The 288358-nt window shown below is 38.0% G+C and overlaps 7 protein-coding genes across 8 annotated transcripts in view; 4 read left to right on the forward strand and 3 right to left on the reverse strand.

Moving 5' to 3' along the window:
• Positions 1–80336: 80336 nt before the first annotated feature.
• Positions 80337–90320, reverse strand: LOC140166381 (zinc finger protein AEBP2-like). Its single transcript, XM_072189835.1, has 7 exons — positions 90243–90320; positions 87477–87757; positions 86689–86857; positions 85403–85521; positions 84503–84627; positions 82810–82877; positions 80337–80634 (listed from the first exon to the last, which is right to left on the reverse strand). The coding sequence occupies exons 2-7, from the start codon at positions 87724–87726 to the stop codon at positions 80487–80489; spliced, it is 879 nt and encodes a 292-aa protein (XP_072045936.1). The 5' UTR covers positions 87727–87757; positions 90243–90320; the 3' UTR covers positions 80337–80486.
• A 22536-nt stretch (positions 90321–112856) lies between these two features.
• LOC140161137 (uncharacterized) lies at positions 112857–114807 on the reverse strand. The gene is made up of 2 exons (XM_072184571.1): positions 113893–114807; positions 112857–113618 (listed from the first exon to the last, which is right to left on the reverse strand). The coding sequence occupies exons 1-2, from the start codon at positions 114805–114807 to the stop codon at positions 112857–112859; spliced, it is 1677 nt and encodes a 558-aa protein (XP_072040672.1).
• A 3557-nt stretch (positions 114808–118364) lies between these two features.
• On the forward strand, positions 118365–159808 carry LOC140147929 (DNA-directed RNA polymerase I subunit RPA1-like). The gene is given in 33 exon segments (XM_072169727.1): positions 118365–118483; positions 121869–122059; positions 122754–122881; positions 124920–125148; positions 126727–126999; positions 128760–128908; positions 129912–130115; positions 131368–131508; positions 132479–132699; positions 132985–133117; positions 134070–134153; positions 134968–135106; positions 135804–135918; positions 136485–136677; positions 137349–137519; positions 138257–138376; positions 138661–138791; positions 139248–139413; positions 140144–140344; positions 140926–141024; positions 141585–141779; positions 143875–144068; positions 144957–145206; positions 145762–145856; positions 147117–147331; positions 147334–147463; positions 148360–148649; positions 149674–149813; positions 153242–153322; positions 155044–155196; positions 155770–155880; positions 157774–157966; positions 158931–159808. Coding segments are annotated over 32 exon segments (5211 nt in total). The 5' UTR covers positions 118365–118483; positions 121869–121896; the 3' UTR covers positions 159035–159808.
• Positions 159809–165459: 5651 nt separating this feature from the next.
• LOC140147871 (alpha-N-acetylneuraminide alpha-2,8-sialyltransferase-like) lies at positions 165460–201966 on the forward strand. The gene is made up of 9 exons (XM_072169652.1): positions 165460–165586; positions 183837–183973; positions 185243–185320; positions 187160–187285; positions 195639–195789; positions 195930–196045; positions 197297–197386; positions 198730–198965; positions 201122–201966. Exons 1-9 carry the CDS (start codon positions 165575–165577, stop codon positions 201340–201342), a joined length of 1167 nt encoding a protein of 388 aa, XP_072025753.1. The 5' UTR covers positions 165460–165574; the 3' UTR covers positions 201343–201966.
• A 6997-nt stretch (positions 201967–208963) lies between these two features.
• LOC140147892 (alpha-N-acetylneuraminide alpha-2,8-sialyltransferase-like) lies at positions 208964–224077 on the forward strand. 2 transcript variants are annotated; one of them, XM_072169675.1, is made up of 9 exons: positions 208964–209050; positions 211476–211615; positions 212178–212264; positions 215103–215228; positions 219958–220108; positions 220248–220363; positions 221950–222039; positions 222337–222575; positions 223745–224077. In XM_072169675.1, the coding sequence occupies exons 2-9, from the start codon at positions 211491–211493 to the stop codon at positions 223963–223965; spliced, it is 1155 nt and encodes a 384-aa protein (XP_072025776.1). In that variant the 5' UTR covers positions 208964–209050; positions 211476–211490; the 3' UTR covers positions 223966–224077. The 2 variants fall into 2 exon arrangements, with proteins under 2 accessions (XP_072025776.1, XP_072025785.1); XM_072169684.1 differs by lacking the exon at positions 208964–209050 and having other exon boundaries at positions 211425–211615.
• A 21112-nt stretch (positions 224078–245189) lies between these two features.
• LOC140147863 (alpha-N-acetylneuraminide alpha-2,8-sialyltransferase-like) lies at positions 245190–260116 on the reverse strand. The gene is made up of 8 exons (XM_072169640.1): positions 259867–260116; positions 254722–254799; positions 252969–253094; positions 252589–252739; positions 252367–252482; positions 251314–251403; positions 250463–250698; positions 245190–246525 (listed from the first exon to the last, which is right to left on the reverse strand). Exons 1-8 carry the CDS (start codon positions 260004–260006, stop codon positions 246305–246307), a joined length of 1158 nt encoding a protein of 385 aa, XP_072025741.1. The 5' UTR covers positions 260007–260116; the 3' UTR covers positions 245190–246304.
• A 14945-nt stretch (positions 260117–275061) lies between these two features.
• Positions 275062–288358, forward strand: part of LOC140147881 (alpha-N-acetylneuraminide alpha-2,8-sialyltransferase-like) — a 26345-nt gene continuing 13048 nt past the window's right edge. The window contains exon 1 of the mRNA XM_072169663.1: positions 275062–275400. Coding sequence (XP_072025764.1) covers positions 275261–275400 — 140 coding nt within the window. The 5' untranslated portion in view covers positions 275062–275260. The remainder of the gene's footprint in view (positions 275401–288358) is intronic.

Consider the following 288358-nt stretch of genomic DNA (forward strand, 5'->3'; position numbering starts at 1 on the left):
TTTTTATACACTTGATCAGTTTTTATACACTTTTGATACAGTTTTTTATACACTTTTGATACAGTTTTTCAAATTTCAAAATTGGTCCAATCAAGCTCAAATTCAACAAGAATTATCCTTACATGATCTAAACATATTTGCAAACATTAATGACCCCAAAGTGAAGGGGTCAAAGGTCAAAATTTTGAAATTAGTCTAATCAAGCTCAAATTCAACACTGCCCTCTACTGCCAATGCTGACCTCTAGCACTTTCCCCCATCACGGAGCAGCTCAATGCACTTTCCCCTATCAATGTTCAAAATTACAACGCAATGTGAGAAAGTATTGCAAAAAAGAAGCAAAACCCAACCAAAATGGAACATACATACATCAGAGGGCCTGCTTGGAAAGCAGTGCTTGTCACTGAAGTTGTTACCCTCAATAAAGAGACAAATGGCTACCAATAACAAAAGATCTACTATACAGGCATGTGCTATATTCATGCTTAATACATATACATAGAGGCCCTATATATAATATATAGTAAGCTTACCTTATCAGAACAAAGTCAGATATTTCCTCTTTTGTGATGAATCCGAAGAGTGAGGGTTCTGAATGAAACGTTTCCCAGCACTGCAAATGTACTGGGTAAGTACAACATGGAAGCACAAACTTTCGTCTGGCTGGAGGTTCCGCTGCACCTTGGTGGGAGCAGATTGCGCACATAAACCAATGCTCCGCCAGACGAGCCTGTTCTTGTAATTCTGTTTCGTGAAGGTCGGTCATTGATCTAATCCAAAGGTAGAGGGGGGTCGTATCGATTGGTGATGGCGGGGAAACTGCCAAAGCTGGTTGGGTGGTGGATGGTTAGTATTAGGTGGTACTATGAGGAAGGGTGTTTGTTGGGGAAATGCATGTGGGCTTATTATCAAATCAAATATGGTTTCCGTGTCAGGGAAAAGGTCAGGGTAGAGATTGAGGGGTAGATGGTCCGGAGATGGTCGATTGCGATTCTTAGTGGGGGTGGTATATCTGTGAGGGTGGTGGGTGGTTTTGTGCATATCGGTCTAGCGATCGCTGCCAGTGTTGAAGGGGCATTAACTAGGGTCATTCGTTTTATGAGTTTGTTTGCCCACTGAAATTTTAAACAATTGAGTCCAAAAAATTAGCTACATCGAGGATGTCGTGGGCGGGGATTTCTGTGAGGTCAGAGTCTGTTGGTTGATTTTGGGTGTATTTTGCTAGGAAATGAAGGCAACGGACGAGGGAGTAAGCCTGTAAGGGTAAGGGACTGTATTCTTGGGCAAAGTATAATGGGGCATCAGGGGTCTTATCTAGGGCCGGTGAGGGTGGAGGATTGTTGGAGTCCGGTTCTACAGGAAATTTTAGATCTACACGCAAGGTGTGTGCCTCGACAGAGGGTTGGCATGTTGGTGTTGGGCTATGGATACAAGTAGTATTCATTTCTACTGGCGGTATGGTTTTCGGAACCACTTTACGTATGTACATTGAATATTTCGATAATAGGCGTAGGGCCGCGATTGTAAACGGTACTGTTTTGAATGTTGTATTCATGATAGAAAAGGCCGTTTAGCCGTTGAGGTTGGGGGGGTTGACTTCCTGAGTGCCTCTTTGGCACATTTCAGTTCTGTACAATAAATAATCTGTCATCTAGATTTCTAAAAGTGTTCTTCCTCATCGCACCTTTCTCCCTTTCCATTATTTTCTCTCCTTTACTTAGATCTTACCAATTCTGTTTGAGTTTCATGTGAATCTGATTATTCATCTGTAATGCTTTTTGAAGTCTTTCAATATTAATTGACACTTTCTTAATGTTTATGGCATTCATTTTACCTGCAGGAAGCTTTTCTTTTAGTCTTTCTTCATTGCTGCACAACTCTTGTGCTGTCAACAGTTCTTGTTCAGAAGCATACTTGCAGTCAAGTTAGCTCAATCGATAAAGGCGTTCGACTATGGTGCGAGAGGTTGCGGGTTCGAACCCTGGCGGTGCCTATTACGCTCTCGTGGAAAAATTGAGTTAGCTTGAAATTCCCTTGGACAAGGAACTTACTGCTATATTGTCTCGTTGTAACCCGTACGAAACTCAGGGAGCTGATCCTGGTTGCGATGGCTATTTGTGGAATGTCTAGGGTGTGCGCTCTTGAAGCAGCAAAGTCCCTGAATAGTTGTTAAATGGTTTATGGAATGATGTGGGGCCGTAGTGGTCAGCGACAACCTGTAAAGTGTGCTGAGGCTTGTGGATCAACGTTTAGGCGTTGTGCCTGTGCGTAGCGCACTATAAATCACTGCGCTTTTTTTGTTTTTTACTTGATATATGTACATCCCTTTGTTGCTCAGCTCATCCTCCATTAGCCATTAGGTAAGTAGCTGGAGACTTTTAATATACATCAGTCTGAGGTTGGCTTTGCAGTTATCAACCTGTATAAGAGACAGAAAAAAAAGAAGAAAAAACAAAAACAAACTTAACTATAATATTACAGGAATGATGTCTGCAATCTGAAAACAAAAACATACAAAGACAAAATGGCACAGTTGCACTATTCTGTAGTCAAAACATGTAGTGAAATGTTTATATGTAATGCATTTTATTATTCATTATGAATTGGAATTTGGAAAGCACTATAGATTGTCCTTACAGACTCTTGCAGACAGGCCATTGAATTGATTCACTTCCAATTTTATTATTCATCAAGTTTATTTGGTTATATTTGTAGAAGTAGGATTGTATTGTTTTACCTTTTTGCCAACACATTCGAAGGAAATATCCATGTGCTGGAACATTTGGCTCAAATGGTTGGTCTCGGCAAGAATGTCTGCAGCAAGATGTAGAAGTGCCACAAAGTTGAATGATCTGAGTTGGTTATACAGTGCTACAGCTACGGGCTCTTCTTCAGCTGCTTCATTACTCAGCAGCACCATTAAGGCTCGGTAGTTACAGATGATTGCTGAGATGGAGTTTCCAAGAGAGAGCCATCTAATCTCCATCTTTCATCAGCGAGTGAAAGATGGGGTACCATCTGAACACAGATGAACTTTCATGAACATAAGTTTAATTATCTCTCAGTGTTTTCATCCTTTTTTGGCATGGAAAGCGTTTCCTGTAGCATCCTCGATGTTCTTACACAGTGTTTCAAAATTGTCATGCAGTGGGTAGTAGTTTAGACCCAGGGCCTCTAATGGCTCATGGCTGAAGTTATATCCCAGACACATTAGTTTCTTCAAGCAATATTGCAAACTTTCCTCGACAAATCGTTGCTACTCCCTTTAATCAGTCATGAAAATAAAATTTCAAAAATTCAGAGTTTCTGAAAAACCTTCACTCTTGAAAACCCCTTAAGTTTGTTCGAGATCCACTTATGAAAAGTGACAAAGTTCAAATTGTTCCAGAGGGTTCCTTGGGAATACAGGAAATGCACAGTGAAAATGGCCTGGTTTGTGCCGAAATAGTTCCTCTTTGTGCTGAGCTGCTATCAATACCAAGATATCATCTAACACACCTTGCTTGGCATGCTTGCCACTTCTCTTCTCTTCTTGACATCTCCAGATTTGTCAGTACCTTTGAGGATTTCGTCAAGACGCTGAGCAGCCCGACTAATACGTGTAACTGCATATTCAGTTACCTTTCCACGAAATCCTCTGCAATCCTCCTTGAACTCCTTGTTGTAAAATTCCAACAGCAGATCCATGGAAAAGTTGGAATCTGGAGCTCCAGCTAGGTTGATGAAACGATTCCATGTCAGTTGATGTGCAAGGCGAGGTGACAAGATCTAATGAACCTGTACAAGCAAGTCTCATGGAATGGAAAGCATACTTGGTTTTTCCTGCTACCCTGAAGTACAGCAAGAAAAACTTGTACAGACAGATTGAAAAGTTTGTTCGAGATCCACTTATGAAAAGTGGCACAAGTTCAAATTGTTCCAGAGGGTTCCTTGGGAATACAGATATGCATGGTGAAAAAGACCTGGTTTGTGCCGAAATAGTTCCTCTTTGTGCTGAGCTGCTATCAATACCAAGACATCATCTGACACATCTTGCTTGGCATGCTTGCCACTCCTCTTCTTGACATCTCCTGATTTGTCAATACCTCTTAGGATGTCGTCAAGATGTTGAGCAGCCTGACTAACGCGTGTAACTGCATCTTCAGTTACCTTTCCATGAAATCCTCTGCAATCTTCCTTGAACACCTTGTTGTAAAATTCCAACATCAGGCCCATGGAAAAGTTGGAATCTGGAGCTTCAGCTAAGTTGATGAAACAATTCCATGTCAGTTGATGTGAAAAGCGAGGTGACAAGATATAATGAACCTGTACAAGCAGTCTCATGAAATGGAAGCATACTTGGTTTTTCCTGCTACCCTGAAGTACAGCAAGAAAAACTTGTACAAGCGGATTACTCTACCTCCATCAGCTCTCTTCACTGCATCATGGAAATCTCTTACCAGGAGACACAGTCGAAGTGCAGTACATGAATAGTTGTAGAACCTGTCCTCTTTCTCCAGCCCTCTGTGGCTTGGATGTAGCTGTGGATGATGCTATAGCTGGCTTAGATTTTCCTCAGGATCTCATCATTTGTGTTTGGGTTGACAGCAAGAAACCGTTCTTTGATTTGTTTAATTTTGACACAAGAAACAGCATTTCATTTCCTGCTGTTTTGAAACCCACATATTACCGGTTGGACCGTATTGAACTACTAGATCAGTTGCATGTGCAATTAGCCCTAATGTGATTTGTTTGAAACCTGACGACTTGCTACGGTAACCTATTGCATTTGCATCCCGGGTACTGGTAATAATAGGGTAACCATTTGGACAGTCATTTATACTTGTAAAATCTAACTCATTCTGGTAGCAGATCCCAACTGTAGCTTGTAGGGCGTCCTTTCCATCAATGGTTTACATATGAACGTCATAGTTATCCCATGCAAGCATGGGGGAAAGTCCATGTTACTTCTAGCAGCCTTAGTGAGGACAAATGAGTATCCTTGGTGTTCTTACAGTGGGTGTTGATCTTTGCAGCCTTAGTGAAGACAAATGAGCATCCTCGATGTTCTTACACAGTGTTTCAAAATTGTCATGCAGAAGGTAGTAGTTTAGATTGAAGACCTCCAATGGCACATGGCTGAAGTTATTAAATATTGGGTAGCCCTCCGTGGCTTGGATGTAGCTGATGTCTGCTGCTATAGCTGGCTTTAGCATAAAAAGTCTGCGATTGTCACCTGGCCCCATGATAAGTGCAACTTTTGGACCCAGTTCAGAAACCCATCTGATATCCAGTAGCATCACATGGGAATAGATATGAACTAAATTACCAGATTCTGCCATTTCTTTCCCATGGAGCATTATAAGGGTGTCAGCTTCTTCTTGAGAACTGACAAGAGTCGAGACAACTATAGAACTTGAGTTACAACATATAGAAACTGAACATTGGGAAATGGCTTTTGTTTGCTAGATACAGTGTCAACGATGCCTTTGTTTCTTTGGAAGAGAGGAAGTTCTTATCTCGGATTTGGCACCCTTTGTTTTGACAGATTTCCCAGAGCGTTGCTTTCTCGTCGCATCTTTGAAAGTCTCCTTGATTGTGTAATTATCGAAGATCACTCTTACTTGATAGTAATTCCCTGTCCTCTCTTATTGATTGTGTCAGTAAATGCTTGTGCAAGATCCTCACAAGTTTTACAGTCTTTCACTGACATCTCTTCCTGCCCGTCCGCCATTCCAATTATAATCATTCCTATGCCCTTGTCTCTGTTCCATTGTCAACTGACGGTTGCATATCCTCCCCTCTAGAATTCTTCACATAGTCCTCCAGAAGGTGAATCACTGCACTCTTACCTGTCATTGGCAACAGCAACCCATCATGCTTTAAAAGTATCTTGTTTGTCATTACAAATTTGTGCATCCTAATGATTTCTTCTAGGTTTATGTTTTGACATAAGTTTACCGGTTGGACCATATTGCACTACTGGATTGGTTGTATGCACAATTAGCAGTAAATGCGATTTGCTTGAAACCTGACTTGCTACGGTAACCTAATGCATTTGCATCATTGGCAAATATTCTTTTAATGAATGGATCTCAGGCCATGCATGGATAATCTTTATTATTGCTTCTAGAATCTTGTACATATTTCCATATTTCTGCCATAAAGGGTCTTGGTCCTCTTGAATCCCTCTAGTTGGATCGTTAACTCATGCTATTGGCATTGGCACTAGTGAACATTTTGAGCAAGTCTGGTCATTTGTTCTCCACAAATGAGCATCCTTGATGTTCTTACACAGTGTTTCAAAATTGTCATGCAGTGGGATTGAGGGCCTCCAATGGCACATGGCTGAAGTTATTAAATATCCCAGACGCATCAGTTTCTGATATGGCTGGGTAGCCCTCTGTGGCTTGGATGTAGCTGATGTATGATGCTATAGCTGGCTTAGCTTTTCCTCAGGATCTCATCATTTGTGTTTGGTTTGACAGCAAGAAATCATTCTTTGATTTCTTCAATTTTGACATAAGAAACGGCATTCATTTCTTGCTGTTTTGAAACCCACATATTACCGGTTGGACCATATTGAACTACTGGATCTGTTGCATGCGCAATTAGCGCTAATGTGATTTGCTTGAAACCTGACTTGCTACGGTAACCTAATGCCCCTGGCTGAAATTTGATACACTTTTGATACACCACTTTTGATACGTATGAAAAATGTATGAAATAAAAGGCTTTGAATTGGAACCCTCATTTCATACACTTTTATGTATCAAAAGTGTATCAAATTAACATTGCATACACATTTTATACATATCAAAAGTGTATCAAATGCCAAGATAATGTATCAAAAAAGTATCAAATGAAATGTATCCTTTCATTTCATACATATTTGATACATAATTATATCAAAAGTGTATCAAATAAGTAACTGTATCAAATCAGGGTTCCAATTTAAACTGTATCAAATTAGCGTTCAAATTTTTATCCTTTCATTTCATACACATTTCATACATAATTTATATCAAAAGTGTATCGAATATGTTACTGTATCAAATAGTGAGGGTTCCAATTTAAACTGTATCAAATTAGCATTGAAATTTTGATCCTTTCATTTCATACACATTTCATTCATAATTTATATCAAAAGTGTATTGAATATGTTACTGTATCTAATCAGGGTTCCAATTTAAACTGTATCAAATTAGCGTTCAAATTTTTATCCTTTCATTTCATACACATTTCATACATCATTTATATCAAAAGTGTATCGAATATGTTACTGTATCAAATGAGGGTTCCAATTTAAACTGTATCAAATTTATGTTCAAATTTTTATCCTTTCATTTCATACACATTTCATACATAATTTATATCAAAAGTGTATCGAATATGTTACTGTATCAAATGAGGGTTCCAATTTAAACTGTATCAAATTTGCGTTCAAATTTTTATCCTTTCATTTCATACATATTTCATACATAATTATATCAAAAGTGTATGAAATATGTAACTGTATCAAATCAGCGTTCCAATTTAAACTATCAAATTAACATTCAAATTTTTATCCTTTCATTTCATACACATTTCATACATAATTTATATCAAAAGTGTATCGAATATGTTACTGTATCAAATCAGGGTTCCAATTTAAACTGTATCAGATTTGCGTTCAAATTTTTATCCTTTCATTTCATACACATTTCATACATCATTTATATCAAAAGTGTATCGAATATGTTACTGTATCAAATCAGGGTTCCAATTTAAACTATCAAATTAGCGTTCAAATTTTTATCCTTTCATTTCATACACATTTCATACGGTACATAATTATATCAAAAGTGTATGAAATATGTAACTGTATCAAATCAGCGTTCCAATTTAAACTGTATCAAATTAGCGTTCAAATTGTATCCTTTCATTTCATACACATTTCATACATAATTATATCAAAAGTGTATGAAATATGTAACTGTATCAAATCAGGGTTCCAATTTAAACTGTATCAAATTAGCGTTGAAATTTTTATCCTTTCATTTCATACACATTTCATACATAATTTATATCAAAAGTGTATCGAATATGTTACTGTATCAAATCAGCGTTCCAATTTAAACTGTATCAAATTAGCGTTGAAATTTTGATCCTTTCATTTCATACACATTTCATACATAATTATATCAAAAGTGTATCAAATATGTCACTGTATGAAATCAGCGTGCCAATTTAAACTGTATCAAATTAGCATTGAAATTCTTATCCTTTCATTTTATACACATTTTATACATAATTATATCAAAAGTGTATCAAATATGTCACTGTATCAAATCAGCGTTCCAATTCTAATGCTGGCCAGCTGAACCGCCCTATTTTTGATACATGCCATTTGATACACCTTTGATATAGTTTTTGATACAGTTTTTATACACTTTTGATAGTTTTTGATACACTTTTGATAGTTTTTTGATACACTTTTGATACAGTTTTTGATACACTTTTGATACAGTTTTGATACACTTTTGATACAGTTTTTTATACACTTTTGATACAGTTTTTCAAATTTCAAAATTGGTCCAATCAAGCTCAAATTCAACAAGAATTATCCGTACATGATCTAAACATATTTGCAAACATTAATGACCCCAAAGTGAAGGGGTCAAAGGTCAAATTTTGAAATTAGTCTAATCAAGCTCAAATTCAACACTGCCCTCTACTGCTAATGCTGACCTCTAGCACTTTCCCCCATCACGGAGCAGCTCAATGCACTTTCCCCTATCAACGTTCAAAATTACAATGCAATAGGATAAATGTGTGAGAAAGTCTTGCAAAAAAGAAGCAAAACCCAACCAAAATGGAACATACATACATCAGAAGGCCTGCTTGGAATGCAGTGCTTGTCACTGAAGTTGTTACCCTCAATAAAGAGACAAAAAGGCTACCAATAACATCTACTATACAGGCATGTGCTATATTCATGCTTAATACATATACATTGAGGCCCTATATATAATATATAGTAAGCTTACCTTATCAGAACAAAGTCAGATATTTCCTCTTTAATCACAGTCCCTGATTACAACTACATTGTAACCTAATGTGCAGTCTACAAGCATGTTTGTATCGTCGTCATGATAAATAAAACACCATAATTTGCTCTAAAATACAGTACATTTCCAAATGCAAATCCTGGTGTTAACTGCATACATGCCACATGGGCAAATTTGAAAATGATGAGTCATTATCTAGACATGTGATCAGTTATTGATACAGTTTTGATACACTACAAAAGGTCAGTTTATGAAAGCCCAATTTGATACACTTTTGATATACCTCTAGCCACCCAAAATAAACTAAGTCCAATTTAATACGCTTTTGATACACTAAAAAACAGGCAAAGTCCAATTTAATACACTTTTGATACACTGTATGCAGCCAGAATTTGACTAAGTCCAATTTGATACACTTTTGATATACCTCTAGACACCAAAAATTAACTAAGTTCAATTTGATACACTTTACATACACTAAAAAACAGGCAAAGTCCAATTTAATACACTTTTGATACACTGTATGCAGCCAGAATTTGACTAAGTCCAATTTGATACACTTTTGATATACATCTAGCACCAAAAAGTTCACTTTGATACACTTTACATACACTGAAAAACTGCAAAGTTCAATTTGATACACTTTTGATACACCACAAGCATGGCCAAAATTAACTAAGTTCAAATTTGATACACTTTTGATACATTTTGATACAGTTAGGTGGTATTTGATACAGTTTGATACCTTATATTTTCAGTTGATACATTTTCAATACACCCTTTGTATATCAAAACTGTATTAAATTGCTGTTTGATACAGTTTTAATACACTTTGATACACTTTTGATACACTTCTTGCTGTATAGAATTTCTGCTAGGGGCACTTGCAGCTTTGGCAAATATTCTTTTAATGAAAGGTGGCGATGTGCACACAAACACTATCTGCATGTAAGATTATTTGAAGAAAACTTATTTACAGCATATACCATGAATGTTGTTGTGTATGAAGCCAGAATCGTGTATGGTACTAAGACGGACACTGGCAGTATGCATGGCCATCATCATGGCTAGCTGCATGGCCATCAATTCATCAATGCATTTTGAATTTCCCTTTGCCCAATAAGAGGATGGCTGTGTTCAGCATCATACTGCTGTCAGTGTCTATCTGCTAAGAGTGTCGATAAATTTGGGTGAGACCGTAATTTTGACATGTTCCACCTCTTTCAGTAGCCTTGGTGCTCTGATTGGCTCTTTCCTTATAATCTCTTTTATGACGACTTTTATCCCCCAAAACTCTCCTAATTAGCAAACCCCATACGCCGAGTGTGTTTGTCATGTCTAACGAAAATGTTCAAACAAATCATTACAGTCTTTATGAAGATTTAACCGTAGAACAGAGTCTGAAGCACAGTCATCAATAATTGTGATATGTGTGGCAATACTGTCTTTTGCTCAGTGATCTAACATCTACTTGTGCACCCTGTTGTAGAACTGTTATGGCCTCATGCAGCTCTTTGCTTTGTAGTGGTTAGCAGAACTTTTATCAGGACTAGTCTATCCGTAACTCTCTTGCCTCCTTTAAAAGCCTTGATGTTGGTAGTTACAATTTGCATAGTCAGAGGCTTGCTTATCAAGTGGAGGTTTCTACTTGACACCTGCTTATATGTAGACACACAAACATTTTTGAACAAACAGTAGTGGAAAGAGTAAGAGTAAAGTTACAATGTCAACTGGCGCAGCTGAAGCCAAGTCATGCCTCATGTGTCAGAAAGACCATATGGCTACTCCTCTGTTTCTGGTGGGATGACATCTCGAGGTGCTAGTGCAGTTGAGCAGTTGTAACCGATCAATAATCCAACTTCACAATCCATGAGTGTCAGCAATTCTGTGCAAGTGAGGCCATTCCATAACCATGGCAGGAGTCGGAATGTGATCACAATTGGCAGGCATTATATTTCTTGTGTAGGTAGGCGGGAGGGAGTGCTTTAAAGGGCTATTATAAGCATATTATAACCATTATATAAATATTGAGTCCATCTATTCATTTGCACTCTACTACATAGTTCTTTGCAGTCATAGTAGACAATGAAAGATTGACATCATATCCCTCTACATTTTAATTATTGTAAACGTCATCCAATATGAAGGTGGTGTCCGATTGAGTATCCAACAATGCGTACGTTAGTGTCTCCAATTTGTGAATGGTGTGTTCCAGGTAGAATCACATTTCCACCTAAACACAAGAGAGTTAATGAACACATTAAAATCACATTAATGGTAATTGTCTGCGATCTTTTCATGGTATTCAACTGGTCCAATAGAACTTACCGGCACACTGCGTGTTGTTAACATTTTGTTCAAATTCCACAATCTGATATCCGAGCGTGTCAAGATTAGTGTAACCAATCAGTTTACCTGTTGTTGGACAGTACACTAGGTCATCCTTCACCTTCATCTCATCTTGAAGCAACCCAATATATGACTAACACGGTTCACTGAACATTCCTGTTTGCTTGCATTTTTCCACTAACATGCTGACAGCTTCTGGGACAAAACCAAGTCGACTAGATACACAGTGAGAATAATCATAAGAGTGTTTGCTCACTCAGCAGATTGATGAATCCTGAATCCTTCACTTGATATGCCTTGCTAGATTTGGATTTAATAAGCAACACCCATTTTACAAACATCAGCCACGGTATACAAAGCTTCATCTTCTAATTTTCGATAATCAGCTATGTTGAAGGGTACCGTGGTATAGGATGTGCAGAGGACACATTTTAACGCGGAACCCTGCAACCTAAATTGGATGGACCTAACAAATTTGAACCTCCCTCCATCTTCAGCTTCTCTAACATCCCAGAGCCCTCCAAGAATACCATCTAAACCATGTAAGGTAAATCTTGTCGGTGAACCCTGTGCTATGTTCCAGCAGCTGGTCTTTCACATGGCGGTTTATATATCTCGCTCGATTGTTGTACCAATCAAGGTTGTCCCTGGGCAAAATTGAAGAAAAAATGATGTTCTGGCACACAGACTGAGCACGGATGCATGTCTCCACCACATTGCTTATCACTTCCTCGCTGCCTGGTTCTCGGAACCATCTTTATTGGTCATATTGTTTGTGCCCACATGAACAATTATCACAGCGTTCGGTTTTATAAACTTTACCAACTTTGGCCTGACACGAAAGTGTTCCCCAGCTTGTGCCCCCGACTGAAAATCAACTAATGCAGGGCATTTAACATCCCGCATATGCTGCTCCATGTATCTCCCGTGTGAATCGGCCTGAATATAAACAGGGGCCTGAAAAGATATAAAAAAATTGTTACAAATTTTTCAAACAAAGGAACTTTTGATTGGTTTTGTTTTGTTTTAAATATGAAAAACAATGGCTGTGCAACTATATAAACCCTCCCCTGCCTCCCTCCCTTGTGACTTTTAAACCATATAAGCCATCCTCAATTTTAAATACTTGTGTAAACTTGTTGTCAGTGCCAAGGCCTATGACATGCATTAGCATAGCCAATGGCAGCAGACTAAATGTATGCTTGAAACCTTTCTTCTTTAGAATTACCTGAATTTGCTGTCTCAGATACAGATACAAACCCGAGGAGCAGAGTGCCTGAAAGGTCATTAACAGTTTTACTACGTGTGGCAGAAGAATTTTGGTGTGCCTCCTCCAAAAGCTTCTGGCTTGCCCTTTCCATTTTATTGTTGAGAAGGCAATTTTTTGGAGTTGTCAGATGTTCTAGACCACAGGTCACAGCGCAATTTGGTTTAAAGTTCACCACTTTTTCATTTTCAACAAGGACCACTTTGGCCTTACAAGTCACAGCACCTTTCAGCAGGACAAGATTTGTCACCATGACAACAATGTGCTGCAAAAACACAAATATGATGCCAACAGTGACAAATCCATCCTGTGAAGGTGCTGTGACTAGCTCCTGATCCTTCCGTACCTTATTTGCACTGCGTTCTGGTTCCACTTCCTGCAATTCAAATAAGACAATATTAGACAATAAATCTTGTCGATGAACCCTGTGCTATGTTCCAGCAGCTGGTCTTTCACATGGCGGTTTATATATCTCGCTCGATTGTTGTACCAATCAAGGTTGTCCCAGGGCAAAATTGAAGAAAAAATGATGTTCTGGCACACAGACTGAGCACGGATGCATGTCTCCACCACATTGCTTATTACTTCCTGCGCTGCCTGGTTTTCGGAACCATCTTTATTGGTCATATTGTTTGTGCCCACATGAACAATTATCACAGCGTTCGGTTTTATAAACTTTACCAACTTCGGCCTGACACGCAAGCGTTCTCCAGCTTGTGCCCCCGACTGAAATTCAACTAATGCAGGGCATTTAACATCCCGCATATGCTGCTCCATATATCTCCCGTGTGAATCGGCCTGAATATAAACAGGGGCCTGAAAAGATATAAAAAAATTGTTACAAATTTTTCAAACAAAGGAACTTTTGATTGGTTTTGTTTTGTTTTAAATATGAAAAACAATGGCTGTGCAACTATATAAACCCTCCCCTGCCTCCCTCTCTTGTGACTTAATTTAACTGACATGAAATTAAACATCAGCCACGGTATACAAAGCTTCAACTGCTAATTTTTGATAATCAGCTATGTTGAAGGGTACCGTGGTATAGGATGTGCAGAGGACACATTTTAACACAGAACCCTGCAACCTAAATTGGATGGACCTAACAAATTTGAACCTCCCCCATCTTCAGCTTCTCTAACATCCCAGAGCCCTCCAAGAATACCATCTAAACCATATAAGCCATCCTCAATTTTAAATACTTGTGTAAACTTGTTGTCAGTGCCAAGGCCTATGGCATGCATAGCATAGCCAATGGCAGCAGATTAAATGTATGCTTGAAACCTCTCTTCTTTAGAATTACCTGAATTTGCTGTCTCAGATACAAACCCGAGGAGCAGAGTGCCTGAAAGGTCATTAACAGTTTTACTACGTGTGGCAGAAGAATTTTGGTGTGCCTCCTCCAAAAGCTTCTGGCTTGCCCTTTCCATTTTATTGTTGAGAAGGCAATTTTTTGGAGTTGTCAGATGTTCTAGACCACATGTCACAGCGCAATTTGGTTTAAAGTTCACCACTTTTTCATTTTCAACAAGGACCACTTTGGCCTTACAAGTCACAGCACCTTTCAGCAGGACAAGATTTGTCACCATGACAACAATGTGCTGCAAAAACACAAATATGTTGCCAACAGTGACAAATCCATCCTGTGAAGGTGCTGTGACTAGCTCCTGATCCTTCCGCACCTTTATTTGCTCTAGGTTCTGGTTCCACTTCCTGCAATTCAAATAAGACAATATTAGACAATAAATCTTGTCGATGAACCCTGTGCTTTGTTCCAGCAGCTGGTCTTTCACATGGCGGTTTATATATCTCGCTCGATTGTTGTACCAATCAAGGTTGTCCCTGGGCAAAATTGAAGAAAAATGATGTTCTGGCACACAGACTGAGCACGGATGCATGTCTCCACCACATTGCTTATTACTTCCTGCGCTGCCTGGTTCTCGGAACCATCTTTATTGGTCATATTGTTTGTGCCCACATGAACAATTATCACAGCGTTCGGTTTTATAAACTTTACCAACTTCGGCCTGACACGAAAGCGTTCTCCAGCTTGTGCCCCGACTGAAATTCAACTAATGCAGGGCATTTAACATCCCGCATATGCTGCTCCATATATCTCCCGTGTGAATCGGCCTGAATATAAACAGGGGCCTGAAAAGATTAAAAAAAATTGTTACAAATTTTTCAAACAAAGGAACTTTTGATTGGTTTTGTTTTGTTTTAAATATGAAAAACAATGGCTGTGCAACTATATAAACCCTCCCCTGCCTCCCTCTCTTGTGACTTAATTTAACTGACATGAAATTAAACATCAGCCACGGTATACAAAGCTTCAACTGCTAATTTTTGATAATCAGCTATGTTGAAGGGTACCGTGGTATAGGATGTGCAGAGGACACATTTTAACACAGAACCCTGCAACCTAAATTGGATGGACCTAACAAATTTGAACCTCCCCCATCTTCAGCTTCTCTAACATCCCAGAGCCCTCCAAGAATACCATCTAAACCATATAAGCCATCCTCAATTTTAAATACTTGTGTAAACTTGTTGTCAGTGCCAAGGCCTATGGCATGCATAGCATAGCCAATGGCAGCAGATTAAATGTATGCTTGAAACCTCTCTTCTTTAGAATTACCTGAATTTGCTGTCTCAGATACAAACCCGAGGAGCAGAGTGCCTGAAAGGTCATTAACAGTTTTACTACGTGTGGCAGAAGAATTTTGGTGTGCCTCCTCCAAAAGCTTCTGGCTTGCCCTTTCCATTTTATTGTTGAGAAGGCAATTTTTGGAGTTGTCAGATGTTCTAGACCACATGTCACAGCGCAATTTGGTTTAAAGTTCACCACTTTTTCATTTTCAACAAGGACCACTTTGGCCTTACAAGTCACAGCACCTTTCAGCAGGACAAGATTTGTCACCATGACAACAATGTGCTGCAAAAACACAAATATGTTGCCAACAGTGACAAATCCATCCTGTGAAGGTGCTGTGACTAGCTCCTGATCCTTCCGTACCTTATTTGCTCTAGGTTCTGGTTCCACTTCCTGCAATTCAAATAAGACAATATTAGACAATAAATCTTGTCGATGAACCCTGTGCTTTGTTCCAGCAGCTGGTCTTTCACATGGCGGTTTATATATCTCGCTCGATTGTTGTACCAATCAAGGTTGTCCCTGGGCAAAATTGAAGAAAAAATGATGTTCTGGCACACAGACTGAGCACGAATGCATGTCTCCACCACATTGCTTATCACTTCCTGCGCTGCCTGGTTCTTGGAACCATCTTTATTGGTCATATTGTTTGTGCCCACATGAACAATTATCACAGCGTTCGGTTTTATAAACTTTACCAACTTCGGCCTGACACGAAAGCGTTCTCCAGCTTGTGCCCCCGACTGAAATTCAACTAATGCAGGGCATTTAACATCCCGCATATGCTGCTCCATATATCTCCCGTGTGAATCGGCCTGAATATAAACAGGGGCCTGAAAAGATTTAAAAAAATTGTTACAAATTTTTCAAACAAAGGAACTTTTGATTGGTTTTGTTTTGTTTTAAATATGAAAAACAATGGCTGTGCAACTATATAACCCCTCCCTGCCTCCCTCTCTTGTGACTTAATTTAACTGACATGAAATTAAACATCAGCCACGGTATACAAAGCTTCAACTGCTAATTTTTGATAATCAGCTATGTTGAAGGGTACCGTGGTATAGGATGTGCAGAGGACACATTTTAACACAGAACCCTGCAACCTAAATTGGATGGACCTAACAAATTTGAACCTCCCCATCTTCAGCTTCTCTAACATCCCAGAGCCCTCCAAGAATACCATCTAAACCATATAAGCCATCCTCAATTTTAAATACTTGTGTAAACTTGTTGTCAGTGCCAAGGCCTATGGCATGCATAGCATAGCCAATGGCAGCAGATTAAATGTATGCTTGAAACCTCTCTTCTTTAGAATTACCTGAATTTGCTGTCTCAGATACAAACCCGAGGAGCAGAGTGCCTGAAAGGTCATTAACAGTTTTACTACGTGTGGCACAAGAATTTTGGTGTGCCTCCTCCAAAAGCTTCTGGCTTGCCCTTTCCATTTTATTGTTGAGAAGGCAATTTTTTGGAGTTGTCAGATGTTCTAGACCACATGTCACAGCGCAATTTGGTTTAAAGTTCACCACTTTTTCATTTTCAACAAGGACCACTTTGGCCTTACAAGTCACAGCACCTTTCAGCAGGACAAGATTTGTCACCATGACAACAATGTGCTGCAAAAACACAAATATGTTGCCAACAGTGACAAATCCATCCTGTGAAGGTGCTGTGACTAGCTCCTGATCCTTCCGTACCTTATTTGCTCTAGGTTCTGGTTCCACTTCCTGCAATTCAAATAAGACAATATTAGACAATAAATCTTGTCGATGAACCCTGTGCTTTGTTCCAGCAGCTGGTCTTTCACATGGCGGTTTATATATCTCGCTCGATTGTTGTACCAATCAAGGTTGTCCCTGGGCAAAATTGAAGAAAATATGATGTTCTGGCACACAGACTGAGCACGGATGCATGTCTCCACCACATTGCTTATTACTTCCTGCGCTGCCTGGTTCTCGGAACCATCTTTATTGGTCATATTGTTTGTGCCCACATGAACAATTATCACAGCGTTCGGTTTTATAAACTTTACCAACTTCGGCCTGACACGAAAGCGTTCTCCAGCTTGTGCCCCGACTGAAATTCAACTAATGCAGGGCATTTAACATCCCGCATATGCTGCTCCATATATCTCCCGTGTGAATCGGCCTGAATATAAACAGGGGCCTGAAAAGATTAAAAAAATTGTTACAAATTTTTCAAACAAAGGAACTTTTGATTGGTTTTGTTTTGTTTTAAATATGAAAAACAATGGCTGTGCAACTATATAAACCCTCCCCTGCCTCCCTCTCTTGTGACTTAATTTAACTGACATGAAATTAAACATCAGCCACGGTATACAAAGCTTCAACTGCTAATTTTTGATAATCAGCTATGTTGAAGGGTACCGTGGTATAGGATGTGCAGAGGACACATTTTAACACAGAACCCTGCAACCTAAATTGGATGGACCTAACAAATTTGAACCACCCCCATCTTCAGCTTCTCTAACATCCCAGAGCCCTCCAAGAATACCATCTAAACCATATAAGCCATCCTCAATTTTAAATACTTGTGTAAACTTGTTGTCAGTGCCAAGGCCTATGGCATGCATAGCATAGCCAATGGCAGCAGATTAAATGTATGCTTGAAACCTCTCTTCTTTAGAATTACCTGAATTTGCTGTCTCAGATACAAACCCGAGGAGCAGAGTGCCTGAAAGGTCATTAACAGTTTTACTACGTGTGGCAGAAGAATTTTGGTGTGCCTCCTCCAAAAGCTTCTGGCTTGCCCTTTCCATTTTATTGTTGAGAAGGCAATTTTTTGGAGTTGTCAGATGTTCTAGACCACATGTCACAGCGCAATTTGGTTTAAAGTTCACCACTTTTTCATTTTCAACAAGGACCACTTTGGCCTTACAAGTCACAGCACCTTTCAGCAGGACAAGATTTGTCACCATGACAACAATGTGCTGCAAAAACACAAATATGTTGCCAACAGTGACAAATCCATCCTGTGAAGGTGCTGTGACTAGCTCCTGATCCTTCCGCATCTTATTTGCTCTAGGTTCTGGTTCCACTTCCTGCAATTCAAATAAGACAATATTAGACAATAAATCTTGTCGATGAACCCTGTGCTTTGTTCCAGCAGCTGGTCTTTCACATGGCGGTTTATATATCTCGCTCGATTGTTGTACCAATCAAGGTTGTCCCTGGGCAAAATTGAAGAAAAAATGATGTTCTGGCACACAGACTGAGCACGAATGCATGTCTCCACCACATTGCTTATCACTTCCTGCGCTGCCTGGTTCTTGGAACCATCTTTATTGGTCATATTGTTTGTGCCCACATGAACAATTATCACAGCGTTCGGTTTTATAAACTTTACCAACTTTGGTCTGACAAGAAAGCGTTCCCCAGCTTGTGCCCCCGACTGAAAATCAACTAATGCAGGGCATTTAACATCCCGCATATGCTGCTTCATATATCTCCCGTGTGAATCGGCCTGAATATAAACAGGGGCCTGAAAAGATATAAAAAAATTGTTACAAATTTTTCAAACAAAGGAACTTTTGATTGGTTTTGTTTTGTTTTAAATATGAAAAACAATGGCTGTGCAACTATATAAACCCTCCCCTGCCTCCCTCCCTTGTGACTTAATTTAACTGACATGAAATTAAACATCAGCCACGGTATACAAAGCTTCAACTGCTAATTTTTAATAATCAGCTATGTTGAAGGGTACCGTGGTTTAGGATGTGCAGAGGACACATTTTAACACAGAACCCTGCAACCTAAATTGGATGGACCTAACAAATTTGAACCTCCCCCCATCTTCAGCTTCTCTAACATCCCAGAGCCTTCCAAGAATACCATCTAAACCATGTAAGCCATCCTCAATTTTAAATACTTGTGTAAACTTGTTGTCAGTGCCAAGGCCTATGGCATGCATTAGCATAGCCAATGGCAGCAGATTAAATGTATGCTTGAAACCTCTCTTCTTTAGAATTACCTGAATTTGCTGTCTCAGATACAAACCCGAGGAGCAGAGTGCCTGAAAGGTCATTAACTGTTTTACTACGTGTGGCAGAAGAATTTTGGTGTGCCTCCTCCAAAAGCTTCTGGCTTGCCCTTTTCATCTTATTGTTGAGAAGGCAATTTTTTGGAGTTGTCAGATGTTCTAGACTGCAGGTCACAGCGCAATTTGGTTTAAAGTTCACCACTTTTTCATTTTCAACAAGGACCACTTTGGCCTTACAAGTCACAGCACCTTTCAGCAGGACAAGATTTGTCACCATGACAACAATGTGCTGCAAAAACACAAATATGTTGCCAACAGTGACAAATCCATCCTGTGAAGGTGCTGTGACTAGCTCCTGATCCTTCCGTACCTTATTTGCACTAGGTTCTGGTTCCACTTCCTGCAATTCAAATAAGACAATATTAGGCAATAAATCTTGTCGATGAACCCTGTGGTATGTTCCAGCAGCTGGTCTTTCACATGGCGGTTTATATATCTCGCTCGATTGTTGTACCAATCAAGGTTGTCCCTGGGCAAAATTGAAGAAAAAATGATGTTCTGGCACACAGACTGAGCACGGATGCATGTCTCCACCACATTGCTTATCACTTCCTGCGCTGCCTGGTTCTCGGAACCATCTTTATTGGTCATATTGTTTGTGCCCACATGAACAATTATCACAGCGCTCGGTTTTATAAACTTTACCAACTTTGGCCTGACACGAAAGCATTCCCCAGCTTGTTCCCCGACTGAAAATCAACTAATGCAGGGCATTTAACATCCCGCATATGCTGCTCCATATATCTCCTGTGTGAATCGGCCTGAATATAAACAGAGGCCTGAAAAGATAAAAAAAATTGTTACACATTTTTCAAACAAAGGAACTTTTGATTGGTTTTGTTTTGTTTTAAATATGAAAAACAATGGCTGTGCAACTATATAAACCCTCCCCTGCCTCCCTCCCTTGTGACTTAATTTAACTGACATGAAATTAAACATCAGCCACGGTATACAAAGCTTCAACTGCTAATTTTTGATAATCAGCTATGTTGAAGGGTACCGTGGTATAGGATGTGCAGAGGACACATTTTAACACGGAACCCTGCAACCTAAATTGGATGGACCTAACAAATTTGAACCTCCCCCCATCTTCAGCTTCTCTAACATCCCAGAGCCTTCCAAGAATACCATCTAAACCATGTAAGCCATCCTCAATTTTAAATACTTGTGTAAACTTGTTGTCAGTGCCAAGGCCTATGGCATGCATTAGCATAGACAATGGCAGCAGACTAAATGTATGCTTGAAACCTTTCTTCTTTAGAATTACCTGAATTTGCTGTCTCAGATACAAACCCGAGGAGCAGAGTGCCTGAAAGGTCATTAACAGTTTTACTACGTGTGGCAGAAGAATTTTGGTGTGCCTCCTCCAAAAGCTTCTGGCTTGCCCTTTCCATTTTATTGTTGAGAAGGCAATTTTTTGGAGTTGTCAGATGTTCTAGACCACAGGTCACAGCGCAATTTGGTTTAAAGTTCACCACTTTTTCATTTTCAACAAGGACCACTTTGGCCTTACAAGTCACAGCACCTTCCAGCAGGACAAGATTTGTCACCATGACAACAATGTGCTGCAAAAACACAAATATGTTGCCAACAGTGACAAATCCATCCTGTGAAGGTGCTGTGACTAGCTCCTGATCCTTCCGTACCTTATTTGCACTAGGTTCTGGTTCCACTTCCTGCAATTCAAATAAGACAATATTAGACAATAAATCTTGTCGATGAACCCTGTGCTATGTTCCAGCAGCTGGTCTTTCACATGGCGGTTTATATATCTCGCTCGATTGTTAAATTGTACCAATCAAGGTTGTCCCTGGGCAAAATTGAAGAAAAAATGATGTTCTGGCACACAGACTGAGCACGGATGCATGTCTCCACCACATTGCTTATCACTTCCTGCGCTGCCTGGTTCTCGGAACCATCTTTATTGGTCATATTGTTTGTGCCCACATGAACAATTATCACAGCGTTCGGTTTTATAAACTTTACCAACTTTGGCCTGACACGAAAGCATTCCCCAGCTTGTGCCCCAGACTGAAAATCAACTAATGCAGGGCATTTAACATCCTGCATATGCTGCTCCATATATCTTCTGTGTGAATCGGCCTGAATATAAACAGGGGCCTGAAAAGATATAAAAAAATTGTTACAAATTTTTCAAACAAAGGAACTTTTGATTGGTTTTGTTTTGTTTTAAATATGAAAAACAATGGCTGTGCAACTATATAAACCTCCCTGCCTCCCTCCCTTGTGACTTAATTTAACTGACATGAAATTAAACATCAGCCACGGTATACAAAGCTTCAACTGCTAATTTTTGATAATCAGCTATGTTGAAGGGTACCGTGGTATAGGATGTGCAGAGGACACATTTTAACACGGAACCCTGCAACCTAAATTGGATGGACCTAACAAATTTGAACCTCCCCCCATCTTCAGCTTCTCTAACATCCCAGAGCCTTCCAAGAATACCATCTAAACCATGTAAGCCATCCTCAATTTTAAATACTTGTGTAAACTTGTTGTCAGTGCCAAGGCCTATGGCATGCATTAGCATAGACAATGGCAGCAGACTAAATGTATGCTTGAAACCTTTCTTCTTTAGAATTACCTGAATTTGCTGTCTCAGATACAAACCCGAGGAGCAGAGTGCCTGAAAGGTCATTAACAGTTTTACTACGTGTGGCAGAAGAATTTTGGTGTGCCTCCTCCAAAAGCTTCTGGCTTGCCCTTTCCATTTTATTGTTGAGAAGGCAATTTTTTGGAGTTGTCAGATGTTCTAGACCGCAGGTCACAGCGCAATTTGGTTTAAAGTTCACCACTTTTTCATTTTCAACAAGGACCACTTTGGCCTTACAAGTCACAGCACCTTTCAGCAGGACAAGATTTGTCACCATGACAACAACATGCTGCAAAAACACAAATATATATGTTGCCAACAGTGACAAATCCATGCTGTGAAGGTGCTGTGACTAGCTCCTGATCCTTCCGTACCTTATTTGCACTAGGTTCTGGTTCCACTTCCTGCAATTCAAATAAGACAATATTAGACAATAAATCTTGTCAATGAACCCTGTGCTATGTTCCAGCAGCTGGTCTTTCACATGGCGGTTTATATATCTCGCTCGATTGTTGTACCAATCAAGGTTACCCCTGGGCAAAATTTATGAAAAAATGATGTTCTGGCACACAGACTGAGCACGGATGCATGTCTCCACCACATTGCTAATTGTTTCCTGCGCTGTCTGGTTCTCGGAACCATCTTAATTGGTCACATTGTTCGTACCCACGTGGGCAATCATCACAGCGTTCGGTTTTATAAACTTCTGTTTTACAAACTTAGGTTTGACATGAAAGCCTCTGCCAGCGTGTGCCCATGATTGGAAATCAACATATGCAGGGCATTTAACACCCCGCATCTGCTGTTCCATCCATCTCCTGTGTGAATCGGCCTGAATATAAACAGGGGCCTGAAAAAAAAATTGTTTCAAACAAAGGAACTTTTGAAGTCAAGATTAATCATGCTTTGGTTTTGTTGTTTTTTTAATATGAGAAACAGTGGCTGTGCAACTATATAAACCTTCCCCTGCCTCCCTCCCTTGTGACTTAATTTAACTGACATGAAATTAAACATCAGCCACGGTATACAAAGCTTGAACTGCTAATTTTTGATAATCAGCTATGTTAAAGGGTACCGTGGTATAGGATATGCAGAGGACACATTGTAACACTGCAACCTAAATTGGATGGACCTAACAAATTTGGACCTCCCCCCATCTTCAGCTTCTCTAACATCCCAGAGCCCTCCAAGAATACCATCTAAACCATGTAAGCCATCCTCAATTTTAAATACTTGTGTAAACTTGTTGTCAGTGTCAAGGCCTATGGCATGCATTAGCACAGACAATGGCAGCAGACTAAATGTATGCTTGAAACCTTTCTTCTTTAGAATTACCTGAATTTGCTGTCTCAGATACAAACCCGAGGAGCAGAGTGCCTGAAAGTCATTAACAGTTTTACTACGTGTGGCAGAAGAAATTTGGTGTGCATCCTCCAAAAGCTTCTGGCTTGCCCTTTCCATTTTATTGTTGAAGGCAATTTTTTGGAGTTGTCAGATGTTCTAGGCCACAGGTCACAGCGCAATTTGGTTTAAAGTTCACCACTTTTTCATTTTCAACAAGGACCACTTTGGCCTTACAAGTCACAGCACCTTTCAGCAGGACAAGATTTGTCACCATGACAACAATGTGCTGCAAAAACACAAATATGTTGCCAACAGTGACAAATCCATCATGTGAAGGTGCTGTGACTAGCTCCTGATCCTTCCGTACCTTATTTGCACTAGGTTCTGGTTCCACTTCCTGCAATTCAAATAAGACAATATTAGACAATAAATCTTGTCGATGAACCCTGTGCTATGTTCCAGCAGCTGGTCTTTCACATGGCGGTTTATATATCTCGCTCGATTTTTGTACCAATCAAGGTTGTCCCTGGGCAAAATTGAAGAAAAAATGATGTTCTGGCACACAGACTGAGCACGGATGCATGTCTCCACCACATTGCTTATCACTTCCTGCGCTGCCTGGTTCTCGGAACCATCTTTATTGGTCATATTGTTTGTGCCCACATGAACAATTATCACAGCGTTCAGTTTTATAAACTTTACCAACTTTGGCCTGACACGAAAGCGTTCCCCAGCTTGTGCCCCCGACTGAAAATCAACTAATGCAGGGCATTTAACATCCCGCATATGCTGCTCCATATATCTCCCGTGTGAATCGGCCTGAATATAAACAGGGGCCTGAAAAGATAAAAAAAATTGTTACAAATTTTTCAAACAAAGGAACTTTTGATTGGTTTTGTTTTGTTTTAAATATGAAAAACAATGGCTGTGCAACTATATAAACCCTCCCTGCCTCCTCCCCTTGTGACTTAATTTAACTGACATGAAATTAAACATCAGCCACGGTATACAAAGCTTCAACTGCTAATTTTTGATAATCAGCTATGTTGAAGGGTACCGTGGTATAGGATGTGCAGAGGACACATGTTAACACAGAACCCTGCAACCTAAATTGGATGGACCTAACAAATTTGAACCTCCCCCATCTTCAGCTTCTCTAACATCCCAGAGCCCTCCAAGAATACCATCTAAACCATGTAAGCCATCCTCAATTTTAAATACTTGTGTAAACTTGTTGTCAGTGCCAAGGCCTATGGCATGCATTAGCATAGACAATGGCAGCAGAGTAAATGTATGCTTGAAACCTTTCTTCTTTAGAATTATCTGAATTTGCTGTCTCAGATACAAACCCGAGGAGCAGAGTGCCTGAAAGTCATTAACAGTTTTACTACGTGTGGCAGAAGAAATTTGGTGTGCATCCTCCAAAAGCTTCTGGCTTGCCCTTTCCATTTTATTGTTGAGAAGGCAATTTTTTGGAGTTGTCAGATGTTCTAGACCGCAGGTCACAGCGCAATTTGGTTTAAAGTTCACCACTTTTTCATTTTCAACAAGGACCACTTTGGCCTTACAAGTCACAGCACCTTTCAGCAGGACAAGATTTGTCACCATGACAACAACATGCTGCAAAAACACAAATATATATGTTGCCAACAGTGACAAATCCATCCTGTGAAGGTGCTGTGACTAGCTCCTGTTCCTTCCGTACCTTATTTGCACTAGGTTCTGGTTCCACTTCCTGCAATTTAAATAAGACAATATTAGACAATAAATCTTGTCGATGAACCCTGTGCTATGTTCCAGCAGCTGGTCTTTCACATGTGTATAATTAATTCGTCATCTATATCTTGTAAATCTTCTTTGATGGTTGATGCTTTAGATCCTCTGTGAAGTTGGCATATTTTTTTGATAATGCTGCCCATGCTGTCAACTATATAATTGATTCAGGGGGACAACTGCAAAATGTTTTAGCCATTGTTGTGAGTATGGTTTGAACCAATAACACAGGGCGCTATGGGTTTGGGATTTTATATTCTTACATTAGTGTAACCAATGTTTTTGGCATCCTTAAACCTAAAATGATAAAAATTTGTTTGGTTCCATTTTTTTCTATGCCCCCTGTGGTTCCCACAAGGGGTCGAAGGTCACAGTGGGTACAAAACTTAAAATTAGTCCCATCATGTTGTAATGCATCTCAAATTGTTCCTCTTATCACACAGAATAAAAAAGTCAATTGTCATATTTTTCTACTATGGTTAGTTCAAGAGTTATGTTAAGTCGAATAGATAAATGTCAAAAATTTCATAACACAGAGGTCAAAATTAAAAAATGGTCCGCTTTCATCGAAACTGGTCTCAAATTACTCCCCTTTACAAAAGAAATTTCAATTATCATGTCCCCCTTCAGAGTTCATGCAGCCATAGTCCAAAAGAATTATGTACAAGCATTATATTTGACACATGATTTTATCAGATTCTGAGGTCATAAGTTTCTCAAACAAATTATTTTCCTATTTTGTTTCCAGAGAGGAGCAATAAAAGACAAATTTCAATTGAATTGGTGCATTTTTTTACATAAAAGCTGACAACAAAACCCTGTTCTGCAGGCAGTAAGACATTTTGTTTTTTTATATTCTGGAATTTGAACATGTTTGGTACACAAATTTTTGTTTAAAAAAAAAAAAATCGGTCACAAATTAATCCGCACGTTGCAAAATCTGGGTTGGTTGGGCTCATTGAATGTTCAGGATTTTTTGTTGTTGTCTAAATATATTTAAAAAAATACATACCAGGAGTTGATGATTGCTGAAAGACGGGACACTGTATCTCCATTTCACCCATTTCCGCTGCAACTTCTTCCAAAGCCAGGAAGATTGGCCCAAAGGCAAGACTGACATTATGTCTGCTGTCCTTGCATGTCCACCTTGAACAAAAAAAAAGACAAAAAAAAAAGACGCAGTAAAATGACATGGAGGAGATGATCAAAAGGCCATGAAGGCCAGAAATGATTTAAATAATGTTTATGTCACCACAATGAATATAACATAATTGAAATGACATAAGCATTAATGTATAAATATAGAATTAGCATACAAAATTTGTAGATAAATTTAGACATTAATCACTCTAAAGAAGCATGTACATGAAATTACAACCAAGTTTGATTCAATAAATATTTCTTAAATTGATTTCTGAAAGTTTTAACATTCATAGCATTTTTTATTTTTAGAGGAAGGTCATTCCAAAGGGAAGGCCCTGATGTCCTGACACCTTTACTCATAAAGTTTGTTTTTCTTTTCTGAATATCATAATCATCGTTTTTCCTAGTTTTGTGGCTATGAATTTCATGTCTTTTACAAAAGTATTCCTTAAATATGTTTGGCAAGTCATCATTAATATGTTTGTACATAAGTACACCAAGTTCCAATTTATAGGATTCATATACATTCAATATATTTAGATCAATGAATAATGGTCTGAGAATGGCGAGAACTCTTGTTAATAATAGATTGTCTGTTCTTTGAGTTCAGTATTTGAAGTACTAATTTGGTAGATTTTCCACCCTTATCGCCACTCACATGCAGCCACAGCTCACCCGTCTTCAAGTTGGCCAGCGGTTCCATCTGATTACTCTGAACCATTTCAGCTACAGTTTCTTTGATGACACTCTTCACATCGACGACCCGTACAACACTCACTTTCGGGTTACTCTTACTATCACCTATAAAGGTAGAGCCCTCGTATTCGTAATTCAGTTTCTTTATCATTTGTAAGTTCGGCCTCAGTTCCCAGCAAGTTAGTTTTCAGTTCCCCGAAAAAGAGTCTCTTTACTTTTTTGAAGAGCGTCATCAGCATGAGTGACCTCATTTGCACCACTGTTGCCTCGAGAATTTTGCATGAGTTGTAAATTTTGCAAGCTTCAACATACCCATCTCTGTCATGCATAATTTGTGCCGCATGCTGGATTTCAATGCTTCATCATTCTTTGCTGGTCGGGACCTTGCTGATGTGCGCATTTCAAAGTCTTCATTTTGCTTTGCACAGTTTCTTACAGTCCTGCGAGAGGCCTTATTTGAGTTTACTCGTACATCACACACTCTTTGTAATTTGAAAGGTGGCCTTCATGTATTACTTGCATAAATTGAATCAGGGTCCGCTTGTTTGTTTACTTTTGCTTCTGCAAGCTTGTGTTTTGTGAGATCTACGAATATTTTCTCGGATCTAATCTGAAATACTTTTAAGTTGTTCAAGTTCATTAGCAGTCCAAACCACTGCTAGTCCGAATTGTTAAGCTTACCTAACGCTAACCCTAACCTAACCCTAACCCTAAACATAACCCTAAACCTAACCCTAACTCTAACCCTAAACCAAACCTAACCCTAAGTCCCTAACCCTTAAAATACAGACTAATGGTGGTTTGGACTGAGTGTGTTTCGGACTGACGGGAGACCCACCATACCATCAAGGTCATTGTATATGAAGCTAGAATTGTGTATGGTACTATGGATTGTATGTCCAGAACTCTGCTCGATGTCTTCCCCTTCTGTACCTTCGCAAGTTTGCCCGTCTTTCTCACATAGTCCTCCAACTTTGCAACAAGCTCGTCCATGTGTTTGATGTACATGCCCTCCATTGTGATATGCTTTAACTGTCTATTGAATTTCTTCGGAAATATAGATAATGGAGCATACTGCAAGGTTAAGTCAGTCTTTGTTTGAGATCCTGTTTCGGTTTTGAATTTGCATGCTCATTATAATCCTGGAATTATGCCCATGCAGCTATGGCAACATAATGATCAACATCAACATAATGATGCTATTATGCTATAGATATAATATACTCATAGTAAAATGAGCTTACCAGGTATTTCTTTCTCACTTCGGCCATTCTTGCCCCTGCTATCTTTTTCTGGCCACCCAAAGGCACGTACCCGAATCTCCAGATCTTTTACACGGGATACAGTTCTGGTGGTAAGGCGGGAGCCTTCAAGGGCTGTAGTGGTCGACATTCTACTAATGCGGAAATCAAGATCATTTGAAATCAAGATTATTCATGCTTTGGGGTGTTTTTTTTTAATATGAAAAACAATGGCTGTGCAACTATATAAACCTTCCCCTGCCTCCCTCCCTTGTGACTTAATTGAACTGACATGAAATTAAACATCAGCCACGGTATACAAAGCTTCAACTGCTAATTTTCGATAATCAGCTATGTTGAAGGGTACCGTGGTATAGGATGTGCAGAGGACACATGTTAACACAGAACCCTGCAACCTTTTTTTTTATTGGATGGACCTAACAAATTTGAACCTCCCCCATCTTCAGCTTCTCTAACATCCCAGAGCCCTCCAAGAATATCATCTAAACCATGTAAGCCATCCTCAATTTTAAATACTCCTGTAAACTTGTTGTCAGTGTCAAGCCCTATGGCATGCATTAGCACAGCAGAGTAAATGTATGCATGAAACCTTTCTTCTTTAGAAATACCTGAATTTGCTGTCTCAGATACAAACCCGAGGAGCAGAGTGCCTGAAAGTCATTAACAGTTTTACTACGTGTGGCAGAAGAATTTTGGTGTGCCTCCTCCAAAAGCTTCTGGCTTGCCCTTTTCATTTTATTGTTGAAGGCAATTTTTTGGAGTTGTCAGATGTTCTAGACCACAGGTCACAGCGCAATTTGGTTTAAAGTTCACCACTTTTTCATTTTCAACAAGGACCAGTACTCACATGGACAATCATCACAGCGTTCGGTTTTATAAACTTCTGTTTCGCAAACTTAGGTTTGACATGAAAGCTTCTGCCAGCTTGTGCCCCTGATTGGAAATCAACATATGCAGGGCATTTAACACCCCGCATCTGCTATTCCATTCATCTCCCGTGCGAATCGGCCTGAATATAAGCAGGGGCCTGAAAAAAAAAGATCAAGATTAATCATGCTTTGGTTTTGGTTTTTTTTTAATATGAAAAACAATGGCTGTGCAACTATATAAACCTTCCCCTGCCTCCCTCCCTTGTGACTTAATTGAACTGACATGAAATTAAACATCAGCCACAGTATACAAAGCTTCAACTGCTAATTTTCGATAATCGGCTATGTTGAAGGGTACCGTGGTATAGGATGTGCAGAGGACACATTTTAATGCGGAACCTTGCAACCTTATTGGATGGACCTAACAAATTTGAACCTCCCCCATCTTCAGCTTCTCTAACATCCCAGAGCCCTCCAAGAATACCATCTAAACCATGCAAGATATCCTCAATTTTAAATACTCATGCAAACTTGTTGTCAGTGCCAAGCCCTATGGCATGCATTAGCACAGACAATGGCAGCAAAGTAAATGTATGCTTGAAACCTTTCTTCTTTAGAAATACCTGAATTCGCTGTCTCAGATACAAACCCGAGGAGCAGAGTGCCTGAAAGTCATTAACAGTTTTACTACGTGTGGCAGAAGAATTTTGGTGTGCCTCCTCCAAAAGCAATTTTTTGGAGTTGTCAGATGTTCTAGACCACAGGTCACAGCGCAATTTGGTTTAAAGTTCACCACTTTTTCATTTTCAACAAGGACCACTTTGGCCTTAAAAGTCACAGCATCTTTCAGCAGGACAAGATTTGTCACCATGACAACAATGTACTGCAAAAACACAACTTCAATCCTTAAAGGGGGGTAACCCTATTGGTTTTGGATATGGATTGTCTTTAAAATTACATAATAATATCAAATATCGCCCCCTTTATGCTGCTTTGTGAAAAAACGAGAGCATTTTCAGCGTAAATGTGAATAAATAGCCAAATTTGCAATCCAATACCTTGGTATACGTGAATTGCATTCTGGGCAGGCAAGCAACAACAACAATTCCCGTTCGTATGACGAATGCTGACATGCTGTACAATGCCCGGCCCGTATTGAACGGAAAATATTTGTTGTTGTTTTCGTACAATAAAAAAAAAAAAGGAAACAAAATATATTTCCCCTTGCAATATGTACATTTCAAATGAATATAAAAAAGTTTGGGTTAAAAATCGAGAGGAAAAAAATCTTCCGATACCAGATTTTGAACCGGTACCTCTCGGTAACGCACAATGCGCTAACCGATTGAGCAATTAAACTATGTACATCGTGGATTTTTTATAACTAAATCGGCATACCGTCTCCTCAGCAGTTAGTGTGGTTCGCTTTTTCACAGAATGTGTATGGCGCTGTTGAGGAGACTGATGGTTCGCAATTAATTCCCTACCCAGAAATCCGAAGTAATTTTTATTTTTACAAACTGGTAACCTCTAAAACCGCTGTGTTTCATGATTTCTCCGAAATACATCCGACTTGGGCGTCAAATTTCAGGATAGTAATGAGAAAAATAGTATCTATTATGTGATACCAAAACCTCATCAACAATGAAAAAAATCGGGGATGATGCTGTCGATCGGGTTACGGACCTTTAATATTATTATTTGTCTCAAAAATCCACTTGGAAACACAGAACACTCACAAAAACAGGTTTTCACATAAACTGACGATGATGCAGGTAATTCTGGTGGTTGCTGGCTTTGTTGGTGGTGCCTGAAACAAAGACTGAAGCCGCTTATGGGCACTGGAGCTGTTGACCCTGGAACATGTGGGATTACATTATTCTGCTGTCAGATATCCTTGTATCGTATACCATAGAAAAATCTCTCCCCACCGGAATTGTTATTTGAGCTGTTATCCTCAAACAGATGTTTTAGTTGTCTACCTAGAAATGTCTTTGTGACATCCAAATCTGGTAAGCATCGTGTTGACACTTCGTAGACAGGTCATGCATAAGTCACCAACGAATACCAATACCTTGTAAGAACCAAAAAAGTGGTTTATTCCGTTGTTTATACTGTTGATTTCCTTCCATTTTCTTCATATCCTTCAAAATCTTCCGAGCATTTGATATCTTGTTGGTAAATATCCTCCTCATGTTTGGTATTTGCCACCCTGTTCTTTTGAGTAGGACTTGGTAAATCTGAAATGAAATGCACATGTACTTTATGTCAATACATGTACTATAAAAATGGCAAGTGAAACTGACTGAGGAATTGCTTGTAATGCACTGTTTGCATCCTTGTTGTCAGGAATCCCTGGGTATAATACACCAGTTCCACAATGTATCTGAGTAAGATTTTAATAACCAAGTCCGATCTTGTCACAACGGCACGGTACACGGGTGCCACTAGTCAGTTACGCTACATGGCGCATAACCAAAGTGGGAATAGAATATTCACAAGTCCAGCACAATATGAACTGTAAGTTATTCAGTTATATGAAGCTTACAAATACATGCGCAGTGTAGATGAGTGATGGAGTTATAAGTCTAGGCAACATAATTGAAGAGCTTTGTTGCATCCACTTTTTGACTTTTTGAGAAAAACAGCTTTTTTAAATTGTGCAAGTATTACTTGTTCGATTTGATTCAATAAAGTGTTGATGAATAGAAACTAAAAGAATAGGTTTAGTACAATTGAATACCTGAGTGGAAGAAGGGCCCAACTCCAATTTTTTACAAAAATGAGTTAGACCCAGCATTTTACTGCCAGCAGACTGTTCTTTCTTGTGTATGAAAGATGAGCCAAAATCCACTTTCTAAATAGTCTTCCAAGTACACTTAATCATGGTTTTCATGGAAGAAAGGCCCAACTCCATGGAGTTGGGCCCTTCTTCTAAAATATTGGGTTAAAGAGGAATTTTGTTCATCCAAGAAATGCTAACATATTGCATACTTCTACTTGTGCAGTTAATGGCTAATTTCAAAATTTCTGTAGCTATTTATAATACATCTGCTTACGGAACTTGTACTTGCAGTACATTAGTGGAAGAAAGGCCCAACTCCAGCTCGTATTAAGACCTGTACCATTGCCGTGGAAACATATATGATTTCGAATGTATGTAATACTCTATGTTCATGTATTAAAGGTCCCCTGAAGATGAAAAAATTCTGTCTATAAAACTTTTCCAAATATTAAGTTTTATCCTTATATCTCAAAAACAGCTTTGATGGAGTTGGGCCCTTCTTCCACTCAGGTATTCAATTTTCAAGCCTTCCTATTTATTTTATTATTTATTTTATATCCTGCCTTTTGTGGATGTAAGGGCTTTTGCTACAAAATAAATTTACCCCTTTTCTAGAAAACATCAAATTTGAGCCCATTTGTTTGCACTACTTTATGTAACTTGACTAATGCTTTCAAAATCAAAAAGAAAAATTGAAATATCTCATTTACTTTTTTAATTATGAATTACATTTTTGAGCATTTCCGGAGCTACAGCTTTCAAACATAGTGACCCCAAACCAGTTCCTTTTGGTTGTAATAGTTAAAGAACATTCAAGGCTACTATAATACATCAAAAAATTATTTTCCTAAAATTTTATATTCATTTCCGGAAATTCCCTAAGATTTCCCAAAACGGGAAGGAAAGGTGGTATGAAGGTCAAACAACCCCCCAAATGTGTATTTTTACCCACACTATAATGTCATGCCAATAACTCAATTTTAGCCAAAAGTGGGTGTAAGGGCTTTTGAAACGGAGCTTTTCATATATACTGGATTTAGGCATATATCAGTCCCTGACATCATGTTTGCAATGAAGCAAATAAATTTGAAATCAACACAGCTACAAGTTTCAACAGGGTTGTCAAACTAATGTAATGTACCCCTTGAAAATGAGAGATACATTTTTGAAAAAGAAAATTAGTCTTTGAAGGACAAGAAACAGCATTCTATATATGAAGAGCTTTGTTTCAAAACCCCTTGCATCCACTTTTGGCCGAAATTGAGTTATTGGCATAATATTATAGTGTGGGTAAAAATACACATTTTGGTGGTTGTTTGACCTTCATACTACCTTCCCTTCCGGAGTTATCGCATATTTGTTTGGGAAATCTTTGGGAATTTCCGGAAATCTAAACTTAAAATGAATATAGAATTGTTTTGTTTTAATTTTTTTGATGTATAATGGTAGCCTGGAATGTTCTTTACCTATTAAAACCAAAAGGAACTGTTTTGGGGTCACTATGTTTCATTTTAAATCATTTTAATTAACAAAAGGTGTAGCTTCGGAAATACCCAAATTTAATTAAAAATTCATAATTAAAAAAGTAAATGAGATATTTCAATTTTTCTTTTTGATTTTCAAAGCATTAGTCAAGTTACATATTGTAGTGCAAACAAATGGGCTCAAATTTGATTGCAAAGGTGGTTTCTAGAAAAGGGGTAAATTTATTTTGTTGCAAAACCCTTACATCCACAAAAGGTGCGATATAAAAGAAATAATAAAATAAATAGGAAGGCTTGAAAATTGTCCCAAACCTATTCTTTTAGTTTCTATTCATCAACACTTTATCCAACCCCAAATTGAATCAAATCGAACAAGTAATACTTGCGCAATTAAAAAAAGCTCCTTTTCTCAAAAAGTCAAAAGTCAGAGTAAATGTATGCATGAAACCTTTCTTCTTTAGAAATACCTGAATTTGCTGTCTCAGATACAAACCCGAGGAGCAGAGTGCCTGAAAGTCATTAACAATTTTACTACGTGTGGCAGAAGAATTTTGGTGTGCCTCCTCCAAAAGCTTCTGGCTTGCCCTTTTCATTTTATTGTTGAAGGCAATTTTTTGGAGTTGTCAGATGTTCTAGACCACAGGTCACAGCGCAATTTGGTTTAAAGTTCACCACTTTTTCATTTTCAACAAGGACCAGTACTCACATGGACAATCATCACAGCGTTCGGTTTTATAAACTTCTGTTTCACAAACTTAGGTTTGACATGAAAGCTTCTGCCAGCTTGTGCCCTTGATTGGAACTCAACATATGCAGGGCATTTAACACCCCGCATCTGCTATTCCATCCATCTCCCGTGCGAATCGGCCTGAATATAAACAGGAGCCTGAAAAAAAAAGATCAAGATTAATCATGCTTTGGTTTTGTTTTTTTTTAATATGAAAAACAATGGCTGTGCAACTATGAAAAAGTCAAAAGTGGATGTAAGGGGTTTTACAACAAAGCTCTTCATATGTATGTATATGTTATGTATCTTTTGAAATGAGGAGTTCATACAGTGTATGTGATTTTCATTTTCCAAAGGGTAACAGTGTTAAGAAAAAATGTAAAATCTACATACCAAAATGGCCTGTACTTCTAACTGATAGGGGCTTCAGAGGAATCTCCTTCTTGTCCTTGGTAATTTTCTTGCTTAGGCCAAGGCCTGTTGAGTCTACCAGCACTTGCAATGGGAACATGTATGGCTGCATTTGCAAAGACTGTTGCATTGTCTCTCTTAGCTTTTGTGCCCCTGCTATCTTTTTCTGGCCACCCAAAGGCACGTACCTGAATCTCCAGATCTTTTACCCGGGATACAGTTCTGGTGGTAAGGCGGGAGCCTTCTAGGGCTGTAGTGGTCGACATTCTACAAATGCGGAAATCAAGATCATTTGAAATCAAGATTAATCATGCTTTTTTTTTTTTTTTTAATATGAAAAACAATGGCTGTGCAACTATATAAACCTTCCTCTGCCTCCCTCCCTTGTGACTTAATTGAACTGACATGAAATTAAACATCAGCCACGGTATACAAAGCTTCAACTGCTAATTTTCGATAATCAGCTAAGTTGAAGGGTACCGTGGTATAGGATGTGCAGAGGACACATTTTAACACGGAACCCTGCAACCTAAATTGGATGGACCTAACAAATTTGAACCTCCCCCTTTTTCAGCTTCTCTAACATCCCAGAGCCCTCCAAGAATATCATCTAAACCATGTAAGCCATCCTCAATTTTAAATACTCCTGTAAACTTGTTGTCAGTGTCAAGCCCTATGGCATGCATTAGCACAGCAGAGTAAATGTATGCATGAAACCTTTCTTCTTTAGAAATACCTGAATTCGCTGTCTCAGATACAAACCCGAGGAGCAGAGTGCCTGAAAGTCATTAACAGTTTTACTACGTATGGCAGAAGAATTTTGGTGTGCCTCCTCCAAAAGCTTCTGGCTTGCCCTTTTCATTTTATTGTTGAAGGGAATTTTTTGGAGTTGTCAGATGTTCTAGACCACAGGTCACAGCGCAATTTGGTTTAAAGTTCACCACTTTTTCATTTTCAACAAGGACCAGTACTCACATGGACAATCATCACAGCGTTCGGTTTTATAAACTTCTGTTTCACAAACTTAGGTTTGACATGAAAGCTTCTGCCAGCTTGTGCCCCTGATTGGAAATCAACATATGCAGGGCATTTAACACCCCGCATCTGCTATTCCATCCATCTCCTGTGTGAATCGGCCTGAATATAAACAGGGGCCTGAAAAAAAAAAAGATCAAGATTAATCATGCTTTGGTTTTGTTTTTTTTAATATGAAAAACAATGGCTGTGCAACTATATATATAAACCTTCCCATGCCTCCCTCCCTTGTGACTTAATTGAACTGACATGAAATTAAACATCAGCCACAGTATACAAAGCTTCAACTGCTAATTTTCGATAATCGGCTATGTTGAAGGGTACCGTGGTATAGGATGTGCAGAGGACACATTTTAATGCGGAACCTTGCAACCTTATTGGATGGACCTAAGAAATTTGAACCTCCCCCATCTTCAGCTTCTCTAACATCCCAGAACCCTCCAAGAATACCATCTAAACCATGTAAGCCATCCTCAATTTTAAATACTTGTGTAAACTTGTTGTCAGTGCCAAGGCCTATGGCATGCATTAGCACAGACAATGGCAGCAAAGTAAATTGTATGCATGAAACCTTTCTTCTTTAGAAATACCTGAATTCGCTGTCTCAGATACAAACCCGAGGAGCAGAGTGCCTGAAAGTCATTAACAGTTTTACTACGTATGGCAGAAGAATTTTGGTGTGCCTCCTCCAAAAGCTTCTGGCTTGCCCTTTCCATTTGATTGTTGAGAAGGTAATTTTTTGGAGTTGTCAGATGTTCTAGACCACAGGTCACAGCGCAATTTGGTTTAAAGTTCACCACTTTTTCATTTTCAACAAGGACCTCTTTGGCCTTACAAGTCACAGCACCTTTCAGCAGGACAAGATTTGTCACCATGACAACAATGTGCTGCAAAAACACAAATATGTTGGCAACAGTGACAAATCCATCCTGTGAAGGTGCTGTGACTAGCTTCTGATCCTTCTGTACCTTATTTGTATTGGGTTCTGGATACACTTCCTTCAATTCAAATAAAATAAAAAACCTTGTTGATGAAACCCATGCCACCTTCCAGCAGCAGGTCTTTCACATGGCCGTTAATATATCTCACTCGATTGTTGTACCAATCAAGGTTGTCCCTGGGCAAAATTGATGAAAAAATGACGTTCTGGCACACAGACTGAGCACCGATGCATGTCTCCACCACATTGCTAATAGTTTCCTGCGCTGTCTGGTTCTTGGAACCATCTTTATTGGTCACATTGTTCATACCCACATGGACAATCATCACAGCGTTCGGTTTTATAAACTTCTGTTTTACAAACTTAGGTTTGACATGAAAGCCTCTGCCAGCTGGTGCCCCTGATTGGAAATCAACATATGCAGGGCATTTAACACCCTGCATCTGCTGTTCCATCCATCTCCCGTGCGAATCGGCCTGAATATAAACAGGGAGTGTTAAGATGCTTTGGCCAGTTTACCCTGACTTCCTTCCCGGTGTCTTTTAAGCGTTGAATGCTTGAAAGTTTGATTTTCCCCCACCGAATTTATTCCCCTTGCTCAGCTGAATGTGGTCATTGTTACATTTTTTGCACTGTTTGTGTTTAGTGTTACATTCATAAGTGTGTCAAATGTGCACAAAAGTATTAAAACTCCCTTTTGATGGAGTTAACACAACTGCTTTACTACAATGTGAAACTGTTGGACCAGTTGATTTAACTGGACTTGTGGCCTCCAGGTCCAATGCATGGCCCTTGTAGCTCTTTCAAAGTCTATTATGACTGGTGATTGGTCTTCTGCTAGAACCACATGTCCACCAAAACAAACGAAAGTTATTGAAGACATTTAAATCAACTGTTGGCTATGGTCTCTGAGTTTGTGGGTATAATATGTCTGACCAGGTAACCGAATTAATAAATGTTGCTGATACTACATGGTGCCATCCTATAACAACTAACATATGGCTGTTGGGTCAATCTGCTTGTAATATTTCATGGCTTGTTCCTCATTCTGGACTTGTGGCCTCCATTTCCAATGCATGGCCCTTGTAGCTCTTCCAAAGTCTATTTTGACTGGTGATTGGTCTTCTGCTAGAATCACATTTCCACCAAAACAAACAAAAGTTATTGAAGACATTTAAATCACCTGTTGGCTATGGTCTCATGAGTTTGTGGGTATAATATGTCTGACCAAGTAACCAAATTAATAAATGTTGCTGATACATGGTGCCATCCTGTAACAAATAACATATGGCTGTTGGGTCAATCTGCTTGTAATATTTCATGGCTTGTTCCTCATTCTGGACTTGTGGCCTCCAGTTCCAATGCATGGCCCTTGTAGATCTTCCAAAGTCCATTATGACTGGTGATTGGTCTTCTGCTAGAATCACATTTCCACCTAATAACAAAAGAAAGTTAATGAACACATTTAAATCAACTGGTCCAATAGAACTTGCCAGCACACTGCATGTTGTTAATATTTGGTTCAAATTTCACAATCTGATCTCTGAGCGTGTCAAGATTAGTGTACCTAATTAGTTGACCTGTTGCTGGACAGTACACTAGGTCGTCCTTCACATTGATCTCATCTTGAAGCAAACTGATATATGAATTCACGGTTCACTGAACATTCCTTTTACATTCTTCCACTAACATGCTGACAGCCTCTGGGAGAACCATTCCCAAGTCCAATATCATTTTGACGTCCAATCATTTCTTCACGAATCTGTTGTTGGATATCCTGTAACCACCCTGGGTGAAATGCCTGATTGTGGATTTCACACATATAGTGCAGGATACAACAGGCTGTTATTACTGTGGGGATGAAGTTTGTGTTAATGTCATTTCTCTTAAGGAGACAACACTATCTCCCTTTGAGTCTGCCAAATGTGCCTTGAACCACCATCCTAGCTTTACTGAGAATGTGATTAAATAGGGTGTGTTCTGCAGGTAGATGACCATTGTCGCTGAATCTCTTCATAAGCCAGTTCATTAGTGGATAAGCTGGATCGCCAATAATTATTAATGGTATGTTCACACCTTGGATGTTCTCTGTTATCTATACCAATAATAAAAAAAAGAGAAACAAGCACTGTCTTTAAAAAAGACAATGCTATGGATAAAGATCCTATTTCATAATTTCACAAATGTGCAAGCAGCGCAGTATATTGGCCCACACAACAGCAATGTCTGACAATCAAAAAATAATAGATTTTGAGATAACACATAACAATTTGACTGTTGAACTGGGCAATTTTTTGGTATTTGCAGATGTTTTATGCCACAAGTTCCTGTGCAATTCGGTGTAAAGTCAACAACTTTCTCATCTCAACAATGACCACTTTGGCCTTGCAAGTCACAACACCTTTCAGTGTATAGGACAAGATTTGTGACCATGACAACAACATGCTGCAAAAATCCCGGGCAAAAACACAAATATGTTGCCAACAGTGACAAATCCATCCTGTGAAGGTGCTGCGGTAACCACTCATCTAGTATCATTCTCATCATTCTATTGTTGGCCTACAGCCGTTCATCTTGTGACTTACCCCGCCTAACTTATTTGAAAAGTATTCTGCCACCTACCTTTTGTTCCATAAGTAGTCTATGAGTTACATGAGTTCTGCTTGAAAACTGTGCTGTATAACCAGTAGAAAGTCATCTTCTTTCAAACCTATGTCAGCAACACCCTGAGGTTTGTATGTACGTACCTGCCATATATGCATTGGGGTCTGGATAAGCACTGACTTTTGCAAGCTGCATTAGAGGCTTCATTCTCTTTCCATCCCACCGCCACGATGATGTTGGGCATTTTGAACTGGACCATTCGTCCCCTTCATAAAGGGTTGGATGACACTTGCATTAAAAGTCCTTCCTTATGTCATCTATGATGGATTGATGATTCACACCTTGCAGCAGTTTCCCGGCTATCTTGACGCGATCATCCTTTGACATATGTGCGCCAACCTGAAGTTCATGCCCGTAATGTGTCTTGCATATCACAACTTTCACTGAACATCCGTCGTCGGTGACATCCATCCCTGCAGTACATCTAGTATTCAATCTCCATGATGTAGGTATGTGACAAAAAAAATAAAAGTCCCTGTACTTAACAAAAACTTACTTTATCAGAAAGCTTATAAAATAGCTCTCCAATGACACCAAGATCACCTCTGTATGACAAAATATAAAGCAGTTATGATACTTTTTGTGTCGTCCAAATGGCTTATTTATGTTCAATGGCTGTCATTGAATACAATGCGTGCTATATACACCGCTTAGGACCGAATTGGCGAATCGGCCCATTTAATGTGCTCAAAAGCAAAATTGTTTTTTCCTATTTCTTGTTCAATTTCCATGAATTTGGTGTCATCTGAAAGCTAAGAAAACGATCTTAAAGAATAAATGGAAATATACACATTGTTAGACATGGTTGCCATGGCAACGGATAGCAAAAGCCCTCCATTTTAAGAATATCAATAAAAGTTGTAGGTCGGGATAGTAAGGTTTCACCCAAACTTTTGCTTGATCTTCATAAACTTTGGTGTTATTTGAAGACAACTATGTATTAAAATAGGGTCCACTCAGTTGATTACCAGATCTCCAAAGATAAGATCAGCTCCCAGTGCTACTTTAGGAATGTCATAATCAGTTGCATCTGCGTAAGTCTCTTCACCTGACCAATATGCTATTTTATAATATGTAATTCTGTTTCTTTTCTTCATTTTTTCTACTTTACCAGAGTAGATGGTTTTTGTGCTGGTGTCCTTATCATAACAAGTGTGGCAAATACAGCGTCCTACAATGGTGCCTGTCAGAATGTGAACGAGAAGTTCATGTGTGTCATCAGCCAAATACGGAAATACCGCTGCCAAATTGGTTATGTCAACATCTTTCACCTTTTTCTCGATTTGTTTCCTCTCTTTGTCTGCTTTCTGTTGCCTTTTGTTTGCAGCTCGCCAGAACTTTTTCAGTTCTTTGATTTCTTTCAACAGCTTTACTATTTTGACATCTTTTCGTTTCATCGAGTTCTTTTTTCTGGTGATATCTTGGTTAATGCCTGGTTTTGACGGGGCTGGGGGTTTCCGTTTCTTTGCCTTTTAACTTTAAAATTCTTTGCCATTTTAACTTTAAAATTCTGTAAAGAAATAATAAAGAGAGAAATTAAAAAGAGCTTGTCCACAGTAGTCCTTGTTGTAAAATGCAATCTAGAATGTTTGTTGAAATAATTTCATTATAGTTTTAATTATAAAAATTACAACTTTTTTCACCCCCCCCCCCCCAAAAAAAAAACAAACCCTTTTTTTTGTGGAAAATTGACAACAATAAAAAAAATAAATTAAAATAAAATAAAAAAACAATTTGGGTCGGTCGGGGGAGTTTCATGATGGACTAGGCCTACCACAGTTTACCACTTCCTGCAATTCAAATAAGACAATATTAGACAATAAATCTTGTCGATGAACCCTGTGCTATGTTCCAGCAGCTGGTCTTTCACATGGCGGTTTATATATCTCGCTCGATTGTTTTACCAATCAAGGTTGTCCCTGGGCAAAATTGAAGAAAACATGATGTTCTGGCACACAGACTGAGCACGGATGCATGTCTCCACCACATTGCTTATCACTTCCTGCGCTGCCTGGTTCTCGGAACCATCTTTATTGGTCATATTGTTTGTGCCCACATGAACAATTATCACGGCGTTCGGTTTTATAAACTTTACCAACTTTGGCCTGACACGAAAGCGTTCCCCAGCTTGTGCCCCCGACTGAAAATCAACTAATGCAGGGCATTTAACATCCCGCATATGCTGCTCCATATATCTCCCGTGTGAATCGCCTGAATATAAACAGGGGCCTGAAAAGATTTTAAAAAATTGTTACAAATTTTTCAAACAAAGGAACTTTTGATTGGTTTTGTTTTGTTTTAAATATGAAAAACAATGGCTGTGCAACTATATAAACCCTCCCCTGCCTCCCTCCCTTGTGACTTAATTTAACTGACATGAAATTAAACATCAGCCACGGTATACAAAGCTTCAACTGCTAATTTTTGATAATCAGCTATGTTGAAGGGTACCGTGGTATAGGATGTGCAGAGGACACATCAGCAACCTAAATTGGATGGACCTAACAAATTTGAACCTCCCCCCATCTTCAGCTTCTCTAACATCCCAGAGCCCTCCAAGAATACCATCTAAACCATGTAAGCCATCCTCAATTTTAAATACTTGTGTAAACTTGTTGTCAGTGCCAAGGCCTATGGCATGCATTAGCATAGCCAATGGCAGCAGACTAAATGTATGCTTGAAACCTTTCTTCTTTAGAATTACCTGAATTTGCTGTCTCAGATACAGATACAAACCCGAGGAGCAGAGTGCCTGAAAGGTCATTAACAGTTTTACTACGTGTGGCAGAAGAATTTTGATGTGCCTCCTCCAAAAGCTTCTGGCTTGCCCTTTCCATTTTATTGTTGAGAAGGCAATTTTTTGGAGTTGTCAGATGTTCAAGACCACAGGTCACAGCGCAATTTGGTTTAAAGTTCACTTTTTCATTTTCAACAAGGACCACTTTGGCCTTACAAGTCACAGCACCTTTCAGGAGGACTAGATTTGTCACCATGACAACAATGTGCTGCAAAAACACAAATATATTGTCAAGAGTGACAAATCCATCCTGTGAAGGTGCATTGACTAGCTCCTGATCCTTCCGTACCTTATTTGCACTAGGTTCTGGTTCCACTTCCTGCAATTCAAATAAGACAATATTAGACAATAAATCTTGTTGATGAACCCTGTGCCCTGTTCCACCAGCTAGTCTTTCACATGGCGGTTAATATATCTCGCTCGATTGTTGTACTAATCAAGGATGTCCCTGGGCAAAATTGATGAAAAAATGACGTTCTGGCACACAGACTGAGCACGGATGCATGTCTCCACCACATTGCTAATCGTTTCCTGCGCTGTCTGGTTCTCGGAATCATCTTTATTGGTCACATTGTTCATACCCACATGGACAATCATCACAGCGTTCGGTTTTATAAACTGCTGTTTTACAAACTTAGGTTTGACATGAAAGCCTCTGCCAGCGTGTGCCCCTGATTGGAAATCAACATATGCAGGGCATTTAACACTCCGCATCTGCTGTTCCATCCATCTCCCGTGCGAATCGGCCTGAATATAAACAGGGGAGTGTTAAGATGCTTTGGCCAGTTTACCCTGACTTCCTTCCCGGTGTCTTTTAAGCGTTGAATGCTTGAAAGTTTGATTTTCCCCCACCGAATTTATTCCCCTTGCTCAGCTGAATGTTGTCATTGTTACATTTTTTGCACTGTTCGTGTTTAGTGTTACATTTATAAGTGTGTCAAATGTGCACAAAAGTATTAAAACTTCCTTTTGATGGAGTTAACACAACTGCTTTACTACAATGTGAAGCTGTGCTGTTGGACCAGTTGATTTAACTGGACTTGTGGCCTCCAGGTCCAATGCATGGCCCTTGTAGCTCTTCCAAAGTCTATTATGACTGGTGATTGGTCTTCTGCTAGAACCACATGTCCACCAAAACAAACGAAAGTTATTGAAGACATTTAAATCAACTGTTGGCTATGGTCTCTGAGTTTGTGGGTATAATATGTCTGACCAGGTAGCCGAATTAATAAATGTTGCTGATACCACATGGTGCCATCCTGTAACAAATAACATATGGCTGTTGGGTCAATCTGCTTGTAATATTTCGTGGCTTGTTCCTCATTCTGGACTTGTGGCCTCCAGGTCCAATGCATGGCCCTTTGTAGCTCTTCCAAAGTCCATTATGACTGGTGATTGGTCTTCTGCTAGTTCACATTTCCACCAAAACAAACGAAAGTTATTGAACACATTAAAATCAACTGGTCCAATAGAACTTGCCAGCACACTGCATGTTGTTAATATTTTGTTCAAATTCCACAATCTGATCTCTGAGCGTGTCAAGATTAGTGTACCCAATTAGTTGTTGGACAATACACTAGGTCGTCCTTCACATTGATCTCATCTTGAAGCAAACCGGTATATAAATTCACGGTTCACTGAACATTCCTTTTACATTCTTCCACTAACATGCTGACAGCCTCTGGGAGAACCATTCCCAAGTCCAACATCATTTTGACGTCCAACCATTTCTTCACGAATCTGTTGTTGGATATCCTGTAACCACCCTGGGTCAAATGCCTGATTGTGGATTTCACACATGTTGTGCAGGATACAACAGGCTGTTATTACTGTGGGGATGATGTTTGTGTCATGTCATTTCTCTTAAGGAGACAACATCATCTCCCTTTGAGTCTGCCAAATGTGCCTTCAACCACCATCCTAGCTTTACTGAGAATGTGATTAAATACGACGTGTTCTGCAGGTAGATGACCATTTTCGCCGAATCTCTTCATAAGCCAGTTCATTAGTGGATAAGCTAGATCGCCAATAATTATTAATGGTATGTTCACACCTTGGATGTTCTCTGTTATCTATACCAATAATAAAAAAAAAGAGAAACAAGCACTGTCTTTAAAAAAGACAATGCTATGGATAAAGATCCTATTTCATAATTTCACAAATGCGCCTACATATGGCAAGCAGCGCAGTATATTAGCCCACACAACAGCAATGTCTGACAATCAAAAATAATAGATTTTGAGATAACACATAACAATTTGACTGTTGAGAACTGGGCAATTTTTTGGTATTTGCAGATGTTTTATGCCACAAGTTCCTGTGGAATTCGGTGTAAAGTCAACAACTTTCTCATCTCAACAATGACCACTTTGGCCTTGCAAGTCACAACACCTTTCAGTGTATAGGACAAGATTTGTGACCATGACAACAACATGCTGCAAAAAATCCGGGAAACACAAATATGTTGCCAACAGTGACAAATCCATCCTGTGAAGGTGCTGTTCTATTGTTGGCCTACAGCCGTTCATCTTGTGACTTACCCCGCCTAACTTATTTGAAAAGTATTCTGCCACCTACCTTTTGTTCCATGAGTAGTCTATGAGTTACATGAGTTCTGCTTGAAAACTGTGCTGTATAACCAGTAGAAAGTCATCTTCTTTCAAACCTATGTCAGCAACACCCTGAGGTTTGTATGTACGTACCTGCCATATATGCATTGGGGTCTGGATAAGCACTGACTTTTGTAAGCTGCATTAGAGGCTTCATTCTCTTTCCATCCCACCGCCACGATGATGTTGGGCATTTTGAACTGGACCATTCGTCCCCTTCATAAAAATAGAGATGATTATTTATCATAAAAGGGGACGAACAGTCTGGTGGGATGGAAAATGAGGTTTTTTCAAATCCAATCACCTCCAACATAATACCGTCTATGGGCGCGGCCATTTTGAATATCATTCGGTGACAATCGGAACTTGCCGTAACAATTTCCGATTACTCAAACGGATGTGACGTATTGCATTTCGTCATCAAAATTGACCAAAACACTGCCCTCTGGGAAGCAAATGTCATTAATGATTCTTTCGATCGGTCTAATGTGTTGTAGGCTGTGTGCAACACCCTGAGGTTTGTATGTGAGGTATAGATTGTTGGCTTGATCTTAAGCTGCTTCGACTTCATCATCTTGATGACGTTGATTAGATTTCAGTCCATATTCTCGATAATGTTCGTAATATGCTTGCCGACCAAATGCTTGGGTTGGATGACACTTGCATTAAAAGTCCTTCCTTATGTCATCTATGATGGATTGATGATTCACGCCTTGCAGCAGTTTCCCGGCTATCTTGACGCGATCATCCTTTGACATATGTGCGCCAACCTGAAGATCATGCCCGTAATGTGTCTTGCATATCACAACTTTCACTGAACATCCGTCGTCGGTGACATCCATCCCTGCAGTACATCTAGTATTCAATTTCCATGATGGAGTACTTCTAAGTCTGTTCCCCCATTGCCTATTCTTTCCAGATCTGTTACACATGTAGTGCCGCACACCTTCAGTCTTGCACCCTTTACTAAGACAAAATACAAATTTGATGGTTTCCTTGATATAATTGCAAGGTTATCATCAACGAAATTTTGGAATTTCCCCTTGCCCAATTGGCAGGTGGCTGTATTGAGAGTCTTACTGCTATCAACAGCTCACTCCATAGTACTATACTATGAGGTACATGTAGCTCCTTGAATATGCGATGCCAAAGAGTGTCGGTAAATTTGAGTGCGATTGTAGTTTTGACATCATGGCCACCTATCTCAGTAGCTTTGCATAATTGGTACTCTGGTTGGCTCTGTCCTTAGTCTCATTAATCACGACTCATATCCCCCGATACTATCCTAGGTAGCAAACCCCATACAAACTTCTGTCCCAATGCATGCTGACCGCTAGCAGGAAGCTTTCTTAAAGACTCCAAGTGTGTTTCTCATGTCTAAAGAAAATATTCAGAGAAATCAGTAAATGGTGTTATATGGGTTATTTAATATATGATAGTTCTTATACCAGAACATGCAATCAGAAATGTCACCAAAAAATAAACATAAAAACAAAAATATAATTTAGACAGGTATTAATAACAAACCTGAATAAATGATCAGGCAAACTAAACATACAGCCTTTGTGGCTTGAGTAATTTGCAGAAGCCTGGTTCCGTCAGGACACAAGCATGGCGAAAACACGCTTGTGTCCTGACGGAACCAAGCTTCTGCAAATTACTGCCCAGGCCGAACTGACTAGAAAAAAAACGAACAAAGAAACATTAACCACGTTAACACCAAAAAATACAACCGATTCATTGCAATGGGTCCATTAATCTGCTTTTTGCTTTTTCAGTTTGTCATTTATTGCTTTCAGGCTTACACTGTATGTTGTCTGTGATAAAATAACTTTGTGTACATCTAACAGTTTTTTAACTAGCTTGAATGCTTGCATAGGCCAGGGGTCTACCTTTGAAGTTGGTTCTGTGGGATCCAGGAGTGGTTGGAGTTCATAAATGGTATGTTCTGTGGCTGGTGCTGAGTTGGTAGTTGCTGATGTTGGGTGCATGGAGCTGTTGCAGTTTGTCACTAGCCTGAATGCTTGTACCAACTGGGGTCTACCTTTGAAGCTGATTCTGGGGGAGTGGTTGGAGTTGGTGGGCAGTTATTAAGCAATTGTGTGTCTAGTGCTGTGTTGTTAGCGTCAGCTTTCCACAGATTTAAAGTGTTTAAGGTATATCTTTTACAGTTAGATGAAGGCAGTGTGGGTTTTTCAACGATTTGAAGGAGTGTACCACTGCAATTACCAACATGAATTATAGAAAGAAAAATCAACAAATTTTTAAACAAATTTTGAATTTGCATGCTCATTATAATCCTGGAATAATACTGCATGCCCATGCAGCTATGGGCAACATAATGATCAACATCAACATAATGATGCTATTATGCTATAGATATAATATACTCATAGTAAAATGAGCTTACCAGGTATTTCTTTCTCACTTAGGCCATTCTTGTCCCTGCTATCTTTTTCTGGCCACCTGAAGGCACATACCCGGATCTCCAGATCTTGTACACGGGATACAGTTCTGGCGGTAAGGCTGGAGCCTGCAAGGGCTGTTGTGGTCGACATTCTACAAATGCGGCAGGAGGAGCTGGCACCAGGGCCGGGACCTCATCAAACCCCAGGGTGACATTCAGAGGAATCTCCTTCTTGTCCTTGGTAATTAGACCTGTTGAGTCCACCAGCACTTGCAATGGGAACACCAAATCTATGGCTGCATTTGTCAAGACTGTTGCATTGTCTCTCTTAGCTTTTGCGGCTTTGACAATCATTGCTCGATATCCTGCCTTAGGGACCAACACAGATTCGTATTTTGTTGGAAACTTAGGGTCCCAGGTAAGTTGCTTCTGTCAAGCACATAATTATGAAATGCATCCTTAAAATTTGGAACAAAAAGGAAAACAAATGCAGGGGTAGAAAATTGGTTATATCTTACTGATCACATTTTATATTCAGTTCCCCCGAATGACTGCGCCCAAGGTTGCAGATGTGTGCGATAAGCGGATCTGCGCCACAGGAGATGAATCCTTAGCTGATTTTGTCAAACTAGCACATTCTTTCTGCAAAGTGTCATTTTCCTGCTGAAGTGCTGCCAAGCGGTGGAACTATTCCTCGTACCCAAGGAGGAAAGGCTCCATATAGCTATGGAGGAAAAACAAAAGCCGCTGACTTCACAAGAACTTAAATGACTGACACCTTTCTCATTTTTGAATTATATCATATTTAGATTACATGGTAGGCCTCAAAGCAAATGCCAAAGCAGAATCCCCTAGCAGGCAATTACCTAGGGAAATTGGCAAAACTAAATCTAATTACATACATGGATGCATATTGGAAGAGGTTCTGATATTACTGGCCATATGTGTATCTATAGGATCATGCAAGACATCTTTGCTTTGAAACAGTTGGGTTGCTGTCTTGTCTGTTGCTCTTATGGCATATTTCACAGTCTGAACTGCGGAATAGGTTTCGATATTCATACGACAGGATTTTGGGTCTAGGATATCCCCCATGGTATTAAATGACCCCTCAACAGCGGGGCCATGGAAACATGACATCAGCGGAAAAATCACATGCCTGATATTGGGTATACTAAATCGATCATTTTTAGACAAATGATCAAACAATACAGCCACACAAGTTCCTTAGCAATGAAATGCAAGGAACTTGCCTGACACCCCCCTCCCCCGCTTGTTGATGTATGCTTAAAATATTTACCTTTACACATCAGCTGTGCCTGGTGAATATGAGAATGCATTAGGATAATCATTAAAGTAAACCAGGACATTGGACAGAGTTTCCCTAAATTGAGCCAATCCATATTCTGAAGGGCGGGTACAGTCGGCGGTACAGATAGGTCTGCCGTTTTGGTTCCTATTTTTCCCATGTTGTATCTTTGAAAATTTTGTTTGTCCCCACTTGTAAAATCACCGTTGTCGGTTCTGCATGCTTATAAAGCAGCTGCCCGAACTTCTTAACCAATTGCCTTGATTGTGCCCCTCCTTTTCCCTCCCATGTCGTCAAACCTCCACCAAGTAGCTGGGTGTTCTTGTCTCCTGCCCTTTTTACGATACTATCGCCCACAATCCATGTTCGTCTGCTTCTATCTGTAATAAAGCGAACAAGAACATGCAACCAGCAAATGCAACAAAACCAAATAATGCGAAAGCCTTCAATGCAAAATTGTCTCGTTCTGACTGAAGTAAACGTTTGACAAGATTAACCTCCAAATTATAAATTGCCTGTTGACAAGCTGAATGATCTGTAACAGCAGTGGCCTCAGTTTGAGTATAGTTCCGATATTTGCAAGCCATCTTCATGTGTCCGTGTTGTCCACAGCAACGCTTTCATAATTTGCATACATTTTCCCTACCTTAGAGGAGTTCATAGCATCATTGTTTCGAGTTTAGCGTCACTGCTTCCAGTGGACTGCAGTAAGTTATAAGCATTGTAAGCATTTCATCCAGACTTTGGTAAATGCTTTGTAGCCTCGCCGCTATTTCTTCTGGTGTCTCTGTGCTGCCATATGCCATCTCTAAAAGTGGCCAGGTAATCTTTGGCCGTGGCATCTGGCTTCTCTGTCCGTAAATCATTAATTAGCTCCAAGGCCGGTGTCCTTATAGCCCCTCATGGAGACAATGTCGCCTTTCACCCATCTGGAAGGTCATTCCACTCCTCTAAATATCCTTCCACTAGAACTGCCCAGCCCAGGCTCTTCATTGTTAGCTGGTGGAGCTTTTCCAGAGAAAGGTCTCAACTTGTGATAGCTAGATAATGAGAGCGCAAGTGGCAGATCCTTCATGGGATCCAGAATCATTAATTAGCTCCAAGGCCGGTGTCCTTATAGCCCCTCATGGAGACAATGTCGCCTTTCACCCATCTGGAATGTCATTCCACTCCTCTAAATATCCTTCCACTAGAACTGCTCAGCCCATGCTCTACATCGTTAGCTGGTGGAGCTTTTCCAGAGAAAGGTCTCAACTTGTGATAGCTAGATAATGAGAGCGCAAGTGGCAGATCCTTCATGGGCTTAGAAGAAGCCACTAGCATGAACTTGTCACTAGTTGCTGTAATCATACCTAATGAAACCCGTCTGAATGTATTGTTCACGGTTATAACTAATATCATGACGAGGTACTAACATGGTGACAGAGGTGGGATTCGAACCCACACTATCAAAATGACTGGTGGTGATGAGTACTTCTTATCCTGCCTTTTCAAAGACATCCATACCTAGTACTACATTCTTGGGTAAATTACTCTTCACTGTAGTTGTAACCTAGCCAGTGAAGTATTCACAATCTAACCACACCCTTGCTACTGGTAAAGTTACTCTACTTATCAATCCCTTGAGGTTGACAGGTTTCTTCTGATATTGATAAGGTTCAACAAACTTCTTATCAACTACTTTTTGGTCACAGACTGTATTCAACTTGACTTTCACATTTTGACCATTTACTGTCCCTGGTACCACTTTGTCTACCTTGTCTATTACAAAACTTCTGTCAAATATGCACTTTTCTCTCTCCTTTTTGGGCATTGGACAAGATATATGTCCCGTTCTTGGCAAGAATAGCATCACCTTTCAGTACTACTATTAAGTTTACCACCTGTTGTAACCTTTCCACTGCTTGCTGGATATGATCTTGCATTTGACTTGCTTTGCCCTGGACTATTTGTGCCCCTTATACTCGGATCTATCATGGGCTCAACACAACGCTTGCTGTCCCATTCCAACACTCATGCATACCCAAGCATAGAGTCAAGTAGTTAATCAAATGTCTTATGCTTAAGGTGGTACGAAAGGCAAAATCAAGTTGCTCTGATTGAGATTAAAATAGACTTGTTGCAGAGAGATATGCAAAATAATCTTAATTCTAAAATTTGAGCCAAATCGGACAAACGGTTTTTGAGATATTGCTGTTGAAAGATTCTTTGTATTCTATTGTTTTTGCCAATATATTGATGAAGTTAATGAAAAAAAAAAAAAAAAATAATGTGCTCATTAATATTAATTTTTGCCAATATTTTCCCAATATTTTATGAATAAACCTTCATACTACTTTTACCTTTAAAATTTTGACCTGAAACTTTGCCAATGTGTCTCTATGACCTAAACCTTTAACATGATTTTCCATAAATCTAATTTGCATATTTGCATAATTAATTAGCCTTAAGTATAATGCTAATTAATTATGCAAATATGCAAATTAGATGGGCGGGAAAATCACATGGTAATGTTTTAGGCCATAGGAACACATTGGCAAAGTTTCATGTCAAAATCATATAAAATAAAAGTAGTATGAAGGTTTATTCATAAGATATTGGTATAATATTGGCAAACATGAATATTCATGAGCACATTTTGCCAATTTTCCTCATTAACTTCATCAATATATTTGCAAAAGCAATAGAATACAAAGAAACTAAAAACATACATATCTTGACAACCGTATGTCCGATTTCCTTCAAACAAAAACTATTTTGCTCAGTGTATTTAGCTTAACTTATTCAATCTATTCAAATGGTTCTAAATTCAGTTTCTGTTTTCCAGAAACATCGTTTCGAACCCCCTTAAACCAAATCAAGTTAATTCTACATAGCATATGTATTTCTTCCTGTCTGATAGTTATGGTTATAACTAATATCATGATGAGGTACTAACAAATGTGACCCTCGGCACAACTGAGCCCGGATGTCGCCAGTGCCACTATTGAGATATGCTCCATCGAACTTAACAATAAACAATAGGAAACAAAGGATTTATTGACTGTTTTATTGATTTTCACTACTTAAATGTCAAGTAATATAGACATGATATACATCATTTTAAAGCTAATTTCAAGCAGAATATTTTGGTTGAATATCTCAAAAATGATGATTGGCGACTTCAGGGCTCAGTTGTGCCGAGGGGTCACAAATGGTTAAGCAAAAGTAAATGCATGTCCAAAAAATGCCCATTGAGAGTACATGAGAGTATTTCTAGAATGTAAATCCTTATTAAAGTTAAGATTGAAGAACATGGGTTAAAAGTTTCACAATGTTTCATGTCATTCAAGTTTAGAAAACTGTTAACTTTTACCTTTTTTGGACTGCCAAATAATTGTGACGTGTCATGTCAAAAGGAGACACTTTTGGGCAGGATCGTAAATGGAGAAAAAGCCAAAAATCTGCCTGGGGTGATTTTTTTCACAATTTGGGTTTGTTGCGAATTTGTGATGTTATTAATGTTAAAAATATTGTCTGATAGGTTCAGGCCAGAATATAACTGGCATCTTGTATTTTTTGAGACATTTGTCAAGGTAATTCCTACTCTCAACATCGCCAATGATATTTTTAAAGGCCGATATCTCAATTTCCAATTTTATAATACCATAACTTACAAACTCAATATCTTCGCTTAGGAATGTCCGATTTCATTGGGGGAAAAGGCATTGTGGAGCAAAATATCTCTTAATTTAAGATATGTAAAAACCTCAAAATCGATAACCTGCCCAAAAGTGTCTCCTTTTGACATGACACGTCACAATTATTGTTTCTAATGAAGAGAGACTGCATCCATTTGCCCTTGGTTATACCTTTGTACAGGAGGCAACCTTTGTTAATCTGTGAATCCACACTTTTACAGTAGCATGTATTGAGCACATATAATTTGCCATGCCTAGAACCTGTTTGCGTATACACGCTTACATGTTGAACTTGGTATTTTGAAGGGAGTGGCTAAATATTGCCATTTTATTCTGTAGTTTTATTGCTAATATCAGCAGTGAAGTCACCAATCTTCTTGTAAATGACTAACTGACATTCCTCATGGAATAACCATACATGTGAATTAGGTGATCTTTAGCTTGTTTTCGCTGTTGAAAGGGATTCAATCATGTTTTACCATTGCTCATCACTGTTTAACAACTCGCGTCCAGCGTGTCTGCATGGTTTACTTCACGGAGTAAACCATGCAGATGATGCGGACTCATCGTTGTTAAAAAGTGATAAACAATGGTGAAACCCGATTGAATCCTGAAATGAAGCCTATTATAAATTGTCTTATTGCAATTCTTTTGATGCAGGTGTTAGCTTTAAGGGGGTACTACACCCCTGCCCAATTTTGTGCCTATTTTTGCATTTTTCTCAAAAATTATAGCGCATTGAGGACAAGTAAGATGTGTATATTATAGGGGCAAGGACTACAACTACCTAATTTTGTTTCAGCACAGACAACAGTTGTGGAGTTACAGTCAAAAATGAGGGAAACCCAATATTTGATCAATAAATCAATAACTACTTCCTTTGAGTTGCTGAATTTTCAGTACAGTAGTTGTAGTCCTTGCCCCTATAATTTAAATATCTTACCTGGCACCAATGTGCTATAATTTTTGAGAAAAATGCAAAAATAGGCACAAAATTGGCCAGGGGTGTACGTAGTACTCCCTTAAAGGATGGTTTACAACTGATGCCTAATATTTTTGCTGACAAGCTGGTAAATTTGCAGCATTTCATGCTCAGACTGGTAGCAATGTAGCAGGAATAAAGTTTTTTTTTTGCTCATAAATGTGACCTGCTCCCAAGAAATTGGTGTTAAGTCGCAAATTGGTATATAGTTTCAAGACCTCTGACTGCTGAGTTGATTGTTTTTTGTTTGCCTCACACCTACACAAGCCAGTAGTGTCCTTGTGAATGCCATATTGGCTTGCAGAATACCCCATTCACAAAGATATATTACTTTAGTGCACGTCAAACAAAAAACATCAACAGCAACATCCTTAGAGGTAACAGCCAAGTGGTCTTGAAGCTACCAACTTGCATCTTTATGCTCAGTCTGTGGGAGCAGGTTGCAAATGGTATTATTGTTCTGGTTACACCACATCAATCAGGCGAAGGTCCCTGTCAGGGTGCTAACTTTGCCTGGTTAATTCCCAACTAACTAATTGTGTTTTTATACTCTCATTGTGTTGGTGATGTCAATGCATTAAGGGATCTAGAAGGAGCGTTTATGGCGTTTCGACAGTATTTTTGTGGGACATGAGAGCACCTCAGGCGTGTCGAATTGTATTCTGAATACTGAAGCATGTCTTTCTGATATCAAATAATTTTCATTTTTTGAAATTCACGATATAATACAAATTTTATGACAAATTATTAAAATTTGATGTTTTTCAAATTTTTGATATATAACAGTCCTCGAAATAAATTTTATAAATCTAATGATATATTCTTAAAGTGTATGTAGCTGGGAGGAAAAGCCGACGATCAATTGAAAATTTTGACCTTTTATATTGAAGATATGGATTTTTTCCCCAAAAGACCTAAATTTTTCTGGTGTTTTGGGAAAAAATAATCCATATCTTCAATACGAAAGGTCAAAATTTTCAATTGATCGTCGGGTTTTCATCCCATCTACATACACTTTGGGTAGAAACCATCAGATTTATAAAGTTTACTTCAAATACTGTTAAATATCAAAAATATCAATTTTTAATGATTTGCCATAAAATGTGTATTACATTGCAAATTTCAAAAAATCAAAATTATTTGATATCCTTCCTATTCAGAATGCAATTCGATATGTCTGATGTGCTCTAATGTCCCACAATAAATACTGTCCAAACGTTCATACCCCTTCCCTTAAGGTAGCTGTTTGAAGCGTGCATCTATACCTGTACATAATGGTACACAGTGCTTAATCGAATGCTTACAATTTGAAGCTGCACCCAATGAAATATTCATGGATGATGTCTCCAAGTCACAGAGTATAAAAATACTATATAGTACCAAAACTTATTAGGTACATGCACCCCTGCATATACAAAATGTATGCCACATGTGTGCTTTAATTGTTTCAACCATGTATAAAAAAATAACAATTAAATCATGTGTAAAGTTTTGTAGTGATGTAATGTGGTAGAGCATTTGTAAGACACTGACAGGTACAACCTGATGGAGTCGCATCCACACAGACATAACCACCTTCTTGCATTGAAACTTTTAATACTTGTACCATCGTTATTTCAAAATATTATCAAGTTCTGGACATGACCTTTAAAACAGAATGTGTTGAACATAAACCATCTTTATTTATATTTAAAAAAATAAAGATGGGATCATATTATGTTCAACATAATTGTGTTATATCCTCATTCTTAGATTAGCAGTTATTGCAAAAATAACCAAATTACCCCTTTTTCTGATCTGATGCAAGAAATAATCATGATCCATGTGTCATTCATCACAAAAAACATGTTTTTGCCATTTTTCTCCAATTACACTCAATGTGATCGACTTAACCCCCTTTTACATGTTGATCTAGGGTCCTCAATTTCAAAGTTATTTTAACATCAATCAATCTGCAGATGGGATATTCTGATTGTCAATAATCGCATTAACTGATGAGGTTCAATCATTTTGATGCAGCTTGTTGAAGCTTTGTCCAAAAATGTTGCATGGAACCCTCAAAATCAGTATGTGGTAGCCTTTTTGCTTATAATAATAATGTGTAATAATGAAACATTGTAATGTAATCAAGATAAAATAATAAAATATTCTTATACTTATTATGTAACATTATAATACAGACAGAAAAATAAAATATTTGCAGTTTATATCAATTGAAATTTGATTTAATTGTCATGTGAGTGTTTATTTGGTGTAAAGTTCAGCTGAGATCACACCCTTCCCCGTTAGCTCCTCTTATCTTGCAAGTGGGGAAACACTTCATTTTGTCCAGTGAATAAAATTCCACTTAAGGGATGGGGTATGAATGTTTGGACAGTATTTATTGTGGGACATTAGAGCACATCAGACATATCGAATTGCATTCTGAATACGAAGAATGTCCTTCTGTTTTATGGCAAATGATTAAAAATTGATATTTTTGATATCTAACAGTACTCGAAGTAAACTTTATAAATCTGATGATTTATACTTAAAGTGTATGTAGGTGGGATGAAAAGCCGACAATCAATTGAAAATTTTAACCTTTACAGTATTGAAGATATGGATTTTTTCCCAAAACACCAAAAAAAATTAGGTCTTTTGGGGAAAAAATCCATATCTTCAATATGAAAGGTCAAAATTTTCAATTGATCGTCGGCTTTTCCTCCCAGCTACATACACTTTAAAATATATCATTAGATTTATAAAATTTACTTCGAGGACCGATATATATCATAAGATGTGAAAAATATCAAATTTTAATAATTTGTCATAAAATTTGTATTATATCATGAATTTCAAAAAATGAAAATAATTTGATATCAGAAAGACATTCTTTGTATTCAGAATGCAATTCGATATGTCTGATGTGCTCTCATGTCCCACAATAATACTGTCGAAACGCTCATTCCAGATCCCGTAAGTATATACTTTTTTTTTTATTGGCAGCAAACTGATATTGGATGAAAGATCAAACTGTCAGGTCAAGTTTTTGTGTCAATGTGCAAGTAAGCAGTATAGAACAGAATAAAAAGGAATCCTGTATTTTGGACTCATAACAGGTATTAATCATAGGCGTAGATCAAGGGGGGATAAATCCCCCCAATATTTTGCCAGGGGGGGATGGTCCATACAATCATCCCCCCAGTGTTGATGCCTGAATATGGGTTTCTGACCAAATTAACCTCATATTTGCCAATTTTAGCCCCAAAAGTCCAAATTTTTGTGCTCTTCATGCGCATTTATTCCACTTTCGCACCCTACATGTATTTCATCAGTTCAGCTTCAAAATAGCAAAAAGATTTCGCGCGCATTTGTACTATAAACTTATGCTGTCGCGAAAAGGTGCTGGATTGACTATCAAGAATTTTTTTCCAACCCCATCCCCCAATGTCAAAAAGAAATCTACGCCACTGGTAAGTGGTATTAATTATGACTGCAGCAAAAGAACCTTCCTTTTCAAAACCAGCCAGAATGTATTAATCCTTGTCACCTTTGTCAGAACTATGGCAGCAGTGGTATTTCCAGGTGTGGGGTGGGGATTTGAGTCCCCCCTGTTTTAGGCCTGTACCAGGATTCATTTTGGGGTGGGGTGTGGACATTTCTTGAAGAAAATGGGCTACTATGGGATGTTAACTCCCCTGATCAATTTCAATTTGAACAATTTTAGTCACTCAAAATTAAATGTAGTCCATAATATGTGACCTTTTTCGTTCAATCTGGGACCTTTGTGAGAACATTTTTATGTACATGCACAATAACAGGACCTTTTGGTCATATTGGTGGGTGCATTGTACCAACTGCACCCCCGGCTCCCGGAGGGTTTACTCGCATATTGAAGTGGTACCCATGCTTGTCACAGCATCTCAAAATTTAGGGGTACTAGCAAATTTCATTCATTATTGGAGTAGGATATTAGAAATGTTAACCACTATTAGTGGTGTAATGGTGTACATGTAAGACACTAAAATCACGGCTGTCAACTCTCACACATTGGCCGTGAGTCTCACGCATTGGGTCACTTTCTCACACCAAGGTAATATAATCTCACTCCTAGGTAGTAAATCTCACGCAAAATGCTGGAAAAAGAGTAAAATCTCATGCATCTACAAAAGTGATATCGTGCTATAAATGTATACAGATGCTTTTGAGTCGTTCTCAACTTTAATTTCCCCTCTTTTACAAAATTAGTCACTTTTATAGTATTTTTAAAGCTTTTTTGATATAAAATGTATCTATTAATGACAAAATTGGTGGCGCTATTTAGTTACCGGAAATTACCCTTTCAAGCTTTTTTAAAATACAAATAATTCCTTTTATTGTTTGATAAAATATGTTTATAAAATTTCCTTGTTGCTTGTTTCACCTATTCCAGCTGTTTTAATGGCGGTATCATTCACCTAACCCTTGCAAATAAAGAAATATGATTTATGATAAATAGCGCCATCTATAGTTTGCATTTAGTTAATAATGAAGCCAATTCTATATACATCAAACAGCTGTGAGCAAGAGTTATAATTGTCTAGAGTTCGAGGCTCAAAGAACTTGAGCATGATCCAAACGTGGTCTAAGGACCTGCTGGAACTTGAAAAAGGGATCCTTGACCACCACGCATATAATACCGCAACTACCTTATATGAGTGCCCCACCAGTGATCTCACACACTCGTCTACAAGCACTCACAAAAGTGATGTACCTGTGTCTAACAGAATCAAATTGAATGTCCCAGAAGATAGTCAAAAAATTTCTTCCTGCTGAAATTCTAGAAAGGCCCAGGGGGGGTCACTCCCATTGTGGCCTGTACACCATCCGCGATAATAATAAAAACGTGAAAGGGTAGTCTTTCGTGGGTAGGACGATACACGCATATCGTGTTTAGGGTGTCAAAAACATGAAAAATTGGAAAAAATGGTAGCAAAATTGCAATGTGCTAATATACGGATGTAAATTGGACAGATGGAGAGATAAATATGAAAGGGGAAATGATCTTCAAAAAGCAAGCGGTTTTAGGAAAATATCGCAGTTGCACAATATTCCGTTCGGCTCATCCGGTGTGCACCTGGCCAATTGAAGTTCATGAATTTAGCAATGGGGCCTGCAAGTCGATCCTTCTTTAGGGTATGAAAATTGTATTGTTTGAAAATCTTGGTTTAGGGTGTGAAAATAGGCACGTGTTACCTGTTTAGGGTATCGTTTTAGCCAAGGGTTAAATCCTTGTTTAGGGTGCTTTTCAAAAAATCACGGATGGTGTACAGCCCATAATGGGAGGGCCTCCCCCCGGTAGAAAGGGCATGAAATTGCTGCGGCAAAATTTTTTGGGGCCTACAAAGGGCAGGTCATTTTTCACAATGATTTTAGGATTACCATATGTGACACAATCAGGTCCATTTTTGAAAATTGAGTTACTAATTATAATTATTACCTTCTTTAACATTAGATATCATATATACTGAAAATACCAAAAGTCTAGCATACTTGGTTTAAAAGTTTTGCAATGTTTATTTTCTTATGTATTCTTTTGTTTTTTTACTCCATATTTTTGCCTTCATCTCAATTTCAAATTTGCTGCCTTTGGCCCCATGGACCAGATCATGTCACATATTTAATGTGATTAGTACACTGTGCACTTAGTCACTTTCCGAGGAGGGGGGTTATGCAAGGCACCAAAAACAATGAAAATCTTCAACAGGCACGACCGATCTAATTAAAAAAAATTGGGGGAAATGTTTTTCCTACAAATGGCATTTTAAAAATTGCAACACATTTGGATATTTTTAAGGTCATTTGCAAAAAAACAAACTGACCCTACATGTACTTGACAGGTCCATCCACCCCATAAAAGTGTTTTTTGTCGCTAAAGGTCAAAGTTTAGGCTCCACAGGGGTAGAAAAATTGTAAAACAGACTTGTAATTAATGTTTATATTGCAAAAAGAATTTGCTATACATTTTGTATACCAGGCGTGTTACATGTGCCTGGGTATTGAATTCTGGTGAACACAACCTATTTTTGTGATATTACCTACATTGTACAGGGTGCATAACTGAAAAAGTTCCCCTAAATACTTTTTAAAATAAATCGAAAAATATTGGACGAAACTTGCAAAAAGACATGTGTAGCCTTATTTATTTTACACCTATGGAACAAATTAGAGCGTCACTCGTCGTTGCATTCAGTCACTGTCACAATGGTCCATTATGTAAAAAAGCATTTTAAACTGTGTTATACATGTAAGTTGCATCTGAGTCCATAGGAGTCAACTCTCAAACAATACAACAACTCCAGGCCTATTCATGTGTTTAAAAAGAAAACCATGGGCTCAGGTGCAACTTTTAAAACAGCCTCTTTTACTTAATTAACCATTGTGACTGAACACAATGTGTGATGCTATAAATTGGTCCACAGGGGTAAAACAAATTGGGCTATTATCTTTTTACATTTTGTAAAATATTTTTGACTTATTTTAAAAAGTATTAGGGGGAACTTATAAGTTGTGCACCCTGTAGAACAATATCCAAAACAATGCAAACTCTTCTTATTTTAATAGGAACAATTTAAGACGTACAACAACAAATGCACACCATAGTATGTAATTAAAAACAACTGCAAGTTTTATCTAGATCTAAAAATATTGACTGTTTTATTCAAGTGATAAATACCTTCGTACATTGTACATTATGGAAGTGTGAAAATATAGTACTACAAATTGTATCCAATGGTTAAAATGAATATTTCATTTTGAGTCAAATGATATTTCATGCAGTTCTCTTGGTAACTGTTTTTCGAATTATGCAGACATCTTAAATAGATCCATATGCCGTAAACTTCAGCAAACTAAAGGTTCACCTATTGGCGGTATGGGGTCCCTTGACATCTAGTGGAATTTTAGTCACAAAAGGCATAAAAGTGCCCTCCTGTAAAATTCCCACCAGCAGTTTCAGAAGGAGCTCTTTATTTGCACATGAAATTTACCCAAAGGAAAAAGGAGCCCAAGTCGCCATTCGCTAATCTTTACACTACATGTACCTCTATACAAAGAAGTGATAATTATGTACAACATGTATAATGTATGAATGACCTGCTTCCACGAAATGAACGTAAAATTGCAAGTTGTACTGGTATTTTCGAGACATCCTGGCATGTTGGTGTTCTTTGTTTCACATCACATGCACCTGTTCTAGCCAATAGAATACTGTATCATGTCCTTTGTAAATGGGGTCACAATATGGGCAAACAAAGAACATCAACTCAGCACCCAGGATGTCTCAAAACTACCAACTTGTGACTTTATGCTCATATCAGCTAGCAGGCCACAATCCACATATTCATTTAGTCGACTAAATTTTATGTATTTTAAATTCTATTACCCTCATTGAAAATAACCCAGTGATTGCAAGTGTTTTTATTGGTGTTCTTGAGATCTATAACAAGTTACTCTCAAAGTGTCTAAAAAATCACTCTCCATTAAGGGCTGGGGTATGAGCGTTTGGACAGTATTTATTTTGGGACATTAGAGCACATCAGACATATCGAATTGCATTCTGAATACGAAGAATGTCATTCTGATATCAAATAATTTTGAATTTGTGAAATTCGCAATTTAATACACATTTTATGGCAAATCATTAAAAATTGATATTTTTGATATTTAACAGTACTTGAAGTAAACTTTATAAATCTGATGATTTATACTTCAAGTGTATGTAGGTGGGTTGAAAAACCGACGATCAATTGAAAATTGTGACCTTTCAGATTGAAGATATGGATTTTTTTCCAAAACACCAAAAAATTAGGTCTTTTTGGGAAAAAAATCCATATCTTCAATATGAAAGGTCAAAATTTTCAATTGACCGTCGGCTTTTCCTCCTGCTACATACACTTTAAGAATATATCATTAGATTTATATAATTTACTTTCGAGGACTGTTATATATCAAAATTGAAAAAATATCAAATTTTTATAATTTGTCATAAAATTTGTATTATATTGTGATTTTCAAAAATGAAAATTATTTGATATCAGAAAGACATGCTTCAGATTCAGAATACAATTCGATAGGTCTGAGGTGCTCTTATGTGCCACAAAAAATACTATCGAACGCAATAAACGCTCATTTTAGATCCCTTAAGCTTTCATTCAGAACACTAAATCTGCAATCTGCAAAATTGTGAGTAAAACATTTACATGTAACACAATCTGGACCATAGAGGCCAAAAGAGGCATTTTTGAAAAATGAGTTACTACATGTACATTGTATAATATTACCTTACAATACCAAAGGTCTAGCATACTTGATTCTAAAGTTAGGAACTTTTATGCGGTCAATTTTCTTATGTATTGTATTGTTTTTTACTCAATATTTTTGTCTTTATCTCAATTTCAAATTTGCCACCTTTGGCCTACATGTACATGTAACTTGGTCGGCTATCGTGTCATAAATTTATCATTCTAGGATACAAATTGCTTTGTTTAATTTTGGTAAAAATTTCTATAAGGCTAATAATGGAAGTTGGTTCATTGGTTCCTTTATCATAAATTTGGATTTACGGGATGATGATGCACATCCATATAATCTAACCTCTCAATGCTAAGAATATAAATCGTGAGATGGACAGGTCTCAACATTATTGTATTTAAAAAACAGAATAAATAAGTTAGCGTACATACATGTGTACAAATGGTATGTTGTACTCATTTAAACTCAATTAGTGCTCCTTCTCTAATTACATGTAGCACCCCCTTGTGAACTTTTCAAACTTATAATATTTTACACATGTTAATTTGTAGGGCCGTCTAGTACGTTGAATTTCTTTCTAGATGTAGTTCGCATAATCCAAAGCTAGGAAGGTTTTGATGGTAATTTAAATAAGACATTTTGAGCACTGAAATGTCAGGTTCATGTACCGGTACATTGTACATTGAAAGGGGGGGGGACACTTAAACAGTTTGTTACTTGAAATGTTCTGTAAGGGAGCTTATTAAGAAAGGGGCACTACTAATTCAGTTGAATACGGTAGACTCGGTAGTCATGCAAATATAATATTATGACCTCCAAGACACTATACATATAATATGAGGTTATTGAGGTACCAGGTGTCCAAAAATAGGTTACACATAGATTTTTGAAGTTAATGTTTAAAACAATTACAATATCCTTTTCATTCATGACATTCCAGAAAAATACAGCACTAATTTTTTAAGACTAAAAAACCATTATTATTATCAAGTTCTGAAACACAGCTCAATCCTAATTATTCATTTAGTTCTAACTGGCAAATTGATCTATTAATTAAAGGGCCAAAAACATCATTTTTATGGTGTTTTTCACATGCTTTGACAATCAAGTCGCAAGACTTTTGTAAAAGTCTAATTTCAATTTATTGTACTCTAATTTTTGGAAAAGGTATACCCAATGTACAAAAATGTAACACACACCAGTGAAAATCAGAGCAAATTTGCGACATATTCTTAAGATTTTGAATGCTTAGACTTGTTCCAAGTCTTTTAGACTTTTGTGACTCAATTGTCAAGAATTAGTAAAATGGTTAATTTTTTCTTTTACAATGTATCTCCAGTTAGTACTATCAAATGATTAGGATTGAGCCGTTTCATTTTTTTTTCCACATTTTTTTAATCTCAAAAATTTAGCGCTGTATTTTTCTGGAATGGGGAGTAGTACCCTGTGAATGTCAAGTTCCACAACTTACATACAACTTTTAGTCTGCATTCCATGCATTCCTGAGCAAGGTGTTTATGTGACATAATACTACACGAGGTTCATAACCACCATACATTTGGTGGGGCATTTAAGTAGGCCCAACCATAGCATGGCATATGCAGTAGTATATTCTGGTGAACAGTAGGGTTGGATTTACTTTTTTAGCAAAAACATTATTTTGGTGATGTTCTTATAATATTAGCATATTATGTTTACATTGTAAAAATTGCTATACATGCTGAGTGAAACGTGTGTAGTGAGTTGTCCAAAATGGGGAGCATTTTGCTCCACGACACCAGTTAAATCGAACCCTGATGAACAGAGAATAAAAGTAGTTTTATGTCAAGAGTTCAGTCATAAAATGGAAAATATTCTTATAGTATATCAAAGCAGCGAAAGTCAACAAAACCCAAAGCCTAAATGTAAAAGATTATTATGAAATGCATTCACCATAAAAGTGACCATCTTCCTTTATTTGTTACTACCAAGAACCTCTAAACCCAATCTACATGTATTATGTGCAATTTTGATTTTGTCAATATGGCTCTTTAATGCATTAACATATAAGGATAAATATATGACAAAAATAAGAGAAAAATTTAAGTAATAAGCAAAAATATGAAACGAAAGATGCACACTTGTGTTCAACTTCTGTTGAACAAAATTTTGATGGTTAGTCACTCTTGACATCCCTATCATCTTGCGCTCGTAAGTTGAGTTGGTTTTAAGAAACACTTTCAGAGTTGAAACTTAGCAGACAAAATCACAAGAATGCATAAATAATATCTGCAAAAATTTGTGTTTTGTTGTACCGTTACCATAACCATTGCAAAATGCGGTTTATGTAACCTTTTTATGGGACACCTATTGCTCACAATATAATGGCTGCAGAGCAGCCCTACTCATCAAAATTGAAGGATCAAACTTTTGTACATACCGGATATACCGTACTGACGCGAGTATAGTCCCACCTTCGAGTAAAGTCCCACCCCCAAATTTTCGAAAAATTTCAGAAATTAAAAAAAAAAAAATTTTTAAATTTTTTTTTTAAGTTATTTATTTTTTCGGCTTTGGAGTGTCCCAGGAACTACATGTAGACCTAAATGCTAGGATCATTCATGGTTGACCTAAAAAAAAATAAAAAATTTGAAATTCGAGTATAGTCCCACCCCCCAATTTTGAAAAATGTTCACCCAAAAACGGGGTGGGACTATACTCGCGTCAGTACGGTAATTAGCATTTTTCAAAAACAAAAGTTCCATGACACTATAATTTTCACGTCTGATCCTTTGATTTTGTTGAGTAGCGTACAATGTCAACAGAAGCACTATTATAAACAAATCCCAATTGCATAAATATAAAAAAACTACATTTTCTCAACATTTCTTGTCAAGTTTTTAAATCTTAAATAGTTGACCCCAATTAAATTAAATTCATGATTATAACTGTTATAAAAATAAATACAGGTACAATGTAGTACAGCCATTGAACTTAATTTACATTATACATTATACATGATACATACTGTTACACTGTACACATTCATTTTACTAACACACTTTAACTCACATTATAGGCCTACTATGGTTATTCATTATACTCATTACTCAAACTTACACATTTTGTTTGTATAATTTCCTTTCTTTTACACAATGTCAACTTGGGCAGTATTCCGTAAGGGGATTACTATAATTAAAGACAGAGATAAAAAGAATTTATCGCGTCTGATGTCACTGTCAATTATGATCTTTGATTGGTTTACACAGGTTAATACTTTTTTCTTTTTTTTTTAAAGCGCGTAAAAGGAAGACCGATCTATCTGGTGCTGATCGGAGAAAAGGAATAGCAGCAAATGGCGAAAAATTACGTACTTTTACAAGGCAAGAAGCAGCTTCCTGCATTGTTGACATGGTGCCTTCGCCAAAGAAAGTTTCCTACTATCAAGACCTAACTTTTGAGATGGTTTGCATGTTTGAAGGTGCAAAATTAACAATAAGGCGCCCAATTGTACCGCCCGAGTGTAGCAAGTCATCATCACGACACTTGTAAACAAACCGTGCTCGAATTTGATTGACAGATGACGTCAGACGCGATAAATTCTGTTTATCTCTGTCTTTAATTATATTTTGGATTACAACATCAAACATGTAGTTCATACACTATATCTGTTCCAACTCCTGTGACACATCAAGCATATTTTGTCCTGGGTAGGATTTGGCCAATGTTCACTGGAGGGACATACATTTTGTATGCCACTAGCAGGCTAGTCTAGCACTGCTGCTCTGTAAAATGCTAATACCTACATACAAGTAATATGTACAATGTACATATACCGTGTGTCGAAAGTCCGTTCCGCCTATATTCATTGCATAACCTCAATGTGGAAGTACCCCCTCTGTTTATTTGCCTTTGGGCTACTAGCTGCAATGAACCTTAAGGCTCATTGCAGCGAAAAAAATATGTCGGCCGTTGTTCTAGAATTTTAGAGCTAATTTTGTATGTTGTGGCAGATTTAAAGGTGTGCAAACCTTGATTTTCAATGGAAAAACAACAATAACAGAGGTTTGCAGACTTTCGGAGGTTATCGACCATAAAAAGACAACAACTTCAAATAAATTGCTAAGTGACATTTATATTAATCCAAAACAATAACCAGTAACAAATTAATATCAAATTAATTGTGTAAGTTTAATTTCAAGCATGTTAAAATGGGTTTCCTATGGGGGGAGGAACAGACTTATGACACACCGTATACATGTATGTATTTCAATGGCTACCAATGCATCCAAAGGTCCAGAGAAATTTAATAATGAGACAGGAGCTGGAACAGATTGTAAACACTGTGTTAGACATGAGTTTTAAAGCAATACAGCACTAAAACACATGTATTATGACTGTGTCAAACAAATTATGTGTAAATTTATCATGACCAATGACATCAAAATAAGGCGGTTGTTCTGCAATTTTTAGTATCAAAGTGAAAAATAAAACCTCTAGGCAAAATATTCAATTCTCGGTCATGAGAGTCAACTTGGATACATTTGTACGCACTGATATCTGCGATGAGTGCATTTTGAGAATTGACCAATCACAGGGGTGTGAGTGACCTCTAATGAAAAAAGAGCAACTTTGTTCAAAAAAGAGGAAAAGCACTGATATGCTCAAAATGGGCTGAAAATGAAAGAAAAAGCTAAAATTTTGCCTCAAAGAAATTTCCAAAAAAGAGGAATTCAGCTTAAAAGAGGAGATTTCACACCCCTGCAATCAATCACGCTCTTTAAAAATACGGTAGTCGCTTGGCTACATGTAGGTCGAGGTTTGGTATACATGTATATACATGTAGGTCTCGAGATCGCGTAACCGTTAGTCTATGAAACTACGCTAACTCAACATTATTACGCAGAAGGTACGTCCTCTTCCATTCACATGATCAAGAATTAGATATTTGCCTATATGAGATCAACATGGTTTCCCCAGGTTACACACTTCATGAGCATTTAGTGTCTGTCACTGTTTGACATATTTACATGTATCAAGAATATCAATACGGTATGTTTCAAAAAGTATATTAAAATTTAAATTATAAACTTGACATATAATTTTCCAAATATCTGACTTTGCTCCAAGCCAGTGGATTAGATCATGAACATTTTTGTACATGACACATTTTGCCTGCACCTTGTGGCACAGAGCCGCAAGTGAATCACCTCATCATCGCTGCACTATTCATTGTAACATGATTTTTGCATTTTGTTTAAGACATGTGAGATTACAGAAAGGTCATAAATAATTGTAACTTTAAAGTTTCAATTTGATCATGGATTTTTAAAATAAATACATTGTAGCTGCCCTACTGTATGGGGTTGAATACGGTGTACACTAGTTTGTATTCTTGTTTCACAAGTTGCAGGTGAAATGTGTCAAATATGATCTGCCAAATGTGCTTTCAGAATACTAATGAATGATACTAATCCACCAACTTTTTTAGTTTTATGCAGTGGAATGGCTATGATGTGAACCCAACATTACAATCCCTTAGCTTTGCTACCCTGTCCAGGGTGCAATTTCAACCATTGCATGTATGCTACTTCATAGTTGAACTTATCAATAGGCGGACCATTCATCATGATGGACAACCTACTGACGACTTGTTTGCAGCGAGTAGCACCTTTACCCAAATCCATCTTTAGAACACCTACTAGACTGTCGACAGCTTTGATTCGATCTGATGCGCTCTCATGATCATATCCTGGTAACACTAACAAGCATTCAATCATTTTCATAATGTTCATAATGCATCCTGCCGTCAATGGCCTGTTGATTACTGTCAGCAGTTCTTGGTAGAATGCTGTGATACTTTCAGTGGTGGTCTGTTTTCTGGCTTGATCGAAGATCCACTGAAATTCTTCTTCGCCATTTCGCGTTGAAGATAACCCAAGTGCTTGTGAGATCAAAGACATCTGTGGAAGACCTAAAGTGTTGATGTTTTTGATTTCACAGAGCACTTTTGGGTGGAGGACATGGAAAGCATCTTTAGTGCTTGAATCAAAACCTCTTGGATATCTTCCTTGTAGCTCAATGAGGAAGATCTGGAGAAACTCATTCCTGACATCAGCTACTTCCTGTTGCTGCGCCTGATGATTGAGAAGTGGTACAGAGGAAAAACAACTGCTTGCCTCATCAAACTGCTCAAAGAACTGCTGCTCATGGGCACCAAGGTGATCTTGTAATGCTTCCACTGAAGCAATAGCATAGCCTGCTGCAGAACGAATGGCCGATGTGTTCCACGGTTCTTGCTTCACGATCTCGTTCAAAGCATGGATGCAGGGAATGAAATCCATGAAGAAATGCGTCAAGGCAATAAATGTATACTGCTTAATGACATTCAGGAGATCTTGCGCTTCTTCGTCATCTTCCGCTTGCAAGGCTTCCACTAACGCTGCCCACACAAGATACACGACTCTGATTGTGCCAGCACGGGAAAGCCACATCACGCTTGAGTAATTTTCGACCTGTTCTGTTTGTTCCTTCAAGTGTTCTTGCAAGAGCGGTATCTCAACGGTGCGATTGGTGGCACTGTCAAAATAATCGAACAGCGTCCCAATGAAATCGTTGTAGCGCTGAAGAGCTGGGATACGCTCGCCGACTTCTGACACAGCTGCAGACACTTGTGGACCTCCTGATGTATGGACTGATACAAGTTTACAACCTTGTCGCGAGAGCTCACAAATGACATGGGGAAGGAGGTTCGTTATTAAGCCATCCTTGTCCGACCCAACTTCCAAACCCACCAACTTGTGGAAAGGAATGCGATTTTTGAGCAGCCACTCAACCACAACCAACATCAATTCTTCTACAGACATTTCATGCAGCTTGTCTAAATGGACAAAGTACGAACACAGTTTATTCTGGTACACATACTTGACGCAAACAAGCAGCCAGTGGAAACCTCCCTGTTTATCTTCACCTCCATCTTCAAGTGTCAGAGAAATAAAGTTCACCGTTGACAGTTGAAACTCGATAGCTTTCCATATCGTTGTTGCGATACAATGATGCAAGTCGTTGAACATGTGTTCTCGCATTGACTCTTTCCAACTGTGATATGGGGGATAGTTTACAAGATTGATGACATTTTGCACACTTTTGGTAGGCAACTGCTCTTTAGCAATGTAATACGCCATTCGGAATCCATTGAAGTTTCTAGGCTGCTGCCGCTGCTGTCGTGGTTGGCCAGCTGTTGCCGATGCTTGAACCAACTTGTGAATCATCACTGGTGCACCACCTGAGTTCACTGCTGTGATTGATTGTGGTACTATTTTGAACTGTGCACCCGACACATTCTTTTCCATTTGCATATTTACAGTCATTACATTTCCACGCGCATCTCTCTTTTGTCCTTTTTGCTCAGCTACAGATGTTGATGATCCCCCCAATCGAAAATGGGACACCGCTCCAACGACTCTGTTATCAGGTCCAACAACTTGACCTTGTGAAATGCATGGTTTGGGGCTCACTTTGGGGTTTACCGGTTGTCGGTTTACTACCACAACTTGGTTATTTTGGACATAATGCAAAATAGCCTCTTTGTGTTCTTTGCTTTCTTCATGTCTTTTCAAAGTACAAGTTTTGAAATTTGTACACCCACGTTCGGTTGCTAATGGATTCATCTTTTTCAGCTTTTTACACATGCTACAAAACATGGCACACTTTTCTGTATCATACTCCAACCAATGGTACACATTCATCCAGTGATATTGGAATTTATTTGGTCGTCGTGGAAGACTGCTAAGATTTGGAGTTGATGAGTTGATCAGGGTTGATACCGGAGATGATGATGATGATGATGCAGGAAGCGATGCCACTGAATTAGCATAAATCATCACAGTGCCTTGTGATTGGCACATTGGCACGCTACATGACGAAGGGCTAGGGGATGAATTTGAAGCAGCACTCTCAGCTGGCTTTGATGTTTCTGACATTGCTTCGGTACTCTCAACTTTAATGTTTGCACAAAAATTCGCCAACTGTAGCGCCGATGGCGAGGATGCAACAGTATTTGGCAATCCTGGGTGGGTATCAGATGAACTTGTAACTGCAGATATTGCTGTTGGCTCAAGTTTTGGCAAAATTTTCTGAAACTTCACTTGACAGTTCTCAGGTAGGCTATAATCAGCCTTGGTCATGTTTGTTGCAATTTTAGTTTTATCTATGTTTATGGGTGCAGCAGGTGCAGGCACTGGTTTTGATTTTAAAGATTGGCCTGGTTCACATTTTTCCAAAAACTGTCTTCTCTCAAGTGGAACTGGTGGTCCTGAACCAGCGCTTACATACGTATGACGTGACCACTTTGCACCTGGTGTTTTGGGTACAGATTTCACCTTACTAACCGACGCCGACAGTGACGGCACTGGTGCCCCTGCCTGCGCCATTTGCTCAGCCGATTCATACTCAGTTTCATCAGACATATTGCTATCTCTACTTTCTGTGTCACTTGCAATTGCAAGACCTTCTTTGAGTCCTAAATTTGCATCAACACGTATGTTCGTGCAAAAATCCATCAGTTGGCATGCATCATTGTTCAGTACTGCAACTGGTGTTGGTGAAATTTGAGTTATGCCTCCACTTTGTTCGTTTAATTTCGTTAAGCTTACGCCATTTTCTTGATTAGCTAATAAAAGCTTACTGCCACCAGTACCACGGTCACTACTACCAACTTCAACTTCCAACTTGTAAACTTTTTCGGTACTTTCTGTACAAAATTCCCGCGGTTCCAACTTCACAGACACCTTCTGCACATTTTGGTTATTTTGTAGACTGTTGCCGGACATTCTGACAGTATTTTTTGGTTGAAAATAGTCGCATGATTTCTTTCCTCTTCGTAACTTCTGAGCTGAAACTACGGTAACGCGCTAGCGCGCAGCCGCAAAGCCACGCGCATGGTACGTCAGAGCGCGGGTCACATTATTATGACGTCAGCATTGTTTTGGTTCATCACGCATGCGTGTTTATGTTTATAGTCTTGAATACCAGACGTTTTACATGTAAAAGTTTAGAAATGTCTGAAAGAAGGAGTGATTTGAGCCCGGGGGTGGTGCAATTACTGCAATAATTATGTATAATACCCCCGGTCTGGTGAATTAGGGGGGGCAAATACTTTTGGCAGGCTAAAGGGGGGGGGCAAGTATTTTTGGCAGGTCGAAAGGGGGGGGGAGGGGGGGGCAAGCGATGCGATTTTTGGCAGGTCGAAGGGGGGGCAAGCGATTTTTGGCACCGATATTTTGGGCACCATTTCTATATGCTCTAAAATGGTGATGGAAAATGTTAGGAACACATTTGAAAGTGCAAAATTTCAGTTCGCTGCGCTTGCATTTATAAGACAATTTAAGGTTTTAAATTCGGGTTTCCAAAAATCTTGCATGTAAGGGGGGCAAACAATTTTGGCACGTCAAAAGGGGGGCAAAGATTTTGGCACGGCCAAAGGGGGGGCAAGCGATTTTGACAGACCATTTTGAAAATTCACCACCCGGGTAGGCCTACAAGGTGTTTTGCAATCATCCCTGCCCGGGAGTGTAAATGAAACCAGCTATAAAGGCAGCGCAATACTTCTTTTAAATCTGATCTTTGAGGGAGGGGGTGGCATCAAGTTTTTGGCCTGAGACAAATACTGAAATTTTGGTGTCCAGTTTTTGGCTGGGGGGGGGGGTTTGAGGGGACTCAGGCACATTACTCCCCGGAATTCTGAGGTGGTGGGTCAGCTTTGGGAGGTGATAACATACCGGAAAGGGGGGTCCTTGGGGAGTGGGGATCGCGGGTAAAATCGGAGGGGGCAAAGATTTTTTGGCACAGCCAAAGGGGGGGGGGGGCAAGCGATTTTTGGCAGACCATTTTGAAAATTCACCACCCCGAGGGTACACATAATTAATGCACAGCCCCTGAAGAACAAGGTGTTTTGCAATAATTATGATCCCCTGCCCGGAAGTGTAAGCTAGTGTAAATGAACCAACTATAGGCAGCGCAATACTGCTTTTAAATCTGATCTTTCTTTTTTTGGGGAGTGGCAAGTTTTTGGCCTGAGACAAGAATACCGAAATTTTGGTGTCTCAGTTTTTGGCTGGGGGGCGTGAGGGGGACTCAGGCACATCTTTACTCCCCCGGAATTTTGAGGTGGTGCCGGGGTCTTTTGGAGGTGATGGCATACCAGAAAAAGGGGGGGTCCTTGGGCCCTGGGGAGTGGGGATCGAGGGTAAAATCAGAGGGGGGGGGGACAAAGATTTTTTGCCAAGCCTAGAAGGGGAGGGGGACAATTTTTGGCAGGAGAGGGAGGGGGGGGGGAACTATTTTTGATACACATTTAAAGGGCACATAATACGCTCTAAAAAGGCTTAGGAAACAGACACTACAGAAACGTTCAAAATGCAAAACTCCTGTCCGCTACGCTCGCACCATCTACACAAGCTTACACAATCATCCGGGACAATCATTAAAGTTTGCAAATTGGGAACCAAAAAATTTGGCATTGCAAAGAGGGCCAAAGATTTTTGGCAGGCTGAGGGGGGGAGAGAGCAAGCAATTTTGGTGGATCAAGAGGGGGGCAAGCAATTTTTGGCGAGCAATTTGACAATTTTACCGAGGGGGGAGGCTTGTAAAAAGCTGTCATGGTTTCTGGTTAGTGAAAATCGCCTGTGAGGAATGAGCAATTGCAATTTATGGGTCTTGTAGAGCTGAAATTATCAAAAGCACTGTAATTACTGTACAGTCACTCCCCAAATACGGCAAGCGATTGTTGGCATGAGGGGTGGGGTCCCCGGGGCCAGGGGGCCACTCCAACTTTGGAGGTGATGCGTTTGTAGGGCTGTTTTAAAGACCCCCTTTTTCAGTGTCGCTGTCATGTCACCCTGAAAGACACCATATATATTCTTTACAACAGGCATGCTCTGTCACCCAAAGACCCCCTATATTTCCATTTGATCTATTAGCAGGCCAAAGACCCTTATTAATTCAATTTGAACAGCAACTTTTATTTATCACTGATTTTGTTACTTATTAAAAAAAAACAATGAAATTTGAAGCCATTTAGAACTAAAAATTCAATTTTCGAGGTTTTTGTGGCACTGTTTCGGCTCTCACCCAAAGTTATTTTAATAACTTTATTTAAAAACTTAAAAAGTTTTTTGATGTCTATTTTCTTATGTATTTTCTTATTTTTTACTCCATATTTTTACCTTTATCTCAGTTTCAAATTTGCCGCTTTTGGCCCCCATGGACCAGATCGTGTCACATATTATTTGACTTGTTTTTACATGCATGACAAACAATTTGAGTGCTCTGATTTCAACAGAACTCGCTCAATGAGAGCTTTTCATTGAAATATGAACACTTCTTGTTACTGACCCCTGCCAACCCCCCAGCATTGACATTTTTTTATAACACAAGAACAGCATGTAGCAGGTAGGTCAAACTACTTTTTCTGAATCCTTGGTTAACCATTATGCACTTACGGCTACTTTTTAATTTTGGGAATATCTTGAATATGTTTTAGGACCGTCTTTGGAACCTTAACAAAGTTTGTTTGGTTAAGCCCTGGGGGATGCAAAGACGGTGATGCTAGCTCTCCGAGTCTAAATCTCTAGACTTGACAGAAATCTACACACAAAAAAAAAATCTGGAAAAAGAATCAATATAAGTCTATCCTCAGGGGGGGAAAGCTAACATCTACAGAATTTTAAAGAGGAAGCCCCACTATAGAGCAGTTCTCCTGGGGTGAAGCAAAACCTGAATTTGACAAGTGCTAATTGATGTTAATATTATTGCATCAATTAGCACCTGTCAAATTCAGAGATAACCTTGTCACTTGCTTAATTTGATAACCAGGCAGGTTTGGTTCACCCCAGAAGAACTGCTCTAGCAGGGCTTCCTCTTCCAGTAAAAGGGTTGTGGCAGAAGTTATTGAATTACCTGTATTAAAGCAGGTTTAACTTATTGTGTAACTGTCCTCTACTTTTTACTTTTGGAAATTATTCCATTTGCCCCATCGTTCATAAATGTGACCAAGATCGTCACAACATGCATAGTAATTACAAGTTAAAGCCATGTTATAACATTTTTAAACAAAATAGATTAGCATTTATTTGCCATAAAATGTTAGCTTTTACTGTCAGATATATCCCCTTTTATTTTTGAGCCGAACAACTACGGCAAAGCAAAGAAAATTGGAATTTACTACCAGCGCACATGTCGCCAATACGTACCACTCCTTCGGTCATGTTGTGGTACGACCCTTTGTTTATCACCGTCCATACGCCGTGTAATGCGTATTGTGTGTTATGAACATCGTGTATGCATTCGACTAATAATTCCATCGTAATAATAAAGCGCCGGTTCGGCGTTTTATTCAAAATCTCGGATTTTGACAAAACTACAGCACCTAGAGTCTTGATTTTTGCAGGGTATATTGGTTTAATAAAGTACAATTTAATCGTGTAAAAATGGAATTTTAAAAATTCAGTGAGGGCGTCTTCCTCAGCAAATGTTATAATATGGCTTTAATAAGACAACGAAAAACAATTGACTGTATATTTTTATTCATTTTGCTTTGTTTATTGCAGCATTTGTGTTTACATTTTATACATACCTAGTTCAAACTTATCAGATCAGCACCAATTCATTTGCACGTTGATAGCCTTTAGCAACACATATCAATGTACAAAAACTCAGATAGGCCATCTTAATTTAATAATTTGTCTCAAAGCACTTCATAAGTTGAAAAGCTAAAATGCTAGATGCACATTTTTAGGAGATTTTTTACTCTTATTTTTTTTAAATCAAACTGTGAGATTTAAAACTTAGTCTTTATGTCTGACTATGTCAAGAAGTGAGATATTTGTTTGGTTGATTTTGGAAAGAAAAAAAAACACAGCGGAACAAAAACAATTCACTCAATCCAGCAGGGATATAGGGCAAAAAAAAGTGTGAGATTTTACTAATGCATGCACAGGCTTTGAGACTATTAAATTAAGATGGCCTATAAGAATTTGTGGCTCATTTAACACATTGGGCTATTCCAGATGAAACCCATACACTCCTATGCAGGTCATGTCTTTTGAGGCAAGCAAGAGCGATCGCTGGCCATCACCAAGCTGAAGCTGAGGAGAGCTTTTTATCACTCGCCAACATTTGGTGTAATAATAATACAACTATACAATTGATTAAAATCACTCGCCTACAGCTCACCTGACAAGTTTTCAGGTGAGTGATTTGTCACTCACCAGCAATTTTCAAAAGACAAGGCCTGCTATGGAAGATATGACCTTAATTAATCTCCCACAGAGGGAGTGTGAATTTCAAACAGGATTACAGGATGGGCAACTCCATTTGAATCTACACCCCTTGTGTAAGAGATTAAGGTTGTGTCTTCCATAGAGGTGGAATAGCTTACTGAGGGGTGTTGGGGGGTATTTGCATGCATTTACAAACCACCGACATGCCAACCATCAGTGGGAAGGGGAAAGTTGCAACCCAGTCCAAAATACCAAGAATGGACCAAATTTGCACAGTGCATCTTTCATCTAACCTCATTTTGGGTTATCTTACATAAAAATTGCACATTATTTGAGCATTTACTGTAGCAAAATAAACAAATCACCTTTTGTTAGGCCTGTTTCAGACTATTTTGGCTGATTTTGCCATTAACATTCCAAATTTTTGACCGTTCTGTGCACGAATCCCTCACCCATTTGAAATACCAGAACAAAATTAACTGCAATAAATTTGGGGTGTGCATATTGTATTCAGGCAAATTTCCCTCTGTAACTAACCAAATATTGGCTGGTTTTGACATTAAAATTGCAAATTTATGCAGGTTGCATTCTTCATTACGTCTCTACTAAATTGCAACTAAAATAGCAAATATATTCTATTATAATATAATACAAATTCTACACTATAATACAAATTGAATATTTTAAAATGAAATTGATGGAAGCAAGCATTACTTTCTACTAATTGTCTAAGCATTATCAGTTTTTCAAATGATCTGTGGTGGCACCATGGGGGTGGAGACATGGGGGGGTAATCAGAACTTGTTCCCCCTGATGACCCCAAGTAAAAGTTGGTTGTTATTTTCACCATCATTACTCATTGATTTATAATTGAAAGCTTAGCTCTTGTGATAATAAGTTTAATATACCTAAACCACAAGGCATATATCTTGCTATTGTATTTATTATTATTCTAAAAAGTTTTGTTTATCATAATTATTTAATACTAACTTTTGTAAAGGGTGCCACAACAACACGCTCTGCGTTCAGTGGCATCCTCATCATTTTCACCATATTATAAGATGTTTGTAAAAGCTTTTTTATATTGTAATTATTTAATGGATGGAATTTGATGAAATAAAACTGAACTGAACTGAAAAGCCCAAAAATTACAAATATTTCCAATTTTTGCACAAACATTGTTGAATTTTTCCACCCTGAAGTTCACTTTGCCCCCATGCCCCCTCATTTGTTTTCTGGTGCCACCACTGCAAATGATACAGCAATTATCTGAGATGCCTATGAAGACAAAACATTTGCAGAAACCAATGATCAGTTAGCTGTATTGAGACTGAAAATCACACTGAAACTCTCTGAGTACACTGACAAATTTATACAACAGATAATACCACTGAAATAGCTAGCACTGAAAATTTTTGAAAACAAAGTTCACTTTTCAAAATCTGCCCCCCTTCAGTCCACTTTTTCAAAATCAGCCCATCCCGAAAAATAAATCCTGGTTACGGGCCTGTTCAGGTTCATTTCATTTCAGAGAGTGACACTTCAGAATAGTCATTTGAGTGTTTGCCTTAGACTATTGCTCATTACAGCAGACTATAGCCACACTGAATATACACTGTAAAATACCCAAAGTAATACTAAAAATGGTTTTTAGTGTGATTTTCAGTCTCAAAATCTCATTATATGCATGTGTAATATGGCCGAATACTTAAAAAAAAAAGACATTATTTGTGACACAATCAAGAGGAAGGAATCTAATTTCAAAATTGATTTTGAGTTATTGATAATGTTTATACTTTTTTTTTCCAAGTTGGAGAATCACTCATAACTTTGTAACCAAGTCTAAGTCCAATGTCAATACACAGATTTTAGGGCTTCTCTACCGAAAATCAATTTGTGCTGAAATTCCGTCCCACAATTAAGAGATTGATTAACCTCTGAACTTTATTATTGTTATGCAATATGCATATTGTGTAGAGAGGAATTTTGACATAAATTCGCTAGAGAAACCCTAAATCCGGGTATTGGTTTGGACCATACATTAGCATTCCTCTTGACCATGTCACATTTCTTCTACTTCTACCTGTTCAGCATCTGCATAAGGAACCTTTGCAACATTTTCTGGCAAACATGATGCCATCATATTGTAAAAGTATATTTCGATGAAAAACGTTGTTAAAATGTTTACTAACAAATGCATAGCTATCGATAGCTATGCATAGACTGTCTAAAAAATCTACATCAAAAATGGATCTTGTGAGGCTACAAGAAAATTTGGGCTATTCCAGTTGAAATCAATACCTCTATGGAAGTCATGACCTTAATCTGTCATTCAGGTAACCTCATTTGAAATTCACACTCCCTGGGTGGGAGATTAAGGTCATGTCTTGCATAGGGGGTGTATGGATTTTAACTGGAATAGCCCATTGTCTGATCTTAATCAACATAACTGTAAAGTTATCTGGAAAGCAACACCTCCAGTTCCCTGTATAGGATTAAGTTTCTTATTCAGAATAGCTATTCAGGTATCAAGGTCATGATATTATGTGAAGTCATGTGAAACCTTTATGCTAATACAGATTTGCCATTATTGAACCTTTTTCAGAGATTCGCATTCAATTATTTTGCATTACACAATTTGGAGAAAATGCTACTCTAATTCAGTTACTCACCTATAACTGTTTGGTTTTTAATTCATGTGTACATCACTGATATGTGACATGATTAAGGGGAATGAGTCGCATCATTTTCTGGAAGTTTACGCTACATTTTGATGCAAACCCCATCAAAATTGAACATCTGGCTATCGAATTAGGAGCAATTTATTAATGGCTGAAAACATTATAAAAAAAAAAAGAATTAGAATGCTGTTTTTGCCAATATCTCAAAAACAATATTAGCAACATCCGACTCGATCCCCTTGATCATGTCACATATACTGATGACTCATTCAGTGTTGATTGCACTGACCTCACAAACCATTCTACCTGACTGCAAAGGTTACCAACCAACCAATGGGCAAGAATATGTATTATTATCATACCATCAAGTATTTTCCTGTGTTTTCATTGAATGAATGCCTAAATTTGCCGACTTAATATATCCTATATATATCCATTGAGCTGGTATCAAGGCCCTCATATCATGTTGTAGGATCTATGGGTGCGCAGTTACTGTGCATATGTGCAATCCAAATGGGAACGACATGTCTTGGTAAGTGCACTGACAAATAGGCCTGCAAAGACAACTTTGCAAGGTCAACTGCAAACAGTTGCAATTCAAGATGCACCAAACATCTAACTGCTTTACCAGCTCCACTGTCGACTGCAAACAGGCAAGTTGATTTGAAGCTGCATTAATATCAATTGCTTTTCAAACTTCTTAACTTGTTATTCTGTGTCAACATCAACAGTGGGAAGTTACCACAATTTTCTCCTTCTGATATAGAGGAAATTTTCCTCCGTTTTGATACATAAAATCCTTATTAGGTTCGGCTTTGGAAGTGATACGGTTTACATCTAGTCTCAGAGTCTGTATCAAACTCTTCGACTAGATCACCCCCCCCCAATCTCACCTAATAACTAATTATTATATTAGGCCAAAAAAAAAAAAAAGGTTTGTCTCACGAACCCGCAGCAAGATAAGTATGTGAAAGCGATACAGCGCGTGCTTGTCTCGCTGCTGACCGCCTTTTTTAAAGGTTTTTTTTTTTTTTCCCGATTTTCCGGTTCCCGATAGTTCGACCAACGTAGTAAAATGAATTCCTCAATGTCAGAAAACCATCGAAAATGTCAGGCAGCGCGTATGCCATTAGTGTTGCAGATAGCCCGTAACCCACACCGTAGCCTCAGTCTCGCTAGTTAAAAATTCATGCCATCCTTGCAACGGCACGGAGCGTAAAGCCGACGAAGCAAAGTGGATGCAATATAAAAGGACTTAGGCTACGGAGAACTCTGCGATCGAGTGAAGCCATGTTGTTTTCATAAATTTTTGTATTTTTTGTAGCTGTTTTTTAACGAATTTTTTACTGTTTATTTCATCATGATTGTTCGTATTCGTATAGTTAAAACAGGAGGGACTGTGCTGAGGAATTGGGCACTGCATCGGTGCGCCGATTCGGTTACTCTGAATGCCCTAAAAATGAGTTGGTGTCGGGCTGAGCTGTAACCCGTATTTTCCGGCAATTGAGCCGTTTTACCTACAATGTCGACCGGCTCTGATGAAAGCTGGTATGAGCCAGACGGATCTAATAGGGGTCCAACATTTGTATCGTAACTTTGTATTTTGCACTGATTTTTAATAGTGATCAGCTCTAGGAAGGCAAATAAAATACAGTTACAGAATATTAACATTGTAAATTTGTTGCTTCTCTTTCATTGTAAGACCACTTGTAGTTTTCCAATACCTGTCTTGTGATTTTCATTTGTCTCAGGCTAAAAAAAAAAAAAAAAAAAAACGCATTAGCATAGCTTCTAAACCAAAAAAAAAAAAAAAAAAAAAAAGCATAGCACTTAGCTTTTTTGGCAAATGTTCGTGAGACAAACCTTTTTTTTTTTTTTTTTGCCTTATATGTGGCTTTTATCTGTAGCACCCACTTTTAATACTGCAGAAAACACAGTATTTTGTGGTAATTTTTGAAAGATTTTCTAATACTGCAAACCTTTTGCGTTGCTGTGTGTAGGAGCATTGCTTGACCAGATGCAACCAGCACAGAGAGGCCAACACAGCACTAATTTGTTGCATCACATTATTCATTATGTTGCGTTCCACCAGCAGGCATGATGTGAAAATTATTAAAATAAACAACTGGCTTTCAAACGGCATCAACATGTTTATATTTGAACTTAAGTGCTCTAAAAGCAATGAAAAAGATTCATATTATATTATATAATAATAATAATAATATTATAATTGGAATGCATGTTTTCTTGATACAAGAACATGTTGCATTCTCCGTGAAAATACTGACTTCACTCATGGCTAATGCTGTGTATTCTTGTACAACACTTTAAGGGGGTACTACACCCCTGCCCAATTTTGTGCCTATTTTTGCATTTTTCTAAAAAATTATAGCGCATTGGTGACAAGTAAGATATGTATATTATAGGGGCATGGACTACAACTACTGCACTGGAAATTTTATTTCAGCACAGACAACAGTTGTGGAGTTACAGTCAAAAATGAGGGAAAACCAATATTTGATCAATAAATCAATAACTACTTGCCTCGAGTTGCTGAATTTTCAGTGCAGTAGTTGTAGTCTTTGCCCCTATAATATACATATCTTGCCTTTCACCAATGTGCTATAATTTTTGAGAAAAATGCAAAAATAGGCACAAAATTGGCCAGGGGTGTAGTACTCCCTTAAGTCATCTAATATTACACAAATACCATTAACCAATTAGGGAACAAACCAAAAGTTTGATGACGTCCTATAAACGAAAAGTCCTTTCGTTAGGTGCGGAGGGGGTCAAAAAGTTACATTACGATTGTAAAATACAATATCGCTCAATGTTAATCATGATTTTGAGGTTAGAATTTTCAATATTTCACAACTAAGTTACAGGAAAGGGGTCAACCTCTTAACTAAAGCACTTTCATTTACAGGAACGTCATCAAACCTCTGGGTTGTTCCCTTACTTTCAATATTACTTTTCAGACATTCTCAACTGAAAGCCTCAAAATGTTTTGGTGAGTATTTGTGTTAATCATCCCACGTTTTGTGAAACTTTTATACCAACAGGACTGGGCTATTCCAGTTGAAATCCACACTACCCCTGTGGAAGATTTTGGAAATATCTTTCACAGGGGGAGTATGTTTCTCAAATGTAATTATTCAGGGTTAATCATTTTAAAACCCACACTCCCCCCTGTATTATGGCTTTACCTATATCTTCCACAACTAGCTGGAGTGAGCATTTCAAATGGAAGTTACCCAATAGTCTATTCTATTCTAAACTCATACTCCCTCTGTGGAAGACTTTAGCTAAATCTTCCACAGGGGTAGTGTGGATTTTAAATGGAATAGCCCATTTGCACATGTATTCAAATACAGACTATTTTTATTTCCGTCTAGTTCTCTTTCGTCTTGAGGCTTGTGTTAGACCAGGCTGTAATTGTCCCATTTTTTCCATTGAAAGTGTGGATAACGGAACGGTGCAGGTTGAAAATTCATCTAGTTGACTCTCAGGGATCCACCGATCTGGAAGTCTAGAGCAGAATAAATGAAATATTCATTGGTTATTTCTCTTGATTAAAACAAATTAAAACAAATTTTAGTGACTATTTGTTTTCCTTGGGATTCTTGGGAATCACTCTTTGGGCTGAATGACTTGGCCTAGATGGAAGCATCAAAAATATACACTTTTGGGCAGGTTAACAATTTTGAGCGTTTTCCATATCTTAAATATAGAGATATTATGCTCCACAATGCTGTTTTCCCCAATGAAATCGGACATTCCTAAGCGATGATATTGAGTTCGTAAGTTATGGTATTATAAAATTGGAAATTGAGATATTGGCCTTTAAAAATATTATTGACAATTATGTACATATGCATATACATTCCGGTTTGAAACTATCAGACCATGGAGGTATATAAATAAATGGAGAATGATCGCCAGTATTCTAATCTCCTAAGTGGAGATTATCCCGTTACCTCTATTCAATGAGTCACCAAACTTGAATTGACCAGCCACTTCAGCCAAGCTATTGATCTCCACGATGGTTATGAGCCTCTACCATGGTTCATTGATTGTCACTCCCAAACTTTCCTCATAGGAATTGACCCTACATTGACCCGTACCGGAAGCCTTGTAAAAGAGACTGTATAATGACGTCAGCTAGTAAATCAGATGTTCAAAGTCACCAGTTTTGATAGCTTATAGTTTCAATGTATGATTGTGCGAAAACCCGAAGAAATTTGGATGTTCTGTTCTCAAGTTATGAAACTGTTTTCTACACTAGTTGTGCCGTAACTTGACAAATATACTTAGTTTTCATGTTCATATATTTAGCTTTTAAGGGGGTCTGAGGGAGTTCAAATATAGTGCAAATGAAAGCAAATCGTTTTTACCTTTCGATTGTGAAAAGATTATGTTGGGCCAATTTGGGCCATTTGAGTTACAAGCGAGCAAAATTTACCGGAAGTACTTCGGAATTCAAGCAAAAGTGATGATCAGACAATCTTTTCTAGAGAGAAATTGATATACGGAATGAATAGGCCCTACATACTTTGTTTAAACAGTTTCTCATAGTTTAGTCTATGAAAACCGTGATTTTGGTTGAAGCTTCGGGTCAAATTGATTGAGTGCCATGACGGATATGTCATGTTATTGCTTTTTAAACTTTTAATTCTGTATTGTCATGAAATCGTATAGGCCGCCTAAATCATCATCATTAAACTTCTCATTTTATAATAAATAATTATCAGTATTTAGGCCTAAATGATTATATTAATATTATTAGGGGCTATCATTTTCTTTGGAGGAGGGGTTCCAAATATACGGGGGTCATAACTTTTTGGGATAAAAAGTCATAATTCAATTTTTCATGACCAAAATGTAGGAGTCACAAGATGACAACAGATAAGGTGTTTCTTTTATCAAAAGACTGATTTCTTGATGCAATTTAACTGAGACTAGTATACCTAAACCTAGGTATAGGCCTACTAGTCTCAGAATTTAAGCACTCAATTTTTGGCGAAAATGAGATTTTGATATCAAAATTTTATGAAACATGAGCAATTTCCAATAAGTATAAACTTCATTTTACCCCATTGAAATCAATGGCCAGTGAAACAGACTTCAAAATGTAATCAGCTTAGCATAATCAATATAAACCTGAAAATGCCTATTCAACAATAATTGGTCATAACCAACGTAGTACAAAAGAGGCTTGGCTGGATCATTCTCCATTTATTTATATACCTCCATGATCAGACTATCCATCAAGCTTAAACTATAAATTAGCCCCCGTTAGAGGGCAGGGCCTGAAGAATGAGGGAAATTGAGTAGTAAGTATTAAGTTTAATGAGGTCACAGGGGTAAATAGCCTATTAAGGTTACGTTCAGCTTGCTTTCATGCTATTACATTAAGGTTAGTTGCAAGTCATTACTATGGCAGTCAGCAGCCTCTACCACCCTAAATCCGAACCCTAACCACTTGACTTAAATATTAATGACTTGAAGGGGTACCTGCTGGGCACCAGAGATCACAGAGTAGGATGCCTCTTGTCACGCTTGGAAAGGCAAAAAAGTGTGTGACAACAGGTTGTTATCACAGTACATTTTACTTGGATCAGCCTGTAATTATAAGGTGCTGATGATTAAAGACCTAATTTAATACTTCTTATAAACAATTGTGATGACCACTTTTGATACTTACACATCTTCTGGGGTCCAGTGAAGTAGAAGTTTGATTTCACCATTTTTCTCCACTCTCCTTCCTGTAACCTATAGCAACACAAAATATACAACAATAGCAAATTATTGTTTGCGGATGCTTTGAAAAATGAAAATTTTTTGAAAGCATGAAAAATTGAGTTAGTTTGAAATTCCCCTGGACAAGGAACTAACTGCTAATTGTCTTGTTGTAACCCGTACGACACTCGGAGAGCTGATCCTGGTTGTGAAGGTCAATTTGTGGAATTCTAGGGTGTGCACTCTTGAAGCTGCAAAGTCCCTGAGTTGTTGTGATTTATGGAATGTTGAGGGGCCGTAGTGGTCAGCGACAACCTGTAAAGTGTGCTGAGGCTTGTGGATCAACATCTATGCATTGTGCCTGTGCATAGCGCACTATAAATCACTGTGCTTTTTTTGTTCAATTTTAATGTTTATTAATTTCATGTTCAACACATATATTTTTCAACTGATATTGGTTTTCATCCAATATCTTTCAACTGACTAGTGGATGATGTACCATTAAAGCCATAACGTATGATCTTATAATATTTGTAACATTTACACATGTCCTATCTTACACCTAAATGGAATCAGACAAATTTGTTGTGTTTGTAGGTTAACAGAGAGTAATTTTGACATCATGTCATAATTCAGACATTTTAATGTCACTGGCATTAATGTCTTTAATGGTGGCATTAATGGTGGCATTAAGGGGGTACTACACCCCTGGCTAATTTTGTGCCTATTTTTGCATTTTTCTCAAAAATTATAGCACATTGGTGACAAATATTATAGGGGCAAAGACTACAACTACTGCACTGAAAATTCAGCAACTCAAGGCAAGTAGTTATTGATTTATTGATCAACTATTGGTTTTCCCTCATTTTTGACTCCACAACTGTTGTCTGTGCTGAAATAAAATTTCCATTGCAGTAGTTGTAGTCCTTGCCCCTATAATATACATAGCTTACTTGTCACCAATGGGCTGTAATTTTTGAGAAAAATGCAAAAATAGGCATAAAATTGGGCAGGGGTGTAGTACCCCCTTCATGTATTTTAATGTCATTTTAACCTCACTGGCTGTTTAACATGGAGTTCCACAGGGGGACTTAAAAGTCCCCCTGTGGAACTCCATGTTAAACAGCCAGTGAGGTTTCTTTCACTTACCCTGTTATTTCATCTTAAGATTGACAGAAATCAACCCTGGCTGTTATTACTAATATTATTTCAGCATTTTGGGTTAAGAATAATAAAATTAAAATTTGATAGAAATCATACATTATGGCTTTAAGAGATTCCTCATCTGTGCTCCTCTGAAGAATGATGACCTTAAGACCATGATGGTGGAAACAGTCAGTTAGTAAAATGTGATGTGATCAAGCAAAATCAGTTGGAAGTCAGAAATATTGATTTTGAGATATAGTCAAACAAAGGAAACAATTTCTTCTCTTTCCTATTGTTTTGGAAACCCTTCAACTGCTAATATATATCTTTGGAACAATTTGTCCAATTTCAATGAGGTTTTCTGCAAAATACTTTTCTTTGCAATGCTTTATACATCATAGTAGAAAAATGAAAATCTAATATGCCCGACTTAAGACTGATTTTGCTTGATCACGCAACAAATAACAAATTTGACGTAAAGAAGCTTGTGTACGTTATTGATATAAGCTTACCTTGCTCTGACATATAACACTGCTTCCTTTGCCTTGGGAATCTACTTTGGTCTTGGCATCTAGAGACACAAGATGATGATGGACGGCATCCATGATACGACTGTCAAAGAAATCATCTGTTTTCACTGAAATGCAATTGAGATATCAGCTTTTAGTATAACGTCTATGTGTATGTAGATAAAAGTTGAACAGAAATATATAAAGATGCACTCCTTATCTAACATGGAAAAGATTGTAAACAAAAATCAGGGGTAGATATAAGGAACAATAATCAGCTGGCCCAAGGGCCAGCTGGGAAGGTTTCCAGCTGGTCCAAGGGCAAGTCCACTGGCCCAGATTTGTTGTTAATATTGTAATATGCCAAAATCCCAGCTCTGATGGAAAATCTACTGGCCCGAAGAGAAAACTACTGGCCAGGGCCAGTGGCTAAATCGATCCCTGCAAAAATCTCAATATGATAAAAAATCTTGAGGGTACCAAATCATGGTAGACTGATACGGAAATCTTACAAGACACAGCAATGCAGGTTTGTTTTTAAAACAATCAGTTTTAGGTTCTCATCTACAGTTCTCAAAATATATTATAAAATTGTCAATGCAACACTATCTTAACTTCCAATAAAATCTTCAAACCATACCCATATTGTTATTTCTATTCCCCCCACTATAATTTGACTACGGTGTACCCCAGGGCTCTTGTCATTGGACCCAGTGCGTTGTCTATCTACGCTCTTCCACTAAGGTGACATTATACAAAGCCATCCGAGCATAATCTCTAATACCATTGCTATGGAGATGACACCCAGGTATATGTTTCTCTGATTCTTGACCAAGACCAGGTTGACTGCACCATTAAAAGATTGGAAAAGTGCACTGATGATGTAATTGTAAGGTTTCTCACCTACAGATAGACGTCTTTTGACTCGTAATCGTTTCTTCTTCAACACTTTACCAGGGCTGTCATCTTTGCTTCTTGGTGTCTTCTGTTGTGGTTGTTCACTCAAGTGAGATTGCACATGTCTGAAGAGATAGATTACAAACAGATTTAATTATTTTTTAACATAATCAAAAACTGAAGAACAAACAAAACAAATCGTATTTTACTCGTCCTGTTCCTGTTTTCGAAACATTATGGAGTATTCCCTGTTAGGCAAAAAAAATCATGTTTGGTTGCCCTCAGCAACCGACCCAAAAAATTAGAAATCTTGGGTTGGGTTGGGTTGGGTTTTTTTTTTCCCCGATCACTTTGTTAGAGGAAACCTAAAATTTGGACAGTATTAAGGACATTTTATATTGTTATTCGCTCATTTTATTTATTAAATGCATATTTGATTAAAAACAGGCAGTATTTCCATTAAATTCACTCCAAAAATGTACAATTTTTTACCATAAAATGATCAAGCATTTGTCAATACTTGCCTTTTCAAAATGGAGGAAGAGCCCATTAAAAAAAAGGGATCGACCTACCGACCCTCCAACTTTTTGTCTTGGAAGGGCAACCAAACAATTTATTTATTTTTGGCCTTATCATTAAGAGTTTGACATCATTCTGTGGAGTGCAACAAATTTAATATTTCTTTAGTAAACAGAGTCTTACAAGAAGTTAATAGAATTATAAATTTGACCAAAGATTGCGATCTCCTCTTAATATGACAACATTAGGCATCCTTGCATGTTTCAGAAGTTGGAGTAATCTTAATTTTCATTGCTTGGCATCTTTGGTTAAAATTAATGCCAACTGTCAAGTTCTACAGATTAATTAAACATACAAATAAATTTGTACTTTCATGCAACAAGTTAATTATTATTATATACGCCTTCCTTGCTTGTTGTATAATATAGTATAGTTTTATACCACTGCATTCGACAGTGGGCTGTGCCCCTGTAGGCATAACCAGGGCAGTGGCAGACTATGTGGGATGAGAGAATGAAACCTGATTATGACACTTGGGCTGTTCCAGTCGAATCCATACACCCCCTGTGGAAGTCATGACCTTAATCTCACCTAATGGGTGACTCCATTTGAAATCTACACTCCCTGTGCAGGAGATTAAGGTCAGGTCTTCCATTAGGGGATGTATGGATTTCTCCTGGAATAGCCTTTTCCCTCTAGCCAAGTCAAAAATATGTCCAGCTGTTTGCCCAGGTTGGTTCCACACCTGCGATTTACCACTACATTACACCTACCTGATAAGTCCTCCTTGTGTGCGAAAACTCAAGGTGCACCCTCCAAAGACACATCTGAAAGGCTTGTCTCCACAGTGGTCTAATATATGCTTCATCAACCAAGTTCTTGAAGAAGATGGTGTGTTGTACACCTTGCAGCCATCCCATAAACAAACAAATTTCTTTACACCTTCAAAACCAAATGCAGAAAAGAAACAAAGAAGGAAAATATAGCCATGTAGTCTGCTGCTCAACGTCTTGAATAGAAGCATAGCATTTTAAATGTTTTGCTAATGCATCTCCATCCACTGCACTCCCTTGCTTTTTCAATGGCCCCAAGGAAGAACAACTTGGTTGATATGGGGCCTCTGTGGTGAAATAAAGTTTTCTATCCTATCCTATGTTCCTATACAACAAAAAAGTATTACTTTAGCCTTATTGGTAACCCTAACCTCTCCAATCACTCAACAGGAGATGTAGGTGTGCATTGTTCTTGTATCACTTCTATATCAATTGGGATTCCCACTGAATTCCGCATTATGACACATACATGCACCAGACTACTGTAACCAACTCTACATAATTATACCCATGAAGTGCCTAAATGATTTGTATCTATCAAGCTCATACTTTGCAACAAGTCAATGGTATAACTACTTTACAAACACTTCCAAATAAATACGTTATAAACCTTTTCAGGAAATTTAAGTTTGGCTCTGATGTTGACTCAGATATTGAATTTAGATACCACAGCAGAATTTTAGTTGGCATTCCATTTCATAACCTACAGTGTACACACATTTACTTACTTTTATCTGCACCTTTTTCTGCTTGTTTATCCACTTGCTTCTGAGCATGAACAGTAGAGACATGTTCGGCAAGGTCAGCGCTCGTCTGCGCTTCATGTCCGCATGATTCCCACCTGCATGTATAGTCTCGCTTCTTCTGTGAGGTAGGTGTTGTAGAACCACTTGGTTGGGGTGTGGGTGTATTACTGGATTCAGTTGTTTGGGGTGTGGGAGTATTGCTGGAGTCAACACTACTGTTACTTGATGGCATGCTGATTGCTGGCTAGTCTTCCCACCTGCACCTGTAAGTAATATAACATTTCTTGGTTTAACAAGATGGGTGACCTGATTTACAGCCTTATATACTGCTTTACCCCGGGAGTCCTGCCTTTTGAGGAGAGCGAGAGCAATCACTCTTTGCTGCTCTCCTTAAATCTGATATAGGAGAGTGATTTTTAGCTCTCCTTAGTTGTCCATTCTCTCCTAGTTACATTCTCGTTATAAATGCTCACAACAGCTCTCCTTGAAGGCTCCAGAAGAGCTATTTAATGCTCTCCTGCAAATTCCAAGAGTCCCTGTTTACCTTATCAAAATTAAGATTTTGGCATCGGAAGAAAGCGTACACATATTTTTTTCATAACCCCATGCAGTAATTGTCAGGCTTGAGGTATGCCCAGCGAGGTCACGTCACACTCGGTGTGACGTGCCCAGAACTCCCAATAACTTTCGTAAGCGACAGACAAATTGCAGGAAAGCGTGCCAATTTAAGCTTCCTGTAATATCTATTGCACATAACGTCGAAGTCACAAACTTACAAACTTCAATATGCACTTCAAATACTGCAGACCAGCTGTTAATTATTACCGATCCTGTAGAATAACTTACATAATCTTCAATTTCATGGAATCCCGTTGCTCAGAATTGCAAATGTCATTTTTATCTGTCAAATCCGCTGTGTATGTGCTCCGAGATTTTATGATATGCTCCATAAATCACAGCTGTGAAACTGACTTTATACCACTCGCTCGCTTTTAAAGCTAGCAGAAAAGCGAAGCCTCCGGCTACCTCGTGGCATGACGTCACACAAAATTTCCGATGGGCGCCTTATTTATTTGTAACCCGTTTGTGATTGGTTGCAAACACCATTCATCGCAATCGTTAGCCAATCAATGAAGGCGACGGCCTTTTACGGTATGAATTAATGTGACCCGCCAGTAAAGTACGTCTAACCTGATTGGTTTACCAAAATAATTGGATATTTGCTAAGCCAGTCAGCGTGCTCGATGCTTAACAACCTGGTCGTAGAGTTTTTTTTTTTTTTTAATAAGCGAATTCACATGGTGATCCAGCGATCGAGTATAAATTCAGCATGACTTCTGCTGTAACAGGTGCAATAACAATACGTCGACACAATCAGTGACATTTACACAATACAATAATGAATTATTTATGACATGCATGGGCTGGATTTTACGATCGAGGTAAGGTTTTCGGCCTGTCCCTGCGTGAATATCGTGACTTTTCAGCATCAAAGATACTTGCGATGACCAGTTTTTTGCGGACACTTTGATAACAGGTAACTTTTATAGGTCATAGGGTAGAAACGATAGTTGTACAATTGTACGAAAATATACATTTTGTTATAGGCCTAAAATGTTTACAAAAATATATTGGTCCGTACGTTGTGCATGTATTCAGTTGTTCGACGTATAGGCTTGAGGTATGTTTCCCTTTAATTTAAAAATGGATGAGGTAGCATGATCCATCACCCCCAAGGTGGTATTGCCATAACCACCTATGTTCTATGGACCACTGTGATATTGTGTATGTTTTTGCTTCTAATACTAGACTGCCGAAGCAATTTGCTTTAGTGATGAAGGCTTCAATGTCAGATACCGATAAAAAGCTTTAATGTGATCTGTGCTGTAACCGTTTGGATAAAATTTTCTTCTTTTTAAAATAATTGTAACATTACCATATACATGTAGTAAGTAAAGTATGTAAGCCAGGGACTGCCTTTTGAGGAGAGCGAGAGCAATTGCTCTCTACTGCTCTCCTTAAATCTGATATAGGAGGGTGATTTTTAGCTCTCCTTAGTTGATATTTCTCTCCTTGCAATTGCATTCTATTGTAAATGCTCTTAACAGCCTTCCTTGAAGGCTCCAGATGAGCTATTTAATGCGCTCCTACAAATTCCAAAAGACAGTCCCTGAAAATATTCTAGGTATGACTTGTTGTACTACAAGTTGACACTAAACTAATTTGGCAGATGAGTTATCCTAGTGCCGTACTATTACGCTGACTTTCGTATTCGGCGAGGAGGACGATTTCGACCTCCTCGTTTGTTTACAAACAGAGAGGTAGACAAAGGAGACTGTCAAACCTGTTCCGCTTGTCCAAATACTCAAGTATCAAAAGGATGGTCCACAATAGAGACTAAATCAGTGATTCACGTGGTAACATGAATAGGGGATTAAAAAACTGTGAAGTAGCACCATGTGCTTCTATTGTCCAATATTTGCCATCAAGATTTCGAATGAAAACAGTTCAGACCCAGTACACGATAATGTCAGAAATTAATAATTTGTTCTGGGTCTGATTATTCGGACTAGAGTTATCCATGCAATTGCATGCATGTAAAATAAAAATGACGTACGAATCCAAATTGACAAATACAATCATACTAAAACCTGGGACTAAAACATGCTGAATAAAGTCAAGGCAAAGTCACAACAATCGTCTGTAACATTCACATTCATTCATATTTTATATGTAATTGTTGATTACCTTTTAAATCATGTTTTTCACAGTATAAAATCTTCAACGTTCAAGACGACGGAACAAAACAAAGATCCCAGCTGAAAAGTTCATTAGGTCATCGCACTTTTTTACCGTCGTTTTTATTTTACGAAAATTGAGAAATAAGTAAATATTCAATATTTTTCAAGAATATCATAATCTTTCTTGAATTTCAAATGAAAGCTTTGAAAAACTGTAATTCCTCCACTTACAGTTAAAAACTAATAGTAAGTATTATACATATTTGTTTTAATTTATTTTATTAGGGAAAATGAAGTCAAAGCTTACTAGAATCACATGTAAACATCTTTTTTTCTAAAAGGCTGACATTACTTTTCAAAGTATCACAAAATACAACGTAAAGTGATGTCAGTAATTTGGTGAGTCGGGCGACAGCTCAAAACACATGTTAATTCACATTTCACATGTTTAGCCAGTATGGGCACTGTGCATGTTCATGGATTCGCGAAAAAGCTTAAAGTTTAGAAATAATATCCGGCCAGAAAACACGGCATGGTAAGTATTGACTTGTCATGCTTGTCTTGTATTTGTATAAATTCAGCCCTTGGTTGTAAAAAAGGGGGATGTCAGTCATGCATTTTACTCGGACGGACCAACACAAATGGCAGTTAAATATTATTATTTATGTGTGTAAATTTCAAAACAAACCTCCCACCAGTATAATTGGTCTCAAGGCTTTTATTAAAATAAATAGAGAAACAGAGTATTTCATTGCTAAGAAGAAAAACAAACTCTCTTGCCACTTTCGTAAAAAGTTTTAGTTTTACTTTACTTTGGCTACAAGTTAGACTGCCTAACTGGCCTGTATCTCGTTTCGGCCAAAGTACGTCTGTAATACATACCTGTTTTTAATGACTTTGCAACAATGTTTCTATTGTCAGCAATAACAGCTTGCATTCACACTTTTGAGTTTATATGGTGAATTTTCGTACACATCATAAATAAGTGAAATCACAATATCCTGAAAGGAATTTAGGTAACGAATTCAACGACACTGACCTCGCAACAGCTAATGTTATCATGTAAACATGGCGTCATTAGACATTTTAGCCTACGTTTACAGTATCCTACTATCGGATCGTTGAAACAACGAAACCTCAATCCCGGCCTCATTCACGAATTCACTCACCTTCCTACACCACCAGTTGAAATAAAACTCGAAACATCCCGTGTTATTCCTCAAAACTACATGCACCTTCATTAATAAAAAATTGAAATCCTAGTAGAAATCCGTTATCGAAAATTGTTTGATATAAAACGTCACCAAAAGTAATTTTTCTGAAGAGTAGATACCGCGTGTCAAAATGGCGGCCGCAGTCGCATCCCCTCAGCTTTGTACGTGTACCCAGGTCACGGTATGTCTACGTGACGAACAGTCAAGGTCAGAGAACAGCGCAACCTGTCTGCTGTCATGACGTAATATAATGGCTCCGCCCAATGAACGGCGCTGTCAATCATCCTTATTGCCTTTGTCGAACAGACTTTTACGCAGGTATGAGCTCACGCTGTCCTCACTTTTAGGATCGACGAGCGTCAGGCCGACACAATCTGGTTGTGTAGGAGACTATCATCGTGATGCCCACGTTGGAACCATTGGATTACGGAAGAAATATTCATACCAGGACTGAAGCAAATGTGGCCATTTCTATGTTTGTACCGGGCAAGTACCGGACATTTTTCAACACGGAGCTAGCGGAAAATACTGCAAATTCGTCCAAGGTAAGCAAAGGGTTGGGGATCGCATTTTTAACTTTGACTAAACTGTTTCGGAGTTAAGGCACGCTAAAAGTAGACCATTTCGGGGGCTGTATTTGGTGTACATGTGACGTTTTGAAAAGAGTAAAAAAACGACCACTTATTCGCTATTGCTGAAGTATACCCGCCGAATCATGTACCAATACACAAGGTATTGGTACATGAGATCAGGTATAGCTACAAGTAGCTGATGGTCACTACCACACTCAGCGCCTGGTCGTGTCCTGACATTTTGGAGTGATGTTCTCCACCTCTTCCTGACCATGATGTAAAGACCTTTGACCTTTGACAAGAGTGTAGCGCTTTTAAATTTCGTCCGATTTTGGATTTTTAATCCTTTTAAATCTTCGTTTTTACTGGCACATATAAGTTGACTTTTCGCTGTTAGATGTTTCTTAGTTATTCGTCCACCTGTTGAGCACGATTTTGATGTTTTTAACTTTTTAAACTTGGAAATATTTGATGATTATTGCTGACTGCCTTGCCGCCGTTTTGAGCCATTGGAGTATTGTACACATAATTTGCCACCTACTTGCCGACCACCGACTGAGCACCACTTCAGCTGGAATTTATCAACATGTCTTCTCGCTAACCGGATATCTTTAGCCTGTATTATGGATACCTGTGGGAGCAGACCGACTCCGTTTGGGGGTCATGTGTGTGTTTTTTCAACTATCCAAACCTGCTGGAAATTGCATAGTTTTACTGCTACTGTGCACTTCCGGGTCACGCCCACCTGCTGGGATTCGCCAACCATTGATATTGTCGCCTATACCGGTAACTGGAGGGAAGGAAGGGAGGGCTTGCTTCAAACTGTGAGTATCACCATCTACTATATTTTTGATCCTGCCTGGACACAAGCTGCTGTTCTTAGGAGGAAGTTTGGTTATTACTGAACTCTCGTTAGCCGCCACAGATTGCCTAAACCAAAGATTTGTAACTCTATTGTTCTGCATGTTGCCCTCATAATAACTCTTTGTATTATTACTGCCAATGATGTTCAGATGAACCCAGGTCCTACTATTGCTATTAATTGCACCATGTGTGATCTTGCTGTGCCCCAAAAAGACCTTGTGATTTGCTGCGACGAATGCGGTCTTTATGCTCACCCTAAGTGCTCGTTGCCAAAGGATGAGTACCGAAGGCTTAAGAAATTCGGTAGCCCGTGGTATTGTAAATTGTGCTGGGCACCGTGTGCGCAATGTAATGGTGATATCTTTGAAGGAGATAAAGGACTCCTGTGTGATTCATGTGAAAAATGGAATCACCCACTGTGTTGTGGCATTAACGACAAAGTGTACCGCCAGTTTGAAAGCTCAAGGTACGAATGGATTTGTCCAATTTGCGTTATCTCAAGTCATGAACACCCATTTTTTACCATGGATGATTTGCCCGATGTATACAACACTTATAATGACATTGATGAAGACATTTTTTGCTGCACTATAGGTTTTGATAACACTGCTGTGCCTATTTCATCTGTCACCGAACTGAACAGTGCCAATGTGAGTCATGATGAACTGATGGCACAACCCGCCCCTTCGGTTTTACGACCTAAAAAGAAACTTTCTACCAAAATTGATGAGCATTCGAGCAAGTCGCTCCTTAAGTTTGCCATTGTGAATTTTCGCAGCGTATGCTCCAAGAGGTCTGGCTTAACAGCGTTTTGCGCATCTGACGAGTCACCTGATGTTCTGCTTGGCTGCGAGTCATGGTTAGATGACACTGTAGGTTCTGCCGAGATATTTTCTAGCGATTACCATGTCGTCAGAAACGACAGGAATAGACACGGCGGAGGTGTGTTTATTGCCATAAGAGACCATCTGCCCCGCATTGAGCGACCTGATTTATCAACAAGTGACGACGAGCTGATCTGGTGTCAGATTGTCACCGGGGAGTATTCAAATGTCTTCATTGCATCTTTCTACAGACCGCCAACACATAGACATAACTTTGATGGCCTTTGCAACAGCCTTAAGAAAATTCGTAGTGAGTGTAAGTCACCCTACATTATTATTGGAGGGGATTTTAATCTTCCTAAGATGACCTGGGAAGACAACCAAGTCGCTCACGGTGAACTTCAAGAAAGTATTCTCCAAATTGCAGCTGACTTTGGACTTGATCAACTTGTTCACTTTCCAACCAGACGAGACAATAATGGTACCGAGAACATCCTCAGCCTTTGTTTCACCAATAGACCATCGCTGGCTGACAGTGTGTCTCCTCATTCAGGCTTAGCTGACCATGACATCGTGCTGGCAAGCTTCTCGCTGCAAGCTCCGCTACCAAGAAAACCACCTAGGGAAGTTTACAAGTGGGGAAAAGTCGACGAGACAGGCTTCAAAAGTGATGCCAAAGTCCTTGCTGATAACTTCCTTAATAGTGCACCTGAAACAAGATCCACGGAGGAAAACTGGTGCAGATTGAGGGATGATCTGCTTAATTTAACTAAGACACATGTGCCTACAAAGACTGTCAGAGGGAAGAACAATGCACCTTGGTTTACCCAGAAGCACAAGAAATTGTGCAGGAAGAAAGAGCGTTATTACATCAAAGCAAAAAAGTCCGGTAGTGATCACCACTGGGACATGTACCTGAAGGTGAAACGCGAGGTGGAGAGAAAGTTAAGAACAGCTGAGAGAAACCATGTTGCTGATATTGCTGCCTCTGATGACCAGAAAGTCATGTGGAAATACATCAAAGCCAAAAGAAAAGACAATGTTGGCGTTCAGACACTGAAAGTGGATGGTCAAACAATCTCTGACGACCTGGGTAAAGCCAGTGCTCTCGCGAAACAGTTTAATAGTGTTTTCAACAGAGAGGCAGAAGATCCTCCGGTTTATCTACCGAGTCCATACCCAAGCATGCCTGATGTAGTTGTTGATCAAGCTGGCGTCCTGAAACTCCTGAAAGAAACCAAAGCCAATAAAGCGGTGGGACCAGACAACATCCCAAACAAGGCTTTGAAATTGGCAGCCGAGGAGTTGGCACCTGTTGTTTCACACATCTTTCAACAGTCGCTTGACGAGGGCTACTTGCCTGAGGACTGGAGACGCGCAGACATTGTTCCGCTCTTTAAAAAAGGGTCAAAGGTGGAGCCATCTAACTACAGGCCAGTGTCGCTGACCTCGGTGCTGAGTAAACATCTGGAGCACATAGTTGATAGCCAGATGATGGCGCACTTCGACAACCAAAACATACTGTCTGACTGCCAGCATGCCTTCAGAAAACAGAGATCGTGTGAAACCCAGCTCATCACAACACTTCATGACCTCGTCTCCTACCACAACAAGTCCATTACCACTGATATAGCCATTCTAGACTTTAGTAAGGCCTTCGACGTTGTGCCTCATAAACATCTGCTGTTGAAGCTGAACTACTGCGGCGTCCGTGGTAACGCACTTGAATGGAAAAAAGCATTCCTGACTCATCGCCAGCAGAGGGTGGTTGTAAACGGCCAGAAGTCTGAGTGGGATACAGTACTGAGTGGAGTACCGCAAGGTACAGTTTCCGGGCCACACGACTTCATCGCTTTTATCAACGACATCGTTGACGGTCTATCATCCATTGCAAAAATGTTTGCAGACGACCTCATTGTATACAGGGGTATACGTGGGACACAAGACGAAGTGGAGTTTCAAGAAGATCTTGATAAGCTAGTTAGCTGGGCTGAACTGTGGGGAATGAAATTTAACGCCAGCAAGTGCAAGGTTATGCGATCTCCAGAAAACGGGATCCTGGTCACCCAACCTACCAGATGCTAGGCACTACACTGGAAGAAGTCACCTCCACACAATATTTAGGCATTCATATCCAAAACAACTTGAAGTGGGATGTCCAGACTCACTACGCAGTCGGAAAGGCTACTAGAGTTCTCAATTTCCTGATGAGGAATTTCCACAACTGTACCAAAAAGATCAAAGAGCAGCTCTACAACTCAATGGTGAAACCCCATCTTCAATACGCTTCCGCTGCTTGGAATCCAGGCACTGTAAAGAATAAGGATCTCCTGGAGAAAGTACAGAGAAGGGCAGCAAGGTTTGTGATGGGTGATTTTCATCGAACATCGAGTGTTACAGAGATGTTACAGCAGCTCAGGTGGGAAACAATTGAAGAGGGAAGAATCAATACCAGAACAAGAACCCTTCAGAAGATCATCATGAACCGGTTAGCTATAGATGGGTCAAAATACTTCAAGCCAAAACCAAGCAGGAGCAGAAGGGACATGAAAACCAGCTTGTTTTACATGAGACTCCTTACACTGACATCATGAAGCAGTCATTTTTCTCAGATGCAATTGCAATTTGGAACAAGTTCCCTGTTGTGCCTGTACCCGACGACGACAGTAAAAGTTTGACCAGCCAGAAGCCCCAACTTAATTTATGACTAGACAGACCCAGCCAGCACTCAAGTCAATCTCCAGTGATACTCCCGTGTGGAAGTGCTATGGAGGAAGTTTCAACGAGGTAACGAGGTAATCGATCTGGTTTCTTGTTCTATCTCCTGGGCTCATCCAAGTCCACAGTCTCCGTGGATGCTGCTGAAATAACGTGTTCCCAATGACTAGGTTGTTATTAGCTTCACAAAATTCCTCCAGTCTGTCTCCACGTTCATTTCTGATCCCAAGTCCATATTAAGATCCAATAGATTTAGGGGTTGTTTACTCACTGTAATAACAGACACATTTCACTACTCAAGTTGACAAGTACTTTCATGGTCGAGGCCATTTTATCTTGTGACCTTTGTTGTAACCCTAGCAACCAAATAGATGGCGCTATACTGTTTACTCTCAGAGGGGGATGGTAAGCTTGAACATTACATCTCTCCCCTTTTTAGATAAAAGTCACTTTGCTTATTGTAAACACTGAATGTTAATGTCCATGAGTTCAAGAGTTCTCAACAAATTGTTCACTGTTAAGCAACTTGTATAGTGCTATGAACTTGTAAGTTTATACCAGGTTAAATAGCAATGTTCATTAAAACTCAGAAGATGATCAACATACTTTGAGTCTGGTGTTTTTGTATTGACCTGTTTTGCATTTTGTTTTTATAACACCAAAACAATTAATACAACGTGTTCCAAAAACTCCAAAACAACACTGAGCACAACTTGCTCAAATTATCAAACTTTGGCACTTGGTATCTTTCCAGTGCTAAGATAAAGTTTAAAGTCTCACAACTGGTACACATGTCTTGTGCACTTTAACTATCAATTTTCAAAGAACAGTTTCAAACAGGGAACTTTGAACATGACGCGATTACGCACCAAATGCGCTTACGCCACGAAACAACCTAATAACATGCGCTTTACTTATGCGGGTAAATATAAGTATGCACTTTACAGAGTGTTACGCTTTTAGAGCGCTAGGTAACATAACTCTCAAGTTTCTTGGGTGGCTGTCTGATCCTTGTGGACCGTCTTGGTTGAGTTGTGCTGAGTTGAGATGGCTGCAATTCAACAGATGGTTCTGCTGGAGTCTCAGCTGCTGCTGGTTGATCAGAAGTCACAGGGAACATTGAGGCAGGGGTATCTGCATCTGGGAGTTCCACAGGGTCGTGTGTGGGGACCATTTCTAGATTCATGGGAGTGTCTGCAGGAGTCTCTTGAAGAAGGATACATTCCTTGTAAGTCTTGCCTCACCTCTTTGGACAGTTATAGCGTTTCCTCTCCTTTCAACTACTATGAAGGGATGAGGATTGTATGGTGGATCGAGCATGTTTTTTCTGTTCTGTTTCACTAACACCCGATCACCTACTTTGATGTTGGATTCAGTCACATGGAGATGCTTGTCGGCGTTTGCTTTGATTTTGCCCTTTTGTTCAGCATCTCTACTGCGAATTTTGTCGTTGACAGTCTTTGTCGGGACTTGTGGAAGGGTCGTTCTCATCTTTCTGCCGCTCAGTGCTTCACTGGGCGAAACACCTGTCGTCGCGTGTGGGGTAGCACGGTATTGGCGAAGAAAACCCCACAACTCTTGCTTCCAGTTGCTTGCTGTCCGGATAGCTTTCACCAATGTTCTCATAAACCGCTCAACTTCCCCGTTTGCTCGCGCCACAACGGTGTACATTTACGATGAGTGAAACCGTAGAATTCTGCGAACTTAGTAAATTCACTGCCATTGAACGGCGGTCCATTGTCCGTGCGTACTATTTCAGGGATACCCTGACGAGCAAATACTGCGTCTAGTTTAGGGATTACCGATCTTGCTGACGTACAGCTTACTATTTCCACTTCAGGAAAACGACTAAAGTCATCAACTATCACGAGCAAGTATTCACCAGTCGGAAAGGGACCTTTAAAGTCAACCGAGACTTCCTGCCAGGGACCATCCGGTAGTTGAGTCATTCGTAGTGGCTCAGGAGGATCTTTCCTGGCGTTGTCGCTGCTTGACATGGGTCACATCCGCGAACCTTGTGTTCAACTTTGGAGTCTATGTCGGGGAACCATATCTTTTCACGTAACAGTTTCTTTGTTTTAACGATTCCTTGGTGCGAATCATGTGCAAGATCGATGGCTCGTTCTCTCAGGGCTGACGGTAGAACTAATCGCGTATCAAGTATGATAACCTCATTGTCCAATACCATAAGCTCGTGGCGTATTTGCTTAAAGTCACTGATCGCGTTGTCATTCCAGTCCTTTTCTTTTCCACTTAGAAGGGCTGCTTTGATCTTCTGTAGTGTGGAATCATGTTTTGTCGCTTCGACGACTTCCTCGTATGTCATTGCTTTTGGAACTGCGTTATGACATACGTAATGAACGATTCATCAGATACTGATACTTGCGATGCAAGGTTAGGGTCGGTGTGACTGGGTGGGTGCCTGGACAAATAGTCAGACGGATTGTCTTTCCCAGGTTGATAGACGAGTGTGTAGTCATACTGCTGAAGTTTTAACAGCCACAGTTCAATGCGTGCATTTGGCTTTGAGTTCTTGTTATTAAACAATGGCAGAAGTGGCTTGTGGTCAGTACATACTACAAAATCACTACCGAACAAGTACATGCGAAAGTGCAAAATTGCCCAAGTCACGCCAAGCGCTTCGCGCTCAATTTGTGAGTATCTAGATTCTGTATCCTTAAGCGCTGCGGCTTGCGTCACGCTACCACGTGACCTTCTTGACATAACATCGCTCCTAGGCCGCTGGGGCTAGCGTCCACAACAACAGTTGATTTTTTGGCAGGGTCAAAGTACACGGTTACTCCTGATCCAGCGAGGGCGCTCTTCAGATTATCAAAAGACTGTTGTTCATCGGTTCCCCACTTCCACTCTATATCTTTGTGGGTTAGCTGGCGCAAGGGAGCGGTGATTGATGCATAGTGTGGTATGAACCGGCGACATATTGTGCCATTCCAAGCAAAGACATGGCCTCTTCGCATTGCTAGGGGCGCTGCATTGACTATAGCCGCTATCTTTTGCGGGTCAGGGGTGACGCCTTCTGCGCTGAATACATGTCCGAAGAATTGTACTTTGTGCTGCGAAAACGTGCACTTGCTTTTATTTAAGCGCGCGTTACATTCGCGCAGTCGCTGAAGCACCGCTGCAAGATTCTTGTCATGTTCCTGCTGCGTACTGCCATAAACAATTATGTCGTCAGACATGTTGCGACATCCATCCAAACCTTCTAACATACGCGCTACCGCATTTTGGAAGATTTCTGAGGCCGCGTTTACCCCAAACATTAATCTTTTATACCTGTACAATCCTGAATGGGTTGTAAACGTGGTAATGTACCTACTCTCTGGGTGTAATTCAAATTGATGGTAGCCTGCTTTTAGGTCAAGTGTACTAAAGACAGTGGCTCCGCTTCAAATCTGTGATAACTTCCTCAATGGTAGGCATGGGGTGTTTTTCACGCTGTATTGCCTGATTTGCTTCCCTCATATCAACGCACACACGCACTGATTTGTCTTTTTTAGGCACTATCACAACAGGGCTAATCCAAGGTGTTGGACCTGTCGCGCACTCGATTACATCATCATCGAGTAGCTGCTCAATTGCTACGTCAACATCTTTTCTCACATGAAAAGGAATTCTCCTATGTTTTTGGATTTTTGGTTGCACGTTTTCCTTTATGTGCAGTTTGATCACCTCATTTTTCACCTTACCAATACCATTGAAAAGATCATCATAACTTGCTATCATGTCATCAGTATTGTTTGTGACTGAGACATTGTTTGTGATTTCAATTAGCCCAAGCTCAGATGAAGTTCCAAATGACAATAAATTGCCTGCGCTGCCCTCTACAACACTGAGACTCAGTACACCGGTCGATCTTACCGTTTCCGATGTTGATTAAGATACTTCTTGCATCGATCCCGAGATGCGGAAAAAACCAATAGTCATTTTGTCCCACATAAATGAATAAATAACAAAAAACCCCCGATCCCCCGGTGGACTCACCCAAAAGGTGACGTCACACCATATGATCGTCCCTTATCCTCCTTGGTCTCCGACTGACACAGACGTGCCTATCGATTGTTCATAGCACTGTGTATCAATTTCTCGACCAAGGCGAGATATACGGTTGTAGTTTCACACCTTAGGTAAAACCATTCCGGTATTGTTCGGCTGAGGATAGTTTTGACGGCATTTTCTGGCGAAAAAGTGACAAAAAACGATCCAAAACTTAGCTACATATCGTGCCTCCATTTGTATACGGGACACACGAGCAATTCAAAATGGCCATTCATTTTGTTTCCCACGTAAAACAACCATTGCAGCCTGTAAGTTACAATAGATGTTTGTACATACACATTGTATTTCATGTACGGTAGGTTATTGTTGCTATGTTAGGGTGATTACTCTATCGTTATGTCTTCATTACCGTCCAATAAAGACGAGTTAATCAGATATTCATACGGTGGGGATTGGTAGGGACCCGTCTGACATTTTAGTAATAAAGTTAGCCAGTCCTTACTTTACCACTAACGTTAGCGACCAGCCTCCGTGCTCAGGTTTGCTTACTGGGCTTGAGTCGCGTGTTGGGGGGTAGTGCCCCCTCCCTTTCTCCTCGCTTCGCCTCGGCCCTGTCGGGCTTGCCCTTCCCTGGTGACGGAGCGGGACCCACACCCGCTCTGTTTCACCCACAGGAGTGCTCACGATCTTCTAGATGTCTTTCTTTTTGCTTAGGACTCTCCGAGTTCCAGCTTGACGATTGGGATAGGCTCCGTCATCGCCATAAGACGAAGAAGAAATCTACCAAGGGCACTGGTAAGGTCGACACGGTGGATTCTGCTGTGACAGCCCCTATGGGTCATGGCAGGTCTGCTTAAGGGGCTCCGTCCCCGGACAAGCAGGCGGTTCCTTCGGGACTGCTAAGCGCGTCCAAAGGCTCAGCAGCCAGCGAAAGCACTGACTATACGTCGGAGCAAAGTAGCAGGCAGCAGAGCGGTAACCACCAGCGAAAACCCTAGCGGGTTTTGCAGCAGGAGGATACCAGTCGATACGGTAGATTCTGCTGTGACAGCCCCTATGGGTCATGGCAGGTCTGTCCTCCGGGAGCTACACGCTTCCCCTCCACGACGCTCTTCCGATCGTGCTGCTGTAAAGGAGGTACCGCTCAGCAGCCAGCGAAAGCACTGACTATACGTCGGAGCAAAGTAGCAGGCAGCAGAGCGGTAACCACCAGCTTAAAAACCCTAGCGGGTTTTGTAGCAGGAGGATACCAGTCCTCTAGCGAAAATCCTCACGGGTTTTTAGCAGGAGGACACCCGCCTGTTGCAGGCATATCTACGGGCTCAAACAGCCACAGTAGTAGCCAGCGACGGGCAGCATGCAAGGGTACCGGGCTTGCCTGGGTTGAACCCTAGCATGCATGGGTTCAGCAGAGACGATACCGCTGCTAACGCTGTGGGTGTAGTCTTAGCAGAACCAACTGGGGTTGTCACACGGCAGCGCGTTCCATGGCGGGACCGCCGAGTGATACCCTGGGCCCTAGAATAGCTGCTGGCTGTCCACAGGGACTGGCTGGCGATTATTCAGGGGTTGGGCTCGCAGTCTCTCACGGGACAGCGACCCAGGTGCATTCGGTGGCAGCTACAAAGACGAGCTACGGCTTGACTTCAGTGGTAGCCGCTATGCACCCGCCCATAGCTGCCGTGAGTGGTCCGCCACACACAGCGACCTTGGGCGAAGCTCTAGAGGGTACAGTAAGTAGCTTGAACAGCCTAGCTGATCAACAACCCACTTATGTCCTCGAGAGCCAGCGGAGCGTGGGTGATCCATTACCGTCAATGGGTCAATTACCCTCTCTTGATCGATCACTGTCAAATCAACAGGGCATAGCTCCATTGATTGACGCTGCCTATTCAGGTGGCGAGGTGATTGATCTGGTGTATGCACGCTCAGCTACCCGTGGTACTAGGCAAGCTCCCTCTAGCCAAGGGACAGCCGGTATAGCGGGTACCCATACACACGGCTTGATCCCCTTGCGGGGAACGCAGTGAGGCATGGGTACAGTGGTACACAGCCGGAGCCCTCACGGGCACCTACGCTGGAACCACGCATACAGCGGTACACAACCGGAACCCTCACGGGTACCCATGCTAGTACCGCGCCGGTACCACGCCAGCACACAGCTTGAGCCCCCCAGCAGGGAACGCCGTGTGGCGAGGGTACAGCGGTCCACAGTTGGGAACCCTCACGGGTACCCACGCTGATACCGCACCGGTACCGCAGCACCGCTTTAGTCGCCACAGTCTCTGTGGCAACAAGGGGAGGCGGTGCTGGTACTGCAGTACCATGGGGTTACCCTGGTGGCGGATCCTTTCAGGGTCAGCTGCCGGCTGGGTATGCCCGTGGTACCCGCCGCAGGGTGTTTCTTCCACGGCCTAGCACCGTGGCAAGTGTCAGGCCAGCCGGCATGGGGCTAACCCAGACCTTGATCAGGGTAGGCCCCGGGCTGCTAGCGCTAGGACGACGGCTGCGAGAGCATGCGGACCCAGTGGTGCCATGGCGGATACCTCAGGGTCTTGCGGGAGTACTCCCTCTTCTGCTGGCAGGTAGTCGGCGAGCCACACAGTGGTTATGCTTTCTTACCCGCTTTCAGATGCCCGTCCTCAGTTACCGTCATCATCGGAGCATGATACGGATACTGTGGGCGAGGGAAAGGAGTCGGAAGCTGAGTCCGGTAGTGACATCACTACAATCTCCTTCCCCGCTGCCCCGCGAGGGGAGCAACAGCACTGATCTTCCTCCGGACACCCCCTAAGGGGGAGTCCATGGAGGAGGACCAGGGATCCTTTCAGTAGGATGCTCAGCTGCTGCTTCCTCACAGGGGACGCCTGCACTCTCATTCCCGCAAACCTCACGGGTAGATATCGTGGGGCTGTCGAGCTCAGTAGAGCTATGACGCCGCGTGCTTGCACGCTTCCTCTGCGTGTAACGCGGAGGACCACGGGACCTACCTGAGGGGATCCGAGAGGGACCCAGATGTCGCAAGCGTATCACGCTCAGACAACATCTGAGCTCTTCCGCGAGGTGAGCCTATTAGCGGTGCTAACAGCTAGCCTCAACGAGAGCTCCATGGGCCTAGCCCATAGGGTGTCCACTCAGCGCCCGGGGAGGGGCCTGCCACTCCAATCGCTCAACGCGATGGAAAGGCAGGGTCCTTTTTCTCTTTGGATGCTTCTGCGCCACGGTGGAGGACCGTGCAAAGAAGCTACCAACGGGAGCACTCTGAAGAGGTCGGAAACTGCCCTTACCATGGGTAGGAGCTCCGACTTCAGCAGGCCGTGCACCACCAACAGTACCCGAGCCCACTACCTCTGCAGCACCCATTTCTGGGAGGCGCAAGGGTAGCACAGGAACAGCTGGCAAGCCCCGAAGAAGAGCAAAGCGCTCTTCCAAGGGAAGCTAGGCAGAGCATTCCTGGGGGCTCAGCGGTTTTTCCACAGGGGATCTCCCAGTGGATTCGACCGCTTATGGCTTTCACCCAGAGGTGGGAAACCATCTCTTTGAGCGCCTGGGTATGGTCAGTGGTGAGTGGGGGTTACAGACTGGCAACCCAGTCTACCCACCTTCGTCTGCACATTTCAGAGGGCCACAGTAGTGCCGTCAGACGGCCCCCAGCGTCGGGCACTACTGACAGGGATCACACAGCTTCTCACGGCGGGCGATTGTCCCGGTCTACCCCCGTTCTACGGGTGATCTTGGAGCCATTGGCTCCAAGGAAGACTGGCGACGGGAGCCCCATCCGGAACCGCAGGCTGTTGAACACGTTCTTCAGACCCAAGAGGTTCAGAATGGGGACTCTCGCCTCGTGCTAGCCTGCCCCATCAGGGGCATGGGAACAGCATCGCTAGATCTCTCGGACGCCTATCTGCATATGCCAATCGCCTCTCAAGATCGGAGGCATCTGCGCTTCTAGGTACAGGATCAAAATTACCAGTTTTGATACCGCCATCCGCCTGTCCATCTCTCCCAGGGTGTTTAACACTCTTGGTCAGAGCGGTGGCAGCGCACCTGAAGCACAGGGGTGTCAACATCAGTTGCTACCTGGACGTTTGGCTCATATACGGACGCACTCCACTGAAGACTACGGGTCTCATGGGGTTGATAGTCCGTAGGGTGCGGGACCCTGGATTTTTGATCAGCTCAAAAAAGTCCAGCGTGGTCCCGACGCAGACACCACTATTTGTAGGGGCCCAGATCACCCTCACGGAGGGGTTCGCGGTGCTCTCACCCGAGCGGGTGACGAACATGGTGCGGTGTGCCTGACTCTTGGCCGAGTCTCGGGCAAAACCCGCTGTGGCATGGATGAAGGTGGTAGGCCTAATGGCCAGTATGGTAGACCTCGTGCTGTACTGCCGCTTTCTACGTTAGGCTTACCCAACTACACCTTCTAGCCTGCTTGCAGGCCCAGTCGTCACCCAATATCCCTCGCGGTTCCGTTGTCGGAGATCGCGCGAGAGGAACTCTGGTGGTGGACCCATCAGCCCAATTTGACCCAGGGTGTCAGGTTTCCTGCACCCCCGGTATGTCCCGTAGTGACGACCATAGCGTCAACACGGGGCTGGGGGGGGCCACATCCACAGAGACTCCGTCTCGGGCCTATGGGGACCATAGAGACAGAGTTTCACATCAACCTCCCTCGCTTACGAGGAGGTGATCGTGGAATCACATACCGTTGTCCTGACGGATAACACAACCGTGGTAGCCTACCCCAACAGACAAGGGGACTCCGGGCCACCACGATTGAGCCTGCATGCACGACACCTGATAGGGTGGTGCAAGTTCAGGCAGATTACGATGAGAGCGATACACATCGCGGGCGTCACCAGCATCCTCGCGCACAATCTGTCACGAGGAAGGGTGTCGGGACCAGCAGAATGGTCCCTTGTCGCGAGGTCGCTCAGACGATCTTCAAGGGATGTACCACCCCTCGAAAGATCTGTTCGCATCTCATCGCAATCATCCACTGCCGGTGTACTGCTCAAGGGTCGCGGACCCCCAAGCATTCACCGTGGACGCTCTGTCCATAGACTGGGAGGATGACAGCTTATGCAGTCCCTCCGATCTCACTACTCATGAGGGTGGTGGCCAAGATCGGGTGGGAAGACTGCATTGTCATTCTGCTAGCGGCAAGGCCGCTGGCACTCCCCGAGGTACCAGATCTACTCCGGATGCCCGGAGCGGAGGTACCCAGTCTATCACTAGAGCACCTGCAGTTAGCTGCATGGCCCTTACCAGGGAACACGCAGCGGAGGGATACTTTTCATCAGAAGCTGTTTTTCTCATCGCCGGGCTAGACGGAAGTCTACCCTCCGTGACGATAGCCAGAGTCTGGCTCCATACTACGCTTGGTGCAATGAGACAAATAGCTCTCCCGCTAGAGCCTCTGTGCTGCTAGTTCCGGAGTTTCTGACAGAAAAGTTCCAAGCAAGACTTCAGCGGGCCACTGGGGCCAGCTATAAGTCAGCTGTCCTCTCCATTCACCGAGGTTTCGAGACGGGTCGACTATCATAGCCGATGGTTACCTTATTAGTCTACGCCTCGACGGTATGTTCAACGAGTGTCTACCAAAAAGGAAAGTGATCCTCCTAAGGGATCCCAACACAGTCTTAGATTACTTTAAGGGTCACCCCTTTTGACCTTCCGTCAAAAGCGACGCTTAAATACGTAACTCTCAAGATGGCTTTCCGGTTTGGCGTTGGCTTCGGACGGCGGTGCTGAGTTGCACACGGTCTCGAGGTTAGCTTCCGTGTTCACAAACACTGGAGCGACACTGTTTCGGGCGCTCTGTTCTCGTGACTACGAACGGGCGCGGTGCATACCGACATTCGCCCTCTCCCCAGGGTTGGGCAAGGTTCGGCTGAAGCCAAAGATAGGCTGGGGTGTCCGATAAGGCGCTGCAGCACTATTTCTTCCGAACACAAGCCTTGCGAGGGACTCACGACCGCATTCATCACCCTTACAGAGCCTTTCGGTCCAGCCGCTGTCGCAATGGCTGGTCCAGGTGTTGGTGGGGTCCGGGGATCGCGAAGGTTTCGCGTCCCACGACCCACTCGACACGAGCTATCTCATCATCTTGGGTATACCGTTCGGTCGTCCCTTGAGGCGATCTAGCAGGCGGTGTCCCGGAAGCCACCTTCGCCCTTCTCTCACGATACTTCCGCTTTACGTTAGTAATCAGAGACGGGCGGGAGGTTTACCGGGACATTGTTCGGCGATCATAATACGGTGGTGTACGGGTACCAGGTTTTCAGACTATACAGAATACTCAGCATGGTAAGAACCAGTGTCGCTATTCTTAACCACCAAACTTATTAAGTAAGGAGGTTTATGTCTGTGATCGCGTGGTCTTTTTGTTTCCCGACCGTTGGGGAAAATAATTTCTGACCTCGCGAAAACCATCGCTACCGCTCCCGATCCCTGATCAGATGCTGACCAATCTTGTACCTCCATCCGTCGGTTACTTGCTAGATCGATCTTTCAGATGTTGATGCAAGAAGTATCTTAATCAACATCGGAACGGTAAGATCGACCGGTGTACTGAGTCTAGTCCCAAACAGAAATGTTTGGTAGACTCATAACCGTGCGATCTTACCTTTCCGATGTTGATTATCCCGACCCCGCCACCCCTACAAGTTTGGTCCGGTAGGGGATCCCAAGTCGGATAAGGGATTTATCATATGGTGTGACGCCACCTTTTGGGTGAGTCCACTAGGGGATCGGGTTTTTTTGTTATTTATTCATTTATGTGGGACAAAATGACTATTGGTTTTTTCCGCATCTCGGGATCGATGCAAGAAGTATCTTAATCAACATCGGAAAGGTAAGATCGCACCGGTTATGAGTCTACCAAACATTTCTGTTTGGGACTAATTTAGTTGTTACCTGCGCATTTCCAACACTTACACGCGCTTTAATCTCACCAATGACAGGCAGGGGAGCTTTTGCATTATAACCAAAAACCGGCGTACTTGATTCTCGCAAGCTGGTTGAGGGCGCACTAGTTTCCTTGCGGAGGCGATTAAAGGATGCGCTATCCATGATATTGACACTGGCTTGTGAGTCAATACCGGCTTTTAGGACTACGCCGCCAATTACCATGTCGCATGAGGGGAGCCGATCTTTTTACGCGAGCTGGTGTTTGCGAACACGTATTCTGAATCGTCATCCTCTTGCGCGTTTGTTGCTGCGCTTACAGATGAACTTGCACTTACTGCGTTTGCTTTTTTTGACGATGAACTGTAGCAGTATTTCTCAAAATGATTGCTCCGCCCACGAGTGACATATTTTACCTGCTGCTGGGCACGGCGATTGCGTGTCGCGGATAAACGCCACCACAATTCCTGCATTTGTTTGACGCTGGGCATGGCGATTGCGGATCATGCGCCATGCGCCACCACAATTTCGCATGTTTTCTTTCCTTTGCGCTTTCCTGATCGCGTTAGCTTTGTTTGCGCGCTGCTGATTTGATCTACGGTGTGCTTTAGGCTTTCTTGCACCTGCACTATGCACAGTGGCAGTATTAGGCTCGAGCGTGGCTGTATCTGACATAGACATCGCTTTCATTTGTGCTTGTATGTCCTCTAATTGCGCAGCTTCGGACAAAAATTGAGCGAGTGTCCACACCTTCTGCACAGCTTTTTCCTTTAGCCTTGCATTGTCCACAGTTAGAATTAAGTGTTCCAAGATACGCTCATCATGATTGTCACCAAATTCACATTCACCTGCTTTTTCTCGTAGTCGCTTAATCCGCATTTAAGCAGTAGATTCACCAGGGTAGGGTCTTGTGCTCGAGAAAAGGTATCTCGCATGTTGTTTGTTCTTTTTAGGAAGGTAGTACGTGTTCAATTTAGTTCTCAGTTTTGTGTACACATCACCTTCATCTGGGTCTGGCAGAGATTTCGCCAACCTAGCTATCTCCTTTCCCCCGAAAATTATGATTGCATCTTGCTTGTCTTGTGCCTGTGTTATTTTGAAAAATCTAAACTGTCTCTCAATATCCTCGATCCAATCTTGCCATGCAATGCCCGTCGATATTTGGTCGCCTGCATGAGTGAACGGGCTATTTTTAGATTTCTCGATTCAGTGACAACAGTTATTTCTTGTGCCATTTTCACAGTTACTCACAGTTACAAAACCTCTCTTGGATCACTACTAGATGCTGAAGTATCTTGCATCCCATTAAAAAAGAAAAAAATGTAAGATCCAATAGATTTAGGGGTTGTTTACTCACTGTAATAACAGACACATTTCACTACTCAAGTTGACAAGTACTTTCATGGTCGACGCCATTTTATCTTGTGACCTTTGTTGTAACCCTAGCAACCAAATAGATGGCGCTATACTGTTTACTCTCAGAGGGGTTGGTAAGCTTGAACATTACAGCCTATACACCCAGTTTTCTCCTTCATTTTGCCAATCTTAGCATTCCAATCCCCCAGTACGATGAGTAAGTCTCTTCTAGGTATACTATCCATAACTCCTTGTACCATCTCATAGAAGTCTGTCATCTCGCTCTCTGATGCATCTGATGTTGGTGCGTACACTTGTAGGATAGATATATTTAAAGGATGTCCTTGCAGTCTTACAGTCATCACTCTTTCATTTATTGGATTATATCCCAAAACACACTTGGCTGTGGTTCTTTCTATTATGAAACCCACACCTCCTCGTTTCCTTCCAGTATCTTTTCCAGAATAGATAAACATACTTCCATCATCTGTAGTGAACCTCCCTTGTCCAAGCCACCACAACTCTGTTACTCCTAGGATCTTAATATTGTTTGCAACCATCTCCTTCTCCACAACTTCAATCTTTCCTCCTGACATACTGCGTACATTCCATGTAGCAATACTGCAATATTTATTGGCTTCCTTAAAGGGGTGCTGTTCCTTTCCTTCCTGGGACCGTCAAGAACAGGACTTCCTGTAGCAGGCTTTAATCCTGATCTGTCATCACCAACAGGTGTACTCTGAGCAGCATCTCTCTCTTCCCCAGTAGCCATTGACGTATCTTCCGGCCTGCGAGTCGCACCTTCCGATACCATCGTTTTCTTTTGACTTTGTACTCTCATGCTTACATTCAAGGCCAAATAGTACGGTGGGTGGCCAGGTCCTTCCGTACCAACAGTAGAGGGCCATTCCTGAGTTCTTACAGTAGGCCTACTAGCCTCCTCTTGACACAAACCATCTCCCTGGATGCCAGATGTGAGCTTTGTGTAATTGTGTTTTGTCGTTGACCATAGGCCCACGGTTGATTCCTCCGGCATAACACACACATCAATGCTGTTGACCATTGACGACTATTTAAACCATAGCTAGTATTCGCTATTTACCCATAGCTGGGTTACAGAAGGTTCACCCTACATATGATTGGGACAGCAAGAAAGAAAGAAAGATGAAGAGAAGAAGTAAAAGTCACAACACAAGCTGGCACCCACACTAGCTTTTACCCGACAAAAGGAAATGGATGATGTTGTCTGTCTGTGGACAACCTTTTAGTCCACAGTCCGGATTTAATTTGACAGTATCGCCCATTTCCTGATGCCCGTGTGGGGTTGCGCTGTCACCTTCACTCTGGGGATCTGTATCCTGTACCGCCAGTGTGATATGGGTTATGTGCCCATCAGTACTGGAATTCAGCGCCTTTACCCTAGTATGTGGAATAAGAACTCCCATCCTCTCTGAAACTTAGGACTAAAGCTCCAATCCAAAAACAACACCAGACAAAAAACAAACTACCAAGCCAACTAAATTGGCTCACCTTTCCTAACCAGCTGTGTTGCGAAAGGAAGTTTTAAGGTAGAAAAGGTAGACAGATAGAAGGATGAAAAAATAAAAAGGATGAAATATAGAGTAGTGTAGGTAGGAGCATCCAAAATGGGACAAGGTGTAAGTACCCAATTGGAGAAACAAAATGCTGGCAAAAGGTAGTTTTAAGCTCCTCGACACCTCGACACTGGGATAAGGTGTCTCCCTTTTAATCATGTGCAAATTCGAAGCTAGAGTTCTGGAGTAACTTGTTCGAGCATATTCTCTAAGTCTAACATGAGGGTATATATCCTGTCTGGACACATCACACTTCATGTGATTTATGTGAGGGCATCGGTGAGCAAATTTGTTGCGAAGTGTTTCTATCTCGAGCAACAAGTAACCCGCCGCACTAAACACACTCCGTGTCTGAGCCTTCATCAATGAAGTTGACTAGTACAGGGATCTATATGGTAATTTTTTTGTTGGTGGATCACCGTATAGGTATTTTACATTGAAAATAATGTCACCCATGCACCACACAATTAAATAGCATTTTCTCATAAATACCACTTCCTACCATTCCTCACGTGAAGATGAGACTTAAACAAAACATATTTGGTGCATGTTCGTAAATTTTGAGCACATTTGAGGATGTAAAAGACCAGACTTGTGATTGTTATCGTCGCCGTGTTTTGAACTCTTCCTATAAATAGATGCTGTCAGTGTGACGTCATCACCGCTGACGTGTTTTCTCGGTGCCCGCTTTTTACGTCGTAGGGCATTCATGGCCCTAGTGAGGAAGGAACAGGGCCATGATGTTTCGGGCTATGTGTTTGGGCCCCGGTCTAGGCGAATTTCGCTGACTAGCAAATGTGTTAACTAAGGTTTGCCTGGGAGACCTACATACTCTTTGCGTGGCTGTGCGTAGTAAGCAGTTGTACGCAGATAGCCTCGCTAATATGGATGCGTAGTCGTAGAGTAGCGTTGTGCACGCGTGTAGTTAGCATGATTAGTCGCGGAGTAACAAGCGTAGTTGAAAGTTCCACGATGTACACAAATTTAATATTTTTTCTATAGTATAAAGAAGTTGACACTATTAATTTGGCACAGGGCATAGGAAAAATATTTCCTGTCTGGGAACTTAAACTATGTTGCTTAAAATTTTCTGTGAAATTTGCGAGCGCCTTGTCGCTCGCCCTTAATGGTTGGGGTCTAGGGGCTCAAAAAGCCTAAAAAGCTCATGGATTTTAGACTTTTTAAAGTAAGAAATCAGGCACGAGAGTGAGCTTTGATAAAAAAAACTCTGAAATATTATCCATGTGGGTCGAGGAGGCAGAGCCCCTGCGGGGGTCGAGGGGGCAGTCGAGCCCAGGCGATTTGAGCAGATTTAGCACCCCAAAAGAGGCCATTTGTGACATAAAAATGCATATATCTATGTTACAGTAATTCTTGGCCTGTTTCAGACATTTTTGAAAAAATGCTTCCTTCATCCTAAAAAAGTGGTTTTAAATGTTCAGTTTCCTATACTTTTGTACATGAGAGGCATTCTTCAAAGTTATTTCTTTGCCTAATAACATGGCCTACATGGCTGAAATTGATATATATAATGCACAATATAAAAACAATGATTCATAAAATTTTGACACCCCTCTTCGGTATGTGGGAGGGGCCCTCGTATGGGGGTACTAATGTGCATGAAGAATGCATTGTATGATAAGAGTAATATGTAAAATACGCTACATTTTATTGGGGAAAAAATCTAAAATTCTGAAAATACAAAAAAGTGCATAAGCTTTTTTCTTCTTCTGGGTAAGAATTCTTTTCTTGCATGCAACAGCCTTTTTCTTGCAGGTTAGAAATTTGATAAATAGTGTGTTAATATTGACCAACGAAGATACACCAAACACAAGATATGTTTAGCTTGACAAGAGTATTTTAATGGTGGCCGCTAGTCTCGTTACTATGCGTAATGAACGTTAGGGGTGCTATACAAACAGTGTGCACGTACATAATACTACATCTCCCCTTAAGTATGAAACTGTGCATTTAAATGTTTTTGTAAAAGTTCTCAATGAGAAGTTATTAAATTCAGATTTTATACTCCATTGAACTGAGTATGATTGTTTCTTTCACTTGAGTGTCCTTTTCCTTTCCATGTTCATAACTTGTCCATTTCTGATTTTAGTGTCTTTTGCACAATGTCCTTTTTTAAAAGCACTTCTTGTTTTTGTTTAACTATTTAACACAACTGAAACTTTTGCAACTTTTTGCAACTTCATTTTTGTAAACTTTGTAAACAACAAAGTAGAAATAGATAAAGTCCAATTCTTTTTGGCTTTTAACAGTTCAAACTTTTTAACTACTCAACATTAAAATGCTTTGGGCACTAAATTAGATCAAATTTGTTTTGCCCAATTGAAAGGTCCATAGTTTCTTTTTCTGAAACTTAACTTGAACAAACTTGATTGTCTTTAGTTTCTTTTTCTGAAACTTTGAACTTCAACAAACTTCAAAACTTCAACAAACTTCGAAAGGTAAACTTTGATTGTCTTTAGTTTCTTTTTCTGAAACTTAACTTGAACAAACTTCAAAAGGTAAACTTGATTGTCTTTTAGCGCACAAAGTCACTGTATTTTGGATTTGGCTTTACTACTCTGCCACTGCGTAGTCTTCATCTGAGTGACTGGTTCTGGCGTAGCTTGCGATTTAACTGTTGTTGCTGGTTGAAGACGCTGGAACTGTTGCAGCTGTCTGAAGCTTGCTGGTTGGGGAGCTGGGACTTGTGGCTGTTGAACTTGCTGATACCGATGATTGGTGCTTGTCTTTGGTTGTACTTGTTCTTGCTGTGTACTGACAGCTGTGTCTTTAGGTTGTGTGGTGGACACCAGTGCTGATCTGTTACGGCGCACTGTGCCTTGCATAGTTTTTACTAAGTAAGATCTTGGCTCAGACCTTCGCTCTATTATCTGTCCATAACGTTTTTGATCTCGCAGCCAAACATTGTCACCCGGCTGAAGAGTTGGCAACTCTCTAGCGTTGTGTCTGTTGTTAAAGTTACGTTGCTGATTGTCTCTGTACATTTCTTCCTTCTCGCGAACCTTCTGAAGATCTTGTTGAGATCTTGGTTGCAGTGTTGACGGGAGCACTGGAAGCTGCGTACGAAGTCTGCGGCCCATTAACAACTCGCTAGGGGACAGGCCATTCTGTAGTGGGGTTGATCTGTAGCTGAGCAGCGCTAAGTAAGAGTCACTGTTCTTTTTCAAGAGTCCTTTAATGGTGCGAACTGCTCTCTCAGCCTCACCGTTGGCTTGTGGGTATAGTGGACTACTGGTTGTGTGCGCGAATCCGTAAGTTGTTGCAAACTTGCGGAATATGGCTGCGCTAAACTGTGGGCCATTGTCCGAAACCAAAAGATCTGGGATACCGTATTACACAAAAAGCTCTTTGAGCGCTATTATGGTGCTTTCTGAAGTTTCGTCATTGAGCTTTTTAATTTCAATCCATCGCGAATAATAATCAACGATTTATAACATATGTTTGACCTTGGTGATGGAAAAGATCAGTACCAAGACGCTGCCAAGGTCTGTCAGGGAGTGAGGAGGGCATGAGTGGTTCTTTGGTTTCCGGTCTATTTATAGCACAAGTGACACATTTGTTTACCATTTCTTCGATGGTTTTTGACATTCCTGGCCACCAGACAGAGATACGTGCACGAGCTCTGCATTTACTAACACCCAAATGACCTTGATGGATAGACTCCAGAATCTCTAACCTCATGGACTGTGGAATCACAAGTCGATCATCATACAACAAAAGATCCTCAACTATTGCAAAGTGACCTCGATTCTCCCAGTAAGGACGTAATAGTGGCAAATGCGGCATGTATGCAGGCCATCCCGTAGTGCAGTATTCTGTAATTTTCATGCAAATTTCATCAGCCTTCTGGGCCCTAATTACCTGCTGTAGACGCTGTTCAGTTGCTGGCAGTGTACTAAGGATGGATTCTGCATAGGCCTCAACTTCGCCAATGAACATCAAGTCGGCTTCTGACGGAAGACCGGTAGGTGCCCGTGACAGAGAATCTGCAATAACTTGAAGTTTACCAGGAACGTGTTGGATCCTAGGGCTGAACCTCATCATTCTCAGCCTGAATCTTTGGATGCGAGCTGGCAATTTGGCTAGTTCTTTGGAACTTAACAGTGGAACGAGTGGTTTGTGATCTGATACAAAAAAAAAATCCAAGCCCAGGACATACTCAGAGAACTTTTCACATGCCCAGGTTGCTGCAAGAGCCTCCTTCTCAATAACAGCATACCTCTGTTCTGTCTCCGCCAAAGATCGTGAAGCGTAACTGATTGGACGTCGCTTCCCATCATCTTGTACTTGCATGAGAACTGCCCCTATGCCGGTTGAAGATGCGTCGGCTGCAATAATAGTAGGTAGTGCCGGGTTGTAGTGTGCTAGGATACTTTGTGAGACTAGGACTTCTTTGACCTCCTGGAAAGCTCTTTCTTGCTCCACACCCCAGTACCATGCTGTTTCCTTTCGTAACAGCTGTCTCATGGGCTCTGTCATGTTTGCTAATGAAGGAATATACTTCCCCAGTTGGTTTACCATACCCATGAACCTCTGAAGCTCTGTGATATTGGTAGGTGCCGGAAACTCGGTAATTGCGCTGGTTTTATCCGGATCAGCATGGCGCCTCTAGAGTCCACTATGCACCCCAGGAACCTGATTCTTTGCTTGAAGAACTCACATTTGTTGTTGAGTGTGATTCCAGCTTCAGCTAATCTTTGTAACACTGCCCTTACATGTTTCAAATGCTCTTCATGTGTTGGACTGTGAATCAAAATATCGTCCATGTGACAAATCACTCCGTCAAGATCTTCCAAGACCTCCGACATCATTCTCTGGTATATTTCCGGTGCACTGCTTATACCAAATGGGAGACGGTTGAAACAATAACGACCAAAAGGTGTAACAAAAGTAGTGAGAAGTCTAGACTGTGTGTCCAGTGGGATTTGCCAGAATCCACTATTGGCGCCGAGCTTGCTGAAAAACTTGCTGTCACTGCCCCTAACTTGGCCAATGAATCATCCACAGATGCCATGGGATGTATTTCCCTTTGAACACTCTTATTCAGTGCTGTCAGATCTACACAAATGCGCACTGAACCACTTGGCTTTGGAACACATACAAGTCCTGAACACCATTCTGTTGGTTGTTTGACTGGGGATATTACACCTTGTTTCACCATTTTCTCAATCTCAGACTTCACCTTGGGTAGCAATGGGTGTGGAATTTTTCTTGGTGTGTACAAGCATACAGGCCTACAATTCTCCTGTAGTGTAATCACGGCACGTATACTGATCCTTGACCTTACCTAGACCTGTGAACAAACTGGGAAATTCCTCTCTAAAATTAGGTCCAATCTCTCCATGTGACTGTACCTCATTCACCCGTGTGATCAATCCTAACCTGTGACATGCTTTTCTACTCAGGAGAGAACACTTTTGGTTTTTGATAACATAGACCTCTTCATTAAGCTTAACATCACCATACTGGAGTGTTGCCATGAACCTACCAACAACTGGGAGCTTGATACCACCAGGACCATACAGTGGGTTGGTGTTTTTATCTAATTTCTGACCTTTGACCCATGGTAAGTGTTCACTTACCACCGTGACCCTAGCCCCAGAGTCTAGTTTGAAGTGTGTGTCATTATTATTGACATTGACATTCTCAGACCAATAATCCTCATCATCAGCTAGATCACAACTATCAACGGCATAGACTTCACCAAGAAACGGATGTCCACATCCTCATCTGACGATTGATCATAACCTAAATCTGCATAACATTGGGATTGCTCATCATCAATTTCATTGACTGACCTACCTCCTTGTTGACATACCACTGCGTAGTGACCAGGCTTGTCACATTTATTACATGACACATTTCTAGCCGGACAGTTACGGCGATCGTGTTTTTCTTTACCACACCACTGGCACTGACCTGCTCTCCCTGACCCTGACCGTTTATTGAACTTGGGTTTTTGACTAGGGTTTTGACCAGGGTTAGGTCGATATGAAGTAGATTTTTGCGCATTACCATAGCGCTTTTGCGTGCGGGTTTGCGTGTGATTTTTTGACATAGTTTACTTCGAGCGCTTTGCAGCGGCACCGCATACCAGGGATTTGTTTTGGTTTCTTTCTTCCGCCTGCCTGCATATTTTAACAGCTTGGGCCAAAGTTAGGTTTGTTCCTTTCCCTTGCAAATGGTCAGACAACTTGTCGCTCAATACCCCTACTACTATGCGATCACGAATCAACTGTTCCTTTAGATCACCGTACTCACAGGTATCTGCGAGCTTATACAAGTCTTGAATAAATGAGTCTATGGGTTCTCCTGGCGTTTGTTTTCTTGTGTTAAACCTTGCACGCTCCACCAGCACGCTCCTTCTGTCTTGGAAGTACTCATTAAATGCTTTTGTAATCTCATCATATGTTGCCTTTTCTTCATCGATGTGTTTTAATGTCACCAAAATGTCATCACCTGTGTCGCCCATGGCGTACAAAAAGGTGCTTACTTGATCTACATCTGGTTTGTTTACAAGTCCCGATGCGTGTCGGTATCGTTGAAATCGTCTGCTCCATTTTGACCACTTTTCAGCTTTGTCTGGTCCCGATGCATTTATATCAAATCGTTCGGGCATTGGCAAATTGGTGTTGAACCCAACCGATTGCACCCCTTCTCCTGGTGGAGGGGCCTGTTCGGCTTCATTTGGCATTGTTTGTGGGTCACACCGCTGCCTCCATGTGTTAATATTGACCAACGAAGATACACCAAACACAAGATATGTTTAGCTTGACAAGAGTATTTTAATGGTGGCCGCTAGTCTCGTTACTATGCGTAATGAACGTTGGGGGTGCTATACAAACAGTGTGCACGTACATAATACGTCCATGCATGCATTTTGTATATGATGACCTATTTATCAAATTTCTACCATGCAATAAAAAAGCTGTTGCATGTAAGAAAAAGTTCTTACCCAGAAGAAAAAAGCTTTTGCACTTAAATGTAATTTTTTTGTATTTCCAGAATTTTAGAAATTTTTCAAATTTCCAAAATTATGTGAAAGGTTTCTCTTTATTTTGTTAGCAATAAAAATAACAATTTCCATGAAAATTGAAATGAGGCAAATTTAAATTAATTAAAACGTTATAAACACATTCATGCAATGCATTTAAAAACATTAAATACAGGGCAGATTTTCTGTCATTTTCAGGTGAAATCAATTTCTACCCTAATTCCCTTTTGGGGGTAAGGCCAAGGGTTTTGGGTTATGTTACAGGTTAGTTGGTCTTGGGTGGTTTGAATACATGCAGTAAGGTTTGTGAGTGGGTAGGAAAACATTTAAAAAAACTTAGAAAATTTTTTTTTTTTTTTTTTTTTTTCCGAATTTTTTTTCTGTGACCTCCAATTTTTTTTTTTCTGGGAGCAGTGGCGGCGCGTTACATGATTTCGAGGGCCTGATTTTGCAGATGAGTTATCCATGCATGCAGCATGATGATGTATCGAATCCAAATTGACAAAAACAATCATGCAATCATACTAAAACCTGCGACTAAAACATGCTGAATAAAGTCAAGGCAAAGTCACAACAATCGTCTGTAACATTCACATTCATTTTATATTTTTTATGTAATTGTTGATTACCTTTTAAATCATGTTTTTCACAGTATAAAATCTTCAATGTTCAAGACGACGGAACAAAACAAAGATCCCAGCTGAAAAGTTCATTAGGTCATCGCACTTTTTTACCGTCGTTTTTATTTTACAAAAATTGAGAAATAAGTAAATACTCAATATTTTTCAAGAATATCATGATCTTTCTTGATTTTCAAATAAAAGCGTTGAAAATTGTAATTCCTCCACTTACAGTTAAAAACTAATAGTAAGTATTATACATACTTGTTTTATTTTATTTTATTAGGGAAAATGAAGTCAAAGCTTACTAGAATCACATGTAAACATCTTTTTTTCTAAAAGGATGACATTAGCCTACTTTTCAAAGTATCACAAAATACAACGTAAAGTGATGTCAGTAATTTGGTGAGTCGGGCGACAGCCCAAAACACATGTTAATTCACATTTCACATGTTTAGCCAGTATGGGCACTGTGCATGTTCATGGATTCGCCAAAAAGCTTAAAGTTTAGAAATAATATCCGGCCAGAAAACACGGCATGGTAAGTATTGACTTGTCATGCTTGTCTTGTATTTGTATAAATTCAGCCCTTGGTTGTAAAAAAGGGGGATGTCATTCATGCATTTTACTCGGACCAACACAAATGGCAGTGAAATATTATTATTTATGTGTGTAAATTTCAAAACAAACCTCCCACCAGTATAATTGGTCTCAAGGCTTTTATTAAAATAAATAGAGAAACAGAGTATTTCATTGCTAAGAAGAAAAACAAACTCTCTTGCCACTTTCGTAAATGGAGATTTGACATCTAAATGATGATATATGTTTCAGTTTTATCTTGTATTAGGAATGTGTATTGTATAATTTATTTTGGGACTGATCAGATATGGTTATTTTATTTTGTAACTTACAATGTTTGGGTAGTGTGACTTCATAACTTTGTATTTCTAATATTTCAATTCTTGCTGCCTTTTTGTGATTTGTTGTTGATTTTCTTAATTTGTTAATTTGTTTGCTGAAATGAATAAAAATTATAAACATTGAAAAAAAAAAAAAAATTGGCAGTGCCTGAGCTCAGTATGATTTCTTCTATCTACATGTATGCAAGAGAATGTTAAATTCTCTTGCATGCATGACGCTTGAATCGCCTCTGTACCTCAAACCGTTCTGCTTCGGCAATTCGGCATGGATGCGTTTGAATGGGAATTATTTTGCCTAGTCGCCACAAGTTTAGGGAGCACATTTCTTCAATATTTTGACAAGTTGACATAAAATGTTCTATTCTATATTGTTTGGCAATAATGTCTTTTGCCAATGGTACGTCCAAAGTTGTAATTTTGTGTTTTTGATCGCAAAGATCGGATATTTTTATTCCCGATTCCAATTCTGCACCATTCGCAAGGGTGGAGAATTCGGCAGAACTTTGACGATAATTTTGCCTTTTTGGACACTAAAATGCATTCGATCCTTAACTTTGTTTCAACCGAGTCTTAAATTAGCAAGCACAATAAGGTGGGTATTAATTTTATATATACCTTTGATGAAATTTTGAAGAAATTTTTCGAATATCTGACATGCGCAAACCGTTAAGTGTGTATTTTCCATAGACATAAAAAAATGTCTGTGGCAATTTTGCGAAATTATAAGCATAAAACAGGTTCTATAAATTATTATATTGCTTATTTTCTGTACTAGCATAGTCATAAACAAAAAGGTAAACAAATTCAAATGCCTGTAACTAGGCAATATCCATTAAAGTTTGTGCTGTCTCCTGCGCAACAGATCTAAGAAAGTGCATACCGGTACATTAAAGTCTTTGGTTTGTTGAATCGTTGTTTGAATTGTGTGTTGTTGTCATGTAAACAAAGAGTAAACAACTTAATTGGCATTTTACCTTACTTAGCATTTCATGGTACTATTTATTTCTAATTGGGTTGAAATTATGTTTTGTATGCAAAATAGAACCTCATTCCTGAATTTGAATGTTTTAACTCTTGCATAACCCATTGAAACACATAACAAAACTATTTACAATGTAAACAAATTTAAACGGCTATTAGTACATTTTCTTCGGCGGGGGAGAGGGGACTAGCTCGTTCACGTAGCGGTTCTGTTGTCCCACTGGCCTACTACTAAAAACGTAGATTGCATGGCGATCAGAGTGTTATCGTCAGAGCACCTCGGACTTAGGGGGGACATGAATATATGTCCGAGAGCGGAGTAAATTTTTTATGACCCCCCTATCATGGGCAAAAATTTTTTACAACCCCCCTATCTTGGGTCGAAAAATTTTATGACCCCCCCTTCTGCCTACACAGACTCAAGACAAATTAATCATTGCCGGAACAAGTGTGTAAACGGTAAATGTTCCGAATGGCGTCCTGTTTTAGGTGGAACTCTGCAAGGCACAGTTCTTGGTCCACATCTCTACCTGCTTCATATAAATGACATTCACCATAGCGTTTCAAGTACAACCAGATTATTTGCAGATGACTGCCTTCTCTATCGACCTATAAATTCATCTGCATTTTCTTATTAAATATATGCAAGCCCCTCAATCCCATTGGCCCAAAAGTGAAGAAAAACATGACCTAGTACGGTACATGTTTAGTAATTACTAGATTTCATGTTCTCGGGTCGGGCGCTGCTCGTGATAGGCCTATTTCTAATTACCCAAACCCGTACCCATATACCTACCTGCCCTGACTTTTTACACTACTATGAAATGCGTCTCTCAATGATCAAGACCCAACTTGACACAACTTAATCAGCTCTGTTTGTTTTATAGGTGTGATGCTTACTTCGGTAGGCCTACCCATCATCTGGAAACCGATCATTCGCCTCTTCCAAGCCCTGCCCTGTTACAATGTACCACATTTAGAGAAACCGAAATTAGTATCTGGACGTGGATATAGGCCGTTACTAAATTAATGAAATCAATCGCGAGAAACGTGAACGCAAAAACGGTTATAGGCCTTACCACAACGGATAATTTTTATGTTAACCATTCTGGAGGATTCCGGAAATAGTCATGTTCTGCTGAAATAGGCCTATATGCACGTGTTTGGTGTATGCACGTATTCGGTATTGAAATATGTGTTGAAAATAAGGCCTATAATTATTGGTCCGATGAGATGCACCTGTTAGTCACACTGTAATGCTTTTCCGATGCGCGCACTGTACTCCGCGCACACTCCCGTTGATACTCCGCGATAGCGCACCGCGACCAAGCGATAGTGCACCGCGTGAACACGAACCGCGCGGACGGACGGACGGACACGCCGTTATTAGTATTAAGATGTAGGCCCTACATAGTAATAGTTCTATGAGTGCACATTGAAAAGGAACCTTGGGCAAAATTTGTTTGCATAGTTTTGAGTACACATAATTATTGCACTGCCTCTTAATCACTTAATGTGCAGTCCTACTACATGTATATGGTTAAAAATTCCTGTATACACATGTACAAATCCAGTGGTGCGATTTGCCTTTGCAGAGTACCAGAAGAAAATTTATTGTGTGTGATATGAACATGAAAGTGGTTGAAGTTCATGACTACATGTACATGTCTTTTATGTCTTTTATAGTGTTTGGGTATCTGGTCTGGGAATTTTTCATTTTCAATTAAAACTTGAAACTCAGTCCAAGTGAGTCCTGAAATGTTCATCATAAATGACTGACTTGGACTGAGTTCCACAGACTGTACTATTTGCTACCCTCATGTGGCAGTGATCGCTAGCATTCACTCAGAGTGCTGGCGTACAAACTCACACACTCTCAAGAATGCTGCACAGATGTGCAAGCAATTGCAGCCTAAATAAACGTGTTGAAGTTGCTACAGTTTGAAAAAATGGTATAGTTTATATATATATGAAGCTACAATATGCACAATAATTTTTGTTGAATATATTCTTCTTTTTTTGCAGATCATTAGCATATTTTGAATGATTCAAGATGTACTGGAAACATGTGCCAAACAAGAAGTTGGAAGCTTTAGGCTTCTGCACCTACACCAGTGAGCAATTACAGAATCTCAGTGTCAAGGAACTCACCAATCCTAAACCATTTGATGAGCTTGGACATCCTACATCAGGAGGGCTTTATGATCCAATCCTTGGTATGTATCAGGATATATGTGTGGTGATTTTGACATCGGTATGTAGATAGTGGTGTAGCCAAGGGAGGGGGAACTGCCCCCTGTGAGAAGTCTTGACTTGCCCCCTACAAATGTACCCCCCCCCCCAAAAAAAGGTCAAGGCTATATGCCACTGTATGTAGACCCAGCAAATGCAAATCACTATCAGAAAACGCTTTTAAATGTTGGGTTATACATGTAGGGCATAAAACGTTTTGATAACATAACATAAAAAATACATTTTTAAAAAACTTGCTGCAAAACAATCTCACATAATGTTTTTTAAATCTTGACAAAATATTTTGCTAAGTAATATTTTACACAAACATTTTGATAACATTTTAAAAATTTTGTTGATGTTTACAATGTTTTCATGATCTTTATATAACCCGATATTGAAATGTTAATTACAACGTTTTAACCAAAATATGTGTATAATGTTTCAAGAACATTTTTGTGTTTCCTGGGAGACTAACAAAATACTAAAATAAACTATAGAGGGTATTCTATACACTCTATTGAATGTCAATTACCAGATTTCGATCTTTGGTTGAAGTTTAAACTTTCAATTTTCAAATGGCAAAATGTCGGTAGCTTGACAACATGTTGAAATTGCATTCTTTATTTCTTCTTTCATTCCTATTTTCATTCAATTTATATTTTATTCATTGAATAGGACCAAGTAGCAAGGATGAAGTATGCAGAACCTGTCATCTTGGTTACCTACACTGCCCTGGACACATGGGTCATATCAGGATGCCATTGCCAGTATTCAATCCATTGTTCTTCAGACTTGTAGTTCAGGTGAGTAGACTGATGGTTACCTACACTGCCCTGGACACATGGGTCATATCAGGATGCCATTGCCAGTATTCAATCCATTGTTCTTCAGACTTGTAGTTCAGGTGAGTAGACTGATGGTTACCTACACTGCCCTGGACACATGGGTCATATCAGGATGCCATTGCCAGTATTCAATCCATTGTTCTTCAGACTTGTAGTTCAGGTGAGTAGACTGATGGTTACCTACACTGCCCTGGACACATGGGTCATATCAGGATGCCATTGCCAGTATTCAATCCATTGTTCTTCAGACTTGTAGTTCAGGTGAGTAGACTGATGGTTACCTACACTGCCCTGGACACATGGGTCATATCAGGATGCCATTGCCAGTATTCAATCCATTGTTCTTCAGACTTGTAGTTCAGGTGAGTAGACTGATGGTTACCTACACTGCCCTGGACACATGGGTCATATCAGGATGCCATTGCCAGTATTCAATCCATTGTTCTTCAGACTTGTAGTTCAGGTGAGTAGACTGATGGTTACCTACACTGCCCTGGACACATGGGTCATATCAGGATGCCATTGCCAGTATTCAATCCATTGTTCTTCAGACTTGTAGTTCAGGTGAGTAGACTGATGGTTACCTACACTGCCCTGGACACATGGGTCATATCAGGATGCCATTACCAGTATTCAATCCATTGTTCTTCAGACTTGTAGTTCAGGTGAGTAGACTGATGGTTACCTACACTGCCCTGGACACATGGGTCATATCAGGATGCCATTGCCAGTATTCAATCCATTGTTCTTCAGACTTGTAGTTCAGGTGAGTTGGCTGATGATGAGATGCAAGCCTTATATGTAGGCCTATTGGATAAGCAGTTGCAGGGCAAAACAAAACATCCTCTTTGTTCATTTTCTCTCTTTATTCATTCCTTCTTTCCTTGATGGTTTGATATTCAGGGAAGGTTAATATCCTGCATTCAAACCCTACACCTATAAGAATGTGCTTTGGTTATACTGTATTGTTGTTGCTTGAAATTCCAGCAACAAAAAGTTTCTGTGTAGTCCTACATCATGTAGGCCTATTTTGTACATATAGATAATGGTTTATGCCTGTTAAGGACATGTTGATGGTTATTCATCATAAATTTTAGTATTCTCACAGAGAATGTTTTTTTTACTCAACTGCTATTTAATTTCTGGACCTGTGTTAAATTGTATTATATCCTTCATTAATATATTCTCGTTCGTTAATTGGTTAAACGAGTATCATGTGACCAAAAATAGTTTTGCTATTTTACAAAACAGTCAAAAAGCCGATTGATGAGGGAACGAGGTACTATTCAAAGTACTATCTCCCGGAAATAGTTTTACTATCTCCTCTGAGCGCCAGTATGACATCATATCCGCGTCAGCAGTTCCTAGTGGTCCGTAACTCGCCACATACGCGGGATAGCACAGCCGGTTCTGGGGTATTAATGTGTCGCAAGTCATGTTGTCTTAGCAACTAAAATACGGCGGTTTCATGCCATAATCTGAGTTACATCAGGATTAGTATCTTAATATTGACGGCAAAATACTGACAGAGAACATGGTTACTCGTTTCACGGAGATATATGAGAGGTTACAACATTTTCACGGTAAGCTTTAGCCACTCAACTATGTGCGTGTTTTGTGCATGTAGGCATACGTGCATTCAATCAAAACAAAGCGAGGCCAGTCTAGCCTTGACTAGGCCTAGCCTAGATTTATACCGAGGCCTATGACTATGATAAAGGCCTTGCGTTTCTAATAGTTTAACCAATTAATGAACAAAGAATATATTAATGAAGGATATAAAACAAATATTTACTGCTCTTAATTCGGGATCTGGTGGAATCTATTGGTCCCCTCGGTGAACTGGAGACCGTGAGCCTACTATTTTCCCTCGACCTGGCGGTCTCGGGAAAATAGTAGGCTCACGGTCTCCAGTTCACCTCGGGGACAATAGATTCCACCAGATCCCTCATGAGCAGTAAATATTTGTATACTATTGAATTTGTCATCTTTATAGCTCTTGCGTGGATCATGCCTTAATTGTCATCATCTCCTCGCCCCGAGATGGACCATAAAACTCATCCTCAGCCAAGTAGAATGCCTTGACAACGGTCTCATGGCAACAGCTATAGACTTGATGGACTATGCCAGGCAATCGCTGGGCGAGAGTAAGGAGAACAATGCTAGTTTGTTTGCAGAACAGACGGAGGAAAAGCTGAGAGAGATCGTAGCAGATGCTTTGCGAGGTTTGTTGAATGTTGTCAATTGTGCTATTCAAGTTGAAAGCCATACATCCCCTGTGGAAGACATGGCCTTAATCTCCCACATAGGGGGTGTAGATTTCAAATGGAGTCACCCATTCAGGTAAACCCCATTTGAAATTCACACTCACTGTGTGGGAGATTAAGGTCATGTTCTCCATAGGTTGTGTAAGGATTTCAACTGGAATAGCCCATTACATCACATATATATATGACACAATATGACCCAATTGAACAGTAAGGCCTCAAAAAAAATTGTTTGATTGGCGTAACCCGACCGACCCTAAAATTAGGCCTGACCCTAGAGTTTAAAAATTATTTTTTTTACAGGTATAGAGGCAAAAATAAGAATCAAAAATTATTAAAAAACATATATGAAAATGGACTTGAAAAGTTCATAATTTAGCAACCAAGTGTGCCAGGGATTTCAAGCTTAGGTTAATCTTTGGTCTGAGTGGATCAAATTGTGTCACGTATAAAAATAGAGACTAAGGGAAAGAATAATGTAATAAATAATTCTTATCACTCTTGCCAATTTGTACAAGACTACATAAATAGCTTTTTAAAATCACAATTGTGCACATAACCTCTACATGTATATTTTTTTTTTCACTGTCAAATTTGTGCATAAAGCAGAAGAAGAAAAAAAGTGTGGTTCCAAACATGCAATAAAAATAGAAATTCCTGTAGCACATTAGTTTTTTTAGCCTAGAACTTAAGACAACTGGTAATTTTGAGCCCACATGAGCAAAATAAATGTTGAGAAAACTTTCATTTTGCCATACTTTGCGTGTATCAACATTGAATTTCAGAATTTTTTCTGGTGAGAATCAAGTGAGAATATGTTTGAGGGTCTAATTCTTGCAAACTAAGTTTAGGATAGGGCTGCTAAGAATACGCAATTGCGTTATTTGCGGCACATTTTGCATAAATCCGCGAAAAAAAAAATTAAAAATCGCAAAAAATAATTATTTTATTTTAGATTTTGCGTATTTGGGGGGAAATCACAGATTTTTGTGTTTTTTGGAAAATCGGGGTACGTTTGTGGCCTCCAAAATCACATATTCTTAGCAGCCCTAGTTTAGGAAAATCATTGCAGGAATCCATTCTCTGATTCTTGTCGAATTTGAGGCCCTGCAGTTCTTATATCAGTTTGCTCATTTATAGCTTTTTACAGATTCCTTGTTTTCAATCCTTGCCATTTTATGTAACAAGGAGTACGATATTATACAGAGATGTAACTTTTCAGGAAATTCCTGGAATTCCGGAAATTGGCCCATATAATAGAAATTCCTGAATTGTAAATTATTTTTTTACATTCCCAGAATTGGATGATGATATTTTGTCATAAAAAGGGCAAACATTTTTTTAGTGGGGTGATATTCCGTAGCCTATTCCTCGGACAAGCTCCCTAAATGTTTGATGCCAAGCTTGTCCACCTAGCCAAAGGCCAGTTCAATTTTCAAGAAATTTACCAACACCTCTGTTACATCTCTTATTGTACAATGTGGTATATGATATGACCCAATTTGCAATAAAACTGTTTGTTTCTTATTTCTCTAGAAAAAAATACTAGAAATATTGACAGTAGCCATACCCATGTCAAGCATGTTGTAGAATGCAGACGTCAGCTCATCCAGGACTTCATTCGCAAGCATTTTGTCAGCAGAGGGCGCAAGTGCCAGCTATGCCACACCCTCTTACGTGACCTGCGTCCAGAGCACAACATTCGCATTCTGACCAAGATACCAGGGAAGAAAGGCGCCCCCATGCAGATGGTGTATGTGTCGCCAGAGGATGCCAAGCAGCATTTGAGGAAACTGATGAAGAATGAAGGTGAGAGGAAGAGCTAAGCACCGGATAAAAACGCGATTTTGGAAGCCAAAAACGCACCACGATATTCCAAAAAACGCAAAAAAACGCGATTTCCCGAAAAAAACGCAAAAAAAAAATTTAATTTTTAATTTTTTTTAGAAGTTGTAGACCCTAAATTACTTGTAATTGAAGGTTGGCACCTCCGAAATACTGCTACATAAAAAAAAAAAAAAAAAAAAAAAGATTTAAAAATTCTGAGATTTTTTTTTTTTTCAAAACTGGATAAATTTGTACATTTTAATTACTTTTGCTTCTATTGAACAGCTAGCAATGCATGTTAATTCAATATGTCCCTGGCTGTTCAATAGAAGCAACAGTAATTAAAATGTACAAATTTATCCAGTTTTGAAGAGCAAAATTAGTCTCGTAGTAGCGGAGGAGACTAGTTCTAACAAAATGTAACGAAATGACAAATGTTTTTTGTACTTGGTTTAAAAAATCACCAAAATTGCTTACTGCACCTCCAGGCTTACAAGAGTAGGTTCAATCTATGGAGATGCAAACATGAAGATAGCATTTCAAATCTCACTTACTCCCCATTCCAGAAAAATACAGCGTTAATATTTTGGAATAAAAAAAATATGATCTTGTTTTTAGGGATGGGTTATTCCGTTTATTTTCCTACACGTTTAACGTATTAACACACATTGATCCAGCCCCGTCTGGTGGCAAGATTTCATGAATATACGATAGGTGCAGTGCACCTCACAAAACCCGAATTTCTAACAGAATATGTTAGTACCAATGGCGCCGTACATAAGGTAAAATTCGCGAAGTCAGAAACTATGCATTTCGACGTATTAGTGATAACTAATGAATGTTTTGAGCAAGTTTCATGTAAATTATTAAAGCCTTCTTCAGATTTTGTTACTTTCAACTGCATTAGCATTAGAAAATGGAAAATTGAAGGTTGAAAATGACTTGCGTGTTACATGTTTACCCCAATTGCTAAACGTTTAACGGATCGTGCATGCGTTTACGGTACATGCGTTTAACGTTCCCATGCCTACTTGTTTTGCCAAATGAAACATAGGTAAATCTTAATCCTTTAGTTAGTCCTAACTGGCAATAAAAGTTAAAATTCACTATTTGGCCAAATTTATGAATTAAGGGCCAAAAACATGCATTTTTAGGGTGTTTTTCACGTGCTGTGACAATCAAGTCTAAAGACTTGTACAAAATCTAATTTCAATTTATGCATTCTAATATTTGGAAAAGACATGTTTCATTCTTATAACCAATCATTTGATTAAAGTAACACAAAAAAGTGACAATTTGAGCAAAATTTTGGCATATACTCAAGATTTTGATTGCTTAGACTTGTTCCAAGTCTTTGATTTTTGTGACTCAATTGTCAGAAAACAGGCCGAAAATGCATGTTTTGGCTCTTTTTGCAGTAAATTAGTGAAATAGTGATCTCCAGTTAGTACTAGATGAATGATTAGGATTGAGCTATGTTTCACTTTGCAGAACTTGATAATATTTTTTTAATCCCAAAAAATTAGTGCTGTATTTTACTGGAATAGGGGTAGTAGAGAGTTGCTGCATAGGGTTGAAATGAGGCCTGCCTAGGATGGCCTAGACATTTATCACATGGTAACCATGCGTAAGTTACTTCCATGATTTAGTCAGCTAAAATGCTTTCAATGTTACGAATTTACGATATTATATGACATTGTATTTTTAATTTTAAACCATGCTTGTATATTCTTATCATTCAGATCAAATTCTTAGATGCCTATTTGGAGTTCTCAATTTAGAGCAGCCTCCACCGTCAACATCAGATGAAGATGCTGATGGTGCCTCTCGACATCCTACAGATGTGTTTTTTCTTGATTCATTGCCAGTCATTCCATCCAAATTTAGACCAGTAAGTTGAAGTGATTGTTACCTTAGATCACTTTCAGAAGTTTGGTCTGTCGGTTGGTCGGGAAAAATTTTATTTTTCTTATATCTTTTTTTTTTCAAGTACCAAAAGTATAATGTGAAGTACTTGTTTGTATGTAAAACACTCAATGACCACAGAATTTCCACCAAAGCTAAATTCAAGGTAAACCCTACTTTATTTGCATGTACATGTCTGGCAGATTTAAAATACTGCATTTTTAAGTTCAACAATATTTTACCTGTGTAGACCCTGAGGATGATACAGTCCAACCTCTTTTATCCGGCCATGATGGGACCAAGCATTGTCCGGATAAGTGAAAAATCCGGATAAGTGAATTACATGTAATTCTGTATTGAAAGTTCCAAGGACTGAAATTGTGACAACAAAAGATTGGGCTAATATGGGATAATAGCACTAAAAGATGGCTTTAGAGTGCTTTGTGCAATATAGATGTCATTCTAAGCATTCAGAGCATGGAATTAAGGTGTTAAATCATCAAAAACATGTTTTCCTCTGAAAATTTCACAGCCGGATAACAGAGAGATCCATATAAAAGAGGTCCGGATAAGAGAGGTTGGACTGTAATACGAAATATCAGAACCCTTAGCCAGGTACGACTAGATGGGTGGAAACATGCAGGAATTGGTATTTACAACATTTCTTTTATATCTTCAATTTTCAGGCAACATTTTTGGGAAAATTGTAAAAAAAAGTTTAAAAAAGTTAACATTTGCCAAATGCAATAGTAATATATATATGTTGGTTTTTCTTGTCAATTCTGTGATTCCAATTCTGTGATCCCACCTTAATCCTCAACATTGATTGTTGTGCGTTAGATTTGAAATCCAATTTACAGACTCTGTTTTGTGCATTGTTTTGCGTAATGTTGTTTACTTGCCTATTTTTGTTTCAGTTTGTCCCATTTTGGTGTTGAATCCTATAGCTGTGTCTGTAGTTTTCTTTTTCTTTTCCTTGCACTCAACAGATTTCAGCAGTTGGCATGACAAAGTATGAGAACCCACAGACAGCCAATCTGAGTAAAGTACTACAGGACTGTCTTGTATTACAACAACTTCTTATTGTACTGGGAAAGTCTTCCAGAGAGAGGGAGGAAGGGAGAGATGGTGAAAAACAGAGTCATGGAGAGGAAGGCGGGGAGGATAGGCAGCAACAAGCAGGTGTGGATAAGGTAAGATGGGAGGTATTGAAAGTCCTGGTGGAGAAGGTATCAAGTTTGGTTTGGGTAGGTAGGTAGGTGCTACCAGAATATGTTAGAAGTACACCCAGCACTATACAAATTTTCCCATCAGTGTACCTGAACTGGCCTGATCTGCCTACTCGTAGAGAAGTACTTTTAATCAGGTTATTGGGGGTCACCTTGCCATCCCAACTCGAAATATCCTGCGCCCAGTCCAACGGTTTACTAAACTGACTTCACCTACTACAAGAAACTTCACACCAATATCAGCAAATAAAAAGAGCTATAAACAATTATTCCTGCCAAAAACACTGGTCGATTGGAATAATCTGCCAAAAGAAATCACAATCATTGAAGAAAGACAAAAGTTCAAATCAGCCTTCCAACAACCTTTTTAACAGTTATATGAGAGGAATAGCAAGAAATATACGCGCCCACCGAAGCTTGCTTAATAGCTGTTAGGCAGTATTCATCAAGGCAAGACCAACATTTACAATTTTTACCAAATTTACTTAAATTTTTGGACAAAATTTCAATTTTGTTACTACAATAAAGCAAAATTGAGCAATTTGTCTGCAAAACGTTGGGAACGTTAAAAACAAAACAACGTCCATGTATCATGATTGACCTTGAAAAGGGGGTCATTGATATAACAGATGTCTGAAAATGTGACTCATATTTATGGTACATCCCATCTGTACTGAGTAAAAGGGATGTCATCATGAAAAAGAGGACGGACAGGGAAAAGATGAGGATCTAAAGAGGAGAATATCATTGGAGAACAAGATGTTGGTTAAGTGTTGGGGGAATTTATGGAGTGTAGAAGTGAGGTTCATTGGATAAAAACAGACTGCATCTTAAGTATGACAAGAGAATAAGTGGGCAGGAAGGAGGTTTTGGTGTAAAGATCAGGGGTTTCATTAACTGCTATTATCATTATGGATTGAAAACCTAGACGTTTGTGGGAGACAAATGATAGGAAGCTGGTCAAGTTTTCTCTGTGTCTCTCTCTCTCTAACAAAACCAACAACAAAAACACACACCAAACCACCATGACCACCGTACATAAGTAAGAGTGTATGGTATGTGAAATACAAGTTCCACTACAATATTGTTTATTATTTTATTGTATCTTATTAATGAAATTTATGACTGATTCTCAAAACTAAAAATGTATCTTGTTTTTTAAATATATTTTGAACAATTGGACCATTATTATTTACCCAATATTGTTTTATTGTAGAGTATACTAGCTTCAGTGCCTGGCAAGACTGAGGCAGATAAACTACAGAATACATGGAGCATGTTACAGACCCATATCAACTGTGTTATGGACAGTGATCTGGATAAGTTAACCCAAGACAAATATCCAGGGATCAAACAGGTATGTGTATGATATGTGGTATTTTTACTTGCATGGGCTATTCCATTTGAAGACCACACTACCCCTGTGGAAGATTTAGCTTAAGTCTTCCACAGAGGGAGTATGAGTTTTGAATAGGATAGACAGTTGGGTAACTTATATTTGAAATACTCATTCCAGTTGTGGACGATATGGGTAAAACCATTATACAGAGGGAGTATGGGTTTCAAAATGATTAACCCTGACCAATTACATTTGAAAAACATACTCCCCTGTGGAAGATATTTCCAGAATCTTCCACAGGGGTAGTGTGGATTTTAAATGGAATAGCCCATTGGGATCATTATGCTGTAGTTGTACAGTTTTATGCCAATGCGTTGTCAGAGAAAATGCTATTTTCTGACTGCAATACTTTGCAAATAAACACAGCACAAACAGAAAGTCCTCACTTCAATGTCCCGTTATAAATCTAAACCTGTTCATGTTATGAAAATTTGACTGATAGGGTTGTGTGCAAATTCTTGTTAGCGCCAATTTGATACCACATCTTCTGCCAAAAGCTGTAAATTGACAAAGATTGAGAAGGTTTTTTGAAATTTGATGCATTTTTAAAAGTTGCAAATCAAAACGATCACATGGTCAAAAATACTAGGCGTAGTCAAGCTTGCTTGCCCGCTATGAGCCCCTGTTGACTGTATCCCAAGTGACCATACAAAGCGTGGTTTATTCCTGGTGTTGTTTTGGCTCCATGTGAGCACCCCAGTACCACTATGGAGGTATGTACGCATGCCTGCCCACTGACCTGGTAGTCTTCCAAAATCATGATGATATAAACAATGGCGACCTACATGACGAGCCGTTGTTGCAACTGTCCTGGGTTTGTTTATACATGCAGTCACTTTGTGTTTTGCGAGGGGCATTATATCTCCTATACATACTTTTGTTTCAGCAATTACTAACATTTCTTTGTTATCCTAATTCTATGTTCCAGCTGCTTGAGCGTAAAGATGGCCTCTTTCGCAAACACATGATGGGCAAGCGTGTCAACTACGCAGCCCGTTCTGTGATCTCTCCCGATCCATATGTCAACACTGACGAGATTGGTATTCCAAACGTGATCGCAACCAGACTAACATATCCGCAACCGGTGACAGAATGGAATGTGAAGGAGCTGAGAGAAGCTGTCATGAACGGACCAGATATACATCCAGGGTAGGTCAAATGTCATGCTTATTTGGTATGAACTGTGGCTGATTAGATTGGTCTGTCTGCTTAATTCAAGTTGTGAAAAGAGGGATTCCCCCTCCCATCGTAAAGCTTAAAGTTATATAATTCAGTGGTATTACAATAGGCTGGACTTGCATAATAGTCATCGTCACTTAGAAACCTGCAAGCATTAATGAGGATGGAAGGAATTAAGAAGAACAGTTGAAGCAATAAGTTTGGTGAATTATCTTTTTGTTTCCATTGTTCAATTATTCTTGTCTTTTTTTGCAGTGCCTTGTCTGTAGAGAATGAAGATGGTACAGTTGTCAAGCTAAAATCATGGGAGCCATCACAAAGAGAGGCTGTTGCTAAGCAACTTTTGGCTCCTAAAAATCTACAGATGGCAGCTTTTGGACAGAAGAAGGTAATGGAGCATGCATGCATGACTTACCAAACTATGTGTGTTGGTGGGGGGGGGGTGTACATATGTGATGCGATCCAACAAAATCAGTCAGAACTCAGAAATATTAAATTTTCATTTCCCTACAGAATAGTGAAAAGCATTTTACAAAGCTACATTTGCAGAAAACCTCATTGAAATTGAACAACCAGTTCCAAAGATATAAGCAATTAAAGAATTTCCAAAACAAGATGAAACAAAAGAAAATCTTAAAATCAATACTTCCAAGTTCTGACTGATTTTGCTTGATCGTGTCACATATGTGTTCACCTTGAAATGTGGACATGAGCATTTAAATAAAAGGACCTCTGTTGTGGGTGTAAAACCTGGCCTCAGTTTCTTGTGAAATGTTTAATGTAAAAATTACACAGTGATGTAAGTTTTAAACATGTGTGTCCTCAGATTAGGGGTGTAAGAATCAAGGATTATAGATGTTCACAGGGAATTTGGGTGTTTGTGTGTGTGTGTGTGTGGGGGGGGGTGTTTGATGTGTGTGAGTGAGGTGCATATGTGTTTACTGACAAACGAGGACAGGTACATGAAATTTCACATTTAAACTGTGGACCACTCTGCAAAGGGGGACTGTCCTCGGTTTCGAAGGTCTGCAAACGACCACAATTGCAGGTATAATGCATTTGTGAGATACGTCCTCTATTGTGCATTGAATATACTGTCTGCGGTTGCTAGGTAAAATTGCATCTTGCACACATACACATAAAAAATGTTAAAAAATGTCCTCGGTATGTTGATTGAATGCGGAATCAGATGTCCGCATGTGCATAGTCCTAAACTTTGTCCACGTTTAGAGGCGAACACCTGTAGGGGTGTACAGGTGTGGGTGTGACTTGTTTCTTAATTGTGATGTCACAGATACCATGGATGTCCATACTTATAATTTATGCTTTCTTTATCACAGGTACATAGACATCTTAAGACAGGTGATATGGTCTTATTGAATCGTCAGCCAACCTTACACAAACCCAGTATTATGGCTCACAAGGTATGTTTATGTTGTCTTTCAATTTCACAGCATTTGAGTCTAATTTGATTAGACCATAACAAGGGGTGACCATGTCATACTATGGTTAGAGGTAAAATATTTCTTTTTACCTGTGTCAAAGTTTGAATAGGCAACTAAACTACACGGTGGCTCAGTGGTTACGGCCTTGGACTCATAAACTGAGAGCTTGCTCGACGTGCGTTGGTTCGAGTCCCCGCCACACCACCGTGTTGCACCCTTGGGCAAGGCGCTTTGCCTCGCTTGCCTCACCCCACCCAGGTGTAATGGGAAGCTGTTAGGGATAGTCACAGTCATTGTACTGATGAACCCTGCGCCAACTGTAGTTATAATCATAATCCTCGCATCGGCATCTCATTTGCTGAACAAGCTGCATAACATTGCGAGACCAAGGCATGACCAAGTATGTTTTCATACGATAATCAGGAACAACAGTAGGGCAGTGCTGAAGGACCTATAAATACAAGAAAAACAATAATATTGTCTAAGAAATATATAGTATTGTCACTTGTTATATTTTTCATATAGTGCAGCTGAACACTGAGAGTCCTATTATCAGTAATGTTTAGTTTACTTAGGATGATTACCCAACTTCGACTGATGAAAGTTGATGAGTATAATGTTATTTGCAATTGGTGAAACCTTGTTACAACAATCTCTGCTTGTGTACTGTATGTGTCAGGTTTGAATCCCACCAGGAGAGAAGAAGAGTATTTGTAGCAGTCTTTAAGTGCAGGTATCTTGACAAAGGCAAGAAATCTTGTAACAATATTGTCATGTGTAATGTACTTGTCAGGTGCGCATCCTACCGGGAGAGAAGACCCTTCGTCTTCACTACTCCGCCTGCAAGACATACAATGCTGACTTTGATGGTGATGAGATGAATGTACACTTTCCTCAGAATGAGATTGGTAGAGCCGAAGCTATGATAATTGGTAAGTCAGAGCAAAATTAGGCCGAATAATGACGTGTTCAGGTGCTTGGTTACAGCCTGAATAAATGCTATCTATTGGGCAATTTTAGTTGAAATTCATACACCCTTTATGGAAGACATGACCTTAATCTCCCACACAGGGGGTGTAGATTTCTAATGGAGTCATCCATTCAGGTAACTTCATTTGAAATTCACACTCCCTGTGTAGGAGATTAAGGAAATGTCTTCTTTATTGGGATGTATGGATTACAACTGTAACTGTAACTGACGTTGGGTTGGCTATTCAAGTTGAAATCCAAACACCCCTATATGGAAGATTTGAGTCACCCATTCAGGTTATCCCATTTGAAATTCACACTCCCTGTGTCGAAGATTCAGGTTGTTTCTTCCATGTGGGTTGTATGGATTTCAACTGGAATAGCGAGCCCAATGTCAGTTACAGGCTGCTAGAATAGCACTTAACAGGAAAAGATTAGGCCTATATCATTTGGGGCTACATACGCAAACCTTTGTACTACTGAAACTTTAAGGCGTCATTATACTTTGGCTTGGTTGGTATTTTCTTAGGTTTTAGGGGGGGGGGGGTATTCTTGTATCATACTCCATGCCCTCCAATATTATATAATTATGTCACTGCCATAATTATAACTGATATTGGCAATGTCTCAACACATGCATGATATGTTTTTTATTTTCAGCCAATACAAGTGAGCAGTACTTAGTGCCTAAAGATGGAACACCACTCGGTGGACTTATTCAAGATCACATGGTTGCTGGTGTACGGATGACTGTCAGAGGGCGCTTGTTCAACAGGTATGTGCATGTGGATAGATTGACTGAATTTTAACATCGTTGGTGTCGCGCGTAAACAAAAATATTTGACCAATTTTGACAAATTAGTCTAAAAGTTTAATGCTATCAAGCAATAACTATTGTAAATCTGTTCGGGTGCAAGAGTGCACCCACTGTGAGGACTGTTTTTGAATACTTTTATGTGATCAACAGTTAAAATACATAGCCAAAATACATAAAGTAGACTACCCTGTTGGCCACCGTCGTCTGCATGCAGAATTCATTTTTACTAGACTTAAATATAACCAAAATGTCATGATTATGATTGCAATTTTGGTGTTAAAATTTGAGTAAAGGCTCATGGCAAGTTATTGCCCAACTTAGTGTGAATAAAAAGTTTGAAAATTCAACCCAAATGATCAACTTTGACTGATATCTTAACTAGTTTTTACAAATGTAATCAAGACTTAAGACTCCACCAACGAAAGGACTTTTGTTTATAGGACATCATCAAACTATTGGTTTGCTCCCTTATATTAAGTGAAAAAATAGCTGTGTAATGGATGTTTTATTACTATTCTGAACAGATCTGAATATCAGCAGTTAGTATTTTGTGCCTTAAACGACAAGCAAGGTCCTGTGAAGCTGTTACCACCATGTATCCTTAAACCAGTGACAAAGTGGTCTGGCAAGCAAGTGTTTTCTACCGTGCTACTCAATGTGATACCCGAGACTTCTGCACCGCTCAACTTCAAGGGCAAGTCCAAGATTAATAACAAGGTAAAATCATAAAACATTCATGAAAAAATAGCATTTTGCTTTATTTTATTTTTAAAGGTAGCAGTCAAAGAAAATTATGAAACATTCCTTGAAGTCATACGACTTGTGATATGGGAAAATAGCATTTTGATTTACGGTAAAGGTAAAGTCAAAAGGTAAAGTCGTGCTGGGGAGCAATGCGTACATGTGGAAGTACCCATCTCTTTGTCCTCTGCATTTGGGTCAGACTCCCCCTGAATTAACTTGTACCCATTTATACACCTGGGTGGATAGAGGCAATAGAGGTTATGAGCCTTGTCTTAGGGCACAACATGACAGCACCACTGCCGGGGTTTGAACTCATAACGTTCTGATTAGAATATGACTTTAAATTCAAATTCTATAGAAATTTCAATTGAATGAACACGGCTGTACGCGATCCAGCCACGAACATATTTCAAAATACAACACGAACGCACGACCTGGGATACACCCTAACCAATCACGAAAGAGTTTTATTCACTTCTGTGTTACGCTCACGCTGCGTATTGTACTCAAAAAGTCATCACGCTATGTCAGGCTGTGTTCATTCAATTGAAATTTCTAGTATAGTTAGTTATCTCATGTTTTTGGAGTGCAGCAATGTTTTTAGAGCCATGTTCATATATTTCTTGTTTTTGCCTTCTTTGCAGTCATGGACTAAAGGTATACCTGAAGGATCTTATGCAGGAGGAACTCCCCTAAGAAATATTGATATGTCAGAAGCTGAAGTGATTGTTCACAAGGGAGAGTTACTGTGTGGCGTGTTAGACAAAGCTAACTATGGAAACACACCGTATGGTTTGGTACACTGCTGTTATGAGGTATGATAAAAGTTAATATAGTTCATTATTATGTCTTGCTTGTTGCTTACATATGTGATGTGATCAAGCAAAATCAGTCTGAAGTTGATCATATAAAATTTTCAGTTTCATATTGGATTGTAACAAGCATTTGCAAAGCTACATTTTGGAGAAAACCCTATTGAAATTGGGCAATCAGTTCAAAGATATGAGCAGTTAAAGAGTTTTTAAAACAATATGAAACAAAAGGAAATATTTCCTTTGTTTGGCTATATCTTAATATCAGTGTTTCCAACTTCCGACTGATTTTGCTTGATCACATCACATATATTTTCATAGATATTTAGATCTTTAAGACTGAGTAGATGTTTATCAAAGTTAATTGAACAGGTTACCCCAAAGAATTTGATTTCTGTATTTACAAGTATTTTGTTGTTTTTTTACTCCATATGTTTGCCTTGATATCAATTTCAAATTTGTCACCTTTGGCCTCCATTGACTGGATCGTGTCACATATATAAAATGTGTATTTAAAATATTTCAATTCCAAATTGGTAACTTAATAATAATATGATTAATGTCAAGTAGCATTTGAGCTGGCTTGAAGTTGAACATCAAGATTGCAACACTAAGAAGTACCATCTTTGTTACTTTCCATAAGCAAAGTTTGTTATTCTATTCCACCAATAAAAATGTCAGAATTACTTCACTTATTAATTAAAGTTCATGTTTTTGTAACTTTTTTTGTGTTCCTGCAGTTATATGGTGGTCAGATAGCAGTACAACTTCTCAGCTGTTTGGGTCGACTTTTCACTACATTCCTGCAACAAATAGCTGGGTTTACACTAGGTGTGGAAGACATCATTGTCACACAAAATGTAAGCAAATTTGTCAGAATTATGCATTTTGTAGTACATTATTCAGGGATTTTTGTACTGTACACTTTTTTCAGACTCTGGTAAATTGACAAAAGCTTTCTGCAGTCACACATTATGCAGTGTACACTCAGTGTTGTGCCCAGCTGCGTACGCGACATTCTATATAGATTCACAATATTATGAGTCTTGCTACTTACATAGATTGAACAATAGGTGGTATGACAGACCTCAGGCTTGAATTTTGATGAAATATTTCTTCATTGTTACTCTCTTTCTTTCCCCAGGCTGATTCAAAAAGAAGAAAACTGATGCGCCGGGCGTCCAAGTCTGGTTCCGATGTTGTAGCAGGTGCCTTGGGCGTGGAGGATCAGACTGATTTAGATGCAATGAAAGAAAGATATGAAGAAGCTCATAGGTAAGTCTACAAATATACTAACTATGATGTTTTCATGGTATTACAGTGGATGGGGTTTTTTAGGATGACTTCTTTCAGCCACCTAGTGGTCTTGTCAGCTTCTCTGTCGATAACTTTTTTAGTCCTCCCAATTGATTGTATTATTGGTAGAAGCAACATGATCTGTTATAGCTGACTTGGGAATGTAAAAGACACTCTAAACAAGGACAGGAGGGCCTATTCACTCAATAATATCTTTGACCAACCCATCACGCCCTCTCCAGCAGTTCATGTTGCCTATCAATGGAAGCAGTCAGATGTGATGGGTTGCCATTCTAATGAAACCACTTTAGAAATGGTTAAAACATCACTAAAATATGAATCTAATATTTTAATATTTCTTGGAATTGTACAAATTTAATATATATTTTAACTTATAAAGCTCAATGTTATGCTATTTATGTGTTTTCTTACCAGGAAATCTGAAGACAATGAAATGCAAGATATAGATGTACAGATGAAAGCAAAGACTGATTTCTACACCAATAAAATCAGCAATGTGTGTCTGGGAGAAGGGTTGCATAAACAATTCCCTGAAAATAACCTGCAACTCATGGTTATCTCTGGTGCTAAAGGATCTATGGTAAGAAGTCATAGCTAGGAGTCATCAAAATTTCAAGCGCTCACATTTTTTTGAAAATTTGATTTGTTTAGGTTTGACAATCAGGTTGGCAAAGGACAGCATATATTGGTTTTCTGCACTTTCCCCTTTTCTGCACTTTCCCATATGTTTGATGTCCCCCAGACTAAGAGAAGAATAATTGGTTCTTGGGATGAAGGGTGGTATATAAGGTATCAACACCAAGGATAACAACATGTGTCTATCAGAAGGCAGACAAGAACATTCCTGGGGGATAATGCAACTGAAGATATCGCTGGTGCTAAAGGAGACATACAAAGGGTTCCCAGGCATGAACTATTCCAGTTGAAATTCATACACCCCCATGGAAGACATGACCTTAATTTTTCACACAGAGGATGTAGATTTCAAGTGGGGTCATCCACTTAGGTAACACCATTTGAAATTCACACTCCCTGTGTGGAAGATTAAGCTCATGTCTTCTATTGGGGGTGTATGGATTTCAACTGGAATAGCCCAATTTTCAAGAAACGATGTCATATTTCAAAAAAGTTTGGGAATACTTAGCTTTGATACAGCAATGCAAATTGTAAACCAAGACAAAAAACCAAAAAGTTGCTTTTGGCTATCTAAATAATATCTAACTTTTTTATAACATTTTGTTGTTGTGAGAGATTAGGCCTACATAATGTGCTTATATAATGCATTGTAATAATTGTTTCACATTATCCAGGTAAACTGTATGCAGATCTCATGTCTCCTAGGCCAGATAGAACTTGAAGGCAGGCGTCCATCTCTTATGATAAGTGGACGTTCGTTGCCATCGTTTCTACCATACGATGTGTCACCAAGAGCAGGTGGTTATGTTGATGGCCGGTTTCTGACAGGCATACGCCCACAGGAGTATTTCTTCCATTGCATGGCTGGACGAGAAGTAAGTGTTGGATGGATAGAAATAAAACTTTCATGCTACATTTTGTTCTTGTTATAGTGTGCTTTAAGGGCTTAGTCACCCACCTGTGCACAGTATTTATGTGGGACCTGAGAGCACATCAGGCACACCGAATTGCATTCTGAATATGAGAAATGTCATTCTGATATCAAATAATTTTGATTTTTTGAAATTGGCAATATAATACAAATTTTATGGCAGAGTATTAAAAGGACTGTGTTAAACGTCAATTTTTAATAATTTGCTGATGTGATGGTCTATTTTAATCAGAATGAATTATGTGATAGCCGTTGCTCTATCTCAACACTGATATAGAACAACGGCTAGTTTTGAAAGTTTTGAAATTGGGCCCCAAAATATGTCTTTTTACATTAAAGGCTCGATAGAAGACCAAGAATATGACAGACAATGTTCTTCCACTCACATGTAAAAATGTTTCATTTTTCTCATTTTGTGACCAAACTTTGAATTTGATGATAGCACAGAAGTAGTTACCAATAGCGATGCTTAACCATTTATATATCCTTGCACCCATGTTTTGATTTTAACCTTTTATTGATTAGGGTCTTGTGGATACTGCAGTGAAGACTAGTAGGAGTGGTTATCTGCAACGCTGCATCATCAAGCATTTAGAGGGACTGGTTGTCAACTATGATCTTACGGTAAGGATAGATGGAGTAATTTAGCCAAATTTGGTTTTGAAATGGATGCATTTGTCCATTTCTGAACAATATATTCTGTAATAAAGCCTGAAAAAGGTACGCTTTGTACCGAACATTTGCTAAAGTATATACTGTTTCATGTTTCCGTTTGTATTATCTGGATGAGACACAAATACATGCAGGTCATGTGTGTCATGCTCACCATGTTTGTTTATGAATTATATCTTTAATAATCCTTAACTTACACAACATAACATGACATCATTTTTGATTATGTGGATGTGGTTTTTGAGAGACTTCTCAAAACAGCAAGTAAGATTGCAATTATCAATATTATGTGTAGGGTCTGTTGACAAGAACACATATATCTACTTAATAATACCCATTGGTGCCAACTGTTACTATTACTGCTATTGCTAGCAGTAACCAAAATTCTGCAAGAAGTCAGTGTTTGCTGCCAGGATTATGTAAAGTTCTGTGCAGTATGTCAACATAAAATTTTGCCATGAAATTTCAAAGAAAGTTTATGTTCCACACCATATTTTTTTGTATCGTTGCAGGTTCGAGACAGTGACAAAAGTATAGTGCAGTTCATGTACGGAGAGGACGCACTGGACATTCTTAAGACGCCATTTCTAAATAAGAATCAGTTCCCATTTCTTGTACAAAACAAAGAGGTGTTAATGCAGCACCATGTACTACACAACACTGGGAGTGGTGTGGACACAAAAGCAGCTGATAAAATGAACAAAAAGGTATGTATTTGGGTGGTGTTCCACATGGATCAATCCTTAGACATTAAGAGAATAAAGGAATTGGTTTTAGCCCCTGGAGTGTATCTATCGTCTCATATAACACGGGCGACATCATTATTTAATTCGCCGAGTTGTTTTACGCCAAAAATAGTGATGTCGCCCGTGTTATATGAGACGATAGATACACGACAGCGGCTAAAACAATACCTTTATTCTCATTCTTAAACACTTCAATTCAAATAGAAATATCAACAAAAGTCAAAATTTTAATCAAATTAAATCCTACATTTTAAAAGGAACTACCTAGGGCTTAAAATTGATCAGTCCTGTTGTTGCTATGCGACTCCGATTGGTTCAAATAGCGAACACGCGTATCGCGTTGATGCACACGCGCTGACCCGTGTGATATCGTGTCATATCACACGGGTAAAGAACCAATGAGATTGCAGGAACGTTCTCAAGTGTTTAAGAATAGAGTATACTCTTTTACAGCTAGCAACTAGTATTGATTTTCAGTATTTTGTACTGATTTTGCTGAAAAATACTGAAAAAGTACTGAAGAATAATGAAAATGGTAAAGAATACTGTCAATATGGTTAAACAAATTCATCAGGATTGGTAGAGTAAACTCATTAATCAAAGTTCTTGATATCTGATCCAGAAATTGCACTTATTTTGTGTACGTTTCAGCAACACTGTTGCCTTTGTCAACACTTGATGATGAGTGATTCCTACTGGCAACCAACGCTAGATGTATCTCCAGCGTAGGTCTTGGTGTTGCCAGTTGATTTTCCATCTGGGGATTTTCTTGAACCCAGTTCTAGAAACTCATCAAAAATGTGTGAGAGTTGATGCTGCCCGTCGTCTCTGTTCATGGTGGTGCCCCTCCTCTTTCTAATTTCTATAGCCTCCTTTATCCAGCGTGTGAATCGTTCTTGTTCCGTGCCAATGATCTCAGCGTCCCCCCATCCAATAACATGATTTTTGTCCACTACGTGATCTGTTATTGCTGACTTGTTAACTGTTGTAAGGGATTCTTTTCTACCTGCTCTGGTGACTACTGTGCTGTTGACCTTCTCCACTTCCTTTCTGTGTTCTTCGAGCCGCGTTCCAAATTTTCTCCCAGTCTCCCCTATGTAAGACAGATCACAGTTCAAACAGGGGATCTTGTAAACAGCCTGGGTCAAGTTGTTGGGATCACGCTTGTCTTTTGGGTGAACCAGTTCTCTGCGGAGCGTGTTGTGTGGCTTCATTGCGGTTGAAGGAGGCTATAGATATGGAGGAGGCTATAGAAATTAGAAAGAGGAGGGGCACCACCATGAACAGATACGACGGGCAGTATCAACTCTCACACATTTTTGATGAGTTTCTAGAACTGGGTTCAAGAAAATCCCCAGGTGGAAAAACAACTGGCAAAACCAAGACCTACGCTGGAGATACATCTAGCGTCGGTTGAGAGTCGGAACCACTCATCATCAAGTGTTGACAAAGGCAACAGTGTTGCTGAAACGTACACAAAGTAAGTGCAATTTCTGGATCAGATATCAAGAACTTTGATTAATGAATACTGTAAATACTTTTGTTCATTAAAGTGAGAAAATACTGTTTTATTTTACCATACAAAACATTCTTCCTGCGAAACTACATACACACAGACTCGTTGGTCGGGTACCTGTCACACACATGGCTTGCTATCCCCTGTCTTTTGGTTGGCACACAAGGGGTTGGTGGTTCAAAACTGCGGTGGATAACTTTTTCTTCATCTTCTTTCTTCCAGCTTTGCTTCCCCTTAGGCAAAAAGCAAGAAAGGGTTTTAGTCTTGAGAACACTAAAAAGTGTCTTAGAAGGTTGACAGCTCTACTCTTTTTAACTGTTTCTGCTGTCCTGCTGAAATTGACTGATATCATTTGATATCATAATGTCGAGGGTTGAAAACCAGAAACCGTAACTCACAAAGGAAGGAATCCTTTGTGAGTTAAGCCTTTTCTGGCTCTCAACCCCCGATGTGATCTTTGATATCATAAGTATCCAAATTTATGCACACAAAACTGATCTGCCTCAATATCATGACTCTGTGACTTGTATTTTGTACCAGGTGACACGATGGCGACGCAAGCATATAGGACTCCCAAAGATACACAGGGACTCAGCATTTCTGCATTTCTCTCGCGACAGACTGCCTACTCTTGCCGAGATTTACAGAGACACAGAAGATGACGTGAATAGTGTGTATTTGAGAGCTAAGGAAGAGTTGGTTAAGGAATGGCGAGAAAGAGAAGATACACAAGAGTAAGTGAGAATAGAACGATAGATGAGGTGACATTCAGTCGGTATAGGACACGTGACATACAAGGGTGATGAAACTACTAGGCTGACAGCCCATTCAAAAAGTGTAAAGTGTGCTGAGGCTTGTGGATCAACGTCTAGGCGTTGTGCCTGTGCGTAGCGCACTATAAATCACTGCGCTTTTTTTTTTTTTTTTTTTTTTTTTTCAAAATAGATAGATAGATAGATAGAAAAACAACATACATGCAGCAAGGTACTTTGTCGCACCTCAACGGTTTTAGAATAACATAATTTTGCTTTGACACCACATAACACATTTAGAAATACAGAATTGCAGATTCATTTAGAATTCATTTACATTAAGAATTGTTTGTGAAGATTTAATGATTACATGTTAACCCAATGGCAACGTCAAAAATGTCGATATCACATAAAAATCACATCTAAAAAAGGTGTTTGTTACCTCTCCTCTAGGAATCCTATTAATTTTGGGTTCTTACTTGGTAACCTATATATGTTTGGTGTGCAGAAATAAATGAAGGAGAATCTCTACTCTCCATACCATCCTGTATAATGATACCATCAGGCTTGGAAAGAAATTTGTGGGTATTCAGGTTGCATTGTGTAGCTCGTAGATGCTGTGGCATGAAGTGCTTTCAATTTTTCACCCAATCTGCAAGTGTCGCCAAAACGCAGTGATTTGGTTTCAAATGCATTCCAAGCAAAACACAAATATTCCAAAATTTTCCTCCACAACTGAACAAATATGGCTGAGATTCTCATTTTATTCTGTTGTCTGATCTCAAGCCACTCGTGTAGTTATGAATTGCCTCCGATTACCTGCTCACTGATATTGTTAATCAATTTTTTAACATTTTAATCTTGCCGTAGGTATATGAAGAACAAAGAGAGATGCCCAGACCCAGCACACTGTCAGCTACGTCCTGACCAACACTATGGTGCGATATCAGAGAAGCTTGGAAGTATCATAAAAGAATATCTTGGGGACAATGAGACCACCCTTGAAGGCACTTCCGAGGGTGGGGAAGCTGTTGCAGAACAGTTCCAAAGCTTACTTTTTGCCAAATATAGGAGATCACTTTGTGAGCCAGGGGAAGCAGTTGGTCTACTGGCAGCACAGGTAAAAACAAACTAATTGTCTTCTCATTGGATATGCCCACTAGTTCTACTTGAGTGATAGGACTGTTGATTTACTATTCAGTATACATGAATGACAACATTTCATTGGTTAATACTAATAGCCAAATAATATAATTGGAGAATAAACGAGGGAATTTCTTACTATCCATGTTTGATTTCATAGTGACAGATTCGAACCATGTGTGCTGGCGACGCAACCAAGTAAACAATTCATTTCTGCCACTGCAAAATCAAACATGGCGTTACACCTAACTGGAGACACACTATAGTCTAAATCTGTTGGGGATTGAGCGTGCATCCCACTGTAGGGACTGGTTTTGAATATATTTGTGTGACCAACTTTGAACATGTCTACTGTGATGGCCACTGTCATCCACTATAGGGCAGGTCTGATATTTTGAATACTGGATGACAGCCGGGATAAAATATTGGACCTGCCTATCCTCTATCACACCATAAAGAATACAATCGTTTTATTCTCATTCTTAACTGAGTCTTTATCATTGATTAGTGTTTGTCTTCTTTTTATACCCAGTCTATAGGAGAGCCGTCCACTCAGATGACATTGAACACATTCCATTTTGCTGGTCGTGGTGAAATGAACGTGACTCTTGGTATACCTAGATTAAGGTAAGCATTGGGCTTGTGAACTTGTTTATGAGCTTTCTGTGTTACTTGTTAATATTTGAGTGACTATATTTGAGTTTTTGTCATTTTTGCCAGTTTAAACAAGGCAGAAACTGGCCAAAACAGGTCAGGTTTTTGCCAGTTATTGCCACTTTTCCGGCAAAAACCGAACCCTGCAAAGAGGGCTAGGTACTTCCAGACCCCATATTGCCTTGTTTGTAATGCTATGGGAAATATACCATATTGGCTTGTGACAATGGAGACCTAATTAGGGTATATCCATCCAGCATATATATTGTATTGGCAAAGACTCAAATGATAATTGGAATTGGATAATTGAAAAGCACTAACATTAAGCAGAATAAAGGTTTGTTTTTAAAATCCTGCCAAAACACTTTTTTTTTCTCATTTTTAGTAGAAATTATACAGCAAAATAATCAAAAAGTCCATAAAAAATTAACCAATCATTCAGGGGAAAAAGCCCACAAAAATGCATGTATACCACATTTCATTTTCAAGCTCCTGTGACACCAGAGATAAACCTTCTTTTTTGTTGCACCTCACAAAGTTTGTTGGTTGCATGATAAACTAGCTGATCTCAGCTATCTGTCTCATCTCAAGTTGAGAGCAATGCCATGTTGGATTTTGCAGTGGCAGATTTGAATCGGCGCGATTGCGTCGCCAGCGTGCAAGCAAATCGCCCTTCTACTCGTGTGTATACACCCACGGTATTAGGTTAGCAGATTCAAATCAGTGCGTTTCTGCGGTTGTGTTGCCAGTGTACGAACAAATCACAAATCACCCTTCTACTTGTGTATATACGCCCCTCGGTATTAGATTAGCACGCGCGATTCGAATCTGCCACTGCAAAATCTAACATGGAGTTACTCTCAACTAAAAACAACAATACACTGTACCATACCATGGAAACATGACATGTTGCCCATGGGGATCAACGCTAAGTGAGCAAACAATGTCGCCAGGTCTGAACGCTGTACCGGCGTCAGCTAAATTCGAGTACGCTTAGAAGGCAGAGGCATGGAAAATTCCAATCTGTTTATTTATTAATCTATGCATTGTACATTATTTTGCCCTCCATGGACGAATTCAGACTCTGCTAGTGAGTCTAACCTGTTGACCAGTTTCAAAAATCTACAATTGTGCTGGACTTAGAGGACTGACTTAAATACTTTTCATACAACATTTTTGCTCAAAACAAAAAGACTGTTTGTATAATTGAATTTCATATCCATTGATTTTCAGAGAGATTTTGATGGTGGCTAGTCAGAACATCAAGACACCCAGCATGTCCGTACCTTTCCTAAACACTGCCCTCGCTCACAAGAAGTCAACACGCCTCAAGAAGCAGCTCACCAAGGTAACGCTCCATCAAGTCCTGGAGGATATGCATGTTTACGAAACCTACCAGATATCGTCTCAGTTCGAACAGTTCCGTGTGTATCGCATTCGTCTGAATTTTTACCTCACAAGGAGTACAAAGATGAGCTTTACACAAATCCTGCGGCGGTGGTGGCGTATGTGGAAGCAACTTTTATCAAGAAATTGCTGGAATTGATTAAAAAGAGACAGAAGGATTTGTTGAAGATGAGGTTAGAGAAAGCAACAGTAGGCTATTCCAGTTGAAATTTATACACCTATCGACAGCATGACCTTAGTCTTTCACACAGGGAGTGTGAATTTCAAATGGGGTTACCTGAATGGGTGGCTCCATTGGAAATCTATACCCCCTGTGTGGAAGATTAAGGTCATGTCTTCCATAAGGGGTGTATGGATTTGAAACGGAATAGTCCAATTTTGATTTTGACATGGCTAAATCCTAAACTTTTAGTTTGAACTGGCTATGCAGGCCAAACAATGCATTTTAGGGCATTCTATTTTTTGTATGCTGTGACAATAGCAAGCCCCTAGACTTGTACAAAGACTAATTTAGATTGATTTCAGGTTATATATATTTTAATTTTTGGAAAACACATTTTAATTTTTGGAAAACACATTTTCTAAGCTCTTTTAATCAATAAAATTATCAAAATATACAAGTATGTAATATATTAAAATTATGAGCAAACTCAAGATTTTGAGTGATCAGACTTGTTCTATTAAGTCTTTGTATTTTATTTTTGTGACTGCAAAATTGCATGTTTTTTGCACATTTTCCCTTAAATAAAAAAATGAAAAAAATTGACTTTTATTGTCAGTTTTTTCTGGCATCAGGAGTAAACAATACTGCAAACAATAAGACAGGTCCTTCAAGTACATAAAAATTGCTCTCAATCTGGCAATTCATACCATGTCCAGGTTGGTTTAGTTTTCTCTTGATTGTCTTGGTCGTATAAAATAAGGTAATTAGCACTAGTCTGAAAAGATTTGGGTTTTTTTTTAGATTAATTAGCTGGATTACAGAGAAATTAGTACAGTAGGACTAGAAATGAAGTATGTACATATTTTATTAAATGACAATTTTTTTAAATTTCTCATTTTACACCAGACTTGTAGATTCCAAAAAATCAGCAGCCATGGCAAGACAAGTGCAGTCTGGCTCAGATGATGTACCAGAAAACGCCACCCCTTCAGGTGGTAGTGAAAATGACAACGAAGCACAGCCAGCAGCCAACAAAAACCAGCCACCTGAAGACCTAGATGAGGACTCTATGTCAGGTGATGATGAGGGCGCTGATGCAGATGCGTCGACTACCAAGTACAGACAAAAACACCAGGAGGAGCAGGAATATGAGGAGGAAGAAGGGCAGGAAGGAGACGCTGGGGGTAATTCATCAGGTGAAAGTTGTTCTTTCATGTATTGTTTTGTTATATAGAGCTTATTATTGTAAGGTTTTTTGCAGACAAGTCAGCTCCATCTAGCTCGAGATACTCTAGCTAAAATAAAGAAGAAACCCGCCCTGGAACCCGCCCTACTCATTATTTCATTGTACTTATTGCAATTTGCTATAACACATTACGTGAGGACGTAGTCAGTGGATAAGAAACTGACAGCGGAGGATACGTGGACACGCCGATTTTTAGTTGTCAATCATGAATGCCGCAACGTTTTAGCATTTTACTGCATGGCATTCCGCAAGCACCATGACAAATTATGCCGTATTTTTCCAAAGATCATCTCATATGAAGTAAGCTGAATGCGATCTCTACTTTTGTAACATTCCGATCGCTTTTGATCACCTATTATCGGCGAATTTGCTTGAAAACATGTGAGTTCATGTTGTGTAAACATAATTAGCATGGACACAAATGAAATTACGATGCAATACAATGCAATTTGAATGCGCAGCAGATCTATAGAAATAAGGCTGCCCGCTTTTAGGTAGAATTGGCTTGTGTCTGGCTCAATCGGCAAGGCGTTTCAGCTAACTTGAAATTCCCCGCATATTGTTGTTATTACCTGTATGATACCCTGAGGAACTGATCATGGCTGCAATGGTTTATTGTGGTATGTATAGGGTGTGTGCTTCATTTATTTATCTTCCTCCTCCCTCCCTCCTCCTCCTCCCTCCCTCCCTCCTCCCTCCCTCCCTCTCCCCTCCCTCCCTCTCCCCCTCTCCCCTCTCTCCTCCCTCCCTCCCTCCCTCCTTCCCTCCTTCCCTCCCTCCCTCTTGTGTAATGCTTCGTTCTCTCGTGCTCTCTTTCTTCCTTTTCCTATTCTGTTGCATCATTTTGTTTTGTTCTTCCATACTTTTCTTTTTTGACTTTCCTTTCTACATTTTTCTTAATTATCTTTTCATTTGATTTAATTATTAGGTAATTAATATATCTTATTAATTTATTTGTTTTCTATAACAAACAGAAGAGGATGAGAACACTAATCAGGAAGCAGATATGGAGGAAGACGACCTGGATAGATCTGTAGAGAATGATGGCAGCCCAGCAAAGTCCATGAAGAAAGCAAGGAGAGTGCAAGAATCTGAGAAAGGAGAGAGGGTACAGGTAAGTTCAGTTGTAGTAACTACAAATTTTGAACGTTTGAGGACTTGTTCTCAAGTTGTAGGCAGTGCCAAAAACATGACTTGAAGTGTAAAATGTTGTCATTATTATATGTCGCCAAATATTAATATTGACAATAATTATTGGATTTGCTTGACCTCTCCATATATTCATACATTGTTCACCTTTGTTTTCATATCATATTTTGTGGTGAAAAGTCATTACAAATGTGTAATTTGCAATCATTTGTAGAGCACAAATTTCTTCGTTCCGGCGGCTAAGTATAGATGATGGCGATCGGTGAAATGGATTGTGGGATATCTTGCTTACTCACGGATAAACTTGTGCCAGGCGTATTGCTATCGGTGCTTGTGCTAGGCGTATCGCTATTGGTGCTTGTGCTAGGGATATTGGTGTCGGTGCTTGTGTCCGGCGTATCGCTATTGGTGCTTGTGCTAGGGATATTGGTATTGGTGCTTGTGCCAGGCGTATCGCTATCGGTGCTTGTATCGCTATTGGTGCTTGTGCTAGGGATATTGGTGTCGGTGCTTGTGTCCGGCGTATCGCTATTGGTGCTTGTGCTAGGCATATTGGTATTGATGCTTGTGTCAGGCTTATCGCTATTGGTGCTTGTGCTAGGTGTATTTGGTATCAGTACTTGTGTCAGGTGTATCGCTATTGGTGCTTGTGCCAGGCGTATCGCTATTGGTGCTTGTGCTAGGCGTATTGGTATCGGTGCTTGTGTCAGGCGTATCGCTATTGGTGTTTGTGCTAGGCGTATTGGTATCGGTGATTATGTCAGGCATATCGCTATTGGTGTTTGTGCTTGGCGTATTGGTATTGGTGCTTGTACTAGGCGTATCGCTATTGGTGCTTGTGCTAGGTGTATTGGTATTGGTGCTTGTGCTAGGCATATTGGTATCGGTGCTTGTGTCAGGCGTATCGCTATTGGTGCTTGTGCTAGGGATATTGGTATTGGTGCTTGTGCCAGGCGTATCGCTATTGTTGCTTGTGCTAGGGATATTGGTATTGGTGCTTGTGCCAGGCGTATCGCTATTGGTGCTTGTGCTAGGTGTATTGGTATTGGTGCTTGTGCCAGGCGTATCGCTATTGGTGCTTGTGCTAGGCGTATTGGTATTGGTGCTTGTGCTAGCCGTATCGCTATTGGTGCTTGTGCCAGCCGTATCGCTATTGGTGCTTGTGCTAGGGATATTGGTATTGGTGCTTGTGCCAGGCGTATCGCTATTGTTGCTTGTGCTAGGGATATTGGTATTGGTGCTTGTGCCAGGCGTATTGGTGCTTGTGCTAGGTGTATTGGTATTGGTGCTTGTGTCAGGCGTATCGCTATTGGTGCTTGTGCTAGGGATATTGGTATTGGTGCTTGTGCCAGGCGTATCGCTATTGTTGCTTGTGCTAGGGATATTGGTATTGGTGCTTGTGCCAGGCGTATCGCTATTGGTGCTTGTGCTAGGTGTATTGGTATTGGTGCTTGTGCCAGGCGTATCGCTATTGGTGCTTGTGCTAGGCATATTGGTGTCAGTGCTTGTGCCAGCCGTATCGCTATTGGTGCTTGTGCTAGGCATATTGATATCGGTGCTTGTGCTAGGCATATCCGTGGCCATTGCAAATAGGTCTTTCTCGTAGGTTGGCCACAATAGTTTTGCGGTTTCCTCAGACCATTCATCCACAAATTGTTTTCGGACTGTGTAGGTTTGGGCATGTTGGGTGGAGTCGGGGCAATCCTTTGGTACTTCTTTGGTTGATTTTAGATTTTTGACCTTCATCGCTGCCAACAAGACCATTCTCTCCTTGGTGAAGTTGACAAGGTCATTGACCTTTAATGAAAATGAAGGAAAATTACAATGTCATAAAAGTTACAATGTCATAAAAGTTGTTTTTTAGACACGAGACTATTTGAAATTGAAACACTTTTTTACTTCACCTCCTTAAAAGATATTTTCAGAATCACCATTAGGTAGTTGGGTAACACAAATCAAATAGTTTTTGGTTGAGGCCTAATTATTGACTTACGGCGTAAATGCATTCTGACACTTTGCTGGACACACTTCTGTGCTCAAACTTGTTTCTAATATGTGACATGATCAAGGGGAATGAGTCACATGTCGGCAATTTTCAATTAGACGTTTTGTGCATCATTTTCTGTCAGTTTACAAATGCTACATTTTGATGCAAACCCCATTATAATCAGACATTTGGTTACCGAGTTATGGGCAATTTACCAATGGCTAAAAACAATATAAAACAAAAGAATTTGAGCACTGTTTTTGCCAATATCTCAAAAACAATATTAGCGACATCCGACTCATTCCCCTTGATCATGTCACATATGCCACCCACTCCCGGCCACAGATGCATGTTATAAACTCCTTACAAGTGTCCTGCAATGCGAAAATATAGAAACATGTTATAAACAGACAAACTGAAGCAGCATAAAAATTGTAATAAATGATAATAAGCATACCAATATTACAGTGAATTAATAATGCAGGTAGTAACAACTCTTTGAATCACATAGCAACTCTGCTGACAGAAACGAAACATAGCAGACAATTACCGGCAAAATGCACAATACTGTCACACCCTGAGCCAAGGGACTGTGCGAATTCAATAAAGTCAATAAAAACACAGACCGTACACAAAACTGTAAAATAGCAGAAGAAACAGAAAAAACGGGCAAGGAGCCTGTTTCACAACAAATGTCACTCAGATCACGGTCCAAATTAGTGTCAATAAATAGAATTTGGCCCTCACATTCTTCCAATAGTCTTTTTTGGAAACTCAAAGACTTTTACATGTACAGTCTCTCATATCGCACCGATGATACTCAAAATGATGCAACCAGAATTTGGTTTTGACTTGCGTGAATCTGAAGAGATTCTTGCAGATTTTTTGAGCCTATACTTTAAGTAAATGGGGAGAATCGTAAAATGCTGTTGCCAGAATCCATTCTCACAGATTTTTTGAGCCTACACACTAAGTAAATGGGGGATAATCTACAGATTCTTGTAAAATTCTGTTTCCAGAATCCAAGTAGATTCCCGCAAGGTGAAACTATATTCAACCCCAGTTGTTTTTTCTAGCCAATTCCCTTGAGGAGAATTTAAGCAGTTGCATGTTGCAGACTAACCCAAAGCGAAATTTATAACCTTCCTTTGAAAATCTCCAAAATATAGTAGCTCTACTATCAAGGACAATGGCTAATGCATCTCTCAGACATTCATGCCACGGCAAGCTGCATGATGTATCAGCCAATGAAAAGCCCTGATTGTGTCCGTTTGTCAGCAATGCGTGTGCGTCACAAGGCAAGCGGCATAACCGTATGAAACCAGCATGTGGGCAATGAAGATAACTGATACTAATTACTCTAAATTACTGAGTGATAATTTCTCTCATCTTCTTTCTTCTTTTAGGCGGTTGTTAACTTCAGTTCAGCCATAACTGGTTATGATTTTGATACAGATCAACAATTATGGTGTGAATTTACACTCAAAGTAAGTAGAATATTTAAAAAAAGTTTAAGGAACAATTATTTTCATATTTGAAACAAAATTACAATCACTATCTCTGAAAATTATATACTGAGTTCTCTGGGTTGATAGGATGAATAAATTTTAATCTTACCCAGAGCAGCCAGCGCACATAAACATTGAAAAAAAACAACCCAGTGCATCTGGCCGGATTCAAACCGGCGACCAAGGTTTGAATCTGGCCAGATGCACTGGGTTTTTACTCTGGGTAATGATTAAAATTTGTTAATCACTATCGCTGCAGGTTAGTTTTGCATATAAAAAATGATTGGGCTATTCCAGTTGAAATCCATACACCCCCTATGGAAGATATGACCTTAATCTCCCACGGGTGTGTAGATTTTAAATGGGGCCACCCATTTAGGTAACCGTATTTGAAATTCACGCTCCATGTGTGAAAGATTAAGAACATTTCTTATTGAATGAAACCTTGGAATATATCTTTTTTGTACCTTTGATAGTCTATTGTGCAAATAAACACCTGCAAAGAGTAGGTTGCCATACCCACAATTTGGTAGCCCAATTCAGCGACTTTTGAAGATTTTGCCCGCGACTTTCGACAAATTCTTATTCCATAGGAACAAATTTTTCAGAAAGAAAATTGGCAACTTTTCAAAAACTATTTCCCACAACATCCGGTAGTTTCCTGTCCCATAGAAACCAATGGTTAATTTTGATTATTCAAACCGTGATTCAGGCTGAAATTTTTGGCAACCCTGTATAGAGATCAATATTCTAAATAAGTTGTAGCTTATTGAACTGTCTTTTCCTTGCTGTCTATATTTAGCTGGTTACTGATGGGTGCACACCAGTAAATAGCCCCCATTGACTTTCTGTACAAACAGGGTCCAGGAAAACATCATTTTCTTAACTCCAGAGCGACTCAGTTCTTCAAAACTTACCCTTTCTGCAAGTCGAAGGTCAGATGAAGTCATCCATTGTAGAAATTATATACGAAGTACAGCATTTTTTTCCAGAAAAATGCCGACTAGATCACCCTATAGCCCATACAGCTTACACCACCTCACGAATAGCTTGGTGTTTCTTAAAGTTTAGCCAAATATTCATAAAAAGTCGTATCCTGCTCATTTTTCACAGACACTCTATTTCCCAGGCCTAAATGAGGATTAAATATGAATCAGGGCCTAATAGTTGGGTTTTAAGCATTTTCTAATGTATTTAATTAAGTCGTATTGCATGTTTCCTTGTTTGAAACACTGATTTTCTTCTCCCAGGGTGTAGGAGACTTGTATTTACTGGTGTGAACTCTGATATCCGATATGTGCTAAATAATTAATTTTAGAAAAGTAATGATTGTTGAAAGAGTTGCCGCATCGAAAAAAAAAAGTGACAGGAGACTCACAATCAACTTTCATTAGCCTAAACATTTTTTTGCATTTTCATCCTTAGCCCCATGAGAACTACCTGCCTATTGGTCAAAAAAGAAGTTTTCATTATCAATTGCACCAGTCAGCAACATTGTTAGAATAATTTCACCAAACAAAAAAATTGGGATGAATTATTTGCAAAGCTCCATTCTGATTAGTGATTAAAATGAAGATATCACGTAATTGACCAATCAGAGGCAATGTTAGATCGGCAGGTAGTGCTCAGGGGGTTATGATATTTATTAGTCTTTGATAGTTCAAAAATGTATTCATTTTGCCAATCACATCCCTTTGCAGTTTGATATATCCAACGCCAGATTGGATATGGCATCTCTAATAGAGGGCGCTGTTCAGAATGCAGTTGTACGCCAGGCTCCAGGAATCAGTCGATGCTTTATTGCAGACTCGGAGGAAGGCAAGGAACTTCGTACTGAAGGAGTAAATGTACAGGTAAGTGAAAGCTTAAATATATCGAGGGTTGAGAACCAAAAAGCGTTTAACTCACAATGAAAATCATTGTGAGTTTTAAAGGGACATTTCGTGATCCACAGCTTCAACTCAGATTTTCATACCACCGGAAGCCTCTGGCTGCATAATGTGTTTGTGCAAAAAATTTCTTGCCGATTCATTGTTTGACAAAAAATATGACCTGAAGGCTCATGTCAGTTATTAAAGCATCGGTTTTGTTTCACTTATTGACATCTATTGTATTCAGGGTATCCAATTTTATGCATAGGCATAGATCCCGGGGATGAGGTGGAAAAATATTTTGTCGGGGATTTAGCCATTTTAGGCCCAAAAGTGCACTTCGTGCAAATATATTCCACTTTTGCACCATATTTCAACAGTTTAGCTTCAAAATTTTAGCTGAAAAATTTTTGCACGCTTCGCGCACATTTGTACCATAAACTTATTCTGTCGCTAAAAGTTGCTGGATTCACTTTACTTCAAGGCCCCACCCCCCACGTCAAAAAGAAATCTACGCCACTGATTCTATGATATTATTTTGTTGATTTCTTTCAGGAGTTATACAAGTTTGATCATCTTCTAGATCTTCCTAAAGTGTATACAAATGACATACATGCAATGGCGAGGACATACGGGATTGAAGCCGCCAATCGGGTTATTATTAAGGTGAGAACTGTTATCAAGGATTCTAGAATACAGATACTATAGGGTAAGCCAATCACGGGCAGAGTATCAGGGCTGGACATTTTACAATGGTGTGTACTTCTGATGACGAGCCTGTAATATTTGGTGTGTGGCATTTTGACCCTCATAGTATTTCTAATTTCAATTTGTTATTATAAATATGTCCCACATGCCGCACCACTTATAAATAAAATAATATGGGGACTTGCCACTTCATCCTCATTCAGTTAGTACTCAACCATTTGATATGTAACACCCAAAATTTGTTTGTATGTTTGTGCATTAGTAGGTTTGGTCAGGGTAACCAATTTTGTAGTTCTCAAAAACAAAAAAACAAACACATACAAAAAACCTCTTTGTTTGGCAATGTGCATTTTAAGGTTAAATACAATTTATTTTCAAGGCTTGATTCCAGAGGGGCGTAAGTTAATAATGGAAACAGCCATGCAGAAAAGAATGAACTCACGCGTATAATAGTGTATCAATCTGAACTAGGGCCACGGACAAACCGCTGCTCGTGAGTCATCCTATATGTTGCAGGGATAGGGAAGGGCGACCATGATAGGACCATATGGGCTGATGGGGGGTGATTGTGGGCAGCCGCTTTTCTGCAATTTTCCTTTGGATTTTCTAAATTTTCAATTTTTAAAATTATCCTGGATGATATCTGTCGTGAAATAAATCAATGCTTCTATAGGCTATAATAGGTCTAGTATGCCTATTTATACCTGATGATGCTATATATATAGGCCTACAACAATAACTACAACAACAGTAACAAAACCAACAACCAATATTTTGTTAATCTAATTTGTAAAAATATATTCATAGGCCGCGCCTATTAGACTACTATAGTCTACAAATTCCTGAATTATATAATGAAAAAAAAAACGGGCAAAAACAATCAATCGCTGCAGTCTGAAAGAAAGAAACAAACAAGAAAAAAAGAAAAAAGTGAGAGAAAATAAAATAAAATAGATGGAATGGACCACATAGGGACTCGAACACGCACTGCAAAGTTTTCCAGCTCAAAACTATAGTATTAAATAGTCGAACGTGAGTCCGACGCTACTAACCGATTGAGCTACTGAGTGACCTGTGAAATGGATTGATCTCAAACTGACTATTATGGAATAGTGCATACCAGGCTCTTATGATAAACAATCTCACCACCGCTGTAAATGTCGGAGGTATCGATGGCGAAAAACCTCGATTTTTGCAAAAGTAGCTTAAATTTGGAGTGAAATTCAAATGGTAAAGGGATCGACATACTTTTGAGAAATAATGTAGGCAGTTAGAAATCAAAATTAACGCTCCACAATCCAGATATCGATAATGTAACATAACAGTGTTTTGTGGTACAAGATTCTCAAAAATTGTTCCCAAAAACGGGCTAATAAAATTTAATCGGTACTGTATTTGCTTCTTCCCCATGGCAACATTATTTCTTTGGTCGATTTGTAGTACAATACAAAAAGGAGAAAACAATCACTCGGGCGTGGTTTTATACGGAGCGAATATTTGAAAAAACTGCATGGAACGTGTTTTTGATCTTGTGAACATGGTGCGTAAAAATGATTTAAACGAAGGATTTTCAAACGGATTCTAAAAATTTGTATAAACACACAAAAATAATGTTAAGATACATCTATGCACCAACATTTGACTCACTGCGATATTTGATTGCTGAGAAAACGCGGTTTTAGAGAACAACTTTATACGTCTTTTATACGTTTTTTATACGTTTCTTCGTGTAACCTTAATTGAATCCCTTTAAAACTACCTTCTCAGGGAATAGCTTACAAGTGAATAACAACTTTACCTCCTAAAGGCATAATTTTTTTCACTTGTTCCTACTAATTCTTTTGTTTTTAGGAAATCAAAGACGTCTTCAAAGTCTATGGCATCCATGTTGACCCTCGGCATCTGTCTCTTGTAGCAGATTACATGACCTTTGAAGGCTGCTATAAACCTTTCAACCGTATCGGTTTGGAGTCGAATTCATCACCCTTGCAGAAGATGAGTTTTGAGAGTACCATGCATTTTTTGAAAGATGCTACTTTACAAGGTAGGTTAAACATACAATCCAACCATTTTTATCCAGCCATGATGGGACCAAGCATTGTCCAGATAAGTGAAAAATCCGGATAAGTGAATTATGTGTAATTCTGCATTGAATGTGAAGTGCAAAATATAGACCACTTGACATCACTTTTTATCAACAAAGGCGAGGGACTCGTCTATCGATATGCTTGAACGAGCCGCTACACTGTTCAATGGCTTTCTTGTACTATATGAAATGTGGCGGGCGATTTAAAATGCATGTGCCCTTAGCAAACTACGGTGCATACGCACACTGCAGGGCAAAGAACAATGGAAATTGCTATAATTTGTGCGCATACTGCTGGGCAATGACGTCACATGCCAATTGGTCTATACCTCAATATGTATTTTCCAAATGGACTGGTGATCTCGGTTTGAACGGCCTGAAAAATGTGTTGGCCGTCGACAGCATAGTAGGATATCAAAAAAAGTTGGAATTTTGTAAAATCAACGACTTGAAGGCTGTAAATATCTATAAGAAGGCAATTTCTGATGTATTATCACAGGCATTATCATGAACAGTCGCTATTTTTTAATATTGTGAAATATTTTGGTTTTGATGTCGTTTCTAGAAAAATGAGTTTACAATGTGGTTCTTATAAAAATAAAGTTTACAAAACTAACTACTGTTATAGTACTTTTACTCTCGCCAAATCAGTGACGTCAGTGTGCTGAAGCAGCTGTTTCGCATATCTATGCGGCATCTTGAAATGTGTGTGTATGTACACCATTGCTTGCACATTGAAGCTGATATCACTGACTTGCTGAGAGTACTAGTACTCTGTTTAATATGCAAGTCTTGAGGTTTACAGGTATTAAGCAATGCAAGATACAAAGTAAACCCAATTTGATACCTGTAGTTTGTAGACGTAAGAATTTGTTATCTTTAACCTCAAAGTAATCAAGTCTTTTCTATTGTGATATTTCAGGTACATACGACAAGCTGAGATCACCTTCTGCAAGATTAGTAGTGGGTCGTGTAGTATATGGCGGAACAGGATGCTTTGATCTAGTGCAACCAGCAGTTTATTGAAAATTGTATAAATTAATTGCTTCTCAGAAAACATGTTGTTAACCAAGGGGTTTACAAGGGGTGGGTTTCGCCAAACAAAAGGTCCCTTTTTGTGAATTTACAATAAAATGTGACCCCAAAATGTCCCACGTTGGAAAACAAAATAATATAAGGTACATTTGTTTAATTTAAAATGTTCAAAAAGCCACTAAGGCAACAAAAAAAATCCCCTGTTTTATGGGTGGACAGACAGACTTTTGAAGTAGGGTCATTCGGTTTAATATTGCTCTAAAATATCGCCAAAATCTGGAAAAAATCTGATGAACTTTTGCAAAAATATATTGAAAATATTCTGATTTTTTCCCAAAAATGTCCAAAATCAATCAATATGACAACAACAAAAAAAAGGCTGATTTTTCATGCATCTTTTTAGCAAGATTTTTTTTAAATCTTCCAAAATGCTAAATCTGAGTTGGTCTGGGTTGGTTTTTTTTATCACTTAAACTAAGATTCTGTGATCATAATATTATTTAGTGCTATATTTTCCTGGTATTTGGAGTAGGATCATGCAGCATAATATATTTCTGTGAATCATTTGTAAAATCCAAGTATTTTCATAAAGCAAATTAGTATCACTTAGTGCAGTAATATCAATATCTATTTCATAAAATGAAATAAAAAAAACTTTCTTCAACTATTAAATGGCAAATGTTATTGGCTTTTTGTTACTGCATGCATCAATAAAGTCCCAACTTCCTTACACTCATGTAAATTCACATAAGCGCATGCATTACGCACATACAGTGAGCCAAAAACTTAAGGTACCAGTTGTGTTCACCTCCTGTATATCCTAAACAAAGACAAATATGTCATAATTGGAACCAGTAGCCAAAGGCTGCATCTTTTAGCACAAATTTAAGACCCTTTTGTTGCAAATGTTCAAGAAATAAACACACGGCGATCCCAAAACCCAAGGAAGATACCAATTTAAAAGTTGCAGTTTGCTGCATTAAATGCCCTATTGATTTGTACACAAAGCGTTTGTGAACAAGAGAACTAGCGCTGGGCTTCCATTGATTAGCACGTTAAAACTAGGCTCGTGCTTTCATTGATTAGAACACAAAACTGCAACTTTCAATTTCGTTTCTTCATTAGGTTTTTAGATCACCGTTTCTTTAATTCTTAACCAATTTCAACAAATAAGGTCTTAAATCAGAGCTAAAGATTACAGGTATTGACTGCTTGCTTTAATTTTGACATATTTGTCTTTATTTAGGATGTATCGGGGCGAACATAACTGGTACCTTAATTCTTTGGCTTACTGTAGGTGCTATGCCTCAACTGTGTGCACACCATTCAGTATTTCAATCCATGATGTCTTTGCCATTTATAAATTGAACAAAGTATAGACTGAAGGAAGTTTTTGTTCAGCATTGTTTGACCAAAAATATCACAATAAAGAATTGTATTATCATTAATTCTGTTCAGTGAACCTATAACTGAGCATGATATTGTCAGCCTGCTATGCTTTTTGCCAAAGTCAGTTTTTGTAATTTTGAGAACAAAGTACAAAATATGGTTCAAGCATGTATTTAAATATATTTATTCACCAATCTTTGCACAAGAACAAATGATGATGATACAAATGAAAAGGAATGATCCAAAATAATTAGGGTGATTACTTAACCGATGCATGCTTGAACCACATTTTGTTCTTTGTTCTCAAAATTACAAAAAATGACTTGGGCAATTATCGCAGCAGGCTGACGATATAGTAAACCTATTAAAGAAACAAATAACAACTTGGTATAGAGCTTATACCAGGGCTGGATTTACCACAGGGCCAAGTGGGCCCAGACCCATGGCCATAATCTTGAGTGGGCCGAAATTGAAGCCTGTGTATGTTTGATTTTGGCAAAATTAATCTCATATTTGACCATTTCAGCTTAAAAAGTGCAAATTTTTGCACTTCACAAATTTGTTCCAATTTCAACCATATTTTATTTTGACAATTTTATCTTTATATGGCAAAATTTATTGCACACTTTCCCCGCATTTGAACCATATTTCAATACCCAGGGGCTAGCAAATGTTAAATCTGCCCCTGGCTTGTGGAAAACACCAAATGTAGCAGAAATTTAACTTTTCTTAAGGGATCTGGAATGAGCGTTTTGAGCATTTCGACAGTATTTTTTGTGGGACATGAGAGCACATCAGACATATCGAATTGCATTCTGAATACGAAGAATGTCTTTCGGATATCAAATAATTTTCATTTTTTGAAATTCACGATATAATACAAATTTTATGACAAATTATTAAAATTGGATATTTTTCACATTTTCGATATATAACAGTCCTCGAAGTAAATTTTATAAATCTAATGATATATTCTTAATGTATATGTAGCTGGGAGGAAAAGCCGATGATCAATTGAAAATTGTGACCTTTCATATTGAAGATATGGATTCTTTCCCAAAAAGACCCAATTTTTTTTTTTATTTTTTCAATATATCTTCAATACGGTCAAAATTTTCAATTGATCGTCGGCTTTTCATCCCACCTACATACACTTTTAAGTATAAATCATCAGATTTATAAAGTTTACTTCGAGTACTGTTAAATATCAAAAATATCAATTTTAATCATTTGTCATAAAATGTGTATTACATACATACATACATATTTTATTTATTTCCATCATATCAAAATACATGCAAGCAAATTTAACAAAACGGCAAAATAGAATTTAAAAAAGATGGCGGAGATGTAACAAAAGGCAAAAGCCTGAATTGAGCGTTACACCACCTTAAAAGAAATATTAGGCTAATTAATATAATACTAGAATTACAGAAATTAAGAATTACACTCAAATACATTTACACACACACACACACACACACAAACAGATGTCTCAAGCAACAAAAGCAAGGTAATGTAGGAAAATAACTCACAAAAATAAATCATTTGATCAATAAGTCAGAATTACGGATGTGATAAGAAAAATAGTTTCAACAAATCCTAAACCAATTATATACATGTACCACATACTGATACATAATTTACAACAAAGATATATTATATGCTTAGATTTTTCTCCATGAGAAAAGACGACAAACGCTTTTTAAAAGAATTTAAATTTCGAGCCGCTTTAATATCATGGGGAACGAGTTCCAAAGTTTCGGTCCCAAAGTTAATACAGATTTAATTTTGTGTATTTCGAGTCTGTAATCAGTCTTGTTTCTCGTATCATATTTGTGAATACTTTCCAATTCCGTAAATAAATTATCAAATGATTGAGGAAGTAAACCAGTTTTATACTTATACATTGCGAATTTCAAAAAATCAAAATTATTTGATATCAGAAGGACATTCTTCGTATTCAGAATGCATTTCGATACGTCTGATGTGCTCTCATGTCCCACAATAAATACTGTCCAAACGTTCAAACCCCACCCTTAAGGGGCAGCTATTCAATGAAATTTAAAACGGAGAAATAATCAAACGTGTACCTAATGCTCTCTTTAACTTCATCCTATTTTGTAAATTAATAAAGGAAATAAAATGCAAATAGTTCCATCAAGATTTGAACCAGCAATCTAGGGATTATGCATCCCAATTCCTCGAGTACACTTTGCAACTGACTCGCCAGAATGTTTTTTGTTTTGTTTTTGGCAATACTTAAATGGAAACAGTAATGGAATAAAAGTCCTTGATATCAAATGGATATGGTATAGCTGGTGCCATTCGCAACAAAACAAGATGCGCTTACTGTGCCACAAGGGACGGAATTTGTTAAATGCTGGGTACATCAGGCTAACTTACTGTGAGTCTTTTCAATGTATGGTGTACAGAAATATAGTCAGGGCTTTTTCAGAGAGGAGGAAAATGGGGAAAAGAGGGAAAAAGGTATGTTGACATAATCCTCAATAATATTATCACATTGTTCAAGACTAGAAATCATGTCTTCCTAAATAAATGTTTATGAAAGCAATTCATGATGTTGTGTTATGTTCGTCGTATCTGAATTATTTTCCTTACAAGGCTTAGAATTAGACGTTCAATTAAAACTGTGGACAGCGTTTTAATTTAATTCATTTGAAAAGAATTTTTCTAGACTTTACGTAACTGATTAACTCCATTTTGACCCATTTGTGTTTTTGGCTTTAACATAGATTAAGAATTTTAAGCAGTTAAGGGGGTACTACACCCCTGCCCAATTTTGTGCCTATTTTTGCATTTTTCTCATAAATTATAGTGCATTGGGGACAAGTAAGATATGTATATTATATGGGCAAGGACTACAACTACTGCACTGGAAATTTTATTTCAGCACAGGCAACAGCTGTGGAGTTACAGTCAAAAATGAGGGAAAACCAATATTTGATCAATAAATCAATAACTACTTGCCTTGAGTTGCTGAATTTTCAGTGCAGAAGTTGTAGTCCTTGCCCCTATAATCTTGTCACCAATGCGCTATCATTTTTGAGAAAAATGCAAAAATAGGCACAAAATTGGCCAGGGGTGTAGTACCCCCTTAACAGCATTTAATCATTGAATGCTATCTTCAGTAGCCAGTGTTTAAATAAGTGAGTGCAATCTTCAGTAAAAGGCATTTGAACCAGTGATTGCAATCTTGACAACATTTATACCAATGCATGCTATCTTCAGTAGACAACATTTATACCAGTGCCTGCTATCTTCAGTAGACATTTAAATCAGTGAATGCTTTCATCACTAGACAACATTTAAACCAGTGAAGGCTATCTTCAGTAGACATTTAAACCAGTGAAGGCTATCTTCAGTAGACATTTAAATCGGTGAAGGCTATCTTCAGTAGACATTTAAACCAGTGAATGATATTTTCAGTGGACAATATTTAAATCAGTGAGTCTTATTTAGTAAATAGCATTTGAACCAGTGATTGCAATCTTCACAATATTTATACCAGTGCATGCTTTCTTCAGTAGACATTAAAACCTGTGGATACTATCACCAATAGACTGCATATGACCCAGTGATTGCAATCTTCAGTAGACAACATTTATACCAGTGCATGCTATCTTCAGTAAACATTTAAATCGGTGAGTGCTATCTTCAGTAGTGAGCATTTGAACCAGTGATTGCAACTTTCAGGAGAAAACATTTAAATCAGTGCATGCTATCTTCAGTAGACATTTAAACCAGTGAATGCTATCTTCAGTAGACAACATTAAAACAGTGATTGCAATCTTCAGTAGACAACATTTATACCAGCGCATGCTATCTTCAGTAGACATTTAAATCTGTGAATGCTATCTTCAGTAGAGGACATTTATATCCGTGAATGCTATCTTCAGTAGACAGCATTTAAACCAATACATGCTATCTTCAGTAGACAACATTTAAACTATTGGATGCTATCTTCAGTAGACAGCGAGTGCTATCTTCAGTAGAGACCGTTTGGACCAGTAATTGCTATCTTCAGTGGAAAACATTAAAACCAGTGCAGGTTATCTTCAGTAGACGACATTTTAAACCAGTGATAGTTATCTACAATAGACAACATTTAAATCGATGAATGCTATCTTCAGTAGACATTTAAACCAGTGAAGGTTATCTTCAGTAGACATTTAAACCAGTGAAGGATATCTTCATTAGACATTTAAAACAGTGAAGGTTATCTTCAGTACACATTTAAACCAGTGCATGCTATCTTCAATAGGCGACATTTAAATCGGCGAATGCTATCTTCAGTAGACATTTAAACAAGTCAGTAGACATTTAAAACAGTGAAGGTTATCTTCAGTAGACCTGTAAACCAGTGAAGGCTATCTTCAATATACGACATTTAAATCGGTGAATGCTATCTTCAGTAGACATTTAAACCAGTCATGCCAGTACAGGTTATCTTCAATAGACGACATTTAAACCAATGAAGGCTATCTTCAGTAGACGACATTTAAACCAATGAAGGCTATCTTCAGTAGACATTTAAACCAGTCATGCCAGTGAAAGTTATCTTCAATATCTTCAATAGACGACATTTAAACCAATGAATGCAATCTTCAGTGGACATTTAAACCAGTGAAGGCTATCTTCAGTAGACGACATTTAAATCGGTGAATTGGTGAGTGCTATCTTCAGTAGACAACATTGATAATGAAAACCAGTTTTGGACAATAAATTGTAATAAAACAAGGGGCTCTACCTTTTCGTTGGCTTTTATTTTATACACATGAATAAATCTTAAAAAGGAAACTCGAGATCAGTATTTTAAATGTCAAGGGCATACTATTTAATATTGAAAAAAAAAAGACCTGTTACACTAGCTCTCGATGAATATTCGATGATTCGGTCTATACATCTTGAATATATATAATTAGACTGCGCTGTATCCAGCCACCTGCATGAATTCCCGGCATCTCCGGAAGCTATCCTCGATAACATTCATACTCATGATGCCGTACAAGACAGGTTGCGACGAAGTGCGTAATGTTGAGACACATTCAGCTCAAACATGATAGGAGAAACAACGCGACGGTTGTTATCTAAGCAGATGCAGTGGTACACCAGGAATTGATGTGTGGAGTGGTAAGCTTACTTATTTGTTTGATAAATATTAACAATTTAAGAATATCAACTTTTTTAAATAGAAAAGTAGGGGAGGGGGGATGACGCTGGCTGTGGATCACGAAATGTCCTTTTAAAAATCGCCGCGAGTTGACAGGCCAATATTCTCAAAGTAGAATTTCAAAAAGAAATATTGCATATTTTTGCATGTGATATTTATTTCTCGACAAAACTCACTTTAAAGACAGTAACTCGTTTACATTTTGACCCACCAAAATAATACAGAATTGTATAATGAAGAAAGGAGGCGGTCTGCTTTATCCTGGCAGGGCGTAAGACAATGCGAGACACAATTAATATAGGTATGCGATGATCGAAAACAATCGATGCAAGTTCAAGAAATAAATAACTTTATCGGAAGGTTGGGTATGAAGTATGAAGATATGGGCCATTCCACAGAATCGTGACTAAAACAAAGAAAAATGAATTTCGAATACGAATGAAAACATCTATATTGTGTATTTTACTTAGTGTAGTGCCACCCTATTGTCTCTGGCATACCTCAAGTCTAATAAATTATGATCTATTGGAGTAGAATTTTGGCCCCGCGTTTCAAAAAACAAGAGTACATGTTTTAAGGTCAAACAACTCGACGAAGACTCGGTAAAACGAATCAAGAAAGATAAGGGAAATGCTATCTTCAGTATACAGCATTTAAACCAATAAATGCTATCTTCAGTAGACAGCATTTAAACCAGAAAATGTTATCTTCAGAAGACCAATTTAAACCAGTAAGTGCTGTCTTCAGTAGACCGCATTTAAACCAGGAAATGATATATTTGGCAGACAGCATTTAAACCAATAAGTGCTATCTTCAGTGGACAGCATCTAAATCAATAAGTGCTATCTTCAGTAGACAACATTTAAACCAGTAAGTGATATCTTTAGCAGATAACATTTAAACCAGTAAATGCCGTCTTAAGTAGACAGCATTTAAACCAGTAAGTGCTATCTTAAGTAGACAACATTTAAACCAGTAAGTGCAATCTTAAGTAGACAACATTTAAACCAGTAAGTGCTATCTTAAGTAGACAACATTTAAACCAGTAAGTGCTATCTTAAGTAGACATTTAAACCAGTCAGTGCTATCTTAAGTAGACAACATTTAAACCAGTAAGTGCTATCTTAAGTAGACAACATTTAAACCAGTAAGTGCTATCTTAAGTAGACAACATTTAAACCAGTAAGTGCTATCTTAAGTAGACAACATTTAAACCAGTAAGTGCTATCTTAAGTAGACAACATTTAAACCAGTAAGTGATATCTTAAGTAGACAACATTTAAACCAGTAAGTGCTATCTTAAGTAGACATTTAAACCAGTAAGTGCTATCTTAAGTAGACAACATTTAAACCAGTAAGTGATATCTTAAGTAGACAAAATTTAAACCAGTAAGTGCTATCTTAAGTAGACAACATTTAAACCGGTAAGTGCTATCTTAAGTAGACAACATTTAAACCAGTAAGTGATATCTTAAGTAGACACAATTTAAACCAGTACGTGCTATCTTAAGTAGACAACATTTAAACCAGTAAGTGCTATCTTAAGTAGACAACATTTAAACCAGTAAGTGCTATCTTTAGTAGACAACATTTAAACCAGTAAGTGCTATCTTAAGTAGACAACATTTAAACCAGTAAGTGATATCTTAAGTAGACAACATTTAAACCAGTAAGTGATATCTTAAGTAGACAACATTTAAACCAGTAAGTGCTATCTTAAGTAGACAACATTTAAACCAGTAAGTGATATCTTAAGTAGACAACATTTAAACCAGTAAGTGATATCTTAAGTAGACAACATTTAAACCAGTAAGTGCTATCTTAAGTAGACAACATTTAAACCAGTAAGTGCTATCTTAAGTAGACAACATTTAAACCAGTAAGTGCTATCTTAAGTAGACAACATTTAAACCAGTAAGTGATATCTTAAGTAGACAACATTTAAACCAGTAAGTGCTATCTTAAGTAGACAACATTTAAACCAGTAAGTGATATCTTAAGTAGACAACATTTAAACCAGTAAGTGCTATCTTAAGTAGACAACATTTAAACCAGTAAGTGATATCTTAAGTAGACAACATTTAAACCAGTAAGTACTATCTTAAGTAGACAACATTTAAACCAGTAAGTGCTATCTTAAGTAGACAACATTTAAACCAGTAAGTGCTATCTTAAGTAGACAACATTTAAACCAGTAAGTGCTGTCTTTAGTATACAACATTTAAACATAGGTGGTATCTTCAGCAGATAGCATTTTAACCAGTAAGTCTTCGGTAGACGGCATTTAAAACAGTAAGTTTTATCTTCAGTAGACAAGATTTAGACCGGTAAGTGCTATCTGCAGTAGACAATATTTAAACCAGTAAGACCTATCTTCAGTAGACGGCATTTAAACCAGTCAGTGCTGTCTTCAGTAGACAACATTTGAACCAGTAAGTGCTATATTATATCTTGGTGTAGATTATTCATCTACATGATCTAGTAGTTCAAAACATTATTTTGTAAATTAAATCAAATACTGGAACTAAAATTTGCAACTCACTTTGCTACGTTGCGTCCGAAAGCATCGGACTTCGTCAGGCATCTGATTGAAGATGTTGTCAATGTTCAGTAGACAAGATTTAAACCGGTAAATGCATCTGCAGTAGACAATATTTAAACCAGTAAGACTAATCTTCAGTAGACAGTATTTAAACCAGTCAGTGCTGTCTTCAGTAGACAACAATTAAACCGGTAAGTGCTATCTTCAGTAGACGGAATTTAAACCAGGAAATGCCATCATCGGTAGTATTTAAATTAGTAAGTGTTATATTCGGTATACAGCATTTAAACCAGTCAGTGCTATCTTCAGTAGACAACATTTAAACCGGTAAGTGCTATCTTCAGTAGACAGCATTCAAACCAGTCAGTGTTATCTTCAGTAGACAGCATTTAAACCAGTAAGTGCTGTCTTCAGTAGACAACATTTCAACCAGGAAATGCTATCTTCGGTATTTAAACCAGTAAGTGCTATCTTTGGTAGACGGCATTTAAATGCTGTCTTCAGTAGACGACATTTAACCGGTAAGTGGTATCTTCAGTAGACAGCATTCAAACCAGTCAGTGTTATCCTCAATAGACAGCATTTAAACCAGTAAGTGCTGTCTTCAGTAGACAACATTTCAACCAGGAAATGCTATCTTCGGTAGACAGCATTTAAACCAGTAAGTGCTATCTTTGGTAGACGGCATTTAAAACAAGATGTTCTATCTTCAGGAGACGACAGCATTTAAACCAGTGCTATCTTCAACAGACAGCATGTCATCTAGTGAATACTATCTTTAGTATATAGCATTTAAACCAGTGGATGCTACCTTCAGTAGACAATATATCAGCGATTTCATATATTGTGAAAGCATAAGGCTTTGGTGAGTAGCCTACTTTTTTAATTTCAATCATTCTGAAACGAATGCGACAGAGGCGTTGAATCGATCTATGTATTACGCTCAAATGCATTCAATGTATGTGTAGATATTGATGTATACTGTTTGCTGTTGTAGGCTTGATGAGACCAGCGAGCAGCGCAGAACATAATTATTATCGGTATGCACGTCGATAAAAAGGGGTGCGTTTACTTCTGGATGAGAAACTGTTTTGGCCTGTATTTTTGATGATTAATAATATTTTCATTTTAAAGATTTGTTTGTTTTATTTGTTTTCCTATTGTAATTTGTTATTCTAATACGAAAAGGCACTCTAAGCCTAAGGCCATGTGTCTTATATTGGGATCGTTTAAAACTAGACTATGCCATTGTCGATTTTTGAAGTTATTAATCATGATGAACGCATTCAGTTGATCTCGAAATTATACTGTTATTTATTTCATCAAAATACTAATATAAAATGGTTATGAAAAAGTTAATATAATTATATTAGTGACAGTATACGTAGGCTTATATTATTGAATGCAACATTTCATAATGGCATAATTATAATGGCACATCAACACTGAATAATTCTGATTTTAGAATCTAGCAGTTTATTAATCGCGAAAGTCCGAGTTAAAAATCTGGAAGCCAACAAACAGAGGGAGTACGGTGACTGAAAAGATCAGATGTAAAAATCTATCAATTGTGCGCAAATTAAGTAAATCCAATAGCCAGTGTATGACGGGCAAGTGGACTACGGAAAAGTGTAACCCTTGACAGGGTGGCGGCGTGACATTTTTCTTGAAAAAATAAAATGATATTTTCAAAATGAAAATAAATACTTACAACCGTCATATTGGTCTTGTTTTAAAGCTTTATTTTTTTTTCAAATTTGATAAAAAAAACAGCACTTTAAGAAATAAAGATTCTAAAAAGATTCTAAAGTTGTCCTCTCAGGAGAACCCTTAGAGGTTCTAAAAAGAATCAAAAATGGTTCCAAAACCGTCGAAAATGGCCCCAAAATGTGATACAGAACTGTTTTCGGTTCTTTAGAGAACCTTTAAGGGTTCTCCAAAATTTTAGAGGTTCAAGGGGGGGTTCTCCTGAGAGGACAAAAAAGTTCTATATAGATTTAGATTTTCCATTGATGCTAATTAATTTTACGATTAATTCACCTTCGATCTTGCAGGGTGATGGGTGTCCAAATATGGATAAACAATTTGATGACATTATTTGTCTCCTTTTATGTTGAGTTGAAACTAAAGTAAATTCATTTAATTAATTAGACTAACGAGCACGTTTACATGCTCCTCCATACCTTGCAAGTAATTAGTCGAAAATGACAAACAAAGAGATATTGTAGGCCTATTCTTTCTGGTTTGGAATGATTATTTATGACTGAAAGCAGTTATACTGGAAAATATTTGATCAGCTAATTGGCATTAAACAAGGGAAGTGAGAGCAGACCTGATCAAATAATGTGGTTTGCCCACTTCACGCAAAACTAACATTACGCGTAACAGGAATAGAATACAATGGTAGGTTTCAATATAGATTTGATGTGTTTCATGATAACGCGCTTATAAATCTTGTCGCATTACTTCATTTTCATTTGGAGGACACTTTTCAAAAATTATCAAAATCTTTGGGCCGTCGGTACATTTTCAAATATGTGCCCCCTTGGTTTTGAAAAGCTGGATACGCTACTGGCTATCATCAGTAGATGGCATTTAAATCTTCCCTCCAACCTTTTCTTCTATTATACCTGGAGTGTTAGTGCACTGCCACTTCATCTGAGGATGTGACCAAGGTAGGTTAACTTTCTTGTCACCAACTCTCCAAGCAGCTGTCTTTTCACACCAAGTTCATCGAGGATTCTCATGTTTGTTCTTTTCTCATTCCAACTGATGTCTAGCATTCTTCTCCAGAAACACCCGGTTCTCATCTGCTTCCAGCCCTCCAAGCCATAAAGGATTACACTCCATACCAGTATCTTGATCAGTTTCATTTTTTTGTTGCAAGGTTTCGATTTAAATCAGTTACTGCTATATTGAGGAGATAAGTTACACTATGGACCATATATATGGATATATTTCAAGGCATATTCATTGTGTTCCTTTTAAGGACATTACACAAATATGTGAAGTTCATGATTTGCGACATAGGGTTTTGACCACTCAGCCAACTTCGAAACATCGCTACTTCCAAAGTAATACGATTTGAATGATCAAATTTTCAGATATTATAGCCTGTTATGTGTTAAAGATATTCCAATATCATTTCCTTATATTACGATCCACATTGGTACAATATATTAAGTTGAATGGTTGCGACATGATTTTCGCCGAATTGCTCGTTTTTAGTGGTTTTGACCCCATAATGGCCTCATCCCAATGGCATTGTTCAATAACCTGAATTAAACAACCATAGTGCAAAATTTGACCTCAAGTTGCAGTTTTTGTACCCAAATTGTCAAAGGTCATTCAATAAATGTACAAATGTATTGGGGTTAAAGAACTGTGCCCCTGATAGATGAGCATGCTGTGGATCCTAGTGTTAATGCACTTTTAACTATTAAAACAGGTGAATGTTGTTTTAGTACGGTTATTAATCACACAGTTAACACAAAATGTTTTCGTGGAAGGTTAGACAAAGTTGCCAGAAAAGGTTAAGTGTCGAGTTATACAAGTGTTATGTTGGCAACATTTTAAACTTTGGCAAAATATTTTACAATAACATTTTGACAGCATTATAAAAACTTGTTGCCGTTTTCATACAAAATATTTAAAACATTTTTATGACCTTTATATAGCCAGATATTTAAATGTTATAGATTGGACCAAATCCAAAATAACGTTTTAAGAGTAGACGAGGTATTGTTGGTAGAAGCAGCCAAAAAGTCGATTTTCATTATCTAAATCAATATATTATTGAAAAATGACACTTTGATATTTTGTAAAAGTTCATTCTACAAATCATATACTTTGAAAACTTGCTTGATTTATTGTTGTTAATGAGTTTTGTACGTTTTACAAAAGTGTTGTTGTTTCACCCCTGCTTACAACATAACTCAAGAACCACAAGACATACAAAAGTATATGTGATATTTAAATTCTTCTACGCATTCGCTATGAAATGATCAATGCAATTTTTGCTCAAGCTTATTACCATTCGCAAGATGCTGTGAAGTACCAAATCGCAACAGTTCAAATAGTTGCTAACCTTAACGCATATAATTATGTGTTTGCTGGGCAGTAAACAATATATTCAGCACTGAGCAATTAAATCTGTAAAAATCTTGTCATGTTGTCTACTAAGTTTGTTTTCGTGGATTTAACACTGATTTAAATGCTCTCTACTGAAGATAGCATTCGATATTTACTGGTTTATATTAATGGTTATCTTCTGAAGATATGCTGCCATCTGACGATATCATTCACTGGTTTAAATGCTCTCTAAATATAACATTCACTGGATTTAATGCTGTCTACTGAAGATAGCATACCGTAAAAACTCGATAGTTAGCGCATGTGCTTACTATCGAGCGCTTGTTCGTATATATAACTATGTGTATCGATGATTTGCTCAAAACCCCATTTTTTACATTTAAAAGCGCTCGATAGTAAGCACATATGCTAACTATCGAGTTTTCACGGTATCTAGGTTTGAATAATGTATACTAAAGATAACATGTTGTCTACTAAGCTAGATTGCATTGATTTAATACAATACCAAAGGTAGCATTCGCTGTACTGAATATAGAATTCACTGGTTTAAATGCTGTCTTCTGAAGATAACATTTTACAGGTTTAAATTAGGTTTCTAGCCTGATTTGTTATGTACATGGACTCTTTTGAAATCCAACACCTAAAAATACAAGATGGCCGCCAATTAGGTAATTTTGTGCATTTTTCGCTTTTATTCATCCCAAGTTTCCTTGACGCCAAATATGAAGTGTCTAGCATGTTTAATAAAAAAAAAAGCGTTTTTGGTGGAAACCGTCCCTGGAAAACCCTGTTCTACGGGCCCGACCGACCCAGATTTTGAACAAATTTGGGGGGAAAAATTCCTGTACAAATGAATGCCGACCCAAATTTCGGAAATTTCAGGAACAATGTTTTTGTATTTTCCTCAAATTTCAAATTGTTTACAGATTTTGGTGATTTTTTGGGTCATTTAAAAAAAGGCGACCGACCCTACTTGAAAGGTCTGTCCGCCCGTAGAACATGGTTTCTTTTTTTGTCGCCTTAAAGGAACATTTCGTGATCCACAGCCTCATCCCCCACACTTTTCTAAAAAAAAGTTGAGATTTTTATACCACTGGAAACCTCTGGCTACATAATGTATATTACAAATATGCCAAAATATCAGGTTAAAAAAAAATTAACCAATTTGATATTATAAAATCGTACATTTCGGCTTTAAATCTTTTCTCACTCCACACAAAAATGAGACCCTCATTCCAAAAACTATACGTACAATCTCACATGCGCAAATAAATGCACCAATGTTTCAATATTCTTTTTACAAAATGAAAAAACTGGAAATCAATTAAAGCAATTCTATAATGAATACATTTATTTGTAGGAATTCGTCTGTGTAATAATGCAAGATTACCACATAATTTTCGTTCACTTCATTCAAGAACATTTAAATCAGTCAATGATATCTTCATTAGACAATATATAAACCAGTTAATGCTATCTTCAGTAGACAGCAATTAAGTCAGTGGATACTATCTTCAGTACACAGCATATAAACCAGTGAATGCTAGCTTCAGTAGATAGTATTTAAATCGGTGAATGCGGTTTTTAGTACAGTGCATTTAAATCAATAAATGCTATCTAATCAGTCAATACTATCTTCAGTATAACATTAAATCAGTGAATGCTATCTTCAATAGACAACAATTTTAATTGTTGAAATTTTAATTTAAATTTACAATTTTACTTTAAAAATCAGTGAAAGCGATTTTCATTACACAGCATTTAAACCAGTGAACGCTATCTTCAGTATACAACATTTAAATTAGTGAATGATATCTTCAATAGACAACAATTTTAACTGATGAAAAGTTAATTTTAAGTTAGAAATTTTACTTTAAAAATCAGTGAAAACGATCTTCAGTATATACACAGCGTTTAAATCAGTGAATGCTATCTTTAGTAGACAGTATTTACGTCAGTGAATGCTATCTTTGCTAGACCACATTATTTTTTAAACAATTTAAACGTTTGCAAAAATGTTTTACAATAAACATTTTGACAACATTTTTGAAAACAACTTTTACGGTGTTTCTTTTTATACAGGGTGTAAAATTCTTCTTATACAGGGTGTAAAACGTTTTCGTGACCTTAATAATACCCCGACATAATCATAACACATGCATGTCTGCGTTTTCTGGGCAGCTGTCTTCAGTTCAGAACATTTAAACACTATCGTTAGTATACAGCACCATGAAATCAGTAAATGCCATCTTCAATAGATATAGATTTGAATCAATAAATATTATTCTCAGAATGGTCAATTCTAAATAAATATATATAGGTCCGTAACCCAATCAACAGCCTGTTTCCCCGATTTTTCTCATATGTTAATAAACGCGTATCACTTGTTGGGAGTGAAATTGTACAAAATAATGCACGTAAACTAAGATGTTGATGCGTCTAATGCACGAGCCCCGAAGCATTGATTTTATAAAATCAATCATTGAATGCTATTTTTAATAAGTAGGCTGTGTTCAATGTGAATGAACTATTTACCTGTCTACAAAGGATATCCTCCTTTCATTGTTTTGTCTCCCTTTTGTTTTGGACGGCTGCCATTCTCTCGTTTAAATCATCCATAAATATTCAATCAATTAATATAAAACTCATATCAATTTCAATTGCACGACTGTTTACCATATCAGTTCGGGGGCACTCGTAATTCACGGACGTCTCTGATTTCAAAGACGGGTCAGCGATTTCACATACGGGGGTATGTGATATCACGTCTCTGAAATAATTATGATACTGTTATGTGACATGACGCTTCAAGAGTATTTGATATCAGAGACGTCCGTGAATTATGACTGCCCCCGAACTGATATACCTTCCATTTTGGTAATTTCTGATTGGCAAATTTCAATTCATGTAGATTAATTAAGGAATCGGATAGCAACGTTTGTACAGTATTTTGTTTTATGGGACATGAATCGGATAGCAACGTTTGCACAATATTTTTTGTGGGACATGAGAGAACATCAGATATAGCGAATTGCATTCGGATTTCTGAATACGAGGAATGTCCTGATAACAAATAATTTTGATTTTTTTTTATGGCGACATAGGCTTAATACAAATTAAATTGTATGTCAAATTATTAAAATTTTATATTTTTGTTATTTTTCATATTTGACAGTCGTCGAAGTAAAATTCATAAATCTAATGATATGTACCTAAAGTGTAATATATAGGCCTAGTTAATCAAAACAGCTGAAGATAGTGCTCGATATAATTAGATAGTAGAGCGTGTAATAAAATACACAAAACAGCGTAATTATGTTATAACAGCATGATTTATTACTCGGAGTTTCACGCCTAAAACGGCGATCATCGGTGAACACTGTCAGCTATTTATCTGATGATCGCCGTTTTAGGCGTGAAACTCCGAGTAATAAATCATGCTGTTATAACATAATTACGCTGTTTTATGTATTTTATTTACCGAAAGTGTATGTAGCTGAGAGGAAAAGCCGACTGTCATTTGAAATTTTTGACCTTTCGTATTGAAGATAAGATACACATTTTCCCCCAAAGACCTAAATGTTTTCGTTTTAAATTTTTACATTTTCAAATGATAGACGGGTTTTCATTTAAGTACAATGTACTTCATAATTATTATTAGATTTAAAAAGTTTACTTCGAGGACTGTTAAATATCAAAAATATCAAAAATGTCAATTTTTAATAACTTTGACATAAAATTTGTATCATATCGCGAATTAAAAAAAAATCAAAATTATATGATATCATCAGGATATTCCTTGTATTCAGAATGCAAGTTGATGTGTCTGATGTGTTCTCATGTCCCACAAAAAATGCTGTGCCAAACGTTGCATTCGATTCTTTAAGGGCTGGGGTATGAACGTTTGGACAGTATTTATTTTGGGACATTAGAGCACATCAGACATATCGAATTGCATTCTGAATACGAAGAATGTCATTCTGATATCAAATAATTTTGATTTTTGAAATTCGCAATTTAATACACATTTTATGGCAAATCATTAAAATTGATATTTTTGATATTTAACAGTACTTGAAGTAAAGGAGCCCTGTACGTACAAAAGATGATTTATACTTAAAGTGTATGTAGGTGGGATGAAAAGCCGACGATCAATTGAAAATTTTGACCTTTCGTATTGAAGATATGGATTTTTTTCCCCAAAACACCAAACAAAAATTAGGTCTTTTTGGGAAAAATCCATATCTTCAATATGAAAGGTCAAAATTTTCAATTGACCGTCGGCTTTTCCTCCCTGCTACATACACTTTAAGAATATATCATTAGATTTATATAATTTACTTCGAGGACTGTTATATATCAAAATTTGAAAATATCAAATTTTTATAATTTGTCATAAAATTTGTATTATATTGTGATTTTCAAAAATGAAAATTATTTGATATCAGAAAGACATGCTTCGTATTCAGAATGTAATTCGATAGGTCTGAGGTGCTCTCATGTCCCACAAAAAATACTGTCGAAACGCAATAAACGCTCATTGTAGATCCCTTAAGCGCCAAGCAGATTGGCATTGAGTGAAGAATCTGAATGTGACCATCAACCCACATCATTTGGACTCAGCAGCAGTGGCCGCTAGGAGTTGTGGCGCCCAGGGCTAAGGATACACAATGGCGCCCCTCCATTCTTGAAACAATTTGGACAAATAGGGCCTACCACTAATTAATTTTGGTTAACATGAAGTTGAATAAGGTATAGGTCTTAAAATGATCTCTCAGTCTCAACTGATTTTGTGCTGAAAATTTTGACTTTCATCGCTCGGAGGGGCGCAGAATCGATGCTGAATTGGTCAATTCGGCGCCCCCAGGACACATACCTTGCCTCCCCCGTCGCTACGCAACTGCTCAGCAGAACATAATGGACAGACATTTTGCTGCAGTCACTTACACGTGGCCTTTTTTTGATCGCCTCTTGATAGTATCCCGAGTTTCAGCGTAGTGTACTAGCAACAGTAGAGCAGATCAAGAAAATCTTGCATGAGACACAATTTTAAAGTAATTTTAAAGTGATTATTAGGGAATCCGCCAGGGACACGACTGACTATGTTTTGCCTTCTTTTCTGCTTTTTATATGTTTGCTTGCCTGGATTATCAATAAATTAAATCAAATCAAACCAATCGATATACAGGGTGTCCCAAAAGTCTCGATACCTTTTTAAACCATTGTATCTTTAAGAAGAAATAGTATACAGAAAATATAAAAACATATTTAGAAAGAGGACATTTGGGCAATTTTTTTGGTACCAAACTTGCTAATATTTGCATGTTGTAGTATGAAGATACGAGCAAATGTTTATCATATTGGAAAATCGTTCTTTCAACCGGAGAAACAAAAACACCTAATTAAATGCAAACGAATTGTCAAATTAACACCCTCTTCTGCATTTGCTCACAATCCTAACAAAGTGACTTGGTAAAGTAATTTTCCTTATCTCAAGGATTTTATAATGTTTTAATTGAGTTGATACCCCTATCATTACTGAATTGTCACATTGAAACTCCCCTTTTCATGCTAAGTCAGAAGATATTATGCATGAATATAGCGCATATGCAAAAATGGTTAATGGGAACAAATCACCAGGAACATTATCAACTTGAAACACTATTCCCAACAACTTCACATTATTTTTATTTTGTTCTTCCGTAGTTTGGACTTTTGTTTTGTTTTGCAAGTAGTCTATTCGGAATATGTTCAAGATGTCCATCATATAAATTCGCACACTCGCGTACTCTGACGGTGAAGTACTGAATGACGCTTCTGCAAGTGTCTCTTTCAAGTTTTCTTATCTCACTCTTTATGTTTTCCTTCAAGTCGGGTATGCTGCGAGGTTTTGTGCTATACACTCTGTCTTTGAGATAACCCCACAGAAAAAAATCAGGTTGACTTAAATCCGGAGAATGAGGTGGCCAAGTTTGATCAGTTTTGAGGAACATGATCTTCTCATGGAAACGATTTTCAAGCCATTGGAGAGTCACTTTGGCTGTGTGTGGAGTCGCACCGTCCTGTTGAAACCATTGTTTTGCTCTGCTACCCCCCCGGCATCATGCAAACGCATTCAAGCGGTTTGTTTTTGCACAGTGCTGACATTTTGTATGCACGAATAAGTGATAAATGGCGTTGTATCAACATGACTTACAATATTCAAGAACAAATTCACATTCTTTGGTTTTATGCCGAAACGAAATCGGTCAAACTTACTCAAAAGAAGTTCAACGAACATTATCAACTCACTGGACATGCTCAAGCACCATCAAAATGCTGCATAAAAAACATTGTCAACAAATTCTTTAAGACAGGATCAGTACGTGATTCAATGCGCTATGGACGTAGGAAGACAAGGCGATACACGAAACATTGATAAAGTAAGACGTGCTGTATCAGCAAGCCCAAGAAGATCTGTGAATGTTCAGAAAAGGAATGACTGCTGTATGGTACTACGCGTTATGTGCCTATACATTCATCTAACATTATTTTTAAGTAGGAGGCACAAAAGGGGGCAAGTTTGGTACCAAAAAAATTGCCCAAGTGTCTTCTTTCCAAATATGTTTTCAAATTTTTGTATACCATTTCTTCTTAAAGATACAAAGGTTTAAAAAGGTATCGAGACTTTTGGGACACCCTGTACATGAAGTTGACCATTGATGTGGAAGTCAATTTGCAAATTGCATTTCGCAAATATACACTCTCAATAAACACTGACCCACTCATACAACGTCCAGTTTCAATGCAAATAGCAACGTGTTCCATTTATCAATAAGAACTGAAACAGGCTAACGTTTCAAGTACCTGGAACCACATTATGGAATCATAGAGTCTTCCCGATAACATTTAAATAAATGCTGTGCATGCAATACCCAATGCATTCAAGACTTCTCTCAAAGAGCACATAATTGTGTAAAAACGTGATTACTATAATATGGTTTCATATATTTTCTATATTAATTATTTAAAGGAGGATTTCGTGATCTACTCCATATGCCACTGTTGTAATTTCGTTCTGGTATACCAGAACGAAATTCAAATTTGACTATGTTTTTGCTAAACAAATTAATCTGCAAGAAATTGTTGGTACATAAACATTATGTAGCCAGAGGATTCCAGTGGTATAACAATCTCAACTTTTTTGAGAAAAGTGGGGGGGATGAGGCTGTGGATCACGAAATGCCCTTTTAAGTATGCAGTTTTAACTTTATATTTTGTAATACTTACAGTTATCTTAAGAAGTTTTAATGAAATTTGTATATCACACAAATGTTAATGATTTGTTATTTATGTATTATTTCTGATACAATATTATGTTTGAAATTCAATGTATTCTATTACTATACTAGACCTTTTATTTATAAGTGTGATTTTTTGTGCATATTTTATGTGTGTATTTTATTGCATTCATTGGCCATACATGCCATATGAGCCAGGGATTTGAAGGACACAGCCCCTAATAATTTGGGAGGGGGCTCGAATACCCGACCCCCCAATAATATTAGGTAAAATTTGAAAGATGAAAAGAAAATAATAGACAAGAAGACGGAGAAATCAGTGACAGCACGTCGGCAGCACGTAGAACAAATTGCAAGTATGAGTTAAACCAATAGGCCTACCTGTGAAACTCACATACAGCTCATACATAGGCCCCTATTAAATCCCTGTTTAAACAGGTGCAGGGGGAGTCACTTATATGTGCAGGGGGATTCACTTACATTAAGGTGAATGAAGTCATTGCTCTGGTAACTGTTGTTTATTGTTGTTGGCTAGTTTAAAATACAGTCATCAAGGTATGTACCTTTTTCTTTTTGCTCCGTGCTAGTTCAACATAAGGCCTAGACTAATTCCTTTGATCTTCATAGTTTGAATAGTACAACATGTATACTATAAGCAGGCTGGAATTGTGAAGCCTTTAGGACTTGCTTATAACTTACTTAAAAGCTTAAAGGCCAATATTGGAATGTCATCTTTCCCTGGGTAAGATATGACACCAGGCCAGCCCATGGCCAGAGGGTAACATGAGTAGGTTTGTTTCACCTTGAAGGCAAGGATAGTCTTGCAAATATGGGCCAACTTTCCCCCTATGCCATCTAATATGCCATGAATTAGTTGGACTACAACTGGTATCTACTGGTCAATTTATACTCTTATTTCCACATCTGTTATTTTTATATATGGGTCTTTAATAGACCCAGATTGGTGGGAACTTGATGTCTTTCTCATTTACGCTACTCAATGTAATATGCTGGACTTCATCATTTGTGATGCGATCAAGCAAAATCAGTCGGAACTCGGAAATATTTATTTTGAGATATAGCCAAACAGATGAACTATTTCCTTTTGTTTTGGAAATTCTTTAATTGCTCATATCTTTAGAACTGGTTGTTCAATTTCAATGGGGTTTTCTGCAAAATGCAGCTTTGTAAATGCTTTTTACTATCCTATAAGAAACTGAAAATTTAATATATCCGAGTTCCGACTGATTTGGCTTGATCGCATCACATTTATGGAGTACCGGGCACACCGTCGACGTCCTATACGATAAATATAAATTTAATACTCCGTTGGTGAGCGACGGGCGAGTGGTAGTGAGCGACAGGCAAGTGGTATTTCACTGAACGCAAGAAAAGGAGTTCTATCTGATTGGCTAGAAATCGATCGCTTAGGTCGCTCAGTAGTCAACTACAAACTCATGCATTCAATTCGATTGAAATCGATTATTCTATTATTGACGAAGATAAAGAGCGTGATAGTGTGTCAATAATGTACATTGTATTGCACCTGGTTTTACCAGCATTCCTTTATAAAATAATTTTCTCAAAGAGTTAAATATTATCAAAATTTTTACTCAGGATTTCAAATTTTTACCCGCAAATTGCAGTTAAACATATCCACAGCAAAATACCGGTCCTCACTAATTAGTACATTTAATTTCCAGTTAGTACATTTAAACGAAACCTGTGATTTACGTGACAACAAATTAAATTTTCTTACAATAGAAATATCATATGGGATACTGATATGGTAGGCCGCAACCGCCACAACGTGGAGCTGCTACGCGTAGCTGACTTTTTGTTCCGTGGAGCCAAATTGACCAATCATGTTAGAGTTTTTCATTACTCGGAGGTAAAACTGACCAATCAAGTACGACTTACTCATTACGTGAAGCGAATTTAGTCATTAAGAATTTGCCAGACGAGCTTCACGTAGTTGCAAGATATCCTCGGTCACGATCATCAAAAAGTAATTTATGAAAAGTACGAACCGACTTATTATTAAGATGGACATGCACTCACAAGAAACTCATACAGTATTGTACACAACTATATAGCTAGGCAGAGTGGTGGTAAACCATGCACACAATTCTGCGATCTGCAGTGTATCGCCGGGAGCTGATTTGTACATCTTGCGCGGCGTGGCCTGCGGAATTCGACCTTCAGCAAACCAGTTCGGATTTACTTTATATACTAGTAGTAGGCCATACATACTGTAGTTACGGTACTGCCCGTTTTCCTATACACAATACTCAGTGCGCTCACCATTGACGCGTGACCTAGTGTATGTTAGAAGTATTATGCCATTGCCTATATGACGTCACTGTGTAAAAAATAACCAGTCAATATTTAAAGTATTCTCTGAAATTCTAGAAAATATAGTTTTGTAACATTTCCTAAATTTTTAGCTAATTTAGGTGTTTGGTGTTTGGAAATATTGGTACTTTTGTGTTTTAGGAAGGATATGTAAACGACAGATAACACCAAAAAATATGAACTGCAAACCATTATGCTTCTCATTTTCAAGAACGCTGGTTAACAATAAGCAGACTATTGTCTCATTTCGTAAACAAAAGCCCAGACAGTATTGTTACCTTGCGTTCGCTTTATAATCATTCACCCAACTGAAACTATAATACCAGCTCATTGTTCATTGCACAGGTAAAACAGACACAAGTGCAGTGTGTATTTAACCAGAGAAGATCTGATGTAACATAGTTGAGCTGTTTTCATTGAGTGTTATCTTGGTTTAATAGCTTTTAATGGGGTTTAAGTCCTTCAAAGGTCGTGGTGAATTCTACTGTAGACATGACTGCATCATGATTATTTTAAAGTCAACAACATTCAACAATATGATCACCGTGATAGTATGACAGTATCAGTACCGTGGGTGTCAGTGATCCTGGCCTGACACAGTAGACAAACAAACAAACACGCCACACACATGGCACATGCATGCAAGGTAACATTGACTATACACTAATCAAACAATGGTATTGATCCTGTACAACTGTTGGTGGTTTATTTACATTCGATTCATTTAAAATCCACATAGTAAACATTAATTTTGGCAAGAGTTTTCTCTCTCTGGAACGATGATGCATCAACTGGCTCCGCGTAATGAAAAGATCTAACATGATTGGTCAATTTAGCTCCGCGAAGCGAAAAGTAAGCTACGCGTAGCAGCTCCACGTTGTGGCGGTTACGGCCAGCCATATACTGATCATGCGAAAATCGTAAAACATAGAATAGAAACAGTGTGGCCGGCTCTCAAAATCTCAAATTGTATGCATAGCCTGAGTCGCACGGCCTATCTCGAACAAAATCACCATGCGTAGTTGTTGAAAAACGTGAGGATTTATCGTACTACCACGGCAATTTTTAACACGAAGATATAGGGATGATGACGGTGTGCCGGGTACTATGTGTTAATGATGAAGGTGCCTAAATAATGTTAGACATATTGGACAAATATACACTGGAATTTTGTGTGTTAAACTAAACATACAAATCGGACATTTCAGGGTGTCCGTAAGGTTTCGCGCATGAGGATGACACCATTCTCCCGCACCACCAGGGGGGTGCTTAAAGGAGCCCTGTACGTACAAGTGTACGTGGGATGTAATTGTACGTGTACGTGGGATGCTTAATTGTATCCGTTCTTTGACCATATCTTGTTGTGAGATGAATGATATCTTGTTGTGAGATGAAAGATCTGATTCTGATTCTATACTAATAATATGAAACTACTTTGAATCGAAATTGAATTGAATTTAGGGGGATTGAAGTTTAAAAAAAAAACTTTCCTCACTAGTGAGACGAAAAACTTCGTCCCAAAGATGACTAAAAAATATCCCCATAAAGTGTGTATAAAAATATACTTAAACTTGGAAATAAAAAAAGATTTAGAAAATATATTTGCCTTACCAAAATACTCTGGCATAAAAATCAAATGGTGAGCTCAAAAATTCAAATTACTACATAAAACATGTATCAGTACTTATCATTAGCACAGACCATTATCATCATCATTTAGGAACGATATTTTTAGAGAAGATATTGTGCAATTAATGCTAATTGTGGCTTGGTAAAATGACAAATAATTGCGAAATTTTGACAACAATTCAAGCGTATAAATCATAAGAGTAAGAAATATTGACGAATTTAAAACGGTTTTGTTTACCATTTTACGGTTGGAAGATAATGATCCCGACGGCGAGCAAATATCATTAGCTTATTTTACTTCATTCTTTCCAGTCAAAATCGGCGACGATGTCTTCACGCAGTAAATTATCCGTTGTCTGCACGATGGCAATTGTATGTTGCGTTTTGTTGGTTCTTCATATGGGCATTTATCATACACAACCTGAAATAAATTCATATTCAGCAAGGGGGTAAGTAATAGATATGTGTATTAGCATTATTGTGTGTAATAAGGGACCGTTCACAAACACTTGTTAAGGGGGGCCTGATGCAAAAAATTGGTGGTCATTTTTTCAGCCCCCCTTAAGAGGGTCAACATTTTATGGGGCCCCCTTTTTGCATCAGGCCCCCCTAACAAGTGTTTGTAACCGGTCCCTAAGGCCATAGTAGCAAAAAATATAAGCGTGTTAAAATGAGGTTTTGTTTTCTATTTCAACAATATATAAGCGGAAATATGTATACAGACGGCAAAAGATTGAAGTTACCAGTTATATTCATATCCAAGGAGCTTAGATAGGAAGGAGAAGCAATATATTACGTAACACATAGTTCATTTGATGCCGATTTGATTTGCCGACAGGCTATTCATAAAAGTGGTAGGCCCTACCATTGTTTCGAACAAAGAGAAGTTCCGTCATTAAATTAAAATTAAGTGAATGTCAATAAGTGATGAATAGAAAGTTATGTGTAAGCGCACCACTTGAGAAAGTGGTACCATTGTTTTCACACAACCATTTTTTGACAACCCACGAGTGTGCTGACTTGTCCCAATTTGGGTGTAAGCACACAAACATTATAGGCGGCGCCCAAAGTGGTTTGAGTGGCTGATAATTTGAATAACACTATTATGAATCGAAACTTAGCCTACATGAGATTCATCAATCAGTTATTCTGGTGAAAGATAGATTTCACACCATAATAGATGACCGATGGATCTCAAAGTTTCACGGGAAAACTTGCTGAATACATGAAGAGAAGTAGACGGATAACAAAATATTACTTCACAATAATCTTTAATTCCACATCATCAAATATCAACAAAATATTAGAACATTGATTATGGATTGAGTACGCTAGTGCGATGTTGTCCCTTCGATAGCTGGTCGCCAAATACGAGGATTCGTATTCAGCCAGAATCGACGAGAGAAAGACCGCGGAGCGATATATTTAGATAATTGATAAATAGAAAGAGAATAGCGCCACAACAAAATAAATGAACTTTTGTTTCCAAAATGTTAATACCAAATGACCCTTTTCAAATATTTTACACCCAATGACCCCCTTTTTATTTTGTTATACCCAATGACCCCGCCCCTTTTAAAAAACAAAGACAAAACACTATTTTATACCCGCCAATAGACCCCTACTTCCCGAAACCGGTAGGCACATATACCCGCCCACCTCTATTTTCATATCTTAATTTACTACAGCTGTACATGTATTTTTTCTATTCATTTTAGGAATCATTTACAACAAGGGATTAGAAATGTGGTTCTGAATTTAATGAACTATAGACACTATCATGCCGCAACTGACGGGTAAGTGTACAACCTTCAATCAATGTTGCTCGGTGCAGCAGAGATCATTATCATTATCATTATCATTATTATCATTATTATTATCATTATCATTATCATTATCATTATTATTATTATTATTAATATTATTATTATTATTATTATTATTATAGGTTTTCTCAGTTAATTTAACACATTTTTCGTTATATTTAATATCCCGTTAAGTTTGAATTCGTCCTTAAAATTTTGAAGTGTCTATTTGTAAACTTAAATTTCGTCTTTGGTCAAATAAATTCATATTTTGATCAAAAAGATTCATACAATGTTCATTTGATTTCGTCTTAGAGCGCATTGAAATCGTCTCACCTGCTGCATGGACAGTACTTGCACAAAATATAATTCGTCTTTGTTCATTAATTTTCATGCTTTGATCAAAGCAATTCGTCCTCCATAATGCATTGTAGGCCTTCATTAATTACATCTTAGATTTCAACCACTGGTATTGAGTTCTCACTAGTGTTATTGCGATTCAGAAAATGAATTTCAATTCAATTCAGATTCACCTTCTTATCATATAAAATCATTCTGATGCCATTACAATTCAGTTCTTCTCTACTTTCAATCATTTTGATTCAATTCCAATTCAATGCATTGAAATTAACTGCTAACCAATATCAATTCACAGCATTTGAATTCAATTCCAATTCACAGCATTTGAATTCAATTCCAAATCATAGCATTTGAATTAAATTCAAATTCAAATTCAATTCTTACTACCAACACTGATATATTTTAGCGGGCATTTGGCTAAAAGCAGTTCAGGGAGAAAATTCATTGTAACTGATAAGCTGACAATACAGGTGAAATGGTAGAATCAAATACATGTTGTGTGCATTTTCCATTCAATGCATTGAATTGAAATGAAAGAATTGAATTGAAATTAATTGAAATTAATTGAAATGAAAAAAATAACCATTTCGATTCACTTCACTGAATTGAAATGAAAAATGGCCTAATCATTCAATTCAATTCCTATTCCAATGCATTGAAATAACACTAGTTCTCACCTTGCTGATATAAATCCGAACAGACGTGTCTAAGTTTATTCTGACCAAATAACAGTTATCACAATAATATGGGAGCGAGACAAAGAGGGCCATACAACCACGTTTGAAATATATAATCATATAACAATTAGAAAGAAACAAAAAACAAACAAAAAAAAACAAAGAAAGAAAACAAAATAAAAAAATATGAAATATATAAAAAAGGAAAGATAAACAGAAAGAATGAAAGAGAGAAAGACAGAAAGAAAAAGAAAATATGCAGGCCTACTTCTACATGCTTTACGTTAACGACGAAATTAAATGACCCGAATATGAAAAGATTTGATCAAAGACGAAATATATTTACAAATTAAGTTAATAACCCCTACATTGGACGAAATTTAAATACATTTGGACGGAATTAAATGAACATTGTATGAATATGTTTGATCAAAATATGAATATATTTGACCAAAGACGAAATTTAAGTTTACAAATAGATATTTCAAAATTTTATGGACGAATTCAAACTTAACGGGATATTAAATATAACTAAAAAATGTGTTAAATCAACTGAGAAAACCTATATTATTATTATTATTATTATTATTATTATTATTATTTTATTATGATTATTTTATGATTATTACAATAATTATTAGTCCCTATTATTATTATTTTTTATTATTATTATTATTATTATTATTATTATTATTATTATTATTATTATTATTATTATTATTATTATTATTATTATTATTATTATTATTATTATTATTATTATTATTATTATTATCACCATCTTTATCTATAGGTACATTATGAAAAGTTTAATGGAGTATTCGTTGCCACTAACTAGAACGGAGTTTTTTGACGTGTTATTGAATGATACCAGTACTGCTTCCCAAGTGACGAATCGGACTCTACTACTTAAATACAGGTATGTTATCATTAAAAGCATGCACACACACACCTCACAATCAAACACCAACACACTCGCTCTACACACACCCCCACCCAATCCGTCTTTTTACTCACGTGCACACCGCTAATTCCTTACCACCACACCACTAACCACACACGTACAATCCAGATTCAGATTTTCAGATTGAGATTGTTTTATTTTCACATAAATCAGCAACATTTATGAAATAAATATAACATGGTTGCACATATCCCAGCCACATAAATATTTTATGAACATTATTTTATGAACATTGTTTCACAATAATTGTTCAAAACTAAAAACTGGGTTATGTAAAGGTTAAAACAGTTTTAAACATTTTGTATCATAAAACACCAGCGAAACGATATATTGTTGACAAAATATTTTGCAAAACTTTTTGGAAGAATCTTTTTGTGTTCACGTGCAAACGTTTTGTTGTTACATTTTGAAATGTACTCGAAACGTTGATAAAACAATTTCATATAACAAAAATGAAACCGTCAAACACATGAGTAACATTTGGTTTTGTTATATGAAATTGTTTTATCTATTTATCTACAAACCTGATGAATCCGTTCAGGTACTCGAAACGCTTTCTGACAACCCATTTAAAACGGTTACGATAAAAAACAATGTACGAGGGTCATTCAAAAAGTTCTACCTCCATCATGTCCATCGTCACATCTCTTTATCTTAAGTGCCAAGAAGTCGAAATTAACCATGATTTATACTCTTAAATCTTGGCTACAAAAAAAAGTTATTTGATTAAAATGTAATGTTTAGTTGTTAAGATGTGTTGGCTAAAGCGAATGCATTTTTGGTACGTCGGAAACGGTCTGATGATAAAAGCGCACCAAATCTGTATTCGCTTGAACCAACATATCTAAACAACCAAAAATCACATTTTCAACAAATAACTTTTATGTTATTGCCAGGATTTAAAAGTAAAATCATGGATAATTTCAATATCCTGACACGCAAGATAACAGAGATGTGATAAACTTTTTGAATGACCCTCGTATTTGTTGGAATAATATTAAAGCACACGATCTATCAAATCTGGCAGACAGTAAGTCAGACTATGATCTGACCACGGCGAAGTATCATGTGTTTGCATACCGTAATTAAGTATTAGGATGTCCGTAAAAAGAGCTCAATTTATTTGTTTGCACAAGTTAAAGCACGTCCACTAACACAATTATTCACGGTGTTTTTCGCCTGAGCTATTTTTCTTCTATGAATTTAGATCAATCATTATGAGTACGCATGATTATGTGTATTACCATGGAATAAAGAGATGAGAAGGAACCACAACGACTTCGATCGGCCAAGTTTTAATCCGCTTATCTATTGACGCATGAAAAGAAAAGCTATCAATGGTACATCCTTTCATGTATTATCCATTTACCGCGATCGATGCTTGGCGAAATCATTACTTGAAAAAAACTAGAACAAACCCATCCACGAACAAACAAACGCTACCCGGAAGTAAGATTCTGGAATTTCACTGGTGCTAAACCCATCCACGAACAAACAAACGCTACTCGGAAGTAAGATTCTGGAATTTCACTGATGCTAAACCCATCCACGAACAAACAAACGCTACTCGAAAGTAAGATTCTGGAATTTCACTGATGCTCTGAATATGTATAGTAGCTTTGTTTTGGGATCTACAGTCAAACTGTTTTCTTGATCGTATTGTGTAGAAAATGTCCTTTAAAACATCGAAAAGGTCGTCAAAATCGGCCGTTTTTTTGCTGAGTTTCAGCTTTAGCAAATAAGGTAAGATTTTGGTGACTTTTTCGATGAAAAATAGATGTAAAATGTTCTTAAATAATGCACAATGTTCCGGTTGAGTCCGGTACATAAAACCTGTTTAATCTAATAGTTTTTATGTGTATAATCGTAACTAGCTAACTCGTTTCAGTGCCAAAGACTGCCAACTCTGAGAAAAAAAGTCATCAAAGTTCGGGAAAATTGGGCAACATAGAAGAAAAAGATGTAGGCCATCAATGACCGATGATCACGTCACCTGAGAAAATCCTATAGGGTGCTTGCACGGAAGGTCATTAGTTCAAATCATCCTTCAAACACGCTCCAGAAGACATGCAAATACATGGAGTACAATACCAATCGCCTATTTAACGCGGGGTATTGATCAAAAGTCGTGTTCACACAGTCGGACTTAAATCACTTATTACCGGTCTTAAATTACGTCGGTAATAGTATCGGATATAAGTGGCAGTGTGAATTAGCGTCGGATATAACTATATCCGACGTAATGTGCTTTAAATCCGACAATTTGTTCACACAGTCGGACTTAAATTACGTCGGTAATAGTATCGGATATAAGTGGCAGTGTGAATGAGCGTCGGATATAAAAAAAATTACTATATCCGACGTAATGTGCTTTAAATCCGAAAATTTAAGGCTGAAGATGACCAGGGTTAAGAGCTATTAAGACCGATCGAAACGTTACGTCCGGTAATAGTAATTACGTGTGGACATGCAGCACTATTGGGCTGTCGGATATAACTGTGAGTATATCACTTGCGCAAAATTTTAAGCAGAGTAGAGCCCCGGGGGGCTCGTGGGGGGATAACCCCCCCCCAATATTTTGCCAGGGGGATGGTCCATACAATCACCCCCCAATGTTGACGCCTGATAATGGGTTTCTGACCAAATTAACCTCATATTTGCCCATTTTTTGCCCTCAAAGTGCAAATTTTCGCGCGCTTCAATTTATTCTACTTTTACACCATTATTTCATCAGTTTAGCTTCAAAATAGCAAAATTTTTCTTGCGCTTCGCGCACAATTTAACCAAAAACTTATTCTGTCGCCAAAAAGGTGCTGGATTGACTATACTTGAAAATTTTTTTCCAACTCCACCCCCCCCCATGTCAAAAAGAAATCTACGCCACTGAGCAGAGTAATTTACTGCGTGATGTCATCATGGCTGCAGCTGCAAATATTAATATAAATAAAACGCAATAGAGGGGTCAATTGGAATGACAAGGGAACATTGGCTATCCTCAAAATTTGGAGAGACACGGAAAGTATTTCTGGGATAAAAAAAAGCTTTGGGAGGAGATAGCCACGCTATTACATGACAAGGGGGGATTCCCCATACGGTCGGGGAGCAGATACATGCTAAGATAAAGGCACTGAAAACTCTCCATCGCACCCTCCATGATCGGGTGAAAAGTTCAGGCGCAGAAGCAATTGACCATCCTTATTGGGATGACCTACACGAGTTTCTAGGGGGGGGGGGGTAGCAAATGTAAACCCTCCAGAGGGCTCGGGGGGGGCAGTATTTCCCTGGAAGTAGACGGAGATGACATTTATTAAGCCATAAGCATGATAACAGAAAGGCATGTAATTGGATTTTATATGATGATTAGGGGGGTCACAAATATACGGAAAGAAAAATAGGGGGTGTCATAAAATATTTTTGATGACCAAAATGTAGGGAGTCACAACACAACATGACCACAGATAGTGTGTTTATTTTATTCCAAAAGACTGATGCCTGTTTGGGGGTGCAAACGGTGGGGGGGTCATAAATTCTTTGCTGACGAAATAGGGGAGGTCGCAATTTTATTGAAGCCGACGTTTTGTAAATTTGGGACCCCCCTGCCCAAGAAAAAAATAGCATGATGATGGGAGTCATTGTTATTTTTTTTTATTTTTGTCATTTTTTCAAAGATGTCCACCATGTAGGGCCTACATGTATAAAATGCGATATAGAGCTAAGTCTACTGTAAAATGGGACTACTTTGTCAAACTAAAATAATAATAATAATAATAATAATAATAATAATAATAATAATAATAATAATAATAATAATAATAATAATAATAATAATAATAATAATAATAATAATAATAATAATAATAATAATAATAATAATAATAATAATAGAACCTACATAAATACAAAATTGGTCTGAATTTTGGAACTTTTGAATTTGCATTTTTCTTACATGACATACCTACCGCATTGTCTGTAATTTTTTCTAAAGAGGGCCGTTTATTGAAAGTGAATTTTCAGTGAAAAAATTTAAAATCGGGTTAAATTTTCTGATGATGCTCATGTAGAAAGGGGGGATTTATGACCGGTAATAGGCTTATCGGACATAACACGTCGGACATACGCTGGCGAAGTTACGCAATTTATCGGATTAATTACCATAAAAATAGGTGAAAACAATTTTGAACATATAGATTGAATACAATACTGGTCTTTTCAAAGATACTTATCTTACAGGTGCAAGTAATCAGACTGATTCACCTATTGCTATGGTAGTTAATCCGATTATTACGTAACTTCGATAGCGTATAGCGCTATTGCCGACAAATGTGGACGCGCTAAGGGATTAGCGGAAATATTTAATTCGATCGGACATAAGCCTAGATAAAATATTACCGGTAAAATGTGTGAACACAGCTAAAGTAAATCCTCATGAATATTAACAATGTTAATTAAATGTCGGTAAATGGAGTGGACAAAGTGAATGCGTTCGTTGTGGTTCCTTCTTATCTCTTTCTTCCATGGTATTTGTTACGAGTCGTACTTGACTCAAGGCCAAAATCACCTTTTACCCAAATTCACACGAATGCACAACACAAATACACTGTTTGATTAAGCTAATAAAATCTAAGTCTTTAATTGAAAGCCAGTTATTATTGATACAATATATGACAACAAATGCACATACACAATAATTAAATATAAGCACTCTTTAAATATTTAGTACTTAGCTAGCATTCTTCTTCTTGGTGATCATAAAGTTCTTGCAATGTTCTGGACGATTGATGTAATATATCCTTATTCACTTGTCCTGCGAAAATCAGCGAAGTCCTTTGTACACTTGCATTGATAAATCCTTGCGTATAAAATCCTCATACGAAAATGGTGTTACTTTCTCCCAAGTACTAAACTCCTTGCGTCGTTCTCCAAACACATTCGTAACTCCTTGCGCAGTTCTCCAAATCACTTTACTCCTTGCGCCGTTCTCCAATATTAAACTCCTTGCGCTGCTTTCTCCAAACTTGGTGCTATTTCCACCTTTCACACCAGGGGCGTAGCCAGCTTTCTTGGTCAGGGGGGCAAAATAAAATTTTGGGGGCACAGACGAAAAAAATTGCAGTTGCATCATACAATACATAGAGACTGTATGTCTTCGAGTTTCCCGAAAAGGGCCTTATTGGGATGATGTGCGCGCGTAGCGCGAAAAAAATTGTATTTTACACTATTTTGGCCCTGAATTTTGCTAGAAAAGGGGCTCCTTGCCCTTTTTCTTTTCCTTTGCCCTCCTGATTTTCTCTTTCATTTTTTGTCAGAGGGGCACTTTTTCTTTCATTTTTTTGTCAGAGGGGCACTCTGCCCCCCTGCCCCCCCGCTGGCTACGCTACTGTTTCACACAATATCTTCAGGAAGCAGGACTGCGATGCAGTTGTCCCCACTTATTTTGACAGTTGCGTTGAATCAAAACACCAGACTTCAGCAAGTCGACAGAAGAATATATTTCCTTTCTTGGAAGAAGTACGTTCTTTTACGTATTCTAGATCTTCTCCGACAACACTGGCAAATAGTAGTACTTTGACTACACAAAATATTTCTGGTTTGTTTGCAATTTCCTTTCTTTGAAGGAATTGGACTGTAAGCATATTAGCTAGCTAGCCCAGATCAACACTATCAACTGTGACAATAATAAAGGCTATTGCAGTCTGTCAGATCTGTATCCAAATGATAATAATTGTAACAAAATTTCATAAAGTCGCCTCTACAATCCGCAGTAGACCCTGATGTCTTACTTTGGTCCATTTTCGTAGCTTTGAAATAACCATAATTTCAGCATGTCGGTGAAGACGAAATAATAGCCCTGTGGGCACACAACGTTATCCGTACTTGACGAGATCCATCTCCATATCTACATCGCTCAGAGGCTGTTTTAAATAGCACTGTAGGAAACTCATGATCTCCATGGCCACATTCAGTAATACTTCTTGAGTATCCTGATTTTAACTGGTTAACATTAAATACCCTCTTTTTGAGAGCTGTTGCTACATCCATTCACATTACAATCATATCGATACAGGTCTGCCTAGAATTATTATTAACATTGTGTTTTATCCCCCATCTGGGATTTTCCCAATGTTCTAATCATAGACATTAACATTTCACCTTACATCACTTCCTGTGGGTTTTTCCCATGATGTCATCATCTTTCTTTACAGTCTCAGGGATTTCCCCTTGACATAAATAGTCTTGATAAATGATGCTGTTATTGCATTCATCTGGGTTTTCCCCTAGATGTAATAATAAACAAACTGTTGCATTATTATAAAGGTAACTTCCCCTATCATCACATCACATATTATACTGCTCGATAGGCCACTGTTGTAATTTCGATACCAGAACGAAATTCAAATTTGGCGATATTTTTGCAAAACGAATTAATCTCAAGAAATATTTGGTACGTAGACATTATGTAGCCAGAGGTACCAGTGGTATAAAATCTCAACTTTTTTGTGAAAAGTGGGGAGTGGGGGGGGGATGAGGCTGTGGATCACATAATGCCCTTTTAATGAATATTTACATAATTTATTCATTCTATATATTATATACTATCCTAATTATTTTTTACTGTTCTATCTACCGATTTCCATCCATTGAAACTTGGATTTATATCTACTTTCAACGATTTGCTCATCCGACTGATCGTAAAAATCATCAAAATTCATATTTTGGTACATTTGTCATTGTCATAGATGTGCTAACATAGCCTATGAGTGGTTCAGCCGAAAGCCGTGTATTTAAGACAAAATAAGACATTTTACACGAATCTGTAATTTAGATACTGACAGTATCTAAATTAGCTACATGTATTTGAATGGGGCTTCAACTTCGTCACTACTGCTGTTTTCTTTGTTTTTTGCAATATTTGTCATTTCAAAAATATCAAATGATAATTTGAATGACTTATCCTTCACTTTTAAGCAATTTATAAACAATTTTAATTTTTTCATACTTGCGCTGGGATCACTGAATGGGTCTTTAACAATATTTTCATTTAATTTTTCTTATATATTGTTTTATGATTGTCAAAGACTACATGGTAATAATTTTATGGCATAATTGAATAAGTTGATAATATTTTCTGGTGGTTCAGTGAAAATGACCAACATCCACATAAACTTCACAAACTTCAAAACCCGGTTGCACCCTCTAAAAGGTATCTATATTTCATGACATTTTACATGATGTATTTGTACACCAAATTGAACAATATTAGAGGTTGGCTGATTAAAAACCAAAACATTCGTATTTCTGAATCACTATAATATACCTGTATTTGTTTCCACAATGTTTCGCAATTATCGTTCCTGAAATGTGCACTGTGAATATCGTCCTCCTTACCTGAAAAAATGCTTCTTTCACAAATTGATTTCCAATCTTTGGAATCATTTCCGCATATGTCTGATATTAAATAATTACCCATTTGTTTACCTCAATATTTCTTATTTGTTCTTGATAGAAAGGACATGTGCACCTGCCTCAACTGTGCTATAATTATTTCACCCATTTCTTTCTTTCTCTCTCTAGAATAATTTCCTTTAAACATTAATTGCCTCGAATGACTATACTTATGTGCACAATGTTTTTGACCTATACCAGCTCGCTTCAACTATATATATAAATACGTATTTATAAATACGCACGTGACCAACTCCGCGCTGCCATAACAGCTTGTAGTCAGGAAGTCTGGAATAGAGACCTTTAGCACGGTGGTGCTCTTCCTGTACATTTGAATGCAAAGGCGGTAAAGCGATATACCAGATTGTGCCGCAAAACTGTCTATTTTTTCAACCTTTGGATAATATTGTAAACGTTTCCGTCGATAAATATTATTTTCCGTTTGCATATACTTTCCAAATGTTGTTATTCATAACATATACAAACTTTCCCAATTTGTAATAATTTTGCTATTTAAGTTATTCAATCACGCGAGGAGTTGGTCCCACTTGGTGGTCTTGGCTTGGCATGGTATATTGGTATTTATGAATACGTATTAGTCGAAACTAGCTGTATATCTCATATATACCTGTTATTTGGTTAATTTTGTCAAATATTTTTCTCTTCATTTTGTTTCTTCTCGTTTTTTTCCCTCACACATAACATCCTAAATTTTGATAATCATTTTCCTATGAGCGGTTCTCCCCGCTCCCCAAATTTCTGCATCCCTGTTCTTTGTTTACAAATCTCCATTGGTTCACATTTATTAATTGACGTTTATCAAAAAAGCTAACATCAAAGACAAATTCTGATCCTTTCCTTGTAGGGAGGAATTTAACGAAGGAAGTACTGCCGTTGGTTTGCCACAAAATATGTTCTGCACAAAGGAGAATACAAATGTAGATGAGACGCTCGGCTTCTTATTTTCTCTGGGAAAAGCAAAAATTACTCAACATCTCTGGAACCTATTCCCGGAGGTAAAAACATTATTATTATTCAAATTTTCAACACAGTATTTCAACCGGAAAATTATTATTGTGCCGGAGTTACTATTAATATTGTGTTTATGTTTCAATGTATTGTATACTGACATATTTTGTCTTAAACTCTTTTCTAGACTTCAATCTTTAAAGATAAACGTCGTTATAAGAAGTGCAACATTATTGGCAATAGCGGGATTCTATTCAGTTCGAAATGTGGGAAACAAATAGACGATGCTGACTTCATATTAAGGTAATTATTTCACTTTGTTTTTTTTTACAGTTTTTGCAAGCAACACCAACTTTATTACGGCAAGAGTCGCGCCAATCATCTGGTATAATTGAAATACTTTTAGCGATTGTTCACCCATCGCATTTAGTTCTATTCAAACACATCTTTAAAGGGCATATCTATTGCAAAAACAAGTTTAACTCCATTCGAAGAGAATAATTATTACATTACATGTTGACACTCGTTGCAATTTTTTTTTATGCGTATTTCTCCTGAAAAAGAGAAATTGTGTTGGTAAAATGTTGGCTCGTACGGCCCTCCCCCGTTCGAAGCGAAGTGTAAATGTAGCGGACTGATGACGTGCAGTACATACAGATTAGCTCTTTTGATGTTCATTGGTGTGTATAATGCGCGACCACGGGAAATTGGGAAGGGACAACAAAAGGTTAGTTCCCGTGCCATAGAAATTGTTTTTTTGCATAATGAATACAATATTGATACGTCATGCTGAAATCTTAGCTCGTACTGTGAAATTGATCTAAATTATTTTGTTTATTTTTTAGTCCAAGTATTTCTCATCATGTTTATACATATGAATTGTAATATCACAATTTACTATATAATAAAGAAGCGGCCTGATTTTATCCGTATGTGTAAAAACCATTCAATTTAAAATACTTGATTGAGAGTTTTTTTCTGCATTGAGAGTGTTGACAGTCCATTCTCTCATAGCTGGCAATAGTCATATCATGACATCACTGTAGTTTCTAGGTCAAATCTGTCTCGTTCGAAGGAACTCACCGCTTACAGTTTGTTTTTGCAGAATATCAATTTTAACTTATTTTCTAAAAAAAGGAGTCATTTTCATTGTCCTCATAATATTAGCTTGCCAGTGATATGATGTTGTCCGAACAATATATATGCCCTTTAATGAATTGTCCACGGAAGACTTTTAATTTCATTTCTACGTTTGATTTACTTTATGATAGGCAATTTAGTGTTCGTCCGACTAGATCTTCGTTTATAGCCATTCTTGAAGCATGTAACAGCATTATATCCTGTATTAATAATAAATATATGCATCTTCCTGGACTTCTCAAAGGCATTCGAGTGGTTTATGGATTCCTCAGGCACACCAAATCATGTAGTGTACCTCAGGGATCGATTTTAGGACCTCTACTTCTTATTTTTGTATACTTGTTCCGATAATTTGCTGGCATCTTATTGCTTTAGTTAACACTATTTACTGTTGTGTAACTTTACTTTTTGAAGATGTAATCTACCAACCTTGAAAGGATTCGAAGATGATGTTGGTATACATACTGATCTCGTGACAGCAAATCCGTCAATTTTCAGAGAAAGGTAGAATAGAAAAAATTAGTCTACACAAAATCATAGGATACTACTCAGTGGCAGTATAACAACAAATGAAGAGCTTGTTTCCAAAAGGCGCTAAATCCATATTAGTGAAATAGGAGAAAATCAACGTTTTTTTATATTAAAAGCCTTATTGGTATTTATTCATTTACTTTTTGGTTTTAAATATCTCATGTCAGTAACTACAAAAACACCTATTTTTGAGATCCTGATTATAATTTTTGATTGTAAGTATTCTTTTATTAAACAGCTTGAAGTGGATTTAGCGCCTTTTGGAAACAAAATATCCAATAACCGTGGATTTAACGCATTTTGGAAACAAAATATTCAATGATATTCAAAATAATTTGCAGTATTAAACAAAATACACACAAATATTTTTTTATAAAGCAAACTGCACTTTATTTCAGCAATGTAATGATATTTATTCACTGAAAGCTTGAAAATGTGAAAAAAATTTACAACGAAAATTCTGTCAAATCATTCCATTTTGCACGTAAAGTGTCGTCTGTGCTTGCTGGGGATGTACTAGTGTGTGTACAAGTTGAAATTCTAAACTTTTGTGATTTAAATTTTAGTCTTTAATTCCCTACTGAGCACGGTGATTGGTCTTATGGATTTAGCACCTTTTTGAAACAAACTGAAATGGAGTTAGCTCCTTTTGGAAAAAAAAAGTCAAATTTCTGGCCCACCCTGTACATGGGATTGAGCTCCTTTTGGAAAAAATAGTTTGATTCCGTGAAACTAATGATGTAAAACTATACATTGGTACCAATAACTGAGCTCTTCAAATATAGACAAATAAGTAAAATCGTTGACCTTGACTATACATGACCGATGAAATGATCCCAATCTGAAACTGTAAATATGAAATCACATTTGTATCAGAATTTCAAAAACGGTCAAATTCAGCCGGTATCCACACGATAGGGGAAAGTAAAATAAAATTTCTCATAGTTTTAATTATTCTCGAATTAAAAAAAAAAGTGACATGGTATCGTTCTGTTACCAATGTGCCCCACCTGAAGTGTATATAGTAGTAAACAAAATATAACATACAAAACATACTTCATATTTTGGTGTCCACCCCATAACTAAATCGGCGAGTCTAAGAGTTAGCGCACGGCCAGACGCAGGCGCACTACGGCGCAGCACTATGCCCGGGCACTATGATGGTAAAAACTATCACACGGAGAGGCTGATGGTAAAAATGGCAATCAACCAATGAACTGCCTAGAATTTATGTATGAGTGATATAATACTACATCTCACTATTACCAGAACGTTTCGAAGCCATTGACTATTTCATAACATTGTTTTTCACACAGATTTGATAGTATGGCAACAGAAGCTAGCAAGCGTGAATTTCGTCAAAGTTTATCCAATTATGATGGTGTTATTTGGGTTCCAGCACTTTCCGTGTCGGACACATGGAGTCTCGCAGTTGAAGCTGTAAATATATCTGCATCTCAGGATATAAAAATAGTTTTCGGACACCCGGAGAATTATTTAGCTGTGTGGCATTTATGGAAGGCATTGGGACATAAGGATCAGATAACGACAGGTAAGATTTAAACTTTTAAATGGGGAAAGGGAAAATTAAATTTAAAGTGGTAAAGTAGGGAGGGGATAAAATACTGAGACTAGTTGAGAGGAGTATTTTATTTATAACGATATTGCAAATTTGAGGCTATACAAATGGTGAAAAGGAATTGGCCACATTTAAAGGCCCATTCACTGATTTGCTCATCCGGAAGATCGTAAAATTATCAAAAAATAGATTTTGGTACCTTTGTCTTTGGCATAGATGTACTAACATACTAGTAGCCTGCGAGTGGTTCAGCCTGCGAGTGGTTCAGCTACATGTATTTGAATTAGGGATTCAATCATGTTTCACCGTTGTTCATCACCGTTTAACAACGATGCGGCCGCGTCGTCTGCGTGGTTTACTTCGCGAGGGCAGCTTTAGCTGCCCGAGCGAAGTACCCACACAGACGCGCCGGACGCGAGTTGTTAAACGGTGATGAACGACGGTGAAACATGATTGAATCCCTGTCAACCACGAAAAGAAGCTAAATATCGTATGATTCACGATTATTTTACGAGGAATGTCAGTTAATCATTGCCACTCAGCCTTACAAAAACCTTCAATGATTTCTCTTTTGATATCAGCAATGAAACTACAGAATAAAACGGTAATGTTTAGCCGCTACCTGAAAAATACTGAATTCAACTTGTAAGCTGGCATACGCATAAAGGTTCCAGGCATGACGAATTTTACGCGATCTCGCGTAACGCGTAGTCTCGCTCGCGTTCGCGTATACGCTACAGTAAAAGTGTGGGTTCATCACGGTTTAACAACGGTTGGCTCCTGTACAAAGGTATAGGAAGAGTTGTTGAATGGGGCTTCAACTTCGTCAGTACTGCTGTTTTCTTAGGTTTTTGCCAAATTTTTCATTTCAAAAATACCAAATGACAATTTGAATGACTTATCCTTCACTTTTAAGCAATTAATAAACAATTTTAATTTTTGTACACTTGCGCTGGGATCACTGACGGGGCTTGAGTGCTCATAATCCGGATACTAACAGCTGAAGTCTTAGTGGAGCGAGGTTTTCTATTGAAAGAGTGTATCTGAAAGAGTGTATTTCTTCGCGCACACTTTTTTTTGTTGCAAAATCGTTACTTTAATGTGTCTTAATGAATTCATACATCCTTTGAGAAAGATTCAACCTGGATCTTCCACAGAATTAGGGCGAGTTTCAAATGGAGCTGCCTAATGTGTTCATTGCATTTGACATTCATATTCCCCCTGTGGAAGGCATTTCCAAAATATTTCACAGGGCATTGTGGTGAAGTGGATAGAGCACCGGACTCGTGATCACAAGGTTGTGAGTTCGAACCCCCACCTCTGTCGCTGCATTCACTTCAATCAATTGATAGGTACAAGAGTAAAAATCATTTTGACGTGTACATGGTCAGCCAGCATGACTGATTAACCTAGACGTAAAACGTTTCTCATCAAAAATGTAACTGGTCTAACCAGCGTAGTGAAGATGCAGCTTTGTCTGTTATACTGAGTTTCCCAAGGGAAGTTACGTAAACAGAAACAGAAACAGAGGAGTGTGGATTTTGAATGGAATAGCCCAATAGCCCAATGTTATGTTGAGCCACATGAGAAACGTTGCAACTGGTACTCAAAGTGTTTGGATCAGATGTTTTAACTCATTTTGATCTTAGAAGCTCATAGAATTCCTGGTAGTGTGTGTGTTGAATGTAATTAATGACTCACTGGTCCTATGGAGACCGGTGAACCTTAGCCCAGGGCCATAGCAAGCGGGGCGGCCGGGGATGCCATGGCCGCCCCACTTTTTGAGAAATTTGTTACGTTTTTCTTTATATCTTTATTTCAATTTGGGCATATATTTGTATTAGGCCGCCCACAATTGTCACGGCCGCCCCACATTTTTCAACCTTGCTACGGCCCTGCCTTAGCCGATGGGACTCTTCAACTGATGATGGTACCATTAGGCCACGAATTCTCAGTTAAAAAACCCCATAACTATAGAAATTAGTTTTAGAGTCACAAGGATAACCCTAATGACTTAACAACTGATGCTCGGTTGTGCCAAGTTAAAATAATGGTGATAATTTTTAACTGACAGCAAAAGTTACCACAAAAGCATGAAAAATTAATTTGTTCTTTTCTTTTCTTTTCAGGATTCTATATGACAACATCTTTGTTGAATATTTGTGAAGAGACCCATCTATATGGATTTTGGCCATTTGCTGAGACTGCAGACGGTACTCATGTACCCTATCATTACTATGATTCGGATTCACCAGTTTTACAATTTCATGATACAGATAACGAATTTGAAATATTAATGCGACTTCATCAGTTAAACTTGCTCAAACTTCATGTTGGTCCCTGCTCTTGATGTCAAACAATTTACACCCTTTCTCATTTTTTATACAACATGTACTAATGGCATAATTTCGTCGAACAATGACAGTTGCAATGAATTTGCCTACGACTGTTCCAGGTTTACACGCCGAGTGAAACTCGCATCCTGGACACGCGGCAATGATTCTCAATTGTTAATGCGGAGTTTCTTAATATGAAATGAAGTGAATCACGATAATTACCAGATATACGGTTACGATTATTGAGTGGGTTTCTTCAACCCTAAAAACATGGAGTGCTGGTCACGTTTATACATTTGGGTTTGACCACGTCAGTATACAGCCTGTCTCAAAATAAATTGTGCAAGTGAAAAGCGCCCTCTTTGGCAATTAGAAAATACCGTTGTGACATGATGCTTACATCAACGTCACTGGCGTAGTCTTATCTCTCAAATACCGTTTGTTCTGTTAAATTTGCTTGTCTCTAGATATGTTTAGTTTACAACGAAAGGGTAAAATCACAATTGTGCCACTTTTACTAGGAAGAGGGCTATACATGTAAATCAATGATAGCATCAAGTTTAACAAGCTGATGTTGATTAGACGCATCAACGTCAGCGCGCGTGCATTATTTTGTCTAATTTCTCTCCCAACAAGTAATACGCGTTCATTAACCTATAAGTGTGTAGACTATGCCATAGTCGAATTTTATTTAAAATATGTTATTATTAGTCATGATGAACCCATTTCGTTGAACTCAAAATTATACTGATGTTTATTAAAATTAAAGTATTCAATAGTAAAATGGTCATAAAGAATTAAGAATATCAGATGATTAGTAACAATAAAAGTAATTGAATGCAACATTATCTTGCATAATCATAATGGCTCACTTTAATACTGAACAATTCTGATTTTGGAATCTACCAGTTTATTGATAGCGAACCACGAAAATCCGACTATGGACTTTGAATTTTAAGCAGAACTTTGCCCCGGGATTGTGCTATCTAAAACACACTGTCAAGCATACTTGTTTATCAGTCCATTAACCACAAGTACTAAGCATGGTATAGTACAAGACGCGCTAGATGTTTGATGAGAGATTAACTTTCGCGTCAACACAAAAGCGCCGCAAATACCACAGATAGTTGTGTACGGTGTAGTTAATGGTAATGGCGCGGGCCCGGAAGATTTAAACCATAGCGAGATATGGGCGACCAATCACAAGGCAGATCCATTTAAAGATGCATTACATCATGGCCAATTTTAGTTAGGCCAGAAATTGGCCTAACTCTCCATAGAGTCCCGTGTTAAAATCTTAACCGCAAGGCAAAGTCAGTAGTCCACTTGGGAAGCTAACAAACAGAGGTAGTGCGGTGACTGAAAAGATCAGATACAGATGTGACAATCTATCAGTTTCACACAAGTCAATATAAATCAGAGTTTTATGCTTAAATGTAATAGCCAGAGTATGCAAAATGGGCAAGTGGACTACGGAGAAGTCTAATAAGTGTGCAATATATATATTTTGTTTGTCTTTTAACATGTCTTGAGTGACATAGAGAACAGTATTTACCATGATAAAATCATGTATTTAATTTTACAGCAGAATGTGAAATATTATCCTTTAATCTGTTTTTAGTGGAAAAAAGAGAATCATTATACCTGTATCATGATAACACAATTTTGTATTGTTGTGTAATTGATGCATTCTTCTGATTTCACGAAGGAACTCTTGATAAACTTGATGTTGTCATTGATTTACATGAACAGCCCTCTTCCCTAGCAAAAGTGGCACAATTGTGATATTTGTGATGTAAACTAAACATATCTCGAGATTAAAACAAGCAAATTGAACAGAACAAACGGCATTTGAGAGCTAAGACTATACGCTCTTGATGTTGGTGTAAGCATCATATCACAACGGTATTTTCTAATTGCCAAAGAGGGCGCCTTTTACTTGCACAATTGTTTTTGAGACAGGCTGTAAGTACAGACTTAACAGACACGCAAACTTTATATGTTACCATGGTTACAGTGCAATATAATTAATGGAATACACTTTCTTCAAATGTTTTATTGACTCCTAAAAGCAAAGCTTTTGCCAACGTTGGATAAATTTGATATGTATTTAATGGAACACACTTTCTTCAAATGTTTTATTGACTCCTAAAAGCAAAGCTTTTACCAACGTTGGATACATTTGATATGTATTTAATGGAATACGCTTTCTTCAAATGTTTTATTGACTCCTAAAAGGCAACGTTGGATAAATTTGATATGTATTTGAATACTAAATGAAATAGGCATGTCTTTCATTTTTAAAGTATTGTATTTTTAAATGTGCATATTATGATATGCTCTTGTTATGTTTTTCTCCAAGTGTGTGTGTACCCCGATAATCAACTTTTGAAAAGCACCCTAAACAAGGATTTAACCCTTGGCTAAAACGACAACCTAAACAGGGATTTCATTCCTAACATCAAATTTCATACCCTAAATTTCATTTCCGCGTATTTAGAAATTGCAATTTTGCTACCCTTTTTTCCAATTTTTTCATGTTTTTGACACCCTAAAAGCGATACGCGCGTATCGTGCCTACCCACGAAAAACGACCCTTTTACGCGTTTTCATTATCGCGGATGGTGTACAGGCCACAATGGGAGTGACCCCCGGGGTGTGTACATCATTATGAGTTTAGCAGACAGTCGAATCCAGATTCGCCTTTTTGTTAAAGTCATGTTACGCATGAATTATTTTGATTTAGAGAACAGGGGATCCAGGCATTAACTCTAGAGGGCAGCATATTATTTTTTTAACGGTGATCATCAGCATCTACCTTGCAGCACTGCACCGTTATCTGACCAAGTACGCCGCAATATTTGCTATGTCACGATAAACACTCTTCTAATGGATATGCTCTCTCTAGAGCTAAAGCGCTGTGGACGATTTAAGGGACCAAAATGTGAAATTTGACCTTTATGCCTATAACTAAGAACTGTATATCGGAGATAGGTCAAACTATACTTTATCTGAATCCTAATAATAAGAGGAAAACCATTAGATGGATTTTTATCCATATTTCAGTGCCACATTTTGACATTTGAGCCCTGCATTAGCGGCCATTTTTGTTTTATGCAAATTAGTATTTTTTACACTCTTCCTTTTTTTTGTGTGTGTGTCTTTTTAGAGATGTTATTCAGGAGGGTGTTTAGAGTCACTAGCAAGCAAAACATTGTCTAGGTGCACCCATTATTTTACTTGAATTTACTCGTCTAGAAGGTTGGTGGAATAGATAGTCTTTCAATAAATAGCAATAGTTTGTGGGCAGCTGCAACCGGGGGTGGCAAGATCTTAAAATTACCTTTAATGGTTTTTTCATAATTTGTGTGGGAATTTGTGCAGTACTTTCATATATCTGTAAAACTATGTGGTAAAACTATGTGGTACATTTAGTTAGAGAATAAAGGTATTGTTTTAAGCCGCTGGAGTGCATCTATCGACATCATTGTTTTAAGCGAAGTCGAGTTGTTTTACGCCGAAAATAATGATGCCGCGTGTTATATGAGACGATAGATGCACGACAGCGGCTTAAAACAATACATTTATTCTCATTCTTAAACACGTCAATTCAAAAAAAAAAATTTATCATAAATGTACCAAATTTTAATCAAATTAAATCCTACATTTTACAAGGAATTACCTAGGGCTTAGAATCGATCAGTCCGGTTGTTGCTATGCACCTCCGATTGGTTCAAATAGCGCGTACGAGTCAATCGCGTCGACACGCACGCGCTAAAGTGTGTGATATCGTGTCATATCACACGGGTAAGATCCAATAAGATTGCAAGAACATTTTCAAGTGTTTAAGAATGTTGCATATAAATATATGTTTGCATTTTGATGTTTTATATAAACACACTTGTATAAACATATTTGTATAAACATACTTGCATTATTTCTGTTCTGTTCTGGTGTTGCTGCTGACCAAAGTGTGTTTCAGTGCAGTACCATGGTATTTCAGTGTTCATTAGTGCAATTGTTTTGCTGCCTGAACACAGGGCCGGATTTACCTTTTGGGGGGCCCTGGGCCAGGCCAAAATTTGGAGGCCCCCCAAACGCACTGTGAGGAAGGCATGTGCACTCAAGTTTTGGTTTACAAATAGGGAGCGATTGGGCAGAAGCATTACATTAGATGGACAGATACATATTTTTGTTCCGAAAAAATTTCAATTTCAGACAATTTTAGCTCAAAATGAAGGTAAATGTTGCTATGTAAAGGGGCAGTGCGCGCTTCTCGCGCAAAATTTTACTACTTTACCATATTTTGGTCCAAAATATGGTGTTTTTTGGCTAAAAAGAAACATGCAGAGGGCAATTTGGGGGACCCCAAAATTTGGGGGCCCTGGGCCCGGGCCCATCTGGCCCAATGGTAAATCCGGCCCTGCCTGAACATTACTGAATGAAGTGACACTCATCTGATATACAGCATTAATGCTGTTTTTGAAAAATGCTAAGATAAGTGTGATCCTTAATCACCCTACGCCACTATGTGTTGCGTCCGACGAAATGTTGACAGAAAAAGAAGAAGAAGACAAAATAAAACTGCTGAAAAACAATAGTTTTGACTAACTAGATATGCTGCGGTCTAAAAAAAAGACCACAAAGTCCAGCTGTGACCTTGAAATGACCTCTGATGACCTTGAAATGGCCTTGGACAAAATTTCTACAGGAGCAAGAGCTGGAGTACTGCTACGATATGTCTACATGGCTTAAAAAGAAAACTGACAGACGTGAAGCATGAAAGCAACATACTAGCAAATCAGAGGATGATTTAAGGGATCTAAAATGAGCGTTGATTGGGTTTCGAAAGTATTTTTGTGGGACATAAGAGCACCTCAGACCTATCGAATTACATTCTGAATACGAAGCATGTCTTTCTGATATCAAATAATTTTCATTTTTGAAAATCACAATATAATACAAATTTTATGACAAATTATAAAAATTTGATATTTTTCAAATTTTGATATATAACAGTCCTCGAAGTAAATTATATAAATCTAATGATATATTCTTAAAGTGTATGTAGCAGGGAGGAAAAGCCGACGGTCAATTGAAAATTTTGACCTTTCATATTGAAGATATGGATTTTTCCCCAAAAGACCTAATTTCTTTTGGCGTTTTGGGAAAAAAATCCATATCTTCAATACGAAAGGTCAAAATTTTCAATTGATCGTCGGCTTTTCATCCCACCTACATACACTTTAAGTATAAATCATCAGATTTATAAAGTTTACTTCAAGTACTGTTAAATATCAAAAATATCAATTTTAATGATTTGCCATAAAATGTGTATTAAATTGCGAATTTCAAAAATCAAAATTATTTGATATCAGAATGGCATTCTTCGTATTCAGAATGCAATTCGATATGTCTGATGTGCTCTAATGTCCCACAATAAATACTGTCCAAACGTTCATACCCCAGCCCTTAAGCACTAGGGGGGGGCACTTCAATATGAAATGGTTATAGGGGTAGGGCTGACGCTTTCACAGTAAGGGGCATTCAGTGAGAGCCAAATGTAAAAGATTATGGGGTGATCACTCATTAGGTGAGAGTATGATTTTTGGCATTCGGTGAGAGCAAAATGTAAAAAATATGGGGTCATTGGGTGAGAGCCAAAACAGTGCCACAAAAACCTCGAACATTGGATCAAAATCAGTGATAAATGAAAGTTGCTGTTGATTTTGATACAGTAAATCACGAAGTTCTAATTAATAAACTTCCCAGCAAACACAAAACGTTTTTTAAAACGTTTTAACTAAGTTATATTTTGGGTTTTGGTTTAGGTAAAAACGTTTTAATAACATTAAAATGTCGGGTTATATAAAGGTCATGAAATCGTTTTAAAACGTTTTGTATGAAAACACACTACAACAATATTTTTAAAATGTTTTCGAAATGTCATTGTAAACTATTTTTGCAAACATTTCTGGCCAAATATTTTGTCAACACTTAAATAACATTATGTTAAAATATTTGCACCCAGCAAACACAGAAATGTTCTTAAAATGTTTTTTACAAAACGTTTTAATAACATTCAAATGTCGGGTTATATAAAGGTCGTGAAAACATGTTAAAAACGTTATTGTAAATATTTTGGGCAAACATTTTTTGCAAAATATTTTTTCAACCCCAAAATAACATTCTGTTTAGTATGATTTGTAACAAGTTTTCAAAATGTTTTTGGAATGTTATTAAAACGTTTTTATACCCTTTATATAACCCGACATTTAAATGTTTTCTGTAAAACATTTGTGTTTGCTGTGCAGTAAATTACCAACAAATGTTATTTAATGTTATGAAACCGTTTTATACCATTAATGTACCCTTTATATAACCCGACATTTAAACGTTTTCTGACAACCTTTTATAACCTTTTGCGAATGATGTCGAAAACGTTTTGTGTTTGCTGGGTTGCTGAATATGGTATTAAGGTTAACGAACTTGGTTTGTGTAAATCATACTTAAGTAATAGGGCTCAAGCTGTGCATGTTAATTCTTTTCTGTCAGATTTCAAAACTTAATACTGGAATTCCTCAAGGCTCAATCTTAGGTCCTCTGCTACTAATCATTCTTCAAACACATTGATTGCGCCTAAATGCAATTCTAATAGTGGTAAACGTATATTTATTATAAGAGCTGCAAACTTATGGAATAACTTACCACCATCATATCGTGTAAACCTTGATTTTTAGATTTATATCGTTCATGCACTTGAGATACATTTATTTTTTTTCACACTTATTATTGATGTTTTTGTATAAATTACTAAATATCATGTTATTTTGTAAATATTCTGTAAAAATGTTGTAAATATTATTGTATGAGGGCCTGCTTGAAAAGCAGTGCTTGCCACTGAAGTAGTTTAAATCCCTCAATAAAGATTTCACAAATCAAATCCCAAAGGTTATATAAATCTAGTAAATAATTTTGTAAATCAAAAATATGCAGCTATTATAATCAAACTGTGTAGACTCTCATTCATCTGGGTATGTTGAAATTAAGATTTAATTTAAATCTGGTCAACCAGACATACCTATTTTTGACGGACGAACCGACGTTGCGACTGAAACCTTCAGTCTTCAGCTGGGTTGTGATGCAAATGACCTAATGGATCATATAGGACATTCCTCCTCGATTGTCATCAATACCATCACAACCCAGCTGAAGACTGAAGGTTAGGTATGTCTGGTTGACCAGATTTGAATTAAATCTTAATTACAGCTATTATTATGTTTCTTTTTGGTTGTTGTTGCAATTTATCGGACACCAAACTCATTATTATTTCTGTAATCGCAAAGCTTCTAACAATTATTGACTTGATCAATAATAAAATGGAAATATTATGCTATTTTATTTGTAGCCTTTTATATTTATTCACAGTTTTGCACGTGAATTACATCAATAAACGTCTATTTTTCAATATATGTATGCGTGCAAGTTCAAAATAACAAGATTTGATTTTAAATCAATTACAACACCAGAAACATGTGTTTACATCCATTGTTAACGACAATCAATTTCCATAAACTTGTAAAAATCTGTCAATTTTGCATATTAATTAGTTATCGATTTATCCTTCATTCTGCCCTTATTACAAATACGAGTGCAAAATGAATGGGGTACTCGTCGTTTTTTCATGACATTGTTCTTAAATTTGGGCAAAAAGGACATAAGGTAAGTGGACTTTATATTGAAAAAACTAATAACTTTGTAAAATGATAAAGTAGTAGTATTTTACATGGGATGTAGTCAAAAACCATAGAGCCACGTTGGCTAGAATACTTTGGTCATATGTGTGAGAGAATTCAAACTGACAAATGCGTAATTGTGGATTTTGTTATTTTTCATGAACCCAGTATCACCGAAATGTACTTTTTGACCAAAACCATTTAAATGAAAGTTAGATTTCCACTAATAAAGTATTAGAATAATTTTATTACGTCATTACTGTTTTCATAAGACAAGAAATGAATATCTCAATTAAACCGCGATCGTGTTAAGGGAATGTTATAGCTTTTAAATGTTATTATGTTAAATAGAATACACGTAAAAGTGTTGATTCTTGGATTCGAATTCGTACCAAGAATCGTTGAACAGTTTCAAGTGTATTCTCTGACTTAAACTATTGATTAATATTAAAGGGGCATTTCATGATCCACAGCCTCATCCCCCCACTTTTCCCCAAAAAAGTTGAGATTTTTACACCACTGGATATCTCTGGCTACATAATGTTTATGTACTAAATATTTCTTGCAGATTAATTCGTTTAGAAAAAAAAGCGTTAAATTTGAATTTCGTTCTGGTATACCAGAACGAAATTACAACACATTGTCTATGGAGCAGTGTAATACACATAATCATGCATAACTCGCAAACGCAACATCGGAATCAACTGAAATTTTGGAAATAAGCTTTTTTCGTGGATATCTACTGAAAAATGTCATAAAAAGAGGATGCTAGGATCACGAAATCCTCCTTTAACAATAGGCCTATTATTACTTTCTGACACAGTGGATTCTTACATACAATCTACGAATGTTAGCGTTGATTTAAAATTTTTGTTCCATTTGGGGGTCGATGAAGGTGACAAGCTGTGATGATGCATGTGGTCTGCCGTCTGCTCTTCCTTTCCGCACTCACAAAGTGGGCTTTGGGTGAGGCCTCGATATGCATACTAGCCCTGAAGCGACCTACTCCTGTTCGCAGGCGGTTGAGTTTCACCCATGCATGGCGTGGCAAATCCGAGCCAGGGCTGGATTTCGACGTACTAGAGTATCTGGGATATTGCTCTTCAGGGGCGAAGACGACAACTGCCATCTCTGCTGCCATTCATTGCCAGTCCAATACATGGTCCCTTGCGTCTAACTGTTTAAGTGACCATTTAGTTATCTTTAATTAAATATGGAAAACGGGACCATCTGAAAAATAACTTTTTAGCTTAATAGCTTTATAGATTTATAGCTTTATAGCTATAAAGCTATTTGCTATAAATATAAAGCTATTAAAATAGCTTTATAGCTTCGTTATAGCTTTAAGTGCATGGCTATGAATTCGGGATATACAGTATTTTTTAATATTTAAATTGGTGTCAGACCTGTTAAAATGATACTATAATAATCCCCTAAAATGGCTTTCATTTTCACCGTTATTTGATAAACTGTGACATCTACCTTTTGAGAAATTATGATTTTATATAAAAAAAAGATTATGGGTTGCAGCAAAACCATCCTCGCCAAGTAATTAAGAATGTTCATGGTCTTGACCAACCAGGAGAATTACCTGAATATTGTGGTAATGTGGTAATGATAATGGTATTATTGTGTGGCGACCTCGTCTCGTCGATTTGAAGCTTCAGGATATAGGCCTAATTCACATTGAATCAAGCAGCGTGCATTACAGTTTGTAAGGGAGATTCCCGGAAAATCTGGTCCCGACTATACTTACTTTATTTGTACTTGCGAACACGTCGTTGTAAACCAATCTAACTTTTATCATATCAGTATATTGAGAATCGGGACTGGGTAATTTCAAGCCTAATAGTGTTTCTCCGGGACCATAAATCCAACATCAGGAATGGGCAATTCCATTTCAAATTCACACTCCCCCTGTGGAAGATTATGGAAATATCTTCCACAGGGGGAGTATGAGTTTTGAATCGAAAAGACAATTGGGTAACTTCTATTTAAAATACTTACTCCAGTTGTGGAAGATATAGAAAAATCATAATACAGGGGAGTATGGGTTTCAAAATGATTAACCCTGACTAATTACAATTGAAAAACATACTCCCTCTGTGGAAGATATTTCCAAAATCTTCCACAAGGGGAATGTGGATTTTAAATGGAATGGCCCAAAAGAAGTGGAGCAAGTTGCTCAGTATGACAACAAATTACGCTGATGTTTGAGAAAATAATTTGAAGCCGCCAGCCGGTCTTATTTCATTTAAATAGCGTATGGAATTTTGACAACAATTTTCATAATTATAGCCATTGTGTGCAGATGTAACGCATATGCATGCGAATTTACAACGGTTTTGTGGACGGCTCACGGTTAGATGGAAATGACTTAAAATATCATTAGCTTATTTTATTTTTTCCAGACATAATCGGTCACGATGTCTTTGCATAGGACTAAAATTTCTGTTATCTTCATGATAGCAATAATATGTTGCGTTTGGTTGGTTCTTCACATGGAGAGTTATCATATACAACCTGAAATAAAGTCCTATTCAGCAAGGGGGTAAGTATAATTTATTCCCGGCCCGGCACTCCGTGCATCCGCGGGTATTCATGCTCGTCAAAAATTTCGCGAAATAAGGGGTGTTTTCAGATGAAGAAACGCGATTCGCGAAACACACAAAAAAGGGGTGTTTTTTCAAACCACGTGTTCGCGAAATTGAAAAAAAAAGGGTTTTTTCATCGAGCAACTACGCGTTTCTGCCAGAAAAGGGTATATTAGAAATATCTTTCGCGTTTTAGCGGAAATAGGGGTATTGTCGAAGGGGAAATAATTCGCGAAATCGCTAAAAACTTCGCGAAATGAGATGTAAAAGGTGGTGTTTTTAAAGTTTACCGATAAGCATGAATACCCGCGGATATACGGAGTGCGGGGCCGGGGTATTATTAAGACAGTAACACTGACAGACAAGTGAGAGTGGAAAAGAGTAGTTTGAGATGCATTGAAAAGAAAAAAAGAATCTGGGGAATTGCGAGGAAAATATGTCATTCCATGCAATGGGTGAATGTGCAATGCATATCTTATTTTATTCTTACTTAAAAATATACTTTTCTATTCTTTTTAGGAGTCGCTGGCAACAAGGGCTTAGAAATGTGTTTCTGACTTTGAACAACTATAGATTTGACAGAAACTATCATGCCGCAACAGACGGGTAAGTGCACAGTCATGTTGGAGGAATCTTAGTTTTGCTAAACATTGTACTTTTGTGTAAAGATACTTTTTGTGCAAAGTAATTTCTCAGCAACCGCTACAAGGCGAGTGATCGCCTATAACAATCCTCACCACTCTTCGTCATGCATACATTCTCCCAGCCACATTTCCCTAACATAATATGAAATTAAAAGAAATGGAAATTTAGTTCGCCAGAGGCGGGGCTCGAACCCACGCTGCACTGCGCCGCTATCATGTATACAGTATCGACATATTATCACTAGCACCTTAGACCGCTCGGCCACAAGGACTTATTGATGTTATCGTAAAAATTCAAACACATAATCGCAACTCCATTACTTCAACATACCACGTGATAAGCAAAGACAGAAAACGTACCATGTTTTGGAATTTTATCTGCTTAAAACATTAATGTGTATTATAATAGAGCTACCAGTATTTATATTGTTGAATTCTTAAGCGCATACAGACAATTAATACGAGGGTACTATGATACACATAAATCGATTTTGATTTCGCCCACATGCTCTGCAGTACATCGCGTCAGTTGCGAGGAATGGAGCCCAGTCAGTCTACCATTTTTCTTGTATACGCGTTCGATGTTTTTATCATTTATTTAAAAAATCCACATTAGACCCCAATTTTCTTTTCAGGAAATAAAAGATTAGATTACCATAAAAAGGAAACAGTAATCTTTGGCGGGGTCTTTATGTAATTTTTACATAGAATTATATAGAAATTATATAGAAATATTTTGGCCTATATAAAATTGAAATAAAATTCTCTGCCTCTTAAACGACATCAAATGTGCCACAATTGGGTATCACGAATCGTTATATATGATGTGCGCTAAATTATTCATGACTTGCCCAACCTGGTAGTGTAAAGTGCTCCCCATAACATATGAATATTAAGCAATAACACAATGGCTAATTTAAATAAGAATGCGGCACATGCAAATGAGGGATTGCCCTCTCCAGGAATTGCTTCATGGTAATAACAATCATAATTCATTTGGTATTCTCGAGACTGTAGCTTCAGTGTGTGATGCATGCGTGATCAAAGGCAATGCATCTGGTGCGCGCAATGCAGCGCAGGGCAACATGTGCACAAAAAGTATCTTTACAAAAAATTTATTTCTGAACGGATGGGGTATGAACATTTTGGACAGTATATATTGTGGGACATTAGAGCACATCAGACATATCGGATTGCATTCTAAAAATCGAAGAATGTCCTTCTGATATCAAATCATTAAAAATTGATATTTTTGATATTTAGCAGTACTCGAAGTAAACTTTATAAATCTGATAATTTTTACTTAAAGTGTATGTAGGTGGGATGAAAAACCGACGATCAATTGAAAACAAAATTAGGCCTTTTTGGGAAAAAATCCATATCTTCAATATGAAAGGCCAAAATTTTCAATTGATCGTCGGCTTTTCCTCCCAGCTACATACACTTTAAGAATATATCATTAAATTTATAAAAATTTACTTCGAGGACTGTTATATATCAAAATGTGAAAAATATCAAATTTTAATAATTTGTCATAAAATTTGTATTAGATCGTGAATTTCAAAAAATGAAAATTATTTGATATCAGAAAGACATTCTTCGTATTCAGAATGCAATTCGATATGTCTGATGTGCTCTCATGTCCCACAAAAAATACTGTCGAAACGCTTAAAACACTCATTCCAGATCCCTTAAAAACGCTATTAAAACTGAATTGCAAAATAAAGTGGTCGATAGATGCAAACTCAAAACTGAAACTCGCGTTAACAATGACGATATTAAGCAGCTTTGCTATTATTTTGAAATGTGGTAGATGTGTTTACATATTTATATGTGCATGTTAGTAGAGAAAGAAATTGTTGTGAAAGGAACAAAGAAAGAAAATAAAGATTATTAATAAAAATAGGAGACATTACTTGCAGCAATGAGGTTTATAGTCGGAAAGCAATATAATAACATAATGAAAATATGCCTGTCTTCAGGGTCAGACGGCATTGTTGCATTGGCATCTATAGTAATTCAATATCTGGAAATTGACATTTATTAATCATGTTAATGTATCATTAAATGAACAATATATGCTGCAACCACTTAAGTTATTAAAGCACAGAATATCTGTGATTAAAGCCACTCATTGCACGCAGAACTGTCATGAAGGTGGTACTACACCCCCTGATAAATTTTGTGACTAATTTTGCATTTTTCTCAAAAAATAACTACACACTGGTAACAAAAGTTATTTATATTATATGGGCAAGGAATCCAATTACTTCACTGAAATTTCAGTGATTCAAGACAAGTGATTCATTATATGTTAAGAAATGAGGTACATTCTAGCGGAAGTACATTCTAGCGGTACATGTACCGCTTGGCTTGAGTCACTGAAATTCCAGTGTAGTAACTGGATTCCTTGCCCCTATAATATACATAACTTTTGTTACCAGTGTGTTTTATCAAGGGGTGTAGTACCACCTTAAAGTGCACTGCAGGCATTTTAAATTATTAAAGCCACTTATTGCATGCAGAGTTGTCATTAAGGGTATTGTAATTATAATAAATTATAATAGCTTGACAATTTATACTGTAATTGTCTCATATAAGCAATATCACTTAGGGAAAACCAATTGTGCATTTAAAAACCACTCAATGTACACGTGAAATATAAAGGCTCCTTCGAAAATCCAATTACTACAATTGAAAAAAATCGGCAGAATAAAGCAGCTTTTATTATTATTCTTATTCTTCTCCTTCTTATCATTATCAATATTATTATCAATATTATTATCATCATTCTCTGTAGGTACTTAATGAAAAGTTTAATGAAATATTCGTTGCCAAAAACTAGAGCGGATTTTTTTGCCCTGTTATTGAACGATACCAGTACTGCTTCTCAAAAGACGAATCGGACACTGCTACTTAAGTACAGGTATGTTATATATCATTGAGACCGTGCGCTCGGACACTACGAATTCCCAGGGTAGGAATTAAGGACTTCCCATCATGCACTATAAAAGCGTTATCACCAGACTGCCCTGCCACTTTACTTTTCAAATCCCATTGAACTCTGTGCAAAAGATGTTGTTTTAAAATTGTGTGTGTCATTATTACTTGGTCGATTTCAGAACAAAAGTGATGTGTGCATAAAGGATAATTCACACCTTCTGTAGCGATTACCCATCCAGGGGCGTAGCAAGCGGGTGGACAGGGTGGACGAAGTCCATGGGCCTGAGGGTTCAGGGGCTCCGAGCAAAAACGAAAATGAAAAAAAAAAGAGGCTTGAGGTTCAGATGGATGAAAGTAGAGCCTTCATGGCTGAAATTGTACCATACTTTCACTTAATTATACGTGAGTGCAGCGTTTTGTCAACACTAAAGCGGTAGGGTTGTTTGTCCTCCAGATCTTGATGGGCCCCTGAAAGAGTTGCCATAAGGCAGTTTAATAAAATTATACACCAAAATGATACTCTTCAAATTTAACATTTCGATCTTTGTGGTATTTACAATATTAGTAGCAAGAGGCCAATAGTTTTTCATGACTACTTGATTCACGAGAAGACATATGAATAATTTTCATAATGATCAAATGACCCGCGAAATCTGTATAACTAAGAATAAAGTTCATTACACATGTTACAGGTAGACTTAGGAGTCCTGTCCGTACGATGTAATTACAAGTACAAATATTTTCTATAGAAAATTAAACGGACTATAGCCCACAAATATCTGAATTTTCACTGCCATTGACAAATAATATTTTAATTGTTAATAGGGAATGATTCATATCCCCGGGATTTATGTATACTCACATTTAGTTACGATGATAAAAATATGGAATGACTTCCTCTTGCATTTTTTGAAAACTTCATAACCATACAGGGTGTAACAATAAAATTTGTACAATTGCATTTTGACTTCTCAGGAAAAAACTAAAAAAGTTATAGCACAAATGTTATATGCAATAAAATCAGTGATATCTTGGCTAATAGAAGACGTTTAGTTGGTTTCTTTACTAGTTTGGGTTCAAAAGTTATGTCCGATTAACTAAATCGTTCAGAAAACGTGTTGGGCGACTTTTGCCATGTTTGCGCATACCAAGTTTGAACCGCGTAGATATGCTTATCGTGCATTAAACATCAAGTAACTGACATAAAAGAATTATAAGTGGTGTTTGTTCATGAAAATAATATGATATTTCTTTAAAATCTATAAATGAAGCCGTGAAATTTCTTTCAAATTATCTTATAAATAAAGTAATTTCTCATATCCCTGAGATATCATTGGTAACACTGAGAACAGTCTTTGCATCCATAAGTACAAAACAATAAGATTTTGCTGTTCTAGATCTTCTAGCTGTTCTGGGGCGACCACTATTGCCAGCATTTCTGTTAACAAATTCTACATACTTCTCATAGTTATATGTAATGCCTTTATGGAAGACGTGAGTTTGGAAAATGAGCTATAAATAATCTTATGGTTTCTGCTTGACTCCATGTGCTACCGAATGTCACAACCATAAAAATACGCTCTTCCAACGTGAATTGAAGTTGTTGATCTGCAGCAGCCACGATTTTTAGTAAATGATGTTATTAAGTCAGTGCTTAGTTGTGACTTTCAAAAACTCAAGGAGATATTCTATTATGTAATCATTTCTACCACTTCGAATACCCTATTGTTTAAATCTATCTATCATAAGAGCATCGTCCAAATGGTCCATGGTTCAACTCTATTCTGTCACTTTTGTAACACTTAGACAAAAGTGGCCCAAGCGGTTTTAAGACTAGGTTACATAATTGGCCATATCTTCACTTGCATACCGTCGATTTTATTGGAATAAAGCTTAGCTGGTGGCTAAAGAAATTATCTTGATAGACATATAAATATCACCCCCAAAAATAAACGGCATACTTGTGTCATTCTATTTTCAAAATTGTACAAATTTTATTGTTACACCCTGTACATTTTGGCCAATGATTATGACTTTAGCAAGCATGGAAACATGAATTAATCAGAAGCAACAGCAAGTTCGTGCAACGTCATTTTTCGCCATTGCTATTTCGTTGCGTTAAATAGCTGTCAAAGTGTTTTGCTTATGGATACTATTCAGCAAACACCAAAATGTTTTTAAAACGTGATAATGCATGTGTTTTTGGTTTTAGTTAAAACATTTTGATGACATATCAATGTCGATTTATAAAAAATCATGAAAACTCTTTTTTAAAACGTGTTAGGCACAGAACCAAATTTGTTCGATCTTTGGATCGACCGTCGATGCTGCTGTGATGAGTGTTATTAACGAACTAACAATTAATTAATGAGAATTAATGCTAAATGTATATTGGTCAATATCAATTCATACTAAGATTCATATGTTATCACAATTAACAATAGTCAATTAATTGATTTCATAAATAATAAGGGTCGACCAAGCATCGATTGTCGATCGAACTAATTTGTTTCTATTGTCTTATACTGAAAAAACCTCCCATTTTAAACCAAAATTATGCTAGAGTAAAATATCATTTAGCAAACATTATGTGTACTTGAGCCTATCATGTTACAATGTTTTGCAGCAAGTTTTGAACAAAATGTTTTTTGAATGTTATTAAAAACTTTTATACCCTTGACCCTCACATACCCTTTAATCCGATATTTAACGTTTTCTGTGGTATATTTGTGTTTGCTGGGTAGTAATCGAACTAGGCATATTAAAGTATCTATTTTCATTTCGCTTTAAAAATTAAACAGGGTACTATGTATATGATAATGGGGTTTGTTTCTTGTTGTTCGAATAATATACACATGGCGATTTCCAAGGTATCCAACACCAAACCCTGTTTAGGTTATTTAGACAAATAGCATACATACAATAGAGGTTGTGCATATGACGTATCATACCATAAATATGGCGGATCGGACTTCATTCAACAAAAGCATGATATACCGTGACAGTTCGTCTCACACACATAATAAATGCACTACGATCAAATAGATTGATGACAACATTTGATTGAATGGACTCATTAGGAAATGAATTTGGAGAAAACCTTCTGTTAATAAAATACTATGCTGAGCCACCAGCCTGGGTGGCTCACGCTCCAGTAATTCCAGATGATTGAGCTCAGTAATACATCAAAGAATGTCTTCCAATTCATGAAAACAAATAAATAATCAGCTTATCGGATTAAACGCTTAGAGGGAAGGTCTTGTTGCTCAGCGAGTGTTTGTAATTATCAGAAGGTTTTCTCCAAATTCATTCTCTAATGTGCAGTGGACACCAGATCAAATCCTTTGTTTCGTGCCAATCGATAAAAGCATGAATGGCCTCTATTACCCGCAAAACTCAAATATCGCTAATCTGGACCGAATGCTTAGAGCAATAGATACAGCCAGTCGTATTTGCATATCAATACCGAGGAAATTGGGTTCGATGAGAGAAGATGAGAATCTTCTTCTCAGTGAGAGCGAATCACTGAGAGAAGACACAGCTTATTTTGCTCTGAGTTTGCTGTCTTTGTTTGCTACTTAGTTCAATTTGAACTTGCCTTCAATTTTTGACTTGAATTTGTTTTTAAACTACAGCATGTAGTTCTTGTTGTTTGCTTTATATTTTGTTGTCTGTCCCTGAAGAAGAGCAGTTTATCTGCTCGAAACTTCGGTTGTTTTTTGTCTGTTTGGTGTTGTTTGACTGCTATGTACACAGTGATCTTCATCACTTCCAGTGTACTGATTTCCTGACACTTTTGCCCGGAGGGGGGGCACTCAGCTATATTGGTGTACACATGCGTGAACAACGGTTTTAAAAACATCCCCTAAACAGGTTCTACCATGTTTTTCAAAATCACCCCCTTAACAGGTTTTTAGCGCGCTTCCCCCCCCCCAAAGTACCCCCCTAAACAGGTTCTGGTCAAAATTGGACCCCTTAGCAGGTTTTTATTAATATCAACAATGGCTAAAAAAGGAATTACCTTCTTGAGCTGGATAATGTTATCAGTCAATAACACAAATATCCGCAGGAAATAACCAAACATGACTTTTCAAGAAAAACATTCAGAAACCGGTCAGAAACAATTATCGGACTAATCCTCAGCTAAATCCCGGTGCAAAATATTTCTCGAGTCTCCCGCAAAATATTAAAATCTCAGCAGAGAAAATGCTAGCTGGCCTCCCGTGACTAGCCTCTGTCACATGCTGCTCGTTCTTACTTCGTCGACCAAGTAAAAACGATCGAGAAAGATCGAGCATGTGGTGGAGGCAATGGGTGGAAAATTCATCTCGTTTCATGCAGAAATGATCGCTATAGCTAGTATGGGGGACGGTCATCAATACACTGTATTGGATATAGCATACATGGAGGGCCGGGATGGGGCGCTGTATTATCATAACGATTGGTGCGATGCTAATTCTTAATTGGGAAAATGGAACTGGTAATGTTTGGCTATCGAACTTTGCCTACTTCTTATGCCTACATTTGCTGTTTTTGTCCCCCTGCGTACTGTCTAGTCTGCATATTTTACTTGTTTCCCCACATCAAGTTGGTGTACCTTGCTTTTTTTCTTTCTTATTAACAATAGTTTATGTTGTTTATATTCTTCAACTGCAGATACATGTAATAAAATAAAAATCCAAACGAATACTATTCCAATTCTTTCCGTGTAGGGAGGAATTCATTGAAGGAAGTACTACTGTTGGTTTGCCACAAAATATGTTCTGTACAAAAGAGAATACAAATATTGATCAGACGCTCGGCTTCTTATATTCTCTGGGTAGTGCAAAAATTACTCAAGATCTCTGGAACCTATTCCCGCAGGTAAAAATAACTAATCTTCAAATTTTAAAAACTGTATTTTAGCCGCAAATAAGTTTAATGTGCTGGAGTTACTATTAATATTGTGTTTATTTTGCTATGTATTGTATACTAACATATTTTGTCTTAAACTCTTTTCTAGACTTCACTCTTTAAAGATAAACGTCGATATAAGAAGTGCAATATTATTGGCAATAGCGGGATTCTATTCAATTCGAAATGCGGGAAACAAATAGACGATGCTGACTTCATATTAAGGTAATTATTTCACATTACCAGTGTTTAATCGCCCTTTTCCAAACAACGCAAGCGTACCAAGTATCTGGTTTAATTTCAATACTTTTAGCAATTATTGTAAACCCATACAGGTATCTGTTTCAAACCAATCTTGAGAGAATTATCCATAAAAGACTTTCTATATTTGGTTTACTTTTTCGTCCGGGTAGATCGTCCCTATGGTCATTCGCATGTAACGTATTACATCCCGTATATACAACATATATACACCCATCTGAACCTCTCGAAGGCATTCGAGTAATCTTATATCTAACAAAAAACTTGAAAGTAAAAGTAAGTTAGATCCTCAGCAGGGGCGTAGCCAGCCCTCTTTGTCAGGGTGGGCAAGGCTAAAAAAATGTCCCCCAAGTTAATAAATAAATAGATCGAAACAAGCATAGCGAGTGGAGCGACCACTGACGTGGGGTCCAGGGGCCCGCTTTAGGGCCCCTGGTGGGGGTCCAGGGGGCGAAGCCCCCGGAAGCTCATGGGTTTGGGGCATCTTTATACCATGAGGAGAAGCCTCATTGCATACATTTGTAACGTCAAGTTTATGTGAAAATTTTGCCATAAAAAATGTTAAGTTTTGATTTTAGAATTATCTGAAAGGAAACAAAAATGAATTTACAATGTAAGAACAGTTAAAATAAATAAAACTGATTATTCTTCACTATTACATTCACTTGAATTATTTCCCCCTTCTCCCCTTCGTTCTCTTTCCTTCTTCTTTACATTCTTCAATTTCATCCCCTTTCTCTCATTCCTTCCCCCTTCCATTAAATTACTTTCCAATTATTACTTCCCCTTCTGTTCCTTCAGTTTCCATTCTTTCTCTACACATCTTCTTCATATTCTTCAGTTTCTTCCCCTTTCTCTCATTCCTTCCCCCTTCCATTACACTCACTTAAATTACTTCCCCTCAAATCACTTTCCATTCCCTTCCTTAAATTCCCGGTCCTCCTTCATATTCTTCAATTTCTTCCCCTTTCTTACACTCCTTCCCCCTGTGCATGCATTGCTTCCCCACAATAAACATACAAGTTGTTGTTTTTTCCTCTTTTTCCTTCTTTCGTTCCCCTTTCCCTATTCCTTCACCCATCACTGTTAGGCTTCCCTTTTATTTTTTTCATTTCCCCTTTTTTATTTATTCAGAATTTTCTCTCTGTTGCTTTTCCTTCCCTCTGGACACTTTCTTTCCCCATTCCCTCTTCCTTTTCTCTTCTTTCCTTCCGCCTTCTCTCTTTTTTTCTTTCTTTTTCCCTTCTTTCTTTTTTTTTCCTTCTTTTCTTTTTTCTTCCCCCTTTCCTTTCTCTTTTTTTCCCTTCTTGCTTCAAATTTCCCCCCAGATTTTTCCAGGGTGGGCAAGTCGCCCACCCTGCCCACCCCTAGCTACGCCACTGATCCTCAGGCAAACCAAATATTGGGGTGTTCCTCAAGGCTGGATTTTTGGACCTCTGCTCCTTATTATGTACACCTGTACCGATAATTTGTTGCCATCGCACAAGAACCTTATTACCCTTTTAAACACTATTGATATGCTGTATATGTAACTTTACTTATTTTTAAAGATGTAATCTACCAATCTTGAAAGGATTCGAAGATGATGTTGGTATACACACTGATCTCGTGACAGCAAATCCGTCGATTTTCAGAGAAAGGTAAAGCAATAACAAAAATCAAAATAAGAGGATGCTACGTTGTTTCATCTGCAGTCCCAGAATAACACCATGGAAAAATAAGACCTTTGACATTGGCTCTACAGCACTATGTAGTGATCTAATGAAAAACTCTAAAAAAATGTGTCACTCCTGAAATCGTTTGAGTATTTATTAGAAGTGTAGTAGTACATCCATTACCATTGCCGCCCGAGACCTGCGACATAGAGACTTTTTGAAGCCCTTGACTAATAATTAGTCACAGGTATAATAATATCTTAACATTTTATTTACACGTAGGTTTGATAGTATATCAACCGATGCTAGCAAACGTGAATTCCTACAAACTTTAACCAATTATGATGGTGTTGTGTGGGTACCAGCACTTTCCGTATCTGCCACGTGGCGTCTCTCAGTTCAAGCTGCAAATTTGGCCGCATCTCAAGATAAAACGAAGGTGGCTTTCGGATACCCGGAGAATTTTTTAGCTGTGTGGCATATGTGGAAGGCATTGGGACATCAGACTCAGATAACGACGGGTAAGATCGAACACGCACAGAAAAAAAACACACCAGAAATTAACGAGTGGTAAAATATCAGAGCCGGAAGATATTGCACACTGGGGAAGTTTAGAGAAGGAATTTATTCATGAAATATGCCTATTCATCTTGGAAGTATTGCCTCGGTTAAGATTTCCTTTAAACTAATTGCCACTCAGTTAAGTTAAAATAATAGAGACATTGCGATTTCCAAACGTAGACATCGGACGTACGTTGATCTATTCTAAACCACTCTCCTGTATCGAAGCGAGGTCACGTATTTAGCTATTTTTGAAGATATTCCAAGTGCGAAATCGACGTAGATACATCGTTGAAAATGCACAAAATTTGTCCATTTCACAATATGTTAAAGACAGTCAAAGATAATAAACATACGAAGGAAAGTCTAATTATAATTATGATCCTTTTTGTTTGTAACAAATCATTATAATAAAGGTACAACGATGTGTTAAAAATGGACTAAATTTAAACGCAATATTCATACGCAGAGATTGCCCATTGAAATGTGTGTGATACTTTTCGTACAAAAAATGACATTGCGGTTTCCCATTTTGGATTCCAACGTAGAATAAAACGCAGATGCTACTTTGAAATATGCTGATTTTACCTCATGTCTAAGTCCATGCAACGCGCCCAATTTTCAGGACGAAAAAGTCTCATTTTGAAAGTAAAGTCATGATGTATGGATGTAGTGATCTTTAATCTACCAAAATATATGTTTTTGGGCAACTATAATATTTGGGGAGTACAAAAAAACCAATTAAGTTTAATCAGCATGTAGGTCAAAATTTTAGTCAAAATCAAAAGCGGCCTGTTTGAATTAGGCAGAGACTCAGCTTACTGTTATTTTTTCAATCACTATGCCCTCTATCGACCTAGATTAGATTAGATCAAATATTATAGTCTTCATTCCAGCTTGTTCTCCTTCGTGACGAATGAGCACCATCCAGTTTGGAACCAAGACTAGCAATATTTAACACCGTATTAACGTACGTAAAAACGTACGTTCCACGTGCTGCGTTTGGAACATCGCAATCTCTCTATTGTCTCGATCTTTAGTGGCAGCAACACCCTTTGAGGTGTGCAGGTCAGCTAAACTTACTACTGAAACCGAATTACCAACAATTACGTTCTTATTTTCTTTTCAGGATTCTACATGACAACATCTTTGTTGAATATTTGTGAAGAGACCCATCTATATGGATTTTGGCCATTTGCTGAGACTGCAGACGGTGCTCATGTACCCTATCATTACTATGATTCGGATTCACCAACTTTACACTATCATGATTCAGATAACGAATTTAAAATATTATGGGCACTCCATCAGTTAAACTTGCTAACCCTTCATGTTGGTCCCTGCTCTTGATCAGTGGCGTAGCTAGGAGGGAGTTGGGGGTAAGGGAGGGTATGTGCCCTGAGCGCCGTAGGGAGTGCAAAATATACAAATTTATCTATACCTAAGCGGTGAAAGTACAATTAATTTCAACATAAATAGTCATCTGAAGGATTATTTAAGATCAAATTAATATCCGCGCGCAATTGTTACAGGAATTGGGAGGGCGTCATTCCCTTGGGCGCCATACCACTAGCTACGCCCCCGGGGAGGGGCTTTCGTACCGCGAAATGTGGACATGTTGCCTGTGGGGTCGACGCTAAGTCAGGTTTGCTCACAAATCGCTCAAAAATAGCGAGTAACTTCGCGCGTAACTGTGAGCGATGTCGCCAGGTCTGAACGCTGTACCGGCGTCAGCTGAATTCAAGTACGTTTAGATGGCACAGGCATGGAACATTCCATTATCTGTGTTTATTAATCTATGGGGCACAAATGACCATACGGGTATGCTCCCCGGAAAGACCACCCTTTTTGGAATTCGCAGCTCCGAAAGGAACTAGGTGGTAAGAACCACACACACCACACATGAGTAACACACTGCCATCACAGGTGCAACCAAACTGGTACGTTAAGAGTCAACTAACAATCACACCACGGAGTCCCACTCAGATTGTTTTGATCTCTTGGATCTCCTAACTTCATGAAACAATACCAAAATGTGCAAGAATGTGCCTTTATTTTCTTCACACGATTTCTTAATGTTAATAACCAGCACTCAACAGTAGAGTTAGGACCTTTGATTTATTTTGCGAAAGGTACGAATTGTGGGGTCATCATGTGCAGAGCGCAGTGGTAGTACATTGATGTCGATTGATAACTGGACACAGTCAATCCACTCTTAACTTCGCGAATGTTAGCAGTTTGTGCGATGAAGGTTGGCGGAATACTAGTAGTCTTTCAATTAATAGCAATATTAACATGGGCAGGTTGCCCGATCTTAAAATACCTTTAATGATCTTTGTATAGTGTAATTAATGGGGAATTTGTGCAATTCTTTCATATTTATTATCTTTATAATATTTACCCAATTTTGGCAGCGTTTGCATGAAAAGTATATTTGCATTTTGCAGTTTGCATGTTTTATATATTTATTACATTTGTATAATTGTGATGGTTTTAAACTATTATGCAGGCATATCAGCAGTTTAACTGTCTCGTGGTTTTTAATAAATCTTATTAAATAAGAGTTTGAAAATATGTCTCGTCGGCCTTGGTTGGGCCTCATGTGTCATGGTTGGGCCTCATGTGTCTTTTGTGAAGTGTGATACAAATGACATGCTAGGAAGAATATTGTTTGTGCCATATTTTCACCGGGCCAAATATATTGGTAGAGAGGCTACATCGGTCTGTCTGCTCGATTTTTGTGCAACATTTTGGAAAACGTTCCATTTTGTGTTAAAATGTTTCAACACACTCTGATCTTTTCATTTCCCTCTCCTGGCATTTCTAAAAGTGATGTGGGCTGAGATATTTCGGTTGAAAAATGCAGTATTTGTGATTTTCCCCAATATAGGTATATATAACTTCGAAAGTAAATTAAGTATGAACTTCATATTTGCTGTTGAGAATACATGCCACATGTTTTTGCATTATTCGTTAACGAAAAAATTGCATCTTTATATCTTGAGACAAGTTCTTTTTGGAAATGCATTATTATGATGATTTTTCTCAATGTTGACAAAAAAGTCAAAATGGTCAAAATGGAATTTTTAAACGAATTTAAGATATTTGAAATGAAAAGTATACCAATACATTGATATGAATGTGTACATCAAAGAAGTCAATATGACAACTTCTAGAAAGCAAAGGTTTTGCCTCTTGCAAATCAAAGGTCTACGTAAAATTCGACTGAATTTTGGTAAAAAATATAAAATCATGAAAAAAGCATATTGTAACCCAAATTTGGCCTCAATAATTTGTCATGAAATTTGTATTATATCGCGAATTTAAAAAAAAATCAAAATTGAATACATGAATCCAAAACCCACCCAAGTCCATGGGAAGTGATTTTGAGAAAAAAACCTGTGTATCATTTTAATTCCTTCAGTTAGATTTACCTGGTCAATATGGTAAGTTGTACGTGCAAATGGGTGGGTTAAACTGTATTAGGTATGACGATTAGCATTTCAGGGACTTCGTGGGGTTCATTTTAAATTCTGGACTTGGGTGGTTTTTTGAATCATATACTAAGACAATAATGTTGGAATGAGATTACCACTAGTAAGATAATACAAAATAAAGCACACAGTTATGTGTAATGTTGATAAGCATTCTGCCATGTAATATAAAGCCCCCTGACAAAAAAATGAAAGAAAAGGTGCCCCTCTGACAACAAATGAAAGAGAAAATCAGGAGGGCAAAGGAAAAGAAAAAGGGCAAGGAGTCCCTTTTCTAGCAGATTTCAGGGCCAAAATAGTGTAAAATACAAACATTTTCCGCGCTACGCGAGCACATTGTAACAATAAAGCCCTTTTTAGCCGGACAATGGGCGAAAATAGTGTAAAATACCATTTTTTTCGCGCTACGCGCGCACATCATCACAATAAGACCCTTTTCGGGAAGCTCAAAGACATACAGTCTCTATGTATTGTATGATGCAACTGCAATTTTTTTCGTCTGTGCCCCCAAAATTTTATTTTGCCCCCCCCCGACCAAGAAAGCTGGCTTCGCCCCTGCTTGAAACCCAATTTGTGCCAGATGTTCTATAGACGAATCCAACGAGCCAAGTCATGGTCAGGATTTGGTCGGACATCTTTGGGTAGCCGCTAGCACCAACCTGGTGTTTTGAGCGTCCAATTGTGCAAATAAAAGCCGCCTAACACCTAGAGAAGATGCAAGGACGAGGAGGGTTAATAAAATAATATATATAATAGAGATAATTCCGTAGGTAATCCCATCGCATCTATTCATACATAGTCCTTTTGTTCGCAAGTACATCAATGCATAGATACCGCGTGTAGTTAATCCCATTATTATGTATTAAGGTGTAAAACGGGTGATGGAATGCAGTTTAAAATTTCCGCCAAGGCCGAATCATTTCACATTTTGAGTGCATTGTAGCCGACGGCTACCCAACTAAAGGCTGCTAGTCAGGTGTAGGAATGCGTGTATTTGGATTCGTCTATAGATTGGGTTGTTTGATGTTTTCCGTATGTTAATTTATATATTATCCTATTTGTCTCTTTTGTGCTACAAATAACATAACATAACATAACATAACATAACATAACATAACATAACATAACATAACATAATAGTAGTGGTGGGTTAAAGAATGATGACGCTTCAAATTTCTTAGGGAACCAGCTTGTTTGATGCAGTATGATCTCCTGAGCATTTTGACATCTTTTTCATCCAAATCAGCCAAAAAATGAGAAGGTGCCGGCCAAAACAAGTATTTAGACAGGGGTCTAAAAATCAATATTTTCATCAACAATCATAAATTATATGGCTGATTCTGTTAAAGTTGGTATTGATTTGTATGTAATTGATGTTTAGAATTCCATTTTTGAAAGTTGCATAAAAATTGGAGTTGTCGTTTTCTTAAAATGGCCATATTACGTGAACCTGTCGCCAACCTGATAAACTGGGCATCTAAATATGGAACAAGAAACCCCTTACATATGTAGATGTACTCAAGCAAGATACCGGACTCGACGGCGATGCAGGACAGGACGATATGGAAAGCTGTCGTGGTTCGGAAAAACCACCCGAAATAAGCAAGTAAGCAAGCAATGTTAATTAATTCGAGAGTTATGAATATAATTAGGTGCAGATATGGCTTTCTTGCATGAGAAACTGATCTTTTATGGATGCAAGAAGTCGTATCTGCAACATACTACTTTCTTGACAGGAAATCAGATATGCAGATACGCCATTTTCTTTCTGTAATAATACAGATTGAATGAAATCAGAAAATTAAATATTTGGTTATGCTTAAGGGCTGGGGTATGAACGTTTGGACAGTATTTATTTTGGGACATCAGAGCACATCAGACATATCGAATTGCATTCTGAATACGAAGAATGTCATTCTGATATCAAATAATTTTGATTTTTGAAATTCGCAATTTAATACACATTTTATGGCAAATCATTAAAATTGATATTTTTGATATTTAACAGTACTTGAAGTAAACTTTATAAATCTGATGATTTATACTTAAAGTGTATGTAGGTGGGATGAAAAGCCGACGATCAATTGAAAATTTTGACCTGTCGTATTGAAGATATGGATTTTTTTTCCCAAAACACCAAAAAAATTAGGTCTTTTGGGAAAAAATCCATATCTTCAATATGAAAGGTCAAAATTTTCAATTGACCGTCGGCTTTTCCTCCCTGCTACATACACTTTAAGAATATATCATTAGATTTATATAATTAACTACGAGTACTGTTATATATCAAAAATTTGAAAAATATCAAATTTTTATAATTTGTCATAAAATTATATTGTGATTTTCAAAAATGAAAATTATTTGATATCAGAAAGACATGCTTCGTATTCAGAATGCAATTCGATAGGTCCGAGGTGCTCTCATGTCCCACAAAAAATACTGTCGAAACGCAATAAACGCTCATTTTAGATCCCTTAATTAAAAGGGCATTTCGTGATCCACAGCATCATCCTCCCACTTTTCTAAAAAAAAGTTTCTTGCAGATTAATTCGTTTAGCAAAGATATCGTGAAATTTGAATTTCGTTCTGGTATACCAGAACGAAATTATAACACATTGTCTATGGAGCAGTGTAATACACATAATCATGCATAGCATAACTCACAAACGCAAAATCGGAATCAACTGAAATTTTGGGAATAAGCTTTTTTCGTGGATATCTACTGAAACATGTCATAAAAAGAGGATGCTAGGATCCCGAAATACTCCTTTAATATTTAAGCTTGCAGATACGACATTCTTATCATCACGAAAGTGTTGAATGTAAGAAAGTCGTATATTCGCAGATACGACTTTCTTGCATTTAACGGGAAAACAGATATGCAGGATACGACCCTAAATGTATTAATTCATCTAATATTATTTTGTTCTAAGAATATCAGTAAAATTGAAGCGTGTACTAAAATCAACACTTTCATCCTGCACATTATAATAATATGACAATATAAGTGTGCTTTTTCATTTAATGACATAAAATTTGAAAAATATTGTAAGGAACACTTGAGGTTTTGACTTTTAAAACCTACATTTTGGTCAAAAAATGTGCTTGGATAGGTAGTTTTCAACAGATTTACCATATTCGCCTGGCTACAACATTGAATTGCCTGTTGACCTAGTGACGAAAAGTGTTTTCAGGGGAAAATGTTAGCTTTCGTTTGATATAAAGGAAATTCTGATTGGATGAAAGGAACACTTGAGGTTTCGACAAAAAAACAATCAAAGAGGCCCATTTTTCAGCTAGAAGCTCGATGCGATGCACTCAAACGTGTAGTGTAATCAAAGACTGTGTGGAGACAATTCACTGCTTGCTTGAGAGCTCTTGGACAAAAATGTGTGATCGAGGTGGAAACTGTGCGCATGATGGTTTATAAGAGAATCGTTTTTGTATAGAAACCTTTCCATATGTTCCTCTCTCTCTCTCCCTCCCCTTCTTCCTTTCTCTCTCTCTTCCCTTTTTTAGGGATCGCCATGCCAGATGAGTGCTCCACCCCCCTATGGCGACGGCCTTGCACAGGGTTTAAAGTTTAATAGAAATGAGGACCTTCAATTCTCATAGTTTTCTCCAATTCTCATCGCTTTAGAAAGAAATCTCATTTTAAATTTCACGGGTGTTTGTTATAATCGTTAAAAACTCACAAACGCAATATGGGAATAAATTACAATTTTGGGAATAAGCTTTTGTTGTAAATGTATTCTAAAACATAGGATAAAAAGAGGGTGCTAGAATCACGAAATACTTATTTAAAAGGCAATAATAACAATCTCGAATTTCTGTTTATTTAGAAATGATCACACTCTTACCGGAGAAGTTAAGATTGCGCTGTTTAAGAAACATTGTTTACGATTTTAACCAATATCTGTTTAAAGGCACATATTTTCTTTTAAACAATTTGGTTTAACAGATTTAAACAGAAAAGTTTAAGATCCGTTAACTTTTCACAAGTTAAAGCCTTTAAGCAAGTGGGTTAGTTACGGAAAAATCCTAGTTGTTTAAAGGGACATTTACAGATTTTGTGGGCATGGTCAACGGAAATGTTTAGAATGTTAATATTTTGATCTCATGATGTGGCGCAATCAACTTGAAATAACAAATGAAAATTGCAACAATATTTATTTTGACAAAACAGCATGATTTGTGAAAGTTATGAATTTATCATCACTAGGCCTATACTCAAAACTATATATGTGTGTGTGTGTGGGGGGGGGGGGTGGGGGGGGGGTGGGGGGGGGGGGGGGGGGGGGGGGGGGTGGGGGGGGTGGGGGGGGTGGATAAAGTGTTGATGAAAAGAAACTAAAAGAATAGGTTTGGTACGTTTTTCAACCTTCCTATTTATTTTATTATATCTTTTATGTCGCGCCTTTTGTGGATGTAAGGGCTTTGGCTTTGCAACAAAATAAATTTACCCCTTTTCTAGAAACCACCTTTGCAATCAAATTCGAGCCCATTTGTTTGCACTGCTTTATGTAACTTAGCTAATGCTTTCAAAATCAAAAAGAAAAATTGAAATATCTCATTTACTTTTTTAATTATGAATTTTTAAATAAATCCGGCAAAATGCCATTTTGAGCACTTCCGAAGTTACAACCTTTGTTAATTACAATAATTTTGTTTCAAACATAGTGATCCCAAAACAGTTCAATTTGGTTTTAATAAATTAAATTTTATATTGATTATAAGTTCAGATTTCCGGAAATTTTATAAGATTTTCCAAACGGGAAATATACGATATCTCCGGAAGGGAAGGTGGTATGAAAGTCAAACAACCACCAAAATGTGTATTTTACCCACACTATAATTACATGGCAATGACTCAATTTCAGCCAAAAGTGGATGTAAGGGCTTATGCAACAGAGCTCTTCATATCATGATGCAGTCATGTCTACAGTAGAATTCATCTCGACCTTTGCAGGACTTAAACCCCATTAAAAGCTATTAAACCAAGATAACACTCATTGAAGCAGCTCAACTGATTAAATCAGATCTTCTCTGGTTGTGTACAAGTGTCTGTTTTCAATGTGCGACATCGTAATAAAGCTGGTATTACAGCTTCAGTTGGGTAACCGATTATAAAGGAAACGAAAGGAAACAATGGTATGTGTACCATTGTTCACGAAATAACACAAAGACCTGCTTTTTTGTTAACCAGCATTCTTCAAAATGAGCAACATAATGATTGTTGACTTAACACAGTTTGGAAATAATTTCTTCATATTTTTGGTGTTATCTGTCGTTTACATATCCTTCCTAAAACACAAAAGTGCGACCCTCTCCAAACATCTAAATTAGCTAAAAATTTAGGACATGTTACAAAACTTTATTTTCTAGAACCTATTTAGAATAATTTAAATGTAGCTTTTACCGGTTTTTCCTTCAGAAGTGAGCGGCCCGATACCAATATTTTCGGTCAAATCTCCATTCAATTAACACGGGGAGTTGGCTAGCTATGCCTTGCCCTCACTCATATTTTACAAAAGTGCGACCATTTCTGAACATCTAACCTAGCTGTAATTTTAGGTCATGTTAGAGAAATATATTTGCTAGAAGTTTTGGAGAATAAATAAAATATTGGCTGGTTATTTTTCACACAGTGATGTTAACTAGGCAAGTGTCCATTCTCCCAACATACATCATTTGTTGAGGTCACACGTCAATGGTGAGAGCACTGTGTATTGCGTATAGGAAAACGGACAGTAACTGCAGTATGTGCATCCTAGATCTATATTAAAGGCGACTTATTTTGATTATTGTATTGTATTGTATTTGGCTTTATATTTCCCTGGAGTATCGGCGTTATGTTCGCGACCAAAAATATAATAATGGGCAAGGTCATAGTAGGGACATATCATGGTTTATTTTGGATACAAAAATACCATAATTATAGACTCAATTCTCATTCAAGAAAGAAATTAAATATGGAGACATATCAAATAAAGATATTAAGTGAAGAAATCATATTTCGAACGGTCAAAATGAGTTGTTTACATACACCAAGAAACATAAATTACTGTCTGTTCAATTAGATAGATAGAGATAGACAGATTTTATTTGGCAATTCAAAAAACATTATACAATACACCAGAACAGAATAAATGCATTAAAATACACCACACAACATTATTATAAAACAACATACAATGCTAAGGATAGCCCAAGAAAGCCATAAAAGGGCTTATTTCCATTGGGGTCCTTTATATAATAAAACATTAATTGCATAACATGTTATCAAGAATGTTCATTGTCTTGACCAACCAGGAGAATTACCTGAATGGTGATAATGTGGTAATGATAATGGTATTATTGTTTGGCGCCCTCGTCTCGTCGATTTGAAGCTTCAGGATATAATTCCTATGTATTTTCAGTTCATGTCACATTGAATCAAGCAGCGTGCATTACAGTTTGTAAGGGAGATTCCCTGAAAACCTGGTCCCGACTATACTTACTTTATTTGTACTGGCGAACACGTCGTTGTAAACCAAACTTTGATCATTTGGCATCTAAATCGTTTAACTGTGAAAGTTCTGAATATGAGAAAATTCCACCCGAAATTAGCCATTTTCCCATTGAAAACGGTGTAATAAATAATTAGTCGTGTTGAACCTCTAAAGACCATCCGCAAACCATATAATAGGGCTACGTTCAGTGACCGAATATTGTGGTCCATGGTTGAAAAAGCTTAGCTGAAGCCTGCCTGCTCCCTTGGCTGATAGCTATCTAGTATGTTTTCTAGTCGGTTTGTTAATATCCTTGTGTACAGCTTGTACAAGTTTAAGAGGAGACTGATGGGTCTATAATTATTTAGGTCTTGCTTGTCCCCCTTCTTGTGCAGAATAATCATAGTGGCTTCTTTCCACTGTGTTGTCACTCTCCCCTTTTTACATACATATTGTATACAGCTTTGCTAATTCCTTGGTTATGATGTCCTCTCCTTCCTCTTTCCTTTCGTTGGCTACAAAGAAACAATATTGCTCCAAAAACAATCCTATCAAAGTTAAACTATACATTAGCTCCCGATAGCGATCAGGGCCTGAAGAATGAGGAAAATTAATGGGTAAATATAACGGGTGACGGGTTGTTCTTAGGGCTTAAAAAACATCAAGACCGCAGGCCCGGCAGGGCTGAGGCCGGAGACTCCCATGGTGAGGACTTGCAACTAATGGAGTTCCAATATATAATGGCCCCGCAGTGCAAGAAAGCAAGAGCAACTTTAATGTAACGTTGATTAACAGAGGGCGTCAGTATAGTCACCCTAAACTGCTCTATAGTCACTGTTATAGAGACATATGTAAACTGACTATATACGACAGTTCAGTTAGGAGACCAGGTTGCTTTTTAGGGGATCAAAAACAATTGATGTCCAAGGTTCCAACTTTTCTACCCCACCAAATTATTTATGAACACTACCTCAGCAATGATAACAATAATAGTGTAAAAATGGTTCACGAAATGGCATTAAATTTTGGCATAGCTGTATTTTTTGATACAGCAGTATTGATTTATTTCGCCAAGCTTATTAAATATTTAAATTACATTTCTGAAGACAACTCTCCTCAATGGTTGGTGGTGTAGAGGGATGAATGTTTCATAACCCAAGAGTCACGGTTTCGACTCCCAACTCTGCTGGCTAATCCCGATCAAAAATGTTTATTTTTTTCAATCATATATAACAACTTCAATGATTATTTAGCCTATTTGCACTCACTTTTGCACTCAATTTTCTGTGGATGTTCCTTTTAAAAACATTCTCCCTATGGTATACAGCCTGTCTCAAAAAAAGTTGTGCAAGTGAAAAGCGCCCTCTTTGGAAATTAGAAAATACCGTTGTGACATGATGCTTACATCAACGTCACGGGCGTAGTCTTAGCTCTCAAATACCGTTTGTTCTGTTCAATTTGCTTGTTTTAATCTCGAGATATGCTTAGTTAACGACGAAAGGGTAAAATCACAACTGTGCCACTTTTACTAGGGAAGAGAGTTTTGCATGTAAATCAGCGATAGCATCAAGTTTATCAAGAGTTCCTTCGTGAAATCAAAAGAATGCATCAATTACACAATACAAATTTTTTTTACTGCTTTTACTCTTTTATCATGATGCAGGAATAATGATTCTCTTTTTCCACAGAAAATATAAATAAATATTTCACATTCTGCTGTAAAATTAAATACATGTGCACGTCAATGATTTTATCATGGTAAATACTGTTCTCTTAGTCACTCAAGACATGTTAAAAGACACACAAATATTGCACACTAAGGTCCGTATGCACAAAAGAGTTAGAGAGTGTCTAAAGTTAGTCTAACTGAAATCAAGTTCCACCGGGAATGGTCCTTTACTCTTATTTCCTTCCTAGAGTAGCTAGCAAATTCTAAAGATTTTAATGCAACGTTCAAAAATAATTTGCCCCTTTCGTTGTTAAATAAACATATCTCCAGATTGCAATAAGCAAAGTGAACAGAACAAACGTCATTTGAGAGCTAAGACTGCGCCCTTGACGTTGATGTAAGCATAATGTCACAACAGTTTTTTCTAATTGCCAAAGAGGGCGCTTTTCAATTGCACAATTTTTTTTAGACAGGCTGTATATCGGCAGATTGGTACATGAGAGAGTCCTTAAGAAGAAGGAAAAAGATTTCACCAAGCAAAATCGATTGGCATGTTAAAGCCCATATTGTAACATTTGCCGATAAGGACGCCCTCAATATTTGTCAAAATTATATGTTTTTTACACAATTGTAATGGTCTTTAGTAAAATAATATAGCCTACAAAAATCCAGACTTTAGGTGCAGTAGTTTTGACAAAATCATTGTAAAACAATTAAACTGCACTCAAAAATTACCCCTCGTTTTTAGTAAAATTATGTCAATATATCATAATTTTGAAAAAGAGCTTCTACTTCATGTTATTGTGTGTAACTGTAGTTGAAAATCATATAACTGTACATATTATTTTGGAAACGGCTTCGTTGTTTGATGTGGGCCGGTCAATAAATGTAGGTAATGCATGTTGATGGTTCCCCAACCTCAAAGCGCGCAATTTTTCTTTTTGCCACAAAATTCATTATTTTGGTGAAAATTGATTTTTTTGTTTGTTCTCCAAATCCTTGAAGAAAAATTCATTTCTTATCATTTCAAAAAGCAATCACATCCTTTTGATATGATATTTTCAGATCAGTTTGGGCAATATATGATTAATAATGTCATTTTTGCTTTTTACCTCATCACATCACGTTGGACAATACATTCGATTCTGAAGAACTTTACAAGGACCAGGTCCCCTGCACACCGACACCGCCTGGCTAATAATTATTTGGTGCAGAAGGGACACTAAAATGAATACACGGGATCGATACACGTGAATTGCTATGCACGATTTTGATATCAGACGAAAATCTTCTGATACCGGGTTAGAAAATGATGAATATCTCCCGTCATGATTTTTTTCTCAAGAAACCAGATTTGGTCTCATAAACTTGGAAATACGTGTTGAACAGATATGATAGTCGCTAGAATGCGCTTTGAAAATTGGCCGTGCGCTTTGAACTCAAAATTTGACCATTTTATATTGCGTTGGTCCTGTTATGGACTACAGCGTGCAGCGTGTAGTACAGCTGCACTCACTGTAGTCAGTATAAAAGTCGATGACCATTGACCTCAATGGGGTATACAAGCTTAATCACGCACAACCAAGATCGATTACCCGGCTATTGTGAGTAGCCTTAGTTATGTCCCTCGACTAATTATTAGTTTAAAAGAGCTTTGGTTTGAACCAAATGGCTAATCGTGGCTGTGGATTTAACCTACCATGGCGATTCCTGCCATGAAGATATAGGGTCGAAGACACTGTGCCCTGTAGGGGGCATAGCTAATGGCGTGTGAATTTTAATATAATTGGTCTTTCCCATCTTATCATTCTCACACACATAATTCATGTTTCAACACATTTTCACAAAAAGGGGATATGCTATGAGTACTCTTACTGAGTGTATGTTGATATTGACACCATACTCCCTCCGGGCAAAAAAGACGTATGAACAGGTTTCATGCATGATGTGGTCATGATCGGAATAAAGATTTAAAACCGATGGGCTATCGCCCACTTGGTTTCGTACAAATGTTGAGAGAAATAATAATTCCTTTAAAAATATTACTAACCACAGTTTATGTTGTTTATATTATTGCAGATACATGTAATAAAATCAAAATATAGCAAAGACGAATAACGAATACATATTCAAATTCTTTCCGTTTAGGGAGGAATTCATTGAAGGAAGTACTACTGTTGGTTTGCCACAAAATATGTTCTGTATAAAAGAGAATACAAATATTGATCAGACGCTCTGCTTCTTATATTCTCTGGGAAGTGCAAAAAAAAACATCTCTGGAACCTATTACCGGAGGTAAAAAGAATTGATCTTCAAATTTTCAAAACTGTATTTTAGCCGCAAATAAGATTACTGTGCCGGAGTTACCATTAATATTGTGTTTATTTTGCTATGTATTGTATACTGATATATTTTTTTGTTTAACATCTTTACATATTATTGGTCGAACTTTGTTACGCGTGAGATGATTGGCTGTTTGTGATTTCTTACTCTGTGATTCGTCAATTTGAGACGTGTAAGATGCAATCTTACGCGACGTTTATCATTAAAGAGCGAAGTGTAGAAAAGAGTTATAAAAAGTGCAATATTATTGGCAATAGCGGCATTCTATTCAATTCGAAATGCGGGAAACAAATAGACGATGCTGACTTCATATTAAGGTAATTATTTCACATTAACATTGTTTAACCCTAACCGGCCTGATTATTACAAAATACTACAAACAACTTCACTGCGCGTGCGTGCATCCCACCGGATGAGATGACGCAATCAGCCTTAGTGCTATATAGGCACGCTTCCATTGGCCCGGCCAGCCCAAGATCCGTGGCTAAGTGTTGGCGACCTAGTGCTTGGCATGCGAGGGGTCTCGGGTGCGAATCCCACCCAGAGCAAACAACTTCTTTGTTTGTTTTCTCTCTTTATTCGTCCCTTCTTCCCCTTCCAGTCGCCAAAAAGCCCTTCGGCCGTTAGGGTTAATCGCCCTCTTGTTTTTCCTTGGTGCTGCTGATAGCTGAGATACACAACGTTCGCAAGCAACGCAATCATACTAAGTATAGGGTATAATTTCAATACTTTTAGCAATTATTGTAAACCCATACAGGTATCTGTTTCAAACCAATCTTGAGAGAATTATCCATAAAAGACTTTCTATATTTGGTTTACTCTTTCGTTTGGGTAGATCTTCTTTATGGTCATTCGCATGTAACGTATTACATCCCGTATTAACAACATATATACACATATCTGGACCTCTCGAAGGCATTCAAGTAGTTTTATATCTGATAAAAAAGCAAGTTAAATCCTCAGGCAAATCAAATAATTATTGTGATTTTAGGACCTCTAATCCTTATTTTGTACACCTGTACCAATAATTTGTTGCCACCGTACAAGAACCTTGCCACCCCTTTTAACACTATTGATATGCTGTATAATATGTAACTTTACTTCTTTTTTTAAAAGATGTAATCTACCAATCTTGAAAGGATTCGAAGATGATGTTGGTATACACACTGATCTCGTGACAGCAAATCCGTCGATGTTCAGAGAAAGGTAAATCAATAACAAAAAGAGGACGCTACCAAATATTGAAAATAAGACTTTTGACCTTTGCTCTACAGCACTATGTAGTGATATATGAATGACCAAGTGGTCCAAAAAATGTGTAAGACAAACGTGTAAGACAAAATGTGTAAGACAAACGTGTAAGGTTATACGTGTAAGATTTCATCTTATACGCGTAAGATTGCATCTTACACGTCTCAAATTGACGAATCACAGAGTAAGAAATCACAAAACAGCCAATCATCTTCTTATACGCGTAAGATTTGCATTTTAGTGATCGAATATACTTGATATTATTGGCGGCGTACCGAGGACAAGGAGAGCTTGTAATATAGTAAACGAGACATTTTCGTAATTTGTATGAGTGCTACTCGTAGTTTAAGCTTTAATAAATTTTAGTACAAGATATATACTATGTCTGCATGAAAAGGGTAAGGCATGACTGATGAAAGTGATGTACCGTACAGATGTATGTATTATAAAAAGTGTTGACAATACAAATTACAATGGCATACAATATCATTTGAGACTCATTTTTATATGTATATTCTGGCGCGCTTTCACATGTCAATATTCATGGCATTACGTGTCAGTCTGAGACGTCGTATGTACCAGTCACATTGGAATACCGTCCATCCCTAATAGGCAATTCTTACGCGTATAAGAAATGTTATAGCCAGATTTGATTGGTCGAATATGAATACGCATAACATGATAGGTTATTTGGGTTTAAATATGGGTTCTTCATATATGATTCGTCAATTTAAGCATCCCGCTAGATTTTAACACGTATAAGCTGCGATCTTACACGTATAAGATGCAATCTTACACGTGTAAGATGCCATCTTACACGTGTAAGGTTACACGTATAATCTTACACGTTTTTTGGTCCACTTGGCCATTCATAGTGATCTAATGGAAAACGCTTAAAAAAGTGTCACTCCTGAAGTTGTTTTGAAGAGTTTTTATTAGTAGTATTGTAGTACATCCATTACCAGGGCCGCCGAGACCTGCGACATAGAGACTTTTTGAAGCCCTTGACTAATAAGAGACCTGCATTATCCCATATATGGTGCATTACATCAATTCCCAATTCCAAAAATAGTGCATGAAATCACCACAAGCCAATCCGATCAATTACTCTGTACACATAGTTCTAAAAATAGCACATTACCTCAACCCAAACCAATCAGACACTGTACCCTGATTTTTGGCACCGTGCCAGCACTTTACTACTGTGGTAATTAAGTAATCATGACCATTATTAGAGTATTATCCAAATGTCTCCAGAACTTTCTCCATATTACTGGATATGAATTTCTTGATCACTTTAATCATTAACCTTCTAGAATATTCCATGTACAAACAAATGGAGATAAATCTCAAAACAAGTGAAAATTAATGTTTGATGACAAAATGTATACTTTCAATGAATAGTATGGAATATTTGGGGGCAGATAACAATGGGCTGTGCTGATGCAGGTATTGACATTGCCGGAATTCAAGAACATCGTCTCATTACGCAAGGCCAACTGATGAACTTTGGTCAGACGATAGGAACTGGGTTTTAATATTCAGTTCTGCTACCAAGCAAAGGCATGGAGGAGTGGGTCCAAGCACATTCACAGATGTCTTCAGAGTGCTGAAGCTGTTTCCGAGGGGATACTATTTTTAACATTCCATGGTAACCCCCAGCTTAGCATCACTGTTGTATATGCACCATATTCTGACAAGGAGGAATTCTATTCATCTCTATCTGACCACCTGGATGGTGTAAAAAGGCACAACATCCATCTTATTCTCGGCGATTTTAATGTCAGAATAGGAACAGATAGTCATATTTCCCATCCTTGGGTCATTGTTCCATACTGCTACCATGATTCAACTAATGACAATGGTGAGCGTCTGGTCAACATTTGCTAGGAGTACAATCTCAGACCGGCCCAAATGAGATTCCCCGACCCAGGAACCGTCTCTGGACTTGGACCCATCCAGCTGGATCAACCCATGCACAGTTAGATCACATTCTAATAAACAGCAAGTGGGTAAATTCTCTCCGCCACTGTCGAGCATACATCTCAGTAGAAGTGGACTCCGATCATCGTATTGTGAGCATCCGTCTAGCTGCCAGTCTGCGAACAAGCAAAGGAAAACCTTGCAAGAGATCAAAATTCAATTGGAAGAAGTTGCAAGATCCGGATACAAAGGAGGGATTTCAGCTTGAGCTACTAAACAGATTCCAGGTTTTGAGCATGGATGACGCTACACCCATCTCTTATAGGTATGAGACCTTTGAAACAGCGGTTCGTGAAACTGCTGAGAGAGTTATTGGAAAGCAAGAGCCATGCGGAATGCCATGTTGGGTATCAGATGCAACCATCAGATCAGACTTAAACTTGAAAGGGATGAGGCCAAAAAGCGGTACTCAATTTCAAAGTCTCATCAATGTAGAGAAAGTTGAAGGAACTTGAACACCAGCCTTAACAACTCTTATAAATCTGATGAGCTTGCTACCCTCAATAAGCAGATGGAAGACCCGAAGCTGGCCGATGAAATGGGGCATTACTCCACCACGTGGAAAATCATACATTCGCTTTCTGTGAAGAACTCAAGGAAAGGGGTGAAAGTCAAAAAGAGAGATGGATCAGCCCCAACCATTGAGCATGAACTGCTTGAGGAATGGAAGGAATATTTTAGCTCACTTCATATCAGCGACAGTGGCACAGCAACTTCCTGCACCAGCTGTTGGATATCTTCCTATTATCACTGAGCCCCCAACTCGTGAAGAAGTAGTCGAAGAAATAGCAGCCATGATTTACAGATTAGCTTGACCAAGTGGTCAAATTTATTGACTTTAAAAACCAAACAAACAGGTTATCGTCAAACAAAAGCACACACAAAAGCATAAAAGTACAAAATTAATACTATAAATTAAGCCATGAAGACCAGCAGCATTGGACTGTGCTATAACTGCTGAAGCACTTCAGGGAGGAGGGGATAGCATGATTGATATGATTCTCAAATTCTGTGTGGAAGTATTCTCAACGCTGACAATGGGTCACAAATGTAATCATTCCTTTACCAAAGAAAGTCGACCTCTCTCTCTCATGACAAACTACCGTGGTATTTCGCTTATGTCAATTGCCGCAAAAGTGTACAACAAGATCTTTCTGAACAGGATTCAACCTCACATGCACATTGATCCTTTACTGAGAAGCAATCAGGCTGGCTTTAGATCAAGTCGCAGCTGTGCCCAGCAAATACACATTTTGAGGAGGATCATGGAAGGCTTCAAGGAGTACCAACTTCCCTTAACAGTCACTTTTGTGAACTTCATTACGCATTACGGCATTACGGAATACTAAAGGTTGTGGTCAGTGCCATCCAGGTGCTCTACAAGGACTCCAATAGTGCCGTTATGGTAGATGGAAGTATCTCATAGCCTTTCCAAGTAACAACTTGAGTGCTTCAGTGTGATGTGTTGGCACCATTCCTGTTCATTATCCTGGTAGACTACCTTCTGAAGAAATCAACTTCTGGAATTGACGCTGGAATACCCTACCCACGTCGGCCAAGCAGGTATCCTGCTAGGATGCTGAATGACCTGGATTTTACTGATGATATTGCCCTGTTGGAATTTTCCATAGCTCGCGGGCCCAGTCACAGCTTACTAGGACTGCAACTGCAGCAACAGATCTAGCGCACCTAAGACAGAATGACTGCAAACTGTAACGCCCATCCAGCACGAGAAGTCTATGGTAGTACCATCAACCATGTCACAGACTTCAAGTATTTGGGTTCCAAGATGGGCTCTAGTGTTGGAGACATAAAAAGAAGAAAAGCACTAGCCTGGGCAGCTTTCTGGAAACTGGAACGCCTTTGGAGAAGCCCATCCCTGCCAATCGAAACAAAAATCAAGCTGTTTGAGACAACTTGTGTTACTGTCTTTCTGTACGGGTGCGAGTCATGGGTAATCACCAAGGACAAAGCGTGTGGATCAGATTCCAAATGAAACCATCTACAATCTGACCAACACCACTCCACTGGTTGCCAGTGTCAGGATTCATTAACTCAAATTTCTTGGCCATATACAGCGTCTTGAAGACGACAAGCCTGTGAAAGAATATGCCCTTTATATTCCACCACATGGGAAGAGGAAACCGGGACGGCCGCGCACACTGTACTTACAGTATGTCCAGCACCTCCCAGATATAAGGGATGCTGCTACCAAACGAAATAGTTTCGCTTGCCCAAGATCGCAATAGTTGGAGAAAGCTTGTAGTCGCCAGCTCCGCAGCCGACTGATGATGATGATCAAAACTATCATGCATCCTTTAACACAGTGTCATCAACTTTTTTGACTATCACAACATGCATTAAACTTTTTCATAATATACTTCAAACATGTAATTCAAAAGGTTTACTGCACAGTGAGTGCACTCTTTGCTTAACCAAAATTTTACAAATAATACATGTTTCTTAAATACCCATTCAGTGATCCCAGCGAAAGTATAAAAAATCAACATTGTTTATAAATTGCTTCAAAGTGAAGGATATGTCATTCAAATTGTCATTTGGTATTTTTGAAATGAAAAATCTGGCAAAAAAATCAAGAAAACAGCAGTATTGCCGACGTTGCAGCCCATTCAAATACACGTAGCTAATTTATATACTGTCAGTATGTAAATTACAGATTCATGTAAATTCCCTATTTTTTTCATAAATAAACAGCTTTCGGCTGAACCACATTTATGACAATGATAAAGGTACCAAAATCTGAATTTTGATCATTTTTACGATCGTCCGGATGAGCAAATCACTGAATGGACCTTTAATATTATACTTGCAGAAGTATTTTGCATAAACTATACAAAGTCCTCAACTTTTATTAAAGGAGTATTTCGTGATCCTGGCATCCTCTATTTATGCCATTTTTCATTAGATATCCACGAAAAAAACCTATTCCCAAAATTTCAGTTGATTCCGATTTTGCGTTCGCGAGTTACGCATTATTATGTGTATTACACTGCTCCATAGACAATGCGTTGTAATTTCGTTCTGGTGCACCTGAACGAAATTCAAATTTCACGATATCTTTGCTGAACGAATTAATCTGCAAGAAATATTTTGTACATAAACATTATTTAGCCAGAGGTTTCCAGTGATATAAAAATCTCAACTTTTTTTGAGAAAAGTGGGGGGATGAGGCTGTGGATCACGAAATGCCCCTTTAAGTAACGCGCAGGAAGGATTGTCAAATAACAAACTCGCGTTTCTTGACTGTTTAGTGTCCGTGGAAGAAGATCGCTCCCTTACTGTGTCTGTTTATCGAAAACAGACACACACGGACCAGTACCTTCAATTCGGTTCCAATCACCCGCTCATTCAGAAACTCGGCGTGGTCAACACCTTGTTCCACAGAGCTGAGTCGATCATCACCAAAGACTCAGATAAGATTGCTGAACAACAACATCTTCGCAAAGCGCTGGGTAACTGTGGTTGCCAGGACTGGGCCATAAACAAGGCCTTGAACAAGGACAGCAATAAACCCACCGCCAATAGCACGAATCAGACGGGGAGAACAACAAGTATTACCATCCCATATCACGGAGACTTATCGGAAAAACTCAAAAGAATCTATCGCGACCACGGAATTACCACCCACTTTAAACCAACGAACACGATCCGCCAGTCCTTAGTGCATCCCAAGGACAAGCAGCCCAAGGGGAGGATCAGTGGAGTGGTCTACGGGGTCCGCTGTTCCGAAGAGCATGCCTGTCAAGACTCTTACATAGGAGAAACCGCCCAACCTCTTCACAATCGCATGTTACAACATCGCAGAGCCAGCTCAGGTGGAAACGACTCATCAGTGTATTTACATTTGAAAGCCACCGGACACCATTTTGACACCAAGGATGTCCGAATCCTAGATCGCGAGCATCGTTGGTTTGAGCGTGGAGTGAAAGAGGCAATCTGGGTGAGGGCTGAGCAACCATCCCTCAACCGCGGTGGCGGTGTCCGGGCCAAACTATCACACGGCTGGGACAGGATCATAAAGGACATTCCTCGTCGATTGTCATCAATACTGGAAGTGTCCGGTACTCAAGGTCATTTGCATCACAACCCAGCTGAAGACTGAAGGTTTCAGTCGCAACGTCGGTTCGTCCGTCAAAAAATAGGTATGTCTGGTTGACCAGATTTAAATTAAATCTTAACCCCTTTAAGTAAGTTAACATTAATATCCATCTTCAAACATGTATTTCAAAACGTTTACTGCACAACATCCAAAATACATACAAAAAAAATCCTATTATCGATTTAAATAACATGCGTGATGTAGCCTTATCAAATGTTGATTTTACAGCGTCATTAACTTTTTATGACAATCACAAGATGCATTCAACTCCGGGGGGCACTTCAATTTGAAATGGATATAGGTGTAGAGCTGGCACTTTCGCACTAAGGGGCATTCGGTGAGAGCAAAATGTAAAATATAATTATGGGGTCATTGGGTGAGAGCATGATTTTTGGCATTCGGTGAGAGCAAAAAATGTAAAAATATGGGGTCATTGGGTGAGAAGCATGACCTGTTTTAAATGGAATCTTTGGGTGAGAACCGAAATAGCGCCACAGAAACCTCGAAAATCAAATTTCTAGTTCTAAATGGCTTCAAATTTCTTTGTTTTTTCAAAATAAGTAACAAAATCTGTGTTAAATGAAAGTTGCTGTTCAAACTAAACTTGTAAGGGTCTTTGGGTGACAGATCAAATGGAAAAATAGGGGGTCTTCGGGTGACAGAGCACGTGTTCGTAAAAAAAATATGGGGTCTTTGGGTGACAGCGATGCTGAAAAAGGCGGTCTTAACAGCCCTACATACGCGTCACCTCCAACTATTCAATTACACTTGAAACTTAATGGAAATTGTATGTTGAATATAAACATCAACAAACTAACAACATGCAAATGATATACTTGCAATATTTTCAATATTTTAACTCCTTTACTGCAAAATTAGTGCAGTTTTTGGTTATACACAAGTAAGGAAATGCTACATATTTAACACTCATGATACACATCGAGGGTTCAGAACCAGAAAGCCGTAACTTACTATGACCAGCTCGCACAAAATAAACCATAAAGTTGGCTACTTGCTTTGGTCTTCAAAAATCAATATAGCTAAATATCTGATAATATCTTAATATCCATCACTTACCTAGTAAAAAAAAAAAATCGAAAAATTATTCTATATATAAGTTCCTAATATCCAAATATCTGATATATTAGATATTTTAGATAATATCTAAATTATCCGATATTTTGGATAATTTATATAATAGGTAAATATCTGATAATATCCACCACTTACCAGGAAAAAAATATAAAACATCTTAGTTCCTAATATATCCAAATATCCTATATTTTGGATAATTTAGATAATAGCTAAATATCTGATAATATCTTGATATCCATCACTTACCGGGATAAAAGAAATCAAAAATTGTCTATGTTCCTAATATCCAAATATTGGATATTTTAGAACATATCTAAATGATCAGATACTTTGGATAATATCTGAAATATCTGATATTTTAGATAATATCTAATATATCAGATAGTATAGCTAAATAGCTGATAATATCTTAATATCCTTTTTTTTTTAAAGTTCCTAATATCCAAATATCTGCTATATTAGATAATAGCTAACTAGCTAATTGTCTAAGTCCCAAATATCCCAATATCTGATATATCGGATATTTCAGATAATATCTAAATTATCCGATATTTTGGATAATTTAGATAATAGCTAAATATCTGATAATATCTTAATATCCATCATTTACTAAGTAAAAAATTTTCAATACAAATTTTATAAGTTCCTAATATCAGATACTATCTGAATTATCAGATATTTTGGCTAATTTAGATAATAGCTAACTATCTGATATATCGCATAATTTAGATAATATCGAAATGATCACATAATTTGGATAATATCTAAAAAAACCCTGCTATATCTGATATTTTAAATATTATCTTAAATATCAGATAGTTGAATCGTTAAAATTGCAACTTTTTACTTGGGGGTTTGATGGTTTGAGGCGCATAACTTGGTCAGTTCAGTCGATTTTCACAAACAGGGTGTGAAATTTGAAAGCAAAGTCCAATTAACAAAATGTATATTTCATAATAATTTAAAATTATCAGGTTGTTGAACAGCAAAGATGACTACAACTGACGAGTTTTTTTTTGTGCCTGGTGTAGATCGTTTGGTGGTGCAACGGTAAAAAAAAAATTGTGCAGGAAATATCTGTTAAAAGCTTTAAAGCGTCATCATGGTCGCAGCCAGGATGAGAATTTGAACAGTCGCAGACAGATAAATTTGTCTAGCGAAATCGTGTGCCCGTCCTGTCTTCCATATATTTGCCATTAGCAAATATTACATAAGAATGAGAAAATGGGCAAATTGTTTGGCATCAAGAGCAGGGCCCAAAATGAAGTTTGAGCAAGTTTAACTGATGAAGTCGCCATAATATTCGAAATTCGTTAGCTGAATCATGATATGTTTCAGTTGGTATATTCGAATCATAGTAATGATAGGGTATATGAGTACCGTTTGCAGTCTCAGCAAATGGCCAAAATCCAAATAGATGGGTCTCTTCACAAATATTCATAAAAGATGTTGTCATGTAGAATCCTGTAATGATAATAAGAAATAATTGTTCTTGTTAATTTTAGCTGATATATTGCACGCTTAAAAATGGCTCCGCTACCACTTCAGAAACTTCCCTGGCTATTATTTTATTTTTACATAACTGAACGGCAGCTGTTATAGCAGGGGGTTTAGGTAATACCTGGTGGGGGGGGGGTGTCTATAGCACACAAGAATTGTGTTTTCTGCGATTACGTGTATAAAACACGTATTTTTTTGGCCGGATTTGTTGGAAAAAACGAGCAATATAAATGCATAACCCGCAATGAAATCATGATATGTGGTGAATCAGAATCATAGTACATGTAGTGATAGGGTACATGAGTACCGTCTGCAATCTCAGCAAATGCCCAAAATCCATACAGATATATTGGCAGCGGAATCGGGGGGTTCATGACCCTCCTAAATTTTTAGGTGGGGATTCGACCCCCCCTAAAATCATAATAGAAGAAAAAATGAAGCAATACCTCTGCATCTTCATTTTAGAACAAAAAATACCAAGTTTTTGGCCCAAATATGCTAAAATTGGCATTTTGCGCACACTGGCCCGTAAAATAGCAGAACACACCTTCATTTGGGGCGTAAATAGTGTTAAATTTTTCGCGCGCAAAAGAAGTTACAAGAAAACTGTAACAAAATATGTTCGTCCCCCGACTTCACCCACACCCCCAACATAACCGGCCATTATTTTTGCACAACTGAACGGCAGCAATTAACACTACACTCTAAATTTTCAGAAATTTTAGTGCTAGTATACTAACACATATTTGTCCCAAAAATACAAACGCATACAACGCATGTATGCTATGTGTTAGTAGGCCTAAACTAGCACGTAAACACTAACACATAGTTGTCCCAAAAAACAAACACATACAATACATACACATTCTAACCGTTAGTACACTAACACATATACATTCTGAGTGTTAGTAGCACATAAACACTAACACATAGTTGTCCCCCAAAAAAACACATACAATACATACACATGCTAACCGTTAGTACACTAACACATTCTGAGTGTTATTAGCACATAAACACTAACACATAGTGTCCCAAAAAACAAACACATACAATACATACACATGTTACCCGTTACTACACTAACACATACACATTCTGAGTGCTAGTATACTAGCACATACAGACTAACACATAGTTGTCCCAAAACAAGCACATACAATACATACACATGCTAACCGTAAGTACACTAACACATACACATTCTGAGTGTTAGTATACTAGCACATAAACTAACACATAGTTGACCCAAAAAACAAACATAATACGGTATGCTATGTGTTAGTACACTTGCACATAAACACTGACACATAGTTGTCCCAAAAAACCCACATACAATACATACACATGCTAACCGTTAGTACACTAACAATAGTTGTCCCCCCCCCCCAAAAAAAGAAACTAACCGTTGCACATACACATTCTGAGTAAAACATTCGATCGTACTGTTGTTTTCAATATGAGGACCCGTTGTCTGGCTGTTAATAATTGAGAAGTTTGATATTTTGCGTGGTCTTGACTGTTTAAAGCCAATGTGGACTTCACGTACACAGAACTTATTTAGTTGAAAGGCTTAGCTACCATCTGATACCCTTTATTTTTTGGTGGGGTGAAATTTTATTCAGGTTTTAGTTCAGTAAAATTTGCTAATTTTCGACTACACATTACCATTTAAATTCAGTTTTTCAAATAATTTACTGATATGTAGATGTAATGGTCCTTTACCTGCTGAAACATGTAGTTCTTTCAACCAATTTGTCATTCAAAGACAAAAAAAATCTAATATTTGAAAGGACCATTTTCAGTCATCTCATGGAAATAGTAGATGAGAAGGAACCACAACGAACCATCATCAAAGTTCCAAACACATTGGCGACATGTACCGGTACATTCACGTTTCTATACACTTTAACCGCTATTGTTATATCATAATCCTCGGGATTATATCCCAACACGATGGTCATCGGTGACGTAACATTTCTATGACATGACATTTTCAATTCTTAGGCTGCAGTTAAGCGACCATTGCTTATAGACTATGCGGCCTTGTGAGCAGGAAAGGGCGGGAATATGAATGCACTATGAGCGTGTTTATAGTGGTGTACGGTATTTATACGGTATTCTTATACGCATACGGGATTAGAATGGAATGTGACTTATCCGTTATCTCGACTGTTTATAGTGGCAATCAATAGAGCTCAATAGCGCTATTCTGAATCCGAGGTGGTTGAACTCAGCGTGTTCGAGGTCACCGCAATGCAATGTGGGAGACACAAATATGATGCCAGTTTCAAATAGTTTGCCGTGGAAACGATACCGGCCTATTTTTTAAACATAATTGCTACAGTACCGTACCATTTTGTAGGTGATGTGTTATTACAGTGACAAATTTGAGCTCGGAGAGTTATTTTACCCTGCTCCACTTCCTTGAATAACGGTATCGTTAATCCCTGTATGTTTATAGTGGCCGTATACGGAATGAATGTACTGCAATATCCATCGATATCGAAGGATATCAGTTCCGTATAATATGTGCGGCAAATAGCGCTATTGGTCTGTTTATAGTGGCGACCAATACCGTATAAGATGTACTTATACGCTAAATACCGGATAATCTGGCTCACTATAAACACGCTCTATGGGACATAATTGGGATAACATAGCCAAAAATAATGCCTTGTGGGAAGGATTACCAAAATCGGAAGTAGAAAGTCATATATTTGAAACATTTAGGGGCAAATTTACCTATGTGGGAGGTCTGGGGCTCATATGAAGGCAATTTGATAGAATTGATTTTCCGTTTGTCTTATGATAGAATCTGTTCCCATTTTTCGGAAACAACCGGAACAACTTGTTTTATACCTTTACATTTTAATTAAATTTGGGGTCAGCGAAAATACGATTATCCTTACAAAATGTAAAACTTTTTCAAAAGTGCCTTTAGTCGAAAATACAACATATTTTAATTAAAATTCCCAATATTTGAATTGTTTTGACTTCTCTGCATCTGAAAATGTAGAAACTTGTTGCAAATGTTTACAGAATCCAGTCTAAATGAACGTTAAAAGTGCGCTTTATCAACCAAGGTCACAACAACCGGTTCAAAATTTGTTTGTTCGCAAAGATTTATCGCTATGAATTTCCAGTTATGCTACCAAATCACGCTGATGGCGAGTGTCCTCAAAAGATAAATTTGTTGAGTCCTCTTCCTTTGTAATGAAGAATATATAAGAGGGATTAGTCACAGGCGATCGATTTCGTTGTGATTCCCCGGGGTGATTCCTTCTCATCTACTATTTCCATGGTCATCTCCAAAATACTAGCGAATCCTGTAAAACGAAAATCGAGGCCGGTCAATCTATTTAAACCGTATGGCCTGTACGTAAGCATTTGTTGGAACTGCCGGTGACTAAGTCCGCTTTATTGGGCGATTTATCGTAGGTCAACCAGTAATGGTACGGACTTATGTTTTACCGGAACTATCAAGGGTTACACCAAATGCGGAAGGATTTAGTGCAGCCTTCTAACTAGTGATTCAAAGGAAGGGTAACTGCAACTTTTGGCGCCTGTATGATTATTCCTTTGTAATATCTTTAAAAATATTGGAATTTTGAATTGTCTAACGTGTTTTTTCCTAATAAATGACCCATAATGAGTGTTTTATGTGCCAGTCATGTTGCTTGTATCACATTGCACCCAATTGGGTCTCTAACATGCAGTACTAATAAGAATTATGAGGACTTGAAGCCCTGCAATTTAAATGGTTTATGCCTTTATCATGTTTATGCATAATAAATCTTACAATGTATTTATAAATGAAATAATCCTCTCAACCTCCCCGATGTGCAATGTCTTCCTGCTGTTGTACCACATCTAAGTTAAATTCTTTCTTTCTTCTTACCTGTCGTTATTGGATTCGGATGTCCCACTGCCCTCCACAAATGACTCACAGCTATAAAATTCTCCGGGTGACCAAAAACCATCTTCTGTTTGTGAGCTGCATCCAAATGTGCAGCTTTAACTGCCATACTCCATGTAGCCGATACCCCAAATGCGGGAACCCATACACCATCACCATAAACACTCAAAGTTTCAAGAAATTCACGCTTGCTAGCTTCTGTTGACAAACTATCAAACCTGCATGTGAACAAAATTTTAGGATGTACCGTAATATTATACCTGGGACCAATATAGTCGTCAGCCCTGATAGTCAGAGGCTTCAAAACGTTTCTATTTCGCAGATCATGGCGGCCCTGGTAGCTCCTAGTAAAAGATGTATTACTTTAGGATGGTAACAAAACTACAACAAAACATCGACATCTGTCTTCTTTTTAATTTTAATAATCAAGAGAATTTGTCATAAATTATCCAGAGAGTATTCGTCTGTTTGATGCTCGTGGTTTTCGTTGGAAGTTTACTCAGTAAGTAATTATTGATGACTAAGATGCCCGGGCTAAGATGTTCCAAATAAATTCATATTACCTCCCCTCTCCCCCGGACCAATGTCCTTCATCAGTCAGTATATGATATGAGAGTGCCAAATATATGGAACATGGGCATTGCATATAGGATAATGGCTGCACTGGGATATGATATCCCAGCTTTCTGCCAGGAAAGCCACGTGGTGATGTGCAGCTGGCCAAGATGAAAAGCCTAATCTTTTATATTTGGCGTTGTTCTAAGACTGCAGACGAATATATAAAAGCAGCAACCTATGATTTTGTACAGACTTTGGTTTTGTTAGTGTTCTACCTGTCGCGGAACATTGACGGATTTGCTGTCACGATATCAGTATGTATACCAACATCATCTTCGAATCCTTTCAAGATTGGTAGATTAAATCTTCAAAAAGTAAAGTTACACAACAATAAAAAGTGTTAACTAAAGTAATAAGATTCTTGTGCGATGGCAGCAAATTATCGGAACAAGTATACAAAATAAAGAATAGAGGTCCTGAATTCGAGCCCCGAGACACACCACAATATTTGTTGTACCTGAGGACTCAATTTACTTTTAGCATACAAAATGAATTACGTTATATTTGTAAGGTAAATTCTAGTTGTACTCGATATGCCTTCGAAAGGTACAGGAATATGCATATTTTTGTTATTGTTACAGTATGTAATAATACTGTTAGGCCTTCCCCGCATGCTTCCAGAATGGCCGTAAACGAAGATCTAGCCGGACGAAAACTTGTCTATCACAAAGTTATTCAAACCTAGAAATTAAATTAAAAGTCTTTTATTTGCTGATTTGTTCTAAAAGGATAACTCGAGATGAAAAAATAATTGCTAAAAGTGCATGAGATAATTGTTGTGACTCTTACCATTTTTAAAATTAAGTTAGCGTGCTTGCAAAAATCAGCATTACATCTTTACAGCCTCAAGAAAACACGCAAAAGGTCAACTACTTTATATTGAGAATGAATCAAAAACACTGGTAATGTGAAATAATTACCTTAACAACAACTCGAATGCCTTTGAGAAGTCTAGGAAGATGCGAATTTTGTTTATTGATACAGGATGTAATGCTGTTACATGAATTGCTTAAAGAATGGCCATAAACGAAAACCTAGCCAAACGAAGACAAAATTGCCTTTCATAAAGTAAATTTAAACCTAGAAATGAAAGTCTTTCGTGGACAATTCGTTCAAAATTTGTTTGAATAGGACTAACTGAGATGAGTGTACTAAAGGTATTTCAATTAGACAATATAATTGGCACCATTCTTGACGTAATAAAGTTGGCTTTGCAAAGGTTGTTAACTCAGCTTAACGTGTTGAAGAAAACAACGTGAAATAATTACCTTAATATGAAGTCAGCATCGTCTATTTGTTTCCCGCATTTCGAATTTAATAGAATCCCGCCATTGCCAATGATATTGCACTTCTTATAACGACGTTTATCGTCAAATAGTGAAGTCTAGAAAAGAGTTTAAGACAAAAAATATGTCAGTATACAATACATGGAAACATAAACACAATATTGACCGTAACACTGGCACAATAAAACTTTAAAAAGGTGTTACCTCCGGGAATAGGTTCCAGAGATCGGGAGTTATTTTTGCTTTTCCCAGCGATAATGTGAAGTCTAACTTCTCATCTACATTTGTATTCTCCTTTGTGCAGAACATATTTTGTGGCAAACCAACGGCAGTACTTCCTTCGATAAATTCCTCCCTATATGAAAAGAATTGGAATAAGTTTTCATTGAATAATGTGAAAAATCTTTAAAAGCATAATTATTATCAAGTTTTCTCTCAATTTGTGTATGAAACTATACCAGTACTAATGAGGCAACACTCAAACAGCCCCTCAGTTTTGTGATTCTCTCTTCCTTCTTCTCTCATCGTCCTCTCTCTCTCTCTCTCTCTCCCCCCTCTCTCTCTCATGATACGGTATGACATACCTATATTTAAGTAGTAGCGTCCGATTCGTCTCTTGAGAAGCAGTACTGGTATCGTTCAATAACACGTCAAAAAACTCCGCTCTAGTTTGTGGCAACGAAAACTCCATTAAACTTTTTATAATGTACCTGGATGATCATAATGTAATAGATAATAACGGTAATAATAATAATAATAACGGTAATAATAATAATAATAATAATAATAATAATAATAATAAATAATAATAATAATAATAATAATAATAATAATAATAATAATGATAGTAATAATAATAATAATAACACAGAGTTGTTTAAAAGACATTTGTACACAAGCCTATGGTTCATGGTGGTGACGACATTGTAGGCCTACTCCGTAATTTACGGGAGCAGCAGCATTTTGAAAGTATTTGGTAAAGAAAGAAAGAAAGAAGAAGAACCGGATAGAACAGGACCTAGCTAGCAGGTGTACATAGATTCTCTATGCATACCCAGGGACTGTGTATGAAAGAACTGGAAACGGATTATTGATAGCTATTGTCAAGCTATTGTTATCAGATTATCTTTTACGACCTTCGCTTACATGCGAGTTGCGCCGAGAGCGCGATGTTTGATTTCTTATTATTTACTCATGTTGCCCTACAAAATACCAAACACACATCAGAATATTCAAATACAGTGCTTGACATCTCTATATTAGGTGAAACCAACTGGAACGGTATAACATTTGAAATTGTAAGTGACTGAGAATTAAATCACCTGTTAAGCATTACATAATTTTGCATTAACATTAATACATTTGAAATGAAATAAAACAAACGAAGACGGGAAAACAGTTGTAGGCTTTATTATGACACAAGAAATTGTTTTCTTGTGTCATAATAAAGCCTGAAGAAGGTACGCCCAGTACCGAAAATTTGCTGTACAACTGTTTCCCGTCTTCGTTTGTTTTATTTTATGTTATATATTTCACGGGAGTGCATCTTTAGAGATCCAGTTAAAGTATGTGTGTTTCGTCAACTTTCTGTCTACAAATTACATTTGAAATGGATACATATTCATTCACTTCTACGTGACTCAGCAGTAAAGACGCCGACTTCTAACCTGTAGGCCACTGGTTCGAATCCCTTTGTTAGTTTTGTTATGATTATTTTTTTCCTCTTCTGATCCTTCATATCATTTAGGGCTTATAGTTAAACTTCACGTTATTTGTGTGAACATAAATGTCGTATTTGTTTGTTGCTGCTGTTATCCCGTAAAAACAACAAATTACGCGATAACCGGAAAATTTGCTGCCAGTGGTTTACCCGTACTTTTACGGGGACCAGTAAAATTACGGAATTTAAATTTTACTTTCAGTGTGTTTAAGCAGGATTAAGTGGAAGTTAGTGATGCACATGGGTTTGTAGTATTACATGTAGATGTGGGGGTGGGTGTGGAGGTAGGTAGGTAGTTCTAATCATAAAAAGCTGTTTTGCTTACGGCTGGTTCCCGTAAAAGTAAGGGAAATTTCGAAATACGGGCGTCCGTTAATTTACGGCCAATTTTTACCGTGTTCTGTGTCACGTAAACAACTTACTCAGGAATGCGTGGAATGCGCGCTAAAAATATCGCTACATTTTGCTCTAGACAGGGGTTCATTTTTAGAACAAACTATTAATAGGATCAAAATTTTGGTCATTTTGGAGTAAAAATAGAAAAATTGTGCATTCCCATTGCACCATGCGTTCAAACTATTCGTACACTCCGCGAGATTCCTTCAACGTACACTTACCCGTCTGTTGCGGAATGATAATGCCTATAGTTCACCAAATTCAGAAACATATTCACAACCCCTTGTTGAAAACGATTCCTAAAATGAATAGAATATTAGCAATTTTAAATAAGAAAACAATATATCGTTTTTCATCGCTGTGGAGCAAAACGGATTTACCTTATATTTAGCAAAGAAATAAGCAGTTCAAGACATTTATGCAAAAAGTTTAGGCCTATATCAGATATAATACGCTTACAATCACAGCAGAAGTATTTTAACTGCGTTGTTTTCATGGCATGTATTATATATAGATGTATCTTATAGTTCTTATTGTTATGGCGCTATTTTCTTTCCATATTTCCTCATTTAAATATATCGCTCCGCGGCTTCGTGTCATCAATTACCCTGGCCTATTATCCTGGGTAGTCGACAGTCAGCCGCTGTGGAGGGAGGACGTGGGAATATTCAATCATCTATATTATGTTGTGATCACTTTGTTGATACGGAATTAAAGTTTATTTGTAAAGTTATATTTTGCTATCCGTAGATTTCTGTTCGAGTCTTTCCCCGTCTCACTGGAAGATCCATTGGCCATGTATCTGGTTTAATTTCTATTAACAAAATAACTGGCGAGTGGATTTTCATATCAGTTCTGAGTCATATCATTATATATAACTAAAGGGCCATGTGGCTAAATTGTACATTCCCATTGCACCATGCGTTCAAACTATTTGTACACTTCGTTAAATCACTTGCTTCATGTATTTTTTTAAATAATTATTGCTTGTTGTACTGTTGCACATTTACTTTTGTCAACCCGTTATCCAACATGGCGTCCAAAAAGTGTACCAATTTTGTCTTATCGGCATGTTTTGACTATAAGTTTCATACGCGTATTATTTTTTTTGGGGGGGGGTTGGGGCGCCAGCCCCCGGGGTAAAAAATGGGGCGGCAAAAAAACGAAGAAAAAAGAAAAAAAAAAACCCGAAAAGAAAACAAGGAGAGGAAAAAAGAAGGAAAGAGAAAAAGAAACAAAAATATGAAAGAAAGAAAAAAGAGAAAGAAGAAAGAAACTTACGCTTATCACATATAAAGGGCGGCACATTTAAGTAGGGTGTCGTGTAATCAGGCAAAAATAGAGGAGAGAGAGAGTACTATTCGGCTTGTGGGGCGACACGTACAATGAGGGCGGTACAAGGAGGCTGGCTCCAGAGCCGTCGCTAGAGGAAGGTATGGGGTGTCTCACCCCCATACACAATTTTTGTCGGCAAAATTGACTGTTGTCGTCCAAACCATGTGATTGTCGTCAAATGTAGTCAAAGCTATGTGATTGTCGGCAAATAGCAAGAGTTATATAAAATATCAACCTGTGCTGTTGTTACGTAATAGACCTATTGTTAATGTTATAGTAGTTGCTAATTAAAAAAAACATTTGTCGACAATTTTTTGACCGTTACCACCCCCCCCACACCCCCAACCCCCATACCACTTTTTAGATTCATGAGCGCCGTCCTGGCAAACACACATAAAGGGCAGCACATGGTAAACTTGTAACCAAGAGAAAACAGAGGGGGGGGGGGGGTGGCAACAAGTGTTATAACTATAATATGTCTACAGGGTGACCTATCATAATGAGGGCGGCCTGTGACGGGCGCCACATACAAGGAAGGTGGTTTGTAACCAGGACAAAAGTATAGAGAGGGAGGAGAGAAAAACGCTTGTTGGTCATCTATAAAGGGCGGCACATCGTGACATGTGACCAGGAAATAAGAGGGGGTGAAAAGCCTAGATCACGCTTTATGACTACGGGCCTGCACTAGAAGGAGCTAGGAGGGTAGCTTGTGGGGCAGCACACACAAGTATGGTGACTTTTGGGGTAGCACATACAAGAAAGGCGGCTTGTAACGAGGAATAAAAGTAAGAGGTGGAGAGAAAAACGCTTGTCAGTCACCTATTTGTAGGACGGCACACGTTGGCTTGTAACCATGAGAAAGGAGGGCGGCGGTACAACAAGTACAACTGGCTTTATGAAAATAGGTGAAGGAGGGCGGCTTGTAACCAGCGGCTTGTAAGGCGGCACATACGAGGAGGGGGGCTTGTAACCAGGACAAACGTAGATGAGGGAGGAGAGAAAATGCTTGTCAGTCACCTATAAATGGCGGCAAATCGTGATTTGTAACCAGGATAAAAGATGGAGTGGAAAACGGTTTTGTAACTATGGGCCTACACTGTGACACATACAAGGAGGGTGGCTTGTGGGTGGAACATAGAAGTAAGGTGGCTTATGGGGCGGCACATACAAGGATGGTGGCTCATAAACAGGATAAAGCAATAGGAGCACATGCCCTGGGCGCCGAATTGACAAATTCAGCATCGATTTTGCGATCCTTCAAGCGATGAAAGTCAAACTTTTCACGCGATACGCGCGCATTTCAGCACAATTTTGAAAGATAAGACTGATATTCAACTTCAATATAACCAAAATTAATATGTGTTAGGCTCTATTTGTGCAAATCTTCGCAATTGTTTCAAGAATGGAGGGGCGCCAATTCTGGGCCGTCGCCATGGGGGTGCGACACCCCTGGCGATCCCTAAAAAAGGAGAAAAAAAGAGAGAGAAAGGAAGAATGAAAGGGAAGGAAAGGGGGAAGAGATTTAAAATCCACACTACCCCTGTGGAAGATTTGTCTAAAGTCTTCCAAAGAGGGTGTATGAGTTTTGAATAAAATAGAAAATTTGGTAACTTCCATTTAAAATAATCACTTCCGTTGTAGAAGATATAAGTAAAGCCATAATACAGAGGGAGTATGGGTTTCAAAATGATTAACCCTGACTTATTACATTTGAAAAACATACTCCCTTTGTGGAAGATATTTCCAAAATCTTCCACAGGGGTAGTGTGGATTTCAACTGGAATAGCCCATTGGGCCGGTACCGTATATAGGGCTTAAATTCATGTTGGCCGATTACGTTAGTAAAAAGTAGTTAAAAGCTATTTAAAGCCATAATCTTTTAAAATGAGTTTGGTACACATGCCAGTCCCAACTTACACGTAATTGGATTCAACCAAATTCATAATTTGTGTTTACAGGACAAAAGCAAATTTGAATTAAAATCACCCATGAGAACACTACAGTTAAAGCTGCTGAGATAATGAGAGAGTTTCTGTCACTTAAGTTACCTCATTAGTTTGGATTAAAATGACAAGGAAACTTTCCTAGTAATATTGCATACTTTTTTGGCAAATAATAATCAAATTTTGCCGAATTCTAACACTACTATTATTAAAACGCAAAATACCATGGTAAAAGGTACCAGTGTATATGGGATGTAAGGGACCGTTCACAAACAATATTTCGGACCTCTAAAATTTCAGCCCCCCCTTTTTGACATGAAAATTATGGGTCAACCCCATAGAAAAGCATATAAACTCAATTTTCCCAGGAAAATTTGTGGTTCTTTTTTTCAGGCCCCCCTTTTTGCATCAGGCCCCCCTAACAAGTGTTTATGAACGGTCCCTAATCGCATTTTTCCTTGAATATTTCAATGTCAAATATTTTCTATAGAATTGTATTAAAATTGTTGACATGGAACGATTTACTATATAAACTGGGAAGGTTTCCATGACTACTTGATTCATGCATGCATGAGAGGACACGCTACGAATAATAAAGTTAAATTACTATTAAATTTAGTTACGATGATACAAATATGGAATGACTTCCTCTTCCATTTTTTCCAGTCATTAAAGTTTCAAAATTCATAACCATACATTTTGGCCAAGGATTATAGACTTTAGCAAACATGGAAACATATGAATTAATTTACATAGTTTACAAAATTTATTCAAACAAAATAGGTAGCAAATTAAATTATTGTAAATGATTTTACTAGTACACTTTGAATATAAAATGTGTAGCCCATGCAGTTTTTCATTGTTTATTTCTAGCCCGGCGTGTTAAAAAGCAGTAGCTGATCTAGAGCGGTCGGGGGGGGGGGCAAGTTTAGAAAAAATATATAAAATGTCAAAATGGCCGCGAAGCGGCTTCAACTCGTCGGCGTGCGCGACGCACGGGGTGTCTGAAGGGGCTCAGTGACCCTTTCAATTTTAGCATTGAAATAGCCAATTTTTCGATCGCTACGCGCGCACTTTATCAAATTTTCGTGCGCTTTTCCCGGTAAAGGAATTCTGGGGACAGCTTGGAAAAGAGGGATAGAGGGATGTCTTCTATCTGAAGATCCAGAGGGGGCAATCATGTTGCCGTGCATGCCCAGGAGTCAATCCGGATATATACCAGCAAAATATATTTCTCGACAACTCATGTTCCTGCACACCTCCACTGATTTTCCCCAAAATAATCCCAGTGGAGGGGGGTCAAAGTGAAATTTTCGTTTTTGGCCAAAATTCCATATTACTTACAAACTTTTTACGGGAAAATCAGTGGAGGTGTGCAGGAACATGACTCAACATGTGAGTATACTTCTATTGGGAAAAATGAAGTGATTTGCGAAAAACAGGAAAAAACCAACTTTGAATGTGATTGGTCAGAAGCCAATAGCGACTGCTTGGTTACCATGGCAACGGTTTTATTACCTTCATAACATGGCCAACATATCCCTACATAAGCACAAACTCACTTGAGATTGTATCATGAAAGGTTTTGGAGATATTTGCAAAAATTTTGGAATTCATGATTTCCCTAAACCTTGCCTTTCGGACGTAAAATCGATAATATATTTCTACCAGATATTATACGTAACATATTATCGATTTTTCGTCATCAAACATTCGTTAGAACTTAAACATTACTGGAAATAGAATGGGACTAGATTAAACAACGTAGATATGTTACATCAAATATTATACGTCTAATACTCGGAGTCTGAATACTGCTTAAAGGCCCGTAACCGGGACCCGTAACCAAATCGACAGTCTCACCTATTGTAAATAAATGTACATGCACTCGTATACGGGCACACAATGCCGGACCAGAATGCAATAATCATACATACCAACGTATTTAGTTTGTTAATTGTGCTAATTATTCACATTCACGCTAATGTTCTCGTTTTCTCACATATAGATATTGGACAGCGCATGTAAGTTGAAAAACAATACACCCTTTAATGAGGACATAATAGTATTAACACGCATTTTACTTACTTTTTTGTTGAATAGGAAGATATTTCAGTTTGCATATACCTGCCAGTGCCCATGTGAAGGAGCAACATTACATTGGCACCAAATACTATTGCTACTATAAAGACACCGGATGCTTTATTGCGTAGTTTGTATAAAAACATAGTCGCTGATTGTGTCAGAAGAATAAGATAAAATAGACCACTAATATCTAAATTCGTCACTAACAATATTTTCCGCGGTAGCTACACGTAGGCTGAAATGCTTTCTGTAATATATATATGAACCAAAGTTTTGTAAGCCTCTATGCGTCTGTCACACTTGAACGGACTAGGTCAAGGTACATCGCCGTAAGCAAAAATATTTTATCCGCAAAATGAACAGTGGCTCCGGAATCTGAGGTAAAATTCATAAATATGTGGGTAAAATTCATAAATTGTTGGGTAAAATTCATAATTTTAGGGTAAAATTAATAAATTTTAGGGTATAATTCAAAATGAATGCATTTCAAAAGCCCCTTTCAACCACCCCCTTCAGCGTTTCGCGCCGTGGAGCAGGTCAAAAAATTTGGCCCTCCCCCTATATTCAAATTCTTCCGGAGCCTCTGATGAAGGTCCAAATAAAGCCATTCGTTGACCATTTTTTACTGTAATTTAAACGTAAAATTTTCAAAAAAATTTCCTACAGGATTTTCTCAATTTTCAAACCGATTGGGGTACGTGCCAACCCCGTGCCCCTATGACGCTACGCCACTGGTCTGCCTGCCGTTTGTGTTGAAAATGAATTGAACAGGGGTTGTATAAAACATCGAACTTGGAAGTTGATTACGACTAATGTGCTTTTTTAATAGAGATTTATAATTTATTTTATTAATACATTATAAATCTCTATAAAAAATTATTCCAGTCTATAAAAAATCTGATAACCAAAAAGTTGGTAATTATCGTCCAGTTTCACTTTTATGTAATAATATGAGGCAAGGTAATGGAAAGGGCCATTTATAATCTTCCCTGAAATAAAGTCCAAGTTATATCATCTTCAGCATGGTTTTATTAAGGACGGTCAACTACTACTCAACTCCTTACCGTTTTTCATGAGGTCAGTGCTGCTATGCAATGCTGGGCAAGTCATTATGATTTATCTTGATTTTTCAAAAGCTTTCGATAGCGTCTCCCACAAACTTCTTTTACACAAAATCATCATCATTTGGTATGCATTCCAACCTCCTAAACTGGTTTAGTGCTTACCTTACTGGACGGGAGCAGAGAGTGGCTGTTGATGGGGTAAACTCTGACTGGCTCCCTGTCATTTCAGGTGTCCCACAAGGTTCGATCTTGGGACCTTTGCTTCTTGTTCTTTTTATTAATGAGTTGCCCAGCGTTGCCAAACATGCAAATGTTGCTCTTTTTGCGGATGATTCCAAGTGTTATAAAAACATTAGCAGTACTTCCGATTGTAAGCTACTGCAATCAGACTTGGGTGCCTTGTATAATTGGAGTTTGATGTGGGACCTCAACTTCCATCCCTCAAAATGTCAGGTTATTACGATGTCCAGGCGCATAAATCAAGTTCCATTTGCTTATAAGATGAATGGTATTACCCTTGAGAAATTTTGATGTGCAATCATTTTATATGTACCAGTGATGAAGTCTAATAAATAAATAAATAAAAATGAATAAAGAACATCTTTAGAAATTTGCATTGTTTGCGGATTATACGTTTCTAGATTGATGAATGACTGAATCTATAGGTTGTATTACGAAATAACGGGGCTAAGATATTCATTGTTTTAAGCTAATTAACCGCGGGCACACTTCAAACAAGTGGAATATGCAATTATAATAATTTAAAAGATTTATAGATATGGTTTCGGACCTCACTGACCATGAGCACTTATAGTGGAACGAGTACAATGGGAACAATGGGACCCGGCGCTATACCAATAATGAGCGGAGTGTAAGTGCACCAAATGGCTTCCAACTTCTCATGGGCAAATTTCCTTTCCTCACCGCTGCGTATTGAAACCTGTTTTGGTTATACTATGCTGCACCAAATGGATTCAATTGAGCCTTCATTTTCCTAAATTTTCCTTCATTTTCCTAAATTGCCCAACTTATCAGGATAGCATCCCCTATCCAACCCCTCTGCGTATGTATTAAAAACAGTGTCTGTTTTGTGTGTGGGGGTGGGGATGGGGGTGTGTGTGTGAAGCATAGACATGTAACCTAGACTTATGAGTGCCAATCTCTTATCGCAAGGGGAGGTGAAGCCACGTACCCATGGTGATTTTGACGCGATGGCTGGAGTTACTAGGCACAGAGGAAAGACACGCTCGTTTGTGTCATTGGCAAAATTGTTGCTGTGCAGTCTCCACTGCACTACTCGCACCACAGTCAGTTGTCTAGGTGCTCGTTTGTCTGGGGTGTGATGTGTGTGGGGCGCCCTCGCTTTCAATGGGCTTCCACGTTTGGGTGCGTTGGCAAATAAATAAACTCATAAACTCTCAATTTTACTGCAATTAAAGCATTTCAGGTTTAGTCTTCAACAATCGTGCAAAAATTGTTTCGGTCATGAAATTTTAAACAACAAAAATACCTGTTCTTATTCCTAAAAGACATATTTTGTTGAAGACACAGTTGCTTTCAATGTTGGTTTCTATGCGAAATATTGACGACCTTGGTGCACTTGTAAGTGTTACGCGCTAATGTGGCACATAACGCGAGCTCTGATAATGTTTCGGTTGTTGATCGGCAGGACGCAGCAATCATGCGCATGCAACTGTTGAGACTTATAATTTTTCGGCAGCAGTCGAGGCAAACATATATACCATTGTACCATGTTACAATGCACGCGCAAGGTGACAAATAAAAGAGAGTTATTTATAGCTGGTGTATTTCTAGTGATACAAATCAATCAAGCAATCAATCATTCAATCAATCAATCAATTTAATTTTATCCATTCATCATGCATCAATATACAATGAGTTACAATGAATATAGCAAATACAAATATATTTTTATATACACTGTACAATGAGAAAAGCAATTATTTGTTATGAAAACCGTTAATAAGCAAGATAATGGCTATAAAGAAGAACAAGCAAACATTCGCGTTAGGATATAGAACTTGATACATCTGTGTATCATCTGCATAAGTCATACAGTTTATGATATGAGACTTGATTACGTCACCAAGTGGCGCAGAGAATAACGTGAACAAGAGTGGGCCGTTCACGGATCATTGAGGAACACCATAAGAGCATGGTCTCAGGGAGACAACATTTTTCACACCTTCCTTTTATTTATATAGTTTTATTTATAAGATTTATTTATGAAAAATAGGTTACTATCATAAAAGCTCTACTTATTCTAAAAGGAACCAAAGTTCAGTTGCATGTACTGCGTTTCGCATTACACACTACGCTTACAACGCACTACATACTAGCAGCTAGTGTGTACCTCGACAAGCGTATTCTGCGACGACGCGGATACTGCAGTCTACAATGTGATAGAGGACAATCATGCAGGAACTAATGAACTTCAGTACTTACCAGCTAAACCACAGCCATTGACTATTAAGAATAATAAAAAAGATTTAAAACTACAATTGGACACAACTACTGTAGTTGGGTAACTGTGGGATATTCCCGCGCTTGTCGCTATCGCTTTCTAGCGCTTCATTTCTCGAGGCAGTTAAAAAGCTGACATGTCTGAGTATATAGTTTAAAAAATTGTATAAAAATGAGAAAGTGGGCAAATTGTTTGGCATCACGAGCAGGGACCAAAATGAAGTTTGAGCAAGTTTAACTGGTGTAGTCGCCATAATATTCGAAATTCGTTATCTGAATCATGATATGTTTTCCCAAGTGGTGAATCCGAATCATAGTATTAATAGGGATGACCAATGAACCATCAACTTGATTAGAACACTCCCATAGACATGCAGGGAGCTCAACTGTGCACTGCTTGCACAGACATTTCTAAATTGAGCTCATTCTTTTTTTTTCATAATTTTTCTGTAAAAATTGAAGATGTTAATGCCAATTATGTTTTGTAACTATCCTGCAAATTACAGCATCATAACTTATTTGGTTTTTCTGTAAGTGTGAGTCAAAATTGGTCCATCGCCACAGTGCGCTTAATTGCCAGTGGCCCAGTGCAGCACTGCTCAGAATGGCACAAAATATTCAGATAAAAAAGATCAGGTGAACACCTTGACCTACTGAGCTGTAATTTGGCAGAGTTGTTGTTATTACCTCTATCATACCCTCTGTAAAAAGGAAAAAAACGGACAAGTAGATCTCGAGTTAAAAATTAAATCACCAGCTTCCCTTTGGAATTTCCAAACACCTTTCGAATCATGTTAAAAAGACACCTTTCTGAACATAAATGTGAAGTTTCATGCTCATTTGTTGTATTATTCACCTGATCTCAACCCTAAAAATTTTCTTATATTTATACCATCTGCACTGACTTGCTGCTATACACGCACAGGAGCTGTACTTTTAAAATACGCGCCTAATCAATAATGAGTCTTTCACTCCATTGTTAAAGTACTGTGCTCCCAGTAGCATATGGAGTGACCAGGCCCTGGAGTGTGATGGTTTTGTAGCACATGACAGTATTCATTCAAGCCTATCAAGGTATGTTATTAGCCACTTGCTGAATGGCTGGGCATTATCAGCTATCAAAGAGATACCTTATGCTGCTGCCAATCACAATAGAGGTTAAACATTTTGTTAAAACCCCAGAAGTGATATCAGGACAAAGCTGTGCATGTTGGTACTTGATTGTTTGGATTCCTATGTTGAAAATCCTTGGTAAAACATTAGTATTTTTCTTATGTGTAGTGTATATTGTTGTGGAAAAAAAGTTCACCTGCACTTTTGATTTTGTGCCACTTTGGCCATTATGGATGATTTTTGGCAAATGTTTTCTAAAAGCATGATTTCAGTGCCTCGGTTTGAAGAAATACTTAATGCTATTGACTAGTAAAGTGCCATTTCATAAGAAACCCCTTTGATACTTTCACAATATGCTTGTTTCATGTTTCCATATATATTAAAAAAAGAAATATAAAAGGTAAATATATGCTTATACCAATTTTGCTCACATTGCTATATTTAGACTTTGTCAATTTATTTCGTTCCAATGACCGGTCAGAATGGGAAACTTTGAAAATTCATAGTTCGAAAAGTTTTTGACCGATTTTGACCATTTAACCACCAACATACTTCTGTTGATGAGTTCTTTCCAGAAAACAATAGCAAAAGGGGCAACATGAAATTATGATGGTCATCCCTAGTATTAATGATAGGGTACATGAGTACCATCTGCAGTCTCAGCAAATGGCCAAAATCCATAAAGATGGGTCTCTTCACAAATATTCAATAAAGATGTTGTCATGTAGAATCCTGTAAATAAAATAAAAAAGGATTTTCATGTTAATGCTAGCAGACTAACGGTTCCGCTGGTTGTCTTTAAACTCGTAGGAATAATCATACTAGATGGTTGCTAACAATTGATTATTCTAAAACAGATATATGCCAAATGAAAACTGATTTTGAACGCCAAGAGGACCAAAACCTACGAACTCACGTTTTGGCCGAATACGCGTCCCTTGAAAACAATAATTATAATCTAGGTCAAAGGTCAGTCATCCATTTGAATTTGTTATTGGTGATTTCTTGTCTCTTTATATGACCATTTATATGTGGTGTAATTATGTGAGGTCATGCGTCTTGAACTCGCCAAGCAAGAAGGTATTGTTATGCTTGTGGTTTCATTTTATTTCAAATAAATGTACTTTCAACCCTGTAAAAAGTAGTTCTTTAGCCTTTTTAATACTGACACTGTGCTTCATAGTATTCAGAATGGGCAGGGTCACAGAGGTGGGGATGTGGAGGTGGGGATGTGGTACACACAAACTCTATGGGATTAATTCTTTAGTGTATAATCTGCAAAAATTCATAATATTTGTGATGTAACGCTAAGGGTGGCGAGTTCAGGACACATAGCCGTGAGTAAAGGCCAATGCGCATAGGCAGCGGAAGCGCTGGGACACGCGTACACGTCACCATTAAATTTTAATGGCCCATCAAATAGCAAGATTCACCTTCATTTTGGGCTGCAATAGTCTGAAATTCAGTCCCGGTAAAATCTGAACAAAAATGTTTGTTCCCCAATTGTTAACGTTTCCACCGCCACTGCTTATGGGAAGTGTTTTTGTATTATACTAACGAGAGTTGAGGTAATCATAACAACTTAAGCCATATTATTAAATTCACCGAAAGTAGATTCCGTTTCCACAAAATGTTAGTATTTTACTCTCAGATATCTTCTCTTTTAATTTTAACTGAAGTAAACAGTGTCGTACCTAGGCCGATCCTACCCGGGGGGTTGGAGGAGTACATTTTACACCCCCCTTTATCAACAGCCCGAATTGACCTAATATTTGGATGGTTTGAAAAAGTGAAGAGCAAAAAAAACAAAAAAAAAGGATAATAGGCGCTAGAAACCAAAAAACAATAACTTTGTTATGCATTGCTTCACAGTTTTTAATCATTTTTGACCATTTTCGCCCTTTTTCTTCCCTTAATAATTCTTTTTGTCGTCCCTTCTTTTTCTACCGCCCTTCCTTTTTGCCGCCCCTGCTTGTGTTCGGCCGGATACTTTTTGTGCACAGTCATAGACGATACGCAGCTTGTGCTTTCTTGGGTGGGCCCATGGTGTGGAATATACCATGTTCTACCGGGGACTCCATCCAATTCCTTCTCTTAGACTTTCTCTGCATAGCCTCTGTCTAGTATGTCCTTCATTGAATTCTTGTATTCTTCACAGAACTTTGGGTTTTTTCCAAATCTTCCCTTCAGGTGTGATGCTCTTTGTGTCGCTTGAGGTAAGTTGTTCGGCAGCGTCATATTTTTGTCTTTAAGTGTCTCACCAACATCTTCTAGAAACTGCTTGTCTCTGACACTCTTCTCAGGTTTGTCGTCAATTATGCGCTAGCTAAAGTCGAGGTTGTACATGTTCGTTATCTGTTGGGCAAGGGTTTCTTTGACCTGTGTCCTGGTGATTGTCAATGGCACGGAGGATCTTGTAGATGATCTAACACCATGTACCATCCATCCTAATACAGTTCTGCATACGGCCCTCCATTTTGACTATTGATTACTTCCAAGGGAAGCCTGAGGTATATTATTTCCAATCAACATTCCAATGTGGGTAACATCTTGTAGTTTGTTCAAATGTACAGTTCAAATATGGCTACTGCAGAATGTCTTCTTGATTCACAATGTTGGCGACATCAGCTGGGATATCATGTTGCGTATATACCTTGGGCAAATCTATACTATGCACTCTGTTCAAGTCACAAAGCTCCAAGTCTTGTAGGACGACGCTTTCCACCATCTTCACACCTGTCATGGTTTGAATCTGTAACTTTGTTCTGCTTCCTTCGCATTTAATTGACTTCTCAATTTCTCTGTACAGAACACAGCATCACTGCCATTGTCGAGGTATGCTAATGTTTCATATGCTAGGCCTGTCGACTTGGAGCGAACTATCACAGGAATTATACAGGGCGAAATTGTAGAATTGTCTCCGGCGCCTGTACGACGACATGCAGTATTTTTTACCCTTTCGCTATCGTTATCTTTTTTACCAGTATCCTTGATAGTGTTGCTGTGCGTTGTTGTTGAGAAGGTACTGTTTTCTTCTTTGTCAACAAGCAGAACAGTAGCATGTTTCTTACTGCATTTTTTGCATGCTAATCTATTTGTGCAATCTTTGCACATATGCACTGCTTTCTTCAAGCATCCAAAACATACTCCAATCTGTCTAAGGTACTTCAATCTATCTCCGATGGGTTATTTGCTCAAGTCACCACTACAGTAAGTGCAGGGTTTTTGTGTTGCGTTGTTTGATGGTGATTTTTCATCAACACTGGTCGCCAGGCGCATCTCTCTTGGTCTGCGCTTGAATCTTTGATTCTTGTTATTGTTGCTAGTGTTCGCAGCTCTCTTTGTATAAACATCGCTCTCTATCTTCGCTTCATTTGCGATCTTACCATATGCTGGATTAGTTTCAATCCGTGCCTGTCTTTCTATAAACTTTACCATGTCAGAGAATTTAGCAACTCTACCCTTTTTGTCTTTCAAGTTATCTGCAATTCTTCTCCATCTATCTCGCAGGCCATACGACAACTCTCCCACGATGCTTCTAATTGTTGCGGTGCTATCTAACTCTGCATCGTAACCCATACTCACATTAGTATTCTGACACTCAATCAAAAATAGTGAGAAATCATGTATACGTGCTTCTCCCTTGATACTTGGCCATTGCTTTAGTTTTGTAAGGTAAGCTTCTGCAATTCTGTGTTTATTGCAAAACTTTTTCTCAAGTTGTCGTTTAGCCTCTGCGTACCCTTCATCTTCATTCATGTGTAGGCAGCTTCTAACGAGACACTGTGCTTCTCCTCTTGTGAATTGCTCCAGATAGTACAGTCTTTCACGATTTTTAGAAACATTCTGTTCAATTATATATTCGAAAGGCTTACTGAACACGGCATATTCCAGCGGTTCGCCAGTGAATGGGTTTATCATACGTTGTGGTAGACTGGCTTTCATGTGGTGCTCAAGCAGTAGCTTTTGTTAGGTTACCGTGCCGCTGTTTAAGTATCTCCGCAATATCAGTACTGTGTCCATGAGGGTGGCTATTTTCATACTGCTGTTGCTGCGAGTCATTAATATCATAACTTGCCTCTGATGCTGCTGCACTAGTCGAACATGATAATCTATGTCCCATCCTATACGTCGCTATCCAATTCCAATTTTGCTGCCATTTCCAATTCCTCTTGTATTCGTTCCAACTTATCCTCCTCCTCCTTTAATCCTCTTTTTCTCAGTTGGCGATCCGCCATCTCTCTGATTAAACGTAACTCCTCCTCATTTCTTCTGACCACAGCCTCCATATCTTCTTGTGCTGCTCTTTCTTCAAATTCTCTTTGTAACTGTTGCTTTCTGGCACGGAAATGATTTTTCTTTCTGGCCAGCTCTGCTTGTGCTGCTAATTCAGCCTCTTTCTTGATGGCTCGCTGAGCTATCTGTGAACTGGTAATCGATGTTGTAATACTTGCACCACTCACTTTTACAGACTTACTGCCTACCATAGACACACTGTCCTCAGGTTCAATGTTAACAGTTCTACAGTAGGCCTTTTATACTCACTACGATCATCAGGGCATATGTCATTCTCCACGCCTAACTCATCATTTCTATAACTTGAGTTCGTTTCCATGTACGAACGCCTCAGTTCATCTAATTTTTCAGAACTGTCGCTATCGGTGCTATTTCGATGGCTTCGGTGATACTGTGATCGAGTTCTGTCATTAATATCATAGCTTGCATCTGATGCCAGCGGGTCCTGTGGGTGGCTGCTTCTGTTATAATTTGCTTTCGACGACTGAAGTTGCAGCGGGTGACGAGTTGTGTCGTAATATGCTGTCGATGACTGCTGTTGCTGTGAGTCATAAATATCATAACTTGCATCTGAATCTGATGCCGCTGTTGCTGCGGGCGACGGGTTGTGTCGTAATTATCTTTCGACGACTGAAGTTGCAGCGGGCGCCTAGTTGTGTCGTAATTTGCATTCGACGACTGAAGTTGCAGCGGGTGACGAGTTGTGTCGTAATTTGCTGTCGATGACTGCTGTTGCTATGAGTCATAAATATCATAAGTTGCATCTGGATCTGATGCCGGGGGTTGCTGCGGGCGACGGGTTGTGTCGTAATTTGCTGTCGACGACTGAAGTTGCAGCGGGCGACTAGGGAGCACACCACTAAATCAATGCGCCATTTGTGCAACCCTACTAAGTTCCGGTAAAATACGGGAAGTTTTTGCGGTATTATGGGCTGCTGTTTGGACTAATAATCAGACAGAGTAGCGAATTATAGCTTAAATGAAAGTGTAAAGCATATGCATGAATTTGAGTCATAAAAAAGTCGCATTTTTATAATTATCGAAAAAAAATTGCATTTTTTTCGATTTAAATAGATAGTTGTTATGTTAGTGAATATATTTAATGCGTTTTAGATGCAAGTCGCGTTAAGTTTATTCTCTCAGAGGCCTTCAAAGTTAAAGAAACTGTCAAAAATTGTGAGGAAACTAAGATTTCTTAGATTTGGAGCAATATTAAGGTGACAAATCGGCACAAGTCTTTAAACGTCCCAAATCTTAATTTTGTATAAGGGGGGGGGGTGATTGTTGCAAAATCATTAATATACACACCCTTGCAATTATTAAACATAAGTTTCTTTTTATTTGAAAGCGGTTTTTAGCAGATAAACGGTCAAAAACTATATGTTGAGAATGGGTATTTAATGCAAATCTAGAGAAATAAGCATAATGGCCAAAATGTTGAAAATTTGCACATTTTTGGAATTGACCATGTAACTTTGATAAGACATTTCTCTTGATGTGGATGTCGCAGAGCACTCAAACCTTGAGTGTTTTACTCAAAACATTTTTATATTTCTAGAAAAATATAACGAAATTCGATTTTAAGAACATCAGTTACCCTTGAAGGGAGCACACCACTAAATCAATGCGCCATTTGTGCAACCCTACTAAGTTCCGGTAAAATACGGAAAGTTTTTGCGGTATTATGGGCTGCTGTTTGGACTAATAATCAGACAGAGTAGCGAATTATAGCATAAATGAAAGTGTAACGCCTATGCATGAATTTGAGTCATAAAAAAAGTCGCATTTTTATGATTATCGAAAAAATAGGTCCGCGAATGAAAAAATGGCAGAAACAGGTTTGCAGTCTTGAGAGCATGTCAAAAACAGTGAGGGCGCTGTTCAGTGGCTCCTACCGGGTAAACGAGACGGAAGACTACCCATACATTGAAACATATGTTAAACTTTCATCGATTTGCAATCGACTGGTTATCATTAGATATCTCAGAAAGCGCCGAAAAGGCCTAAAAACGAGCAAAGAAAACCGGTGTTTTCACACGTATTTCAATGGGCGATTATTTAGTGGTGTGCGCCCACTAGTTGTGTCGTAATTTGCTTTCGCCGACTGAAGTTGCAGCGGGCGACTAGTTGTGTCGTAATTTGCATTCGACGACTGAAGTTGCAGCGGGCGACGAGTTGTGTCGTAATTTGCTGTAGATGACTGAAGTTGCAGCGGGTGACGAGTTGTGTCGTAATTTGCTGTAGATGACTGCTGTTGCTTCGAGTCATTAAGGTTGGTCTTAACCCTGGAATTATGGAAAATTTCGGGCTTCATAGCTGCTAAATTATTGGTCTAAAGAATATAAAAGTATACATTTTTAGAATGGAAATGACTTGATGAATTCATCTGTGAGGTCCAATTTGGGCCAAAAAAAGTTTTTTTTAAATTAATTTCTAAAAACTAGATAAAAATATCTAGGGACAGTGTTTTTATTTTTTTGAATTTTGACAAATAAAAATCATAAAAAAGCCTGATTTTCGTCCAAATTTCAAATATTTTTGGTGAAGTTGGTCAAAATTTAAAAAAAAATGAAAAAACGGTCTCTAGATATTTTTATCTAGTTTTTAAAAATTAATAAAAAAAAAATTTTGCGCGAAACAATTTGGGCCAAAAAACTGTTTTTTGTGATTTTCTCCAAAAATGAGCATTTTGGCCCAAATTAGACCTCGCAGATGAATTCATCAAGTCATTTCCATTCTAAAAATGTATACTTTTATATTCTTTAGACTAATAATTTAGCAGTTATGAGGCCCGAAAGTTTCCATAATTCCAGGGTTCAGACCACCCTTAATATCATAACTTGCCTCTGATGCTGCTGCACTAGTCGAACATGATAATATAATGTCCCATCCTATACGTCGCTGTCACAGCCCTTGCTGCTTCCAATTTTGCTGCCATTTCCTATTCCTCTTGTATTCGTTCCAACTTATCCTCCTCCTCCTTTAATTCTCTTTTTCTCAGTTGGCAATCCGCCATCTCTCTGATTAAACGTAACTCCTCCTCATTTCTTCTGACCGCAGCCTCCATATCTTCTTGTGCTGCTCTTTCTTCAAATTCTCTTTGTAACTGTTGCTTTCTGGCACGGAATTGATTTTTCTTTCTGGCCAGCTCTGCTTGTGCTGCTAATTCAGCCTCTTTCTTGATGGCTCGCTGAGCTATCTGTGAACTGGCAATCGATGTTGTAATACTTGCACCACTCACTTTTACAGACTTACTGCCTACTATAGACACACTGTCCTCGGGTTCAATGTGAACAGTTCTACAGCAGGCCTTTTATACTCACTACGATCATCAGGGTATATGTCATTCTCCACGCCTAACTCATCATTTCTATAACTTGAGTTCGTTTCCATGTACGAACGCCTCAGTTCATCTAATTTTTCAGAACTGTCGCTATCGGTGCTATTTCGATGGCTTCGGTGATACTGTGATCGAGTTTTGTTTGCTATAAAATCTTCTTGATGAACCATTTGCTGAGAATGTTTTGGCTGTTGCTCATTAATAGTATGACTCTCCATAATTAATTATAATCACTCGGATTGCTTATATACTCAGCAAACACAAAACGTTTTCGACATCATCTGCAAAAAGCTTATAAAAGGTTGTCAGAAAACGTTTAAATGTCGGGTTATACAGTATTAAGGGTACATTAATGGTATAAAACGTTTTCATAACATTAAATAACATTTGTTGGTAATTAACTGCACAGCAAACACAAATGTTTTACAGAAAACATTTAAATGTCGGGTTATATAAATGGTATAAAAACGTTTAATAACATTCCAAAAACATTTTTGAAAACTTGGTACAAATCATTCTAACCAGAATGTTATTTTGGGGTTGAAAAAATATTTTGCAAGAAATGTTTGCCCAAAATATTTACAATAACGTTTTTAAAATGTTTTCACGACCTTTATATCACCCGACATTTAAATGTTATTAACACGTTTTGTAAAAAAACATTTTAAGAACATTTCTGTGTTTGCTGGGTGCAAATATTTTAACATAATGTTATTTAAGTGTTGACAACTTATTTGGCCAAAAATGTTTGCAAAAATAGTTTACAATAACATTTTATGAAAACACTTAAAAATATTGTTGTAGTGTGTTTTCATACAAAACGTTTTGACCTTTATATAACCCGACATTTTAATGTTATTAAAACGTTTTTACCTAAACCAAAAGCCAAAATATAACTTATTTAAAACATTTTTAAAACGTTTTTGTGTTTGCTGGGTTGCTACGACCCATGATGACAGTTCACTATGTATTTAATTCATCACAACACAATGTAATTGTTCCAGATCCCTGACCAATTCCAATGTACAATACTGAAATCGCGTCTGTCACCGTCTGACGGGAATTCGACTGATCGAAAACATGAATAGCGCCAATACTCAGTCATGAAATTTGTATACACGCAGACGACATGTCACTGCACACACAGAAATGTTTATTATGCCAAGTTCTTTTGGCGATAATCACGGCTGCAATACGACGAACTTCAACGTCTTTTACTTGAATATAAAGCCCATGAGCCTTATAATCGTTGTTTCTACAATCCGTGTGACCCTCAACCCGCTTATTAATGCTTCTAAAGTCCTTTTAACTCGTCTAGAATTTACGTTGAATAATTTCACTTTGACTATCGTATACCTATTTTGCGTTGTGAAGATCCCTGGTCTACGATAACGATGAATAAATAAAAGCGATATTAAAGTTAACAGTTCAACATTTAATACATAACAGGATTGCCATATTCATATTGATCTTCTCTTGCTTTGTCTTAGATGAATCAAGGTAGAATTAAAGGTGTAAATCGAAGTACGGTAAAGACGATAACGCATTGTATAACTTCTCTAGTGGGCCGCCATATTGAGGGAGCCAGAACAATCCCATCATTCATTGCGATGAGAACTTCAAAGGGGGCGTGGCGGTAAATAATTACTTTACTTAAAATAGTGGACAACAGGCAAATCTGCACCAACAATATCCACATTTCGCGGTTAGTGGTTCTTTTATTATTATTATTATTATTATCATTATTAAAAAAATTCGTCGCTCGCAAGACATAGTGGCGTATCAGTAATTTTTGACAAAATGAGATAAGATCAGTTTCATAATATATGTATAAAGCTCTACATTCTGACAAACTTTCAAGACATAAATGCCATTAATTAATTAAGTATTATCACTAATTAGGTTTGGCGTATCTCACTCAATGGAATTATTGTGTACAACATTCCCCTTGTTTTGGACGACATAGTGGCGTATCAGTGACATACGCCACTATGTTGTGAATATTTGATATACATCACTATTTTGGTATATCGCGGCTGTGTGGCCAATATGGATATGAATCAACTATTATTCATCACGTGTCGTATGTCAATTTTGAATGGAGAATAATTTTTCAAAAAATTTGACATACTGGCGTATAAGTTTAATGACTAATTGCAATTAATTGACGAATGACAGCAATGTATCTTATACATTAAATGTAACTTAAATATTTATATTTTCATATCCATTCAAGAAAGGGGACATTTTAATCGAGGCAATGTATGACAAACGGTTAAAAGTTGCAAAAACTTCAGATGCAATTATCTCAAAATGGCCATTTTCGTGATACGCCACTATGTCTTAATTTGCGAGCGACGATTTGTAGCAGTAGAGCTGATTGACCTTTTTTAACAGATAAAAGTACCTAAAGATAATGATGATAGTAATAATGGTATGATAATAATAATGAGAAGAAGAAGAAATAATAATAAATAATATTAATAATATAAATATAAATTAAATTAAAAATAACAATAACAATAAAAGCTGCGTTATTCTGCCGATTTGAGGTTTTGTGCATTTGTAATTACCACAAGTGGTATTACTTCTATGAGACGATTAAGGTACGGTGGATAATGACAATTCTGCATGCTTGAATGAACTTAATAAATAAATGCCTATATGGTATAGAATGGAAGTTCTAGTGCACCTTAAGTTATTAATAATGAGCATTAGTATTGTCATGACAACCTGTAGCTTATTTTGCTTGTTTTAGGGATGTATAATGGGCGGGAGGGAACCTCGATTGGATTTCAGAGGGAGTGTGCCTCTAAGCATACCAAGAAGCAACCCCATTGGGTTATGTGAATGTCTTTATACATCCTCTGATAAGTGACAGAAAACTCACTCATTATTCAAATTTGCTTTTGTCATGTAAACACAATGAATTTGGTTGAATCCAACTACGTGTAGGGGTGGACTGGCATGTGTACAAATGGATATATTAATTAGAAAAAGCATTTCAGTCAACGTGTAACTACCGAGGAAAATATTGTTAGTGACGAATTTAGATATCAGTGGTCTATTTCATTTTATTCTTCTGTCACAATTAGCGACTATGTCTTTATACAAACTACGCAATAAAAAATCCGTTGTCTTTATACTAGCAATATTATTTGGTGGTAATGTATTGCTGCTCCTTCACTTGGGCACTGGCAGGTATATGCAAACTGAAATATCTTCCTATTCAACAAAAAAGTAAGTAAAATGCGTTTTTAATAATACTACAGTCTGTATATCTACCTCGATTCACCGGCACTGGCTTTGAAGTTCAGCGTGTGCTGCGTTGGCTTTGCGTACTTTCTTGCATGTACATATGCGACACGATGATCGCTCGCGTAAAGATATGTACAGTACACGCACCGAGTAACGCTAGGCTAACGCAGAACACGCTGAACTTCAAAGCTAGTGCCGGTGATTCGTGGTAGATATACAGACTATATTAACTGTTTAATCACTTCATTGTTTTGTCTTCGTTCATAATTACAATACTTTTCTATTAGTTTTCTATTATGTCCTCATTAAAGGGGATATTGCCTTCAAACTTACACACGCTGTCCAATATCAATATTGTCCAATTTATGCATCTTTGTGAGAAAACCAGATGAGCAATGGTTTTTGGGGTTATGGTGAGCAGCGGTGACCTATGTTCAAGGGTATAAGTAGGATGACCAATGAACCATCAACTTGATTAGAACACTCCCATAGACATTTCGGGAGCTCAACTGTGCACTGCTTGCACAGACATTTCTAAATTCAGCTCATTCTTTTATTTTTCATAATTGTTCTGTAAAAATTGGAAATGTTAATGCCAATTATGTTTTGTAACTATCCTGCAAATTACAGCAACGTGACTTATTTGGTTTTTCTGTAAGTGTGAGTCAAAATTGGTCCATCGCCACAGTGCGCTTAATTACCAGTGGCCAAGTGCAGCACTGCTCAGAATGGCACAAAATATTCAGATGAATAAGATCAGGTGAAAACCTTGACCTACTGAGCTGTAATTTGGCAGAGTTGTCGTTATTACCTCTATCATACCCTCTGTAAAAAGGTTAAAAAAATGGACAAGTAGATCTCGAGTTAAAAATTAAATCACCAGCTTCCCTTTGGAATTTCCATACACCTTTCGAATCATGTTAAATACACACCTTTCTGAACATAAATGTGAAGTTTCGTGCTCATTTGTTGTATTTTTCACCTGATCTCAACCCAAAACATTTTCTTATATTTATACCATCTGCACTGACTTGTTGCTATACACGCACAGGAGCTGTACTTTTAAAATACGCGCCTAATCAATAATGAGTCTTTCACTCCATTGTTAAAGTACTGTGCTCCCTGTAGCATATGGAGTGACCAGGTCCTAGAGTGTGATGGTTTTGTAGCAGATGACAGTATTCATTCAAGCCTATCAAGGTCAGTTATATTAGCCACTTGCTGCATGGCTGGGCATTATCAGCTATCAAAGAGATACCTTATGCCGCTGCCAATCACAATAGAGGTTAAACATTTTGTTAAAACCCCAGAAGTGATATCAGGACAAAGCTGTGCATGTTGGTACTTGATTGTTTGGAATCCTATGTTGAAAATCCCTTGTAGTACATTAGTATTTTTCTTATGTGTAGTGTATATTGTTGTGGAAAAAAAGTTCACCTGGACTTTTGATTTTGTGCCACTTCGGCCATTATGGATGATTTTTGGCAAATGTTTTCTAAAAGCATGATTTCAGTGCCTCAGTTTGAAGAAATACTTAATGCTATTGACTAGTAAAGTGCCATTTCATAAGAAACCCCTTTGATACTTCACAATATGCTTGTTTCATGTTTGCATATATATTAAAATAAAGAAATATAAAAAGGTTAATATATGCTTATAACAATTTTGCTCACATTGCTATTTTTAGACTTTGTCAATTTATTTCGTTCCAATGACCGGTCAGAATGGGAAACTTTGAAAATTCATAATTCGAAAAGTTTTTGACCGATTTTGATCATGAAATTATGATGGTCATCCCTAGTATTAGGTTTGGCTGACAACGATGGCCGATCATTTAAAGGGGTGACCCTATTGGTTTACGACAGGGATTGTCTTCAAACTTACATACAATATCAAATATCGTCCCTTTTATGCATCTATGTGCGAAAACGAGAATATTTTCAGCGTAAATGTGAATAGTTAGCACAATCAGCCAGAAACATGCAGCACCGTTGCCGTATTTCCGTCGTGTGATTCGCCATACCACTACGCCCATCATTCTTGACAAAATATCTCATTCTTTTTGTTTTAATTCGAACCTGAAATATTTTCTTTTAATTTTGTGTATATCATCATATACATTAGACTATGCCATAGTCGATTTTTGATAAATAAAAATATGTTATTAATCATGATGAACGCATTCAGTTGAACTCGAAATTATACTGATATTTATTACATCAAAATACTAGTATAAATGGTTATGAAAAAGTTTATATAATTATATTTGTGACAGTAAATTTACAGTAAAAAACGTAGGCAAATCTAAACCACAAGACTAAGCATGGTGGTACAATTCGCCCTAGATGCGCACGTTCATCCACCAACTTTCGCGCCACCACAAAAGCATTCCATAGATAATTGTGTACCATATAGTTAATGGTAATGGTACGTGTCGGGAGGATTTAAACAATAACGATATCTGGGGGAACAATCACAAGCCAGATTCATTTAAAGATGCATTATATCATGACCAATTTTAGTTAGGCCAGAAATTGGCCTAACTCTCCATAGAGTCCCGTGTTAAAAATGTTATCCGCAATCCAAAGTCAGTAGTCCACTTGGGAAGCTAACAAACAGAGGGAGTACGGTGACTGAAAAGATCAGATGTGAAAATCTATCAATTGTGCACAAATAATTGAATCAGAGTTTTAAGCTTAAATGTAATAGCCAGAAGCACAATTGGCAAGTGGACTACGGAGAAGTCTACATATGGTCGAATCCAACGAAAAGTGTACACGGCATGTTCAGGGCCATAACTTAAAAGTATTAATCAATTGGCATTCATTTTTGTATTGTGTTTATTCGCCTTGATCATACGCTTCGCGCCATATATAATAAGACCCCTTCTGTGAAAAACTTAGACACAGAGACCCCAAAACATGCTATTTTTACCCATTTTTCAAAATATTTCTTAAAGTATTTTTAAAACGTCTAAATCAGTTATGAAAAGAAGTCATTGGATTGAATCTAAATTGATTTCCTGAAAGGCGTGTATTCAAAGATTGCCTGTTCAATTTTTCACATATTTGTACATAATTATGAATTTTTTGTGATCATTTTTTGAGTGGTATTTTTTACATTACCTACGAATACAATTTTTCATAGCACTAGATATATCTTTAAAAATGGAAATCACTAATAAATGCGCAATTGATACAAGCTTTGATATGTCCAATACTGAAATGCATTGCATTCGGGCATCTTTATTATTGTGTTTAGCTGCCAGAAATTCTAAATGGCACAAAGGTAGGTTTGGTAAAAAAATATGCATTACCTCCGAATACATGTTAAAAGCTGTGTCATTTCCACAAAGTGAGAGAATAGTAAACAATAGTTAAGCAATAGGTGCAGGGTAATACACTCTTTATTTCTACCAAGATTCAATAGCCTGCGTTTAAATATTTCTGAGATGTCAACAATAAAAGCAAGTTTTCTTAGGTAAATTTCGGTAACCGAATGTTACCTACGAATACAATTTGACATCATGACAGTATTGTGAAACACCGCCATTCATGCCAATGCCCATATTGGTACATAACGAAGGCCTGTATGTTTGCTATCAAATCATATGTCAATGAAAGTTGCGAATTCACATACATGCCCACCATGCAAAACTGAATACGGCTTAATTGTTGAAAAATATGTACTGAAATAGACGACGGTCTGCTCATTTGAAAGAAAAATCAGATTCAAAGAAGATTAGAAGGGATAAATACTTGGATTTGTCAACTGTCATGTGTGCTTCATTTTAAATGTTTACCGACCTTCTGGTGTTTGAGTAATTTGTGTCCAAATTGATTTATTCGAAGGTAACTTTTGACGTTTTCGCTAAGGTTACCTACGAATACAATGGAAAAAACGACTGTTCTCATTGTCTCATGATCTAGACAACATAATGATGGACCCTGGTATAAAGCTAATTGTAGTTGCCCTCAAACGTAAGGCCACAAGACGTAATTGACTCCAAGATGGACTTCACAAGTCTGCAATAACGGTTTTAAGCGAGTTGTGTGCAATTAAGCAAATTAAAGTCACTTTAGTGCCTTTGTTTCTTACTTCAATACTCTTTCAACCGCTGTGAACCGACATTATTAATACATGATAGGGTCTAAAGTATCAATAAACGCACATAAAGAAAATGATACATTCAAAGTGCTTTATAAAATGAAGTTTTGATTGGGATATCCACCAAAAGTCTAATTCTTACCTACAAATACTGAAATGTTACTTACGAATACAGCATAATACATGACATGTGTAATGAAGTGTCGCTACCAATGGAAATTAATTGTCAAAAACTTTAAGCGGTACCCCAGGACACTATTATTACCCATATACGGATTCATTCAACATTTATTTATTATGTAAAATTGCTGATTAACTACTTGTATATCAAAATGAAGTGGTCAAAATCTTGCTAAAAGCATCAAAAAATTTTGATCTAAGGTAATAGCATTTATTCATTTGGACGTACCATCTGAAAGAGATCTACAAACTACCATTTTATTAATTCATTACCATAATAGCAAACTTTAAACCTGTAAACTCAATATAGATATTGTTAAATCGCTCATGTTACCTACGAATACCCGGGTTTGTTCACCTTTTCATTGTATAAAGCGTTAGGTGTATGCTTATAATTCCTAATATTCTTGAAAACATATATCCTACTCGTTCTTATACAATGTGTAAATTGATTCATACTCATTTGATAAATAAAATACAGAAACTGACCTAAACTTCATTTTCAAAAATAAACTAGCATAAATTGACTAAGATCATATTGATCGCGTTATAAAAATAAAAACAAATATTTTCTGGTTGAGCTAGCATTTTCCTGACACCCTGTGGTCTACATTACACGAAAAAAGCGTTAATGGGAATATTCCATTTGTTTTAGGTTGATTAGTATTGCGATAGTGAAAGCATCCTAGTGGTATTCGTAGGTAACATTGGGTTTTGATATCACATTTACTATCACTCGTCCTGGATTTATTTTTCAAGATTAGTAATGGCACTTTTGGTTCCTATAAGGCCAATATGTCATCAATCAATGGGCAAAAGGACTTTTATTTTTGGCCCGTGGACACTTTTGGTTGGATTCGACCATATACATTAAACATTTTTCATTTATTTTATGATTTTTGTAAATGAAAAAAAATTAGCTTTCATTATTGTAATTTTAATTAACTAATTAATTAAAGGAGTATTTCGTGATCCTAGCATCCTCTTTTTATGACATTTTCCAGTAGATATCCACGATAAAAACCTATTCCCAAAATTTCAGTTGATTGCGATTTTGTGTTCGCGATTATGCATGATTATGTGTATCACACTGCTCCATAGACAATACGTTGTAATTTCGTTCTGGTATGCAGAACGAAATTTCACGATATCTAAACTAAATAATCTGCAAGAAATATTTTGTACATAAACATTATGTATCCAGGGGTTTACAGGGATATAAAAATCTCAACGTTTTTTGAGAAAAGTGGGGGGATGAGGCTGTGGATCACGAAATGCCCTTTTAATTAATTTTGTATTTTTTCTTATATTTTTTCATGTTCCTCGTATCATGCTTGAGAAGATAAGGTCTTGTATTTGTATTTATTTCGCCCCTTACGTATTTCTTTATTTTTGTTTTCAACTAGAACCAGTGGTGTAGCGTGGGTCTGATTGGGGGCACCGACCATGATTGGTGGGCACAAGCCGTTTTTTTGGCAATATTCCTATGGGATTTTTAAAATTTTGCAATCGATTGGGGGGTACGTGCCCCCCGTGCCCCTATGACGCTACGCCACTGCCCAGAACAAAATATACTTTTCTGACATGATCGTGCTCTGGGTCTGAACTGTTTCCGTTTGAAATCCCTGTTACGTGAATCACGCTATTGTGGACCATCCTTCTGATACTTGAATGTTTGGAGAATTGGAACGGTCTTTTGTCTACCTTTCTATTTGTAAATAGATGAGGAGGTCAAAATTGTCATCCTCGCCGAATAGGAAAGTAAGTGTAATAGTACGGCACTACGTTGATCGATACCCTGGTACGAACCCAAGCACAGTTACAACACAGCGTGTGGCTTGTCTTCCCGGGCTTGTCTTGTACATTGCGAAATGAGCTTACATGTTTGCATATAATGATTGACTCTAGAAATGCCAACATAAATAATCAAAGAACGTTATCTTAAGAATTATTTCAGTATCGAAATCAGTAGGAACAGAAAGCGTACGGTGTACACATTCCAGAAAAATGTAAATTTGTTATAGCATTCTTAGTAGAGGACCAGCCTGTAGACTCCGTGACTAAATCATAGAACAAAAGTTTGAGAGTCATTTTGGGATCTTTGATTGATTGTGAATAAATTTAGCTTGGGCTCACCTCCTGAAACTTCCGGGCATTCCGGGGAGGGGTCAATCAAGGTCACATGGGGGTCAAATTTTCAGAGTGTTCCAACTATGCCAAGTAATATATCAAAATACTCGTATGGTCATGAGGATTCCAAAAATGTATAGTTTGTTATGCGTCAGACCTTTCTAGAGGGCGCTTTGATGATAAATTTCCAAAGGTCAACGACCTTTTTAAATTCTGACCATGAGTTATAACGTCTGATTTTGGTAATTTTGGTGTCTAATTATATGTTTTCTTACATGAGAAATACAACTAAGCAAATTAAAAACTATACAAGGAACCGATGACCCCAGGGAGATAAATAACAGATTAACATTTGCCCACCTAGCAAATTATTTTGCCCACTCAGTAAATTCAACTTGTCCATTGCCCAAAAATGCCCACTCAGTAAATTATGTGCACCATATAAACTAGAACCATGATGATATCTCTTTAAATAACTGTTGTTATTTGAAAGTGATGTATCTTTTTCATAACATGTGCCAATTTATTTAGTTACGTTGAACTTTGATGCAGAAATAGATATCACACAGTAAACAATGGTATAAGAAGCTCAAATTAAAAAAATATATATTTTGTGCAATTTCCACACAAAACCTGAAAAAATTCACTGAGCTCATAATTTGAAATCTTTATTGGCGTGGGTTTAGTTTTGAGAAATAAATCGAGATAATACATTTCTCATTTCAAGAAGTGCCTGGAATACATAATGTTTTTTTTTACACCTTTCAACTCTGATTCAACCTGTTTCTCTATCATTTTGTGCAACATTGTAGCTATTACTTAAATACAAAATAATACAAAATACAAAATAATACAAAATATTATTGTTGGGAAATAGGTCGAAAAACTTCAAGGTCGGTAATACTGTCTAAAATGATAGTACCAGTAAATTCATTTTTAAAAAAAATGGGAAAACTAATATCACATGCCAGGAAATACTTGTAAACATTAAAAATATTAGTATGCCTACTTGGTAAAATATTGGGTAGGCAATCCTTTATATTTCAAATTATATGTAAATAAATAAATAAAAATCAATTTAGTTCATGTTTTTAAATTAAATGCAAACAGATGTTCATAATTTTTTATCAAATAATTTCAACACATTTAGCATATCAGATACTAATTAGCATAATACCGTCTCTAATCTGTGACTATAATATGTGTGATATTGGTTAGAAGTTACATAGTAACTGTTCAAAATTTTATTTCACTACCGTACCAAATAAAAACATTTCCCTTCCCATTACTTTTTCTTTTTCCAAGTTTGGGAACTATCACAAAAGGCCATTTTCCTAAGGTCCATATTATGGGGAGGTTAAATTTCACTTTTTACATTTAAGCCGATTTCTTTGCAAAAACATGTCCTCATTTTAGAACTGCCCACCCAGTAAATTATGTTCCCTGATTTGAGGGCAAAAATAAATTGAATTGCCCACCCAGTGAATTTACCTCCTGGATGACCCCCTTTTGCAACAGGGCTGCTAAAAACATCCATATTGTAATTATTAGGTCATCGGTTCCATGTACAGTTTTTTAAGTTGCGTAGTTGTATTTCTCATGCAAGAAAACATATAATTAAAAAAAAAAAAAAAAGAAGAAAAGCGCAGTGATTTATAGTGCGCTACGCACAGGCACAACGCCTAGACGTTGATCCACAAGCCTCAGCACACTTTACAGGTTGTCGCTGACCACTATGGCCCCACATCATTCCATAAACCATTAAACAACAATTCAGGGACTTTGCTGCTTCAAGAGCGCACACCCTAGACATTCCACAAATAACCATCGCAACCAGGATCAGCTCCCCGAGTTTCGTACGGGATACAACGAGACAAATTAGCAGCGAGTTCCTTGTCCAAGGGAATTTCAAGATAACTCAATTTTTCCACGAGAGCATACTAGGCACCACCAGGGTTCGAACTCGCTACCTCTCGCACCATAGTCGAACGCCTTATCGATTGAGTCAACTTGACTGCTAAGATAATCTGATAATCTGATAATTAGATACCAAAATCACCATCGCTACACAGAAATTGTGTTCTACAAAGGATAGACAATTTACACAATAGGGTGCTTGCACGGAAGATCATAAGTTCAAATCATCCTCCAGACACGCTCCAGAAGACATATGCAAATGCATGGAGTACAATACCAATCACCTGTAAACTGGTATAGATCAAAGTAAATCTTTCTACTCCATGCATTAGCATATCTTATGGAGCTTGTCTGGAGGATGATTTGAACTAATGACCATTCGTGCAAGCACTCTTTTTGACATAACTTTAGAAATATTTGAATAGGGCAACATGAGTAAATAATAAGAAAACAAACATCACGCCCTCGATGCAACTCGCATGTAATCGAAGGTCATACAAGATAATCTGATAACAATAGCTTGACAATAGCTATCTATAATCCGTTTCGAGTCCCTTCATACACAGTCTCTGGTCCAATGCATATACTGTGTGTATTGTTCCCGGGTATTGTCAATGCAGTCAAGCAAACATGTATTACATTTTGAAAAGGCTATATTGTATCATAGTGATGTATGGCCAATGGACAATGGCCAATCACAGGCGAAGTAATCAAATAGCAGTGACTCTTGCCTTTGTTACTACATGTCAGTCATCTTGTGATTATCGGAGCATGTAAACCTGCAAAAATCGAGACAAACTGCCAGCCATATGCCGAAAGGGGTCCCAACTCATGGCGCAGGACCAAAATACAGGTCATTTCATATACAGTATGGATGTGTATAGCATAAACCCCGCAAATAGGAAAAATTAAAGGCATAGGGGAAATACAAACCACCATATATCTACTTCTACTCATGATAGTTAATTCATTTTGGTATCAATATATATCTAATTGATTGTTTGAACAGGAGTGTAGCAAGATTCTCGGGGGCCCATGGCCAAGGAGCAATACGGGGCCCTTTTAGCATCTGCTTAATATTAGCCACATCCCTTAGGGGACAACCCAAAAGTTCGATGAAGTCCTATAAACGAAAGTCCTTTCGTTAGGAGGCTGAACCCCTCCCCTCCCTCTAACTTAAATGTGAAATATCGAAAATTCCAGTATTTCTAGACAAATACGAATACTAAGTGGCCCAAACATACTGCAGTTACTGTCCGTTTTCCTATACACAATACACAGTGCTCTTTCCCATTGACGCGTGACCCCTACAAATAGCCCTACGTTAACAGTATGGGGATATGACTAGTTAACGTCGCTGTGTGAAAAATAACCGGCCAATATTAAAAGTACTCCTCTAAAGTTCTAGAAAATATAGTTTTTTAACATGTCCTAAATTTTTAGCTAATTTAGATGTTTGGAAATATTCGTACTTTGGTGTTTTAGTTAATGTTATAGGTAATAGTACATTGCCTAGTTAACGTCGCTGTGAGAAAAATAACCGGCCAATATTAAAAGACTCTTCTAAAATTCTAGACAATATAGTTTTGTAACATGTCCTAAATTTTTAGCTAATTTAGGTGTTTGGAGAGGGTCGTACTTTTGTGTTTTAGGAAGGATATGTAAACGACAGATAACACCAAAAATATGAAGAAATTATTTCCAAACAGTGTTAAGTCAACAATCATTATGTTGCTCATTTTCAAGAATGCTGGTTTACAAAAAGCACGCCATTGTCTCATTTCGTGAACAATGGTACACATACCATTGTTTCCTTTCGTTTCCTTTATAATCGGTTACCCAACTGAAGCTTTAATACAAACTTTATTGCGATATCGCACATGAAAACAGTCACATGTGCACAGCCAGAGAAGATCCGATTTAATCAGTTGAGCTGTTTCAATGAGTGTTATCTTGGTTTAATAGCTTTTAATGGGGTTAAGTCCTGCAAAGGTCGAGATGAATTCTACTGTAGACATGACTGCATCATGAATTAAACCCAAAATTATATGGTTTAATTAGCTATAAATTTGCAAATGGTCATTTGCGACTCACTCTTTTATATTTCTACATTTAATCCGCTGTTAAATAGATTAACATTTTCAAACTATACATTAAGTAATTAACACACAGCAAACAAGAGGCAATCATTTTGAATCTTTGTTGTTGGTTTATTATGTGAGTGGGAAGCAGTGGCGTAGCGTCATAGGGGCACGTGCCCCCAATCGATTGCAAAATTTAGAAAATCACATAGGAAAATAGCCAATATATCATATGGCTTGTGCCTCCCCATCAGACCTGGTGCCCCCAATCATGGTCGGTGGCCCCCAATCGGATGACCCACGCTACGCCACTGGTGGGAATGATGTTAACGTATTCATCGGTTATTAGAGACTTTGCGGAATGAAGTTACTTTAACTGGAACGGCAACTTCAGAAATATTGATTGGATTTCTTACTCAAATTTACTCCAACGCGAACGTACAGCTTTTTTAAAATTAAGTGTTTCTATTTTAAGTTATAGGTGTTTCTAAATTTCCCTAAAATCAAAAATTTAAAAAATAATTTTCTATAAAATTAAACACTTTATCCCAAAAAGCTGGCGAGAGAATTTAGGTATTAAGCTTATACACCATCCCTGAAAGTTTGGAAACCATAGCACACTCCATGTAGGCAAAAGAGATTATAATGTGTAAAAATTTAGGTAATTTTCAAAAAATAAAGAAATACATAAGAAATGGTAAAATTTTTATGAAACTCTAAAAATAGGTGAATTGAAGACTTATCTTTAGTTTGTTCTAAGTTTTGAATTAATACACAATTCCAATTTGCTATTGTGGCTATTTTGCTGCAAGCTTGATTAGCCGTTCATCCTCGTCCATCTAAACCAGCGCTATTCCACCTTTTTAACACACCGGGTTAGAAATAAATAATGAAAAACTGCATGGGCTCAACATTTTTATTTTCAAAGTGTAATAGTAATATCATTTACAATAATTTAATTTGCCATCTATTTTGTTTGAATAAATTTTGTAAACTATGTAAATTAATTCATATGTTTCCATGTTTGCTAAAGTCTATTATCCTTGGCCAAAATGTATGGTTATGAATTGTGACACTGACACTTTAATACCTGAAAAAAAATGGAAGATGAAGTCATTCCATAAATAAACTAAATTTAATAGAGTAAGTCTACCTGTAACCATGGTATTATATGTAATTACCTTTATTCTTAGCTATAGGGCCTGCAAAATTCATGGGTCATGTGATCTTTATGAAAATTATTCACGTGTCTTCTCATGCATGCATGAATCAAGTAGTCATGGAAACCTTTGAAAAAATAATATATACATAAATCGTTCCATGTCAACATATTCTATAGAAAAAATTATGACAATGAAATAAGGAAAAAATGCAACTAAGACCACGAACACTGCCGTGTTGTGACCCCTTAATGACCTTTGACCCCAAAATTTATGAAAACCCCGCAGACATTGGCTAATGTCAATGCTTGTGTGCACGTGCCATCACTTGCCATGTTATTTGTGGCCGAGGGGCATTTTAAAGGTATTCCGTTTAATAACGAAAGTGACCCCTTAATGACCCCAAATAAAAAATACCACATATACTTTGGCCAACCACAATTCATGTGTGAACATACCGTTACTGTCCTATGCTTTTCTTAGCTAATAACATTTTTGAAGGTATTTTGTTTTTATAACGGAAGTGACCCCTTAATGGCCTTTGACCCCAAATCTGTGTAAACCCTATAGATACTAGGTAATAACAATGCATGTGTGCAAGTGGCGTCACTGTCCTGCTTAAATTGTGGGAGAAGCTGCATTTTGAGTTGAAATCACGTTTTTGACCCTATGACCCATGCGTGATCTTTGACCCACGAGTTTCATGTGACATGTAGGGGCATGGTCAATGATGGTTGTGACCAAGTTAGGTCAAAATCGATGTAAGCATGTGAGTGCTAGAGCAAATGTAAAGGTTGACAGAAAGAAGAACTCACTCATTATCTCAGCCGCTTAAGGGAACAAACCAAAAGATCGATGACGTCCTATAAACGAAACTAGTTTCATTTAGGGGGAGGGGTAAAAATACTCGATTACGTTTGTAAAAAAAACATCGGGTTGAAGAATCTGCTATTATTAGCTTTTCCTCATCAAAATGGTTCTTTTTTTGGGGGGGGGGGGGTAGCTTGGGGTCCAAGCATGAAAGAAAGGAAAACATATTCAGATATTGTTGAATATTTTTAGAAACTTACAATATGTACATTGTAATATCGTGAATGCAAAGAAAATAAAAACAGAATCAAGGAAATCCCCGATTCATAAACATGATAAATGTTCAATTGTAAAACACAAGATATAAACGCAAATGTTTGGACAAAGAAAAACAAATTGTTCAGCCTTGCGTCGCTTTTACCGTTATTCCCTAACCTCATTTCTTTCTCAAAATATTCTTCACCACTTTCATCAGAAGAAACAAGAATTTTGAATTAAAGAAAAAAGTAAAAGGGTAGCAAAGTATAGAAGCAACGAAAACCAGTTCCGGAGAGA

The sequence above is a fragment of the Amphiura filiformis genome, chromosome 1 (assembly GCF_039555335.1).
Source record: "Amphiura filiformis chromosome 1, Afil_fr2py, whole genome shotgun sequence".
NCBI classification, from domain to species: Eukaryota; Metazoa; Echinodermata; class Ophiuroidea; order Amphilepidida; family Amphiuridae; genus Amphiura; species Amphiura filiformis.

Bases quoted from the DNA above. Each gene is read 5' to 3' on its own strand.
- LOC140166381 (XM_072189835.1), bottom strand. From the start codon at position 87,726: ATGCCATCAAGTAACAGTAGTGTTGACTCCAGCAATACTCCCACACCC. The intron at 84,628-85,402 runs GTGAGAAACCTT...ATTGCATTTCAG, and splicing joins CAAAAGACGTCTATCTGTAG to TGAAAACAGATGATTTCTTT. The intron at 82,878-84,502 runs GTAAGCTTATAT...GTGTTGCTATAG, and splicing joins GTGTTATATGTCAGAGCAAG to GTTACAGGAAGGAGAGTGGA.
- LOC140161137 (XM_072184571.1), bottom strand. From the start codon at position 114,807: ATGACAGAGCCCATGAGACAGCTGTTACGAAAGGAAACAGCATGGTAC. The intron at 113,619-113,892 runs GTAAACAAATGT...AATGGCCCACAG, and splicing joins CAAAAACCATCGAAGAAATG to TTTAGCGCAGCCATATTCCG.
- LOC140147871 (XM_072169652.1), top strand. The intron at 185,321-187,159 runs GTAAGTGTACAA...CTTTATCTATAG, and splicing joins TATCATGCCGCAACTGACGG to GTACATTATGAAAAGTTTAA. The intron at 196,046-197,296 runs GTAATTATTTCA...TACTTTTTGAAG, and splicing joins GATGCTGACTTCATATTAAG to ATGTAATCTACCAACCTTGA.
- LOC140147892 (XM_072169675.1), top strand. From the start codon at position 211,491: ATGTCTTTGCATAGGACTAAAATTTCTGTTATCTTCATGATAGCAATA. The intron at 212,265-215,102 runs GTAAGTGCACAG...CATTCTCTGTAG, and splicing joins TATCATGCCGCAACAGACGG to GTACTTAATGAAAAGTTTAA. The intron at 220,109-220,247 runs GTAAAAATAACT...ACTCTTTTCTAG, and splicing joins TCTGGAACCTATTCCCGCAG to ACTTCACTCTTTAAAGATAA.
- LOC140147863 (XM_072169640.1), bottom strand. From the start codon at position 260,006: ATGTTTTTATACAAACTACGCAATAAAGCATCCGGTGTCTTTATAGTA. The intron at 253,095-254,721 runs GTAAGTGTACGT...ATGATCATCCAG, and splicing joins TATCATTCCGCAACAGACGG to GTACATTATAAAAAGTTTAA. The intron at 252,740-252,968 runs GTATGTCATACC...CTTTTCATATAG, and splicing joins ACGCTACTACTTAAATATAG to GGAGGAATTTATCGAAGGAA.